Genomic DNA, 288,358 nt, shown 5'->3' with positions numbered 1-288,358 from the left:
AATCTGTGCAGACCAGATAGATGTTGGTTATAAAATACCTGTAGTAGATCTTCGTACGGCCATATACACGTGTATATGGGGCCGCACAGAGTTGTTTAAAAGTTATCCTCCCTTTGTGCGCTTTTGGGCAGATATAGGCTGTATGTTGTAAACTATTCAGCTCCTGCCACACAGGTTATAAAATACTAACGTAAGTCTCCACGGGCCCACTTACGCATGCAAATGGTGTAGCACAGTCATTTTCTCACGTAGCATATTCAGCATGTCTTTCTTTATGAAATTCACCACTATTTCAGCTTTTGAGGCTGACATTTTATCTCAGAATAGCATTCAAAATATTCATTGGATGCTCCCAAACAGCTGTTCACCACAGTCTCCTTTTCAACCTCTAACTGGCTGACTCCAACTCCTTGTTGCTTAGTAGGATCTCTACTGGATATTTTATATAAATTATAATATAAATTATAAGATATTCAGAAGCTACATATTCATCCATTGTTAATGCTCCATCTACTCTGTCTCTGGACGTATACAGCTAAAATATTGAGCACAAGAAGGACAAACGCTAGGGGTTTTTTAAATCCCTCCCATTATTATAGAAGTAATAAAATGTGACAAAGCTTTAGTTTAGTTGAATAAAAAAATGTGTAGCCCCCTACACAGTAGGTTTTGAAGCAGATAAAAAAATTATACCTAAGTAATTTAAAAACAGAAACAAAAACTAGCACAAAAACAATCATAAGAAAAAGATTCCATACCATCTGTAGATTATTCAATATTATTTTCTTCATCATCCAAGGAGTACCTCTGGTAGCTCAAAGACTGTCTAGAGAAGAGGGCCTTAACTAATTTATAAAGGGAGCAAAGGCCTCCTTAAAATGGAAGCTCTTCAAATCATTTTCAAAGGAATTTCACATAATAGAATCTGAACAGAGATGGAAAGCGAATTCCAATATATTGGTCCCGCAACAGAGAAGGTTCTCTCTCTGGTAATTTCCAGTCGAGCAAGCTTTATAGAGGGAACTTTGAGGAGGTTTTTAATCGGCAGAGCAGAGTGAATGTATAGGTCTATAAATTCGTAGCACTGAGCTGACCCAATAATAATTATCGTTATGAATTAATTTTAAGATAATAGTAGCAAGTTTGTATAGAGTGTGTCATTTAATCAGTAGCCAGTGTTATATGCTTGCTCATTTTTGTACTTACATTTTATTAAATAAAGTATAAAGTGTATTATACGCCACATGTTGTTTTCATTCTAATCAACCTATACCAAAGTCAGTGACTACTGTACTTTCCAGATAGTTATCATTTCAGCTTTTCACTTAAATTTCTCAGTAGGTCTTGCTTTAAAACAAAATCAGGTTCTATAGTAATTTTGTAGTTATTGTTTTGCTGGCGTCGCCACCTTATAAATCACTGCAGCTTGGTAGTAGCTACTTAAGAAGCTGCCTGGATGCACAAGGAGCCCACTCAGGTGTTGAAGGAGTTAACAACAGCTGCCTCTCATTTTTTATCTTAGTTTATTACATGATAGGCTAACTGGGATATAAAGAGACCATTCCCATATATGATGTCAATGGTAATTATTTACATGATTTTTTTTTCTGCTGCGTTAATATTGTATAAAAATCTATTTTTTTCAACTGTATATTTTATTTGTTCTTTAATAATGAAAATGAAGAACTAATTATTTTCCTACTTTGACTGTTTTGTGTGAAAAAAATTGTTTTTCAAATGCATATTTCTCATTTATCTTTCTTTGTTAATACAAGCACAGAGGGTTATTTTTTTCACATTCTTGCTGTGTTGTTTGAAGTTTCCAGCCCTGGAATTTAGATAAGAGTAATCTGAGAACATAATCTACTGACACCAGGCAGCCTTCAAATTGCTTCAGTTCTATAACATGAAGCGTCTTAATTGCTAAAGAAAAGAAACCAAATAATTATCTTAATGCTTAGATAGCAAGGATCTATTCTAATCACATTGACTAGCTGAGAAGTTAATTCAAAAATTTCCCATGCAAAAATGTAAAACATGTCCTATGCTTTCCTGAAGAATTCAAAGAGTTAAGGGCATTTGCCCTCATAGATAAACATTTAAAATCTTTATCTGCACACTTCCTATAGGATATTGTCTCTGAGTTCAAAAATATGAAAATGTTGATCTTTAATATAAATGCCATTAGTGAAATAAAGAAAATAAATAATAAAAGAAAACATAAATATGTATGTTGAAAAATCTATTTTAATTACAGCATCCTATTACTGGCTACTCTGATTTAACATGTTTTAATACAATATTAAGCTATTATATAGGACTGATTAGAAATGTAGAACAAATGTTTTAAAGTTTTGTATTTTTCAGAAAAGCTTAGGAATTCATTAAATATATTTTTTTTATTTGTATTGAGAAGTTTATTTAACTTGTCAATTGATCAATATATAACTGTAGAGCCTTGCTGTTTATACAGTAAAATAATTATGTTTTTCCCTTTCTAACCAATTATATAAATACAGACTATAGACAAAATATTCCTACTATTTAACCTTGGTTCAGAAAAGTTCTTTATCTGTCAACTGTTTTCCAAACAACAGATTAATGCTGCCCAGAACTTCATAGGAATGGCTTTCGTGATCCTTACTGGGCTTTTTTTTCCCAACAAGAAATGGTTTGTTTATTATGTCTCAGCATGGTTTAAAACCAACAGGAATAATGATTACTTTCACTCAATGTAGTAAGAATAATAATTGTATTTTCCATTATTTAACAAGATAATGACACTCAAGAAATTTCAGTAGACGTCTCAAAGCCTGCTTAAACTCAACACTAAAAAAAGATAACACAAAAGTTTAAACCTTCTCAAAATTTATTATATTGCATTTTTATGTATCAGATATTTAGACTTTGAAATTGTAAATATACATGACTGACAAGCCAAAAGAACAAAGATAAATATATTTCCAATAATATTACTTGTGCCTAAGACATTACATATTGTCATATTTTTCGTAGCTTTAATTTTCAAAGATAATTTCAGCTCAAGGAGAATAATTTCTGATATAGTTGAAACAATACAGACATAATCACAATCTCAAAACTAATTTGTGAATATATGAGCTGTAAATAAATATCTGCCACTGTATTGAATTTGCACACTCATGTAAGTTAAAGAAAATTGTAACAAAGTATTGTCGAAAGTGCATGTAAGCTACAAACAGTTTTAAATTTGCTAAAATTACTTCGAAATAATTACAAAACTAAAATAATTCAGAAAATCAGTAAAGAATCAGGAAAATCATGTAAAGAGAAAAATTCAGCAACACGCAAAAACTCGGTTTGCTCCATTTCCTCTTACAGCTGAAAAACTCTTAAAGTGGTTATATTTTGATTTCAGTGTTGTGACCTTATAAATTCATATCCCTTTTTATTTATAGTAAAACAAAACATGCATTGTGAACTTATCACAATGGTTTATTTACCTTTTTGAAGTTCTGTTTTATGGCTGCTTCCTAAAATCCTGCAGAAGGAGGCATCCAATATTGTCTATAACTCCAGGTACTTGCTTAGAAAAATCATTTCAAGTATGTCTGACACTTTTCAAAAAGCAAACTAGAGAAATCTAAATTAAAATATTCCATTGCACAATTTAAGGACACAAACATAGTAACATTTCTTGTAGTAAAGAAGATTTTATTTCTTTACATAAGCAAGGCAACCAGCTTCCCTCACATCCTCAGTAGCATTAGTCAGCTCTGCATAAAGTGTAAAGATTTCCCATGAGATTGCAGTGACTGCTTGCCTTTGTCAATTTATATGTTTTTTTCTTTTTGTTTCTGGCAAGGGGAAGACAAGTGGTTTATTTCTCAGTTCACAACATAAGATATCATTATATTTGGCTGAATATAATTTTTATTAAATAGTTATTCTCTGTATATGCACACCAAGAATTATTTTTTTATGCTGCCTAACCCTCTGTGATCTTCATTGTGCTATCTGATTTTGCTTGTGATTCTGTATAGGAGTCTTTGCAATAAAATGGAAATCATAGCACCAACATCCCTGTTGTACTTGGTTTATAAAAAGGAGTTTATCTTAAATCCAAATCCAAGCATGTCCAGACATGTTATATTTAAACACCGAATACATGGCTAAATAAACATAATTTTAATTCAAGGCACAAGCTGCTTCACAGTCTCACAGATGCTAGTTTGGGTTAGATAGAGCTCATGATCTGAACAGTATTTTAGGTGATCGGCTTTCTTTGGGTAGGGATTACTTAAATGTTCTAAAAAGTTAAAATGAAGATGAAATGGGTTACAGATGTTATTTTGTTATTGGATTCAGTTGGTATATTTGTAATTATCTTTAAAGAATTATGCTCCCTTCATGCATTGGCTTGATGAAGGAATCTAGTTCTTAGAAAAAGTAGGCACAGAGAGGTCGATATTCAGTCAACCAGCGAGCAGTGAAATTATCCAGGTAGTTATGAATATAACTTTACCAAGATATTCAATGGGAGGCACCTAGTTAGTCAGTTAGTATACCTGAATAAAGTTGTAGAGAACTTTACCCAGATCACTTTAGGACAGGTATTTTTCTGACTAGACATACTCGCATAGAAGCCAAAGTTTTTCTACATCCCAGGAATGCCTGCAGCCTCACTCCTGTCTGTGTCCATTAATTTTATGCATGGAATGAGTTAACTGCACCAAGTTTCCTGGCTGGGGGAGTAGGGAGGGGGCAGTAATTTAAATCACAAACATTTTTCCAGTTAACTCCCAAAGTTAGCTAGCAAATCTTTTCTTTAATATTGACATCAAAGGTATTAATTCTGCTAAAAAGGTATCATCTACTACTTATTCGTTAGCCTTCATTTCTACATATCCAAGTGGCAACCACACCACTTTAATAAATTGAATTGAGGCTCAGAAATCAGAAAGCAATTATTATTGCTAGTTCCTTCTATTCCACTTACTATAGAAAATATATATTTTTACAACAGTATATTTTCAAAATATTAATGGGAGAGCTGGTTGAATTAGGACAAGTTTGAAATCATTTTATGAATGTATTAACCAATGTAAGCATGTGCCCCATATTTACCAATGCACTTTTCTCTTCAAAACATTATGAAATTGAGTCTTGGGAGAGCAAAGACTGTATACTGTTAAACTTTTATTATTATTATTATTATTATTATTTTATAATAACCCTCTGGGTTATTTCTTGTGCATGGAAAAAAGTATATGAGCACAAGATACTCAAAGGTTCGGTGAACAGTTCTTTAATCAAGGTCTCACAAATAGGCATAAATAGAAAGTCTGCTGGTGAAGACAGTGACATCATTGCCTAGACGGGATAAATAATGTACCACTGGGATTTATTTACAGCAAGGTTTGGATGGTTACCGCAGATTCCAAATTTGAAAATGAAAGTATGAATCTTTCCCTTCATGTTATTTTATGCTCATGCAACAGATCATCATATTGAAATGTCAAAGGGAAGGAAAATTAAGGAAAATCACAAATTCAAAGCAAGTAATGTTTCCTCAAGAAACACGTCACTCTCTAACAAGCGTGCAGTATACCATAATTGTATAGTACAAAGCTCCACGATTATATACTGATTTAGAGGCTGCAAGCCACTGCCAATGGTTTTAGAAACAGCAAAGCAGTTGCAGTAAGTTAATTAACCAGACAATGGTGTTGCAGTGTCTATTTTTTACTTAGCTAGGAGTGGCAGTTGCATTATGGCTTCTTTTTTCCAGCTGTGTTACCACAAGCAACTGCTGTTGGAAATTGTGATTGCCAAGTGAGTTTTTCCATTATTTCAAGTCAAAACTGGATTTTATGCAAAACAGCAGCACTAGCAATGATCTTCAAAATATCAGTTTCTTGCTTCTTTTCATTAATTTCATTAAATTCTTTATTTTCATTAAATTCTTTATTTTCCTTGCTTGCTACTATAGGTCTTTTTATATTATATTATTTTATTATATTATTGGCAGCTAGGTAGAGAGTCATCAAACTAGGTTGAGAGAGTACAATGTACAAATCTCATCTTTGTGTACCTTTCCTCACTCCAAATCACATCAAATCTTCACTGATGTGTGCTGTGCTGTTCGTACCAGTGGCGTAGCCACGGGTGGGCCTGGGTGGGCAGCTGCCCACCCAACTGGCACTGGAACTGCAACACTGTCGCGGGATCCCATCTCCGCGACAGCAAAGAGAAGGACCCAGGCCTGGTGCACCATTCCATGCATTTGCACAGCACACATGGTGAAGAGGTCCCGCGGCCGTGTGGCTGACTGATCTTCCTGTTTGGGGGGGGGGGAGGAGAGCAGATGTGCTGCGCACAGCTTCCGCTTCCTTCCCCCAGAGCAGGAAGATCTGCTGGCCTCTCCTGCTGCTACCTGCTTCCTGCTATCTTTGGGCCCTACGGCCGACTGATCTTCCTGCTTGGGGGGGAAGCGGAAGCTGTGCACGGCATTTCCGCTCTCCTCCCCCCCCCAAACAGGAAGATCAGTCGGCCATATGGCCCGAAGATAGCAGGAAGCGGGTGGCAGCAGTAGAGGCCAGATGATCTTCCTGCTCTGGGGGAAGGAAGCAGAAGCTGTGCATAGGCTTGAATGTGTATGTATGGAGGAGAATGGGAGCCTTGTTGTGTGTGTGTGTGTGGGTGAAAATTGGAGCATGGGTGTGTATGGGAGTGAGAATGGAATCTTGTATGTGTGTAGGTAAGAATGGAAACGAATTTGTGGGTGAGAATGGAAGCTTGAATTGTGTATATATGGGTGAGAATGGGAGCCTGGGTTTGTGTGTAGGTGAGAATGGAAGCTTGAATGTGTGTATATATGGGTGAGAATGGGAGCCTGGGTTTGTGTGTGGGTGAGAATGGAAGCTTGAATGTGTGTATATATGGGTGAGGATGGGAGCCTAGGTTTGTGTGTGGGTGAGAATGGGAGCTTGAATGTATGTATGTGGGGTAAGAATGGGAGCTTAAATGTATGTATGTGTGGGTGAGAATAGAAGCCTGGGTTTGTGTGTGGGTGAGAATGGGACCTTAAATATGTGTGTGGATGAGAATGGGAGCCTGGGATTGTATGTGGGTGAGAATGGTAGCCTGGGTTTGTGTGTGTGGGTGAGAATGGAAGCTTGAATATGTGGGTAAGAATGGGTGCTTGAATGTGTGAATGTATGGGTGAGAATGGAAGCTTGAATGTGTGTATGTATGGGTGAGAATGGGAGCTTGAATATGTGTATGTGTGGGTGAGAATGGGTGCCTGGATGTGCGTCTGTGTGTGCATAAGAATATAAGCCTGGGGAGGGGTGAGAAAGTGAGAGCTTGTATGTGTGTCTGCAGAGAATGTGAGCTTGGGTGTGAGGGGAGAGCATATGAGAATGAGAGCTTGAGTGTGTGAGGGAGTCTGTGAGAGAAAGCGTGTATGTGTGTGTGTGTGTGTGGAAGGGAAGAAGACAGTAGTGGAAGAAAGACACTGAAAAGGAATTAGGAAATGAACGACAAAGGAAAAAATGGGAAAAAAAGACCAGGACCAACTGATTAAAAAAATACAAAGATCAGACAACAAAGGTAAAAAAATTAAAAAAAAAAAATATATATATTGAGATGTTAGCAATTTAAATATGTCGTCTTTAGGAATGTGCATTTCTTATATTTTGTATTTTGCTCTTTCTTAAGTATTCCACTGTTCAGACATTTTAGTTTCTTAGGCTTTCTATTTTGGCTTTATCTGCATGTTTCTGTTTCTAATTTATAGTCTCTTATTTCTATATTAGGTAAGGTTGGTCTTAGTTTTGCCTGTGTGTGACAGAAATGCAGTATTTTTAGCATATAGTTTCTCTGTAGTAGTAGTCCAGCTTGTTCTGTTATTCCCATAGGTGATGTATTAATGTTCTAGGGCCTGGTGTAGTATTTGCATTGCTGCTTTTTCATAAGGTTGCTGTTTGAATCCTGAGAGTCAGTGCTATGATTGTATGGCAAGGTTCTAGATGCCTCTTTCTTTGCAAGAGTTTGTGTTACTTCACAAAATAGCAGTGGAGGGTTATTTTTTGCTGAGGTGAAACCAGAATTTGAATTTTTTTTTCATGTTATGTGAATTGCCCTAGCTCTGTGCTGCACCTGTTCTGATGATTAATTATATTGTATTGTATTTATGAAGATTTCTGGTTTTCTGCAAAGATGGTTCATGAAAGAATACATTCATTTTTGTTTTATTACATGATTGGATCTGATTGTTTTCTATACTTGTGCATTTATAAACTGCAATAAATATAAAATAAATTCTGATTAATAAGGAATTTTTAATGCTGGTAAGTGCTTAAATTATTGAAGTAAATTATTTTAAAGTTTCATCCATGATGCATAATGGCTGTTGCAAATTACTTAAAAAGCCATTCTAGGGTGCAGTATATGGCATTATTTAACAATAAGAAAACAACTAGTAGGTCTCAGACCTGCATGCCTACAGTCCACCCATGTTAACCTTGTGCCCACCCAAAAAATCAATTCTGGCTACACCACTGGTTCGTACCTCTCTGACTGCATGTAAAACTGCCCCCCAAATTCTAGACCACCACCAAAACCTCACCACGAGTTAATAGTTGATCCGCCTATGGTGGTATAAATAGTTGATTAATATGTGACTCTGATAAAGCTTCTCTTTCTCTCTCACACCTATGCAAAGCAACTAAAATAGCATGTTACAGCATCTCAAAAATGTCCCTAACCATGCCCCTTTATTTTTGATTGCAGGCTCTATTCATGCAAAATTTATAGCAAAATCATTGTCTTGCTTTATGAAATACCCCAAATCGCTTGTCCTTTATGTTTGTCTTCTTAGGTTGTAAGCTCTATTGAGCAGGGTCTTTTTGTATGTTTGTACAGCACTGCGTATGTCATGTAGCGCTTTAGAAATGTTAAGTATTAGTAGTAGGAGGCAGAGTAGTGATGGTGTGGAGGAGTGGAGAGGATGGAGTGTGAGAGGCAGGGGAGAGGAGAGGTGTGAGGAGAGAAGGAAGGAGGTTGAGGGCAAGAGTACTAGGGGAGAAATAGGAGTAGGCGTAGAGACAGTTTGGGAGGGAGGAAGGGATAGGCAGGCGAGTCCAGTGGGAGAAAGACAACAGGCTAGGGATGGACAGAGGGGAGGGTAAGGCAGATGTTGGGGGGAGGGGAAGGAAGGGGAGTGGGAGAGAGAGTGAGGAAAGGGAGGACACCTCTCGGGAAGTGGAAGTGGCACCTCATTCTGGTAGCTAGACAGCAGAGCATGTTTGTCTGAGGGTGATGAAGTTCAGGCAGGAGGACAATGAGATTATCATTGTAGGGGTCTTGGAATATTATGCCATGCTCTTCAGCAACCATGTGGCCAAGACCTCGAGGCCATCCTAGGGCCAGGTCTGGCGACCATTGCCCAGGCTATCTTCCAGCACAGTAGCATCAAAAGCAGTGGGGATTAGGTGTTCCACAGGTACCGGAACATAAAACCCAATTGAAGACAAAGGTTGCTAACCGCAACAAATACATACAAGGAAAGCCTTGCCCAACGGCTGGGATTGGATGTGTTCGAGGGGATGGCTGAGTGGCTAGACACCTTGGGGTAGATTTTAAATACTTGCGCGATCGTGTACTTTATAAAATACGCGCGTATCTTATAAAATCCGGGGTTGGCGCGCGCAAGGGGGGTGCACATTTGTGCAACCTGCGCGCGCCGAGCCTAGCGCGAGCTGCCTGTTACATCCGAGGCTGCTCCGATTTCGGAGCAGCCTCGGAGGGAACTTTCCTTTGCCCTCCCTTCCTCTACCTAACCCCCCCCCCTCGGCCCTATCTAACCCCCCCCTACCTTGTCTGCAAAGTTACGCCTGCTGAAAGCAGGCGCAACTTTGCGCGCATCGGCCGGCAGCCCCGCTCCGTCCTCCAGTCCCGGGGGCTGGTCCGGAGGCCTCGACCATGCCCCCGGGCCAGCGCCACGCCCCCGGGGCCCGCCACGGCACGCCCCCCGAAACGCTGCGTCGTTTCGGAACGCCCCCGGACACGCCCCCCTCGCCCCTTTTCGAAAGCCCCGGGACTTACGCGTGTCCCGGGGCTTTACGCGCGCCAGCGGCCTATGCAAAATAGGCGTGCCGGTGCGTGAGGGCCCTGCGCGTGTAAATCCAGAAGGATTTACGCGTGCGGGCCTTTTAAAATCCACCCCCTTGTGAGCTGGAGCAGGTAAATTCACATCACTTGTAAATGGCAAAGCTGCTATAGTTGTGCACATCATTTGGTATAAGATGCTCACATTAATTGAGATATAAAATATCCATTTCATACCAAAAGGTGCATGTGTGTACTTCTCGGCTTTGTTACTTATTTCTTCTTCTTTGTTTCCACAGCTCTTGCCCAAGACTCTGCCAGTCCCAGCCATCAAGCCCCAGGGACCAGCAGTGAAGACCTAGGGATCAACCGCGTAACAGCACTTTTCCGTGCTGGCTTGCTTGCTTATGGATGCACAGATACAGTTCAGCAAGGAGGAACAACAACAGCAGCCTCTCAGCACAGTCAGATCCTGGAAGTCCTTGGCTCAGCAAGCCCATTGAATGTGTGCTTGAACATTTCTGCATTCATGGAGGAACCCAGGCTGCACGGACACAGTTGAGCCAGCGCAACCTTGCTCTAGCACATCAAATTTCCAGCACGAGGCAGCAAGCGCTGAGTTTGAACAGCCCACAAGCCCCCTCATGCCACTTCTGGAGGTCCAAACCTCAACTCTGGCCATGACGAGCACAGCTCTAACACTCTCCCCAGCACCAGCTCTGGCACAAGCACCAGCACCGACTCAATAAGCCTTCACATGGTTAATGCAATTCCAACATTGCTCTCTGCTTCAAAGGCAAGGGGAAATGTGGAAAAGAGGATTTGCATTCAGACAACAACCAACAAGGACTGAACTATACAGTCTGGGTAAACAAATAAACGTGGGGGTAGCTTGCTTATTGCGGTGGTTACTACCCTAAACCAATTAAGCCTGATACATCACTTTGAATGCATATACAGTGTTGCTTTCTGCTTCAACGGCAGGGGAAATGTGGAAAAGAGGATTTGCATTCAGACAACATCCAACAAGGCATTTATCTGTGCAGTCTGGGTCAACAAGCATTGGGGTAACTTGCTTGATTCGGCAGTTACTACCCTTAACCATTAAGTCTTATGCTCACCTTTGAATGAACTCCAACATTACTCTCTGCATCAATGGCAGGTTGTGGCAGGAAATTTGAATCAAACAGTTACCAAAAAGGGCCCTGAACTTGGTGGTCGGTAAAACAGATAAATATGGGAAAATAAGTGTGGGAGCTTGCTAGGCAGACTGGATGGGCCTGTTTGGTCTTTTTCTGCCGTCATTTCTATGTTTCTATGTTTCTATGACACAGCCCTCAATGCATGAACAGCTGGACCAGCTGGAAAGGAGCCATGGTCCACCTCTACCACATATAGCAGAGTTAATGTGCCTGAGGGGGGTCTGTCATTAGGCAGACCCAGACCCTGCATAACCAGATGGCAGCCCACACACAAGCTCTCACCATTTTGGCTACTAAATCAATAACCTCAAGAGTGTCCAGACCCAGATTCTGCAATGAATGCCAGAGCCTCTACCTGTGCCTTCTTTTGTATCCCGCAACTCCATGCCATGCAGCAGTTCCTGGCCTGAGAGATGACCCAGGGGGCAAACCCCCCCCCCCCACACCACCATAGACATGCCACCCCAAAGTGGGAAGCCATGCCGTGGCAAAGGGCCATGAAGAAGCCAAACTGCTAGTTTCTAATGACTAAGAGCAATATTTGTAGAACAAGCTTGGCCAGATCTCTCTACAGAGTTCCTTGGCTGGCTAGATGGAAGAAGACTTCTGGGCCCATCCTGACTACAGAGTTCCTGCGTCTGCTAGATAATATGAATGGTCTACTGTCTGCCAGTGTTGTCCTGCTGTCTACTTCTAATGCCTTCGTGAGTGCTCTGCCCATACTCTAGCCTCCTTGATGAGGTCTCCAGTCATGGTCTAGCTGCTGTCTCTTATCATGTTTCATCTCTTTCTAGTGTATCATCTCTGATGCTAGTGTATCATCTCCTCTCATCCTGCTGCTTTCTCCATGCTGGTGTCATCTCTCATCCTGCTGCTGCCTTCATTCTGGTTTCTCATTTCCTCTCATCCTGCTGCTGCCTCCATGCTGATGTAATCATCTCTTCTCATCCTGCTGCTTCCTCCATGCTGGTGTCTCATCTCATCTCAGCTCCTCTCATTCTGCTGCTGCTCTATGCTGGTGTCTCATTGTATCTCATCTTGCTGCTGCCTCAATGATGGTGTCTCATTTCCTTTCATCTCCTCTCATCCTGCCTCCATGCTGTGTATCATCTCCTCTCATCCTGCTGCTTCCTCCATGCTGGTATTTTATCTCATCTCCTCTCATCCTGCTGCTGCCTCCATGCTGATGTGCCTTCAGTTGGGGCTCCTGCCTCTATGTTGCACTCTCTAGCCTGGTCCTGCTGCCTGATACTGTACCTTTGCTGCCTTGGCCCTTATGCTATCCCCTTGAATACACTCTTTCAATATGGACTGTCTGAAGCCTTCCCTTGAACTCTGCTGCCTTGGCCCTTAGGCTTTCCCTTGAGTGAACTATTTCAACATGGACTGTCTGGGACCTTCACTTAAACTCTGCTGCCTTGGCCCTAATTCTGTCCCCTTGAGTGCACTCAACATGGACTGTCTGGGCCTTTTGTTTAACATCACATAGTTGTGCTATCAGCTCTAACATTAGAGCTACACTGTAGCTATTGGGGTACCACTTCAGATTTCTATGTTCTTTGCTGTAATCATGATTGTTGCAAAAGGATAAAGATGCTAATACTTTATTTTAATCTTATTTATTTATTTAAAAATTTTGTATACCGTCATTCGCAAGAAACATCACAGTGGTTCACATCATAAAGTCATGAAATCATAAAAGCAACAATAAATTATGGTAGTTAAAATACAATAACATATTCAATATAAAATAAAATTATTAATAAAAGGACGGGTAAAAGAAAAATATACGGATCCAGCAGCACAAAGGTAAAAGAAAAACATACGAATAATCGCTTATTCATTCTAACTACTTCTTTCCTCTAAATGGTCTGCGTAGGCCTGTTTGAAGAGCCATGTCTTCAATGCTTTCTTAAAAGCTTTAAACTCTGTTTCCAGACGTAGTTCAGCAGGCATTATGTTCCAAATACAGGGAGCAGCAATTGAGATGGATCTATCTTGTACTAGTATGAGGTGGGCTGAATTTACTGAAGGGATTTGCAATAGTCCCTTATTAGCTGATCTTAATGATCTTTGTAGGGTGTGAAGCCGAATTAAAAAATTCAGCCAATCTGTTTTTTGACCATGTATCGCTTTATGAACAATGCAGCATGCCTTATAATGTATTCTCTGTGAAATCGGTAACCAGTGTAAGTTAATCAGACCAGGAGTAATATGATCCCGTTTTTTACAATTTGTTAGTACTCTTGCCACGGAGTTTTGAAGGACTTGTAAAGGGTGCAATGTGGTTTGTGGAAGACCCAGAAGAAGCAAGTTACAATAGTCCAGTGATGAGAAAATTAGGGCCTACAACACTAAACAAAAGTCATTAACATCCAACAATGGCTTCAATTTTCTCAGGACCAACAATTTATAATAACCTTCCCTTAATTTCACAGAGATATGTTTTTTGAAATTCAATTGACAATGATTATCCCAAGATCTTTAACTGAATCAGAGAGCATTAATTTAATATTATTTGATAAAGTAAGGGTATTATTGGTATTAATTGTATTATTTTTTGGTTTTTGGTCAAGAAAAATGATTTCAGTTTTTTCCATGTTTAAAGCTAATTTCATGTGACATAATAATTGGTTAATGGCAGCAAGATAAACAGTTATTAATTTGAAAGTTTGTTCAACTGTATCTGATACAGGGATCAAGAGCTGGATGTCATCAGCATAAATATAAAAATTCAGGCCTAAGCCTGCTAAAAGATGACAAACTTGCAGTAAATAAACATTAAACAGCATTGCTGACAAGGCAGAACCTTGTGGGACCCCAGTTTGGAGCTCAGTTTTGTCCGAGAAGGTATTACCTATTTTAACTTGAAAGGATCTTTGGTTTAGAAATGAAGTAATCCATCCAAGAGTCTTATTTATAAGGCCAATCTCTTCCAATCTTGTAATCAAGATATCATAATCAAATCTATCATGTCAAATGCTGCCGACAAATCAAGTAAGACAAGAATATATTTTTGACCCGAATCAAAACCTTTTAGTACTGTGTCAGTCAATGACAATAATAATGTTTCTGTGTTTAGATGTTGGCAGAAAGCCAAATTGATTTGGATGCAAGATATTATTTGATTCCAAGTGTTCTACTAATTGTTTGTGGACAATTTTTTCAATTATTTTTGATAGGCAGGAAAGGTTTCATATCGGCCTATAATTACTCAGCAGGTCTGGGTTCAGAGTAGATTTTTTAAAAATGGGTTTAATAATAGCAGATTTCAAGTCTTCTGGGAGGTAACCTTCAGATAAGGAAAGATTAACAATTTTTGCAAAAATTGGAGCTATCATATGTGCAATTGGTTTCAAAGCAACTGATGTAATCAGATCTAGAGGGTGATTAGTTGGATTTAATTTTTTATTTACATTTTCAATTTTCAAAGAGGAAACCTCTTCAAACAAAGGCCAATCGGGAATTTCCTTTTTTTCATTTTTATTTCTTGGGCTTTTATGCTGGGAATTGATTTAATAAGGTTATCAACCTTATTCTTGAAAAAACAAGCTATTTCATTACATTTAGCTTCTGACAATGGATTAGTTTCAGCATTAGTTGAGTTTGTTAAATTTTTGACTAAGGTAAATAATAGGGGTGTGCAATCCGCAAAGGATGTGGCCATATTCGTTGTATTCATGGGGAAGCGAAACGTATCGCGATTACCCACGAATACATGAATCTTCGCCAAATTATTCGGCCGCCTAAACAAACCAATTTAAACAAACCCCCCACCCTCCTGACCCCCCCAAGACTTACCAAAACTCCCTGGTGGTCCAGCGGGGGGTCCGGGAGCCATCACCTGTACTGACACCCTCGGTACCGGTTTCAAAATGGTGGCGATAGCCTTTGACCTTCTATGTCACAGGGGCTACTGGTGCCATTGGTCAGCCCCTGTTACATGGCCATCGGCACCATCTTGTGCTCCTACCATGTGACAGGGTCTGACCAATGGCACCGGTAGCCCCTGTGACATAGTATGGGCAAAGGCTATCGGCGCCATTTTGATTACTGGCAGCTGACGGTCTGAGTGCAGGAGGTCGCTCCCGGACCCCCGCTGGACCACCAGGGACTTTTGGAAAGTCATGGGGGACCCTCCTGACCCCCACAAGACTTGCCAAAAGTCCAGTGGGGGTCCGGGAGCGACCTCCTGCACTCCGGCCGTCGGATGCCAGTACTCAAAATGGCGCCAATCGCCTTTGCCCTCACTATGTCACAGGGTCCCCAAGACTTGCCAAAAGTCCCTGGTGGTCCAGTGGGGGTCCGGGAGTGACCTCCTGCATTCAGACAGTCAGCTGCCAGTAATCAAAATGGCATATTTAAGAACTTTTTTTGTTTCCACACAGAACTGTCACTTTAGTATATCATCACCTGGAGGGTCCCTGAGGAAGGAGTCAAATTCCCCGAAACACCGCAGTGTCGGAGCATCACTTCAGGACTGTATATACTACCTTGTCATTGGTGGAACAAGATAAGTGCTAGCACAGTAGTTTTTTCACACGGTGCCTGCACCTGTTTGTCTTTCAGCAACCTATGATAAGACAAGCCCGGTGTCTCACGGGCTTGACTATATAAGCCACAGAGTTCACTGTGGCAATATATGACGGTTGCTAGACTCCATCACATATTGAGTTCTTTCCCTATAGCCAAATTTTTATTATTTTGATTGTTACTTGGGACCAGGCAGACCTCCACAGACTGGCTGCCCCCCGTACCCCCCCCCCCCCCCCATGCACTGGCTGGGCATATGGATCTGTATAATACCTGATCACTAACTATTATCCTTAGGAATGACCTATGAGTATTGTGGGAATACCACAATGTTGGTCAGGCACTTTAGTAAAGGCTGTAACTGAAGGCCTGCTAGGTAAGCACTCTGATGTCAGCACTGGCTCTGACACAGAGATGTTGTTCTCCATGTCCAAGGCCCATATGGAGTTAAATCACACCTATGGTACTATTTCACCCACATGTGAGGAGAAGGACAGGGTCCTAGGGGTAGGGCCACCAAGCAAAATGCCGCAAGTTAGGCCAAACTATGTACACTGTGTTGGCAGTCCTGCATGAACTCGATAGTGACACATGCCTCTTTTAGACTCACTCTCAGTCAGAAAATATTAGGCCAGTCACATGTATTTGATGTTATCTTTGCTTTGACTACAATTTTTCAAGTACAGTTTACTGCTGGGTCATTCCATATCAAGTGGACCAGCAGGTCACACTCAGCCTCCTCCAAATCAAACACAATTTTGTACGGATGTTCTTTAAGGCCTCAAATAAAACCATTCTCAATTTTTCACCTGGATCTCCATTGGTTGGAGAGCTAGAGGCAGTTGAATGGAGGTCACCTCTGAGTAAAAAAATAAGTGTAGAAAGAGGGAGAAAATATACTTTACAATTGTATTATAAATACAATTTTGAATCCTTCTTTTTATATATATTTTCATAATAAAGACATTTTAACAAAACTCACAATAGCTCAGGGGCACCACCCTTGCTTACTTTCATTTAAAACCTATTACTCTCACTTAATAATTCACCCAACAAGCATACACACAACACTCAACATACAAACCAAATACACAAAATTACTAAATGTTTGCAGAAAACCCAACAGGGGGATTTCTTAACATCTTAAATGAACTGATAAAAGACCCAATAGCTATTGTGACATCCCACAAAATTCAAATGCAATCCTCAAGACATATAAGATTCACATTCCAATAAGAATTAATTATACAGATGCAATTGAATAAGACCACATAAGGTTTTAACTTCACATAGTGCAAGCCATGACATAGCTCATCCCCATTGAAAATTGTGCTTTAAAATTGCAAAGTTGTGTGAAGATGCCAACTAAGCTATCTCTCAACAACCACGTCAGAATATTGATAGAAATAGAGTTAAACCTTAAGGAAAGTAGATGACATGAGCTCAGTGATCTTCAATGAACTATTGTTATTGACAAAAAAATAACTTAAATATATATATATATATATATATCCTGGAAAGCTGGCAACACCTTCAAAGAACTCTATGAGCTGTGCCGGGTGCTGTCGGCTGTTTTAAAGAAATCACGGTCAATGTGGCATTGTCTTCATCAGGCAAACAAACTGAGGAAATCAAACAGGAGAAGTATATTGTCTCCCTCTTTCTACACTTTTTTTTTGCTCATCTACTTGGGAGAGAGTTTCCTATATATTGCTTCTTTCTTTAACCTAACATTCACCTCTGAGTATCATGCTCCATGCAACCTAAAATGGCCATTTTGTCCAGGTGCTGCAGTCTGACAACACCTCTCAGGGGTCTGAAATTTTGTGGATTAGTACAACCCCTGATTGTAAGTCTCAGTGCAAAGTATGTGAACAAAGTATGTGAACAGTGCAAAGTTTACAAAACAAATATAAGGCCTACTTAGACTTCTCATTACTCTTGACCTATACTTTGATTCAGGTCCTGACTGGACCAGTAGTCATGGCCCATGGCATATATGTATAAGATTTGCACTAAGAGGCTTTACAGGCAACTGGGAGCAAAGATATAATTACATAAAGTCACAATGTCACTTTTTAATGCAATTTTTTCCAATTTTCAGGTGCAAATATCTCTACTGTATATTTTTTAGATCTTTTCTTTTTTATGTCATTTGAAAGAGCATATTTTTTTCTACAAAAGTTGCCCTGTTTCATTTTGGACCTGATCTTGCTTTGGTCAGAATTAAGGCCCCAATGATATGCATCATTTGCATGCATGGGCACGCTATGTTAAAGAGAGCCATCTTTGGCGTCCTGCTGTGTAGCATGCAAATAAACTAGAGATGTGAAATTTTAGTGCAGCAAAGCTTGTTGTGCTTACCATGCTTGTAGCTTATGACACATCTTGCTTCAACATACTTTTATAAATGACCCCTCAAAATAGACATTTTATTGTGCTCTGTTATTTACTGCATGCAAACCTAAACATGTATCACCTTAACAAGGAACTATAGTAATGTCATTTAGCAGTGTGTTGTGGCAGAGATTTTGGGAACATATCCTGGCCTGTGACATTATTGTGCTCTTTGTGGTATCAAAATATTCTTTGTCCCAAAGAGGATATTAAAACAAACAGACCTGTTCAGGACGAGAGGTTGGCAAGGTCATGCAGTTGGAAAAATCATCAATTCAAGCCCATTGATACAACTAAAACTTGCATTAGCAAAATTCGAATGATGTCACTTCATTAATTGCAAGTGTTCTAGAGCATGAACGTGAATATTTTCCTGCCCTTCGAGTATCCAGCTGCCAATCTTGTCAGTATATAGCTTGCATCTATGATAATTCCTGGTGGATTGGCCATATGTGCGGTCTCAATTGAGGAATATGATGTCTTGGTCAATTTCTTGCACCTCCAAGGTCCTGCCAGATCATTTTATTGGCCATCCTGTAAAGACACCTGTTGGGATCCAGAAGAGCACATTATTGTTATCCTTGATGTACTTGTAATAGCTTCATCAGGCAGGCAGTACATTTATTTACAAGCTACTTTTCCCTGCATTGATGGGAAATTCAAAAGCATGTGCAAGGCAGGAAAAAAGATTAAGTGAGTTTTTGTGAAATCTGCAGTTTAAGCAATTCTCATATGTAGTGTCTTGCCTTATTTTGTTTTGTGTTTAAATAAAAGCTTGGAAAATTGTGGCTGGTACCTTGTCTGGCTGTCTGGAGTAGCTCCTAGGCGATGGGGTTGTCAATTTTGCTGAATTGGCAGTGGTTTAGCCACCACTGACCAATGCAAGGTAACTAATCAGCATACAAAGTTTTGCACTGACTTTGATTAATTTACGAAAATATGTCTAAACAGAGATATATGTCAAAAGCTAAAAGTGTGGTGAGCACAGTAAACTGGGATGCACTGTAAAATTTCACATCTCTAGCTCATTTGCATGTTTCATAGTTGAGTGCCAAAGATGGCTCTTTTTAACATAGTGCATTCACACATGCAAATGATGTTTGTCTTTGGGACTGTAATTCTGACCAAAGCAAGGCTGGGTCCAAGATGAAACAGGGTGACATTTTCTTAGCAAAAAAAAAAGGTGCTTTTTCAAATGACATTAGAAAAAAATTAAAAACTATGCAATAGAGATATTTGCATAAAAAAAATGGCAAAAATTTCCATAAAATGGTGACATCATGTCTTTATGTAACTATATCTTTGCTTCCAGTTTGGCTGCAGAGCCTCCTAGTGCAAATCCTAGATGCACGTCATGGACAATGACTACTGATTCAGTTATGGTCTGACTCAGGACATCAGGAGCAGTAAGGAGTCAAAGTAGGCCTTAAATTTCTTTTGTAATATTTTTTCATATACTTTGCTGGCCCATAAAAAGGGTGGCAAGCTCATGTTAGGTTTCAAACTTTGTACAGAAACTTAGCACCAGAGGTTGTGATAATCCACAAAATTTCAATCCCCTAACAGGGGTTGTTTGCCTGCAGTGCTCTGACTAGGTGGCTATTTTGTGTTATGTGGGGCACAGTACTCTAAGAGTGACCTTCATTCAGTTGCCTCTAGCTCTTGAACCAATAGAGATCTAGCTGAGACATTTTGCATAGTTTTGTTTGAGGCCATAATGAACATCCACACAAACATTTATTCAATTTGAAGGAGGTCGAGTGTGGATGATTTTCTAAATTGGTCCACTTGACATGCAATGTCCTTGCTCATTGTCAAGATGAAGCTTAAATAGGCATACATGGTTTCTGTTACACACTGCCCTCGACAGAGGAGCAGTGAATCAAAGAAAGATAACAGAGAGAAGAACAGCTACAAATATTCTACTGGCCTCCTTTCCATGGAAGGGGAAGGGGTAGTTGAGGCCGATCAGGCAAAGTAGCATTCAGTATAGTGCGGGTGCACATGGGAGATCCAGGAGTAGATCCAGAAGTATCTCCATTGGTATCACATCACGTACAGCAAGATTATGGAATACACAGCAGAGCAGCACTGTATCTGCTACTTTGGGTGGGGCATACATTAAAGCTCCACCCATTTTGTCCAAACAGTGAAATCATCTTTTGAGAACTCTGAAGGTGCATTCTATGACACTGTGGGTAGAAGATAAGGCCTCATTGTACCGCATATCTGCCAGCGTGGCAATAGCAACAGTGATGAGAAGCCAGGTCTTGTAATCTTATCCCAAATCTCCTGCGGCAAAGACAGAATGGGGGTATCATTCACCCCACAGTCACTTTGAGATATGGCTACCAAACCATAGCATGCTATAAGACAGTAGAATAACTTCTAGCTTAGCGCGAGCCTTAAAAGCCTATTTCCCTACCCTAAGTGCATGCCACCTTTTTCTGTAACACTATATGACCACTATAGCACTAGCTGAATCTGGGTCAGATCTTCCAGACTAGTAAATGGCACTGGGGATTCCACCAAATGTGTAGCAGCCCCTCACAACCAAGCTAAAGTTGTTCATAGCAGTCATCAAACCCTAAAGCAGTACATCAGAGCGGCAATACTTGTCCTAGCACAAAAATCTCTACCTCATTGTCTGTATGTGCAAGTCCCTGGCTGCTCTGCAATATGTCCTCCTGATATACAAATTTGTCAGCCCTGACACAGGGAACATTCTAGGCCCCAAAATGCACAAACTGTTGCTTCTGGATTACCTGTATGATGGGCAAGACAAACTGTGCCTGACATCCTGGCTGACTCATCACTAACAGGACATACCTGATATGCGAGAGCAGTGGGGTACTGGTTAATCTTTGTGATTAATCAATGAGATTTCAACTGCTCATAATGGGAGGATTGGAAAAGGCCAATGTTTAAAGTGAACCTGTAGAAAGTGTGTAGTGGCTGCTTACACACCAAGCTTTATGGCAAGTGCAGTGTTTGGCCTCACAAGAAGAGCAGGCCTCTCGAGTATGGGGAAAGAAAGCTAGGCCTTGGTGCACTGACATACAGACCTAACTGTACAAGCCACTTGTCATGTCAGTGATGCTGTTACATCCCCCAAAGAACCCCCCACACCCTCATGTCTATGCCATTTGTTGAAAACACATACCCAGAGATTTAATAGAGAACATAAGAACATAAGGTATGCTATACTGGGTCAGACCAAGGGTCCATCAGGCTCAGTATCCTGTTTCCAACAGTAGCCAATCCAAGTCCAACAGTAGCCAATCCAAGTCACAAGAACCTGGCAAGCAGCAAAACATTAGATAAAACTCAAACTACTATTGCTTAATAATTTCCATAATAGCACTTTATGGATTTTTCCTCTAGGAACTTATCCAAACCTTTTATAAACCCAATTATACTAACTGCTGTAACCACATCCTCTGGCAATGAATTCCAGAGCTTAACTATGCGCTGAGTGAAAAAGAATTTTCTTCAATTCGTTTTAAATGAGCTACTTGCTAACTTCTCTTACCTGCAAGCCAACCGTGATCATAGAGGCTTCAAAATTTTCAAAGAGCCCCAATTGCCTAAGTATAAAGGAATCATGTGTAGCTCTCGGGTAAATGGCTACCACGTCGAGGATGCGCAGTTGAGCATCACAGGCCACTTGCACGTTGAGGGAGCGAAAAAGATTTTTGTTGCAGATCTCCTCCCTGTCACGGGGTGGGATGATGGCTACATGAGTGCCGTCGATAGCTCCTAGAACATTTGAAAAATGAGCTATGGCATAAAAGCCTCTCTTCAATTCCATCAAGTCCTGCCTGTCCGGAGGAAATGCTATGTAGCAATTAATATGGTCAGATACAGCTGTTATGACCTGGCTCAGACAGCAGGAAAAAGTGGTTTGGGACATTCCCCTGATGACTCCTACTGTCGTCTGGAAGGAGCCAGATGCCAGGAAATGCAGGGTGGCCAATAGTTTGGTAAGCCCCTGTACAGCATGGGACCTTTCTGTGACCGGATCCATATCCCCTTGGATTTCTACATATGATTCCAGGATAGTCTGCTAGCTGAGACAATACCTGCTAACCACATAGTCTTCTGGCATGCCCAGCAATGAGGCTCATGGAGGACAAATGCACTCCCTGTCTCTCCTCCACCTTGGCTGCCTGCATGCCAAGCGCTGTCGAGGGCTATGACCCTTTCCCTGCAGGGCCAGTGGCTCTGGCTCCAGTGCAGGGACTTCTCTAGGAGAGCTTGTAACTTCACTTGCCTGTTCTTCTTCTTGTCTGTGAAGCGCATCCTGAAGCATCCAGTATCTCCCAACAAGTAAACTTGTCACAAACCTAATAGATTTAGGAGGACAGGCCAGGTATGAAAAGGTGATTTTATTGGCCCAGGAGGCTATGGTAGGTGTGTCTGATAGAAAGCCTCATTTTATCATGCATAATAATAGCCGCGCTAATAGCCACATAAATTTTTTTTTCTCTTATACCATAAAAAAATGATGTAGTTATTTCTGACGTTAAATCCTGCGTTAGTGTGTATTAATCTATCATGGAATATGGTAGGACACCTTAATTTGCATTAACTCCTCCCACTTGCATACTAAAATAAAAAATTAAAATTTGCATGCCAGCTTGTGTTGCACTATTTATCGCATGTGCAATGCGCGTTAGACCCCATTTAATGCGTGTTAGAGCTCTAACGCATTTTGATAAGAACATAAGAACATGCCATACTGGGTCAGACCAAGGGTCCATCAAGCCCAGCATTCTGTTTCCAACAGTGGCCAATCCATGCCATAAGAACCTGGCAAGTACCCAAAAACTAAGTCTATTCCATGTTACCATTGCTAGTAATAGCGGTGGTTATTATCTAAGTCAACTTAATTAATAGCAGGTAATGGACTTCTCGTCCAAGAACTTATCCAATCCTTTTTTAAACACAGCTATACTAACTGCACTAACCACATCCTCTGGCAACAAATTTCAGAGTTTAATTGTGCGTTGAGTGAAAAAGAACTTTCTCCGATTAGTTTTAAATATGCCACATGCTAACTTCATGGAGTGCCCCCTAGTCTTTCTATTATCCGAAAGAGTAAAAAAATGATTCACATCTACCCGTTCTAGACCTCTCATGATTTTAAACACCTCTATCATATCCCCCCTCAGCCGTCTCTTCTCCAAGCTGAAAAGTCCTAACCTCTTTAGTCTTTCCTCAAAGGGGAGCTTTCCATTCCCTTTATCATTTTGGTCGCCATTCCCTGTACCTTATCCATCGCAATTATATCTTTTTTGAGATGCGGCGACCAGAATTGTACACAATATTCAAGGTGCGGTCTCACCATGGAGCGATACAGAGGCATTAGGACATTTTCCGTTTTATTCACCATTCCCTTTCTAATAATTCCCAACATTCTGTTTGCTTTTTTGACTGCTGCAGCACACTGAACTGATGATTTCAATGTGTTATCCACTATGACGCCTAGATCTCTTTCTTGGGTAGTAGCATTTGCATTTGTTTGCAACATATTGGCAACCAATATTCAGCCACATAAGTTAAGTTTTAGACAAGTCATAGAGCATATCTAAACTTAGCTGGTTATAACTTATACAGCTAAGTGTGGGTATATATACGTATATTCAAAGTCTTAGCCATTAGGGGTATGCATTTGTTTGCAACATATTGGCAATCCGCAACGTTAAATCCGCAACGTATAGGGCCATATTCATTGTATGGGTTATTTTTCCCTATATGCATCACCTTGCACTTGTCCACATTAAATTTCATCTGCCATTTAGAAGCCCAATTTTCCAGCCTCACAAGGTCTTCCTGCAATTTATCACAATCTGCTTGTAATTTAACTACTCTGAACAATTTTGTATCATCTGCAAATTTGATTACCTCACTCGTCGTATTTGATGAATGACCCAGTTAGCCAGATATAACTCATTCGGCTCAGTTACATGGAATATTCAGCAACATGGCTAATAGGGATGTGCAGAGGGACTGCATACATTATATTCGGTATTCGTATTCGTCGGGGGGGCAGATACGTTACATTCGGCAAGGGGGGCCCCTGGTCCCTTCATGCATTCCATTCTTATTCGTTTCCCGGCTAAAATTTAATTAACTATAGCCCCCACCCTCCTGACCTCCCCAAGACTTGCCAAAACTCCCTGCTCCATTTTGTGCTCCTACCATGTGACAGGGGCCGACCAATGGCACCGGTAGCCCCTGTGACATAATACAGGCAAAGGCTGTCGGCGCCATTTTGATTACTGGCAGCCGACGGCCCGAGTGCAGGAGATCGCTCACGGACCCCCACTGGACCACCAGGGACTTTTGGCATGTCTTGTGGGGATCAGGAGGGTGGGGGTTTGTTTAAATTCGCTCCTTTAGACGGCTGAATAATTTGGTGAAGATTCGTTTTATTCGTGGGAAATCACGATACGTTTTGTGACGCAACAAATACAATGAATATGGCCCTATACGTTGCGGATTGCCAATATGTTGCAAACAAATGCATACCCCTAATGGCTAAGACTTTGAATATACGTATATATACCCACACTTAGCTGTATAAGTTATAACCAGCTAAGTTTAGATATGCTCTATGACTTGTCTAAAACTTAACTTATGTGGCTGAATATTGGTAGTCAGATGCATAACTTGTATGGAAAAATCTCTCCACCCTGATCCACCTGCTGTATGTTTACAAGTTATTCAACTAACCTTTTAGTCATATAAGTTGGACTTATCTGGCTAAATGGCACCACTGAATATCGGCCTATGATCAGCATTCGCCACAGCCAGATCAGTTACTTATCCAGCTAATGTTTTAGCCAGATAACTTATCTGGTTAATTTTATTTTGAATATTGGGCTCAGTATGGATAAAAATTATGTTTTTGGAATAGAATATTTTTGGGACTTTAATAAAAAAGAAATAAAAACGTTCTTGGATTATATTAAAAAGAAAGATGGATGATTAAAATCTGTGTGCTTCTATATACTATTCTATTAGTGGTGAGTTGATGGCACTTTTATATGACACCTGTTTAGGATATCATATCATCATTTTTTTTCAACAGTAAATGAATTAGACCTTCATACTAGGATTTGCTTTGACTTCCGGTGGGAACGCCACTTTGTAATCATGCCAGCTTATTTTGAGACTATACCCTGATGAAGAATGATGGCTTGAAACATGGTCCCGTGTGGGGCTGAAACTAAGCATTAAGGCATCGTCGTAAAACCAGATCTGGTTGAGGTTATCTTTCAAATTGTATGATATACGTCAAGGTAAGTTTGTTGGACTTTATTTCAAAATACTTTTTATTTGCATGATAAAAATAATTAAAATACTTTTTTTGGGATAACCATTCAGACCAATGATTATATATAAGGCTGAAGATAGCTGTAATGTTTTGAACACATTCACTCTGATGACGCCTAATATGATGGTCTAATTCATATATGGGCCGATTCAGTAAAGTCCGTGGGAGAGCGAGTCTGTATTTAAATTAGGTGGTGCAGTAGAACGGGCAAAAGGAGGCGTTAGAGACACTAGTGCATCCCTAGCGCCTCCTTTTGAACTGGAGCGGCGGCTGTCAGCGGGTTTGACAGCCGACACTCAATTTTGCCGGCGTCGGTTCTCGAGCCCGCTGACAGCCATGGGCCGGCAAAATTGAGCGTCCGGTTTTTGGCCTGCCAGCCGCCCGCCCTTTTTTTTTTTTCACTTTTTTTTACTCTTTGGGACCTCTGACTTAATATCGCCATGATATTAAGTCGGAGGGTGCACAGAAAAGCAGTTTTTACTGCTTTTCTGTGCACTTTCCTGGTGCCGGCAGAAAAGGTAGGCGCTAATTTCTTAAAGTAAAATGTGCGGCTTGGCTGCACATTTTACTTTCTGTATCGCGCGGGCATACCTAATAGGGCCATCAACATGCATTTGCATGTTGAGGGTGCTATTAGGTGCCGCGGGTTGGACGCGCGTTTTCCACCTGTTAATGTTAAAAAAAAAAAATGATGAGATGGATCACTAATGAGATGGATCACTAATTTATTGCTGTTTATGTATCCACTCACATGCCTTAATTTGGGAATAGAATTTTGATATATGATATCATATCACCCACTTTGTTTTGGGTGTTAACCTCTTCTGTGTGGATTATCTTTGCACTTTTTAAATTTTTTCATCAGCACAATGGCTGCCATTTTGGCGACCCTTTTCTTGCCCTCCCAGAAGTAAGTGGCAGTGCCTATGGATGCCAGATCCAGCAACCCTGGATTGGCCACTGTTGGAAACAGGATGCTGGGCTTGATGGACCCTTGGTCTGACCCAGTATGGCATTTTCTTATGTTAACCCTTCCCCCTCCTAACCTGGAAGTATTAAGCAATGCGATTCTCACATGGCCTGACATTCATGTTGGGTTCAGCTAGGCTGGCTGCAAAGATTGTGTGACTTGAGGATGTCACCTGCCCCACTTTCTTGCCTTCCATTTCCTTCTTGTTTGAATGCCCATGTTAGTAGGCCAACTGTGCACAGTGCCTTGGTTATCTGCAGTATCTATGTAGGTAGCCTAGCATCATGCTTTTAGCATGGGAAAATAATGATTTTTCTTATCTCCTTAGAAATTATCTCTAGCATTTGATTGTATCATCTAGTATTCCAATCTGAATCATCACCTATAAATTAATTGTGCCTTAGTAAGAGATCTGAGATAGTCATTATAAAATGAACTCAGAGCCAGAATTCAAATACCTGTTCCCTGTTTGTTTACACTTCTAAAGGAAGATTAATTTTTTTTTCATCTTTTACAATTCTAGCACCTCATCCATATTACGTGAAAAATGATAATGTCCATGGAGTAATCAGTCTATCAGACTGCTGGATTGACTGACATGTTCACTGCCTACATTTCTGGTCTGCTTCAATGCATGCAATGGAATAGCAGTAAGATCATTCTACTCCAGAGTTCAGAGGCATCTTTCCACAGGGCACTTTATACAATTCTATTTATTTATTTATTTATTTTTATATTTGTAGATCACATCTGCCTAAAAGAGGCTACAAAGCAATGAACAACAGTTTTAAATAAACAGTCTTCAGTACCACACAATAAAAACAATTCAAATCACAAAGTGTAATTTAATTTCAAAACATATATTAAACCTCTTTCCCCTACAAGTATAAAAATATATAATTGATGGACATTAACATAGATTTTGCAGTGTCTTACTATTTTTGACTCTCACTCTTCACAGGTTTGACTCGTTACAATTATTTACTTAACTCATCCTGTTATCCTCTTGTGGTCAATCCTGCATGGGATGACAGTCTTAAATAGTAAGATATACCGCCAACAATACCTATTATCTCATTTAGACTCCTTTATCATCTCAGCATGGCTATAAATGACCCTGGCATTGGACTTAGTGTTCAGGAAAAGAGAGGGGAGGGAAAATGTCACCAAAGAGGACAGGCAGTTAGGAAGACCAATTTCCTAAGATGAGCCTCAAAGTGTTATTCTTTTCAAATCTGAGCAAACCTTCAAATCCCTTACAAATCAGTTTGCTTCTGCTTTCAAAAAATGGTAAATCTGCAGCAATAAAGGAGATTCTCTATGGTGCTAAGCATTTCATAAATAGCATCACACACACATGCACACATCTATTTATCTATTTATCTATCTAATTCAAAAAGTGCAGTTGGAACTTTTGGATTTGATGTTTGTGTGTTTCACCAAACCCAGTCCACACGTTGGAGCAAATGAATTGGCACCATATTGGCTTGCTGTCCCTGACAGAGGGGCAGGAGTACTTCAGTATTGCTTCTGTCCCTAACAAGTGCTGCATGCTGTGGGGTAAAGGGGCTGGCTCAGAGGCAAGTACGTGCTTGCTGAGAGACAGAAGAGAATTTGATGCTGTGTGTGTGTGTGTGTGTGTGGGGGGGGAGTGGGTTTTTTGGTGGAGCTGGGGATGGGGAATGGCAATGCCAAGGATGGGGGACACAGCGAATGAAGTCATTCTCTCCCATCATTAGTGGCAAGCTTTCATTCTAGTTATGAATAAAATAAGGCATTATGCAGTATTTAGCATGTGTTCGACATCAATCTGTTTGTTTATTTTGCATTCATTAATTCTTGCCCTCTTTTCTTTTACATAGAGACTATGCATTAAAGTTAGCATGAGCACTAAGGCCATTTAGCATGCATGCTAACCCAGTCCCTGAAGACTTTAGCATACACATGCTAAAATGAATGTGTATACACATATAAATGAAGAAACATTAGATGGAAATTAGACTTTAGCAGCCACATGAGAAAGAGCATGATATGCTCTCTTCCACATGGTATATAGTGTGAACTTGCTAACGCTTAAAATTTAACACCTTCCTCAGTATGATAAGGTGGGTGCCTCACACACGGGCCAATACAGTGCGCTCCATCGGACGCGCGTTTTCGACGCGCTAGCGTTACCCCTTATTCAGTAAGGGGCCGAAAACGTGCGTCTAATCCCCCGAACCTAATAGCACCCGCAACATGCAAATGCATGTTGATGGCCCTATTAGGTATTCCCGCGCGAATCAGAAAACAAAATGTGCAGCCAAGCTGCACATTTTGCTTTCAGAAATTAGCGCCTACCCAAAGGTAGGCGCTAATTTCTTCGGGCACTGGGAAAGTGTGTACCCTCCGACTTAATATCATGGTGATATTAAGTTGGAGGTCACGAAGGGTAAAAAAAAAATAAAAAAAGAATTTGAAGTTGGCCCGCGGCTGTCAGGTCGAAAACCAGATGCTCAATTTTGCTGGCGTTCGGTTTCTAGCCCGTGACTGTCAGCGTGCTCGAGAACCGACACCGGCAAAATTGAGCGTTGGCTGTCAAACCTGCTGACACCCACTGCTACGGTCCAAAAGGAGGCGCTAGGGACGCGCTAGTATCCCTAGCGCCTCCTTTTGTCTGTTTTTACTGCTGGGCCTCATTTAAATACAGAATCGCGCACACAGGAGAGTGGCTGTGCACACGCCGGGAGAGCGGGCGTTTGCCTGCTCTCCCGCATTTTTACTGTATCGGCCAGACAGCTAGCTGGCTATTTGATCACTGAAAGGATAACTTTCAAACAACTGTGTAGAAGTCCATGTACACGCATATGTGGGTCTGCTCAAATCTATTATATTATTTTAGAATCTGTGTGGCTGCATCTGCACAGCTTCTAAAATACTTGTCTGCAGGTTTCTATTTCTCCTTTATGGACTCTTTTTTTTTTGTTCTGTATTTGGTGAGGATCTGTCTGTGTTCTGCATGTGTGAGTTATTCTGCTAGCACAGGGGAGGCCAACTGGTGTCTCATGAACTTTATGCACTGCCATCTTGACTACATTCTCTTCCAAAACATCAGTGAGTCTCCTGGAGAATGTGGGTGCTAAGAAGGGGTGGGAATGAGAAAAGAAGGGGACCGCTGCAGATAGTGGAAAGGCTTGCAGCAAGCGAGAAAATTACATAATGTGGCAATACTTGGGTGAGGGGGCACTCACTAAGTGAGCATATGAGTGATATTAACAGAAGAATGTGTGTGTGTGGGTATGGATCTGAGAGATTGAGAATGAGTGTGGGTTTATACTTGATGACTGAGAGAGAGAGAGTGTGTATACGTGTGTATGTCTCTTTCTATCTGAGAGAGTTTGAGTTCATGTGTCTTTATAACTGAGAGAAAATATGAGAGAGAGTGTGTGTATGTGTGCCTTTCTATCTGAGAGAGAGAGTGGTTGTGTGTGTATCTTTGTATCTGAGAGAGTATGACTGTGTGTGTATCTTTGTGTCTGAGAGAAAAATAAAGTATGTGTCTACGTCTGAAGAAGAGTTGGCCTTTTCTTTTCTTTTTTTTAAATTTTTTATTTATCACCATTTTATAGATTACAAACAAAGATAACTTTGCTTTGAAAAACAAGAGTGTACATCAAAGAAAAATGTTTTTACTTTATCCTTTACAGAGGTATGTATATATGTGTGTGTGTATATATATATATATATATATATATATATATATATATATATATATATATATATATATATATATATATATATATATATATATATATATATATATATATATATATATATATATATATATATATATACTCTCTTTCTACTTGTGGTAATATGGGGGAAAAACATAAGGAAATAAAGGGGAGAATGAGGAAATTGTAATACTAATCTCATCCAGCTACCCTGATCTCCATATCATACTTCTTTGCACGGTTAATTGCTGTTGGGATTTTGCTCTTTAGAACACAAAAACTGCCTAAGCTGATCAGGGTTATAAAAGACAAATGGGCCAATACAGTAAAGTCCGCGGGAGTGCGGATGAACGCCCGCTCTCCCGGTGAGTGCACCGGCCCCTCGCCGGTGCGCGCAATGCTGTATGCAAATTAGGTGGCGCGGTAGAAACGGGGAAAAGGAGGCGCTAGGGACACTAGCGTGTCCCTAGCGCCTCCTTTTTGACAGGAGTGGCGGCTGTCAGCAGGTTTGACAGCCGACGCTCAATTTTGCCGGCTTCGGTTCTCGAGCCCGCTGACAGCTACGGGCTTGGAAACCAGACGCCGGCAAAATTGAGCGTCCGGTTTTCGGCCCGACAGCCGCGTGCCGAATTCAAATTTTATTTATTTATTTAACTTTTTTTACTCTTCGGGACCTCCGACTTAATATCGCCATGATATTAAGTCGGAGGGTGCACAGAAAAGCAGTTTTTACTGCTTTTCTGTGCATTTTCCCAGTGTCGGAAGAAATTAGCGCCGACCTTTGGGTCGGCGCTAATTTCTGAAAGTAAAATGTGCGGCTTGGCTGCACATTTTACTTTCTGTATCACGGGGAATACCTAATAGGGCCATCAACATGCATTTGCATGTTGAGGGCGTTATTAGGTGCCGCGGGTTGGACGCGCGTTTTCCTCCCCTTACTGAATTAAGGGGTAAGGGAAAATGCGCGTCCAAGACCAGGCTAACAGTGCACTCTGTACTGTATTGGCCTGTAAGGTATTTCCAGAGGATTTAACAACACACTTAGCAGGATAACGTAGTATAAAACTTACAGCCTTTAGCAGAGCTTCGGGGCGTAGTTGCAAAAATTCCTTGCGGCGCAGCTGAGTTGCTCTAGACAAATCGGGGAAAAACGAACCTTACCCCCAAGATAGGTAATATTTATACTCTTAAAATAATACTTCATAATTACCCCTCTATCATACTCAGAATACAAGGTAACAAACAAAACAGTTCTTTCTGCCACTTCAAGTCCAGAACTCTCTCAATATTCAGAAAGATTATCCAAATTTCCAAGTTCTCCAGTTGGTGAGATCTGGAACTGCGATTGTTTCTGTTGGAGGTATATTATCTTTTTTACTGCAGGTATCAGATATTCCTTTCACATCTTTTTTCATCTCCTTAATGGCATGGTTTTGTTCTCCTATTTTCATATTTTTTTCAAGAGAGGTAATTTTTCAGGTTTTCTTCGACCCTATAGGCCTGTTCATTATGTCCTGCTGCTAGTCCCACAATTAAGTCCCATAAAGACTCCAGTGTTATAACAGCTGGTTTTTTTTTTTTTTATGTAAACAATTTTTATTAAAATATGGTATAACAATATTTCAAAGGGCTTCAAAGGGGTTTTGTTTACCTCCAAACCTCCGGTACTTGATGTTAACACATTTCCACCCTCAGCTCCTTTCTCTTCCATCGTGGTGGGGGCATCACAGAACCTCTCTCGTTCCCCATCGGCGTCGAGCAGCCCATCTTCCTGGGTCTGCCCCGGGGAAGTTTTCCCCTGCCGCACCAGCTGGTCGGCGGCGTCAGGGTGAAAAGCATCCGGCTGCTACTGCGGCTCAGGAGGACTCAACGTTACATCCCCAGGAGGTGTCTGGCCCTCCCTCCCCTGTACCTCCAGCGGGGCTCGGCGTCCTCATTTGCAATATGGGTGAAGCAAACTGCGGGATGGTTCTCTGTCCGGCTTGAATCTGAGGTTCAGATGGGAACACTCTCAGCTTTCCTTTCCTCTTGTGGGGCATCAAAAAAGGTAGGAAATAACACCACAAAGTGATAAAGAAACTTGAGGATTGCACGGACGTGTGCAGTAAGCGTCTGTTCAGGGAGCCATCTTGGTTTTCCCCCTCGGCCTTTTCTTTTATGTGTGTGTGAGTTTGTGTGTGTGTGTGTGTGGGGGGGGGGGGGGGGGGTCATCTCTGCCTCTGTGAATTCTGGTTTTGTGGCTCTTGATGTGTGAAAGATTTGCCATCCCTGTGGCGACATTATTTGAGGTATAGGGTTTTGATATTGGATCAATAAGAATATTTTTATGATGTGCTCAAAAAAGACTGAGTACAATACAAATTCTTCCTGCTTATGCTTAGTTTGAACAAAAGCTACGGTCAATGTGCATTAAATATTATCTCTTTATTTTAAAACTCTTATATACTTATTTATTTTAAATGTTTATAGGCCTCACTATATTACATTCCATGCTGTTTACACTGAAACATTCTTAAAACAGCATAAAACAAAAATGCAAACAGAACAAAAATGTGCCTATTGGAAAGATGGAAATCAACATGTATACTGCTTTCAACTAAAAATTTTCATGAGATCTCAAATTAGTTATCAAAACAGCAGTAATCATCCATTGATGATAAAAAAAAAAAAACAAACAAACAAAAAACAGAAGCCTGCAATCAGGAGAAAATAAATTGAGTTCAATTTAGAAGTCCGAATGCAATAAAAAAATAAGGTTTTCAACTGCTTGGTTCTTTTAGAAGCTGCTCTAGTAAGGAATTCCAGAGTTCTGGATTGGCCACTACAAATGTTTTTAATGAAATTCTGATAAACCGGATTAATTGTGTTGAAGGGACATTTAATAAGCAGCATTTAGCTGATCAAGTCCCTAGCTAGTCTGTATATCTTCAGGAAGGCAATGGTGCATAATGGGACATCATTACTTAATGCTTTATGGATCAGTTGTCAGATTTTGAATTTTGTTCTCCTCTAAATTGGAAGCCAGTGAAGGGCCTATGTATTTATACTGCTTACAGTGGAACAACCATTCGTTGCGGTGTACAATAGAGCGGCTTTCATGGAAGGATTCCCCTGAAGCAGAGTTCCACCTTGAAACATGGTGGTGTCAGTTATTTTTTGGCAGTTCAGGGAAATACTCCAATATCTTTATAACACGCTCTGGTCTTGATAAAGAGAGTTATGAACTGCATGAATTTATTTTTATGCATTAGCCCGATTTAAAAAACCCGGTGCACCTGAAAACTGAGAGATACGTGCGTGGCCGGGTCATGTGCTGCGGGGATTTTCGATTGCCCGCGGCCACGTGTGTATCTCCCAGTATGCACAGAAGAACGGGTTTGTGAAAAAGGGGCGGGGAGGGCCATGGGTGGGCCGGGACAGCACCATTAGGTGCTGTCCCGCTGAAGTGTGCACCAGCAACTGACTGGCCCCATGTAACCTGCCACTGCTCCAGAGAGCAGGTAAATATTAAAACAACAAAAAAAAGGTTAGTTAGCATGTCAGGGCAGATAGGGGAAAAGGGAGGCAGGCTAGCCTATGGGGTTTAGGAAGTTCCCACCCAGTCTGCTCCTTTATTGGAGCGGATTGGGAGGGAACTGGGGAAAGGGCCTATTGCATCGCCGTGCGCATCTTATAAAATCCCCCCCCCCCCCTCCTTATATGCGTGAGTCTGCACTCGTGCACAAGTCGGCACTCGCGTGCACATGTGTGCACTGATATAAAATCGGGCGCACATGTGCGTGTGGGTAGCAGATTTTATAACATGTGCACCGGGAAGCCTGCGCACATAGACGCCTGTGCACGGGTTTTAAAATTTACCTTAAAGATTTTGACCAGAATGTACTCCAGAAGAGCCAAATTTGGTATACAAAATATTTGTATGCATGAAGATCAATCTACTGAAAAAAATCTTACTGTTTATTTCTGAGGGTTGGTTCACAGACTGCTTTGGCATCCCTGCTGTTCTTCTTGTCTTTATTCATTACTCTCTGCAACCCAGAAATGACCATCAAAAAAAGAGAGCCTCTATTTATTTAATTACTTCCTGAATATTTGACAACTGCTACCTCTGTCTCATTGGCTAATCTACTTTTAAATAGGCTAACCTTTCAAAGACAACATAATTGTTTGGGTACACTTACTTCCCTAGCTATACATCATGCCTATCAAACTTAAACGTTACTACCATTCCCTTACAGTTCTCTAATATTTCACTTCACAAACACATTCAACACTGATTTGACCCCTTCTTTATAAAGTGTAAAATGCATTAACGTTTTGCAGCATCAATAAGCTTATACAAGAAAATAAAGAGTTTCAGTAGCTTTGCGTATCAAAATACCTTTGCAAACACGTTCACAGAGGAAATGAAAACAATGCAAAGCAATGTGATAATTTAGATTAATTTAGGAGATCCATCTCGTCTTTAGCATGAGAGAGATGCAGGTAAGGAGAGAGTGAGAGCCTTGAGAGACACAGGAAGGGAAAGACCAGCCAGTGATATAGGAAGTTCAAAACTGAGAAGGTGTAAAGTTTCGATTTAATTGAGAGCATTTATTACTTGTTCAGGTTTGCATTTTTGAAAATGTAGTATTTACTTAAAAATGTATGCCCATTATTAGCTGTAATAACATGCATCATATTTTGTTATCGCCCACCCCAGGCCCCCTTTGTCTTTTGGTCCAGCTCTCCAGCATCTTACAAGTAGACATTATGGGTTTTCTGGCCCGCAGCCCAAAAACACTGCTGACCCCTGGTGTATACAATCCATCATGCAGTGGTCTGTTAGCATTCTCTGTGTCAAATGTGCTTTGACATACTGAACTTGGTTTACCCAAATTATTTTCAGAGTCTTGAGGGAGAATATCAGAAAAACCCTTAACAGCAACTGTCAGAAGGGCAGATATTTGACAGACATTCGGCATAAAGCATGAGCTATTTGGCACAACCTGATAAAGATATTGTGTGGCGCATGTGGGAAAACCGCAATGGACATTCTGCTAATGCCCTCCACTCATTCCACAGATCTGTTTCCCAGCAATTATTCACCTAAATACATATACAACTTTTTTTCACCCCTGGCAGCCCTTGGACCCTAATGTACTGTATTTTTTCTACCTCAGCCAGAAGGAACTCCGAGAAAGTACACTGCTGCTGCTTCTTAGTTCCTCTTCATGTCAATAGATATGATTTTCTTTCCTGTCATTTTTATTTTCGAAAAAAGTCCTCTGCTTTAAAAGACTTTCTAATTTTTCCAAAGAAAATATATATAAATAATGTTTTTCTATGATTGTTTTAGTGTTGCCTTCTAAAGATGCTTTTGGGTTTCCTTAAGGCTAGAATTTCCTCTCAAGCATCCTTAGCATCGCTCTCCTCGTGAGCCATTATTTTCCATAGGGATATGGGAGAAGCAATGCATACTATATGTTTGGAATTATCATTGTGGATCTCCATCCACCTTTATGAAACTTGCAGAGAGCAGCAGCAGTAGAGGCAACAGTGCCCCGAGGCACTGCGAGAGTGGCAGGGCAAACAGCATAGAGGCAGCAATGCACCGAGGTACTACAAGGAGCCAGCAGAAGTGGCAGCAGAGGCACTGTAGATACCAAGGGAAAGGCCAGGCAGTAGTACCAAGGCACCAAGAGAGGGACATCGCTGCAAGGAAGGTGAAGCTGCTGCAGTCTCACTAGCAGGGCACTGATGTGATGAATTGCTGGTGCCTTCCAATTCAGAGTACAGATCACACTTCATACGGAAGCAGGCTGTAACCTATGCAGCTCCAGTACTTTTACACTCACTCCCTAAGGTATTAGAGAAAGATCTGGTAAAATTCAGGAAAGGCTTAAAAACTTTTCTGTTCCAAAAAGCATATGCCTAGGTGAGATGTAGTTACTGATGTAAGTTTTAGTGTTTTAGATGTTTATTGTATGTGGTATCTGATTTTACATGTTTTTAATGAGTGTTACATTGTTATCCGCACCAAATTATTTATAGGAGGTAGCAGGCTACATGAATTTAAATAAATAAATGAATGAAGCTGACATTTCTGGAGTCCCACTACCAAGGGTCATTGCTGTAAGGAATCTCATGCCTATGGAGTCCCACTGCTGGGCGCACTGCTATGATGAAGTGAACATTTCTAAGAGTGGGTACTGCTGCGAGGAAGCTCATGCTTCAGGCGTTCCATTAATAATGCTATTTCTGTGAGGAAGGTCACTCTGTGGGTGCTGCTGCTAATGGAAGGAAGTTCATGCTGCTGATAGAGTTATTGCTGGAGGAAGCTCCCTGATGGGCGCACTGTAGTAAAGTAAGAGCCTTGCAGGTGGTAACGGAGTGTGAGAGATCAAGCAGCGTCATTTTTAAAAGTGAAGGCCATACCCAACTGTGGGGAAACTTCTGGGGAGAGGAGAGATAGCAGGCCATTCAGGCCCCTTGCACTTGGTTCAGGGGGGGGGGGGTAACATGGGGTACAATAAGGGACTGGAAGCCCCCTTGTTGTTGCTATTGGTATGGTGGAGGAGTCTGGGATTTGGAGGCCCATTATTCTTGCATCTAAAGAAAATGGGAGGAGGGGAGAATTGGGTCTCTATGGCCCCTTGTGCATATTGTCAGGGCTTGGCGGCCCCTTTTGTTTGCTGTCCACGATGGGGATCCCCAGTGCTAAACAGTCCTTTTATTTTAGATTGGTTAGCACAAATCATTTTGGATGTCATTGGCCTGCTAAAAATAGAAAACCTAGTCTGAGGCAAATGTTACATTTCGGGCTTTACCAAGCCCAGGGAAATAGCAGGTGTGGACAGTATAATTTATTAAAATTTATATTCCGCACATAGCACAAATATAGATCATGGCGAATAACAAAGAACATACATGAAAAGTAAAAAATAATTTATGCATAAAATCATAAAAGAAAACCACAAATAAAAGAAAATTACATCACACTAAACATGGGCCATAATAAACAAAAAGTCTAAATCATCACCTTACACTCCTGGTGTCAGTATACAACAAATATAATAAAGCATGTAGTCTCTTAATACATTTGTGTTTAGAGCCTTCTTAAAAGTGTCATGACATTCTGGTTGCGAGTTCCAAAGACACTCCTTTGTTTATATGTGGGTAAGCAATAGGTTTAGTGCTTTCACTGATGTGATGTGGGAGCATCTTAACATGTTGCGGACAGAATGGTGGACCCTTGGGCCGGCCTGGCGGATTGCGCTGATGAGAAGAGCGAATTCTTTGAAGATGATACAGACCAGGAGGCGGAACCAAGATGGAGATGAAAGTGGAGTCTTCACCCGGGAAGCCCTCCGAGAGGAGCTCGTGAGGACCCGGACCGCTGAGACTTAGTTGACGGTAGCAAAACTGAAGAGTAGATGGAGTCTTCACCCTGGAAGCCCGAGGTCCTCCCGAGAAGAGCTCGTAAGGACCTGGACTGCTGGGACTTAGGTTAAAGGAACGAGATGAGACGAGAAGACAAGCCTGAAGTAGAGGCAGACGGCTGACACGGGGAAATCAGAAGCAGCGCCACAGTTAAAAAATCAAGGAACTAACCGAGGAGAATCTAGTAGCGGAATGGATTTAGGAACAACAGTATCAGGAACAACAGGATCTGGATCAGCAGAATCAGGATCAGCAGGTTCAGGAACAACAGGATCAAAAACTAGCAGATTAAAAAATCAGTAAGATCAAAAACAGTAGGATTAAAACCAACAAAACAGCAACGAGGCACTCAGGGACTGAGGAACCTTGTTGCTAGGCAACTTCACAGAGCAGACGCTGGCCTTAAGTAGTAGCTGGCGCCTGACGTCAACAAAAGGGCAGGCCGGAGCTCCCTGCGACCAGGCCGTTGAGAAATCCCCCCTTGCACGCACGCGCACCCAGGAAAGGAACAGAGTGCACTCGAGACTCGGCAACGTCCCCCCCACGGAGACGCGCGAAGAGGCCCGGCAGGCCCGGGAAGTGCCACACCCCGCCTCAGACCGCAATGGGAGGCAGCCGGTAAGGACAGCGACCGGGACCACAACATAACATGCATGTTAAAGCCTTATTATATAGTTCACTGTTTTTTACATGCACAAAAGGCAATTAACTCACATCTTAGTTTGTTGCATAGACCTTTAATTAGTTCACACTTGTCTCATGTGCTATATAAAGGGCTCAGCTAACCGGATTCATTGGGGTTACAGATGAAGAAGATGTGCTTACTGCAACAGGAGGAAATGTGGCGTACAGGACAGAGGATAGATTGACAAGAGGGAGAGAGCAAAAGAATCAGAAGTCAAGGTGACAGAAATGAGATGCCAGCACATACTTGAGCACTTCAAAAATCACTCTGATCATGGGCCTACATTTGCACAACACACAAGTTTCAAACCAAAAGTTTTCTAACTATGTTGTACACTTCTAAATGTGTGAGGTACAATGCTGTAATGAATAGAAATAAAGAGTCATTGCCTGAAATTCCTTTGTACAAATGTTTCATTGCATTTGTTCTATGTCTTGCATTGTCTCAGATGGTTTCCACCTCTGTGTCATAGTGCAGACAAAGCAGCAGCAAGTGAGGACTAAGCCCGCACAAAAGCTATCAAGGGTTAACATGACAAGATGGCCAGAAAACAGTGTCTTACCAGCAAAGCTTGGGTGTATCAACAACTTTTCAACCTCACATCAAATGCCCTCTCACATAGACAGACAGTCCTATCTGGTGAGTATGGAGCGGATGCAGTGGAAGGGATCCTGAGTTGCTTCGGTGGATGGGGAACATGATGCTGACCTTAACTTTTGAATTTAACTGCTTTGATGGTATTAATGGAATTGCAGTACATCAAATAAATACAGTGATGGTCATTCCTGTCATTGCTGTGCTCAGTCTAATAAATGACCCCAGCAGGAATTTGCAGACTTCAGCATGAACAGTTTGTCTGGGCATCTTGCTTCTTTCACCTCATTAGCTCTTCAGAGTTGGAGGATTTGAATGAGCAGCTATTTCTATAAAGTTTTGAAGCCCTCAAAGATTTGTCAAATTACTGTTCCTACCCCGTTTGTACAGGATTTTCATGGAGGGAAGATACTTGGATTACATTACCCTCTCTAATCAAGGTTGTCACTGGAATGGAGAAAAGGAATATGATAGACCGGGAGACTAGTTGTGGGTGTCCTTATTTGCCACACATTGTATTGATTTTTTTGTATCTGTTTCGATGTGCAGCATGATGTCTTCTGTGTACATGTTGTGCAAGTTTGCTCTCAAGCAGTTTGATTGTCTGCCATTCTGGTATACAAGTTGACTTATAGTGTTGTTTGTTTCTTTGTGTATGTGAAGTAAGTGTGTGCATAGAAAATGTTTGCTTTTGGGAGGTTTTTTCCCCCATAAATTTTGGCTCGTGGAATGTTTGATTCATTTCATTTGTGTGAAAAAAAAAACAAATCAAACATTAAAAAAGAAAAAACCCCCAAAAACAGACAAAAAAAAAAGAAAATGTTGCCTCCAAGGCCTCCCGCCATTTCCTCCCACTGACCTGGAAAAATGCTGGGGCCAGGATCCCCCAGCCCCCGCTTACCCGGTCCAGTGGTCATCTGCCGGTGAGGCCTAGGCCCAGAACGAATCCTCAACCTTGCATAAGCCTGAGCCCAGCCACAGGGAGGGGATGCACTCGCAAATTATTATTATTAGATTGTTTTTATATTCCGCTTTTCGGCACTTCAAAGCAGATTACATTCAGGTACTGTAGTTATTTCTCTGCCCCATGACTCCAGCCCCATTTTTTGTTTTTTAATTCGACATGCGGCCACTATGAGGAGGGGGTACTAAGATATTAACATTTTTCCTGGAAGGGAGAAGGGGGGAGGGTCTGGTTCGGGCCTGTAGGCCCATGATCAGGTTGTTATGATTTATTTTTAAGCAGCCAAATAACTTTATACATAATTGACTATGTTGAAAAGAATATCTGGTTATGTTTAAAATTATCTGGCTATCATTAGTCAGATAATTTTAATTGGGGATATTCAGGGGGAATGTTTATCACTAAATGGCCTTCTGAATATTGGCCTCTAAGCTTATTATTCTCAAACAGATCAATTTTAAAAGCCCTATGTGCACCAAAGTCAGGAGATATGCGCTTTACTTGGCCTGGTGCACGCCGTACGGATTTTAAAACCCGCGTGGGTACGCGCATCTTCCGGTAGGTGCATAAAATTTTTCTCACAGAAAGGGGCGGGACGTGGGTGGGCCATGACTGTACCATGAAGACAGCGCATAATTAGTTATGTGCACAAGCGTGCACCGGTTTCCCCTACCACATAATTTTAGTTCTGCTATGGACAGCGTATAAGTCATGTAACAAAGAAAAGAGGATAGTCAGCGGGGTTTTAAGGCTCGAGGCTAATTGGGAAAAGGGAGTCAATTAGCTAGGGGGTTTAGGAAGCCCTCTCCTTTACTGGGGCGAACTGGGTTAAAGACCTATTGAACCATTGTGCATACCTACTAAAATTCCCCCCACTTGCGTGCTTGAAACGGTATTCGTGCACACATGTGCATCAATATAAAATCATGCTCTCATGTATGTGTGGCTAGCCGATTTTATAAAGTGCGCATATACGCACATATGTTATAAAATCAATGTGCACGCACACGGGTCTTAAATTTTATTTCTAAGGTATAGGCTACATGAGCTGAGCATGTGGGACCTCATTTAAATCTGTCCTTTTCAAAGTAATTATCAACAATTCCCATATCTAGTCTTCTAATTCACAAGGATGTACAAAAATTAACCTGTTACTAAACAACATATATTACTTGAAATGACTACATTTCTTGTATTGATAAGAAGAAAGTCAAAACCATGCATCTGGATGGATTTTGTAGTGCCTTTCAAACTTTTCAATGATCAGGTTGTGATGAATTTTAATATGATACATTTTAGGACTATGATTGTTCTTCACCTGAAGTTTGAACCTGAACAGTCACTAACAAAATTTATCATGCCTCCAAATGGACAGGCAAACAGACAGGAGGACTGCACCACCACATAGATGCTTTACAGACATGGTGAAAAATCCTACAACCTAAGGCCTAGAGTGAGCACGCCACTATCATGAGGGAGTATAGCTGCGATAGTGGGGCTCCTCCTCCAAAAAAAGATTGCAGCTCTATGGCACATTCTTTTGTATTGCAGCCACATACCAAGGTACAAAAGAATGTGACGAGCAGCCCTTTCAGTGCACCAAAAAAAGATTGCGGCTCTATGGCACATTCTTTTGTATTGCAGCCACATACCAAGGTACAAAAGAATGTGACGAGCAGCCCTTTCAGTGCACCAAAAAAAGATTGCGGCTCTATGGCACATTCTTTTGTATTGCAGCCACATACCAAGGTACAAAAGAATGTGACGAGCAGCCCTTTCAGTGCACTAGCAGCCCCAACCTCAAAGGACAGCCATCACCTTAAAGGGCCAGTGGCTGAAGAAGTTACCTGCTGACAAAAAAAGGTTGAACAGGAGTCAGGGCTACCCCTAACCCCAATAAACACATTGCATTGGAGTATAGTTTTCCCCCCTTGGCACCCCCATCTTCCCCATCAGGGACCCCCGCAGCCCCAGTACCTTCCCGCACCCCATGAACCTAAAAATAAGAAGCAGGTATCGTGAAGGGACTGGGGCACTACCTAGCATACAGCCTGGTTGACACCATTTTTCAAAATGACACCGACCTTACCTTGCCTCTATCCTTTATTTATTTACAATGATTAATAGTCTGCTTTATTACCATAAACTGTTCAAAGGGGTCACAATAAATGTTTTTCCAGGAGCTGATGTTATATTATTGCGGCTGACCACTTTCTTGGTCAATCGTGTTAAAATATTAATATCAAATTGCCTATAAATATTTATTATTTATTTATTTCATAATTATTTATTTAATGGACTTCTTTGTGTGCATGTGCATTATTCATGTATGCAAATCACATGCAAAGTGGGTCATTTTAATAGGGGAGGCAACCTAGGCAAGGCCATGCATAATATCGTGTGCCGTGATAGTGCTCTGTCATGCAATATATGCTGTTTAATACGTTAGAGCACTACCTCAGCTTGATGCATCACCAAGTGAGGTTTTTTTTTTAATACATTTAATCTATTCATTCACAATATTCATAAATAATCAGGAAAATGTTAGTTCCTTAAAACATATTAGCAGCTACTTTGTTAAAGCTGCCATGGTGTCGAATATTTTATTGGGTAGTTCCTTACTAGAACAGATACTGTGGGCTAGTGGTGTTTACTTTTTAGGAAATGAACAAATATTTATTGAAGAGCTGATTGTAGCACAAGAATAATTATTGGCTCCTGGCGTCTATACCATTTGAGCTGTCAGAATTTAGATGTATTTTTTTATTCCCTGTCTTTGTTTTTATTTTTATTTGATATTTTAGGTCTGTTTTAATGCTTTCATTATTGTTTATTTGTTGAATCCCTTCTTTTTGCCTTTTATGAATGTTCTGATGAAAGCTGCCGAGAATTTCAGAATGCATGGCATGTAAGCCTTCAAAATAAATAAATATAAATAAATAAATACATTTTTTATTGTCACATGCTGCACAAGACTGAATAATTCTAGTACTGTACCTATGTCTTTTTAATATCTTAAACCTCAGAAGCCATATATCCAGTTTGAACTAAAATTTCTCTGGTTGTGAAAAATGTGTAGAATTAAAATCCCAAGTAAAATATGGACAGAAGGAAGGTAAGGGGAGGTCATCTAGTGTTACCTGATAAAAGGAGACAGCATTATTTAAAATGAGGTAAGTGTTTCATCGATTTATGATACATTTTTGTCTGCAGAAGAGACCTATTTTATCGTGGTGCCATCCAGCTTGGGCCATCAGCAGTATATCTTCCTGCTTTTGAATGCAATTCTGGAGTTGAAAGGAAGAGACTTTCAGAGACATGATCTATGGGAAAGCTTAAAAGCTTTAAGCAATTTTGTCCTAGTAGTTCAAACATATTTTTATTGAAACATATCTTGGTGTCAGGCATACACAAATAATATTCAACAAACAATTAAAAGGCTGAGAACAAGTACCTTTGTATACTCGTAAAAGAAAAAAAAAATATATATACATTGAATAACATAACTTAACATATCAAAACCTGTCTTTGGCATTCATTTGTGACCTTTATCTTGTTTTAGAGTGAAGACAAAACCTTGTCCACAGCTGATTTCATTTAGGAAATACAAAATTATAAATGTTTCTATAAAAGTATAAATACAGTAATGCATGAACTTCAGAGATACATTTCAAGAAAAGGCTGGCCATCTTTTCTATGAAATGTAAAAGGTTTAGGGTTTGTTTATCAAGAGGTGACGCATAGTAGCATGAGTTAACCCACGTTAATGTGCAGGTTTCTTTTTTATCATGGCTACCTTTATTTGTTTGCAGTGGGGTCTATTTCCTAATAATTTGTGTTAAAACACAATAACATGTATTCCGCTTTGATAAATAGATCCCTTGAGACTTTAAGAACATAAGAAAGAAATTGCCAAACTGGGTCAGACGAAGGGTCCATCAGACCCAGCATCCTGTTTCTAACAGTGGCCAATCCAGGCTACAAGTACTTGGATCCCATGCTACTGATGCCAGTAATAGCAGGGACTATTCCTTAAGTCAACTTAATTAAAAACAGTTAATGTGGTTCTCCTCCAAGAACCTATCAAAACCTTTTTCTAAACACAGGTACACTAACTGCAGTAACCACATGCTCTGGCAACAGAGCTTAATTGTCCGATGAGTGAAAATTTTTTTAATCTGATTAGTTTTAAATGTGCTACTTGATAATTTCATGGAGTGCTCCCTAATCCTTCCATTATCCGAAAGTGTAAATAACCAATTCACATTTACCCATTCTAGACCTCTCATGATTTTAAAGACCTCTATCATATTCCCCCTCAGCTGTCTCTTCTCCAAGCTGAACATCTCTAACATCTTTAGCTTTTCCTGATAGGTGTCCTGTTCTGTCCCCTTTATCATTTGGTCGCCCCTCTCTGTACCTTCTCCAGGGCAACTATATATTTTTTTAGATGCGGCAACCAGAATTGTACACAGTACTTTAGGTGCGGTCTCACCATGGAGAGATACAGAGACATTATGACATTTTCTATTTTATTCACCATTCCCTTCCTAATAATTTCTAATGTTCTGTTTGCTTTTTTGATTGCCACAGCATACTGAGCTGACAATTGCAATGAATTATTCACTATGATGCCTAGATCTTTTTCCTGAGTGGTAGCTTCCAATATGGAACCCAACATTGTGTAACTAGTAACTACAGCATGGTTTATTTTTCCCTATATGCATCACCTGGCACTTGTCCACATTACATTTCATCTGCCATTTGGATTTCCAAATTCCAGTCTTATAAGGTCCTCCTGCAATTTATCACAATCTGCTTGTAATTTAACTACTCTGAATAATTTTGTATCATCTGAAAATTTGATTACCTCCCTCATCATATTCCTTTCCAGATCATTTATAAATATATTGAAAAATACTGTTCCAAGTACAGATCCCTGATGCACACCATTGTTTACCCTTTTCCATTGAGAAAATTGACCATTTAATCCATGAAAGGACATCACCTCCTATCCTATGACTGTTTAGTTTTCTTAGAAGCCTCTCATTAAGGACTTTATCAAATATCTTCTGAAAATCAAAATACACTGCATCTATCGGTTCACATTTATCCACGTTTATTAAACCCTTACTAAAAATGAAGCAGATTTGTGAGCAAGATTTCCCTTGGGTAAATCCATGCTGACTGTATTCCATTAAATCATGTCTTTCTATATGCTCTGTGATTTTGATCTTTAGAATAGTTTCCACTATTTTTGCTGGCATTGAAGTAAGGTTCACTGGTCTATAGTTTCCTGGATCACCTCTGGAGCCCTTTTTAAATATTGGGGTTACATTGGCCACCCTCCAGTCTTCAGGTACAATGGATGATTTTAATGGTAGGTTATAATTTTAACTAACAGATCTGAAATTTCATTTTTGAGTTCCTTCAGAACGCTGGGGTGCATTCCATCCGATCCAGGTGATTTGCTACTCTTTAGTTTGTCAATCTGGACTACAACATCTTCTGGGTTCACAGAGATTTGGTTCAGCTCATCTGACTCATCACCCTTGAAAATCATCTCCAGAACTGGTATCTCCCCAATATCCTCATTAGTAAACACAGAAGCAAAGAATTAATTTAGTCTTTCTGCAATAGCCTTATCTTCCCTAAGAGCTCCTTTAAGCCCTTGGATATCTAACAATCCAACTGCTTCGGATATATTTAAAAATGTTTTTATTATGAATTTTTGCCTTTACGGCCAACTTCATTTCAAATTCTCCCTTAGCCTGCCTTATCAATGTTTTACACATAACTTGACAATGCTTATGGTTTTTCCTATTTTCTTCAGATGGATCTTTCTTCCAGTTTTTGAAAGATTTTTTTTTTGCTAAAATAGCATCTTTCGCCTTGCCTTTTAACCACCTTATTTAATGCATGAAATATGTCTGGACTGCTCTTCTAAGATTATTAGGGGTGTGCATTCATTTCTAATATATTTCTCATCCGCAACGTATAGGGCCCTATTCGTTGTATTCATGGGGAAGCGAAACGTATCGCGATTCCACACGAATACACCAAATCCGCCGAATTATTCGGCCGTCTATAGGACCCAATTTAAACAAACCCCCCACCCTCCTGACCCTCCCAAGACTTACCAAAACTCCCTGGTGGTCCAGCTGGGGGTCCAGGAGCCATCACCTGCACTCACACCCTCGCTGCCAGTTTCAAAATGGCGCCGATAGCCTTTGACCTACTATGTCACAGGGGCTACCGGTGCCATTGGACAGCCCCTGTCACATGGCCATTGGTGCCATCTTGTGCTCCTACCATGTATATCCCACTATTTCATCTTCAAACTTTTTTAAATCCTAAGATTTTCCAAAGCTATACTTACCAATCCTCTTCAACCACCATTAAGTTGATCTTCACTCAAAGGATTAAGAAGTTTGAGATTTGCGTGCTAAGGGGCAGATTTTAAAAGCCCTGCGCACCGGCGCGCCTATGTTGCATAGGCTGCCAGGGTGCGCAAAGCGCCGGGACGTGTGTAAGTCCTGGGGCATTGCTCAGGGACATGTCGGGGGTGTATCGGGGGTGGGACCGTGGGCGTGGTTCTGGCCCAGGGGCATTCCAGGGGCATGGCTGAGGCCTCCGAACCAGCCCCCGGGCTGGGGAATCGCGCGCCGGCAGCCTGTTGGCTTGCTCAAATTACGCCTGCCCGAGGCAGGCGTAACTTTCTTAACAAAGGTAGGGGGAGGATTTAGTTGGGGGTGGGGGTGGGGGGCCGGAATAAAGTTCCCTCTGAGGCCGCTCCGATTTCGGAGCGGCCTCGGAGGGAACGGAGGCAGGCTGCTCAGCTCGGCGTGTGCAGGTTGCACAATTGTGCACCCCCTGCGCGTGCCAGCCCTGTATTTTATAACATGCTCGTGGCAGCGCGTGCATGTTATAAAATCGGGCGTAGATTTGTTCACGCCGGGTTGCGCGAACAAATCAATGCCCGCACATAACTTTAAAAATCTACCCCAAAGTGTGCTTCTGGTCCTCTTCTATTGCAAAGGGTGTGGGAAATCTGGAAGCTGGGGCTGTGGAGTTCGAAGCCTGGATCACTCACTGTGATCTCTGGAGTCCTCTCCTGGGGGATGCTGGGAACAATATCCAGGTGAGCCATCCGGGCTCTTCTACTGCAAAGAGTGTGGGACTTCTAGAAGCTAGGGCTGTGGTGTTCAAAGTCTGGATTGCTCACTGTGACCTCTGGAGTCCTCTCCTGGGGCATTCTGGAAACTATGCAGATGAGCCTTCCAGTCATCTTCTACTATGCTTCAAAATTCTCTTCCCTCAAAAAGGAGCTGGCTAAAGCTGAAATGGCTGAAATAAAGAAAGTTTCACCCACTTCACATTATTCCGAAATTAATTCCTCATTAATGAAGATAAAACAAAACTCAAGAATAAAGAAGTTTACAGTGGACTAAGGTAGGATAAGTCCTGTGACCCACAGTCACCCATTCTACACAATTGTGCAGCCCACATGTCTCCCCCCCCCCCCCCACCCCCAACTACACAGGGCAACAAGAAACCCCAAAATCAACAGGATTACTGTGGGCTCTGGTAGACTAAGACCAGAGATGCGGAAACACATGCTCTCTCAAGTGACACAAGTACAAAATGCCTTATCGGCATCACATAAGGATAAAGCTCTGGTGAAAGAGACTGAAGTGGTATCTGAAAAGAAAGAATAAACCCAATGTAAGAAAGAAGAAACCCAATGCATACAGAAATCCCAAAATACAAACAATAACCAAAGGAAGAAGCTCATTGTGCTGGGGGACTTAGACATCAGAGGCACTATTTTGGGAACTCTTCTAGAGGGAAACACTACAGTTAAATGCCTTCCAGGATCATCGGCCGGCAGAAATGCTATTCAGATAGTCAAAACAATCAAAGAAGAAAGCAAAGATTCTAAAGCTGATATTATCATCTATCTGGGAACCAATGACCTTGCTAGTTACAGCATCCAAGCAGTACAGAGAGATTTCCAGTCTCTAGCAAAGCAGATTAGTTACATGGCAACAACCATTACATTTTCAGAAGTGTTACCTGTTTATGGAAAGGGGAAGGAGAGGCTAAGCCATATTGATAACTTCAATGTATGGCTCAAATCCTGGTGTACAGAAAAATGTTTTGGATATATTGGGGGCTGGGGCCATGTATGGAACAGAAAAAAACTCTTTGTCAAAGATGGCGTACATCTGTCTGTGGAGGGAAAAAGGATCTCAAGAGATAAATTCAAATCCTATGTCATAAGGCATTTAAAATAGATGATGGGGATGACAGTAGGACATTAGAATGTCACCCCCCAAATACAAATACAATAAAGGGCAAAGTGGATAACAAAAATCAGCTAAATAAGTCACAAAGAAAGTCCAAGAAAAGCATTAACCTGTACCAGAATAGCTGTAAAGCTATGAGCACAAATGCTCGTAGTTTGGGCAATAAAATCCCAGACCTGCAAGCCCTAATGGTGGAAGCGGACTTGGACATTGTTGCTGTCACGGAGACGTGGTTCACAGATTCACATGATTGGGATACTGCTATATATACTTAATAAGTTATATACTGGGATATAACTTATTAAGGAAGGACAGAGAGGACAGAAAAGGGGGAGGAGTGGCTCTTTATGTCAAAAACAATATCCAAGCATCTGAGCTGCAAGGAAGATGGGGCAAAGAAGAAACTTTATGGACTGTCCTAAAAAAAGTTGATGGGGCATCCCTTTTTATAGGCGTGGTTTACAGGCCTCCAAATCAAATGGAAGTACTAGACAGAGATCTGGTTGAAGACATCCAAAAGATGGGTAAGAAGGGAGAAGTGGTAATTGTTGGAGATTTTAATCTGCCGGATGTAGACTGGAGAATCCCTTCTGCAGAATCTAACAGTAGTAGAGAGATAGTAGATGCCCTGCAAGGGGCTCTGTTCCAACAAATGGTAATGGAGACTACGAGGGAGGGAGCTATACTCGATTTAGTGCTCACTAATGGAGATAATGTCTCTAATGTCCGGGTGGGTGCCCACCTCAGCATCAGTGCTCATCAAACAGCATGGGACAGATTTTATAATCTGCACATGCGGGGTACATAAGAACATAAGAAAATGCCATACTGGGTTAGACCAAGGGTCCATCAAGCCCAGCATCCTGTTTCCAACAGTGGCCAATCCAGGCCATAAGAACCTGGCAAGCACCCAAAAACTAAGTCTATTCCATGTAACCATTGCTAATGGCAGTGGCTATTCTCTAAGGGGTAGATTTTCAGACCACGCGAATAGGCGTACTTTTGCTGGCGCATCAGGTGCCAGCAAAAGTACGCGGGATTTTAGTAGATAAGCGCGTAGCCGCTAAAATCCTGGATCGGCACGCACAAGGCTATCGATTCTGTATAGCCGGCGCGCGCCGAGCCGAGCAGCCTACCCCCGTTCCCTCCGAGGCCGCTCCGAAATCGGAGCGGCCTCGGAGGGAATCCTCTAACGCCCTCCCCTCACCTTCCCCTCCCTTCCCCTCCCTAACCCACCCGCCCGGCCCTGTCTAAACCCCCTCCTTACCTTTGTTGGGGGATTTACGCCTCCCAGAGGGAGGCGTAAATCCCCGCGCGCCAGCGGGCCGCTAGCGCGCCGGGACGTGACCTGGGGGCGGGTCTGGAGGGCGCGGCCACGCCCCCGGACCGCCCCGGGCTGTAACCACGCCCCTGGGTCCGCCCCCAAAACGCTGCCGACACGCCCCCTAAACGCCGCGCAGCTCGGGCCCACCCCCCAACACGCCCCCGACACGCCCCCTCGCCAAACCCCGGGACTTACGCGAGTCCCGGGGTCTGCACGCGCCGGTAGGCCTATTGAACATAGGCCTACCGGCGCGCAGGGCCCTGCTTGCCTAAATCCGCCCGGATTTGGGCGGATTTAGGCGAGCAGGGCTCTTAAAATCCGCCCCTAAGTGAACTTAATAGCAGGTAATGGACTTCTCCTCCAAGAACTTATCCAATCCTTTTTTAAACACAGCTATACTAACTGCATGAACCACATTCTTTGGCAACAAATTCCAGAGTTTAATTGTGCGTTGAGTAAAAAAGAACTTTCTCCGATTAGTTTTAAATGTGCCCCATGCTAACTTCATGGAGTGCCCCCTAGTCTTTCTACTATCCGAAAGAGTAAATAACCGATTCACATCTACCCGTTCTAGACCTCTCATGATTTTAAACACCTCTATCATATCCCCCCTCAGTCGTCTCTTCTCCAAGCTGAAAAGTCCTAACCTCTTTAGTCTTTCCTCATAGGGGAGTTGTTCCATTCCCCTTATCATTTTGGTAGCCCTTCTCTGTACCTTCTCCATCGCAATTATATCTTTTTTATCTCAAGAGATAAATTTGTGCCCGCTACTCGTCGTGAACAAATGTACACCCAATTTTATAACTTGCGCGCGCTGTCATGCGCATGTTATAAAATCTGGGGTCGGTGCGCGCAAGGGGATGCACACTTGTGCATCTTGCAGGCGCCGAGCCCTAGGGGAGCCCCGATGGCTTTCCCCGTTCCCTCCGAGGCCATTCTGATTTCCTTCCGCTTCCTCCACCTTCCCCTATCTAACGCACCCCCCAGCCCTACATAAATCGTATCCTACCTTTATTTCAGGATTTACTCCTACCTCTGGCAGGCGTAACTTGCGCATGCCGTCCGGCTGCTGGCGCACCATCCCCCAGCACAGCCGCTCTGCCGTAGGCCTCATTCCCACCCCCGAACTTCCCCCAGACCGGCATCCCACCCCGCCCCCTTCCCGCCCCTTTTTCAAAGCCCCAGGAAATATGCGCATCCCGGGGCTTGCGCGCATCACCGAGCCTATGCAAAATAGGCTCGGCATGCGCAGGAGCAGGTTTTCGAGGTTATGCATGTAAGTTACGTGCATAACCCTTTGAAAATCTGCCCCTATGGTTTCAAATCACTAATGCAATATGGAGAAGTTGCACAAATACCTGGGTTTTGAGTTTCAGAAACACTGACTTTGTTGAAATGGGAAAGTACCTGGAGGAAGAACTAGAAGGCTGAGAGAAAACGAGAGATGTGGAACAACAGTGGGCCAAACTAAAAGAAGCAATTACTGAAGTGACTAATATATATGTTAGAAAAGTTAAGAAAAGCTAGAAAAGAATGAAATCTATCTGGTTCACAAAGGAAGTGGCTGATAAAATAAAAGATAAAAGAACAGCATTTAAGAAATATAAAAGATCCCAAAGGGAGGATCACAAGGTAGAATATGTGGTAAAACAGAGGGAGATGAAGAAAGAAATCAAGAAAGCAAAAAGTCAAGCGGAAGAAAGAATTTCCAAAGAGGTAAAATGAGGTGACAAAACATTTTACAGATACATCAGTGAAAAGAGAAAAGTCCAATGTGGTACAGTGAAATTGAAAGGTGAAAATGATCAATGGGTGGAAACAGATGAAGAAATGGCAGAAATATGAAATGAATACTTCAGTTTGGTGTTCACTAAAGAAGACCCCAGAGAAGGACCGTCGCTAGTAGACAAGAAACTGGAGGGGAATGGAATGGATGAAACTCCATGCACAGAAGAGAATGTATGGGAAAAGCTAAGAAAACTGAAAGTGGACAAAGCCATGGGGCCTTATGAGGTTCATCCCAGGATACTGAGGGAGCTCAGAGATGTGCTGGCGGCTCCGCTGCATGACCTGATCAATAGATCCCTGGAAATGGAAGCAGTGCCGAGTGATTGGAGAAGAGCGGCGGTGGACCCTCTACACAAAAGTGAGAGCAGAGAGGAGGCTGGAAACTACAGACTGGTTAGCCTCACCTCTGTGGTGGGAAAAGTATTGGAATCGCTGCTGAAGGAAAGAATAGTGAACTATCTACAAGTAGCAGAATTGCTGGACCAGAGGCAGATTGATTTCACCAAGGGGAGATCCTGTCAGACAAATCTGATCAACTTTTTTCATTGGGAGACTAAGGAATTGGATCAAGGAAGAGCGCTCAATGTCATCTACTTGGATTTTAGCAAAGCTTTTGATATGGTCCTGCACAGGAGGCTTGTGAGTAAAATGAGAAGCTTGGGCGTGAGTGCCAAGGTGGTGGCCTGGATAGCAAACTGGTTGAAGGACAGAAGACAATGTGTGATGGTAAATGGAACTTACTCGGAAGAGAGAGCAGTTGTGAGTGGAGTGCCGCAAGGCTCGGTGTTGGGACCAATCTTGTTCAATATCTTTGTGAGTGACATCGCAGAAGGGATAGAAGGTAAGGTTTGTCTTTTTGTGGATGATACTAAGATCTGCTACAGAGTGGACACGCTGGAAGGAGTGGAGAGAATGAGATGGGATTTAAGGAAGCTGGAAGACTGGTCAAAGATATGGCAACTGAGATTCAATGCCAAGAAGTGCAGAGTCATACATATAGGGTGTGGAAATCCAAAGGAAATGTATTTGATGGGGGGTGAAGGGCTGATGTGCACGGAGCAGGAGAGAGACCTTGGGGTGATAGTGTCTAAAGATCTGAAGTTGGCGAAATAATGTGACAAGGTGATAGCTAAAGCCAGAAAAATGCTGGGCTGCATAGAGAGAGGAATATCGAGCAAGAAACGGGAAGTGATTATCCCCTTGTACAGGTCCTTGGTGAGGCCTCACCTGGAGTACTGTGCTCAGTTCTGGAGACCGTATATCTGAAGGGACAGAGACAGGATGGAGGCGGTCCAGAGAAGGGTGACCAAAAAGGTGGATGGTTTTCAGCGAATGACTTATGAGGAGAGATTGAAGAACCTAAACATGTATACCCTGGAGGAAAGGAGGACCAGGGGTGATATAATACAGACTTTCAGATATTTGAAAGGTTTTAATGATCCAAAGTCAATGACAAACCTTTTCCATCAGAAAAAAATCAGCAGAACCAGGGGTCACGATTTTAAACTCCAGGGAGGAAGACTCAGAACCAATGTCAGGAAGTATTTCTTCACAGAGAAGGTGGTAGATACCTGGAATGCCCTTCCGGAGGAAGTGGTGAACACCAAAACTGTGAAGGATTTCAAAGGGGCATGGGATAAACATTGTGGATCCATAAAATCTAGAGGATGTGAATGAGAAGAGGCATGGGGGTGGCTTGTGGGAATGATGGCTACTACCTAGTGATTAATACCATTATTCAATAAACACACACACATTTAATGCAACTCCAACATTGCTCTATGCTTCAACGGCAAGAGAAAATGTGGAGACAAGGATTTGCATTCACAAATAAGCGGGGGAGTAGCTTGCTTGTTGCGGCTGTTACTACCCCAAACCAAATAAGCCTGATATTTCACTTGGAATACATATCCAGTGCGGCTCACTGCTTCAACGGCAGGGGGAATGAAGAAAAGATGATTTATATTCAGACAACAACCAACAAGGACTGAATTGCATAGGCTGGGTAAACAAAAAAGAGTGAGAGTAACTTGCTTATTGCAATGGTTACTACCCCTAACCAATTAAGTTAGATACTTTACCAATAAGGGCCAAGAGTAACAGATAAGTATGAGAAAAATAAGAGTGAAAGCTTGCTGGGCAGACTGGATGCTGGGCTATTTAGTCTTCTTCTGCTGTCATATCTATGTTTCTATGTTATGTTTTCTTTTTTTTGGCTGGGCATTTTCCTTCTGCTTCTTTGGGCTTCTATTTCAATTGGAACAAGCCATTCCTTGGCTAAATGAGCCTTCATTTGAAGCTTCCATGGATTTGTTTTCATTTCCTTCACCCAACTCAGCCCAGCCTTCATAGTGAGAGCCATATTCCACAAACCGTGGTTCCCTCTTGAGCCCAACTCTAAGTCTGACTGCCAGGTGTCATTGCTGAGAACTGGCTGATGCTTCCTTTCCCCAGAGAGCGTGAGCACTGCCTGTGCAGCATCCTCAGAATCCTGGGCAGGGCTGGTGCAAGGTTATTAGATACCCTAGATGAACCTTCCTCCTTGCGTCTCCTCTCCTCTCCTCCCCCCCTCCCCCCCCCCCGCGCATACAATCTTGCAGAGCTCTGAGATTTCTGTAACTGAACTCAGCAATCATGGTGCTACCATCACCCCCCTCCCTGGAGAATCCTGTAAAAACACATGATTGGATGCAGGCAGGACAGTTTTCAAAAGTTTATATGGGTAAACACTAGGGATGTGAATCGTTTTTGAATGATTAAAATTATCGTCCGATAATTTTAAAATCGTTCTAAACCGTTAGAGTACACGATACAATACAAATGCCCACGATTTATCGTCAGGAGCATTTATATTGTATCGTTGAATAGGGCACGGGAATTATTTGGGGGAGGGTGGGAAAACCGGCACACCAACACAACCTCTAAACCCACCCCGACCTTTTAAAACAAATTCCTTACACTCCCCCACCCTCCCGACCCCCCCAAAATGTTAAATTACCTGGTGGTCCAGGGGGGGGGGTCCCCGGCGCGATCTCCCGCTCTCGGGCCATCGGCGCCATTTTGGCTACCACTGATAAAAAGGCGCCGATGGCCCAAAAAAAAACCCCCCACCCCAACCCTTTTCAAATTACCCCTTTGCTTCTCCCACCCTCCCGACCCCCCCAAAAACCTTTTAGATGTACCTGGTGGTCTAGCGGGGGGTCCAGGAGCCATCCCTTCAATCGTGCCGGTGCCGGTGCTGGAGGTTTCAAAATGGCGCCGATCGCCTTTGCCCTTAACTTGTCACAGGGAGCGACCGTCGCTCCCTGTGACAAGGTAAGGGCAAAGGCGATAGGGTCGCTCCCTGTGACAAGTTAAGGGCAAAGGCGATCGGCGCCATTTTGAAACCTCCAGCACCGGCACCGGCACGATTGAAGGGATGGCTCCTGGACCCCCCGCTAGACCACCAGGTACATCTAAAAGGTTTTGGGGGGGTTGGGAGGGTGGGAGAAGCAAAGGGGTAATTTGAAAAGGGTTGGGGTGGGGGTTTTTTTTTTCGGGCCATCGGCGCCTTTTTATCAGTGGTAGCCAAAATGGCGCCGATGGCCCGAGAGCGGGAGATCACGCCGGGGACCCCCCCTCACTGGACCACCAGGTAATTTAACATTTTTTGGGGGGGGGGGTCGGTGGGGTTTTGTTTATCTGCTCAGGCCTCACTAAAAATTTAACAATGTGAATTGGAATCGGAACGATTCCAATTCACAATCTCTAACGATCCGATTTTTCCCTCCCACCATCCGAACCTGATCGTTAAGACGATCGGGCACACGATTCACATCTCTAGTAAACACTGATTTACTTTTTGAAATGTTCACCCCTTAAAAGCGCCTAAAAGTACACATAGTTCAAAAGGAAAGCATGCTCAAACCTTCCCTTTGAGAACTGGTGCAAAGCCCAGGTAAAAGGGTCAAGAACTTTGAACCAAAACTTACATTTTTGAAAATTGCCCTTTACTTATAAATATTATCCATAATACAAATATGATTCAGAAAGAATGTCACTGTGTCTGACAAATGTATCATTTGTGATTTTGGGGGGTAGTTTGCAAAAAAAAAAAAAAAATAAAATGTATAAATTAAAAGTAATCCATATCACATTGGCTGAAGGTAGTCTATGAAATGTTTCTCTGGCTAGGCTGAACGGGAATTTTTTCTCTTACCTACTCACCATAAAAAAAACATTCATATTATGTTGTATTGTTGTTACCTTTGTAACCGTGGCTAAAGTCCTTCCATTATCAGGCAGGTGAAGTAACACAAAATCCTTCAAGAAAGTCACCCAGAATGTATGTTTATTTATTTAGAACATTTCTATTTTGCATTTTTCAACAACTTTGCTCAAATTAAATTACCATATCAAAACATAAAATATCACAAATGACAATAGTAACACCAATGAAATCAAGCCTTTCAAATCAAAACAGCATCAATTCCCAGAACTCACACAGCAACAACCCTTCCTATGAAAAGGCAACACTGCAAATATTATACCAGGCCTCATAACAGCATTACTATTCTTCCCATTCTTCATACTATTCTAACAAATTTTTTTTTTAATTTTAATAAAAAGATATTTCAACAAATTAAAGGAGTTGCGATGGGGTCTACCATGGCCCCATCCATAGCCAATCTGTATGTGGCCAATTTTGAGCAAGTTTTTTTAAATGATCATGATTTTAATGACAATTTTTTTTATGGAAGAGATATATCGATGATGTTTTTATGCTTTGGAGAGGGAATGATGCATCACTTTTACGTTTTCACTCATGGTTGAACACTTTAGACCACAATTTGAAATTTACCATCATATATGACAAACAAAAGATATCGTTTTTAGATATTCAAATAATATTACAAGATGGTATATTCAGTACAGATATTTTCAGGAAACCGACCGATACCAATAAACTTTTACACTACAAAAGCTGTCATAACAGATCTCTGTTACAGAACCTCCCTTATTCTCAATTTTTGAGATTACGAAGACTGTGTGCTGATGACTCTACGTTTGAAACGAGAGCATCAGAAATGACACAAAGATTTATAGACAGGGAGTATCCAGTGGAATATGTTCATAAAGGTTATCTGAAAGCACGTGGTCAAAACAGTTTGGATTTGTTAAAGAAAAAAGAGAAAAAAATCAATGGACCGCATGGTTTGTCCTATAACTTTCACTTCCATGTCTCATAAAATCATTAAGATTTTAAGAAAACATTGGCTGATTTTACAGGTTTTAACTGTTTTTAAAGATAAAGAATTACTTATTGCTAATAAAAGAGATAAGAACCTCAAAGATTTGTTAGCACCGTCTACATTACCAAATAAACGTAAACATGATATTAGACCACCGGGCCATCGCCCGTGTGGGACATGTTCAGTTTATAAGGTCAATATGAAAACCTCATTTTTGACCATACCAGGGAGAGAGAAAGATTTTAAGTTAACTTCATACACAAATTGCAAAAGCAAAGGTGTTATATACGCTGTGTTCTGTCCATGCAATTTAATCTATATAGGGAAAACTGTGAGAGAATTTAACAAAAGAATAATTGAGCACAGAAGCAACATCAATCGGTCAGTACCTGCAAAACCACCAGTAGAACACTCTATTTTAAAAAAATCATAAATTCAATGATTATAAGTTTTGTGTTGTTCAACAACCATTACCTAATCAGAGAGGAGGTGATTTTGACACATTACTTTTACAATTAGAGCAAAGATACATTTTTAATTTTAAAACCCTTACCCCTGATGGTCTTAATAATGATACTGACCTTTCAGTTTTCTTATAAAAAATTGTATTTTTATGTGCACATTTGAATATTCATTATTTTTTTAGTTATTTATTTTGTATAAAAACAACAGATACAATATTTAATGAACATAATTTTATATTTTAGTTATTTATTTATTTTTTTAGGATTTTGGTTTATCAACCTAAATCAAAAATTCTTTAGATCTGGTGATACTCTTCAATAGAATAAAAAAAACCCTTTTTATAGAAATAAAGACACTTGGCAGTACATTCATAAGTCTTTATTAGAATTCTGCATTCTTTGAGTTGCATACAAGAGAGCATTCAGCTCCGTTCAATCAAATATATTATAGGTTTTGATCATTCAAATATTTGTGAACACATTTTCAGAACAACACATTCAGGGGTAGATTTACAAAAAATGCGCGTTCGCGTACTTTTGTTGGGCACCAGTCACAAACAAAAGTATGCTGGATTTTAGTAGATACGCGCGTATCCGCTAAAATCCAGGATTGGCGCGCGCAAGGCTGCCGATTTTGTGCAGCCGGCGCGCGCCAAGCCGCGCAGCCTGCCTCCGTTCCGTCCAAGGCCGCTCCGAAATTGGAGCGGCCTCGGAGGGAACTCGCTTTCGCCCTCCCCTCACCTTCCCCTCCCTTCCTCTATCTAACCCACCCCCCCGGCCCTATCTAAACCCCCCCTACCTTTGTTGGGGGATTTACGCCTCCCGGAGGGAGAAGTAAATCCCCGCGCGCCAGCGGGCCGCTAGTGCGCCGAGACGCAACCCGGGGGCAGTTCCAGAGGGCGCGGCCACGCCCCGGGCTGAAACCACGCCCGCGGGCCCGCCCCCGGGCCTGCCCCCGAAATGCCGCGTCCCGCCCCCAAAACACCGCGCCGACCGGCCCCCGCCCCGACACGCCCCCGACACGCCCCCCTCGAAAAACCCCGGCACTTACGCGAGTCCCGGGGGCTCTGCGCGCACCGGCAGGCCTATGGAAAATAGGCGCGCCGGTGCGCAAGGCCCGGCTCACGTAAATCCGGGCGGATTTACGCGAACAGGGCTTTTAAAATCCACCCCTCAGGGTGTTAGAATCAATATTTTGACTTTTTGTAGTCACGGTATGATGAATTGATTTGGTTGTAGTATAAGTCTAATGTTAATGCAAAATGTGATTTTGATGTTCAATTTGTTTTTACTAGCCTACTATTTCCCAGTTCTAAAATCCCTGTGAATAGAAGATGGTACGTGTCCCTTTATAACTGGCAGTTAAGTTTATCCACAGCACTAACACAGTTCATATTTTCACTCCAACATATAATGAATGCATCATTTTGCATCAATAGTTCACGTTCAATTTTTATTTTTGCTCATTCTACATGTTTTGTATTAGGTAGCAGCACAGCAGGCTGTCTATTGGCTTAACCGCGCCTCCTTAACAATCCCCTAAGGGATTTTGGCGCCGAACCCGCATTTAAATGATCGCTTAACCATGCCCCTTTCAATGATTGATTGGGCGTTTTTGGCACCAAACCCACCTTTAAATGACTTCGGTTTTGGCGTCTCAGTCCTTTAAACTTTTTGCGAGAGGAGACGGACCGTGCCGCTGTGTAAACGATAGGTAAGCTGATGCACAGCATCTTAACACAGTTTACAGATACTTTACTCTTCACTATGGAACACTGTGTTCCTCGGAAGTTTTTAAGTCGTTGGCATCACATTAATAGCACTTTAGTTCGGGTATATTTAGATATTCAGATGATAGGTTTTTCTGTTTTTTTAGATTTGATGTTCTGGTGTATAATAGATGTTGATAAAAGTTTTTTCAATAATGGTTTTAGACATTTCATATATGGCATATTTCTCACGTTTGGCTGCTTTTACTTGCTTTTCTGTTTAAACACACGTAGAGGTTTTCACCGATTGGGTACACATTTTATACAGTATTTAATGATATTTTACACAATTTTTATTATTCATTATGGGGCGGATTTTCAGACTCCGCGAATAGGCCTACTTTTGTTTGCGCTCCAGGCGCAAACAAAAGTACGCTGGATTTTAGTAGATACGCGCGGAGCCGCGCGTATCTGCTAAAAACCTGGATCGGCGCGCGCAAGGCTATCGATTTTGTATAGCCGGCGCGCGCCAAGCCGCGCAGCCTACCCCCGTTCCCTCCAAGGCTGCTCCGAAATCGGAGCGGCCTTGGAGGGAATCCTCTAACGCCCTCCCCTCACCTTCCCCTCCCTTCCTCTACCTAACCCACCCGCCCGGCCCTGTCTACACCCCCCCTTACCTTTCTCCGGGGATTTACGCCTCCCGGAGGGAGAAGTAAATCCCCGCGCGCGAGCGAGCCTCCTGCGCGCCGGGCCGCGACCTGGGGGCGGGTACGGAGGGCACGGCCATGCCCCCGGACCGCCCCGGGCCGTAGCCATGCCCCCATACCCGCCCCCAAAACGCTGCCGACCCGCCCCCAAAACGCCGCGACGACCGGGCCCACCCCCCGACACGCCCCCGACACGCCCCCCTCGGAGAACCCCCGGGACTTACGCGAGTCCCGGGGCTCTGCGCGCGCCGGTAGGCCTATGTAAAATAGGCTCACCGGCGCGCAGGGCCCTGCTCGCCTAAATCCGCCCGGTTTTGGGCGGATTTAGGCGAGCAGGGCTCTGAAAATCCGCCCCTATATTCATTTTTTCATTTTTATTAAAACAATGGGGGTTCTTTTTTAATTCGATGCTGAGTACCATCCAGAGTTTTGACACATTTCTCTATGAAAGAGAGGTGCAACCATTGTTATTTATGTTGACAATTACAAATTATTTGTTTGACATATTTTTTAGACATATGTGCACGGTGGAATTTATTTGGACCATCATCCTAACATTGCTCTCTTACATATAAGGTACCACTCTACTAGTTTTAAATTATGCAGATAGTCCTGTTCATATTGATGTTGGAAACTGGCTCTATCCATACTTTTATTTCATTGTGTTTTTTGTCACTTTAAGTCATTCATTTGTTCGTTTGTATGTATTTAATGAGGAGTTCTTATAATTTTATAATTTTAATTTTATTTTGTATTACTTACTGTTTTTTCATTTATTTATGTATTTTACATATTTATATTTGTATTTATTTCTGTTATTATTTGCGTTTTAATGATTTTATGGTTTTTAGATGTATTTGTTTTATTCAATTTATTTACATGTTTGTTTGTAGCCCCTGAGGCAGCCACCATTGGTGGCGAAACTCGGCCAGAGTCGGGCACCTGTATATGATATTTTACGTCTCCGTTATTAAAGATTTGAAAAAGACTTCCTTGTGGCATCCACCACTTTGTTGCTTCCTCAGGATCTATATGGCCATGCTTATTATACAGAATAGATGAATGATTTGAATAGAAGAAATATAGCATAACCCTCAACTTTAATGAGATTAAATATAAATAATGGCCACTCCTTGGGGCGTTGGCATCTTTACGCTTTTTGCAATTTCATGCACTATGTCTTAGGAGTCAGCTCTTATTGGCTCCACAATCACTACCGTTATTGTTAAGAAATGGAACTATAAATAATTTAATGAGCCATTTGCAGTTTCACTATCCCACTTGTGTTTAAATAACAAGTGCATGGCTCAATCTTTACAGTTTGACAGAAGCATATGCTGGTCCATTGGTAGGACTAACCACATTCCTCCTACTGAGGCATACATCACACACTCCTGCTGTATTTGAGCTTCTGTCCAAACCCCTCCCACTGTAGTTCTTACTGATTCTTGCACTTGCACTGGCCATCCATTGCTTTGCATGCTCACTTTACCATTACTTGGGTTTTTAATACCGTTTATCCTTCACCTTATCCCTTGAGGTAAGCTTGGGGTTTTATAGCTACTCTTCTTGCTGTGTGACTCTGTTCCTACTGATTCAGTTTTTAATAATCACCAATGCTGCTACTGCAGCTGCTGCCGCCGTTGAGCCAAACCAGTCTTGGTACCTTAGGATGTTTCCTCTGCTACTCCAGCTATCTTCTTGGTGCTTTCCAAATCCTCTTTCCCTATCGTACTTGATGAATTTTGCTCTTTCCTGGACCATTTGATGCTTTTCACAGATCTTACTCACATAGTTATCTTTAACAATTTATTGCCCTCTTGTACATTTTCTTCAAACTCCATCCCCTTATGGCTCTTCAGTTATAGGGATGTGCATCGTTTTTTTCACAGATGAAAATATTATATGCCATTTTTTAAGATGGCACCAGCTCTCCATTGCTCCTACCATGTGACAGAGGCTGGCCAATGGCACTGATAGCCCCTGTCACATGGTAAGGGTAAAGGGCCACTGGCACCATTTTGTTTACTGGCAGCTGGTGGCCCAAGAATGGGAGATCACTCCCGGGACCCCCGCTGGACCACCAGGTACTTTAGGAAAGTTTTTGGGGGGTCGGGAGGGTGGGGGATTGTAAATAATTAGATTTAAAGGGTCAGGGTGGGATTTCTTTTTCGGCTTGGGAAAGCCGAAAAACAAAAACGTCTGGACCGCGGGAAACAGAATTTCCCGCGGGTCCACGATACCGAAACTGGAACCAGTTCTGACACCCGATTCACATCTCTATTCAATTGTTGGTCTCATCCAGTATTTAGATTTCAATGGATTATACCACAGAAAAAGTCAAGAGATGCTGAAGAGCATCACCCAGAACTAAGACAAAGACAGCACTCTTCCATGATTACTGCTTTGAGGTAATGGAGGTAACATTTGCAAAAAATTATTCAGAAGAAAATCATGGCTTGGATTCCCTGAATCACATCATATTAAATGGCTAGTGGCTAAAGAGCACTTGGTGCCTCTCAATAGTAGCATTTTAACCTCCAACTCAGTTTGAAAGATGAATTTTGAGGTATATATGTATGTAGGAAGGATATAGGTGAGGTGTGTATATGTGTGGGTCTATGTAGGGGAATAGCTACATTTGTGGGTATATAAATGTGTTTGAGTGGGTAGGTCTTCATGTGTGAGTGGGGGTTGGTTGTGGATATGGAGGGATAATAATGGGGAATGGTTAGGGGGTTAGTGGGTTATGGATGTACATGTACATTGGGGTGTGTGGGGGGTGTGTGGTTGGGATAGGTGTGTTTCTTGGAATATGTGTGCATGCATGTGGGTGTGAGGGGTGGTGAATTGAGAAGTGTGGGAGGAGGTGGCTTGGAAGGAACCTTTCAGCACCATTCTTCACCAGGTGTGTGTGTTTATGTGGAGTTTAGATATGGATGTATATGAGTGAGCTATGGGCATCTTTATGTGTGCATCAAGACCTGTGAAGGGTGTGAGTACATATGTGGGGATTATGTAGGGGTAAAGGAGCATGGAGTGTGTGTGTGTTTGTGTGGGTGAGCGGTAGTACACAGGGATTATGTGTATGGTGCATGTGAGACTTTAGAAGTCCCCCTGGGACTGAGAACACCCAAGTCTGGTACCCCCACTCCCAGAAGATCTGGGATCACTGACCTAGGACATTCTTGTCCAGGATCCTCAAACCTAGGAGACTTGAGTATATAGCCCTCATACCCTGGACTCCAGAGGCTTGGACCACTGTGGATCCATAAAGTCTTGAGGATGTGAATGAAGAGTAGAGGCATGGGGGTAGCTTGCGGGAATGATGGCTACTACCTGATGATTAATAACCTTATTCAATAAACATACACACGGTTAATGCGACTCCAACATTGCTCTATGCTTCAATGGCAAGAGAAAATGTGGGAAAAAAGATTTGCATTCACAAATAAGTGTGGGTGTAGCTTGGTTGTTGTGTGGTTACTACCCCAAACCAAATTAGCCTCCTACTTCACTTTCAATGCATATCCAAGCAGCTCTCTGCTTCAATGGCAAGGGGGAATGAAGAAAAGAGGATTTATATTCAGACAACAACCAACACAAACTAAATTGCACAGGCTGGGTAAACAAATAAGCGTGGGAGTAACTTGCTTGTTACGGCGTTTACTACCCTGAACCAACCAAGCCTGATAATTAACTTTGAATACATATACAGTGCAGCACACTGCTTCAACGGCAGGGGGGAATGAAGAAAGGATTTATATTCAGACAACAACCAACAAGGACTAAATTGCTCAGGCTAGGTAATTAGGCTTGATACTTCACTTTGATGCAGCTCCAGCACTGCTCTTTACAACAAAGGCGGGGGTGGAAGGAAATTGGCACCAAAAAGTTACCAATAAGGGCCCTGACCTCAGCGATCAGAGTAACAGATTAGTATGAGAAAAATAAGTGTGAAAGCTTGCTGGGCAGACTGGGTGGGCCACTTGGTCTTCTTCTGCCATCATTTCTATGTTTCTAAAGCCTCACCTATCCCCACTCTATTCCCCTTTAAGCTCCACCTACCCACTGACTCCCAACTCTAACCCCCTACTCTAGACCACCATCCATTAAACCCCCAGCCTCCTACTACAGTGGTGGGTGAGACTTTCATCCCAACAAGTCCTGATTTAGAACCCTTGGCCCAGTGGCTTTTGGCCTGGTGTCCCCAACTTGGGTATGTGATTGATATGTTTTTAAAACGTCTATTTATTTCCAGTGCAAGTAAATGGAAATTAACTAGTTGATATTCAAAAGGATTTGACTGGCTAAATTTGGCTCTTCACTGATAGCTACCATTGAGAGACCAATCAGTGAAGGAGTGCAGTGAATACTTTAAAACAAGTGATGGGAGCTATTACAATGACCACATATATGTCTTAAACAAGCACTGCAAGAGAAAGCAATTCCTGGATCAAGTCCCATGCTTTGCCATACCAAATTGCAAAGAAGCTTTGGAATTGGAGTTTCAAATTGTCTGCTTAAGGAGCCAAACTTCATAATGTATTCTACTTTGAATGAGAAAGTGTCAGCAATTGAGAATTATTCCTGTAATGTGTCTTGCCCATGCAGTAATATTACATTTCAAACATAACAATATGAAGTTTTGCAAGAGGGCTGACACCCATTCACACTTGGCCAATTGTCTATTGATAACCTCCACACCTCCCCAGAACAACAATTTCTTGTCCCTCTTCCGCTCTCCCCAAATCACTAAAGTGATTATTAATAGGAATAATTCTAAAAAGATGATGTTCCTTTTTACTCCAGATTCCACCCATGTTGCTGGCCAGTGCTCCACTCACCATGCTCTTTGCCAATACACTCCAAAGCCCACAGCCCCTTATGCATTTGAATATAGTCCTAAATCTCTGTTTCGACTCCAATTCTAACTGCATTGCTAAAAATACCATTAAGCGTTTCTAAAAAAGTTGCATATTCCTAATTCCTCCTCAGTTCTCTTAGTCATCCTTATAAAAGGGTACCCACTCCTATTTCCCACTGTTAATGCTGAAAGTCACCTAATGATTGCCCTCTCCATGGGTATAACCCAATATGCGAAATTCAAAGACCCAACTCCCACAGCTTCTATACCTTCTTCTCAGGTAGCATGGAGACTGTGACCTCTTGAGTCCAATTCTATTCACAAAAATGTGAACCTTGCAACTGGCCTTTCTATTTATTCCTGTGTAATTAGCATTTCAAAATGTCCTGCAACTTCCAAGAATTCCCTCAGTAACTCTGAGCAGGTACTTGCATTTACAGGCCCGACAAAAAGAAAATCATTCAAAAAATGCACATAATGCTATCTATACCAATTAATTATAATATTACCTAATGAACAAACATCTCAAAACAGGCACATAAGATAAAACACCCCATTGGCAGGCACTGGTCAACATAATACTAAATGTGAATATGGAACTAAAGAATGAAAACTAATGGGATGTACAGGTAACAAACGAAATGCTGACTCAATGTCCGCCTTGGCCAACAAAGATCACTTACCAGCTCTACTAACCAAAGATACCACTGCTTCAATATAGACATACTGCATGGAACACACTCCTTTTGGCACAAAGTCATTCAAAGACAACCAAGTGGAAAGGAGAAGTTCAGAATCATGCTGTATTTATCCACTTCCTTGTTTGACACCATTATCAAAAGAGATAAATGACCAAAAGGTCCAGCTACCCTTCCCCTCTTCAATTTATCCCTTACTATTTCCCCTACCAATTTGTCCCTTATCACTTCCCAGAATCTGACAGTGGACCTCACATTAACTCTGCTCCCCAAACCTACATTCAAAACCCTAAATACCCAAGCAAACCCCTCCCTCAGTAATAACACACCCCTTTACCCAGATACCTATCTAACCATTTCCTCATGACTCCCAGCTGCACTGGTGTTGGAACTCTGAAACCCAAATCATCTTCCCTTGGTCCCTTATTGCCTTTCCATTGTTCTGTTTCTTGCATTTTGAAGCTGGATGGCCTCCTCTGCATGGAATTTACAGTCTGGGAATAGGCAAGACAGCTTATTAAATCACCAGCACATATAATGTCTCCCTCCCTGACCCGTGGACTGCTTGATTGCTTTTTTTGACCTCCACAGTGTCTGGGAAGTTCTGGTTTTGCTGCTTTGTCCCCTGCTAAATGATTTGTCATCCAAGCTAGCCATAAATTAATGTCCTGGGTTTCCCAAGACATAAAACAATTTACCTCCTTTTTCTCCTGGAACTTTTCTCATAATTCAACAATACTTTCCTCTGTAAACCTTATAGGCCCCACAATCCTATCCACATATGCTAGAAGTGACCCATACTTCGTTGACTCATACAACCTCACTTCACTTGCCAAAATAAGGAAATAAGTCTATCTGGCTAACTTTAGGACAGGTCTATGCGATGACCAGACTTAACCGGATAAGTTTTCCAGCTAACTCTGAATATTGGGAGCTAACTCAGCTCCTCCCAGTTATACCCTCATTCCCCCTCCTGCCACTTAGTCAACTAACTATTTATCTGGATGAGTTATCCGACTAAGTGGCAGCTGCTGATCCTGTGTACATATTAAGCCACCACCAATTAGCTGGATAAGTTGAAACATCTAGCTAAGTGACAGTGAATATGGAACTCGGTTAACTCTCCATACCCAATTTAGAATGTTTCATAGTATTTTCTTCCTGTTACCTGCCTCTTTGCTGTTCTTTTTTCTCTTCCCATCCCTCCTTGCCAATAAACTGAATATATCAATATAAACACTCTTAATAATCTTTTTCAACGCTTTGGCACTTACTCCTACAATTCCATTAAAGCAACTAATGCTTGTTGTCCTGTGTCCTGCCTCAGATTTTCTCTGTACCCTGGGCCAAGATTTTTGTGATGACTCATATGATGATGATGAAGAATTAAAAGGTGACAAACTGATGAAGACAATCCATTCTCCTGCATTCTCTTCTTCTTACCCTCTCATGATTTTCCATCATCCCCTCTCTACCCTGTGGCATCCAGGTGATGCTGCTTCTTACATCCTCATGATCTTCTTTGCCACCATGTTCTCTCTCTGCTGCATCCACTAAGAAATCTCCCCCTTTCCAGACCTCCAATTGAGAAAACCTCTCCTGGCCTTGCTATATTACAAAATAAAACACCATGTCCTCTCCAGGCTCCACCGTAGGCCCTGCCCATACACAACTCTCTTCCCCCTCCCCATAATATGCCACTCACTCTTTTGCTGCCTTCCACTTTCCCCCAGTCTCATCACTTCTTTCCCAATTTCTTCCTCACTATCTCTCTCCCTCTGTGTAATACTCCTCTGCCCAACTCATCCCCCACTCTGGCACATCGCCCATTACCATCAAATGTCCCTCTACTTGCCTCTGGCCACTTCTCCAGGCACCCCATTCCATTTGCTTCTCCCCAACCCCTCTGGTATCCTCATCCACAACCTCTCCATATCTTCCTTCTGCTTTCCCTCCCCCTTTCTTTTCCCACGAACCCTACCTCATCACCTCTCTTTGATTCTCTCTACAAACTATTCCCTCTCCCCCTTGCTTATCACTACTGTTCTCCCCCTCATTTGTCCCTTTCTTTACTGCAATGCCTGACTCCCTAGAAACCCCAGCCCTTGTGGCCCGACCCTGACAGCTAGCCTTTGCGCTACTACTGACAGATAACTCCATTCCTGACTACAAGCTGCTCCTCACCTTATGTTCCTACTACTCCAGCCTGCCATCATACATTCCTCTGGCCTTTGCTACCACCTTGATGCACTGCTTCGCCACCTTCAGATTGTCAGACGCCATCACCCCAAGATCTCTCTCTCCCAGACCATGCACATCAAACATTTGTCCCCTATCACATATAGCTCCTTTGGATTCTGTACCCCAATTGCATGACCCTGCACTTCTTGGCAGTGAATTTCAACTGCCAATCCTTCGACCACTCTTCAACTTTTCATCAGTATCTTTTCATTCTCTCTGCTCCTTCAGGTGTGTCTACTCTATTGCAGATCTGCAAAAAGGCAAACTTTTACTTATAACCTTTCTGCAATATCACTCACAAAAATATTGAACAGAACTAATCCCAGAACTGATCTCTGAGCTACCCCAATTATCATACTTCCCTCCTCAGAGAAGGTTCTATTTATAACTACTTGCTGTCATCTGTCAGTCGACAAATTTCTAATCCAGTCAACCACTATGGGGCTCATTCCCAGGCTTTTCAATTTATTCAGGGGCCTCCAATGAAAGACTGTATCAAAAGTTTGCTAAAATCCAGATAAATCACACAAAGTTCTCTTGCTTGATCTAATTCAATATCAAACCCTACTGCCTGATGATAGCTGGTGCTCAGATGGGCACCTACTCTGACATTAGAGATACTATTTTCTTTTGTGAGCACTAGGTCAAGAAATGCTCCCCAACACATGTGTTCCATCACCCTTTGTGTAAGCAGAGCCCCTTGAAAGGAATCCACAATCTCCCTACTCCTTACAGATTCCACAAAAGAATACTCTAATCCACATCCAGCTGATTAAAATCTCCAATGAGCAGCACTTCTTCCTTCTTTCCTACCATTAGGATGTTTTCATCCAAATCTCTGTCCGGCCCTTCTGTCTGATTTGGAGGCCTGTAGACTACACCAGCGTAAATGGAACTGCCATCATATTTTGTTAAGAGAGCCCATAGCGCTTCTTCCTTTCCCCACATCCCCTGCATTTCAGTTACTGAGACATTATTTTTTATATAAAGAACTATTTCTCCTACTTATTTGCCCTCTCTATCTTTCCTCAACAGATTACAGCTCGGAATGGTCATATCCCATTCATGAGACTCACTTAACCATGTCTCCATGAAGCTACAATATGCAAATCCTCCTCCACATTCAGTGCTTGCAAATCTGGAACTTTATTCATATAACTTTCCAATTATTTCTACTGTCTAGCTGCTCATCCCAGACACCTTTTCTATGTTTTCATCTACGAGTGGATTCATTTTGCTCATTTCTTCAACCATTTCCTATATTTGCATGTGCCAGAGGTGATTTTTCAATTCCATTGACTTCCTTCTGCTATCCCGTCCTTTAGTTTAAATGCATGACACATATTTTGAGATTCTCACTTAGGATCTTTTTTCCTGCCACAGACAGATTCAGGTCATCTTTGCTGTACAGTCTTTTATTATTCTAACCTCTTCCCCAACCCCCAATGTATCCAAATCCTTCTATTTTACAGCTGGTTTTGAGCCAGGTATTGAAATTGTCTATATGGCCTAATCTTTCTCTTCCCTTTCCTTTGCCAGGTAACACGACTGAAAAGACAACAGTCTGTGCCATGTGCCAAGCTGTTTCCCCAAATTCTTTTTACTTCTTGGTTGCTGTTTTTAGTGAGGTCATTCTTGAGAAAAAGATTGAAGTGTTATCTGAGAAGAGAGAAGAAACCCAATGCATACAGAAATTCCAGATCAGTAACCAAAGGAAAAAGCTCATTGCGATGGATGACTCTGTCATCAGAGGCACTAATCCTTTCCTTTGCACAATCGCAAAGGGAAAAGGTGACGTGAATAACAAAACTCAACTAAAGTCACAAAAGGAGTCCAGGAAAAGCAGTAAACTGAACGAGAAAAGCTGGAAAGCAATGAACACAAATGCTCGTAGTTTGGGCAATAAAATCCCAGATCTGCAAGCCCTAATGGTGGAGGTGGACTTGGACATTGTTGCTGTCACGAAGACGTGGTTCACGAAATCTCATGATTGGGATACGGCCATACCGGGCTACAACTTAAGGAAGGACAGAGAGAATAGGAAAGGGGGAGGAGTGGCTCTTTATGTCAGAAACAATATCCAAGCATCTGAGCTGCAAGGAAGATGGAGCAATGAAGAAGCACTATGGGCCGACCTAAAAAAAGATGATGGGGTATACATTTATATTGGAGTGGTTTACAGGCCTCCAAATCAAAAGGAAGAGCATGACAGAGATCTGGTTGAAGACATCCAAAAGATGGGAAAGAAGGGAGAAGTGGTGATCGTTGGAGACTTTAATCTGCCAGATGTAGACTGGAGAATCCCTTCTGCTGAATCTAACAATAGTAGAGCAATAGTGGATGCCCTGCAAGGGGCTTTGTTCAAACAAATGGTAATGGAACCCACAAGAGAGGGAGCTATACTCTATTTAGTGCTCACTAAACTAATGGAGATAATGTCTCTGACCAAGTGGGCGACCACCTCAGCATAAGTGATCATCAAATGGTATGGTTTCATATCGCACAAAGGATACGTAGAAGAAGCACAAAGACCCGAGTTTTGCAGTTCAAAAACACGGACTTTGAGGAAATGGGGAAGTACCTGCAGAAGGAACTAAAAGGCTGGGAGAATAAGAGAGATGTGGATCAACAGTGAACCAAACTAAAAGGAGCAATTATCAAGGCAACTAATCTATATGTTAGAAAAGTAAAGAAAAGCAAAAGAAAAATGAAACCTATATAGTTCTCAAAGGAAGTGGCTGACAAAATAAAAGCTAAAAGAACAGCATTCAAGAAATATAAAGGATCCCAAAGGGAAGAGCACAAAGAAGAATATTTGGTACAACTGAGGGAGACGAAGAAAGTAATCAAGACGGCAAAAAGTCAAGTGGAAGAAAGGATTGCCAAAGAGGTAAGGAGAGGTGACAAAACAATTTTCAGATACATCAGAGAAAGGAGAAAAGTTCAAAGTGGTATAGTGAATTTGAAAGGTGGAAAGGATCAAAGTGTAGAGAGAGATGAAGAAATGGTAGAAATACTAAACGAATACTTCAGTTCGGTGTTCAGTAAAGAGGACCCAGGTGAAGGACTGTTGCTAGTTAGCAAGAAACTGGAGGGGAGTGGAGTAGATGTTACTCTGTTTACAGTGGAGAATGTGTGGGAAGAGCTGGGAAAACTGAAAGTGGAGAAAGCCATGTGGCCTGACGAGGTTCATCCCAGGATACTGAGGGAGCTCATGACCTGTTCAATAGATCACTAGAAACGGGATTGGTGCTGAGTGATTGGAGAAGAGCAGTGGTGGTCCCGCTTCATAAGAGTGGGAGCAGAGCGGAGGCAGGAAACTACAGGCCAGTTAACCTCACCTCAGTGGTGGGTAAAGTGATAGAGTCGATGCTGAAAGAAAGAATAGTGAACTATCTACAGTCTGAAGAATTACTGGACCAGAGGCAGCATGGATTCACCAGGGGAAGATCCTTTCAGACAAATCTGATTGACTTTTTCGACTGGGTGACTAGGGAATTGGATCAAAGAAGAGCGCTCGATGTCATCTACTTGGATTTCAGCAAGGCTTTTGATACAGTCCCGCACAGGAGGCTGGTGAACAAAATGAGAAGCTTAGGAATGAGTGCCGAGGTAGTGGCCTGGATTGTAAACTGGTTGATGGACAGATGACAATGTGTGATGGGAAATGGAACATACTCTGAAGAGAGAGCGGTGTTAAGCGGAGTGCCGCAAGGATTAGTGTTGGGACCGATCCTGTTCAATATCTATGTGAGTGACATAGCGGACGAGATAGAAGGTAAGGTTTGTCTATTTGCGGATAACACTAAGATCTGCAACAGAGTGGACACGCCAGAAGGAGTGGAGAGAATGGAACGGGATTTAAGGAAGCTGGAAGAGTGGTCGAAGATATGGCAGGTGAGATTCAATGCCAAGAAGTGCAAAATCATGCATATGGCGTGTGGAAATCTGAAAGAACTGTATTCGATGGGGGGTGAAGGGCTGATGTCCACGGAGCAGGAGAGAGACCTAGGAGTGATAGTGTCTAATGATTTGAAATCGGCGAAACAATGTGTCAAGGCGATAGCTAAAGCCAGAAGAATGCATGGCTGCATAGAGAGAGGAATATCGAGTAAGAAAAGAGAAGTGATTATCCCCTTGTACAGGTCCTTGGTGAGGCCTCACCTGGAGTACTGTGCTCAGTTCTGGAGACTGTATCTACGAAGAGACAGAGACAGGATGGAGGCAGCCCAGAGAAGGGCAACCAAAAAGGTGGAGGGTCTTCATCAAATGTCTTATGAGAAGATATTGAAGAATCTAAATATGTACACACTGGAGGAAAGGAGGAGCAGAGGTGATATGATACAGACTTTCAGATACTTGAAAGGTTTTAATGATCCAAAGTTAACGACAAACCTTTTCCGTCGGAAAAAAATCAGCAGAACCAGGAGTCACGATTTAAAACTCCAGGGAGGAAGATTCAGAACCAATATCAGGAAGTATTTCTTCACGGAGAGGGTGGTGGATGCCTGGAATGCCCTTCCGGAGGAAGTGAAGACCAGAACTGTGAAGGACTTCAAAGGGGTGTGGGATAAACACTGTGGATCCATAAAGTCTAGAGGATGTGTATGAAGAGTGGGTGTAAGGGTATTATCTCCGGTAGTAGCAGGAATGACGGCTACTACCAGAGATAATACCCTTATTCAATAAACATACACAGTTAATGCGACGCCAACATTGCTCTATGCTTTAACGGCAAGAGGTAATGTGGGAAAAAAAAAGGATTTCCATTCACAAAAAAGCAGGGAGTAGCTTGCTCGTTACAGCGGATATTACTCCAAACCAAATAAGCCTGATACTTCACTTTCAATGCATATCCAGCATAGCTCTCTGCTTCAACAGTAGGGGAGAAAGTCTGATACTTCACTTTCAATGCATATCCAACACGCTCTCTGCTTCAATGGCAGGGGGGAAGGAAGAAAAGTGGATCTATATACAGACAACAACCAACAAGGACTGAATTACATAATTGGGGTAAACAAGCAAAGGTGTAGCTTGCTTATTGAGGCGGTTACTATCCCTAACTAATTAAGCTAGATATTTCACTTAGATGCAGTTCCAACACTGCTCTCTACCTTAATGGAGGGGGGGGGGGAGGGAAACTGAATCAAAAGTTTACTAAGGGCCAAGAGTAACAGATAAGTATGAGAAAAAAAAAAGAACGCGAAAGCTTGCTGGGTAGACTGGATGGGCCGTTGGTCTTCTTTTGCCGTCATTTCTATGTTTCTATGTAATATCAGTTTTATATTTATAAGAACATAAGAAATTGCCATGCTGGGTCAGACCAAGGGTCCATCAAGCCCAGCATCCTGTTTCCAACAGAGGCCAAACCAGGCCACAAGAACCTGGCAATTACCCAAACACTAAGAAGATCCCATGCTACTGATGTAATTAATAGCAGTGGCTATTCCCTAAGTAAACTTGATTAATAGCCATTAATGGACTTCTCCTCCAAGAACTTATTCAATCCTTTTTTAAACACAGCTACACTAACTGCCCTAACCACATCCTCTGGCAACAAATTCCAGAGCTTTATTGTGCATTGAGTGAAAAAGAATTTTCTCCGATTAGTCTTAAATATACAAATTTTGACAAATTTCGGTCCCCCTGACGCAGCTTGAAGTGAAACACGGCCGTGTCTGGGCCCTGTCGCACTTACAACATTGTATACTATACATTGAATGCCATGCACACTGTTCAGTGTGCATATGTAAAATAAATATTTTTGTTGTTGTCATATTGTTATTGTCCAGTACATTATATGCCGCACATTTTTTTGTTGTGGTTAAGCTTATTCATACCAGTTTGAACCAATTCCCCTTCCCCTGGAGAAAGGATTCCCCCCCCCCCCCCCCCGTTTACTTTATTAACAATGCCTAAGAGCACATACCTTAGTTTATTTATACAGGAGATTCTACGTGAAAAATAATACTCGTTTTTCTAATGCACTTAAACAGATTAAAGCAATTTAAAAGGGAAAGCATCCAACTGTTTTTAGCAGCAATGAGCACCAATATTTAAATAGGGAGAAGAACAAAAAAGTTTTTATAAGCACTCATAAAGCAGATTAAAAAAGAAAAGCAGTCAACAGTTTGCAGCAGCAATAAGTGCCAATATTTAAACATGCATGTAGAGATTAAGAAATTATATTTCAAAAGCAGACAGAAATTAAGAAAAAGATTAAATTATACAACACAACTTTTTGAGAGTAAGTTTTTTTGAGAGTAAGTTTGGTCTTTGTATGGGAACAGAGTGACCAAAATGTATTTTCCCAAATTTGTTCACACCAGTTTGAGCCTTCCTTCCACCTCCATACTCTGTAGGTGCACTACTGCACTTTCCCCATTCCACTGCCTCACAGGGTGTTCATGTTGTCGACATCAACATTGCTTTAGAAAAAAAAAGAGGTAACCACTTTACTCCATCAGCCTAAATAGGAGATGCAGGATCCCTGCCCAATACCCATCCAACCATGTAGTCCCTGACCAACAAGAAGTCTTTCCAACCCCTGCTTGATTCAAACCACACAGAGTAGGGGGTGGGGACTGCAGCTAACTCCCTTCCCTTCCCCCCACTACCCAGAGGTGTACCTCAGTTGCCTACACTACCTCCCCTGAAACCAGGACAAAGAGCCCTGGTTTCAGGGGAACTGCATGGGATGGCTAGTTACCTGATGACCAGATTTAAACCTTTCAAATAGATGGCAATAGGAAACAGACCAGGGTGCAGTATCACCTGCCAGTATCTCACATGATTCAGACCTTCTACACAGGAGACAAATTGAAGATATTCTTCCTTGTTGTTATTCTGTGAAGTCTGATGGTGAACAAATATCGGTAGGAGAGCACCCAGTATACAGTACCCTGAGCTGACTCTAATATTTTTTATTAAAAGAATTGAATACTGTAAAAGGATGAACTATGTCTTTAAATTTTCCAAATTATATCTGATATAAAAAGATGAAATTTCACTTGAGAAAAACCAAGGACAGTACAGAAAAGTATATACATATCAGCTAATGGCTGAAGCAATGAGCAATAGGGGTGTGCATTCGTTTGCAACGTATTGGAAATCCACAACACAACTTTTTGAGAGTAAGTTTGGTCTTTGTATGGGAACAGAGTGACCAAAATGTGTTTTCCTGATCTCCCCAAGACCTTCCCAAGACTTGCCAAAAGTCCCTGGTGGTCCAGTGGGGGTCCGGGAGTCATCTCCTGCACTCGGGCTGTCGGCTGCCGGTATTCAAAATGGCGCCAATAGCCTTTGCCCTTACTATGTCACAGGGGCTACCAGTGTCATTGGTTGGCCCCTGTCACATGGTAGGAGCACAAGATGGCACCGGCCGTCCATTGCTCCTACCATGTGACAGGGGCTGACCAATGGCACCGGAAGCCCCTGTGACATAGTAAGGTCAAAGACTATTGGCGCCATTTTGAATACCGGCAGCCGACTGCGTGAGTGCCGTAGATGGCTCATGGACCCCCACTGGACCACCAGGGAGTTTTGGCAAGTCTTGGGGGGGTCAGGAGGGTAGGGGGTTGTGGTTAATTACATTTTAACCGGGAAACGAATAAGAATGGAACGCATGACCAGATCGGGGCCCCCCCCTTGCCGAATGCAATGTATCTGCCCCCCCCCCCCACAAATACGAATACCGAATGTAACGTATGCGGTCCCTCTGCACATCCCTAATGAGCAATATAAATATGCAGTTAACAGAAAAATAACAAAATAGTGCTGGAGACAAAATCATTTCAAGACACCCATAAGTTCCAGCCCAGGGAATAAGATCAATTTGACTCTACATTTTTTAAAATTATAGTTAGTAATTTCTGTATACATAATACACATAATTTATTAATATATGCTAACATGATTTAAACAAACAAAAATTGCCTTTAACAACCATAAAATAAACGAATGCTACCTTTTTTTCAAGCTACAAGTGTTGCTTGAAGTGTTCAATTTTTTTTTTATTTCCTTATGATTATATTATCCTATGCCCTCTCAAATCATGCATATGTTAAACGTTATACAGCTGTGAAAAGGATATATTTAGGTTGATAGGATGATGCTGTATATATAAATTAATCTTTGTGTTGAAAGAAGGTGGGCTGAATCATGTAACTTTGTTTCAGGATCAAGTCACAAGAACTAGCTCCATTACTTGGCTAATACAAAAGCATGGTTTTTTTTTTAATAGTTAACTCCTTTTATTGGTAAAGATGTTAGATATTTTATTTTGAAATCATTTCAACCATTTCTAAAGCAGCAATACAAGACATTACAATGGGCTTTAGAGTTCTGCAATGAATCTTGAAAGAGCTAAGGAGAAATGCTGAGCTCAATTAAGATTAAAAGGCGAAGCTTTAATGTCGCTTTTGTTTACTATGTCATAAGTGCAGTGTTGGAAGTTACTGCCAAGAAGTCAGTGTAACAAGCATCACTAAGGCAATGTCAGCCTGCCAGCACTTTGAAAATGATTCAGTTCCTCTAGCCTTATGACTGGAATAATATCCAGTGGCTCCAGCCATAAGCCTGGTTAATGCATCTGTCCAGATCGCATAATTACCCGGTCATAACATTCCCCCGGCCACCAGCCAACAAACCAATCAGAGGTTCTTCCCATCTCACTAGAATTTTTGCAGTGTCAAACTATTTGATCTTTAGGTAGTGAAAATGCAAAAAATTGGAAGGACATTGCACTGGAAGGTTTTAATTAAGCATAGTTTCTCAGGGAAATTAAAATTGAAGAAAAACATGTTTGTTAGTATGTGCTAGTAGTTTTTACATCATCGTTATTTTAGAGATATGCACTTTTTAAATCAAGTAAGCTGGAATATCAATGATTGTTTAAGTAAATGAATTCTTATGATTAAATGTAAGGATATCAGCAATTGTACATCATTATTAATACAATTTAAAAAAAAGCTAGTTTAACAAACCAAAAATATTGTTTTACAGAACTAGAAGTATAAAGAGAAGCATATATAGAGAGAGAAAAGGAGAAGGAAGGTAAGAGAAATACTAGCTTATGTGAGCAAATCTGTAATTGTTCTGCAAATTTAACTTCTCCCAGGCAAACAGGAAAAAGCGAATGCTTCCATGGTTCAATAGTAACAACTTAAAACTATTTTTTAATGTCTTTAAAAAAGTAGGGCCATGATATTTAGGATGTCAGCATCATTATGACTCTCAGCTTTAGAACATACCGGCAGCTGGTGATCAGTCTTGGTAATACAGGACTGTACAAGTGCAGCAATTTTCAGAGAGTACAGGAGCTCTAATTTTCTGCATTTTCTCTATTCTAGCAATGCCATGAACTCAATATTATTGGAAATAATAGAAATCTGAGGCTTGATGTCGCAGGTCCTCATTCCAGAAAGACTTTTCTATATGCACAGAACAGCCAAAAATCATTTTTGACTAAGGGGGTCATTTTCCAAAGCAATCGCATGCGAAAAGGGATCACTAAATGGGGGTGGAGTCGGGGCGGCATCAAGACTGGAACAGGAGGAATCGGGGTGGATGCCACAAAGACATCGCGGACAGCGAAAAGGTAAGAACCCTTTTTGCTGCCAATTTCGCGCCCAATAGCTCCACCTTTTATGATGGCATTATTGGGTGCGAAAGCCGGCAGAGATCGAACCGCAGAGGTGCGATTGCTGTCGGCTTTCACAGGCCCGCCCCCCCTATACCGCACGATTCAAAGAGCCCGGCGGTATTAGAGAATCCAGGCCTCATAGGACTCATCAGAATAATCAGCAAGTGCCAATGAACCTGTTTGCTTCCCCCAGGTTCTGCAGCAAGCAAAATTCAAATTGTAGGTTTTGTTCTCTGCTGCACCTTCCAATATGTCTATATTATCTACACTTTAAGAAAAACTATTCCACCTGTAAGAATGTTTGTCTGTCTAATTTTTTATTTACAATAAAATGGAGAAACTAGAAGGATATTTTTTCAATGTTCAAAATCACAAAATTCAATTTAAAAAAGATATATTTATATTTAAAGAAGACATTAAAAAAAAACACATTTAAGTCTAAATTTTACATGAAAAGACATTCAAAGTATAGTTTTCTGAGATAAAAGAATCACAACAATATGCATATTATTTTTACATCCACTACTGTGGTGCCATCCAAAAAGTTCTACAAAAAAGCACCTATGCATGTACCAGCCTTTACACGCGTGGCTGGGCCTTTTTGAAAATAGGCTCGGTGCGCGCAAGGCCCAGTCACTCATGTAAAGGCTGGATTTTACGCATGAGGGGAGGGATTTAAAATCTGGCCATATATGCAGTGGAACATTAGAAAAACAGAAATCCTATTCCAGAAAACAATAAAATCAAGAAATATGAAACAATCATAATAGTAAAACCATACTAATAAAAATATTTCAAATCAGCTGATGAATAGCGTAACAACCAATAATTAAAATCTCATATAAAAATTATAAAATTTTTCCCAAACATTAATAAAATATTTCCAAATAGCAGACACATGAAATAGTACCCAATTATTAAACCTAATAAGAATAAAAACATCCATACCTGGGAACTTTTGATTTCCAGTCATCCTGGGATTTCTGTAGATTAGTGAGGGATGTGGTAGCAGGAAGGGGAAACTTTTTTCTCTCTCTCTCACACACATTTATTCACACTAATTGTCACAGATGCTCTCACACAAACACCGGTTCTCACTGTTCACGCATGCTCACACACACAGATGCTCTCGCTTGCTCATACACACACACACAAATGCTTTCACACACGCTCTTCAAATGCATACCCACTCCCTCTACCTCACTCCCATGCTGTCAGCAGTCAGCAGATAAGCTTAGCAGTCAGCGGTAGCCTCATATTTTCTTCTGCCGCTTTTTAGCCTAGTCTCTTTTTCTTAGCCACTGGCAGGGCCTTTCCTACTTTGCTGCTGGGCAGGTTCTTCATTGTTCATCTTCCACTGGATAGTTGAGCTCCACCAGAGGCCTGCGGGTCATTTGTTGTTTTTCAGCCGCCAGCAGGTAGGCTCTGCTGCCGGCACAAGATGCCTTTGTTTGTTCTTTGGCTGCTGCTGGGCCTTTTCTTTACAACCAGTCAGGTTGGGCTCTGCCAGTGGCCCGGCGGGCCTTTGCTTACTCTTCAGCCACTGGCAGGTTAAGTTTTGCCGGCAGCCACTGAGTCTCTTCTTTTCTTTGCTGCCGGACGGGTTGGGATCTGCTGGCGGCCCATGGAGCATTTGCTTATTTTTCAGCCATCGGCAGGTTGAGTTATGCCAGTGGCCACTGAGACTCTTCTTTTCTTCACTGCCGGGCATTTTGGGTTCCACCAGCAGCCAATGTTCCCTCTAAGGATTGGGTTGCTGTGTTCAATCCTTAGAGGGAACATTGGAGCAGCATGCACACAAACTTTCTTACATACACACACTTGCATATTTGCTCTCATATTCTCTTACATATACATGCTCATTCTCACAAATACAAACACACTAACTCTCTTGCTTCTCATTCACTCCCCAGACTCTCACGCGCATGCATACTCACTCAATACTCCTCCTCTTCCACACACACACACATCTCAGTAACTGTAAACCCTTCACTGCCAAACACTTTGAGAAGTAACACAAACCCTTGCAAAACAATTTTAAAAAGGCATCTAGAAATTAGCCATACCATACCAGCACTATCTTAGGACTCAAACAGCAGCAGCCTTACCTATGACACAGAAGCAATGCAATATTATACCATGCCCTAGAACACTAATACACCACCTACTGCTCTAAAGCTCCACAGAAAAACTACATGCCAGTAGACATACTGCACCTCTGTCACACATGCAGAACACAGACAAATCCTTACCCAATACAGAATAAGGGACTACAAATTAGAAACAGAAACAGGCAAACAAAAATAAAATGGAAAGCCCAAGAAACCAGACTGAACAGTGGAATACTGAAGAAAGAACAAAATAAAAATATGTAATGCACATTCCCAAAGATAACATATGCCAATTTCTACAAATTTAAAATAACTTTTTCTTTTACCTTTGTTGTCTGATCTTATTTCTCTAATCAGTTGGTCCCAGGCTTTTTTTCCATGTTCCCTTTCTCGGTCTTTCTACTTTTACAGGATTTTTTCCACGTTCCCTTTCTTAGCCTTCCTACTTTTACAGGATTTCTTTTTTTCTCTATTTCTTCTCTCTCTACCTGTCTTCTTCCTTTCCTCCCTCAAACACACACTCAGGTGCTCATTCTTACATGCTGTCTCTCTCTCAAATACTCTCTCACACACATATAGGATCTCACTCTCGCATGCTGTAGCTTACACATGGCTCTCACTTTCACATGCTATCTCTCTCTCATTCATACACACCGGTTCTCTCACATGCTGTCTTACTCTCACACACACAGGCTCTCACTCTCACAAGCTCCCTCACACAAACATACATGCACAAACACACATGCACTCACTTACACATCCCCCCCAGGCAAGCTCCCATTCATTCTCTCACATATATACCCAGGCAAGCTCCCACAGACCCCCAGGTAGGCTCCCATTCATTTTCACACTTTTCCCTCCACCCCCAGTCAGACTTCTATTCATTTTCATACCTACACACAGACCCCCAGGCAGGCACCCATTCATCTCACTCACACACACACACACACACACACACACACAAACACAGACTCCCAGGAAGGTACCCATTCATACACATACACATACACATACTCTTTCTTTTGCTGGGAGCCTCTCTTACTGCTGCATGTGTGTTGGGGAGGAGCCAATTGCTGCTGCTGCTGGCACTGAAGTCTGTTCTGTTACCTTCTCTGTGCAGGCCTCGCGATTTTAAAAATTTGTGGGGCTAGCACTTCCTTCATGCTGATCTTGTGCATTGTGAGGTCATGATACAAAAAGTGCTACTCTTGCGAGTTTTTCATATTGTGGGGGTCTTGTCTGTACTCCGGCGTGAGGCCTGGTGCGCAGTGGAAGGCCCGGCGACCACCGACGCGGGACGCCGAGGCCTGGAGGAGCTCGCGGCTGCTGCTGGGGAGGCCGATCCGGGACCTGAAGAGGAGCCAGAGAGGTGAGCAGGCCTGTGCGTGGGACGGACGCAGACGGGGCGCGCAACAGTACCCCCCCCACACACTTCTAGGCCTCCCTCTACGCGGCCATGGCTTGTCAGAGTAAGTCCTATGGAAGGTCTTTAGGAGTTCCTTATCAAGGATGTTGTGGGAAGGTTCCCATGAGTTCTCCTTGGCCCCATAACCCTCCCAGGTTAGGAGGTATTCCCATTTTCCTCGACTGAAGAGATGTGTCTTTTTTTTTTTTTTCTCTCATACTTATCATTTTCTCTTAACTCTTGGTTCTATTTCCCTTCCACCCCCACCATTAATGTAGAGAGCAGTGATGGAGCTGCATCCAAGTGAAATACCTAGCTTGATTAGTTAGGGGTAGTAGGGGTAGTAACTGCTGCAATAAGCAAGCTACACCCATGTTTATTCCCTTTACCCAGACTATGTCATACAGCCCCTATTGGTTGTTTTTCTTCTCTCCTGCCGTTGAAGCGGAGAGCCATGCTGGTTATGCATTGAAAGTGAAGTATCAGGCCCTTTTGGTTTAGGGTAGTAACCGCCGTAACAAGCCAGCTACTCCCTGCTTTGTGAGTGCGAATCCTTTTTTTTTTTGGTTTGGTAGAGACCCGTGGAGGAGAGGGAACTCTACGTGAGGGCCAGGAGAGGACCAAAGGCTTCAGCAGAGAAACATGGAACGTGTTATGGAAGCTCATGGCATGCGGCAGCTGGAGCTGATACGATACTGCTCCCACTCTTCGAATCACCGGAAATGGGCCAATGTATTTGGGAGCCAAACGATGAGAGGGAAGTCTTTATCTTATGTGTTGGGCGCTCAACCACACCTTCTGGCCAGGACGGAAGAGTGGAGCGGGACGTCTATGGGCATCAGAAGTACGCTTGGAATGTTCAGCAGCCTGGAATGGTGTGGGTCATGGATTGCGCAGCTGGGAAGGAACAGTCAGCGGAACTGGAAGTGGCAGCCGAGGTTGTCTTCCGAATACCACGGAGAATGGAGATACATCGGAGCCAGCGGCAACGTGGGTATTGTGCGAAAGCTCATCCCAAGGTAGTAGATCAGACCAGTTGTCCTGCTGATCATTCACGTAGGAATGGAGGAATGCTTTTAAAGTCTGATTGGTCCTTTCAGCTTGACCATTGGCCTGTGAGTGATAGGCCGACGTGAAACTCAAGGCAATGTTAAACTTTTTATATAGGGAGCGCCAGTACCTGGGGGCAAACTGTGGTCCTCAATCGGATATAATTTCCTTTGGAAGGGAATGGTTTCAGTAGGAAGAAAGAACCAATGTAACACTAGAAAATCAACAAAAGAAAAAGAATGCATTCAGCTATAGAATATGGAAAAAGCTTTCTTAATAAAGCAAACCTCACAAATTATCTGTTATGACCGTCAGTCGCAGTCAGCTGCGACCACATCTACTCATGTCTTGTGTTACTCTTCTTCCCTCTCCGGGCCTGCTCGCAGCGGGGGCTAGCCTCTACTGCCACATACCTCAAGCTTCCTCTTGGTGGCCGGGATGCCACTGCCACCCAGGTCAACTCTGCCTCCTTAGGCATGTGCGCGCGCCACCGGGCCCTCTTTTGAAGATGCTACGGTGGGAACCTCAGGGGCGTCCCTGACTGCACATCATTTGGCCAGGGTTCTTAAGCAATACCTTTGCCCCTTGGTAGCTGACTTGGCAATGAGTCCCATCGCTACTCTGCTTGCTCATGTCTCCTCGGACCTGTCTCCTCGGTGGCTGTCTCAGACCTTCCTTGGACGTTGGACCCTGGCTCAGATACCCACTCCTCGGGGGCTTGCTTGCGCTCTTTCTGTAGACCTGGTCTCCTGGCTTTCCCTGCTTCTCGGGCTAGCCTTGCCCATTCCAGGAGTCCTACTCGTCGGCTTCCCTGCTCCTCGGGGTTGCCTCTGAGAATCACCTCACCTATTGGGAGACTCATTTCTGTGCTTCTCCGCTCCTCGGGGTAGTGCCTACGTCCCACTTCAGCGAATGTCCGTGCTCCCCCGCTCCTTGAGGTAGAGCCTACGTTCTATACCAGAGACTGTCTGTGCTTCCCCGCTCCCCGGGACATTGCCTACATTTTACACCAGAATCTGTCTGTGCTTCCCCGCTCCTTGGGGCAGTGCCTACATTCTATGGCAGCAACTGTCCACACTTCCCCACTCCTCGGGGCAGTACCCTCCTTTGTAGCAATGACTGGACTCATACCTTCTCTGCTTCTTGGTGTTGCATCATCACCTGGAGACCCCGACTAGGGCTTCAATGCTCCGTGGGTTAGCCTACATCATAGCTTCAGTACCATCCTCGCTAAGCAGCTCTGGCACTTCAGACCTTGCTCATATACAACAAAATTCTCAGCTGAATTTCTTGCTGAATTTCTTTCATACTTTTCTGAGATACATTTATTCCTGCACTTTTTTCTCCAATCAGAACAGGAGGAAGTATCCTCTCTGTGTCTTTCAGGAAACATCTTGTTCCTTTCCAAATTCTCACTGTGTTTCTAGTGATATGTCCTTGTATTACTGTTTCTGGGATCATCTTTTTCTGAAGTTTGGAGAGTGGCATGAAATAAATACAGGGAATTCCTGGTGACTAAAGGAAGGAGAGAAAGGAAAGAGGTAACCTATGTTATTTTGGGAAACCTGCATGGAGTGGCAGTTGCTACCCTACAGAATAAAAAAACTATACAAATAAAATAAAATAAAAACAAACTTGTTGGGTAGACTGGATGAACCTCTTGGGTCTTTTACTCCCATCATTTATTTATTTTATTTATTTAAATTCTTTTAATATACCGATGCTCAAGACCAGGTCTTATCGTACCGGTTTACAATAAACTAGGGGGTAAACCAGTTAACAAAGAAAGCGAAAGTTACATTACAACAGGGAGTGTGGAACTGGGCTGTTAGAAAAAAAGGATAGGTTAACAATCCTTTACTGTGTTACTGTGTGTTAGAACCAGAAAAATTATGAAGTGGGAGGAGAAACTTGTATTTATTTTCTATTTTAGCATTATTTCTTTTTGGGGACAAAATACTTGTAAGAATAGTGGAGCCTTGTTCTCTGGTATGGTTGATGCATCCTAGTAGGCAAACCTACTAGGCCCACACTGACAGCTAGCAAATCATGCCCTGGGCTTGGACAAGACTGGAGCTTCACCTATACGAACCCTATTCCCTGCGGGTTGAGCCATTGCTTTCCAGGGGCTGGCAGGAGTTAGATGAGGGTCCCACAGGGCATATTGGATAAGAGATTCCAGGACTTGGCCAAGGTCAGGACAAGTAGCTGGCAGACAATTTCCAGTAATGAAGCAGAGGTTGAGGTAGGCAGCAAAGAACATGTAGGCAAAGTTTGTAGTTAAGGTCAGTGGCAGGCAGCAGGCAGAAGAGTAGTCTGGTTCTGTAGCAGAGGTCAGTACTGATATCAGGCTGAAGACAGGATAGGTCATAAGAACGGAACAAAGCAGTACAAACTGAATGAAGTAAGGATATTCAGAGGAGACAAGGCAGATTGGAAGAGGCTGGGCAAGGCAAGTCAGGCTGGATAAGGCAAGGCAGGATGTATGAGGTAAGGTAGGCTGGATGAGGAAAGCTGAGGAACCAAGGCAGAATCAGGAATGCAGGTACAATACATAGTGCAAAAAAGCAGAAAGACCTGTTAATGAGATAAGGAAGGGAGCATGGCTGGAGCCTTTATATCCAGCCATGTTATTTCATCAGAGTGCTCCAGCCAGGCTGTTTCCTGCCGTGGGGAGTACAAAGGGTGCTGTACTATGTGTGCACATGCCTAGAGAAGCCCAAGGAGTGGGCATGTTGGTGGCATCATGGCAGTATTCTTGCCTCTTCATGAGGAGTTAGTATCCTAGGATGAGTGCTGACAGGGGCACACAAGGAGTGGGAATGCTGGTGGTATCATGGTGGTGTTCTTGCTGCTTTTGTGGCAGTCTGTCCTGGAGTGAATGCTACCAGTAGTGAGATGACCCCATGATGGGCAAAAGTTACAACACTCTAGTATAACCAAGAAAGAAGGGTAGGAAAACTAGGCTTGGATCCTAGAGATATAAAACAAAACAGTAAAGTAAAGAACAAGAAAAGAAATAAGGTATGAGGATAAACTTGCATTTTTTCTTTATTTTACATTTTATTTTGGGGACAAAACACCTCAGTAAAACAAAGAAAGTATTAGGATGTAAAAGATTGGCTGGGATCCATGCAGCAAACAACAAGAAGGCATCAAATTCTCCAAGGTGTAGCTTCAGGAGAATGGCAGCTATGCATAGTGAAAGCATGACCCCCCCCCCCCTCCCCAGACTGGTACATCTGGGGTATGCCAGTTAGGCAGAATGGCAGCAAAACACCAAAATGGTGCCTCTGGGACATGGCAGCTAGGCAGAATTGCAAGATCCCCAAGATGGTTCATCTGGAAAATGGCAGGCTGAATTGCAGCAAGACCATCAAGGTGGTACATCTAGGGCAGGGGTCAGGAACCTATGGCACGGGAGCCATATATGGCTCTTTTGATGGCTGCATCTGGCTCGCAGACAAATCTTTAATAAAAAAGTAAAAATCTAACAAAATCCCCCACCCTCCTGACGCCCCTCAAGACCTCCAAAATTAATTTACTACAACCCCCACCCTCCTGAACCCCCCCCAAGACCTGCCAAAAGTCCCTGGTGGTCCAGCGGGGGTCCAGGAGCAGTCCGGGAGCGATCTCCTGGACTTGGGCTGTTGGCTGCCAGTAGTCAAAATGGCACCGACGGGCCTTTGCCCTCGCTATGTCATTGGGGTCGACCAATGGCGGCGGTAGCCCCTGTGACATAGTAAGGGCAAAGGGCCGTCGGCTGCCAGTAATCAAAATGGCGTCAATGGCCCTTTGCCCTTACTATGTCACAGGGGCTACCGCCGCCATTGGTCGACCCCAGTGACATAGCGAGGGCAAAAGGCCGTCGGTGCCATTTTGACTACTGGCAGCCGACAGCCCAAGTCCAGGAGATCGCTCCCAGACCCCCGCTGGACCACCAGGGACTTTTGGCAGGTCTTGGGGGGGTCAGGAGGGTGGGGGGTTGTAGTAAATTAATTTTGGAGGTCTTGGGGGGGCATCAGGAGGGTGGGGGGTTTTGTTAGATTTTTACTTTTTTATTAAAGATTTGCCTGCGATCCCTGGACCCCCGCTGGATCCCCAGGGACTTTAGGCAGGTCTTGAGGGGGGGGGGGAGTTAGGAGGATGGGGGGTTGTAGTAAATTAATTTGGCAGGTCTTGGGGATGTCAGGAGAGTAGGGGGTTGTAGTAAATTAATTTGGTAAGTCTTGGGGGAGTCAAGAGTGTGGGGGGTTGTAGTTAGTATGGCTCTCATGGAATTATATTTTAAAATATGTGGCATTCATGGCTCTCTCAGCCAAAAAGGTTCCCGACCCCTGATCTAGGGTGTAGTAGCTAGACAGAGTAGCAGCAAGACTCCCAAGTTGGTACATCTGGGGCATATGTTTTAGTCAAAGTGGTGGCAAAACCTCCAAGTGTGGCATAAGGGGGTATGGAAGCAAGTCATAGTGGCAACAAGATCCCTAATGTATAGAGTCTAGGGTATGGAAGCATGGCTGTGTGGTTGCAAGATCTCAAAAGTGTAGCATAAAGAGTATACTATAGCAACAAGGAAGAGTCGCAACAAGACCCCCATGGAGTAGCATAAGTAGTATAGCTGCACCGTCTACTTGTAAACACAGAGTGAGAATTCAGGACATGTTCATGTATGTATAGCATCCCATGCTCATCAAAAGCAAATAGTAATGGAAGCATGCTAATGCCCCACTTCTGTTCTGTGGTACTGAGGAACAGTAGAGTGAGAAGCAACTGTAGGGAACTCCCTCACAGTGGGGTGTTATTCCTTCCCCTACCTCTGCTGCTAGTACAGATTAAAAAAGAGAGCTTCAGCATGCCAAATCCTAATTAAGATATAAAATGCAATGACATATTAAGAAATGTTGGGACTCTTCCTCTAAAAGAAGAGTCAAAAGATTTATTTATTTGTTTGTTTATTTGATATATTCTGCTTTTCTGCCCCTTCAAAGCAGATAACATTCAGGTACTATAGGTACCTGGAAGAAATAGTCCTAAAGATGCAAAAAGAAATGGTTCCATGGATGCAAAAAGAAGCAGCTGTGAAACCTTATGAGAGAATAAATCTCAAAGATCTAAAATAGGCTGAAGATGAGTTTGATGACAAAGATAAAAAAAACTATTGCAAAGTATGGTAGGGTCAGTGAAATGTTAGAAACATTCATCCAGTCTATCAGGGAACATCAGAAGATGCTGAACTGGTTGGCCCATGGTCTTCCAAGTGTCCATGCTAAGTGGCCACATTACAGCACACCAAATCTGCATTGGTATAATACCTTAATGACTTGGTACAGAAGCAGAAGCCATTCCTGGAGTCTATCCAAGATCCACATGAGATGTTTTCATTGGACACATCTCTGAGGCAGAGGCATGTATAAAACAATCATGTCCTCTAGAATGTCAGCTGTTATTTTAGTGTTAGGATATTTTATGTTTATTAAGTTTATTGTTGATTTTTTTATTTAGCTATGATTTTATAGTTGTTCCTTTCTCTGGCTAATTAATTTAATTGTTAATTCAATTTAAACATTTTTTATATATCACCTTGTTTTACAAATGTAAGAAATGTCATTCATCACTAAAACTAAAGACAGACTGTCAGCAAGATCTCCAAATATTAGGGATGTGCTTTCATTTGAAACAAATGGGGAAAACAGAATGAATAAGCCCATATTTGTTTTATTCATGGCCCTTCAAAATGAATGGATTGATCCAATGAATGAAACAAATGATCTTTGCTCCATTTATTTATGTTTCCCTTTATTTATATGGCCCATTGAGAAAAATAAACAAGTGATAATTATGGCAACCAACTGTGTGACTTCATTGCCTTGTCAGAGCCTTGTCAGAACCAAGGCAGGACAAGCTGGCAAGGAGACTAGCCAGAGAACAAATGATGGTGCAGCATCTTTTTAAGTAGCTTATAACTACAATCTGGATCAAGTAATGCTGACCTTTTCCCACTGTAAAGTATGAACATGTCTCTGAAGCTTTGTATTTCCTCTCCAGCTCTTGATGGAGAAGGAGTTTTATAAAAGCTTAAAAGTTTGGGATTTTGCACTTTTGATCTTCTCTGTGTTGCAGTGATATCACATTATCACTGTGCCAGAAAGAGAGGAAGTGTACTGCTGCTGATTTTTTATTGTTCTCTTCACTGAGAGACAGTGTGGAGATTGCAATTGCACCAGCAGTAATGATTTTTTTTAGGTATGTTTGGATACCAATGATGTGAGCAGTACATACTAGGAACCTAAAGAGAAGAGTCTTACCAGGTTGCCAGTCTTTTTTGTCTGTTAGTGTTTAACAGTTTTTTTTGTGGTGAAGTCAGTCAACATAAGTACCCACAGCACAGCGCACATACATTGCATATGTGTCTGTGTATGTGTGTATGTGTGTGAGTATGTGACAGACAGTTTTCTATACAGTGAGTGGCAGTGTGAGTGGGGGTATAGCTACAGTATCATTTGTAATATCCAAAACCCTAGTAGACAGTGCACTTCAACAAATTTTATCATGTCAGAAAATGGGATAAGAGGGTATATGGGCAGAGTTGACAGCTTTGGCATGGGTAGTAATTAAAGAGATAGTCTTGCAAATAAATTGTAAAGGAACATTTTTAGATCCAGAAAGACAGAAGCAAATAGCAGCTCAACATGGTAGAAACTGAAATTTGTAGAGCTTATGCCATAGTTGCCTGTTCCTCTTCCTCTTGTTTGGAGCAAAGGGTAAAGGTAGAACAGAATACAAGACTGGCATTAGCAGAGCAGGGGTAGCAAAAGAGCAAAGCCTAAAACCAGAAGCATGTTCCTCTTTGGATACTACTTATGAGACAATGAAGGTAAAATTTTCATCAATTGATTCTAAGGAAGTAACTTGTCTAGGATTCTCTGAATTAGAAGATATTGAAGAGCTAGTAGCCAAAGAGAATTTGGGAAGGTTCATCAATAGTTTCTTAGCCTCCAGTTGGGTGATGGGAGAGAAACAATACTGACAATGTTGAGATCAACCCCCAAGAAGAGCAGGCAGTACAGGTAGAGCATGTAGGTGATGCTCCTGGCATGTTTTCTCAGGATCCAAACTCTATATCAACTCTAGTGCCAGCATCAGCCTCCAAAGGAAGTAGAAAAGGAATCACAGAAGAAACCCCTGATCTACAGTCACTTTAAAGTGAGCGAGGACTCACATTCTGCTCACTGTATTCACTGCAGGAAGGATATCAATTGTGGAAAACAATTGAGGGGCATCCAAGAAATGTTTATATGTAGCATCACCTGCACCTGTAAGCATTGGCATCAGGGGAAGGTGGCAGTACTAGCCTGGGGGACCCTTTCTGCCACTTCATGTAAAAGATAGAGAAAAGGGATTGAACAAGGGAAGACCTTTTCCCAAGGTGAACCCATTAGAGATGTGAATCGTGTCCTCGATCGTCTTAACGATCGATTTCGGCTGGGAGGGGGAGGGAATCGTATCGTCGCCGTTTGGGTGTTTAGAGTATCTTTAAAATCATTAAAATCGTGAACCGGCACACTAAAACCCCCTAAACCCCCCCCCCCCCCAAATGCCTTAAATTACCTGGGGGTCCAGCAGCACACTAAAACACCCTAAAACCCACCCCCGGCACACTAAAACCCCCTAAAACCCACCCCGACCCTTTAAATTAAATCCCCCACCCCAAATGCCTTAAATTACCTGGGGATCCGTAGCGGCGGTCCGTAGCTTAAATTACCCCCGGGTCCGTAGCTAAATCGGGGGAAGGTGGAGAGCAGGAAATCCGGCACACTAAATCGTGGTGTCTTCAGTATGGCCGGCAGGAGATCGACTGCAGGAGGTCGTTCAGCGGGGTTCCGGAACCCTCGCTGAACGACCTCCTGCAGTCGATCTGCCGGCGCCATTTTCCGTACAGAAACGATTCGCGGCAGGAGATCGCTCCAGGGCCCCTGCTGGACCCCCAGAAACTTTTGGCCAGCTTGGGGGGGCCTCCTGACCCCCACAAGACTTGCCAAAAGTCCAGCGGGGGTCCGGAACGACCTCCTGCGTCGAATCGTATTGGTCTATGGCCGCCGCCATTTTGCGGCGGCCATTTTGCAAAATGGCGCCGGCTGAAGACACCACGATTTAGTGTGCCGGATTTCCTGCTCTCCCCCTTCCCCAGATTTAGCTACGGACCCGGGGGTAATTTAAGCTACGGACCGCCGCTACGGACCCCCAGGTAATTTAAGGCATTTGGGGTGGGGGATTTAATTTAAAGGGTCGGGGTGGGTTTTAGTGTGCTGGGGGTGGGTTTTAGGGGGTTTTAGTGTGCCGCTGGACCCCCAGGTAATTTAAGGCATTTGGGGTGGGTGGGGGATTTAATTTAAAGGGTCGGGGTGGGTTTTAAGGGGTTTTAGTGTGCCGGTTTTCCTGCCCTCCCCCTTCCCCCGATTTACGATTTTTTGACGATAAATCGGGGGAATTGGTATTGTATCGTGGCCCTAACGATTTTTGACGATTTAAAATATATCGGACGATATTTTAAATCGTCAAAAAACGATTCACATCCCTAGAACCCATAGCACACTCTAGCAGGCAGGTGGCAGACCAGCAGTCCTTAGCTATTCATCCAAAGTGGCAATCCACTATAGACAAAATGTAGTGGTGTTCCATAGCACTGTCCTGGGGCAAAAGACAGGCAGCATCTAAATTAGTAATGAAGGGCATCACAGAAATGATTGCCCATGTTGACCATCCTTTGCAGGTAGTGGAGAACGTGTCCTGCAGGACTACATTTAGTAGCAAGAACATTCTCACCCTGTACAAACGGTACTTTAGTCACATGCAGGTACCACTGGCTAAGGCAGAGAGGTGTAGCATACATTTCACCAGTGATATCTGAACAAACACAAATGATATACCCCCCAAGTGATATATCAGGTGCAAGGCCTACCCGCCTTCCCCCTGATATACCACCTTGGGGGTCATGCTGTTAATATAACTATCTGCCATGCCTATTATGTACCAGTATGGAAGTTTTGTTGCTTCCTTGTTATTTACTGTTTGGATCTCATCCTAATTCTCCCACTCTGTTTGTTGGTTAGATGGGGTGTTTTGCCCACAGAAAAAAAAATGTGAAAAAAAGAAAAAAATACTAGTTATCTTCCCACCTTATTTATCCCTTTATGGTTCTTCATTTTGTTGTACCCCTATGCAAATCACCGCTATTTCTCCCACTCTGTTTCTTTGTTGGGTATACTGGGTTGTTTTGACTCCAGAAACAAAATTGGAAAAAAGAAAAAAAATAGTTTCTCTTCCACCCCATCTCTTTTTTGGTTCTCTTCCTTACTGTTTTGTTGTACATCTCTAGGATCCCAGCCTAGTTCTCCCACACTTCTTCTTTATTAGTTATACTGTGGTATGTTGTCCCCCAAAACTCTCAGTCAGAAGGAAGAAATACAGGCACAACAGAAAAGATGCACATAGAAACATATAGAAATGACAGCAGAAAAGGATCAAATGGTCCATACATTCTACCCAGCAAGCTTATGGTAGTATTTGCTGTGCTATACAGGACACCCCCATACTTATCAGTTTCCCAGACCGTAAAAGTCAGGGCCCTTGTTTATTGCTGCGGAGTCCAATTCCTCATTACCTCTTACTGTAGAAGCAGAGAGCAAAGTTGGAGTTGCATCAAAAGTATCAGGCTTATTGGTTAAGGGTAATAACAGCTGCATCAGAAAGTTAAACCCATGCTTATTTGTTTCCCCAGACCATAAAAGTCAGGGCCTTTGTTGGTTGCTGTCTGAATCTAATTCCCTTTTCCCCCCTGCCATTGAAGAAGAGAGCAATGATAGAGTTGCATCAACAGTATGACGACTTATTGGCTAAGGGTAGTAATCGCCACACCAGCAAGTTACCCCTTTGAACTCTTTTCTTCATTTTCATTCTCTAGCGTTTAGGGATCCACAGTGATTATCTATGCCCCTTTGAATTCTTTCACTGTTTTTGTTTTTACCACCTCCTCTGGAAGGACATTCCAGGCATCCACCACCCTCTCCATGAAGAAATATTTCCTAAAGTTGGTTCTGAGTTGCCTTCCCTGGAGTTTCATTTCATGACCCCTAGTTCTAGTGATTTCTTTCCAATGGAAAAAGTTTGTTGATTGTGCATCATTAAAACCTTTCAGGTATCTAAAGGTCTGTATCATATCTCCTCTGTACCTCCTCTCCTCCAGAGTATATATATTTAGGTCCTTCAATGTCTCCTCATAAGTCTTTTAATGGAGACCAGCTACCATTTTGGTCACCATTCTCTGGACTGCCTCTATCATGTTTCTGTCCCTTTTGAGATACAGTCTCCAGAACTGAACACAGTACTCCAGGTGAGGCCACACCAAAGACCTGTATAAGACGATTATCACCTCCTTTTTCTTATTGGTTATTCCTCTCTCTGTGCAGCCTAGCATTCTTCTGGCTTTGGCTATCACTCTTAACATTGCTTCTCTGTCTTCAGATTGCTAGATATTTTTACCCCAATATCCCTCTCTTGGTCCATGCACAACAGCCTTTTACCCCCATCTCAAGAGAAACCTGTGGTAAAAGTATCAGTAGGAAGAGAGAATTAATGAAGCATCAGAAAATCAAAAAACGGGAGAGTCTGTATTCAGCTACAGAATATAGGAAAAATTTCTTAATAAACAAAACCTCACAGATATCCAGGAAAACCACACTGATGTGAGACTATCATCATATTTTGATTTTGATGCAAGTTTCTGATGGAAAGCCAATGTCACAAGAAACCCAAAATTCCACCAAGCAGGAAGAACAGTTTGAAGTAGGGAATGTAATAAAAGCTTATGTCACAAAAATGATACTGATGACAGATCATTCTCTTGTACTAAATCTGACAAGTGTCAAGTACTTCAACTGGAAGACATATATTTCCAGTGCTACTCTATGTTGCTGCTGTACCACTTATCCTACACCTTAGGTGTCTTTCTTCCATTCAGCATTGCTGCCATATCCATACTTTGCATCTAGAAAGTCTTGCTGCCACTCTGCCTTGCTGCCATACCTCAGACTCTATACCATTAGGGGGACCTGTTTACACCTCTCATGTTGTCTTCTGAAGTTGTAGACACTTGGGCCAAGGGGGAGTTGGTGTTACCTCCAGGGAGGAGCCCTGCAGGTCCCCATCTTCAGCAGGTGGAAGCAGAGGCCAACTGGAGCTTCATCAATACCAACCTACTTTCCCTTTAGGTTGAGCCTTCGGGTGCCAGGGCTAGCTGGTCTCAGGTGCGGACCTCTGCGGTGAAGGAGATCCAGGAGGGTGGGAAGCATGGCAGGCCAGCATGATGTTGAAGCTGCAAGAGGACAGGCCAGGCTCAGGCTGAGATCAAGGCAGGCAGAGAAGAATCAAGGTTGGTGTCCAGGCAGTGGTCGGATGCAGGTGGAGTTCGAGCAGCATCAGGTTCCAGTCCAGGATCAAAACCAGATGATCAATTCAATGAAGAAGACAAAGAGGAGGAAGACAAACCGCAGGATCATGAGGAGATGCTGAAGACAGAGAAGAGGACCGACCCCAGACGAGGGGATCCAGGGATAACCAGATGACAAGAGCCAAGAACAAAAGACAGGAACACCATAGTGGAGACAGGAATCAGGATGCAAAAACAGGAATCAGAAGGGGAAGGCAGGAATGCAAGCAATACACTATTCTAGGAGGAGTTCACCCATTGCTGATGCACCAGTTGGAAGTCGGAGTCAACCCTTTATAGGGCTGGCTAGATGATGGGGCACCTCCAGTGTTTTCCCACCACAGGCCCTTTAAGTATAGGGCAGTCAGTGTGCGCTGCCCTATGGAGGGGCCTGTTCCGAGGACTAATGGCATCCTGCTGCGCTGAGGACGAGCGGCTGAGGTGCAGCCCTTTGATTCTCTTAGAAGGAGAGGCCACACCGGGGAACTAGCACAGAGGAGGCACCAGTGCTGTGGAAGGCCAGCCTGGAGGTAAGGGTGGCAGGCCATGGGACGAGCACACAGTCTACGAAATGCAACAATGTCTTTATGTGTTGTTAGAACTCCTTGTTCTTCTTTATCCCTTTATTGGTGTCTTGAGGTTTTTTGCCACCATTTCTGTTTTGTGCTCTCATTATGGTGTCTTATGGTGTTGATACCACTGTTGCTGCCACTTTGCCTCTTGTGTTGTCTTTGAGGGCTAATACCACCGTAGTTTGTATCCTCTTTTGAAGTCTTTGGGTATTCTTCCCACTATTGCCATTTCTTTGCTCTTCTCACAGTGCTTTAGAGGAACTCATGACACTGCTGATACCCCTTTATCCTTTTATAGTGCTTAGGGTACTCATGCCACTTTTTTTTTTTATTTAAGCATTTTTTATTGTCAAATCAAACAAAATACACAAACATCCGTAGTAGTCATAGTTCCTCATAGTACAACATAATACATAGTGGAGCAGATAGCTCGGCAGTTGGTACTACACGGGCCTCGTATCATGGCCAGTCTTAACAGGCTAAAACAAAAACATCTGTTTGATCGCACATTTTTATGAATAGTAAATGCAGTCTATATTAGGGATGTGAATCGGGCTTCCCCAAAACGATAGGTAAACCACACGATATTGATCGTGGGGGTTCCCTTATCATTTTGGGGGAGGGTGGGAAAAACGGCACACAAAAATAACCCCTAAACCCACCCCGACGCCCCCAAAAACTTTTTACAGGTACCTGGTGGTCCAGTGGGGGTCCCGGGAGCGATCTCCCGCTCCGGGCTGTCCTCCCGCTCCTGCTTCCATACAATGTTGGATCAATGGCGCTTCAATGACTGAAAGTGTTTGGGCGCCATCTTTTTACCTGTGTGAGTTGCTGGGTTAAGCTGGGATCAGCTAAAACTTAAGTCTCGAGTGAGTGGCATGTTTAAAAAATTTTTCTTTGAAATTAATGAGGAAAGGTGATTAAAGTGCTTTTTATTATAGGAACAACGTTAAGTCCCCTGAAGCAGGCGTGAGTTTCACACCGAAACATTGTCAATGTCGGGCAGGAAAGAATACGTAACAGCAACAGAGACGGCGACAACAGCAGTAAAAAACAAAAATGAGATAAGTTGTTTCAAGTTATGAAGTAGTAGAAATGAGATAAGTTGTTTTTAGATCACTAGGACACACAATGAAAGGTATTTTAAAAAGGTAATCTTTAGAGTAAATTTCACTTATGGTATAAAGACAAAAAAAATGAATGGGAAGAAGTAAATGACGTTATAAAAGTGCAAATAAATGAGAGGGGTTGTAGCCCTTTGTGGGCAAGAGCTCAGGAGATTGAAGCACTGAACACTCTGATACCGATTCCCAGGATTTTAAAAATTAATTGATAATCCATTACTGCATTTTACAGTTTCCCTCATATGTTTAAGAAGTACTTTTTTGGTATTGTAAATTGAGGGCTATTGCCATTGATTCTTGAAGGTTTATTGTATATTCTTGATATATAAAAGTGAGCCATACAAAAGGGGCTTTGGAGTCATCATCCTGCACAAAGGTTTGAGCACAGACTGATCTCAGGGGGTGAGGGCCATATTTGGTCAACAGGAAGCAGTTTAGAATTGTGAACCATGGCCCTTATGCAAAGACCCTTCATCACTGTTGTGGCTGATGATAGTGAGTGTAGTAATAGTCAAGGTATAGAAATGGCAGGGTCTTCAGATGTTGTACAGGGTACACAGCCCAATGTTCTCCTTTCAACTGAATCTCCTCTAAGGAGAAGCCAGTTATGTCTCCCCAGATTTAGAGGGCAGACAAAAATATAGTGAATGACTCAATTCTCCTTCTAGATTAATAATTTCAAGAAAATATTAATTAAATAACACTTCTGCTGCCATTGTTTCTGATTACTAAACACAACTTTTACCAAATAAGTAACTGATTACAATCAATTAAACATTTTTTCTTTCTTTTTTTCTAGGATAATATTTCTATGGAATCGGTTCCTTCATACAAGTAAACAATAACATTTCAGATAAGTATAACTCTGTATTGTAAATACTTTTCTTTTCTTAACACTGCTTCTTTCATGTATTTTAAATCATAAGAACTGATCCTTTGTGCCTATGCTTTTGTTTCCTTGCAAGAACCGTAATGCTCTGAGAGTTAAGAAGATTCGAAACTCAATGTTGGGTAATTGTTTTCCCAGTTTCCCCAATGTCCTTTTTGTTTTACTTTCTAGATTTGAGTTTGCTCCATTGAATACAGCTATTTTCATTTCTAAAACTTATTTATGAGCCATGACAGTGGCATCCTCAGTGCCCCTGAGGGCTGCCTACCTGCACCCTTTAGCTATTTTAATTTAGTTTAGCTTGTTTACCCTTTATTTTGTTAAATTTTGAGGTCCCCTGTTGGACCTGAAGGTGCCCATTGATATTATTGATGATGTCATTGGGATTGCAGCACATTGTGCTGGAGGCTTTCCCAGAGTCCCCAATGTTTCCTCTATTATTTAAATTACAACTGCGGTGGCAATTTTTTTTTTTTGTAATTCACATAGCAAAAGAGATCACTGACTTAGGAGGACTACATCCTGTTCAGATTCTGTAAGAAAGAGACACAGAAGATGAAACATATGAAACACTGAAAGACTCAGAGTCTCAATCTGAGGATAAAGGGAAACAAGAATAATTTCTGGAGACTGTGGAGAGCAATCAGGAAAAAGAGACCATTGCTGAAGCTGAAGAAGTAAAAGAAAACTCTGAAAGAAGGAAATCTGCAAGAGAAAATGATTGCAGCTACAGAATAAATAATGTTAAAGGAGATTCTTAAAAAAATTTGGAAGCTCACAACATGGAAGTTATGAGAGATAAAGATGTTAAAAATGAAGCGAATAGAAAACACAATTTTAGTGCTGCAGAAGAAAAAGTTCTGACTGAAGAGATTATAGTCATAGATACATTTGTGGAAACAAGTAAACTGGGAAGGGCAGTCCAAATTATAAAAGCAACAAAAGTATGCATTTTAGAAAAAGATATTATTAAAAGCAGAATTAGTGAAACAGTTAAAACGATTGTAGTTAGTAGAAAAAAACAAAGGCTATGACATACCATCTCTTGCTCTGAAAAAAGGAACAGAATTGCGATTGAGAAAAACTTTTATCAAAGTCTCTTCAGGTTCTCATTTTCAATCAGTGTTCTGTTTAATATCATAGTTTGTAAATTGAAGAAAGCTATTGATGATCTAATCCCTGGGAATTATTCCATCTCCAAAATTTTACTTGGAGATGTGAAACTTGGAACAAGAAAAGAGTTATAGAAGAAATGGACAGCATCTCTGAAATATAACAGCTTTTCTCCAAAGTAACTCAACCCTGATCCAGTCATATGGAGTATTACCATTAAAATATTTGACTGTAGAATGAGAACAAGAAAGAAAAAGAACAAAATTGTTCCTGCACCATTAGTGAAAACAGCACTGTGGCATAATTCTAAAGTTGAATTGGATTTTAAAAATGGATCACGTTCATTTGGAGAATATGATGGAGTTTGCCAAGAAGAAAAAGAAGAAGATACAAGATACTTTGGGAAGCATCCCATATAAAATGATATATGTTTTACACTCAAATGATAGAAACCAAGGTGACAAAGGTAATGAAATCTGGGTAAAGCCAGAAGAAGATAACACTGGAGTAGAAACAGAATGGGTTCCAGTAATGGAAACATCACCAATGGAAGAATTGTTCTTGTATGGAGACCTGGGTGTGCCCATAGGTGCAATGTCCACCCCCTGGGGTTTCTGCTGGGGGTGAGGTTCCAGAACCCATCCAGCAACCCAGGAGTTCCAGCAGGGCTGATAAAGGAAAGCCTCCAAAGTATTTAAGCAGCAATTATATCCTGTATTGAGTAAGAAGAAATCGACTACTAGTATCCCAAGTTTCACCTTAAAGGGAAAACTATGCTGATGACAGAAATAGATCTAATTATTTTAAAGTTTTAAATGAGTCATTATGTTTAAAAGAAAAAAAACTGTACCATTTTGTCATATGTGTTTTCAAATAAGATAAGAATACTGAGAAATGCACTATTCATTCTATTACCTTGGCTTGTGAATGTGGAGTGAATGGAATTTTATTTAGGGATTATAGGGTTAAGCATAAGAATGTTGAGGACATCATTCATCTTTAGCAGGGGGGAATGTAAATAGGGGTACTAAAGTTTTAAAACATTGAAAACATTGCTGTCTCTGAATGCCCTGGAAGGTGGCATTGACCTGGCAGGGCAGATCACCTGAAGGGACAGGTTAAAGGTGGTAAGTCCAAGCCTGGTAGAGATACTAGTTTTATTGAAAGCCAAGAAGAGAGAGTGAGCCCAGAGCTGGTGAGACTGCTGACTTAAGGCAACATGGGGCTGCTCTAGCTGGTTACAGCAATGGGTGGTGAAGAGTCTGTGAATCCCTACCGAGCTTTTATTTCAATTGTAACTGTTATACATCTTATTGGGCATCAGTGCCAGTATTTGGTTCAAGGACTTTGTGAATGTTAATTTCATTAAAAGATAGGGTTGGACATCTTGAGAAATATTGTGAGCATTTCTGATCTTACAAAATAGTTTAATGCAAGAATGAATCCATTCCACTTAATTTCCAATGATCCAGTCCAGGTTTTCATTAGAAAAACAAATACTGTTACTGCAGCACAGATGAGATTTTAATGCCATTTCCTAGATAATGGAAGAGTAGCTTGTAAATGACCTGGTGATGAGGATTTATGCATGTGGCCGGGCTTACGTGTGTTGGGCCAAATTTCAAGGGCCCGGCCATGCGTGTAAATCCCCGGGACGCGTGTAAGTACTGGGGCCTCAGGGAGGGGGCAGGGCAGGCTGTGGCTAGAGGTGCCCAGCACAGCGGCCATTTGCCACTGTGTGAGGGGATTACATGCTGGCAGGGTACTTGATCCTGCCCCAAGGCAGGAGCAAATGGTAAGTCAAGGATTTGGGGGGGTTAGGATAGGGCTAGGAGGCAGGAAAGTTAGGGGAAGGGGTAGGAAGGTTAGTATAGGGGGTAGGGAAGTTCCCTCCCAGACCGCTCCTAAACTGAAGCAGACTGGGAGGGAACTGTGGAAGGCTACCCTGTTGCGTGTGCCGACCCCTGATTTTATAACATGCACGCATGTTATAACATCATGTGTCTGTGTGTGCGTGCTGGATAGCATGTACACAGGGACGCATGCACGCAAGATTTTAAAATCTATTTCATAGATTGTACCCTACCTCGCATCTTTCTTTTTTACAGAATTCATTTTGAAAAGTTTAAAATGTTATCAAAAAATTATCCTATTTAAGAACATTATATCAAGAGGAATGCAGAACCTGTAGAGGCAAATTCATGGGAAATATAGTTAATTTTAGTCCTATTTCATCTGATGAATTCATGAGAGCAAAGATCTATGTATTCAGAAAAATCCAGTGACAGTTTTAGAACGTATGGAGAGAAACTAGATGGAGCAGAAGTGCTGCTCTGAAATGTAGCCACAAAGTGAAAACAAACAAACAATTGATACTTTTAAGAGAGAAAGAACAGTAAAAAGAATATTAGAGAGTGAGAGTGATATGTGAATGTGATAATTTTTATTGATTAGTTTCCTGACAAGTTAAGGAAAGGTGTAGTTAAGAGTAAAAGTAAAACTCCAGTGCCATGGAATTTTAGTACCGACTTGATAGCTTAATTAATAAGAGTTAAAGAAGTGGTTGCACTAGTGAAAGAAGCAACTGAGCCAAAAATCAAACACTGTCATGCAAAGGTCTGGCATTCAGAGAGCAACTAAGAGGGTTTGGCTAGAACTACCAGGAAAGGTAGATAACTCCCTGGATAACCAGTCATCAGCTGATAGCCATACATGTAGCAAGATAACCCTTTTGAGACCCATAAATTACTTAAGTTGCAATGGAAATGTATTCAAATGACAAGAGCCTAACATGGCCAACAAGGTGTGATAGGTGCAGAGATAATACAAGGACTTGAACAGGTAAATGTGAATCTATTATTTACTCTTTCTAATAATACAAGGACTAGGGAGCACTCCATGAAATTATCAAGTAGAATAGTTAAAAAAATTGGAGAAAATTCTTTTTCACTCAATGCTCAATTAAGCTCTTAGAATTCATTTCCAAAGGATGTGGTAAAGGCAGTTAGTGTAGCTTGGTTTAAAAAGGATTTGGATAAGTTCGTAAAGGAGAAGTCCATAAATTGTTGTTAATCATGTTAACTTAGGGAATAGGCACTGCTTATTATCAGAATCAGTAGCATGGAATCTAGTTAATGTTGGGATACTTGCCAGGTATTTGTAACTTGGATTAACCAATGTTAAACTGGATGCTGAGCTTGATAGACCCTCAGTCTGACACAGAAGGGTAGCTACTTATGTTCTTAAGGAGATGGAGCAGTTTTTAAATTAGAAGAGAGAGAAAGCCAACAGTAGCTCAGAAGCAGGGCCGGCACGTCCATTAGGCAAACTTCAGCGGTCGCCTAGGACGCCGAGCCGTAGGGGGCACTGAAGAGCAGCCATGTGGTGCCATAAGTGGGACCACGTGGCTGTTCTTCGACGCCCCCTACAGCTCGGCACCCTGAGAAGCACATAGTCGACGCTGAAACAGGTAGGGGGGAAGCGACACTGTGTGCTTCTCAGGGCCACGAGCGTGCTGCTTGCGGCCCCGAAACAGGTAGGGGTGTGACCGGGGGGGGAGGCAGCACAAGAGTTGCCTAGGGCGCCCAATCCCCTTGCACCGGCCATGCTCAGAAGCACCTATTTCAGAATGATGTACCTTTGAAGGATGCTAACAACAATAGAGATATTAGGGTGTCCTACTAGAGAGGTTGCAATAAATGTTAAAATAACCCATGTGCCTTTAAGTAAAGAGCAGATAGAGCAGAAAAATTCCAAATTACCCTTGTCAACTGATAAACAGGTTATTCATTCAAACAAAATACATACTTTCAAATGTCTGTATACAAATTCTAGAAGTCTAAAAAATAAGATGGGAAAGATAGAATGTATAGCACTGGATAAAGAGATATATATAATTGGCACCTCAGAGACCTGGTGGAAGGAGGTTAACCAGTGGGACACTGTGATACTAGGTTCAAATTATATCACAATGATAGAATATCTCTGATTGGTGGAGGGGTTATGCAATATGTTAAAGAGAACATAGAGTCAAAGTTCTACAGGAAACAAAATTAGGGATTGTCAATCGTGTGCCCGATCGTTTTAACGATCGGGTTCGGGGGGGGGGGGGGGGAATCTGATCATTAGAGATGTGAATTGGGATCGGTTCCGATTCCAATTCACATCACTAATTTTTTTTAGTGAGGCCCTTTAAAATTACCTTAGCCTCCCCCACTCTCCCAACCCCCCCCCCCAAAACTTTTTACACATACCTGGTGGTCCAGGGGGGCCGTGGGGAGTGATCTCATGTTCCCAGGCCATCAGCTGCGCTAAAAAAAAATGGCGCCAATGGCCCTTTGCCCTTACCATGTAACAGGGTATCCGTGCCATTGGCCGGCGCCATCCAGTGCCGGCACCATCTTTAAAGATGGCGCCGGCCATCCAGTGCTCCTACCATGTGACAGGGGCCGGCCAATGGCACGGATACCCTGTCACATGGTAAGGGCAAAGGGCCATCGGCGCCATCTTTATGAGTGGCAGCCGATAGCCCGAGAGCGGGAAATCGCTCCCCGCGCCCCCCCTAGACCACCAGGTAATTTAAAAAGGTTTTGGGGGAATTGGGAGGGTGGGGGAGGCTAAGGGGGTCGGTTTAAAGGGTAGGGTGGGGTTTTTTTTATTGGGCCATCGGCGCCATTTATATTAGTGGCAGCCAAAATGGCGCCGATGGCCCGAGAGCGGGAGATGGCGCCGGGACCCCCCCCCCACTGGACCACCAGTAATTTAACATTTTGGGGGGGTTTGGGAGGGTGGGGAAGGGTAAGGGATTGGTTTTAAAGGGTCGGGGTGGGTTTAGGGGTTGTTTTGGTGTGCAGGTTTTCCCACTCTCCCCCCAAATAATTCCCGTGCCCGATTTAACAATTTTTGACGATAAATCGGGGGAATTTGTATTGTATCGCGCACTCTAACGATTTTTGGCGATTTAAAAAATATCGACGATTTTTTAAAATCGTCAAAAAACGATTCACATCCCTAAACAAAATAAACTATAGAATCTTTATGTGTTATGGTCCCAGGTCGTGCCCCGGGACCTCCACTCACCTTCCGGCCCAGGCCAGCCATGGGAGTCCCTCCACTTTATTATTTATTTATTTAACACTTTTATATACCGATATTCATGTAAGAAATTACATATCACTTCGGTTTACAGTATAACAATAACCAGCATGTAATAATGCTTTTAGATTTTGGCCCCAAAGGCCCGAAACGCGGCCTACCGCGGCACTCTCCCTGCAAGGGAGATGCCGCTGCCGATCCACGGCTGGCCCTGCGCCCTAGGCGTGGGCGCTGGGGCTTCAGTCTTAAAGGGGCCAGCACGGGAAACTCAGGGACAGCCTCCCACTGAGATCAGACGCTGCCGGGTTATTTAAACCCGGCAGTCACTGACATGCCTCGCCTTGCAACGAGGTTCACTCAGTCCCCTGAGTTACTAGTTGCTGCGTTGGATCTTGGATCGTCTCTTCTACTTCTGGCTTCTGACCCAGCTTCATCCATTAACTTCGTCTTCGCTCCTGCTCCTGGTTTTGGTTTGGACTTCTGACTTCTGGCTTCTGATCCGGCTCCGTCCATGACTCTGTTTACAGCTTCTGCCCCGGCTTTGACTTCAGACCTCTGGCTTCTGACCCTGCTTCATTCCTGGACTCCGACTTCTGGTCCCTCCGTCTCTTCAGGTATACGGTTCTTGCTGGCCCAGGGGATTCTCCCAGGTCCCAGCGGCTCGGGCTATCACGGGCTCCTCCCAGGGGAGCTGCGGGCTTCCGAGGGTGAAGACTTTTCCAGCCTCCTGGGTCCTACCGTCCTCATCGACCATCTCTTTGACCTGGTAGACTCCGGAGCCGGGGGTGACTTTATCCTCCGGACCTGGTGCAGCAACTCCAGCTTGGGGTCCAATCTCAGGAACCCCCCATACAAGTGTCTTCGATCCAGGGGACCCCACTTCCTGGAACCATTTCCATACGTACTCAGCCACTAATGCTATGCACTGGCCTCCTACACGTTGAGGAGATCTCATTCCTCATCCTCAGCCTTGGCTTCGGAAGCACTCTCCCGTGATCAGTTGGGACTCCCTCTAGATTACATTCTGGGGTCCAACCTGTTTTAATGAGAGTCTGTCTGCCCGGCCTCGACCGCTGGTACCACTCTTGACAACTCCACTAGTGCTACCTCCCCAGTACCATGCCTTCTGAGACGTATTTTCGAAGGAGAAGGCCGAACTACTTCTCGAGCATCGGCCCTTTGATTGTGCGATCAACCTGATCCCCGGCACCATGCCACCTCGAGGAAGGGTCTACCCGCTATCACTCCTGGAGACTCAGGCTATGTCTGCCTATATCAAAGAGAACTTGGACCGAGGGTTCATCAGATCGTCCAACTTCCCGGCCGGAGCCGGGTTCTTCTTCGTAGGTAAGAAGGATGGGTCCCTTCAACCCTGTATAAATTACCGCAGCCTGAACAGCATTACTCAGCGTGACCGTTACCCGCTACCCTTGATCCCAGAACTATTGGATCGGCTACAGGGAGCCAAGGTCTTCACGAAGTTGGATCTCCGGGAGGCATATAATCTGGTGAGAATTTGGGCCCGGTGACGAGTGGAAGATAGCATTCAACACAAGAAATGGTCATTACGAATATCTCGTCATGCCCTTTGGCCTCTGTAATGCCCCGGCTGTGTTTCAGAACCTCATGAACGAGGTATTCAGGGAAATGCTGCACACCTCAGTGGTTGTTTACCTTGATGATGTGTTAATATATTCCAAGGACTTGGAGGCGCACCGCTGAGAGGTCCGTCAAGTACTGCAGAAACTGTGAGAGAATCGGCTTTATGCCAAATTGGAGAAATGTCAATTTGAACAGGAGTCATTACCCTTTCTGGGGTACATTGTATCCTCCATGGGGTTCCATATGGATCCAGAGAAGGTCGCCACCATCAAGAATTGGCCTCAGCCTGTGGGAGTCAAAGCGCTTCAGCGGTTCCTCGGTTTTGCCAATTTCTACCGGCAATTTATCCCACACTATTCCCAGATGGTGGTCCCACTGACGGCCCTCACCAGAAAGGGGGCCGACGCTAAGAACTGGCTGGCGACGGCCCTATGAGCCTTTCAGGAATTGAATGATGCTTTCCTCCAGGACACATGCCTCCGGCACCCAGACCCTCAACGCCAGTTCATCGTGGAGGTCGACGCCTCTGACACTGTCGTCGGGGCCGTCCTAAGCCAATTAATTAATTAATTTATTTTATTTATTTAAAGATTTTTATATACCGCGGCATGTGTGTCACATCACCTCGGTTTACAGATAACAATAATTCAGCGAGGCGCTTTACAATACAACATGTTAACTGATATAATAGGCAACAAGGTTTACCCGTAAACTAGGTAAATTAAAAAATACATAGAGTAATAATTAACAAGAGGGAGAATTTCCGGGAGGGGGGGGGGAGGAGCGAAGAATGGGGAGGGGGTGATGGCGACATAGTTGGGTAGTAGAAGACTCAGTTAATAGTATGCTTTTTGAAACAACCAGGTTATTAGGTTTTGCTTAAATTTTTTGTGGCACTCTTCCTGGCGTAGATCCGGGGGCATGCTGTTCCATATTGTAGAACCAGCTATGATGAAAGATCGATCTTTTGTAGAAGCAAGTTTGGTCATTTTAGGAGAGGGGATCGGCAGTCTGGCTAGATGCTGGGGTCTGGTTGGTCGGTTTGACTCTTTGAAGTGTAGGTGTTCAGAGAACCAAAGCATATTACTGTTGTGGATGGCTTTATGCATTAGTGTTATGGTTTTGTATATTATCCTGGATGAAACGGGAAGCCAGTGTAGAAACTGAAGTGCAGGAGTGATGTGTTCGTGACGACGTGTGTCAGTAATAATGCGGGCCGCTGCATTTTGTAACATTTGCAATGGTTGTAGTGTGGTTTTTGGTAAGCCTAGTAGCAGTGCATTACAGTAGTCGAGCTTTGATAGTATAGTTGCTTGTAGTACTGTGCGGAAGTCATATGGGTGTAAGAGCGGCTTGATACGTTTTAGGGTGTGGAGCTTGAAGAATCCATTTTTAACCGTTTCAGAGATGAATTTTTTGAACGTGAGATTGCTATCGATGATGATGCCAAGGCCGCGTACTTGCTGTGCCATAAGAGGGCTGGCTTGTGATAGTATAGACTTGTTCAGTGTGGTGTTTTTTTGAGGTGTGATGAGGAGTAGCTCAGTTTTGTTGGTGTTGATAGCCAAATAGTTGTCCGTGAGTATTTTTTTGATTTCTGAGAGGGCTGCGTTCCAGGTGTTCAGGGCATTTGCAAGAGAACTCGTTATAGGAATGATGATCTGTACGTCATCTGCGTAAATGAAGTGTTGAAGGCCCATTTTTGCAAGTAGCCGGCAGAGGGCTGTGAGATAGATATTGAACAGGGTTGAGGAGAGTGAGGATCCTTGGGGGACCCCTTGTGTGAGACTTCTTGGTTTGGATTCACATAGACCACTTTCAACACTGTAGGTCCTGTTACTCAGGTATGATTGGAACCAGAGTAGCGCGGTGCCGTCAATTCCAAATTCAGTGAGGCGAGTGATGAGGGTGTTGTGATTAACCGTGTAGAAGGTGGCCGATATATCTAGGAGTGCGAAGATGTATGATTGACCAGAGTCTAGGGCTTTTAAAAGCATCTCTGATAGGGATATTAGGAGAGTCTCTGTACTGTGGAGCTTTCTGAATCCATATTGGGATGGGAATAGTAATTGATGTTCGTCTATGTATTCAGTGAGTTGTTTGTTGATGACTCTTTCCATTATTTTAGAAAGGAAGGGAAGGTTTGAGACTGGATGATAGTTTGCTGGGTCCGATGAATCCAGGTTAGGTTTTTTGGTGGTAGGTGTTATAATTGCATGTTTGAGTTGAGAAGGGACTTTGCCAGTTGTGATGGATTTGTTGAGTATTTTGGCAATGGGTTTTGCTATTGTAGAGCGTATTGATGGTAGAGTTTTTGTGGGTATCATATCCGTGGGGTGGAACGCTGGTTTCATTTTCTTTAGTATTGACTCCACTTCTATAAAAGAAGTATTCTCGAGATTTGTAAGCTTTATTTCGAAGTTTTTTGAGTGGCTGGTGCTGGTTGATTGGTATGTGTAGATGTAGTAGTGTGTTGGAAATTGTTGTTATGGGTGTTGTTGGGGTTTGAAGTTGCGTTAGACACATTAGGTGTCAGGAATCGTGTTAAAATAGATTGTACTTTGTTGTTGAAGTATGCGGCTAGTTCCTCACATTTTGATTTGTCCTCGTTGTTTGAGCTTGTGTGGACTGGAGCAGTAACGAGGCTTTTGACGTACTGGAAGAGTGCACGTGGGTTGAATTGGTATTGGTGGATTCTCGTAGCATAGTAGTCTTTTTTTCATTTTATCCGTGGTTTGTCGGTAGTTGTGTAGCAGCGATTTGAATTTCAATAATGTTGTTGGGTTTTGGTTTCTGCGCCATTCCTTTTCTGTTTTGCGGAGCTCAGTCTTCATTGTTTTTAATTCGGGTGTATACCAAGGCTTTTTGTTTATCTTTTCGGTATTGATTTCTTTGGTTTGTATGGGGCAGAGTTTCTCTGCTATGTTGCTTGTAATTTGGAGTCCTGATGAGGTAGCTGTTTCGGCATCTGTGAAGTCTAATTTATTTTTGAGATCATCTGATAGTGCATTGATAATGTCTTCTGTTGGACACTGTTTTCTGAAGTATATTGTTTTTTTGCTGTGAGTATTAGTTTGTGAGTGCTTAATTGTGCAGCATGTGTTGATCTGGTAGTGGTCTGACCAGGGAATAGGAGTGCATCGGGGTTGTTCTGTTTGGACACACTCTTGATATCATTATCAAGAGTGTGTCCAGCCTTGTGAGTAGGGTTAGTCACAGTTTGTTGGAATCCTAGTGCATTCATAGAAGTCATTATTGCTTTGCATGCTGGGGTTAGTGGGAGGCTATCAAAGTGAAGGTTCAAGTCTCCGAGGATAACGGCTGGGGAGTGTATTTCAATATGTTTGGTGATAAATTCTGTGAGTAGAGAGGGGTTCCTTTCAAGAATTTTAGGGGGGGGGGGCATAGATTAGGCAGATTTGAAGTTCCTTGGATTTAAATAGGCCGATCTCAAGTTTGTGAGGGGGGGAGATGGCTTGTACTGCTAGGTTGAATTTCTTTTTGGCAGCTAGAAGGATTCCTCCGCCTTTCTTTTTGCTCCTCGGAATGGAAAAAAACATTGTATATGTCAGTTGGTAGTTGATTAATAATTGCCATGTCGGTGTCTTTTAGCCATGATTCAGTTATTGCACAAATGTCTGGTGTTTCTTCTGTGAGAATGTCGCTTAGTAGTGTGACTTTTCTTAGCAGTGATTGTGTGTTTATTAATAATATAGAGAAAGTTATCAGACCTAGCATTTGAGTAATAGGTGTTGCCATAATGGGGGTAAGTGTTCTGAAAAATGGAGTGTGTTGGTAATATCTTCCAGGTTTGTAGTTCGTGTTGAAGTGTTTGATGGTAGGTATGTGATGGGTGGTCATCTTGGTATATGACGTGGTAATCAGCACTTCCGTTATTGTTTGGTGTTGGGCTAGGTTTTTTTTTTTTTACACTAGCGCTGGCAAGTTTCCAGCGCTAGTGGGAATTTACCCCCATTATCCAATGGGGGTAAATCCCTGCCCAGCTCCTATTTTTCACACAGATTCTCGCCCACAGAGAGGAACTATGGCATAGAGGATAAAGAGTTGCTGGCCATCAAACTAGCATTCGAAGAGTGGTGCCAGTGGTTGGAAGGGGCCCAGCACCCGGCAGTTGTGTATACGGACCACAAGAATATGGAATACCTATGCCACGCCCAGTGTCTTAACCCCTGGCAGGCCCCGGTGGTCTCTCTTCTTTAGCCGCTTCGACTTCCTTCTCCACTACCATCAAGCAGACAAGAACATCTGGGCGGACGCCCTTTCCTGTACAGCGGAGATGGCGGATACCCCTAATCCACCACAGTACATCCTTGACCCGACCAAAGTGCTCCTCGCGGCCTCCGATGTGGTCCCGATGGGGAAGACAGTGGTGCCTCTCCAACTTCGAAAAAAGGTCCTCTCTTGGGCCCACAACTCCCTGACCACTGGTCATCCGGGAGTAGCTAGGACCCAGGAGCTACTCTCTGAGTTCTACTGGTGGCCTCAGTTTAAGAGGGTCGTCCATCTCTACGTCAGCTTCTGACCGACCTGTACCCGACAGAAGACTCCCATCTGGGGTCTTCTTCAGCCTCTGCCTGTCCCCACTGAACTGTGGACCCACTTATCCACGGATTTTATCGTAGATTTATCCGCCTCTGAAGGGAAAATGGTGATCTGGGTCACAATAGATAGGTTCTCAAAGATGGCTCACTTTGTGCCCCTCACTAAATTGCCCTCAGCACCCGAACTGGCGAACCTGTTTACTCATCATATCTTTCGCCTTCATGGACTCCCTCTACACATCGCCTCGGACAGGGGCTCCCAATTCATGGCGAAGTATTGGAGGGCACTCTGTAAAATGTTTGGGGTCCAGCTAGACTTCACTATCGTGCTCCATCCCCAAGCTAACAGCCAAGTGGAAAGCACGAACTGGACTTTGAAGACGTTCCTCCGGTCCTTTGTAGAAGACCTACAAAATGATTGGGTGGCCTTACTCCCGTGGGCCGAGTTCTCTTCCAATCACCACAAGCATTCTGCCAGCGGTAGGTCCCCCTTCTACACGGTATATGGGAAACGTCTTTGACCTCCTTTGCCATTGCCATTGGAAGTGCCGTCACCAGCTGTACAGATCACAGCCCAACAGTTGCGACAGGTCTGGAAATCCACTCGGGAGAAACTTCTCTGCTCTGCAGTTATTGCGAAAAGATTTGCGGACCGCCTACGTCAGCCAGCCCCGGTATTCCTGCCTGGGGAGAAGGTGTGGCTAAGCACCAGACACCTCCGCTTGCAGCTTCCTTCAATGCGCCTGGTTCCGAAGGACATTGGCCCGTTCGCTATCAAGGAAAGGATAGGGGCAGTTTCCTACCACCTCTGTCTCCCGGCCACACTCCGGGTACACAACGTCTTCCACGTTTCCCTGTTGAAGCCATTGGTTTTTTCTCCCTTCCATAGGAAGATGCCTGCATCAGCCACTCCTGTGGTCACCAGCAGCAGAGGCAGCAGGGCCCAGGAAGCCAGCACAAAAAGCAGAAACCTAGCCAGGAAGATGACACACCCAAGGAGTGGCAGAAGCAGTGTGGTTGACAAGCAATTTCCTTGTGTCTCTTTCTCCTTGTCCATTATCCCTCAGTGCATCCTCAATTGAACCAAGAAGTTGCACAAAAATGAAGACCACATGGCTGTTCCAACTCAGGGTATGTAGTTCCAAAACACATGTTCTGTTTCTGCAGGGAAGTTGGAACTAATTTACACCGCCACATCTGCTCTACTTTCTTGGGTAATCTGGAAAAAGATGACAGAACTCCATTCTGGGTTGTTCCACCAGAAAATAAGCCCTGGGTAGCAGATGCAAAAAAGGGATTGAATTAGTTCAAGTTAGAAAATTATGAGCTGTAGTGCCAATCATCAAGGCCAGGGTTAAAGTTTTGATGACTGGTATTATTGCCCATAAATTGAATACATAAGAAAATAAACTTAAAAGTCAATAAATACATAAATAAATACATTTTAGTTGTTGATTTGCGCTTATTCAAACCCTCTTTGTGTGTGGTCTTTCCTCTGCTGTTTCTGCTTTATTAGGGAATAGAGTGGTTGTTCCCTCTCTGTCCACTCCAGCTCACCCCTTTCCTCCTCTTCCCTGCAGGCTGCCTGAAGGTGAGGGCCTGTATAAGAATACCCCTTCTACTCTGCCTCTTAAGTCTGAAAAGAAGTCCTACCAGCCCCAAGTCTTGGGCCACCAGTACTGTTCTTCGCTTTGGCTGGGATTCTAATAATCCAACTGTTCTGCCACCAGAACTCATGTTCTGTGCTTGTCTATCTGCTCACTGTTGCTGTCTGCTAGTAATGTCTGGGTCACGGATCGACAGACATGCATATTTAAGTTTACTCACCCTCTGTTAGATATCTCAATAAAACCAGTGTTCATGTTCATTCAATATTGTAATGAAAAAGTAAACAAATATATTAGTTTTTTTTTAAGCCTTTTCATAAAACTGCACATTTTTGGTGGTGTTAAGTAATACCTTTGTGAAAATTGTTTGGCAACTCCTGGAGTGAGAAAAAATTGTAATTTGGCTCTTCGCATGAAAAGGTTGGACAGCTCTGCACTGGAAGCTGTAAGTTGTTCATTTTAGAGTGATACAGCAGGGCTCAGAAAAGGGCCGACACAGTCATGTCAGACAACTGTAGTGTGTATCTTTAGGACAGGTACACTATCTGATAGAAATAGTCTGTGCTTTCAGTGTGCTTTTTGCACTCTCTCATTTGACAGAATCTGAGTTAATCAATACATAATTGTGGACTACTGTTTTCTTTTTTAAGTTCTTTATGTAAGTGGCGTAACTGCTGCCTGATTGCCTTCTCCTCCTTACCTCTGGTGTTGGCTCAAACCCCCCCCCCCCTCAAAAAAAAAAAAATCATTGGGGCAGTTCCCCAGATCCATAGTTGCTCCCACCAGGTCAGGGCCATGATAGCTCTGAAACTTGTACCCCAGGCCACTACCAATGAGGCATCTAAGGACTCGCCCCACTTCTGTCAAGAGGTAAGAAAAATAACTTACATGTTTTTATCTGTTTCCATTAGTATACTTTTTCTTGATTTTTGGGTAGTAAATTTAAAGCTAAATAGTGCATATTTAAAACTAACAGTACATCAGTTTCCAAGTTCCCATACTATCCTAGAATGTCTCTCATCTAGCCCCATAGCCTTTTGAATTTTCAGGTTTATTAGTTCTATGCAATTCCTCTTTTCTGTTGATGGAGAGGTATTTGACAATGTTCTAGTACCCTACATAATATCATTTAGAATCACCCTTTATAAAAATAAAGATAAGTGAAATATAAACATTTCTGGCTATTACTAAATCCTTGATGAAGGATTTGGAAAATTAGCAAATTCAGCGGTCCATATTGATATGCTGCCTGCTAGCAATGTTAACCAGATTAACTTATCGTGCTAACTTTGCAGGGATATTCAGCAGCATGGCATGCTGCTGAATATAATCTATGGCTATCTTAAACTTAACAGGTTAAGTTTAGCCAGCCATATTCAGGACAGGTCTTTGGCAAACTTAAAGTCATCCAACTATACTATTTTGACGGTTGTTTGTTATTCTCTATTTCACGCTACCTATTTTTTCCCTCTCTTCTCCTGTCTCCCTTACCCCCCCCTCCTCTTTCTGGCCTGCTCCCATCCCCTGATCCCTGTTAATTGTAATTCCTCCTCTATTTGAGTTAATTGTAAACCGGCTTGATGTGCCAAACGAACGTCGGTATATTAAAAGTTGTTAAATAAATAAATATAAATAAATAAAATATTAGCCAGATAATGCTGCAAATCTGCTTTTAAACAGCTAATTTAGCTGGATAGCTGGCTTTACCTTGCCCCTGAGCTAGCCAGATTATATTTTAGCCAGATAAACAGTTATCCATCTAAGTCAAAGCTGAACTACATGGTATTTTACATCTAAGTCAAATTTTACATCTAAGTCAAATTTTACATCTAAGTTATCCATCTAAGTCAAAGCTGAACTACATGGTATTTCCTGTTCCATGTAAGACTCACATGTTAGTCACTCCAATGTTATATGTAAACCGAAATGATTAGCAACATTGTTGCTAGAATTTCGATATATAAAAAATGTTAAATAAATAAATAAATAAATAAATTTTATAGAACTGTACAGCAACCTGCTGCACAGTTTATAATATACTAGAATAAATCTCTGCAAAAATCCAGTCAAGATGGTGAGACTGATAGTGAAATGCTAAGAGAAATTAGGGAAGCTAACCAAATTGGTAGTGTGGTAATAATGGGAGACTTCAATTACCAAAAGTACATAGTGAGCAAAAACTGCACTAAAGCGAAATCGCAAAATATACAAGTGCAGTCGAGAACTTGAGTCCTGACAAAACACTCACAATCCAGTGTATATAAATACTTGTTTTTATTCTTCAATACGGCAACTCCTCTGATTCATACAAGCAGTAGCTTAATGGCGTCCCCCGACACGGTTCCCGTGTTTCGCCGCGGGCTGCATCGGGAGGGCTCGCCAATAGGGGTTCAAACAGTAGCTGTAAAACATAGATATACATCAGGACGACGAAATAGGACTTATAGCCGAACATAACATGTGAACAAAATTACTAAACATTTAAACATACCTGACAGCATGATTCCTTAAAAGTGACAGGGAGCGCACTACCCTTAAACACTGACAGGTATTTAAAGCTGATTTGGGCGCCAAACCAGGAGGACAAACCACGTGGGAGCACATGGCCCCGTTCATTGGTTGCCATTCCTGAGACGCGGCGCAGCAAGAATGTGGACCCATCTGAACTCATGAAAGACTCTGCACAACAAGAGAACTTAGGTGAAAAGAAACCATTCAATATCTCGATTTAAACCCTTGGGAGATACTGAGTCTAAAGTAAAAATCCAGCGTTGTTCGACCCGACCCAGCTGTTCGGCATAATTACCTCCTCGGGGGAGCCGCGGAAATACCTCAAGCACACTGTAAACCAGATCTGAAAGAGTGTGTGATTTTTTTACCCAATGATCCACGAGGGGTTCTTTTTCTCGCGAATGGCGAATATTCGAGCAATGCTCTATAATTCGAGTTTTTACCATGCGAGAAGTTTTCCCCACGTAAATCAGCGGGCAAGGACAAGTGATGACATAAATCACTCCAGACGTAGTACAGTCAGAGTAAGAGCGAAACTCAAAAATTTTTTTGGAAACTGGATGACTAAAGCTGGTGGAAGGTGACATATGGGAACATGCTGTGCATCGGCCACATGGGTAATGGCCAATCATATTGTCAAAATTTCTAGGCACGGGGATGTCAGAGTGAATCAATTTGTCACGCAGATTTTTTCCCCTACGGAAAGTAAACCTAAGGGGGCCCGGGAACAACGTGTGTAAAGATAGAGCCTCCCAGTGTCTACGAATCATTGTCGTGATCTGACGGCTAAGGGTGGAAAATGGCAAAATGCAATTTGTAACCGACTGATCATCCGGGGACGATGGTAAAAATAATAAATCACGATTTGTATGTAAAGCCCGTTTCATTGCTCTTTTTACAACATGCCTTGGATACCCACGGGATATAAAACGAGAGGACATTATTTGGGCTTGTTTAATAAACTCACACTTGGTGGTACACAATCTGCGAAGCCTAAAAAATTGCCCAGTGGGAATGTTCCTTCGTAATGTGCTAGGGTGACAACTCTTAAAGGCCAAAAGAGTGTTCCTATCAGTTTCCTTACGGTGGATGGTGGTCGAAAAACGGCCACCATCTACCGAAACCAGTACATCCAAAAAAGCTATCTGGGTATGATGTAAACAAAAATTGAACTGTAGATTGGGATCACGTGTATTAAGCCAATCAATAAACATAAAGAATTGAATCTCCGTGCCTTGCCAGAGTAAAAAGATATCATCAATGTAGCGAAGCCACACTGCAATGTGTTGAAAACCCTCACCTGGGTACACAAAAGAATCCTCAAACTCCGCCACAAACAAGCAGGCCAAACTCGGGGCCATTGTAGAGCCCATGGCAGTACCTTTTATCTGAAGATAAAAAGTGTTACTGAATCGGAAAAAAATTTTTGTAAGTGCCAATGTGGCTAACGTGACTAACAAAGAGGTAGGAACACGTTGTGGGCCAGTGCGAGAGTTCAAAACTTTTTCTATAACTTGTAAAGCGGCGGTTTGGGGAATGCTTGTGTACAGGGACACAATATCTAGCGTGACAAAAAGAAACGGCTCACTGGGGACAGGTGTCAAATCCAAAATAGTGATGAAGTGTGCAGAATCCCTTATATATGATCGGATAAGGGGTACAAAAGGTTTAAGGAACAGGTCCACGAATTGGGACAAGGGTTCTAAAAGCGAACCAATACCTGCCACAATTGGTAAACTTTTATGTACTTTAGGCAAAGTATAAAACACCGGTGTAATAGAATGCTCTGGTGTGAGGAATTTAGCCTCACGGGGAGTCAGAAAATGGCGGTCTAATGCTTCTTCAACCACTTGTTTAATCTGTGAAAATAACTGAGGAGTGGGATCCTCTGGTAAAGGAAGGTAAAAGGAAGTATCATTGAGTTGTCTCAGAGCCTCAGACATGTACTGGTTTTTATCCTGAATAACGATGCCTCCACCCTTGTCAGCGGGTTTAATAATGATAGACAGATCTTTACATAATGATAGAACGGCCTGATGTTCATTTCTGGAAAGATTAAACTGAGTGTAATTCTGACTTGAAACAAGGTCCGTCATACCCTGATCTACCAACCGTTCAAAGGCAGTAATCATCGGGTCTCCAGGGCCTGGAGGCACCCATCTAGATCTTGGACGAACTAAAGACTGGTCAGGACTGGGTGGAGCATCTGCGAAAAACAGTTTAATCTTTAATAAACGACAAAACCGGTGTAAATGAATTTTTAAGTCAAATAAATTACATTTCATGGTAGGCACAAAAGAGAGACCATTAGACAGTACTCCTAGTTCGGAGGAAGTTAAAACTCGTGAGGATAAGTTAAACACAGCAGGTGAATCTATAACCACGGGTCCGGGACTGCATGGGACGCTCTGGTAGTCCGTGGAGGGTACTGAGGTTGTTGATTGCGTCCGCGAGTGCGAGTCGTACGAGCTGTTTTGATGGAAGGCCCGGGATCGGGCGGGTGTTGACCAGAGTCTAAAAAAGACGCCGCTATAGACGCATAGCGTGATGAAGGTGCACATGTAGAAGAGGTAGATGGAACTAATGCTGCTGAGCGGGTGTCTTCCCGAGGTTGTCTTGGATGAGCTGACTGAGCATCTTCGCCAGATGAATCGCCGGACGAATCGTGCGCGAATGTTACTTTTCTTCCCGGTTGTGGACGAGATTTGGCCATCCATTTATAAACAAACCCAGACTTGTAGTCAGTTTCGTCCCGGATAAACTTTTGGTATTTTACAGCTTTTAAATCAGTCCGGAACTTGTGAAGTTGGGCTTGAAACTCAGAGTGTTCCTGGTCAAAAACTTCAGTAGATAAAGAGTGCTTCATAGTGTCCAAATTATTGGACAATTCTTCCTGAAGTGAAATCTGTAATGTTTTGGTGGTCTCGATAATCAATACCATTAAGTCCAAGGAGCACTTGTTGAGTATTTGGTTCCAGCGAGTGATGAAGGTACTGTTATCAGTGTGTAAACGGGGCTCCTTTTGAACACGGAGACCCCGCGGAATCCGACGTACTCTGCAATATTCAATCAAGGTCGCAGCGTGTAACTCTGCTCGAGTTAAACGTTTTTGAATGTCTATAATGTCGGTCCAGGTAACAGAGGGTGAAGGTGCAGGCAGAGAGTCATCAAAAAACAAATGGTCTGATATTACTGCGTTAAGTTCAGCTTCCGAGTAACTAAAAGTTTGATCGTCGGCTGCCATTTAAAGCCTAGGGATAATGGTAATCCAAGACCAAAAATACATAGTGAGCAAAAACTGCACTAAAGCGAAATCGCAAAATATACAAGTGCAGTCGAGAACCACAAATAAATAAAATAAATAAATAAACTTGAGTCCTGACAAAACACTCACAATCCAGTGTATATAAATACTTGTTTTTATTCTTCAATACGGCAACTCCTCTGATTCATACAAGCAGTAGCTTAATGGCGTCCCCCGACACGGTTCCCGTGTTTCGCCGCGGGCTGCATCGGGAGGGCTCGCCAATAGGGGTTCAAACAGTAGCTGTAAAACATAGATATACATCAGGACGACGAAATAGGACTTATAGCCGAACATAACATGTGAACAAAATTACTAAACATTTAAACATACCTGACAGCATGATTCCTTAAAAGTGACAGGGAGCGCACTACCCTTAAACACTGACAGGTATTTAAAGCTGATTTGGGCGCCAAACCAGGAGGACAAACCACGTGGGAGCACACGGCCCCGTTCATTGGTTGCCATTCCTGAGACGCGGCGCAGCAAGAATGCGGACCCATCTGAACTCATGAAAGAGTTCACATGTTCACATGTTATGTTCGGCTATAAGTCCTATTTCGTCGTCCTTATGTATATCTATGTTTTACAGCTACTGTTTGAACCCCTATTGGCGAGCCCTCCCGATGCAGCCCGCGGCGAAACACGGGAACCGTGTCGGGGGACGCCATTAAGCTACTGCTTGTATGAATCAGAGGAGTTGCCGTATTGAAGAATAAAAACAAGTATTTATATACACTGGATTGTGAGTTTTTTGTCAGGACTCAAGTTCTCGACTGCAGTTGTATATTTTGAGACTTCAATTACCCCAATATTGACTGGGTAAATGTATCATTGGTACATGCTAGAGATATAAAGTTCCTGGATGGAATAAATGACATTTTTATGGAGGAATTGGTCCAGGAACAGAGGGAGCAATTTTAGATCTAATTCTCAGTGGAGGACTGGATTTGGTGAGAGAGGTGATGGTGGTGGGGCCGCTTGGCAATAGTGATCATAATATGATCAAATTTTAATTAATGACTGGAAGGGGGACAGTAAGCAAATCTACGGTTCTCGTGCTAAACTTTCAAAAGGGAAACTTTGATAAAATGAGAAAAATTGTAAGAAAAAAACTGAGAGCAGCTACAAAGGTAAAAAGTATGCAAGAGGCATGGTCATTGTTAAAAAATACCATCCTAGAAGCACAGTCCAGATGTATTCCACACATTAAAAAAGGTGGAAAGAAGGCAAAACGATTACCGGCATGGTTAAAAGGGGAGGTGAAAGAAGCTATTTTAGCCAAAAGATCTTCATTCAAAAATTGGAAAAAGGATCCAACAGAAGAAAATAGGATAATTCATAAGCATTGGCAAGTTAAATGTAAGACATTGATAAGACAGGCTAAGAGATAATTTGAAAAGAAGTTGGCTGTCGAGGCAAAAACAATAAAAACTTTTTTATATATATCCGAAGCAGAAAGCCTGTGAGGGAGTCAGTTGGACCGTTAGATGATTGAGGGGTTATAGGGGCACTTAGAGAAGATAAGGCTATCACAAAAAGATGAAATGATTTCTTTGCTTCGGTGTTTACTAAAGAGTATGTTGGGGAGATACCCATTCCGGAGAAAGTTTTCATGGGTAATGATTCAGATGGACTGAACCAAATCACGGTGAGCCTAGAAGATGTGGTAGGCCTGATTGATAAACTGAAGAGTAGTAAATCACCTGGACCAGATGGTATACACCCCTGGGTTCTAAAGGAACTAAAAAATGAAATTTCAGAACTATTAGTAAAAATTTGTAACTTATCATTAAAATCATCCATTGTACCTGAAGACTGGAGGATAGCAAATGTAACCCCAATATTTAAAAAGGGCTCCAGGGGTGATCCGGGAAACTACAGACCAGTTAGCCTGACTTCAGTGCCAGGAAAAATAGTGGAAAGTGTTCTAAACATCAAAATCACAGAACATATAGAAAGACATGGTTTAATGGAACAAAGTCAGCATGGCTTTACCCAGGGCAAGTCTTGCCTCACAAATCTGCTTCACTTTTTTGAAGGAGTTAATAAACATGTGGATAAAGGTGAACCGGTAGATATAGTGTACTTGGATTTTCAGAAGGCGTTTGACAAAGTTCCTCATGAGAGGCTTCTAGGAAAAGTAAAAAGTCATGGTATAAGTGGCAATGTCCTTTCGTGGATTACAAACTAGCTAAAAGACAGGAAAAAGAGTAGGATTAAATGGATATGTTTCTCAGTGGAAGGGAGTGAGCAGTGGAGTGCCTCAGGGATCTGTATTGAGACCCTTACTTTTCAATATATTTATAAATGATCTGGAAAGAAATACGATGAGTGAGGTAATCAAATTTGCAGATGATACAAAATTGTTCAGAGTAGTTAAATCACAAGCAGATTGTGATAAATTGCAGGAAGAACTTGTGAGACTGGAAAATTGGGCATCGAAATGGCAGATAAAATTTAATGTGGATAAGTGCAAGGTGATGCATATAGGGAAAAATAACCCATGCTATAGTTAGAAATGTTAGATTCTATATTACGTGCTACCACCCAAGAAAGAGATCTAGGCGTCATAGTGGATAACACATTGAAATCGTTGGTTCAGTGTGCTGCGGCAGTCAAAAAAGCAAACAGAAGGTTGGGAATTATTAGGAAGGAAATGGTGAATAAAATGGAAAATGTCATAATGCCTCTGTATCGCTCCATGGTGAGACCCTACCTTGAATACTGTGTAGAATTCTGGTCGCCGCATCCCAAAAAAGATATAATTGCGATGGAGAAGGTAGTAGAGAAGGGCGACCAAAATGATACGGAGAATGGAACAGCTCCCCTATGCGGAAAGACTAAAGAGGTTACGACTTTTCAGCTTGGAGAAGAGACGGCTGAGGGGGGATATGATAGAGATGTTTAAAATCATGAGAGGTCTAGAACGGGTAGATGTGAATCGGTTATTTAGTCTTTCAGATAATAGAAAGACAAGGGGGCACTCCATGAAGTTAGCATGTGGCACATTTAAAACTAATCGGAGAAAGTACTTCTTCACTCAACGCACAATTAAACTCTGGAATTTTTTTTTTTTTTCAATTTAATATTTATTAATTTTTCAATATTCACATAAAGCAAACATTATACATTGCGTGGGTTAATATTCACCAAACAATTTTAGTAACAGAAAACCTTTCATTTCTTACTCGGTTTAAACATTTCAAGTTTTCATCTACTATTCCAAGTAAAGCGGGGGAGTTTAAACATGGCGGGTTACAAGAAATCATAACACAAAGTTATTAATAAAGCATGAGGGTTGTCATGTGAGTGTGCAGAATACCTATATCATGCTACGATTGCTCCAGGTTTTGGGGGTTACTAGGCTCAAGAAACCTCTGCAATTGGACCGGTTCAAAGAAAATATATTTTGCATTCAAATGTTTAATAACACACTTAGGGCCTCATTTTCCAAGCAGTTTACCGCGTGCGATAAATTTGCAAATCGCGCTAACAGCCGTTAACGTGATTTAGTAATTTGGTATTCAGGGGGCGGAGCATATGTAAAGCAGGAACCAGTTTATCGTGTGCGGCGAAACAGCCGCAGTGTTAGTGCGGCTGCTAGCTACAACCCTTTGATTAGCGTTACAGAGTGCGCTACGGGCCAGTAAAGGGTTATCGCAGTCCACGATATGTCCGGACAGCCTGTGAGAGAGAGAGAGAGAGAGAGAGAGAGAGAGAGAGAGACTGACTTCCTATAATGCCTATGCCCTAGACAAGTATTTGTATCCCTATGGGAGGGCCACCTAGTAACTCGAGGTGGGGATTAGGTATGAGCGTCGGGGGTTGGGGCCACTTTCGCATTCCACATGAGACTTACGGAAAGAACAGTGGTCTCTAGTGAAGATTTGCTGGCCGTCGGAGTGAGGAAACTCACTCCAAGAGGAGATTTGGGCAACGTTCTCTCCACCTAGCTGGATGGACACTCTACCTGGGCAACAACAAGCTAGGTGGAGAGAATGTAGCCCAAATCTCCTCTTGGAGTGAGTTTCCTCACTCCGACGGCCAGCAAATCTTCACTAGAGACCACTGTTCTTTCCGTACGTCTCATGTGGAATGCGAAAGTGGCCCCCAACCCCCGACGCTCATACCTAATCCCCACCTCGAGTTACTAGGTGGCCCTCCCATAGGGATACAAATACTTGTCTAGGGCATAGGCATTATAGGAAGTCTCTCTCTCTCTCTCTCTCTCTCTCTCTCTCTCTCTCTCTCTCTCTCTCTCTCTCTCTCTCTCTCTCTCTCTCACCGCGATAAAACAACCAATGAATCATCACGATGGCGAAAACATCACGTGCAGCGATGTTTCCCCACTGCACGAAAAATGCCTTATTTGCATAGGACACACCCCCTCTCTATTCCTCATAAATCTCTTTAAAATCAGATCTCTATCTGAAGAAAAAGTACATGAGAGAAAGAGGGTCATTCTTTTCTTAACTTCTGAATCCATCGATAATTCCAGGATCTGGGTTAAATTCAAGAGATTCTCTTCTTTTTGTACCGCATCTTTTACTTTTTCTTCTTTATTCGGTATGTAATACACTTTAGATATCACCGGTAGTCCTTCTAGAGGAATCTTTAATATCTTCAACATGTAATCCTTAAACATCTCATAAGCAGATATCTCTTTAATATACGGAAAGTTCAGAACTCGAAGATTTAAGTATTTTATCTGATTTTCCAGATTCTCTAATTTCTTGGAATTTGTTGCCAGAGGATGTGGTTAGTTCAGTTAGTATAGTTGTGTTTAAAAAAGGATTGGATAAGTTCTTGGAGGAGAAGTCCATTACCTGCTATTAATAAAGTTGACTTAGAAAATAGCCACTACTATTACTAGCAACTGTAACATGAAATAGATTTAGTTTTTGGGTACTTGCCAAGTTCTTATGGCCTGGATTGGCCACTGTTGGAAACAGGATGCTGGGCTTGATGGACCTTGGTCTGACCCCGTATCGCATGTTCTTATGTTCTTAAAGAGGGTCAGATTTTCAAAGCCCTACACGTGTAAATCCAGGAGGATTTATGCGCATAGGGGGGTTATGCACACCGGGCCTATTTTCAAAAGGCCCAGCGGCGTGCGTAAAAGCCCCGGGATGCGCGTACATTCCGGGGCTAGAAAAAAGGGGCGAGGAATGGGCATGGGGCGGGGCGTGGGCGAGGCCGGAGCCTCCAGGCACAGTGGCCATTTGCTACTGTGCCCGGGAATGTGGGCCGTCCATTGGCGGCGCGCACAACTTGCACCTGCCCAAGGCAGGTGTAACTGGCTAAGTTAATTTTTTTAGGGGGGTTTAGCTTAGGGCTGGAGGGGGTGGGAGAGTTAGGGGAAGGGAAAGGTGGGGTGTGGGGGTAAAGAACGGAGGAAGGAAGCTCGGATCAGTGGCCGCAAGGTGCACAATTGTGCACCCCCTTGCGTGCGCTGAACCCTGATTTTATAAAATGCGCCATCCTTGTAACCTGAAGTCACTGGTAAAAAACATTACAAATTCTATGTTGGAAAATTTTCAAAATAGTCATTTTCATTAATTTTTATGATTTAGCTTTTAATTGAAACATTCATATCTCTACTATAAATTCATAATTAGGCAAATAAAACATATACAAATTCACAATTCCAGCGAAGACGAGGCTTTTCTTCCACTCAATGTCTATGAAAGAAAACCTTGAAGAATCATGCACAGGAAGGATAACTTTCAAATAACTGCATTTGGTGGTATATATGCATGCATGTACCTGCATGTAGTTTTGTGACAGTGCTTTATAACATGGGTATATTACATTATGTGAATATTATAAAATACATTTATTTTATCCCAAAATATATGCGTATCATAGGCCAATGTGCAAATACATGCAATGCATTGAAATCACATATTTCAATGCATTATACATGTATACTTTTCCTTTCTATTTTAAAAATATATGCGCATATATTTTATGTGCGAAAATAAAGTAGGACTTGCATAATTTAGGATTTAGACTCATAAATTGATATATTTTAAAACATACGTATGTAGGGAAATTGCCAGCTTAATCAATTAGTCCAGAGGTTTGCCCATCCTTCACCAGGTCATCGAGACTCTACTGCTTCTTCAGCTTGAACTCCACCCCTGTTCACCCAGACCTCCCACCCAGTCTGGACTATACAATAAACACATTTCATATCACTCATACCAGATAATGAGCAGATGTAAAAATATGCAAGTAAGTTGGCAAATAGTCATGCGTTTTGTGTCTTTTAAAATAGCAACTTTGGGTAACTGATGGCCCCACCCAAGAATACCCCTATACCATAACTTTTTTACGTGCATATATATATGTGCATGACAATCAAAATGTGTGCTTATTTTAGACTTTTATAAAAAACAGAATATTCTACTTATTCGCATATGTGCCTTTATACTAATTAGTACATATGTACTAATTTTTATGCACATAAAAAATTTGAAAATTCATCTTTAAGTCTAATACCAAAAGTTATTTGGGGTTTGGAAACTCTTACCTACTTTGCAGTCCTTTATACAGATCCAAAAAATAGAAATATTAGGTCCTAGGAAGGTAGTCTTTCAGAGTTATATACAGTAAATACATTAAATTAAATTGTACATTGAATAAAATATAGAAAACTGAATTTTATAGAACTGTATATTGATTTTAATTATCATAATGTCTTGCTAAAATCGTATTTATTAGCAATTTTTTCATAGTCACAGAATGGAAGAAAATATTTGAGGAAAGATTGAGCATATATATTATATTTGCCCTAAAGTTTCTTTAATGGATACCAGTTTTATATTTTCATGCAATAATTACTGACCTCTTTTGATAACATTTCTCTTGAGTTACAGGAATAATTCTAGTCTATTTTTTGTAGATAGTCACTGTAAAACAGATTTTACTTTTGGAAAGCCTTTAGTGCTGACCACTGCAAATGTCTCAGTGCAATCTCATGAGAAAGTCCATGCTCCTATGAACGCAAAAAAACACTTTCTGATGTTCTTTAACCTTCTGCCATTTGGACTTTTCTCTCCAAACAAATGCACTTCATAAGTGGCCCATTAGCATTATATTTAGGGAAAGCCTATTTTTTTTCCACAAAGTCCCTTTTCTGGAAACTGCCTATATGTATGGATACTACAACCACTTCACAAGATTGAAGCCGTTCAGTGGATCTGGACTCAACATCAGCGCCAGCTCCAAATGTTCCATCATCTGACTGTAGCAATCACCAGACATTGTTTACATAATGGTAATGAACATACTAAATGCAGAATATACCAAAATAAATTATGATGAATTCACTGCCTGGGGATAAAGATAATACATGGTAGCGGAGGTAAAGGATATCTCTTTAAGAGGAAAATTGATGAACCTTCTCTTCTTAAGGCTATTAGAATAATGCAATTAATCTTATTATGCTGACATTTTCATTTTAAGAAGAAATATGCAGCCCCTATGAAGCAAAACAATTGCATTATAAACAGTGTTCATTTTTCTTTTTGTATTCATTTCAGTTTTGATTTTAGGAATATATCTCAAAATTTGTAATTTCTTTTTACCAGTCCTGGAATATTCCATAAGTAAAATATAGTTCTAATTGTCCAATGAATTTAAAGAGTGGTTTTGGGCCATTGACTTCCACCATCATAGAATATATTTCAGAGTAAAGATGAGTTGATTTGAAATGCAATTGATGCTAAATGTGGACAATTGCAAATACCTTTGCTACTATATTTAGCCATACCATAGTTACAATAGGCCATGAAGCTTACTAGATTTTGTACATCTAACAACATAATACCTATGACTGTAATGCAGCTAATAAAAGACAAGAGGCACTGTACAAAAAAAAAATCTGAAAATATATTCAGTTGGGATGTGCAGAGACAAACTTTTTGATTTGCTTCATTTATTTGTTTCCTAGATAACCTCCATTTTTTTGGTTCATTTCAAACAAAAATAAATTTCATTTATTTCCTCGATTTGTTTTTTCATTTTACATTAAAGTCAAAAGGGGAAGTAATTCAGCCTATTTTGAGCTTCAAAATTTGGGTTTTCTAATGAATTCCTCAAAACTGGGAAAATAATGTCAAAGGCACAAAGACTGTACAAAGTGACACCAAACATGGCTTGAGTAGCCTAAGACACCATAAAGGGGCAAAGGTGTACCAGCAATGGCAGAAGTTATCCATGGCACCATCAGAAGAGCAAATCATCAGCGAGCTTGACAAGAAAACCCCAAAGCTTGAAAGGAAAGTGCCAATAGCAGTGGCAAGAACCCCCAAAGGCAACACAAGGGGGCAAAGTGGCACCAAGAGTGGTATGAACTTCCTAAGGCACCATGGAGAGGGACCAAAGGAACAAAGGTGGCAGAAAATACCACAGGCACTGATTGAGGGTCAAAGCAGCACAAAGAGTGACAAAGCAGCCAAATGCAATAAAACCACAAGGCATAGATTCCAGGGGTATGGCAGCATGGCAATGTGGCAGAAAGAACCTAAGATGTAAAGCCTGGGGTATGGCAGCAAGGCTGGGTGTCATAAACACCTACAAAATTGATATCAAGGAGAGTCAATATGGTAACCCAAATAGTAAACTAAATAAACAAAAAAAGGGGACCAAAAATATACATGTAAAGAAAGCCTAAATGACGATGTCAGCAAGCCTGTCGTAGTTTATAGCAAAGAAACCCAACCAGTCTTTTCAATCATTCACCATCATTGTCAAAGTTTTCTTTAAATTTTTTTTTTGTATATTTTTATCTTTTCATTAAAATTATAATTTTTATTAAATTTATAATTTTAATGAAAAGATAAAAATATACAAAAATTTTTTTTGAAGTAAATACAATTTTGACAATGATGGTGAATGATTGAAAAGACCGGTTGGGTTTCTTTGCTATAAACTACAATGACAGGCTTGCAAAACCATCATTTAGGCTTTCTTTACATGTATATTTTTGGTCCCCTTTTTTTGTTTAGTGTCATAAAGACCTCCAAAATGTAGTATAAGTAGGATAGCAGCAAAGCAGAATGGCAGCAAGGCTCCTTAGTGTAGAATCTGGGCTATAGTAGCAAGATAAAATAGCAGAAAAAGCCCCAAAGTGTAGCATAAGTGGTATAGCAGCAAGTCTTCCAATAAGCAGCATCAGAGGCATGGTTGGCAGAAAGACAGAGTGGCAGCTAAACCCTTAAAATGTAGTGTTAGAAGTAGAGTAGCAAGACAGACTGGCAATAAGACCCCCAAGGTGTAGAGTCAGATGTATGCAAATAAGGAAGAGTTGCAGCAAGACCCCAAGGTATAGCATAAGGGGAATAACAGAAAGTAAGAGTGGCAGCAAGACCCCCCACCCCAAGGTATAGCATAAGGGGAATAACAGAAAGTAAGAGTGGCAGCAAGACCCCCCCCCCCAAGCTGGTACTTTGGGGTATAGCAGCAAGACAAAATGGTAGCAAGATTCCCAATTTGTAATAGAAGGGGTATTGCAGCAAGGCAGAGTGACAGTAAGACCCCCAAGGTATAGAGTCTGGGGTATGGAATCAAGGCTGAGTGGTTGCAAGACCACTAAGATGGTACATCAGAGAATGGTAGCAAGACATAGTAGCATCAATACCCTCAAGTGTAGCATAAGGGGCATAGCACAAGGCAGATTGGCTTCAAGACCCCTAAGGTGTTGAATCTGGGAATGGCAGCAAAGCTCAGTGGTCAGAATACCTGTGTCATCAGGAGCAGAACAGCTTCACCTGAAGCTTCACCTGAAGACTGGAGGGTGGCTAATGTAACCCCAATATTTAAAAAGGGCTCCAGGGGTGATCCAGGAAACTACAGACCAGTAGACTGACTTCAGTGCCAGGAACAATTGTGGAAAAAGTTCTAAATATCAAATCCACAGAACATATAGAAAGACATGGTTTAATGGAACAAAGTCAGCATGGCTTTATGCAAGGCAAGTCTTGCCTCACAAATCTGCTTCACTTTTTTTGAAGGAGTTAATAAACATGTAGATAAAGGTGAACTGGTAGATGTAGTATATTTGGATTTTCAGAAGGCATTTGACAAAGTTCCTCATGAGAGGCTTCTAGGAAAAGTAAAAAGTCATGGGATAGGTGGCAGTGTCTTTTCCTGGATTACAAACTGGCTAAAAGACAGGAAACAGAGAGTAGGATTAAATGGACAATTTTCTCAGTGGAAGTGAGTGGGCAGTGGGGGGGTGTCAGAGATCTGTATTAGGACCCGTACTTTTCAATATATTTATAAATGATCTGGAAAGAAATATGACAAGTGAGGTAATCAAATTTGCAGATGATACAAAATTATTCAGAGTAGTTAAATCACAAGCAGCTTGTGATAAATTGCAGGAAGACCTTCAGAGACTGGAAAATTGGGCATCCAAATGGCAGATGAAATTTAATGTGGGTAAGTGCAAGGTGATGGATATAGGGAAAAATAACCCATGCTTTAGTTACACAATATTAGGTTCCATATTAGGAGGTACCACGCAAGAAAGAGATCTAGGCGTCATAACGGATAACACATTGAAATCATCGGTTCAGTGTGAAAAGCAAACAGAATGTTGGTAATTATTAGAAAGGGAATGGTGAATAAAATGGAAAATGTCATAATGCCTCTGTATCGCTCAATGGTGAGACCGCATCTTGAATACTGTGTATAATTCTGGTCGCCACATCTCAAAAAAGATATAATTGCGATGGAGAAGGTACAGAAAAGGGCTACAAAATGATAAGGGGTATAGAACAACTCCCCTATGAGGAGGTTAGGACTTTTCAGCTTGGAGAAGAGATGGATGAGTGGGGATATGATAGAGATATTTAAAATTATGAGAGATCTAGAACGGCTAGATGTGAATCGGTTATTTACTCTATCGCATAATAGAAAGACTAGGGGGCACTCCATGAAGTTAGCATGTGGCACATTTAAAACTAATCGGAGAAAGTTCTTTTTCACTCAATGCACAATTAAACTCTGTAATTTGTTGCCAGAGGATGTGCAATTAGTGTAGCTGTGTTTAAAAAAGGAATGGATAAGTTCTTGGAGGAGAAATCCATTACCTGCTATTAATTAAGTTGACTTAGAAAATAGCCACTGCTATTACTAGTAACAGTAGCGTGGAATAGACTTAGTTTTGGGGTATTTGCCAGGTTCTTATGGCCTGAATTGGCCACTGTTGGAAACAGATTGCTGAGCTTGCTGGACCCTTGGTCTGATGCAGTATGGCATGTTCTTATGGCATGTTCTTCTTCTTGATTAATCATCCATTCTGTCTACTTGCCCTCTTCTTCTGCCTTGGCTCTTTCCTGGCTACTACAGGAATTGTTTGGTTGCTATACTTACCAGTCTCAATGTAGCACTTTGAAATTGGCCGTAGACTTGAATTGGAAACATAAATGAATGAAATTAAAATTTTTGTTTAATTTGTGGGCATTCTCCATTCATTTCAGGGATCCATGATTGAAAAGAAAATGACACCATTAATTGCATTTTATCATTCATTTCAAACAAATATAGTTCCTAGTATTCAGCAAACTAGCATAGGTTTATGAATTCAATATTCTCTTCCATCTTCTGAAGATGCTTCTTATCTCTACAAGTCTGAATAAAAAATTCAATTGATCCTTTGATCTTCCATGTATAAGAGTATAGTATTTAGTTGTAATCATTACATTAGTGTTATGAACCCTCCTGTAGCAGTGCTACGGGAGGCTCCTTACCTCTTCCTGGAGGCCGCTCCAAGCCAGGGTCTCGCCTGCGAACTGTCCAGGATTTGCTCAAGGGCCTGGGAGGCCTTGATGTCCTTGGGGCCTGCCTGAGGCCACTTGTGTTTGCATGGACTTCCTGGTTTGAGCCACACCCTTCTCCCTAGGGGCCGGCCCGCAGCACTTCTCTGTAGTTATAGGGCCAGCTAGGTGTGGGCCATCCAAACTCCTCCCAGGGAGTCGCCGGTCTGCAGCCCTATAAAAGGACTTCAACTTTCAGTCAGCCTTGCCTTGCATCGGAGTTGCTTCACTCTGGAGGCTCCTGCCTGCCAGAGCTCCGTCAGGTCGTCTTCGTCTTCTCCATGGAGTTCTTGTTTCGTCTCATCATGCCAAGTCATGTTAGTGCCTGAGGTCCTCGTCCAGGTGTCCTAGTGTCTCACCTTGATCCTCCGTTTCCTGATATTCCAGGTTCCTTGATGTCCTGTTCCTGTGTTCCGGTGTAGTTGAGCCTTCCATACTGCCGGCCGTGGATCTTCCAGTGACGCTGCTTTGTCTTTGGAGATGCCGGCAGTGGACTCCGGTCCCTGCGCTCCTGAGCTTCATGTCCTGTCTTCGTCTGTGATGCCGTTGCATCAACCCAAGTTCCTGTGTCTTCATCTTCAGCGCTCTTGAGCCTTCTGGTACCTGTATGCTGGGGTTCCCTCGGATGATGTGGTGCCCGAGTGGACTAGCCTGCAGGTGGACGTGCGTCCTGTGCTCCTGAGCCGTCATGTCCTGCCAGCCGTAGGTGGAGTTTCAGACGACACCGGCTTAGTCGTTGGAGTTCTGCTTCTACTGGACCCTTCCCTGCGCTTGTCCCGTTCTCAGCGTGGTCCGTGACCAGCCCATTGGGTCCGCCCATGAAGGTGGGCTGTGTAGGGTGCCATGAGAGACAGTGCCAGTTTCCAGGTCTTTACCTTCTACTTGACACATGGTTGCTGGATTTTTTCATTCCAAATGCAGGATTTTACATTTTTTTGACCAGAATGATTTTCCAAATCCTTGATTGTTCTTGAAATTCTTTTAAGCTAACTTTCATTTTTTCACAACTTCTAGCATATCTACAATATTCAGTTGCAAATTTTGGTATAATCTGCAAACAGGCATATTTTCCTCTCACGTTCTTTGGCAATGTGGCTAATAAATAAATGAGAAGAAATGGTCCCAGGACAAGACTCTAGGAAATGCTACTGATCACTTTGGCTTTATCAGAGTGGAATCAATTTACCACCACTCTCTGCATCCTATCACTCAACCTGGTTGTACTTCCTTATGTCTAGCTTACTTACCAGCCTTCTATGCCAATTAGTGTGAAAAACTATATTAACATAGTTCTTATGTTTAGTTCTTTAGTCCCAATCAGGCCTCCCAACATTATCACTCATCATCTAAAGTCATTTATCTTTAAATCCAAGACTCTTAACTTAGTATGGTTCAGTTCAGGTTGGAGTTTAATATTCAACTAGATTGTACATTAATAAGTATGCCTTAAATTTGTCAGTACCAGATCTAGCATAACCTCCCTTCAAGTCGGCTCTTTTAGTAATCCACCAACACCCCTTGTAAGACATCCTGGATTTCTCCAATCCCTGTTAACATTGCAACAGGTAGGCTCCAGTCCAAACGCAGTAAACTTAAGACACTTATAGCAGGAATTCCCTTTTCCATGAAATCTGGTGATGCTTCTGACCACCTATGCTTTCTTACCAATACTGCCACCTTGTGATAAAAAGGGGCAACCCTTGGCTTCAGGGATGATGTTGGAGGACAGAAGGATCAGTCTGGACTCTGACCTTACTCAACAGTTAAGTCTTTGAGTAGTGTCTGGTGCTTCCTCCTCCCTTCCTAAGCCCCCTATTTCTTCCTGGACCTGGATATTTATTTCTCTTCCCAGGGGAATACTTGGGGCCAATGCAATACAGTGCGCTCAGCCGGATGCAGTTAAATATGCGCTAATCCACCCCCTAATGCAATAGGGGGATTATTGCCTATTTAAGGTGCATCCGACACGGAGTGAATGAGATAGCGCTCATCACATGCAAATGCATGTGAATGAGGCTTTTACTCAATCACTCCAATGCAAAAAAATAAATGTGTCTCAGACGCACATTTATTGCTCAGATATTAACGCCTGCTTGGAGGAGGTGTTAATAGCTGAGTGCATTGAAAAGCAGTACAGAAAAGCAGAATAAACTGCTTTTCTGTACTTCTTTTTAAAAGTTAAAAAAAAAACCCCTCAGCTGGCCACTTTGAAGACCGAGCCGATATGCTCGGCGTCAGTTTTCATAATCAGCGGGCTGCAGTTATGGGCGTTTTGGGGGCGTTTTGGGGGCGGGACGCAGCGTTTCGGGGGTGGGCCCGGGGGCATGGTTTCGGGCCGGGGCGGTCCGGGGGCATGGCCACGCCCTCCGGAACCGCCCCCGGATCGTGTCTCCGCGTGCCAGCAGCCCGCTGGCGCGCGTGGATTTACGTCTCCCTCCGGGAGGCGTAAATCCAGGGATAAAGGTAGGGGGGGTTTAGATAGGGCCGGGGGGGTGGGTTAGGTAGAGGAAGGGAGGGGAAGGTGAGGGGAGGGCGAAAGGGAGTTCCCTCCGAGGCCGCTCCGATTTCGGAGCGGCCTCGGAGGGAACGGAGACAGGCTGCGCAGTTTGGCGCACGCCGGCTGCCCAAAATCGGCAGCCTTGCGCGCGCCGATCCAGGATTTTAGCAGATACGCGCAGCTACGTGCGTATCTACTAAAATCCAGCGTACTTTTGTTGGCGCCTGGTGCGCCAACAAAAGTACGCGAAGGCGCACTTTTTTAAAATCTACCTCATCATGAATTAGGTTACCTGTCCAATACCATCCACAACTCCTTAAACTGGTTTTGAATGTTTGCCAATTGATATTTATTTCACCTGCCTTTTGCATTTCTCTAACTAATTAATATCTATACAAATGCAAAAGGCCCAGTTCATCAGGATGAAGCACCTGGAAAGCAAATAACTTGTCTCACCCCATGATTTTTTTCCCAACATTATACCCCTTACTATGTAGTGCTCTATAATAATTTGTTTTCCATTTTGGTGCCTCTGACATCTCTCATGAGGTCCTTACTACAGTGGACTTCCTCATGATTTTAATCTCTAAAAAAGATGTCATTTTGTTTTATGTTGTTTTTTTTTAAAGGAAGTCATCCTCCTGAAGAAGCCTGTATTTGGTGAAATAAGGGCCCCTTGTAGAGATGTGGTTGAGCATCACAAAAGTTGGGGCAATATTGATTTTAGAAGTTTATTGTAGATCTACACATCACAAAAAAAGTGGCGTGCTTTTAATTGCAGAAGGTTGTTTCTTAAATGACTCATTTTTATTTGCATATTTTGAAAGCAACAATTTAAAATGTGAGTGAATTATGATTCCTCCACTGGTTGGAATGAAAACATCTGTTTTCCGTTCCAAAATTTAGTGAAATAACAGTATAAAAGACAATAAGATATACTATATGAAAATTAAGAAAGAATTTTAAGGTCCCCTTTATTTGCATTCGTATTGATTGTTACTGGGTGCACTTTTCTTTTAACCTTCATTTATATATTAAATTCTGCGTCCCATGTCATCCTGGCTTTTAATTCTGTTCTTGCACCCATTTGTAGGATCAGAAAAGTGCAGCAATAGTGTCCACTGAGTCATCTGGTCAGTTACTGAGTAAAAACATTCAGTCTCCTGAAAACCTACTTGTACTGCATGAGCTACGATGGAGGTTTTTGCTGTTGACTCCCAGTTAAAGTGTAGGAAGAGCATAAGATCCCTTTGTGATATTTTTATCAGTTCAGCTTACATGAGACACTTATATTGCTTCTGTAGAGTATTTTTGTTATTTCCATATGAATGTTAATGTGCTTTATGTCACAATAAAGGAAACATTCCTATTCAGTGCAGTTTGGTGTCTGAAGAGTGGGCAAAAACCCTTCAACATCAGGACTGGGGTATGTTCAGAGCACTTCATTTACCCAATTCATGTTTGTGATGTCAGTAAAAATATTTTGCATACCCAAAAATGGATAATTTGCATTGTAATGAAGCTGACGATGTACTAAATGACTCTGAGATAAGACTGATCCTAAATATGCATAGCTGGCTTTATTCAGGTTTCCTGAGGCACACGAGCCTGTAAGTCACTTTTTAAAACATAGATACATAGTATATCTTCCTGCTGAAACAGCTTTTAAGTCCCAAATTTGAAACATATGTAAAAAAAAAAAAAAAGCCAGAGAAACAAAGGTTAGAATAATAATTTCATGTTCTCTAATTAGCATAGATGTCTTGTAGCATCATTTGGAGTATTTTATCATATTTAAAATATATTTGTGAAAAAATCAGAGCTAATCAGAAACAATCAGACTATCTAATATCACAACAGTGTGGGGGGCTTTCTATGCAACTTCAGGCAATAGCAATTATGCATCAAAAAGAAACAATAAGATGGGGCTCTGTTTTATTGGTATGTATGAGAACAATCTGATCCATGGATGGTGCTCTTTATTATATCACAAAGCATAATAGACACTGAGTTACAATGAGCAATTTAGCAACTGTCTGATTGACTACAGTTGGAATTAAAATATGTAGAAACTAATAGAGATGTGAATCAGAACTGGTATCGGTTCGGATTCCGGTTCCGATTCACATCGTGAAATTTTTATCTTGTAGTCTGATCGGGTTTTTTTTATCGGCTGAGCCCGAGCCAATAACCAAAAAATACAGGCGACTCTTTAAAATGAGTTTGTTAGTATCCTCCCACCCTCCAGACCCCCCCCAAAAAAAATGTTTAAATACCTGGTGGTCCAGAGGGGGGCCTGGGAGCATTCTCCCGTGCTTGGGCCGTCGGCTGCCAGTAAACAAAATGGCGCCAATGGCCCTTTGCCCTTAGCATGTGACAGGGTATCCGTGCCATTGGCCGGTCCCTGTCACATGGTAGGAGCAATGGACGGCCGGCACCATCTTTAAAAATGGCGCGGGTTATCCAGTGCACCTACCATGTGACAGGGGCCGACCAATGGCACCAATAGCCCCTGTCACATGGTAAGAGCAAAGGGCCATTGGCACCATTTTGATTAGTGGCAGCCAACAGCCCGAGCGCGGGAGAATGCTCCCGGGACCCCCGCTGGACCACCAGGTATTTAAAAATTTTTGGGGGGGGTCCGGAGGGTGGGGGGATACTAACAAACTCATTTTAAAGGGTCAGGTTGTGTTTTTAGGTTGTGTCCTTTCTTCACGCCCCCCCCCCCCCATAACGATAGGAATACCCACTAAATTAATCGTGGGGTTTCCTATCGCTATCGGGGACACCCCCGATATCTGACGATATTGAAAATATCGGACGATATTTTCAACCGTCAGTTAACGATTCACATCCATAGAAACTAATTAGAAGCATGGAGAAAGAAATTTTTGAATTTTATGTATGTTCCCTTGTATATCGCCTAGCCCTATTGTTAGTGTTAGGCGATTCATAAATCTCAATAAATGTAAAATGTAAAGAAGGAATAAGCAATGTTCATTTTTTTTAAAAATCACCTTAACATTTTAAATTTAAAGGTTCAAACACTGCTTAGTAACATATGCAACCAAGTATCCCTTGCTAGCTAAAAATATTGCTTTAAATTCAGTTAAATGGACAAAAGTACATGCAGTCAACATTCCTCATACAGACCTGTATCTACCCTTGACAAATGGGAGAAAACAATTTCTATAATGCAAGATATGCTACCTGTTGTCCATGGGAATTTATCAGTAGGATTTTGTTTATAAATAGGAAATTATTCTGACTTTGATCATCTGTGGTCACAGTTTTAAACCTCTTCTATTTAGATCTTACATGTTAAAGGATGATATACTTCCTTTGTTTAATCACCTCTTCTCTCACTCTCTGGCACACTTTTTCTAATTAAAAATATTACCAGCTGGCGAGGACAGATTATAATGAACTACAATATATGCAGACCAGTCCAGTCACTAGGTGGCAATATAAATCTCCAAACCAAATGCATAGTAAATCAGCTATTTATGATACAGTATTCATTCATTTTAAGCAACTTTACTGTTCAGATTGAAATAAAATCTTTGAAAGCCATAAAACATCTATCTAGCAAACAATTATCTTATTTTACATTACCAGAGTTGAAACCTTGATGATTAACCCTGTAGTTCATGAGTTTCAAACTTGCACTAAATTCAACCTCTTTGTGTGTCTAACATTCCCTACACACAGAAGCACCAGTGAGCTTAGTTCACACCAACAAAGAAATCTCTGGCAGCAAAGTAGATTTTAAAATACTTATCTATAGCTCACCTGTCTGTAAAATAAAAAAAATATGAATTCTTGATCCTGTAATGCCATTATTAACACTTTTATTACTATTCAGAATTTGTGATGTGTGTGATGTTTTAACTTCTAATGGAAGAAATGATTGAACTGCAAGAGATTTCTCATATGAATCTCAAAGAACTTGCTTGGCACTGAGTTTGAAATGTCTCCACTTTCAGTTTTGGTATTTACAAGTTGTAGGTAAAGACAGTACAATAAGCATTAAAAGATTCCAGCTTTTTAAAGTCTAACACCTTAATCAGGCAGACAATTTTCCTTATGAGTTTATAGGAATAGAGAACAGAAAAATAAACCCCTAATATTTAACTCATGGTATAGCAGAGACTGAGCTACGGATGTTTTTAACACTCAATGGACTTTCTTCTGTCTAATGCAGTGACTTACTTTTTCAGTAAGGACTTGAAAAAAAGTAAGTGTTAAGCATTTAAGACCAATGACGAACCATTGGCTTTGCTTCTGAGTCATTCATTGCAAAAATGCTATGATTTTACTGGCTTAGATGAACTGCCATTGTATATTTAATGCTCAAATTGCATTTCAACCGTGATCCATCATTTTTTCTGTAATATTGTTTCAGAGTCTGGTTATAGCCAAGATAAAGTTTAAAGAGAATGAGAAATCCTGTGTGCAATAAAGCTTTACTGTTTATTTAACTTACCCATACTAAGATGGGATGTATTATGGGATTTATTCACTATTGTATGCCATTGGCAAAAACATTGGGGCATAAATACCAAGGATCAATAGAAATTTATACTGTTAGATTATGAAGGCCAAATCAATAGCATGCCATACATAATGCACCTCCCATTTTGACAATTAAAATAAATGTATTCCACAAAAGTAAACTACCCATCATTTAAAAGATTGTGAAACAAGTAAACTGAAAATATTAATAAAGGGCCTGATATTCAAAGAATATCCAGCTAGCTAACAGGGTCATTTATCAAATTGCACTGAGGGCCAAACATGTTAGACGTGATAAATGTCGCAATGCAAGCTAGCATGCAAATTTCAAATTGAGAATGCAGATGGGAGAAGTTAATGTAAATTAGAATCTCCTAGTGCCAATTTGCACTGATTTAACACACAATAATGGTTCTTTAACATCAGAAATAAAACTTTTTTTTGCGATAGAGGGGCCAAAAAGTTTTTATCACATGACAGCAACCATTATTGTGGTTTGTGGCTATTATTGCGCACAATAAAATGAGACCTTTCAACAGGCACAGTTACCAATCCATCCTGGCCCAATAAAATCACCTTTTCTTAGTTGGCTTGTCTTCATAAAGCTACTATGTTTGGGGCAAGTTTATTTGCAGTGGGATATGGCTGCTTTGGGATGCCTGGTACAGACAACAGCAAGAACAATAAGAACCGCAACAACAGGTAAGGGAGGTTCCAACCCCTCCTAGGGAAGACCCTGCAGTGGAGCCACAGCCACTGACCCCATAGGCCAGTGATGGCTAACCTATGCAACGCCTGTCAGAGGTGACACGCCGAGACTTTTTGCTGACACACGCAGCGTTTTGTGGACTATCGGGAATTCTTTTTTTTAATCGGCTGCGCCGACCCTTTAAAACTAGTTTTTTAGTATCCCCCCACCCTCAGGACCCCTCCACCCCCCCCCCCCCCAATGCCCCCGGACGCAGCGACAGGCAGATAGGCAGGACCGCGGCCCGAAGAAAAAGATCACGTTTAAACGCGCTGATGCTCCTCCTCCTTCCTGCCTGTGCGGCCCCGGAAGTAAATGTTGCCGGAGCCACGTGGGCTGGAAGAGGTGAAGCATCGGCGAGTGCAGAAGAGGAGCAGCGCTTGCGTTTACGGGCAGCCGCGAATCCCAAGTCGCAGCGGCCCGAGAAGAGGAAGAGGCCTGTAGCAGGGCTGCCACAGAGCCCATCCTGCGATGACCAGCGAAGAGGAGGCCCAGAGGTGAGAGAGAGGCTGAGGGTCTATAGAGGGTGTGTGCGTGTGCGTGTATGAGATGAGTTGAGAGATTGTGTGTGAGAGTGAGGACCTGAATGTTTGCAGAGACTGCATGTGCTTGAGCAAGACAGCATGTGGGAGTGAGAGAGAGCCTGTGTGTGTGAGAGTCAGACAGCATGTGCCAGTGAGAGACTGTGTGTATGAATGATTGTATGAGAGAGAGCATGTGACAGTGAGAGCCTGTGTGTGTGTGAGAGAGAGAAATGCATGTGAGAATGAGAACCTGTGTGTTTGAGGGAAGAAGATGGAGAGAAAAGAAACAGAAAAAAAGACAATATAAAAGGAATTGGCAAAAAAAAAATAAGAAAGGGAAGGTGGGAAAAAAAAGCCTGTGACCAACCAATTAGAAAATGAAGATCAGACAGTAAAGATAAAAAACAAAATAAATTACTTTTTAGTGATTGACACATGTAATCTTTGGGAATGTGCAAGAGTAGCACTTTCTCTATGCGGATCTCACAATGTACGAGATCAGCATGGAGAAAATGGAAGCCCACGGGGACTGCACAGAGGAGGCAGCAGAATGGGCTTCAGTGTCAGTAGCAGCAATTGGCATCTCCCCAATAGCCATGCGGCAGCAGTGACAGTGGCAGCAGAGGAACGAGAGAGGTTCTGAGGTTGCTGGCAAAAGAGAGGGGGGTTTGCCTTTAGTGTGTGCATGTGAATGAATGGGACTCTGCCTGGGGGTGTATGGGTGTGAATGTATGGGTGCCTGTGTGAGAATGAATTGGTGCCTGCCTGGAGGATGGAGCGGGAATGGTGTGAAAATGAATGGGAGCCTGCCTGGGGTTCAGTGTGTGTGTGTGTGTGTGTATATGTGAGGGAGCCAGTGAGTGTGAGAGCATGAGTGTGTATGAGAAAATCCAGGGGAGTAAGAGTTTGTGTGTGTGTGTGGGGGGGGGGGGGGGGGTGGAGGGGGAGAGAGTGTTTTAATTGAAGATTTAGCCAATGAAATTCAGCAACAAAAAAGTCACTAAGCAGGTAAGGTAAATAATTATTTGTTTTTGCTTTATTAATAAATACAGAACAAAAATTAAAATTATAACTTTTTGTTATTAATATTAGAGCTACAAATATCACAAAATTATGGATTTTTCTAGAAGTGACACACCACCCGAGTTATGCTCTGTTTTTTTTAATGAATTTTGACACACTGAGCGCAAAAGGTTGGCCATTACTGCTATAGGCAAAGGTGGGGTCCCACAGCACTGCCTGCCACACAGGCGAGTATGGCACAGATACAGGGAGTGCATCTTTCCTTCCAGAACCACATTGCTGGGTAGGGATGTGAATCGTTTTTTGACGATTTAAAAAAATCATCAGATATTTTTTAAATCGTCAAAAATCGTTAGAGTCGCGATACAATACAAATTCCCCCGATTTATCATAAAAAATCGTTAAATTGGGCACGGGAATTATTTGGGGGGAGGGTGGGAAAACCGGCACACCAAAACAACCCCTAAACCCACCCCGACCCTTTAAAACCAATCCCTTCCCCTCCCCCACCCTCCCGAACCCCCCCAAAATGTTAAAATACCTGGTGGTCCAGTGGGGGGGGGGGGTGTCCCGGCGCGATCTCCTGCTCTCGGGCCATCGGCGCCATTTTCGCTGCCACTAATATAAATGGCGCCGATGGCCCGATAAAAAGAAAACCCACCCGACCCTTTAAACCGACCCCCTTAGCCTCTCCCACCCTCCCGACCCCCCCCCAAAAAAAACCTTTTAAAATTACCTGGTGGTCCAGGGGGGGCACGGGGAGCAATCTCCCGCTCTCGGGCCATCGGCTGCCACTCATAAAGATGGCGCCGATGGTCCTTTGCCCTTACCATGTGACAGGGTATCCGTGCCATTGGCCAGCCCCTGTCACATGGTAGGAGCACTGTATGGCCGTATTGCCAATATTCAAAATGGCGCTGGCACTACCTTTGCCCTCACTATGTCATAGGGGCCGATGGCATAATAAGGGCCATATTCAAACGCTGAGCAGCTGGTAAACTCATCTGGCTAACTTAGCTGGGATATTTAGCAGCTCAGGTAAGTTTAACTGGCTAACCTTAGGATGGATCTCTGTCTGTCCTAAAGTTATACAGCTACATTAGCTGGGTAATGCTGAAAACTGATGTTATCTGGCTAACATTGCGGGCCATCCTGATTGGCCCGGGGCTGATGTGATGATGTGGCCAGGAGGGGGCAGAGCTGGTGGAAGATTTAAAACTTGCCGGCTCTGACAGCTCCCTCTTTTTGCCGCTGGCCCTGGGTCAACATCTTGGTTATGGGATATTGGTAATGATTTTGCTGGGCAAAGAATTTGGCATTTCAGATGGACAATAATGGGCATGTTTTGGTCAGTTTTGTTTTGTATGTTTTGAAATTATGTAAGTTTTTACTGTAAACCACTATGGGAGCTTTGGCTGATTTGAGCAGTATATGCATTTTAAATAAATAAAAATAAATCTTCTCCTTCCTCCTGGCCTAGTCTCCCATCTAAAGAGAGTATACACCTACAAACTTCCATGAGAGAGCAGGGACCTTTTGGCACATAGGGTCCCTCCTGACCACCCCCCAAGACTTGCCAAAAGTCTCTTGTGGTCCAGCGGGGGTCCTGGAGCAATCTCCTGCACTCGGGCTGTCGGCTGCCGGTATTCAAAATGGCGCCGATAGTCTTTGCCCTTACTATGTCACAGGGATACCAGTGCCATTGGTCGGCCCCTGTCACATGGTAGGAGCAATGGATGGCCAGCGCCATCTTGTGCTCCTATCATGTGACAGGGCCGACTAATGGCATCGGTAGTAAGGACAAAGGCTATTGGCGCCATTTTGAATACTGGCAGCCGATGGCCCGAGTGCAGGAGATCGCTCCAAGACCCCCGCTGGACCACCAGGTGGTCCTTTTCCCTGCTGAGGCTTGGTGGCCCTGTTGACTAGCGTTACTGCTGGTGCAGTTGGCGGACACTGTGAAGATTCTCACTCTCGCTGTCTCTCAGGTCTCCTGGAAGCTTTGAGTGTGCTGTGATCATTGATGGGGATCTTCTCCTGAAACAAAATCTTCCCATTCTTTAAATAAAATAATAGCACCCTAATTTCTTCCAAGTATGTACTAGTGTCTTACTCAGTGTAGTCTTTGCTGGCTTGTTGAAACTTTTCTGTATCTTAGTGAAAAAAATAAAGATAATTTTATTAATCCCTGTCTAAAAGACAAGAGGAATCAACACAGCTGGATGTGGTGATGTTCACAAATTCACAGCCTCTCGTCACTGTCACTCATTCTCTCATAACTTTTGGAGATGCTGTGGCACGGCTCTCTTCCCAAATGTTCACACTTCTTTTATTCAGGAAGCACTGGGTTTATTTCTTTCCAGTATACTTAATAACAGTGGCAAAATATATTAATAGATCTGAGCTCAACTCTTTTTGTCATCTCTTATTAATTCCAAAAATTATTGTGAGACCATCCAGCCAGTCCAGTGATACTATCACCTTCCTTTAAAGAGGAGAGATGCCTGGCTGATTTCAAACTCAAGTTTCAGAGATTAGATTACAGATATCACTCAAATATATGCAACATTTTTCTTTCTCTCTAGACTAGTGCTTCCCAGCCTTTTTTGTTTTGTGGCACACCTAGCACAGGGTTCACTTTGACCTCCCCTTCTCTTCCCTCTCTCCCCATCCTATTGGCATCATCATCACCTTCTCCCTCTCTCATCTCTTGGCACCAACACTTTCTTCCTTCCCTCTTGCCCCACTATCATAATCACCCCTCTCCTCTGGTGTTATCATCTACATCCCTTCCCTCTCCTCCACCCTCTGGAATCATCATCTCATTCTCTCCCCTCACTCCTGGGATCATCATCATCAACTTCCATCTCCTACCATCTTTTCCCCTCCCCTTACATTATCATCATCATCCCTCTTCTTCTACACTCCCCATCACCATCACCATCATCATCTTCCCTCTCCCTCTCCCTCCACTCCCCTCCCCATCCCCTTCTCTTTCTACTTTTTCACCCCTGGCAACATCATCATCATCATCATTACCACCTTCCCTTTCCCTCTACCCCTCTCTCTCAATTCCTGGAATCATCATCTTCTCCCTCCCTCCCTATCTTCTGCACCTCCCCTACTATTATCATCATGCTTTTCCCTTTACCCCTCTACCCCATTCCCTGCTATCACCTTCCCTTTTCATCCATCTCTCTCTCCTACCACCAGGCATCAACATTACCTTCCCTCTCCCACTACCTCTTCCCCTTGCCCCTTGCATCATCATTACCTTCCCCCTCCATCCTTCTCTCACACCTCCTAGCATCATCACCTTCTCTTTAAAGCTCCTCACCCCTTTCCCTTTCCTTCTACCTCTCCCCTTCTTTCCCACTCCCTTGCATCATCACTTCCTAGCATCATCATCATCTTCTCTCTCCCTCACACTCTGGCATCATCACCTTCCCTCTCTTTCTCTACTTCGCTCCCTCATCATTGTCATAATATTCCATCACCTTCTCTTACTTTTCCCTGGTATCATCTTCCCTCAACCTCACTCCCTGACATCATCTTTCCTATCTCTCCACCATTCCTCCTCACCTCTTTAAAGCATCATCGGCTTCTCCTTTCCCTGAACCCTGGCATCATCAACTTCCCTGTCTCCCATCTCTTGGCATCATCACCTTTCCTTCTCTCTTCCTTACACATCTGGTAGCACATTCAGCTGCCCCTTTCCGATCTTTGAACAGTAGAAGTCTGGGAGCAGGCTTACCCAGTACTGCTGTTTCTTCCTCCTTTGCCAGCTTTCCTCTGCAATATGAAATGCGCTGGGCCACTAGGTCTCCCAAGTCTATAGAGCCCCATGCAGTTTCCATTGCAGGCAGCCAGCAGAGGGGGCAGCTGCTCCTTGTTGGGAGGCCCAGAGGGAAAGGCAAAATAAAGACTGGAGCCATGGCACACTTCAGACACGGCACCGTGGCACACCAGTTAGGAAAAGCTGTGCTAGACCAAGTCTAAATCTGCATCTAGCCCGATTGTTAGGATTGACTGCCGCTATCCTATGTCTTACCTTGGCAGATGCAATTTTCAATTATTTAACACTTTCAAAGCACTTCTCTCACTCAATCAGCCTCACAACCATGTCCTAGAACGATCCTTCTGTGGTTTCCAGCTCTCAAAAATAAACTCAAGCAATCCCTATGAAAGAGAAGCTGCCAAGCACATCTGCTCCTGAGCAGTGCCCATGTGTGTCTTTCTCTTTCCAGCTTTTCTCAGAACAGACTGTTTTTTCCCAAATGGTATCACTAGAAAATAGTCCCAGAAGGTGCCAAAAAAATAGTACTTAGAGTGAAAATAACCATTCAAAACCTATCCACTCTGAATGACGGTAATAAATAATACATTTTGATATGTTTTATATTAGTGGTTTGGGTCCCAATTACTTAAACCTGGCCAAATCACTAATTGACTGGAGGTGTTCTTATATCAACCTCTTCACATTGTTTTCTCAGCTAGCTCCTGCATAAGGACACTTGGGAAGTTGCCAAATCCTGCTCCCCAGTGGCAGGGGAGAACAAAATCCTGGATCGGGTTAGCCAGCATTTCCAGACCAGAGTCAAATTTTACAGTAAAATGACATTTTAACTTTGTTTTTTTCCCAGGTTTGGTAGAACCACTATTTTTAAAGGATTGCACAAAGTTTTGGCATTTTTAAAACCTTACATTGCCCAGAAACTTGCCAAAAAGGAGGCCGTTTTTTTTCCCCAAAGTTAAAACACCTTTACCCGTGAACTTTTCCTAAATAAAAGTGAACCATAGGGATTTTAAATACTTTCTCAGATTACTCTTTAACTTTCAACATCCATCTTCCCTTTTTTTCAGTGTTTTTAAAGGCTTTATTTGAGCACAGGGGAACATCACCAATTAGCACATTTAAAATCCCCAAAGTTCGCAACTGAGACCTCTAAGGGTTTAGGACCCTCTCAGATGATTCCTGGGCTTATTTTGCTTCAATTTTGGGTATTATTGAAGTTTTGAGCCCTTTTATTATTGCATCCACCATTTTGAAATTGCGGCACTGAAACATTCACAGTATCCTCTTTAGGAGCCTCTGACTTGGATGCAGTGGAATGGAGGCACATCCTAGTGCTTAGCACAGAGGGCTATGAACAAAGGTTCAAATTCCCCTGCCATCATTTTGACCTTGGGCAAGTTCCTGGACCCTCCATTGCCTCAGGTACCATGGCGCCGGCCGTCCATTGCTCCTACCATGTGACAGGGGCTGACCAATGGCACCGATAGCCCTGTCACACTGTAAGGGCAAAGGGCCATCGGCCGTCATTTTGATTAGTGGCAGCAGACGGCCTGAGAGGGGGAGATCACTCCTGGGACCCCGCTGGATCACCAGGGCCTTTCAGTAATTCTTGAGGGGGCGTCGGGCAAGTCTTGGGGGGTTGGGAAGGTGGGGGGTTGCAATTAATTAAATCTGAAGGGTTGGGGAGGGTTTCATGAATCATTTCAGAGGACAGATGAAATAAATTCGGCCTGAACCGCGGGAAAACAAAATTTCTAGCGGCAGGCCGATAACGAAAGCCGAACTGAAAGGTTCAGCCGAATCACATCTCTAGTATTTCCTGGCATCTGACTCCTTCCAAACGATAGTAGGGGTAGTTGGCGGAATGTACCAAAGCACTTTTTCCTGCTGTCTGGGCCAGGTTATAACAGCTGTATCCAGGGAACATCTTGCCTGTGTTGCATTCGTGCCTATTCTCGCCCTCGCACCAGCCTCTCTACCTTTGTGGTGACTCCCTTTGGCTCAGATGGTCAGATGCAGCCACGGCTTCTCTCCGCCTCTTGGTCCCGGTGTCCCTGGGCTGGCTTGATGCTACGGATCCACCATGTTCCTGATGACATAAGGGCGCGAGCGCGTGCTCCAGACTTTGTACCAGCAAGGGCGTGAACCTCAGGGGCGTGGGGGACGCAGGGGGTACTGTCGTCATCCATTTTCAATTTTAAAGGTCTTTGTTTGCTAACTTCAAACGAGTTAGCAAGGAACTCCAACGGGACTTGCTTCGGCAGTCCACGCTTCTTGCAACTACGCTCCGAGTCAGCAAGGGCAATTCTTCTCCACTGCTCGACCTTTTCAAACTTACCGGGAGTACCTGCTCCTTGGGGGCTCCGCTCTCTCTATTCCTGATTTCAGGTTGTTGGACGGGATCAGGTACTTCGTCCTCGAGGGCCTATGTTCCCGAAGACTCAGAAGACTCCTACTGCCTGGAGGCGATTGCAGACATGAGCACAGTGAGTCCTATTACAGACAGGAACCGGCACTCGCTCCACGAGGGCCACTGTTCCTAATCGCTAAGGCTCCCTTCAGTCTAAGACATTATCGCAGGTACGGAAATCGTGAGTTACCATTGCAAGATTGCGGATAGGAATCAGTACTCACTCCACGAGGGCCTATGTTCCTAATTCCCTTCTCATACACTCTTCTTCCTCAGAAGATATTGCATACCTATATCTTATGGATTATTATTACAGATTAACAGATAGGAACCGGTACTCGCTCCACGAGGGCCTACGTTCCTAAATCTCTCCTAGCCTCTCTTTTATTCCAGAAGCCATCCCATACACAGTTATTGTGAGTTCTATTTCAGACTGCTTACAAGAACCAGTACTTGCCTGTGGCTCCTGTTCCTGAATATTGAAGACTCTCTGTTGCATATAGAAGTCACTACAGAGATCTACAATTGTGAGCGTATCATCTATCTCTGGTTATGCCCAGCATGCCCTATCTACTCACTACCTAAAGTCTCTTCTTACAGCTCAACAACTCAGAGATCATTGTTCCAGTATCAGAGGGACTTCAGCCCTGGCGGGCATATCAACTCACTACTGCCACCTCTGGTGGTTCTACTTCCAGTCTAATAAAGAACAATCTGTGTTTGTCTCAATACTCCAGCCTAGCCGGTGGTCCCTCTCAGGATCTCCACTTGAGGACGCTGTCAACTGTCATCGGCCCAGGGATTCATTATTTCTATTAAGTGTTATTCCTACACTAATAAGAGTGGTATCATCATCTACCACTCTGTGGGAGCCAACCCACATCAGACCATCACTCCTCTCTCTGTGGAAGCTGATCCATATCAGATAGCTATCTCCCCGTGGGAATCATACAGGTTGCTGGTTCATCTTCTACAGGAACAAAGCATAACAGTTGCTACTCCTTCCCTCTGGAAGAGCAGAGCACTAACAGATTGCCACTCCTTAGTAAGATTCATAGAGAGTCCTACTTCACCCTTTTGTGGGGTGATCACTTATAACTTGTTAACTCCTCCTTCTATGGAAGTGTCCAGCATCCAGATTCATAACAGATTACTAACTCCTCCCCTCTGGGGGAGCAGATCTATAACAGATTGCTAATTCCTCCCCTCTGGGGAGCTAGCCTCTATCAGATTGCTAACTCCTCCCCTTTAGGGAGCTGGTTTCTAACAGCCTGTCTATGGTTGAGGCGCTGGGCATGGCGAAGGTATTCTAGGTTTTTATGATCTTTAAAAACCATGATTTGATGTTGAGCGCCTTCAAGCCAGGGATGCCACTCCTCGAACGCCATCTTTATCACCAGTAGCACTTTATCTCCAATGCCATAGTTTTTTTCTGCCGGTGTGAAGCATATGGCAAAAAAGGAACATGGATGTAGGATCTTGGAGTCACTGGTCTGACCTATCACAGCCCCTACACCAACATCTGAGGTGTGAACCTCCACAATGAAGGGATGAGCAGGATCCAGATGATGGAGACATGGCTTAGTAGAGAAAGCATCCTTCAGCTTTTGAAATGCAGTGACAGCCTCCATAGACCAATTGGCAACATTGGCACCTTTCTTTGTCAGAGCTGTTAAAGGCACAGTCAGTGAGGAGTAATTCTTTATGAAGATTCTGTAGTAATTGATGAATCCCAGAAATCGTCTAAGAGCTTTTAGACCAGTGGGTTAAGTCCATTTCTGAATGCTCTCAAGCTTTTGAGGATCCATCTGGAACCCTTTGTTAGATACTATGTACCCTAAGAAAGGTACAGATTCCTTGTGGAATTTGCATTTGGACAGCTTTGCGTATAGATGATTCTCCCACAGTCTCTGTAAAACCTTCTTGACATCTTCCTTGTGGGTATTCAGGTCTTGAGAGAATATCAGGATGTCGTCTAGGTATACAACGATACATTGGTAGAGAAGGTCATGCTTTGGAAGACAGCTGGGGCGTTGCACAAGCCGAAGGGCATCATTAAGTACGCTGTCTTCCATTCATCGCCTGAACAAATACGAACAAGGTTATATGCTCCTTTAAGATCAAGCTTGGAGAATATCTTGGCTCCCTGTAGTCTGTCAAATAGCTCTGAGATGAGTGGTAAGGGATAGCGGTCTTTGACCGTGATCTTGTTTAGACCACAATAATCAATGCATGGATGTAAGGTTCCGTCCTTCTTCCCCACAAAGAAGAAGCCTGCCCCAGCAGGAGACTTGGATGGCCTTATGAAACCCTTTTGAAGATTTTCTTGGATGTATTCAGACATCGCTTTGTTTTCTACCTCAGAGAGGGAGTAGACCCTTCCATTGGATGGTTCAGCATTTGGTTTCAAGTTGATAGCACGGTCGTAGGATCTGTGTGGAGGTAGTACATCAGCGGCTTCTTTTGAAAATACATCTTGAAAAGATGCGTATTGAGGTATCAGTCCAGGCAGCAATGGGGTCGTTGGCATGCAGGGTATAGGAGAGACTTCCTTGAGGAACTTGCCGTGACAATCTGGACCCCAACGTGAAAGTTCCAGAGTAGCCCAATTGAATTGAGGCATGTGCTTTTGCAGCCAAGGTAACCCAAGTACTAGGGGGTGCATAGCCTTCTCTAGCACAAAGAAGGAAATGGTCTCTGTATGAAGAGTGCCTGTCCTTAAACTTACTGGTTCAATAAGTAGGGTTACTTCACCCGGTAAAGGCTCTCCATGGATAGAGGATAGTAGTAACAGAGACGTCATGGTAGTGGTGGGGATCCGCAGATGTTCCACTAGACATTTTAGTATAAAGTTTCCTCCTGCCCCGGAGTCCACTAGGGCAAGAGTCTGATATTCAAGTGGTCCGCATATCAAGGAAACTGGAAGAGAGAGTGGAGGAGAGGGTGCAGTTAGACCTAAGAAGAGTCCTCCCACAGGACTTAGGTCTGCTAGTTTCCCTGACAGATTGGGCATGTTTGTACAGTATGGCCAGCTTGTCCACAATACATGCAGAGGCCCAATCTTTTTCGTGTTCTTCTCTCTTTAGAGGTCAGGTGACTGCGGCCTAGTTGCATTGGTTCTTCTTCACCAGCAACAGGATTAGACTGAATAGGCTTAGATATGGTCTTGACTCGGATTTCTCCCTGGCTAGGTCTCCTGGAACTCTTGACCTCTTGAACCTTATCCCGAAGTTGGTGATCAATCCTTGTGGCCAACTTCATCAGGTCCTCCAAGGTCTCAGGCATTTCTCAAACTACCAGTTCGTCTTTTAGCCAGGAATTCAGGCCTTCAAAGAAAAGCGTTTTCAGGCATCTTGAGTCCCAATTTATCTCTGAAGCCAAAGTCTTGAATTTTATGGCGAAGTCTGGTAAAGGTTTATTACCTTGCTTCAGATGAACCAATGTAGATCCTGTTGTAGTGTACCAGGCAGGGTCATCAAATACAGATTTGAACAGTTCCAAAAACCCGGTAAGATCCTTCAGGATGGGATCATCACTCTCCCACAGCGAAGAAGCCCAAGCCAGTGCTCTTCCATCCAGATAAGACAGGATATATGTGGTCTTGGCATACACTGTATTAAAATGGTTAGGTTGCAGGGCAAAATGCATGCAGCATTTGTTAATGAATCCTCTACATCTCCAAGCTTCCCCTTAGAAGCGTGTAGGAACGGAGAGGGGTACAACAGTCTTAACCGTCACTTCTGGCGGTGTTTCTTCTTTACCTGTGGTAGTAGAGACATTCATCTGTGAGTGCAGTAGATTAAAGGCCACAGTCAAGCTATCCAGCGAGTTCTGTTGTTCGGAGATTCGCTGGGCCAGGCCTGGAATGGCCTGCAATGCGGTGAGCTGAGCCAAATCCATGGAGTTAGGAATCTGTTATGGTTTTGAGGTGTGTGGTGGATTCTTAGGTGCTGCAGTGATGGCCACGCCCACGGAGAACTGCAGTACTGGGCTAGACTCAGATGCACAAACCAGAGATAGTTTTTATTATACAGCTTGTAGAGTTCACCAGAGATGGCAGTAGTGAGTAGATTCCTGCAGCAACAGTCTTGGGTTATTAGCTTAGGAGACCCATCCCACAATGGTGGTACAGGGAGCTCTGATGCAGATTTCAAATGAGGAGCCACCATTACAGCTACACTCTTGTAGCTGTAATGGTGGCTTTCCCAGCAGGTAGAAGTATTGGTAGCAGGCATCAAGGTAGACAACTCAGGCCCTTGAGGAGCAAGTACCTGGATTCTGTATAGGCACCTGGAAAGAAGCATAGGGTCCCTGAGGAGCGGGTACCCAAGTTAGTAAAACCCCGGAGGGTAGAAAGAGCTTCCAGCAGCAGCAAGAAGCAGCAGAGCATCTTAGACTGGACAAATCCAATCCTTGCTAACTCAAAGTCAGTCAGCAAATGGGCAGCCTAAATACCCGGATGATGTGATGTCACTCGAGGGGGATGCCCCCGAGGTTCACACCAACGCTGGAATACACACATGGGTAGCACGCACGCACGCACGCACCCTAGGAGGCCCTCAGGTGAATCATGGCAGAAAGCCTTGCCATAGCCATTCTGGGGACACCAGAGAGAGCGGCAAGCAGACGCGGTGGTCGCCATTTTCCCAAGGCTGGTGGAGAAAGCAAATATTGAGGTGAGGCATGTAGGACAAAGCCGTTTGAGTCCGATGGACGCAACAGTGAAAAAAAAAAAAAAAAGACCCGTTGGAAAATGAGATTTTCCAAGGTCGCCCAAGCCGACATGTAAAAACTAAACACATCTCTAGTTGTGATAGCATCTGTCTAGCAGAATATTTTCTTTTTCTTGGAATATCATTCTACTTTAGCTTCTAAGCTCACCATATAGAACCATGTATACAATATTAATTTCAGTGTTACAATTAATTATGTTTAATAATTATCACCCATTATCATAAAAAATAATTACATGATTGAAGAAGAATCAAAGGAATCAATGCCCTACTTACCTTTTTAGGCAGCAAGTAAAATGATTGACTAGATCAACCAATTGAAAAATTTAGAAAGAAAACTGTTTATATATTTCTTTATATTTATAATTCAAAGAACATAATTAATTTCATCAATTTTCATTGAAGGAAGTCATAACATAAGAATATATGATTTGCCATACTGGGTCAGATCAAAGGTCCATCAAAACCAGTATCCTGTTTTCAACTTTCATGGGGACCTCAGGTATTAATGTCAAAAAACCCATTATCTTTTAAGAAAAGAGCAATATTGCCTGTTAATTCATTCTTTGTGCAGAGCAGAGGAATGTAGACAGAAGCCTCTAACATGGTATTTCACCTAATTCCTACACATAAAAAGATGAGTAACAGAGAAATAAAACAGTTTCTTAAAAGAACACTGCCAATGGGTAAAACCATGACCTTCCCTCGAGATTACATATCTTCAGCTAGAAGTCCTGGCAGGTTTTGCAGACAGCTGCCCAGCACTTTGTGAGCCATTAAATTTTCCTTTGCTATAATATAAATGTAACAGGTTTTTAAAAGCTGTAAGTCAGTATTTAATTATTAGAAGGACCTGGTAATAACTTTTATAGGTAAGTTATCTATTTTTTTTCTGTATCCATTTTAGAAAAGATTTGATCAATTTACTCATATATAAAAAATAAGTATATTCTTATAAGAATATTCTTTTGTCTTATTATTGAGCTCTAATTATTGTTATCATTAATACATTAACTCCTAGGAGCAATGATGTGTTACATGATATTGGGTCCTGGAGAGAGTGTGACCTATAAGGTTACTCCTTGTTAATGAATACAGTATTACTTGACAGAGTATGAATCCGAGAGACAATAGTGGCCAATCCAGGTCACAAGTATCTGACAGGATCCCAAAAACTGAATAGATTCCATTCTATTTATCTCAAAGGTAAGCAGTGGATTTCCCCAAGTCTACCTTAATAATGGTTTATGGACCTTTTCTTCCAGGAACTTGCCCAAAACGTTTTTTAAATCCAGCTATACTAACATTTTTCACCACATCCTCTGTCAATGAATGCCAGAGCTTAATTTTACATTGAGTAAAAAAAATATTTTCTCTTCTGTATTTGAAATGTGGCTTCATTGTATGTCCCCTAGTCTTTGTACTTTTTGAAAGAGTAAACACTTTATTTGCATTCACTTGATCCATTTATATCCAAGCTGAAGAGCTCTAATTTCTTTACCTTTACTTATAGGGAAATCATTCATCCATTTATCATTTTGGTCACACTTCTCTGTACTTTTTTTTAATTCAGGCGTAATGTCTGAAATAAAAGTACTGGGTTTTTTTTTTGGGTTGGGGGGTGGGACAGGTAGGGGAAGGGAGAAGAAGGTATGTGGGGGGGAATGGGGAAATCCAGCTGGTGTCTCCGAGGGCTCGGTGATCACAAGGTGCACTAGTGGGCACCCCCTTGCGCGCCAACCCCTGATTTTATAACATGTGCGTGGCTGTGTGCGTATGTTATAAAATTGGGCGAACATTTGTGCGCACTGGGTAGCATGCACAAATGTACCCCGTGTGCGTAGGTTTTTAAATCCGGCCCTAAATGCATCACTTTGCACATGTCCACATTAAATGTCATCTGCCATTTGCATGCCCAGTCTTCCAATCCTGCAAGGTTCTCTTGAGTTTTTCACAATCCTCTTGTGAATTAACAATTTTGAATAATGTTTTATCATCTGCAAATTTGATCATCTCACTTGTTGTTCATATTTCCAGATCATTTATAAATATGTTAAAAAGCAGTGGTCCCAAAACAGATTCCTGGGGCACTCCACTATTAACCTTTCTCCAGTTTTCAATGCACAATATGATATTGCCTCCTATCCCATGACTTTTTAATTTCCTCAGAAGTCTCTCATGAGGGACTTTGTCAAATGTTTTCCAGAAATCCAGATACACTATATCACCTAGCTCACCTTTATTGACATATTTATTTATACCTTCAAAAAATTGTAGCAGATTGGTAAGGCTAGACTTCCCTTTGCAAAATCCATGTTGGCTTTGTTCTATTAAATTATGACTATTTATATGTTCAGTAATTTTGTTCTTTATGATAGTTTCTACCATTTTGCACTACACTGATGTCAGTCTCATTGGTCTGTAGTTTCCTAGATCAAACTTAGAACCCTGTATAAAAATTTGTGTTACATTGGCAACCTTCCAATCATCAGGTACCATAGATGATTCTAAAAATAGTTTACTAATTATAGTTTGCAATTTTATTTTTCAGTTCTTTCAAAGGTCTTGGATGTATACCATCTGGTCCAGATGATTTGCTACTCTTTAGTTTATCAAACTGCCTTATTATCTGAAACTGAGATTTGTTTCAGATCTTCTAAATCTTCACCTTTAAATATCATTTTAGGCAAGGTTATCTCCTTTATATCTTCCTCAATAAAAATCGATATAAACAATTTATTTAGTATCTCTGCTATGGTCTTGTCTTACACAAACTCTCCTTTTACCCCTTGATCCAACTCATTTACTCATAGGATTTTTGCTTCAAAAGTTTATGAGTTTTTGCTTCCATAGCAAACTTCTTTTCAAATTCTCTCTTTACTTTTCTTAGAAGCAGAAGAGGACAGAAAGGCTCATCTATATACAGTACTCAGCAGCCCCTGGGAGAGGACTCCAGAGGTCATTGCAAGCTATCTAGACCTCAGACTCTACAGCCCCTGCTTCCAGGTACCTCATACCCCTTGCAGAAGAAGAAGAAGACTGAAAAGCTCATCTGCATATATTATACAGCAGCCCCTGGGAGAAGACTCCAGAGATCACTTTGAACAGTCTAGACTTGAAGCTTTGAAGCCCCAGCTTCCAGATACCCTGTACCTCCTGCAGCAGAAGAGGACCTGAAGGATCATCTGCGTACGTTACCCAGGAGAGAACTCCAGAGGTTATTCCAAGCTTCTTACTATAAATTTACTACAGATTTTATACAAAAGGAATTTAATTCAAAACAAAAATCAATAAGGTGGGTAACTAGGTTTTATAAGTAGATCAACTGTAGTGTTTTGAGGGTCATTTACAGACAAGTATAAAATAAATCAATAAACTAAAAGTGTTTTAAATTAGTTTTACATCCTTGCTCGCTTTGAAATTTTAACTCTATAACAAATCAACAAAATTAAGATGTAGAAAGTAGTCCAACTGCGAGAGGCAGGCTTTCCATTCTTTTGCACTGAGTGCCTCATGCATGATTATCTCCCAGCTGGTGAGAGGTTGTATGTGTGCAATAGATTCAAAGAGCTCCTAGCCTTCAAAGAATGAGTCTGATCTCTGGAGGCAAAAATGGCTGACCAGGAGAAGTTAAGGGAGACAGAGAGATATATAGAGGAGACCTTTAGGGACATAGTAGAGAAGACTCACTTCCAGTCTAGCAACCCCAGTGCTGCCTTGGAGGAGAAAGATCCCCTGAAAAGGAAACATCACCTTGATGAGACAGGAAATAATCATGTAGCTAGTACCTACACTCAAGTTGTTAAAGTGTCCTCTCACACTGAAGATATGTCTGCAGGGGCACATGCCTAGGTGTGAAGATTTAGGTTTGCCATTGTAGCTGGTGATTTGATTATTAGGAAGGTAGATAGCTGGGTGGCTTGGTAACTGGCCTGCCTGGTGCGAAGGTGGTGTCACATAAATAGGATTTTAGATAGTGCTGGGGAGGAGCTGACTGTCATGGTACATATAGATACCAATGACATAGGAAAGTATAGGAGGGAGGTTCTGGAAGCCAAATTAGTTGAAATCTAGAACCACCAGGGTAGCATTCACAGAAACACTCTCCATGCTAGACAGAGGCAGAGCTCCATTGTCTCATTGTGTGGGTGAGATAATAGTGCAGGGAAGAGGGTTTTAGGTTTGTTAGAAACCGGGCATCATTTTGGGGAAAGGGCAGTCTTTTCTGGAAGGATGGGCTTTACCTTAACCAGGATCCAGGCTGCTGGCACTAACTTTTAAAAAGGAGATAGTGCAGTTTTTATACTAGATGATGGAGGAAAGCCAACAGTCTCTGAAATGTGCATGGTTCAGAATGGTGTATCTTTGAAGGATACTGAGAAAACAGGGAATTTAGGGCATCCCAGTAGAGAGGTTGCAATAAATGCTAAAGTTGATCACGTTTCTTTAAGTAAAGAGCAGACAGATCAGAAAGATTACAAATTAACCCTGTTAACTGATAAAAAGGGTATTAATACAAACAAAAAAAACATACTTTGAAATGTCTGTATAAAAATGCTAGAAGTCTAAAAAATAAGATGTGAAAGATTATATAGCACTGGATGAAGAGGCTATATAAGAACATAAGAAATTGCCATATTGGGTCAGACCAAGGGTCCATCAAGCTCAGCATCCTGGTTCAAATTAGGGCTTTGAGTCAAACAAGATAAAAGTTCTGCAGGAAACAAAATGCAATGTTGAATTTTTATGGATAGAAATTCCAGTTGAAAAGGGAAATAAAATAACAATGGGATTGTATTAACATCCACCTGGCCAGAATAAACAAACAATGAAATGTGAAAGAAATTAGGGAACTAACAAAATCAACAGCAGAATAATAATGGGTGATTTCAATTACCCCTGTATTGACAGCATGAATGTCACATCAGGACATACTAGAGAGGTAAATTTCCTGGATGAAATACATGACTGTTTCATGGAGTAGCTGATTTGAGGACCCAACAAGATGGGAAACTGTTTTAGACCTAATCCTTAGTGGATCATAAGATTTGATGTTAGAGGTAAGTGTTTGAGCCTCTTGGCATTAGTGATCACAACATGATCAAACCTGACTTAATAACTGAAGGGAGGACATGAAAGGAAGGGGGACTATGATAAAACGAGGAAGAAAATGGTAAGGAAAAAAAGAGCAGCTGCAAAAGTTAAGAGTCAGCATGGGCAATGTTTAAAAATGGCAAATTCAAAAAATGAAAATCTTCACATATATGGATTAAATTAAATCTAAATTCAAGGATGTCTACAAAAAGGAGGAAAAAGACCTCAGAACCTCTATACCCGTTCTAGCAAGAACTGTATGGTATATGTGAGGTTGTAAACAATTTGCCAGTGGTATCTTCACAACATTGTTTAAAAATACCATCTTGGAAGCCCATACTAGATGTAATCCATGCATTAGAAAAGGTGGCAGGAAAGCTAAATAACTACTCTCTCTATATATATATTTATATATGTGTGTGTGTGTGTGTATGTGAGAGAGAGAAAACATATACTACTCAAGGCCAGATACTGAGGTAGCCACATCTACTATGGGTGCATTCTTAGCTCACACCTCTTAAGTCTTAGCAATACATATAACACATAAATTATAAACCTGACAGCAAAGTTTAAAAAAAATGTTTTTCAGTTGGCATTCAACCCAACTGCATCATGAAACCAACAGAAGTCTAGCAGAAAAAACAACTGTGATTTATTCTTAAAACAAATAAATTGTGTACATCTGTCATTATGTTCAAGGCAAAATGATGTTTTAATATTGATTAGGAGAGTAGGCTTTTGAAGTGAGTGAGGCAGGAACCCATTCACTCATTGCTCTAAAGAGTGACTTGATACCAAAACCCTTTTTTCTTCCACACTGGTTAAGGTGGCTTGAGGACCAACCACGTAAGTTGGAATGCGTGTTCTCATTCACAGGCCCCTGATGTCATATTCCTTTAGTCAAGTTTGTATCTGAGCATAAGCAGATGCAATTTTTTTTCACTAGTTTACTGTAAAATAGGACAAGGTCCTCTGTCTCATGCCAGCATGACATTATATCTGTTTCATCAGAGTAGCTCCTGAGCATGCAGTCTAATCTTAAATCAAATTACAATATTTTCCATGAAAAAGCTGGTTAGATGGGGGAAGGGAAGCATGCTGGTTAATTCTTGGAGGCTGACATCTTATATGAATGATTGCAGTAAGAGGTTCAGACAGAGAAACAGAGAAAAGGACACCTACTAAGCCCCATAAGGCCCATCGAGTCTGCCCAATTTGCTTACTTTTGGAAAGCATAGACCCCAGTTAATCCCTGGCTTTCCCTTCACTTCTTACTCAATCAAGCTTTGTTTGCAATATATTTATTTACATTATTGGTAGAATTTGCGTGTTTCCCTTTCATCTGCTTTCTCAAAGGATTGTAAATAAGCATTTTATTATTGGATTCTTTTCACAGCTATTTCATCTGTTTTTAGTTTACTAAAAAGCCTTGTGCTACTTGCACTAAAAATGAGAGTCTGGTTTTCTTCTCATTTGCATATTTAATGAGACAAGACGTATATTGAGAGTTGAAGGAAGAGGAGAGTAGAAACGAAGAAGTCTTTGATTTTTGTTGAATAAAAAGAGAAACTCTCTCTGATGTGCACAGGAAAAGTCAAAAAGGAAAACATGCTTTCACTTCACTGTTTTTAGATTCCTTGATGTGACTTGCCTAATCACTGGTTGAAATCTACTGATGAAGCACACATGAAATGTGAGACAGAGCAAAGATAAGGGGAAATAACAATGTCTGTGGCAATCTTTATAACTTAATGCGCATTCGAGGTGCATACAATTTGATTTTTTAGTAAATATGAAGTTTCTTTTTTATGGTCATTTCAGGAGAACATGATCTAAAAATGATTCAGCGTGGATAGATTGTCATAATTCTCATGCAAGAATCCCAAGCTTTGATCAGTTCATTTTGTAATTCCAGTTTGTACCAAAATCCTGTAAAAATTACATCTTCTGGTTATTCTGGAGTGGAAGAGTAGCCTAGTGGTTAGAGCAGCGGACTGCAAACCAGGATTCAAATCCCACTGTCGCTCCTTGTCGCCCTGGGCAAATCACTTTACCTTCTGTTGCCTCAGATACATATTTAGGGCCTGATTACTAAGGCCTATCTCCTATTTTCTGTTTATGGGCCAAATGCTCAGTAAATATGGCTGTCTGGGGATAGGGAAATACCTATAGTACCTGAATGTAATCCACGTTGAAGGGCATAAAAGCAGAATATAAATAAATTCACAAATTATTTCATTCTTTCTGCATGTCACAGCACTGTTAGTCAAGAGAAGCAGACCAAGCATTTCTCTGTATACTGGCAGAGCTTAAAGCAGAACAAAGAAACTGCGAGGGATAAGCAGGAGCAAGAGAAAACTGTAAAAAGTAAAAAAGGGGAGGTGATTTCTTGTGGAGAGTCCTCTCTTCGTGAGAGGTATTGGCCGGGACTGAGACCGAGGTTTACAGCCCTTCTCGGGCTGAAACCAGAGGAACAACAGCTGCGTGGATTTGCTTGTTGCTCTGCCCTCCCCTGTGAGGTCATCGTTGGGGGACGGAACTTGGCTCCTATAAGAAGTTAGAAGCTACGGCGCTGAGTTGGAGGTGATTTCTTGTGGAGAGTCCTCTCTTCGTGAGAGGTATTGGACGGGACTGAGACCAAGGTTTACAGCCCTTCTCGGGCTGAAACCAGAGGAACAACAGCTGCGTGGATTTGCTTGTTGCTCCGCCCCCCCTGTGAGGTCATGTTCGGGGACGGAACTTGGCTCCTATAAGAAGTTAGAAGCTACGGCGCTGAGTTGGAGGTGATTTCTTGTGGAGAGTCCTCTCTTCATGAGAGGTATTGGCCGGGACTGAGACCGAGGTTTACAGCCCTTCTTGGGCTGAAACCGGAGGAACAACAGCTGCGTGGATTTGCTTGTTGCTCTGCCCTCCCCTGTGAGGTCATCGTTGGGGGACGGAACTTGGCTCCTATAAGAAGTTAGAAGCTACGGTGCGCAGCCGTCGGCGTGCTGCCTAAGCCGCGCGCCAAAGGGGCGCGCCCCTCTAGAAAATTACTTTTTTGACAAAATAATACTTTTTATGGGAAGAAAGAGGAAAGTTAAGGTTTGGACCTCATCTCCGGGACTGCCTGTGAGGGGACCTATGGACTCTCACATTGCAAGAGGGGTGAGTCAAACTAACTTAAGATCAATTCCTGATATTTCTTTTTCATCGGGATCCCCTGAAGTTCCTGAGCCTCGAGGCCCACTGCAGACGTCTCAACCAGGTATGGATTCAGCTTCATCCACACACCAAGAATTTATTGGACTAAGAGAATTGGTTAAAATAAATAAAGATGTTATATCTTCTTCTAATTTAAATGTTGGGCAACATTTGGATTCGAGACCACAAGGGGCAGTCAACGAACCAACTGTTCCCCCAAATATTACCTTGCGGGATGTGTGGGTGGCTGTAGATAATCTTCAGAAAATTATGTCAAATGCTATAGAGCAGAATAGAACAACTACTTCTGAAATTATGTATTGGAAGGACATAGTAACCGTTTAGCATATGTTGAAGAACAATCAAAGGCTATGTCTTCTCAGCTAGAAACACTTAAAGAAGTAAATAATTGTTATGAATCGCGGTGGCGGCAAGCCACGATCTGAAGCCACTCCTTACCTGCGTGGCAGACCGCCGCATTTCTGATGATGAGGTGCTGGGTCAAGGGCTCGGGGCCGCGGTTCGCGCCACACAACATGGCCGCGGCGTCATCTCCCTTCCGGGTCGCTGGCTCCGCCCCCTCCAGGGGCGACGTGGCAGCAGGGGATTCGCTGCAGGAGTCTTTCCTGCGCCGGGATTGGCTCTCCCCTGGGGTGCCAGCTGGTGGGAACTATTTAAAGGCAAAGCCTGCACCTCAGACCTTGCCTTGACTTCTTCTGGACTCCTGGTTTGTTCCTGATTTGGTTCCTGCGTCTGATCCTCCGTTTTGACTCCTGTCTGGCTGTGGTTGTCTTCTGGTTCTCGATTCCTGACTGGCTTCAGTTTGTTCTCTGGCTCTCGACCCCTGGACCGGCTCTGGTATACTCTCTGGCTCTCGACCCCTGGACTGGCTGCGGTGTACCCTCTGGATTTCGACCCCTGGACCGGCTGTGAAGAATTCTTGGTTTTCGACCTCCGGACTGGCTTTGGAGCTCCTCAGGCTCCGTTTCGCCTGGACTATTCTTTTCTGACTTCACGACCTGCTGGAGGCGCCAGCTCACCTTTACCTTACACGACTCATCAAGGACGTTCCGGATCTCATGACCTGCTGGAGGCGCCAGCTCACCTTTACCTTCAACGACTCATCAAGGATGTTCCGGATCTCACGACCTGCTGGAGGCGCCAGCTCTGTTACGGCTATGGCTGCTGTGCAACCGCCTCACCACCAGGGGTCCCTCTAGAGCTGGCTCTCCTGACAGACCCAGTCCATCTCCCTTGTTCACTCTATGTTCTGGTCTTCCCTTTATAACCCTGCCTGACAGTTCCCTCAGTGCTTCGGCATCGAGCTCGCCTGGGCTCCCTGCTCTAGCCTTCCTTGCTTGCTGTGCGTGTGGTCCTTGGACCCTGCTTTGCCTAGCCTTGCCTTGCGCGGCCTTTGGGCCTTCTTCCTTGCCTTGCCTTGCCTTGCCTTGCGCGGCCTTCAGGCCTTCTACCTTACTTTGCCTTGCCTTGCGCTGTGTGTGCCTTCTGGCCTTCTACCCTGCTTTGCCTTACCTTGTGCTGTGTATGGTCTTCGGGCCTTCCGCCCTGCCCTGCCTTGCTTACTGCACGTGCGGTCCTCGGGCCCTCTGCCCTGCCGTGTGAGTGAGGCCTACGGGCTCTCTCCCTTGCCGTGTGTCTGTGTGTGGCCTACGGGCCCTCTGCCTTGCCGTGTGTGTGTGAGCGGCCTTCTGGCCTTCTGCCCTGTGTCCATGTGTGGCCTACAGGCTCTCTCCTTTGCCATGTGTCTGTGTGTGGCCTACGGGCCCTCTGCCTTGCCGTGTGTGTGTGCGGCCTTCTGGCCCTCTGCCCTGTGTCCGTTTGTGGCCTACGGGCCCTCTGCCCTGCCGTGTGTGTGTGTGTGTGTAGCCTACGGGCCCTCTGCCCTGCCGTGTGTGTGGCCTTCAGGCTCTCTGCTCTGCCGTACGTGTGTGTGTGGCCTTCGGGCTCTTTGCCTTACTACTAGGTACCCTGACCCAGCCTGGACTCTGACACTGTTATCTGCCACCTACCCTGACCCAGCCTGGACTCTGACACTGTTATCTGCCGCCTGCCCTGACCCAGCCTGGACTCTGACACTGTTATCTGCCGCCTGCCCTGACCCAGCCTGGACTCTGACACTGTTATCTGCCGCCTGCCCTGACCCAGCCTGGACTCTGACACTGCTACTTGCCACCTGCCCTGACCCAGCCTGGACCCAGACACTGTTTCCAGCCATCCCTGTCTCTCTCCAGCTGGAGCCACCCTTCTGGGTGGTGTTCACAACACCAGAACACAGCCCGAGCGTAACAAGCTCACCTTTACCTTTCACGACTCATCCAAGACGTTTTGGATCTCACGACCTGCTGGAGGCGCCAGCTCAGCTTTATCTTCCACGATCCATCGGAGATGTCTCGGACCCTACGACCGGCAGGAGGCGTCAGCTATCTGGACCCCACGACCTGCAGGAGGCGCCTGCATCCAGATTTCCGGTCCCTCCATCTGAAGAGAGTTCCAGATGAGGCCTCGCCTTCCAGCGACCGGACATACATTCTTCGCTGGACTAAGGGTTCACACCCCGAAGCAGAGCAATAATTCCTCAATAAAAGATGGTATAGTTATTCACCGGCAGATGGAAATTCTGGAAAATCAAAGTCGGAAATTTAAGGTTTTTGAATTTTCCTGAAACCAGACTAATATCTGCCACTGAATTACTTAAGAAGTATTTTTCTGAAGTTTTATCTATTATAACAATAGATGAGACTAGTATATCTAAAATATACTATGTCCCTAAGACGAGGTTAAGGACACAAGAGGGTCAGGAGTATATGGACGTTGTCCAAAACTCTCCAAATTTTACTTCATTTTTGGAAGCCTCTCAGGATGATATACCGTTAAGATCAACTTTATTAGTGACTTTTTGCAGAGAGAGAGACAAAAACTTGGTTATGCAAAAATATTTTGAAAATAAAGAATTTAGTTTTTGTGGACAACGTATCCAGATTTTTCCAGATGTTGCTAGAGCAACTCAAGTAAGGCACAAGCAATTTCTGATACTTAATCCAAGAGTGTTGGCCCTAGGGGTATCATTCTACTTAAAATTTCCTTGTAAGTGTTCGGTGATGTATCAGAAGAACAAATTTATCTTTCAGGATCCTCCCCTCTTAGAGTCTTTTTTGTTGGATAAAGAACAAGTGTTGAGAAATGTATCTGCAACAAATTGATATACTCTCCTTTTCTGTAAGAATTGATTACAGATATATTATGAGGATATTATTTGTGTTAGACCTCCCGTAATGTGGACTATATATTACTGTATAAATAATATTACGTTAGATAATTATGCTTCTTATGTTTTTGGTTAATACAGAAGTATTTGCCAGTTTTTTTTTTTACAATGTAATAATTGTTTAAAAATCCAAAAAAAAAAGTAAAAAAGAAGGAAATATTTTTTAAAAAATTGAGAAAAAGTAGAGGTCAAGAGAACAGGTGATCTGGGGAATATTATGATAACAGGACCATATGCAAATACTGGCTGACTGTAATTTAACAAGAATTGTTTAATGCAGTTTTCATAAACTCTGCATAGTTTACATTAAAAGTACACAGTTTACCAAGAGGTAAATAAGTTGCCTCTGTCAGAAAGAATAACTGATCTAGCAGCTGATATATTAAGGCGCAGCAATGTTTCTAAATGCAGCTAAGATTTAATGCTAAAAAATGAAGCACGCCCCATGATGACGCGCCGGCCGTGACATGCCCCCCCGACATGCTAACGGCATGCCCCCCAGGAAAGCCTGGGACTTACGCGTGTCCCGGGGCTTGCGCGCACCGCCGAGCCTATGCAACATAGGCTCGGCGTGCGCAGGGGGTGGAAGGGGAAGCTTTTCGGGGGTTACGCGCCTATCTTACGCGCGTAAGTTTGTACCTGAGGCAATGGAGAGTAAAGTGACTTGCCCAAGGTCACAAGGAGCGATAGCAGGACTCGGATAACTTTTTGTAACACTTATATGTGGCGTTTTAATCACTTTTAGGGAATTCCTTGTTTGTTTGTTCAAAATTTAAAAATAATTGAATAAAAATGTTTTAGTAACATTTAACATACCATTGTTCCCCTTCTTTTTGTGTTGATACTATATCTATATCTATTTATTTATTTAAAATATTTCTATGCTTCATCATCCTTTGTTCTTGGTGGCTTGTATAATAACAATCATAAAATTAAAACAGTATTTAAAAGAAATTAATCAGCAAACTAAAAACATAACAATGGCTACATCATCTTAAATTAAAACAAATCAGTTTGGTGCTTGTTAATATTGCAGATGCCTGGCTAGTTTTAAAGGCTAGAAAACCTGGGACTTAAATTCTCTGCAGATAAGATTCAGCAAAATGCTAATGTAAATATGGGAATATATACATATATAATCACATTCTTTTCAAACAAAATAGATATAACTTAACCAAGATCATTGACTCTCAATCTGTTTTCTTGTATTATAACCTAATAGAACACTGAAGTAACTCACCAGAGTTTCAGTTAATTTAACATTTTGAAAATATCCTGGGGCCTCAAAATTCCCTTAACAGTTGCCCCTGCACAACTCTTTCTCTTAGTACGCTAACCAGGGCTTTTTCTACCTCTTGCCCCAGTTCCTATAAGACCAGCAGCTGAAGAAACTGAACCTTGTGTGACGAAAGAGGATGCCAATTCCGCATATTTACTCTCACAGTTGCCCCCCCCCCCCCCCGGCACTTTCCAGACCCTGACCTCAAACCTGAAGGAAGAGGCTCTGTAGTTGAAGAACACCCCACTGCAGACTTAGTGATGATACCCAAGCCTGCAATTGCTCTGTTCCCCTGACGCTAATGACAACAGGGTTTGACACCTGTGCTCTTGTACTGCTCCAACTCTGTTTCACCAGCCCAGACTGCCCCACGCTCGATCACATGCACTCCTCCCTCAAACTTCATAAGAACATAAGAAATTGCCATGCTGGGTCAGACTAAAGGTCCATCAAGCCCAGCATCCTGTTTTCAAAAGAGGCCAAACCAGGCCACAAGAACCTGGCAAGTACCCAAACACCAAGAAGATCCCATGCTACTGATGCCAGTAATAGCAGAGGCCATTGCCTAAGTCAACTTGATTAATAGCAGTTAATAGACTTCTCTTCCAAGAACTTATCCAAATCTTTTTTAAACCTAGCTGCACTAACTGCACTAACCACATCCCCTGGCAACAAATTCTAGACAGTTCCTCGGCCATTCGGGGCCAGCCAGCACTTTTCGATAGTACTGCAGCACTGCAGCTGTGACAGCTCCTCTCATTGGAGACTACATCCTGTGCTGCCGCCAGACTCCACAATCTCTTCTGCCTCGAGACGTGATCATTGCCAAGGTATCTGTGAAAAGGGAGAAAATGGAGAAGAGAGATAGGAACAGTGGAGTCACAAAAGGTAGCCAATGAAGGGAACCATTAATATCAGGACTGAGGACAGGTGATGAGGACAAGAATTTATAAAGGGGAGACTGAGGACAGGTGATGGGGTAAAAAATTTATAAAGGGGAGGCGGTTCACATCTCCTCAGAAAATCTTGTGGGTATAAACCAATCAGGGGGCCACTCAAACCCCTTGTTGGTTTGAAATTTCCACGAGGATACAAAGCCATAGCAACCCAGGGAATAAGGAAGGGAGCAGGAGGACCAGTCAAGCAAATGCTCCCCATCCAATCCAGCTTACAAACCACTCAGGCTAGGATGGGCTAGGGAGAGGAGAAAGGGAACCTGCCCTTCACCATGCCAATGGTGGCAAACCGGGACTTCATCCTTTTGTCTTTTACGTATTCAAATTCTGACATATTCTCAATTATTCTACAATCGCAATAATCAAAAAGAGTCTCCATTTTATGAAACGCAGAATAGATTTTGGAATTCAAATATTTTTACATTCTTACTATGTAAGTTTTTACATGGTTTTAGGAAAAGCAATTACATCATGCTTTCTGATCAGGTTATATAGTTTTTGTCATTTTTTTCCATTGCTTTTCTGTAATGCTTCGAAAAGTATGGAATCATTTACAAAGTAATATTTTACTGGCTTGCAAGATGCCAAATAACCTTGGGAAAGTATATCCAGGGACAGTAACTTTCTAACCGGTGCATCGGTGCACATTTGTGCATGTGCATCGGCCCGCGCCCAGGGACGTGGCTGTTTTATAACTTGTGCACATACATGCGTGCATGTTATAAAATAGCCTGGCCATGCACACATGTGCGCCTAATTTATGTGGGTGCGCAAATCCCGCTTCTACCTCATAAGTCGGGGGATTTTAAAAGGGGCACTTGCCCATGCCATTCCCAATTAACAGCTAGGTCCTCCATCACCCCTCTGGTTTGATAGCCTAAAATCCCCCCAGTTACCCCAGAGCCCTTAAACCCCTCAGAAATGGCTCGATCCTTTCATTTTATAACAAATATGTCATGCTCTGGGGCATGTAAGGCCCTGAAGCGATCATGCCCTGCCCAGACTGTGCCCACGCCGCAACCCTTTTTGGAAACTTTTGAGATGAGTCTGCCTCAGGATTTATGCGTGCATATGGGCGCTTTTTAAAACATGGTTGGCGAGCATGAGCCCGCTTTCTTCTCATATCCCCTAATTTTGGCGCACGCCTGGCATTTAAAATTCACTTTTAAGTTCAATAAAATAGAAATAATGATTTTGACAATTAGAGATGTGCATCATTTGATTTATTTAATTTTGATTAGTGCACACAGGACGGATAAATTTCATACAACTGCACACGGTGGAATATAAGTGCGTATAAGGTCATGCTTAGTTTTAACATAGTATTTTATAACCCATATGCATGATATATGCATTTTACAAAATATGTGTATCTCTACCCTGCAACATATGTAAACTTACTTGTGAATGCATGAAATGCATTGGAACCACAATTATCAATGCATTGAAAGCATGTATATTTTGGGTAGAGATGTGAATCGTGTCCTCGATCGTCTTAACGATCGATTTCGGCTGGGAGGGGGAGGGAATCGTATTGTTGCCGTTTGGGGGGGTAAAATATCGTGATATATCGTTAAAATCGTTAAAACCCGCTAAAACCCACCCCCGACCCTTTAAATTAGAAAACCCCCCCCCCCCCCAATGACTTAAATTACCTGGTGGTCCAGCGGCGGTCCGGAACGGCAGCGGTCCGGAACGGGCTCCTGCTACTGAATCTTGTTGTCTTCGGCCGGCGCCATTTTCCAAAATGGCGCCGAAAAATAGCGGCGGCCATAGACCAACAGGATTCGACGGCAGGAGGTCCTTCCGGACCCCCGCTGGACTTTTGGCAAGTCTTGTGGGGGTCAGGAGGCCCCCCCCCCAAGCTGGCCAAAAGTTCCTGGAGGTCCAGCGGGGGTCAGGGAGCGATTTCCCGCCGCGAATCGTTTTCCGTACGGAAAATGGCGCCGGCAGGAGATCGACTGCAGGAGGTCGTTCAGCGAGGGTTCCGGCGCCTCCACCTGGAGGTCCAGCGGGGGTCAGGGAGCGATTTCCCGCCGCAAATCGTTTTCCGTACGGAAAATGGCGCCGGCAGGAGATCGACTGCAGGAGGTCGTTCAGCGAGGGTTCCGGCGCCTCGCTGAACAACCTCCTGCAGTCGATCTCCTGCCGGCGCCATTTTCCAGTACGGAAAACGATTCGCGGCGGGAAATCGCTCCCTGACCCCCGCTGGACCTCCAGGAACTTTTGGCCAGCTTGGGGGGGGCCTCCTGACCCCCACAAGACTTGCCAAAAGTCCAGCGGGGGTCCGGAAGGACCTCCTGCCGTCGAATCCTGTTGGTCTATGGCCGCCGCCATTTTTCGGCGCCATTTTGGAAAATGGCGCCGGCTGAAGACAACAAGATTCAGGAGCAGGAGCCCGTTCCGGACCGCTGCCGTTCCGGACCGCCGCTGGACCCGCAGGTTATTTAACTCATTTGGGGGGGGTTCGGGAGGGTGGGGGATTTAATTTAAAGGGTCGGGGGTGGGTTTTAGGGGGTTTTAATGTGCCGGTTTTGCGATTTTTAGATTTTTAGATTTTTCACGATTTTTCACGATTTTTCACGATATTTTACCCCCCCAAACGGCAACAATACGATTCCCTCCCCCTCCCAGCCGAAATCGATCGTTAAGACGATCGAGGACACGATTCACATCCCTAGTAGAGCCATGGGGGTGGCTTGCTGTAATTTTTACTACCTGGTGATTACTACCCTTACTCAAAAAAAATCCCTTGCATGATTAATGCAACCCCAACATTGATCTCTGCTTCTAAGGCAGGGGGTAATGTGGAAAAAGAGGATTAGCATTCAGACAACAACCAACAAGGACTAAACTTCATAATCTGGGTAAACAAATAAGCATGGGGGTAGCTTGCTTATTACGGTGGTTACAACCCTAAACCAATTAAGCCTGATACATCACTTTGAATACATATACAGTGCTGCTCTCTGCTTCTACGGCAGGGGGAAAAAATTAGAAAACAGGATTTACATTCAGGCAACAACCAACAAGGACTGAACTTCACAATCTGGGTAAACAATCATGGGGGTAGCTGCTTATTATGGTGGTTATATCTTAAACCAATTAAGCCTGATATATCACTTTGAAAGCATATACAGCATTGCTATCTGCTTCGACAATAGGGGGAAGTGAGGAAAACAGGATTTGGGATCAGACATTTTCCAACAAGATATTGATCTGTGCAGTCTGGGTGAACAAGCATCGGGGTAGCTTGCTTGATACGGCGGTTACAACCCTTAACCATAAGCCTTATGCTCACCTTTGATGCAACTCCAACATTACTCTCTGCATCAATGAAAGGAGATGGCAGGAAATTTGAATCAAACATTTACCAACAAGAGCCCTGAAGTTGGTGGTTGGTGAAGCAGATAACTATGGGAAAATAAGAGTTGAAGCTTGCTGGGCAGACTAGATGGGCCAATTGGTCTTTTCTGTCGTCATTTCTATGTTTCTATGTAACCATCAAGGAGCCATATATCTGTGCCTATGGCCGGGTGTAGATCTTCTACAGTATTTTATTACCTGTGTGTATCAGCTATTCAGAGATTATGAAATACACATAAGTCTATCCCTTAACATATGTGTGTATGTTTGGTTATGTGTGAATACCTGCAATTCATTGAAATTGCATTCTTTCTCTACCTATGGTATGAAAATATGCATGTATATTTTACGTGTAAAATCCTGGTTTAAGTGCGGAAGTGGGTATATTTTAAAATGTGCAACACCTACACCAATTCATCCAATCCATTTCCATTTCATTAAGATCCTCCTAGTATGTCATCTTGAGCTTCTCCCAGTTCACCCAGACCTCCTACCCAACAATAGCTGACAATAAGTTTGCGCAAATAAGTTGCCTAAGATATTCATGTAAATCTCTTCTAGTAAATCTCTCATAATATAGCAACTTGTTCACAAATCTCTAGGCCCTGCATGGGAATACCCTTAGATTGCCACTTTTTTGTGCAGGTAATTGTGCACATGAAACTGAAAATGCACTCGTATTTTGGATATTTATAAAATAGCATGTACGTGAGTACAAGCTACTTACATGCATATATACTCATTTTACACATGTAACTCTTTTGAAAATGTAGCTATAAGTGTGCACTAAAATGAAACAAAATGAAAAACACACACAAAACAAAACAAAAGAAAAACTTTTTTTTTGGCTGTACACTCCTATTAATCATTGTACTAATTGATTTACTTGATCCATTTCATATTTTGCATCTAGAAGGATGTCGCAATAATTAGTGGACTGATATTATTTAAGTAGTCATGTAAAATTTAAAAAACCAAACTGTTTTCACCCAAGAACAATAAAATGCTAAATAACTAAGAATAACATTACATATAAGCAGTCACTGCTTTGTTTCTTATGTAAAGTAAGCATTTCCAGAGATATAGCTGAACCTAATTGACCTTCTACCTTTGTAAAGAAGTTTGGAGGATTGAAGTTATTTCAATGCTGCAATGATACAAATGATACTAGCAGCAGAAAAGTCCACATCTGCTTCAGCTGCAGACATATAAAATCCATGTGACAAACAGGATCTTTAAACAATGTGAATTTCTTGTTGGGATGTCTTAATGCTGCTGGATATTGAATTAAAATGTAGAATTTGATAGTATGTCTTAAAACTTTAATGATGTGTTCATGAATAAAAAACATGCTTCCACCAGTGACTTTATGACTTCTTCTTTGAATAATTAGTGGTATCTGTTTTATGAGCTTACTGTTGCTGCCTTGATCCCATGAAAATGTGAAATCACTGTAATAATTTACACTAGTCAAGAACTTCAAGATGAAAGCCTTTTTTTCCCTTAATTTTCAATTCCATGTGAAAAATAATAAGTATTTAATAACAATAGATTATATTTAACAACTCTTCATATTGTATCCTAAATGCATACATTCATTGACAGTTTAAATAAACTTTACTTTCTGGCATACTGCATGGTAAATGTTTTTCATTTTTCACTTTATTTAAGTTAAGCTGTTTATCCTTGAAATAGTGATGTTGCCACTTGCCTCACTGTCAACTAATCTTTTTCCTTTGAAGATTATATTGCAATTGGCAGAAGATCAGGAAAATTATATCACATGTACTTAGTACTAAAGTAGATGAGAAAACATACAAGAAAGCAAAAGACTGAGTAAAATAATATCCAGCCAGTACATGCACAATAAAGAGTTTTATCAACTCAAATAAACATTTGCAAAATGCATTCTTTTTCTGTCCTTAGTTTATTCATTATGAGCTTGACTCTCTATATTTCAACTCTGGGATCAAAATATATTCACTCATATATCTTGGGATAGAAAGTATATAAATATTAACATTTTAAATAAAAAAAAAAAAGGTTATGGAAGGCTCTGAACATATTAGCCTTTGCATTACTGGGGATGCCGGAGGAATACGTAGTTATGAGCTCTCAGGCCATCATGCATTTATATCCTCTCTGCAAGGTTATAATGCATGTCCTGTGAAAGACAGGTCTTGCTGGACTTGAAGAGAGTTTTTTTTTATGCCATAGCAAATTTTCTAAATGTTCTGGGAGCTATTGGCTACACTCATACAGCTAATTAGCTATCATTCCATCTCATTGCAGGGAGGAGATCTACCACAACAGAAAGCTCTTTGACTCCATCAATGTGCAAGTGGTCTGTGATGTTCTACCGCACATCCTTTATGCCGTTGCCAGGTACCTGGGAGCTGCGCATGATTCCTTATACTTAGGCAATCTCGCCTGCTTGAACAATTTGAAGATGGCCGCTATGGTGACAACTGGCTAATAACTAAGAGCTATGCTTCTTTCTAACAATCCTCTCCAGCTATGCATTTACAGCTAATGGCAGTAACAGGGAGGGGGGGGGGGGGGGGGCTGTCAGAGATGTTAGAATACAAGTGGCTTGCATATTTAAGTCAACGAGCCATAGTGCCAGGGACCAGGTTTCTCTCTCCATGCTGTAGGGGCCTGCTTTTAGCAGGCGTAAATCTGCCAACAAAGGTAGGGGGAGTTTAGATAGGGCTGGGGGGGTGGGTTAGGTAGGGGAAGGTGCGGGGGGGGGGGGGGGTGGAAAGAAAGTTCCTCAGAGGCCGTTCCGATTTCGGAGCGGCCTCGGAGGGAACAGGCAGTGCGCGCCGGGCTCGGCGCATGCAAGTTGCACAAATGTGCACCCCCTTGCACGCGCCGGCCTCGGATTTTATAAGATACGCGTGGCTACGCGCGTATCTTATAAAATCCAGCGTACTTTTGTTCACGCCTGGTGCACAAACAAAAGTACGCGCTCTCACAAAATTATAAAATCTACCCCACTGTGCTTATCTGTTGTGTATTTTATATTCTTGCTCTATGTTATGGCATCCCAATTGACTTTGTTCCAGATCTACCTCGGGATCCCCCATGTTCCTCTGCAGAAGCTGAGGAGACCACATGGACTGGCAGCCAGTTTCAGCAAAGTGTTATACAACACTACATTGCCCGTTAGTCATCAGCTAGTCTTTCCATTTGCATGGAAGAGAGCCCAGCAGAGTGGTTCTTGTTTCTAACATCTTTATCCTTTTTTTTTTACACACTGATCTTCTGCCTGGATCAGTGTGTAACACTCCAGTCTTCAATCACAGACTCTACATGTTACAGCCAGATTCCCTAACTAATATCAGTTTGCATCTGAATATATCCACAAGTAAATGGATTCATAGTCTCACATGGACATGCAAACACACAGGTGTCATCAGATTCTGAGCAGTGCTGACATATGAGGACTCACAGAGCAGGTCTTCACTTAAGGCTTTTTTGGAAGCACATGTCCAATATCATGGCATTCCCAAAGTTCTCACATCTCATAGCTAGCATATCTCGTAGGGGGTGCACAAAACCATGCAAAGCTGGGCCCTCCTACACCTATATAAGTAAACAATCAACTCTCATGTACAGATGGTGAGGACCTTGGCCCTTGGTCTAGCATGTTGGTTATGTTAGCTGCACAGGAAGGCTATTGAAGGATGCTCGTCTGAATATCTAAAGGTTGGTTTTGGAATAGGATGGTGTTATGCCTTCACATAGTGTACTTACCATATAAATGCATAGCTTATAGTTTATTTTATAATGACAATAACAGCACCCACAAGTGATACAAAAAAGGTTCAATTCATTGAACCCAAGACAATGCTGTGTTAGAAGCTATAAACTTATCCTGGCATGTCACAAATAGCCATTGGGAAATATTGAGATTTTATTTATTATTTATTTATTTAATTTTATATACCGGCAACCGTTTGCACATCGTGCCGGTTTACAAGTAACTTACAACAGAAGATATATAGGCATAGCCTTTACAGAGAACGGTATATAACATAAAACGCAGTAACAGAACAATTAACTAAATAACTGGGGAGGGAAGGGGGGGGGGTCGATACAAAGGGGGGGCAGGGGGAGGGTGCAAACAGATACAAGGGGATAAAATGTGAATAGGGATTCGAGGTAGAAATATGTACATTGGTTATATACAGAAGTTGTACACTGGTTATATACAGGAGTTGTAGGAAACTTTAGAGGGGGAGGGTGTTGGGAGTAGGTCCTGAAAGGGGGGTGTTGGAGAGAGATGATGGTTGGGCTAGCGTGTTAGTTGGTGAAGATGATGAAGAAAGGGGGTATGATGATGAAGAAAGGGGGGTATGCTTGCATCCTATGCAAAAATTGATGAAGAAAGGGGCTATGGAAGAAAAGCCAGGTTTTGAGTTTCTTTTTGAAAGTAGGTGTGGAGGTTTCGGTACGTAGGTCAAGAGGCATAGAGTTCCAGAGGGAGGGGCCTGCAAGGGAAAGGGCTCTATTGGTGGTGGAGATGAGTCTAGTGGATTTTATGGAGGGAGGGATAAGGGTTCCACGGAGGGAAGCACGGGTGGGTCTTGTGGAGGTACGAGGGAGGAAGGGTGGGTTTAGCCAGTTACAGTGTTCATTAGTAATACTTTTGTGGATGAGGGTGAGGGTCTTGTAAATAATTCGTGAGTGAATGGGAAGCCAGTGGAGATCAATGAGGGTGGGAGTGATGTGGTCTTTCTTATTGACATTGGTGAGGATGCGTGCAGTAGCGTTTTGGAGGAGTTGTAGAGGTTTGATGTGGGTAGAAGGGAGTCCAAGTAGGAGAGCGTTACAGTAGTCAATTTTCGAAAAAATTATGGATTGGAGTACCGTGCGGAAATCGGAAAAGTAGAGAAGGGGTTTGAGTTTTTTGAGGGTTTGAAGTTTGAAATAGCAGCTGCTAAGGACAGATTTGATGTATGGTTTGAAGGTTAGTTGGTTATCAAGTATAACACCCAGGTTTCTTGTGTCGGAGAGAAGGTTGGGGGAATGGAGAGTGGAGAGAGTGGGTGTGGCTGCATGTCTAGAGGAGACGAGGAGGAGTTCAGTTTTTTGCAGATTGAGGGCTAGGTGCATGTCAGTGAGGAGCTGGTTTATGGAGGCTAGAATGGTGTTCCAGTTTTGGAGTGCAGTGAGAACAGAGTTTTTGAAAGGGATGAGGATTTGCACATCATCCGCATAGATGAAGTGTGTGATACCAAGGTTGGAGAGGAGGTTTGTGAGGGGGAGCATGTAAATGTTAAATAAGGTGGAAGAGAGGGAGGATCCTTGGGGAACGCCACAGTCGAGATTAACAGGGAGGGATGTAAAATTGTCAGTGAGGACTGTGTAGGTACGGTTTTGGAGGAAGGACTTTATCCAAGAAAGAGCGGTACCTGAAATTCCTATACTGATGAGTGTGTTGATGAGGATGTTGTGATTTATGGTGTCGAAGGCGGCGGAAATATCTAGCATGGCAATGAGGTAGGAGTTACCGGCATCCATTCCTTTGATGATTGTGTCTGTAAGGGAAAGGAGTAGGGATTCCGTACTGAGGTGTTTACAGAAACCGTATTGTGTGGGTAGGAGTATGTTGGATTCTTCTAGGTAGTCAGAGAGATGGGAGTTTACTAGTTTCTCAATGACTTTGGAGAGGAAAGGGAGATTGGAGATAGGACGGAGGTTAGATAGATTGGAGGGATCAAGGGAGGGTTTTTTTAGAATGGGTTTGACCACAGCTTGTTTCAGGGAGTTAGGGACCAGGCCGTGCTCCAGGGAGCAGTTCACGATTTTAGAGAGTGTGGTGGCTATTGTTTTAGGAATAGCGAGAAGAAGTTTAGTTGGGATGGTTTCCGAGGGGTGGGAGGAGGGTCTCATCTTTTTTAAGATGTTCTCTATTTCTAGAGTTGAGGAGGGTTCAAACGAAGCGAGGATGGTGGGTGTATGTGGGGTGGGAGGGGTTATGCTGTTGGTGTTGGGGTTCTTGGTATTAGGGGTGATATCAGGGATCAGTAAGAACCTTTGCCTGTCCAGCTCAGTGCTAGTCATATTGACCTGCTTTATGTATGTACATAGAAAATCTGCAGAGCAAACAAATCTGGTTTGTTTGTTCTGATTGCTAGTATCAGTTACAGTCTTTATCCTATATGTGGCCACCCTTAAAATACATAGTCTGAGGATTCCAGGGGAGACATGCTATCAGAATTGTCATCTTCCAAGCAGAAGATCAACCTTTCAGGTATATTCAGGTTTGTGGCCCTCATTTTTTCACATGGCTGCTATGACTTGTGGCTAACATAGCTGTCCTATAAAATGTGTCTCCTATAGTGTTTGTGTATTTTAGACTTTTTGGATACCGAGACTAAGGCAGCTGTGTTGATAGAATCTCAATCATCAGCTCTGTGTTTAGCCTTAAGGCATGAGAAAGTGTTGTCAGCTGATGACATCATGAGCCAATAGTAAACATCTTTCAGAAGCCTGCCCCTGTGCAAAATGTATGACCAAACTGCTCCCAGAGGTATCATATGGAAGGTATGATGTATTCTGCACTTTCATTTTTCTTTTATAGAAATAGAGATGTGAATCGGAACCGGTATTGGTTCGGATTCCGGTTCCGATTCACATCGTGAAATTTTTATCTTGCAGTCCGATCGGGTTTTTTTTATCGGCTGCGCCCGAGCCGATAACCAAAAAATACAGCCGACTCTTTAAAATGAGTTTGTTAGTATCCCCCCACCCTCCGGACCCCCCCCCCCACAAATTTTTAAATACCTGGTGGTCCAGCGGGGGTCCCAGGAGCATTCTCCCGCGCTCGGGCCGTCGGCTGCCAGTATACAAAATGGCGCAGATGCATGTGACAGGGTATCCGTGCCATTGGCCGGTCCCTGTCACATGGTAGGAGCAATGGACAGCCGGCGCCATCTTTAAAAATGGCGCGGGCCATCCAGTGCACCTACCATGTGACAGGGGCTGACCAATGGCACTGATAGCTAGGGACTGCTGTGCAGAGTGGACTCCTGGGAAGATGGGGATGCTACAGATGCAGGCTATAGCAGATGATGAATTAGTTGCCTGTGTTAAGCCCTGTGTAAGGGCTGCTGTTTGCTGCTGCATGGCATAGGTGAGGTTGATCTGAGCCTTCCTCAAGTGGACCAGTTCTGCCCATATAAGTTGGAGTTCTACCCAATGCCTCCACTCTATGCAGTTAAGTGTGGCCTGCATAGTTTGATCCACTGATGGTGCTGCAGGTTGCAGAGCTAGGGTCTGCTGCTGCAAAGCTGGCATTGCTGGACTGATGGACTGAGCTGGCTGGGGGTCTTGATTGAAATCCCACAGGACACGTGGGGTGCTGGAGGCAAGTAGTGATTGGACATGTTCCTCCCATGGCAGGGCAGATCCCTTAGGCTTGAGTTGAGGCTGGCATCTGGGGTATGGGCAACCCAAGCCGTGGAAGAAGCTGCTGCTGCTATGGCTGCTGCTGCTGCTCCTCCTCCTCTTCCTGTGACCACTGTATATGAGCATCCATGAGAAAGTGGCCACTAAGAGCTGGGGCTATGGTGCTGATTCCTCGGGCTTCTTGGTTGGTACCTGAGTCAACACGGCTTTGACAAGGGGCTTCATGGGTGAGAGCTGTAGAAACAAAGAAGATATTTGTATGAATGCTAAGAAGTGCACATGTATGTTCTGCATACGATGTGCACTTTGCATCATTCATTGTGAGCATCCTATGCAAAAATTGTGAAGACAACTGTAGCAGACTTCAGATTTACAGGTGATATGACTTATTGGCCTTGGCTTGTGTCATGTCCAGGGCCTCATCCATGCTCTCAAAGATGTCTGATCCCAGCCATTGAATGAGTCAGTCCTTCATCAGCATTAGGACAATTGCGCAAGAGGCTCCTTTTCCATTCTAGTCCATATATTTGTCCCTGCTGACCACCTTGTTCTTCAACTGCACCTTTTATGTCCCTGTAGCAGTGGGACACCTGTTCTCAGGTCCACTTGATGCCGCTGTGTCGAGATATTGCCTGGGTGATGGTACACCATATCTGGCCCTTGGTAGCCCTGGAGGTTGTCACAGCCCAGTTGCCAAAGAGCAGGTTTTAATTCTCCAGGACACCAGAAATGAGCTGCTCTTTATCAGCAAACACTGAACTTTTAGGCTTGTAGACACAGATGAGCTGCTGACTGGCTGCCAGATGATCGGGTTGCCACTTCCATTTCTGGAGCGGTGGTGACACTCTCCTGACTCTTGCTACTAGTCCCCACTCACCTCCCTTCCTTCCTCCCCCTGCACCTGCCCTGACAACTCCCCCATCCTCTGTTCTCTCTAACTAGTTCTACCCTGCTGTCCTCCTCTGTCCACACTCACCAGCTAGACCCTTCCCCTTGTTGCGTTCGTGCCTATTCTTGCCCTCGTTCCACCCTCTCTACCTTTGTGGCGACTCCCTTCGGCTCAGGTGGACAGATGCAGCCGTGGCTTCTCTCTGCCTCTTGGTCCCGGTGTCCCCGGGCTGGCTTGATGCTACAGATCCGCCATGTTCCTGATGACGTAAGGGCGCGCACACTCCAGACTTTGTACCAGCAAGGGCACGAACCTCGGGGGGTCCCCCCATACTGACCTCATCTGTTTTCAATTTAAAAGGTCTTTGTTTGCTAACTACAAACGAGTTTGCAAGGAACTCCAATGGGACTTGCTTCGGCAGTCCACGCTACTTGCAACTACGCTCCGAGTCAGCAAGAGGAATTCTTCTCCACTGTTCGGCCTTTTCAAACTTACCAGGAGTACCCGCTCCTTGGGCGCTCCGCTCTCTCTATTCTTGATTTCAGATTGTTGGACAGGATCCGGTACTCGCTCCTCGAGGGCCTACGTTCCTGAAGACTCAGAAGACTCCTACTGCCTGGAGGCGATTGCAGATGTGAACACAGTGAGACCTATTACAGAAAGAACTGGTACTCACTCCTCGAGGGCCATTGTTCCTAATCGCTAAGGCTCCCTTCAGTCTAAGACGTTATCACAGGTACGGAGATCGTGAGTTACCATTGCAGATTACGGATAGGAATCGGTACTCGCTCCATGAGGGCCTATGTTCCTAATTCCTTTCTCATACTCTCTTCTTCCTCAGACGATATCGCATACTTATATCTTATGGATTATTATTACAGATTAACAGATAGGAACCAGTACTCCCTCCACGAGGGCCTACGTTCCTAAATCTCTCCTAGCCTCTCTTCTATTCCAGAAGCCATCCCATACACAGTATTGTGAGTTCTATTTCAGACTGCTTACAAGAACCAGTATTCGCCTGCGGCTCCTGTTCCTGAATACTGAAGACTCTCTGTTGCATATAGAAGTCACTACAGAGATCTACATTTGGGAGTGTATCATCTATCACTGGTTATGCCCTGTATACCCTGTCTACTCACTACCTATAGTCTCTCCTTACAGCTCAACACCTCAGAGATCGTGGTTCCATATCAGAGGGACTTCAGCCCTGCCAGGCATATCAACTCACTACTACCACCTCTGGTGGTTCTCTTCCAGTCTAATAAAGAACTATCTGTGTTTGTCTCAATACTCCAGCCTAGTCAGTGGTCCCTCTCAGGATCTCCACTTGAGGGTGCTGTCAACTGCCATCGGCCTAGGGATTCACTATTTCTACTAAGTGTTATTCCTACACTAATAAGAGCGGTATCATCATTTACCACTCTGTGGGAGCCAACCCACATCAGACCATCACTTCTCTCTCTGCGGAAGCTGATCCATATCAGATAGCTATCTCCCTGTGGGAATCATACAGGTTGCTGGTTCATCTTCTACAGGAACAAGGCATAACAGTTGCTACTCCTTCTCTCTGGAAGAGCAGAGCACTAACAGATTGCTACTCCTTAGTAAGATCCATACAGAATGCTACTTCGCCACCTGGCGGGGTGATCATTTATAGCTTTTTTTTTTTTCTTTTTAATTCTTTATTTATACTTTTCAAATAATATAGCACATATTATTATACAGCAATTTCATGGTAAGGTTAAGTACCCAACATCTTAATTTACATATCTCTTAATTCAGTAATATAGTTTCACAAACCCTTATCCATTTTTAACAATCAACTTGGAGGGGGTTTTGTGATTTCAAGATTAGGGAGACAAACAAGATTAAATAAAAATAAATTTCCTAGCTTACTGTAAGAGAGAGGACGGGCAATCCTACACTCGGGACTGCCAGTCCTCTCTCCCCTCTCTCTCTTGCAACTTTGTTTTTCGCTTTTTTTTTTTTCACTTTTTCGATTTTTTTTTCGCTTTTGTTGCTTCGGGAGGAGGGGAGAGGACTGGGGCTGCCCCAGAGACCAGCACCCATGGACGCGGCCAGGGCAGGTAAGCGGGGGCTGGGGGAAAGTTTGCCGCCTACCCTTACCCCTGCCTCTAACACAGGGGTAAGGGTAGGTGGTAAGTGAGCAGGTTAAATGCGCGGCAAAACGGAGGGTAAAAAAGCGATAGTCGGGGCGCGCATTACTGGATGGTAGGGAATAGCTAATTCGATCGTTTACATGTAATATACATGCCGCGGGCGGAAGGGGTTACCCGGGGATTTAAGGACGTGGTAAGAGTAGGTTAAAGGGGATTGTGGATTGTAGGAAGGGCTAATGCGGCCGGAAAGAGAGTAAAAAGCGGGTTAGGAGCGGGGTAAACACGGCCTCACTTTACTGGATTGACCTGTTAAATAGCTACAAAGTCTCTCCAGTGATTTAAAGTCCTGGTTGTACTTGAGCAGAGACTATGCGCATCTGCACTAGCATCGGAGTAAGTAATACATATGTTTATTTCCTTTTGAAAAAAAGACTAAAAAAGTTTATTTTATTTACAATGGAGTCTTAAGGTTTTTAGTCTCTGCCGTGATACGACGACATCTCGTTGCAGTAACATCCAGTTTGAGTTGTTATTTAATATACACTGGAGCAGAACTGCCGATAGTTCTTTCATTTTAAGGAGGGCAATTTTTGCTAAGCCGTCAGCAAAGTTACATGTAGCCGATTTTTGATGATCCGATCTTTACACTAGAATATTGAGGTAGTACGGTACCTACATTTACATTAAGTTCCGTTTTTCATTTTTTTCATTATTTGTTTACAATCATATAAACCGGCAGAGATGTATGAATACAGGGGATTATTGAAAGGAAAATGTGAGCGTGACATTTGGCATTCACACGCTATATTAATTGAAGGACGCATATGTTGACAATTCAAGGCTTTTAGCGGCAGCCGCGTTCCTCTGGGAGGTTCGCAGTTATACTCGGTTAGAGTCAGTTTTTTAATATACATTAAACTAGAACCTGTGGTAGTTCTTTTTAATATGTGCATATCTTGTTGTTTTTATTTAACCGGTGACAAAGGTCTGAGAGGCTGTTCTTTTGTCATTTTTATTTTTGTTGTCTAACGATAAGCCAGTGCCTGTATTTATAATTTAAACCCAAGTACCGATTTTTTAACATTAGCTCACATTAACATGCATGTGGGTGTTGATATTAACTTAAATAAGAGCATGACGATTTGAGACTAGAGACTGAGAAAAATAGTTTTAAAGTTTTTATTTGCTGCCCATATAATTATTTTTTGGTATTATTTATTTATTTTTTTGTTTTTTTCTTATTTCTTGATACAGTTTTTGATCTTTCATTCATTCACCATTTTACTGCACATTCACATTTAGAAGTAATCTTATTGTGTCTATTAATTTCCAGACTATTAGATAATTGAAGCTTTTACCATAAGAGAACTTTTGTGATATAGACAAAGAGAACATCTTCACACAGGTATAAATATTGTTGTCATATTGGATTTTTAGTACATCAATTTATCATGCCTCTTTTTTTGGTTTTTTTTTGTTCTGTTTCTGATCAAGTGATATTTGTGTTTTTTGTTTAATTCTGTGGTACCTTTTGTATGTTAATTTTTGTTTTAATTATGTTTCATGTTTTAATATATTTATGTATGGATGTTGATTTATATGCTGTATTTATTATTTTAGCTCCTGAGGCAGCCCCAAGTGGGGTGAAACTCGGCCTGAGTCGGGCACCTGTATGAATTTATGTCTCCACTCAAATAAAAGTTTACACTTGGACTATTTTGGTGTCTAATCCATTTTGTTGCCCAAACGCTGATCCATGATACTACAGGAACAAAAATTAGCAAGTAAGAACCAATTTTCCTATTGTCTGAACAAAAGGGAGAAATGAAACAAAACTAAAAAGAATTCTGTTTTGTTTTGTTTTATTTTGAAATGACACAAAACAAAACATCCTGCTTTGTTGTATTTTTCTTGTAGCTTCAAAATGAGAGCACATCTTGAATACACATGGAAGTTTTTCTCATGTGAAATCAGCCCTTGGAAAACACCATAATTATCCTCCACCCATACCCAGTGAAAGATATGTAAAGCATCAGTATAGCACATTCACTGGGGACTCAACCCAGCAAATAATGTAGCTGTACTTTATTGTTAACAGATGTGATTACACTATTGTTTGTTTTAGTTGCAAACCTAGGCAAAATTACACATTTGTCACTTTTCGAGTAAAAGTCTTCAAGCAAATCATATGAATACTAGCTATAATACTGAATTCTTTATTGCCATGGTTCTAAAGTGCTCACATTATTAATCTTTAGCTTGAATTTAATCATTAATCAAATGTATTACATTTTGACATCAATTTCTAGAGACACTTGGAAAACTTTATACAGACATTGCTTGCTTACAATTATTAATTCAATACTTTATAATTTAGGGATCTATGTACTAAGCTGCTTTAAAATTGACATGGTATCACATGCTACCAGACAGTTTTAATAAAGCCAGTTAAATGGACTTTAATGCCTGACACACTAACCAGATAATATGTAGAATGTTAAACAAAGCAAGACCACGATAATACTCCCACAATATGCAGCAGAGAGAGATCAATTTCCTGTTGCTGATTCCCAGAAGAAAGCTGTGACAATCCCTAAAGCTACCTGTCTAATAGTTGGTAATGGACACATGTCCTCCAGAAACTTGTTTAAAGACTTTAAACCATTTTTAAACTCAGCTATATTATTCGCATTCATTGACCACATTCTCTGGCAACAAATTCAACAGCTTAATTGTGCACTGATTAAGATGATATTAGTACTATTTGAAAAAGTAAAACATAACCCTAACTAGGGCAAACATGACACATGTGGGCCCTGTATATCTTGCACAAAAACTGAATGAACACCCAGAGACAATTATTTGAATGGAAATTATAAAGGATACAGCTTTATTAACAAGAACTCCCTGATGATGGAGTTTAACCTTGAATAACATACATGATACTAAGACAGGGCAGAGAAGGATCATATATGCGGCCTGTCTTAAGCAAGCAGGGGCTCCAGAAAGAATGTAGGTCCAGGCCTTCTGGAGTGTCCACCCCATGTAAGCAGGGCTATTGACCCTCCAGACCCTCCAGACTGGAGTCTGTCTCTCAGGCTACAAATGATCCAGCCATTCCAGTAGGCCTTACATTGTTTATAACATAACTCATCTATAATGTATTCCCTCCATTCTAAGGCTTGGGTATCCATGCCCTACTATGATATTCACACAACTAGATAAATAATAATTAATATGCTACAAAATGACTTAACAACTAAACTGAAATAATAATTAGACTGCAACTGTTTCTGCCCTGCATATAATATATGTGAGAGAGTGGGTAAGTTGTCAATACAGCAGTCTGCCCATTCCCCCAGAGAAAGGAGAAGGTTGTGCCAGCCTCTACCCATGTCTCCTATCCTTCTCTTGTCCTCAACCCCCAAAAGTCAACTACCAATGGGATTTCAGCTACCCTGATACAGGAGGAGGAGCTGGTCCCAAGTCAAATCCCATGAGACATTGGGGGTGTAGAGGCCATGAAACCTGGCAATCTCCAGCCGAAGAAGAAACCTGCATGTCTACATAAGTGAATGATTTTACCATGATGGCTGGAAGTGAAGGCCCATGTGAATGCCATGGGCAGCATCAAGGGTCATGTAGATGGATTGTCATCACTCCCTTCCAAACCAGGTAAGCAGTGGCTGGCATGGCAGAGGTGTCTGGTTACATGAGGTGCCCATGCATGTGAATCAGTGGCACTCTTTAATTGGGTAAACCATTACATTTGGGAGAATGGATTATGTAGCACATGACTGCTTCTACGGCCAAGTAAAAAACAAAGCATGATGTGGTAAACATTGTATGTGCCCATTGGCAAGTTTTATCTCTTCATTGAATTTTTCAGATTCATTCCAGATTTGTGTTTTCTAGAGGAAAGAATACCCTAGATCTCGTGGTAAAATCGGCATTTGTCTCTACACATACAGAGCTCCAAACTGGTGGACATCATACCTGTGGCCATTGTGACATGTGTGCTCTATCTCTGACGGGGGACCAGTGGCAGTCCCCACTTTCGGATATTGTAGTGCATTTGGGCACTTTTACCACATGTGACTCTGAGTGTGTTGTTTATGCTATACAATGTCCATGTTGATTAGTCTATAGTGGATGGACTAAAAGAAAAATCCACATGAGGCTGATTGAACATAAGAGTTGTATTAAAACTTCCAAACTTACAGCTCCATTGGTACAACATTGTATACAAGAAAAACATGTGTTCACTGATCTAAGTTGGTTAGTTTTGGAGCAAGTACAACAAAGTTCTAGAGGTGGGGATATATAGTCTCGGTTACATAAACGCGAGCATTATTTGATTTTTACCTTGAATTCTATGCATCCTTATGGCCTTAATGAGAAAATCAATTGGTATTCTCTGATTTGAAGTATTCTGGTCATATTAGGGATTGCATTTGAATCATAAGACAATGAGAGGATGTAATATATGATGACATCGGCAAAAAAGATATATGGACATCAAATTAGATAAGAAATTCACATGAGATGATTGGACATGTGAGAAGACTTGAATTTGATTATCAGCCCGTGAGGCTTGGGAACTAGTGGCGTTAAAGGACTTTCCTGGTTTGGTTGTGAAGTGCAAGGAATAGTATCATGGATGTCGCTATGGATGGGAATTATTTTGGATGTGCATCACAAAAATTCCCTGGTTCGAGTACCATCATTTTAAGATTACCTGAAGGATAACAGGGGGATGTTGTTGTATAAGATTGACAGGTTGGCTGTAATAGAAAATTATTGTTTTGAGCAATTTCGTCTGAAGACGACCTGATAGAGGACCGGGATGTTGAAGGACATCTGATACATTGTGAGTAAGAAAGATGTATGGATGTCAAAATAAGATAAGAAATTCACATTAGGCGATGGGACATGAGAGAAGACTTGAATTTGATCATCAGCCTGTGAGGTTTGAGGATTAGTGGTATAAAAGGACTTTTCGGGCGAGGTTGTGAAGTACAATAAATAGCATCATGGATGTTGCGATGGATGCGAATTATTTTCGATATGTATCAGAAAAATTCCCCTACTTGAGTACCATCGCTTGGAGATTACCTGAAGGAAGACAGGGGGATGTCGTTGTACAAGATTGACAGTTTGGACGTGATGGAAAACTACTGCTTTGAGAACCATCGCTCGGAGACTACCTGAAAGAAGACAGGGGGATGTCGTTGTACAAGATTGACATTTTGGACATGATGGAAAACTACTGCTTTGAGTAACCTCATTTGAGGATGAACTGATAGAGGACAGGGCATGGTTCTATACATCCTTATGGGTATGAATTGTAGTTTGGATGTGATAGAGAACCTTCCTTTATAGGTAAGCTACTTTTGAAGAAGACCTGATAGAGGAAAGGGGATGTTGCCGTATTTTCCGGTTCTGGGTTTAAAAGGTTCCGGTTTGTCACCATGTTTTGTCAGTGTGCGAGTCTGAACGCAGACCGCGTTAGAACATGAAGGAAGAAGCCATTTAAAGATTTTGGACAACTTTGGAATTAAGCTGTTGGAAAAGAAATAAAGTTTTGTGGATGTTGCTGATATGAAGATTGAAAGACGTCATTCCCCTGAAGCAGGAACTTAGGTCCGAAACACGATCGTGTCGGGACTGAGATGAATATTCTATATTTTGAACAAGATTTGTGACTTTGACTGGATATTACAGCACTGTTTGAGAATGGTATTTTCAGTTTTTCAGCAAGTCCAAGAAATTGGTTTTATTTAAATGAAAAAATGAACAAAAATTAATATAAATTGAATAAAGTAAAGTGACCCTATACCATATGAGAGTCTGCTTATATACTGACTCTAAGAGTAAGGGTCCTACAAGACTTACTGGCTACTTGTCATGATATATAACAAGATACCAGGTTAACCATTGATCAGTTTCTTGTATTTACAAATAGAGGTTGACTGGAATACACATTTGTGTTTTGTGGGTGTTGTGTGTGATTAAAAATATTGCTAACAGGAATTTTGTTATGGATTTTCCAGTTGCTTAGTTCTGATTGTAAATATTATTATCCTTAACTTAAGGTTTGGGAGTAATAGGCATGGAATGGCAGTACTCTCCTTATCATAAGGCTTGGGGGTAATCGGCATGGAGAGGCAGTTATCACTACTGTCCAGACGGGATGGACCATTTGGTCTTCTTCTGCTATGTTACTATATTCAGATCCTGTATGCTTTAGAAACATAGAAACATGATGGAAGAAAAAAATTGCATGGGCTATTTAGTCTCCCTATCCACCCAATTAATTTAGCTATACAATATCTATCACTCCCTCAGAGATCTCCTGTATTTATCCCATGCCTTCTTGATTCAAATTATTTTCTCTACTACTTCCACTTGGAGGCTGTTCCATGCACCTACTATCCTCTCTATAAAGAAATATCTCTTAAGATTAGTGCTGAGTCTACACCCTTTCACCCTCATCCCATGACACTTCATTCTAGAGCCTCTTTTCCATTGAAAGAGGCTTGCCTCCTGTGCATGTAAACCTTTGAGATATGTAAATATCTCCATCATATCTCCCCATCTCACTTTTCCTCTAGGGTATACATGTTTAGATCTTTGAGTTTGTCCTCATATGCTTTAGATTGAGGACCACTGACCATTTTAGTAGCCACTTTCTGGACTGACTCCAACTGGTTAATATCCTTTTGAGGATGTGAGTTCTAGAATTGTATACAGTACATGAGCACTAGGGACCAATACAGAAACAATATCATTTCCCTTTTTCTGCTGACCATTCCTCTCCCTATGCAGCCAAGCATCTTCATGGCTTTTGCCATCTATTTATCCACCAATTTGGCCACCTTAAGATCATCAAATATAATTACCCCCATATCCCAATTTTTTTTCGTAAGAAGAATTTAATCTCCAATACTGTACCTTTTGCTTGAGTTTATGCAGTCTAAATGCATTATTCTGCCTTTTTTAACATTAAATCTTATGTGTCATTTTACGCGCCCCACCCGCGGTCGTCCCACGCATGGGACCGCTCACCTTTGGGGTTCCACAGCAGGTCCTGGTCCTGTCTCCATCATGGCCCTTGCAAGTCCAGCTAGGCCTCGGCGTCCCGCGGTGGCAGTCACTGGGCCTTCGGCTGCACACCAGGCCTCATGCCGGGACTCGCATCGTAGCAGCTAGCCACACCTCTACATGCGTGCGCGTGGACCAGTCGCCCTGATCTAGGTTCCAGGGTGGGGCCTAGTTCCACAGCGCACCCTGATTGAACTCATGTTAAAAGGAAGTTTCTGGCCTCACTTCCTTGCCTTGGCAATCGGGACGGTTTGTTCCTGAGATTGCCTTTGTTGTGTTCCTGCTTGCTTGTTCCTAGTCTCGTTCCAGGATCCTTCTGTTCCAATTCCATTCCTGCTTGTTCCAGTGTTCGTTGTTCGTCTCCCTGGTCTTACCTCGGACTGTCCTTCTGCCCAAGACCTCAGCATCTTCCTGACCTGCCTGCCTGCCTGCCGCTGGCCCAAGACCTCAGCTTGTTCCTGACCTACATGCCTGCCTGTCACCTGCCCAAGACCTCAGCTTGCTCTTCGACCTTGCCTGACCTCTGGATCTTGACCCTTGCTTCATTGACCATTCCTCGGGCTTACTTCTGGACTCTGACCTTGCTTGCCTGACCTTGCTTGATTCTGGCACTGTCCCTAGCCTTGTTATCGCCATCTCTATTCTGGTTCGCTCTCCTCCAACCTGTTTTCAGCCTCGAACCCGATAGCACTCCTCTAGCATCTGTGGGCATGCTGGACTTATAATCTCCCAGGAGACCCTGTGAGGCCCTCCTAAGTCCAAGTGGCCCAGGTCCCTACGGGCTCCTCCCAGGGGGACCTCGGGCTTCCAGTGGTGAAGCTCTACACTGCCTCTGTCTCCTTCTATGCTCCGCCCCCTGTGGACAGTCCCTGTACTACCACAGGACAAGGGTCCACACCTGAGCGCAATGTCAGACCCCAGGAGTGGCATACTCTGGTCCCTGAGAACCACAACCAGGCCTGGTTTTCAGGATACACACAATGAATATGCATGAGATAGATTTACATACAATGGAGGCATGCATGTAAATCTATCTCATGCATATTCATTGTGAATATCCAGAAAATCTGGCCTGTTTATGGCTCTTGAGGACTGGAGTTGGCCATCCTTGTCCTAGACCACTCCTTGAGCTAGATCCCTCCTCATGTTTTCCTTGCTGACTATCTTGTTGTAGATTTTGGTATCATTGGCTAAAAGACTTACCTTTCCTGATAATCCTTCCACTATGTTGCTCACAAAAAAGTTGAAAAGAACCTGTCAAAGGACTGATAATTGAGGCACACTTCTAGTAATGTGCCCCTTCTCAGAGAAAACTCCATTTACCACTATCCTTTTTGCCACACATTCAACTACTTTCTATCCCAGTCACGCTAGGCTCCATACCAAGGGCACTCAGTTTATTTGTAAGTCACCAATACAGATGCATGTCAAAGGCCTTATTGAAATCCAAGTCACTACATCTAGCACTCTCCTTTGATCCCTCAAATCATCCTATCAAAGTAATGATCAGACTAGTCTGACAAGATCTACCACTAATAAAATCAATCTACCTCGGATTTTGAAATCCATTGGATTCCAGAAACTACACTGCCCTCCTTTTTTGAAGTGGTTTAATTAATTTGCTCACCATAGAGGACAGACCAACCTGCCTATAGTAGCCAGCCTCTTCCTTACTTCCACTTTTATGAATAGAAATAGGAACCACATCTGTCTATTTCCAATCCTCCTGAACTACTCCCAATTCTAAAGACGCACTGAAAGTGTCAGCCCGTGGAGCTGTCAGGATTTCTCTATGTTCCCTTAGTGGATGTATCCCATCTGGCCCCATCACTTTTCTACTTTAAGTTTATTTAGCTCTTCATGAACACACATTTCTGTAAATTTTATTTCTATTAATTTTATGTGGTCCTGTTCCTGGACCTTCTACAGTGAACACTGAAGAGAAATATTTGTTAAACAATATTGCTTTTTCTTCATCATCTTTTACATATTATTCCCCTTTACTTCTGAGTCTCACAATGCTATTTTTGTACTTACATCACTAACATATCTAAAAAAGTCTTATCCTCCCATTTTACTGTATTTGCTATTTTTTCTTCTATTTGAATTTTTTGCATTCCTGACCAGCTTCTCATAGCGTTTCCAGCTAGTGTCTCGCATCATCCTTTTTTTTTGTGATCTTTTGTAGTTTAAGAATGCTAACCTTGTAATAAGCACTTAATAAACACCCAGAGACAATTATTCAAATGGAAATTAAATAAAGTCACAGCTTCATTAATATAAAAGCTTTTCAATGGACTCTAAACTGTATATAACATAACATTCATGATACTAAGACAGGGCAGAATAGGATTTTACACTTAGCCCACCCAAACAAGCAGGGCTGTAGTCCCTCCAAGAAGTATGTAGATCTGCACCTTCTGGACTGTCCACCCCATGGAAGCAGGGCTGTCAGCAACTTGGGCCAGTAAAATGAAAAAATTAGGCATCACAGGATTGCCACCAAACCAGGGTCTGTCTTCCAGGCAAAAATAATTTTAGCTATTTTAGTGGACCTTGTAGTATCTAACAGGGCCTAACCATAGATGCTCCCCTCCCTTCCTACCCGAAGGCTCACATACCTCCACCACCAGACTCAATTAGTCCTCTGGGCCTGCTTGTAGCCCTCTAATGCAAGCTGCACATGGAACTTTAGTCCCTGGTAGTTCTTTTTGCTTTTTTGAATGAATCAGCCAGACCAATCCTTTATTTAATGCATTGAGGAATAGATCCTGACTGAGGTCAGGCATGTGAACTCCCATCTAGTTGGAATAAATTGTGTCTAATATGGTACCCCCTCCCGTAATAAATGGTAAATTTTCCCACCTACTGGTAGATTTTGGTTATTCCACACTTCATGGGAAGGAATAGGTCCCTTCAGTGGTGAGAAACAACCTAGGACCATATTAAGCGGGATCTGAGCAACCAGGATGTGAGGAATGCAATGTCATTCCTAATTATGTCCACCAGCTGCTGTCTGAACAAATAGCCCAGGTCTTTGCCCTCTAGATGAATCACTAAAACAACAAGGTAAACTAATCTATCCAGCAGCTTACACACACCTGGAAATAGGTCATCCAAAAGCATGCCTCTGCAACGGAATCTCCTCATCCATTCCTCCCACATTGCTAGTCCCAGGTGTGTACTGAAGGGGTTGGACTTCGTGCATCCTTTAGCACAGAATATACATATATAAATGTCCCATGACTTGGACTTTGATGTCACTGACTGGCCTTGTAGGAAGAGAAGAAGAAGAAGTTCAATTAAAAGCAGACCCAGGTAAAACATCTACTTGCCTGGTATAGGAGGCATAAGCTATGAAGTGCCAGCAGCCTATCTGCTGAATGGTGCTGTCTGACAGCTCAGAGGCTGCTGCACTGGAAGCAGTTCTAATCTTGATGAAATGGTTACCATACCTCCGAGTCTGCAGCCATGAGACCTGGAGACCCCACTTTCAGACACCAGTAGATTGAATCCTGGTCAGAGGGCAGACATCAAAATTGACCAGAAACTGAGCCTTGTCTTCTGGTCACAATGTCAAATAAGTCCTCACATTAGATATCAAGCATGTAAATAAGCTGGGGACTTGTTAGGATGATGAGCTGTCTGCTACTTAGCTGATTCATTTTGGATGCTTGCTCTCTATCAAGCATAGGTTCAGAAATAAGAGGCCAGACCCTGTAATGTATGGTGGCTACCAACTCAACTACCCTACCCATAGAACAGCAAAAAATGCTATTGGGAAGACAACTAGAAAGAGTCAGTAAGAATTGCCACAAGGACAACAAAAACACATGAGTGACAGGCTGTTCTCCTGAGCCCATCTAGCCATCTTTTTCCAGCAAAGCCAATAATGGGAATGAGACAACCCTAGGTCTTGAAGAAAAAGGCTAGGCCTGCTAAGTGTGAGTGCACAGTGCCCCTGAAAATACCCAAATGATTGGAGATGAGGATTACTCCATCAGGAGTTAGTCATGAACCAGTACTGGCAACTCATTCCTGCTCATGCAGAAACTATCAGCCAATTATATCTCCTGACATAAGCCCTCCAGGTGGCAGGGGCCATAGATCTAAGCAGAAAATCTTAAGCCTCTGAGCTCCAAGTGGCCACAGATAATTTGGGACAGAGGTTCTGGTTGCTTCCACTCCTGATGCTAGCTCCCTGAATTAAGACAGTTGGCAATTTGTTTAGCAGCCTTGTGATGTTTTGCTTGCAGGGTACGTTAAGTCACAAGCAACCCAAAACAAATGCCTTCTATAAATCAGATACCAAGAACTACTTGCAGATAAGTGGTTGATCACTTCAAGTATTACTATGCTGTTGCATCACCATGCTATGATATTATTTTTCTGTTGCTCATGCAGAACTCCACACATGTAAATCAACTAGGGATGTGCAGAGGGATGCCATATGTTGCATTCGTGATTCGGATTCGTCGGGGAGCAGATACGTTGCATTCGGCCGTATGGTGCCCCGATGCGTTAATACGGCGATTTCTATTCGTGTCTCAGCTAAAATTAAAATTAACTACAACCCCCCCACCCTCCTGATCCCCCCCAAAACTTACCAAAACTCCCTGGTGGTCCAGAGGGGAGTCCGGGAGCCATCCCTTGCACTCTCACACCCTCGGTGCCGGTTTCATCATGGCGCTGATAGCCTTTGTCACAGGGGCTACCGGTGCCATTGGTCAGCCCCTGTCACATGGTCATCGGTGCCATCTTGTGCTCCTACCATGTGACAGGGGCTGACCAATGGCACCGGTAGCCCCTGTGACATAGTATGGGCAAAGGCTTTTGGCGCCATTTTGAGTACTGGCATCGGACGGCCGGAGTGCAGGAGGTCGTTCCGGGACCCCCGTTGGACCCCCAGGGACTTTTGGCCAGCTTGGGGAGGGGGCCTCCTGACCCCCACAAGACTTGCCAAAAGTCCAGTGGGGGTCCTGGAGCAACCTCCTGCACGCCAGCCGTCCGATGCCAGTACTCAAAATGGCGCCGTTCGCCTTTGCCCTCACTATGTCACATGTACCGACAGTCAGCCCCTGTGACATAGTGAGGGCAAAGGCGATCTGCTGCCAGTATTCAAAATGTCTAAGTTTAATAACCCATTAAACTTAGACATAAAAATGACCCCGATGGCTAAGTTGTCCTGCATTTGAACAGACATCCATAGCCTGTGATGATCCCTGTTAACCTCAATTTTTGTTAGCATCAATCTGCAAAGGAAAATATGCCCAATGCAAATGTAAGGGATCTGTTGAGGGACCAAAGCTGGACCAAAGCAAACAGCTTAGCCAATCTGTGACATAGTATGGGCAAAGGCTTTTGGCGCCATTTTGAGTACTGGCATCGGCCGGCCGGAGTGCAGGAGGTCGTTCCGGGACCCCCGTTGGACCCCCAGAGACTTTTGGCCAGCTTGGGGGGGGCCTCCTGACCCCCACAAGACTTGCCAAAAGTCCAGGGGGTCCTGGAGCAACCTCATGCACGCCAGCCGTCCGATGCCAGTAATCAAAATGGCGCCGATCGCCTTTGCCCTCACTATGTCACAGGTACCGACGGTCGGCCCCTGTGACATAGTGAAGGCAAAGGCGATCTGCTGCCAGTATTCAAAATGTCTAAGTTTAATAACCCATTTAACTTAGACATAAAAATGACCCCGATGGCTAAGTTGTCCTGCATTTGAACAGACATCCATAGCCTGTGATGATCCCTGTTAACCTCAATTTTTGTTAGCATCAATCTGCAAAGGAAAATATGCCCAATGCAAATGTAAGGGATCTGTTGAGGGACCAAAGCTGGACCAAAGCAAACAGCTTAGCCAATTTGTCCAGTGGCAGTTTGGACAACAATACCCTGCAAACAAGCTCAATGTCCAAAAGAATAAGGGACATGATAGGGCCTTGAGATTATCAGCAGCTAATGGGACACCAAATTAGGTGTCAGAACCTAATTGTTGGCACTAACATTTAAAAAAGAAATAGAGCAGCTTTTACGTTTTTAATTTTTTTATGTATGTATGTTACATATATATTCACAAGAATCCACTTGAAAAGGAAAACCAAATAGACATGTAGTCTTAAGAAGAAATAAAATAGCAAAAATACATACATGTCATATTAATCCTAGGCATCAAAAAACAGGGGGGATGTGGGGGATAGATATTCAAAAGCCATTTAGATGGCATTCGAAAGTAGATTTTCTATTATAACTTGCTAAATTAGTCAGAAAGGAATATGACTAGTGAGGTTATCAAATTTGCAGATGATACAAAATTATTCAGAGAGTTAAATCACAAGCAGATTGTGATAAATTGCAGGAAGACCTTGTGAGGCTGGAAAATTGGGCATCAAAATCGCAGATGAAATTTAACGTGGACAGGTGCAAAGTGATGCATATAGGGAAAAATAACCGTTGCTGTAGTTACACGATGTTAGGTTCCATAATAGCAGCTGCCACCCAGGAAAAAGATCTAGGCATCATACTGGATAATACTTTAAAATCATTGGCTCAGTGTGCTGCAGCAGTCAAAAAAGCAAACAGAATGTTAGGAATTATTAGGAAGGGTATGGTTAATAAAACAGAAAATGTCATAATGCCTCTATATCGCTCCATGGTGAGACCACACCTTGAATACTGTGTACAATTCTGGTCGCCACATCTCAAAAAAGATATAGTTGAGATGGAGAAGGTACAGAGAAGGGCAACCAAAATGATAAAGGGCATGGAACAGCTCCCCTATGAAGAAAGGCTGAAGAGGTTAGGGCTGTTCAGCTTGGAGAAGAGTTGGCTGAGGGGGGATATGATAGAGGTCTTTAAGATTATGAGAGGTCTTGAAGAAGTAGATGTGACTCGGTTATTTACACTTTTGAATAATAGAAGGACTAGGGGGCATTCCATGAAGTTAGAAAGTAGCACATTTAAGACTAATCGGAGAAAATTCTTTTTCACTCAACACACAATAAAGCCCTGGAATTTGTTGCCAGAGGATGTGGTTAGTGCAGTTAGTGTAGCTGGGTTCAAAAAAGGTTTGGATAAGTTCTTGGAGGAGAAGTCCATTAACGGCTATTAATCAAGTTTACTTAGGGAATAGCCACTGCTATTAATTGCATCAGTAGCATGGGATCTTCTTAGTGTTTGGATAATTGCCAGGTTCTTGTGGCCTGGTTTGGCCTCTGTTGGAAACAGGATGCTGGGCTTGATGGACACTTGGTCTGACCCAGCATGGCAATTTCGTATGTTCTTAACTTTAGACCTGTATCAGAGCAGGTTATATTTAAAGTTATATGGATAAAGGTAACCAGATAACTTTGGGGATATTTAATGGCTCATTTATCCCACTGGTTATCCCTCCCCCCCCCTCCCCGATAGCCTTAGCCAGATAACTTGTCCACTAAATGGCCTACTGAAGATTTGCCTTGGGTGATCCAAAGCAAAATTCCAGTGTAACCCAGTGGGGTTAAGATAAAGAAGGGTGGAGGGTAACTTTTTTTGTGTTAACTATAACAGCTGAGAAAATGCTTTAAATCTAATATTTATGGTAAAGTAGGCTGTCAAAATGCAATGTTTCAGGGTTCCCATCCTTAGTACTCAATAAAAGTTGTCAGCTGATTAGGGCCGTCATAGCCCATGCTGGAAACGAGAGTGTTGCCGAGTGATTGGAGAAGAGCAGTGGTGGTCCCGCTTCACAAGAGTGGGAGCAGAGAGGAGGCTGGAAACTACAGGCCTATTAACCTCACCTCGGTGGTGGGAAAAGTAATGGAGTCCCTGCTGAAGGAAAGAATAGTGAACTATCTATAGTTGGAAGAATTGCTGGACCAGAGGCAGCATGGATTCACCAGGGGAAGGTCCTGTCAGACAAATCTGATTGACTTTTTTGACTGGGTGACTAGGGAATTAGATCGAGGAAGAGCATTTGATGTCAACTACTTGGATTTCAGCAAAGCTTTTGATACGGTCCCACACAGGAGGCTTGTGAATAAAATGAGAGGCTTAGGAGTGAGTGCCGAGGTAGTGGCCTGGATTGCAAACTAGTTGATGGACAGAAGACAATGTGTGATGGTAAATGGAACTTACTCTGAAGAGAGAGCGGTGTTAAGCGGAGTGCCGCAAGGATCAGTATTGGGACCAGTCCTGTTCAATATCTTTGTGAGCGACATTGCGGATGGGATAGAAGGTAAGGTTTGTCTTTTTGCGGATGACACTAAGATCTGCAACAGAGTGGACACGCTGGAAGGAGTGGAGAGAATGAGACGGGATTAAAGGAAGTTGGGTCGAAGATATGGCAGCTGAGATTCAATGCCAAGAAGTGCAGAGTCATGTATATGGGGTGTGGAAATCTGAAAGAACTGTATTCAATGGAGGGTGAAGGGCTGATGTGCACGGACCAGGAGAGAGACCTTGGGTTGATAGTGTCTAACGATCTGAAGTCGGCGAAACAATGTGACAAGGCGATAGCTAAAGCCAGAAGAATGCTGGGCTGCATAGAGAGAAGAATATTGAATAAGAAAAGGGAAGTGATTATCCCCTTGTACTGGTCCTTGGTGAGGCCTCACCTGGACTACTGTACTCAGTTCTGGAGACCGTATTTCCGAAGGGACAGAGACAGGATGGAGGCGGTCCAGAGAAGGGTGACCAAAAAGGTGGATGGTCTTCATTGAATGACTTATGAGGAGAGATTGAAGAATCTAAATATGTACACTCTGGAGGAAAGGAGGAGCAGGGGTGATATGATGCAGACTTTCAGATACTTGAAAGATTTTAATGATCCAAAGTCAATGACAAACCTTTTCCCTTGGAAAAAAATCAGCAGAACCAGGGGTCACAATTTAATACTCCAGAAAGGAAGACTCAGAACCAATGTCAGGAATTATTTCTTCATGGAGAGGGTGGTGGATGCCTGGAATGCCCTTCTGGAGGAAGTAGTGAAGACCAAAACTGTGAAGGATTTCAAAAGGGCGTGGGATAAATACTGTGGATCCATAAAGTCTAGAGGATGAAGAGAAGAGGCATGGGGGTGGCTTGAGGGAATGACAGCTACTACCTGGTGATTAATACCTTATTCAATAAACATAAACACGGTTAATGCGACTCCAACATTGCTCTATGTTTCAACGGCAAGGGGAAATGTGGAAAAAAGGATTTGCATTTATAAAAAAGCGGGGGAGTAGCTTGCTTGTTGCGGCAGTTACTACCTCAAATCAAATAAGCCTGATACTTCTTTCAATGCATATCCAGCGTAGCTCTCTGCTTCAACAGCAGGGGGGAATGAAGATAAGAGGATTTATATTCAGACAACAACCAACAAGGACTGAATTGCACAGGATGGGTAAAGAAATAAGCGTGGGAGTAGCTTGCTTATTGCGGAGGCTACTACCCCTAACCAATTAAGCTTGATACTTCACTTAGATACAGCTCCAGCACTGCTCTCTACATCAATGGCAGGGGTGGAAGGTAACTAGAACTAAAATGTTACTAATAAGGGCCAAGAGTTACAAAGAGGTATGAGAAAAAAAAGTGTGAAAGCTTGCTGGGCAGACTGGATGGGCCATTTGGTCTTCTTCTGCTGTCATTTATATGTTTCTATGGAAGTTAAGAGCTGCTGAAAACTGGTAGTTTACCATAACCATGGTAACTCAAGTGCTTCATGCTAAACTGACAGAAAAATTGTGACAGTAAGAATCCTCACAGTGGCAGTTGAGCAAGACAGAGAAGAAGGGTTTGGATGTCTCAGCTCTACCACAGCCTGCTCATCAACTTAAGAAAGTAGTAGAAAGCACAAAGAGGAAGGCAAACACCAGAGAGTATATGAATATTGTGTGTGTGAGTGGAAACAAAAGTGTTTTAGTAGTGGGAATTCAGTATATTCCAGATAAGAACCAGGCTAAAGTCAATCAATCCTGAAAGATGAATATCTGTGGCTGAATTGGGTGTGTTTTTATCAGCCACTGATAGAAAATTCATGTTCTGCTTGAACCTGAAAAGTGAGATTTTGAAGGGAGTTTAAGTTCACACATCCAGTTATACAGCTGTGTATATCTCTGCTATTCTTCTGCCTCTCCAATAATAAGGAGAACAGGAGAAATTAAAGTCTGCTAGCAGTGGTATTTTTCTACTTATTTTTATATTTTACTCCCTGGGGTAGGTTGCAAGCAGGATTTGGGTGTTGTGGGTGGGAGATATATTCTAGCTAGTTTGATAGAATTTTCCATTGAAAAAGTTATTTCTTCATTTTTGCTGCCTTGCCAAGCCAGGGTTTTTTTTTTTTTTTTATTAAACTCAGACTGTCTCTCTGTGCTCTTTTACGCCAAGAAGGCAGTGCACTGGGCATCAGTGGGCACTGGGCAGTTTTACAGACTCACATATACTGGTATAGCAGTGCTCTTTTAAGCCAAGAAGGCAGTGCACTGGGCATCAGTGGGCACTGGGCAGTTTTGCAGACTCACATATATTGGGACTGCGGTGCTCTCTGAAGCCATATCCCCAGTAGGCCTCTTTTGTAGGTACAAGTTTGGTGTCTGCACATACAGCGGTCCCAGTAGTAGTGTACATCCAGGCACCGCCTCATGGGCCTGTGGGCAGTTTTGTAGACTCACATATATTGGGACAGCGGTGCTCTTTTAAGCCAAGAAGGCAGTGCACTGGGTGTCAGTGGGCAGTTTTGCAGACTCACATATATTGGGACTGCGGTGCTCTCTGAAGCCATATCCCCAGTAGGCCTCTTTTGTAGGTACAAGTTTGGTGTCTGCACATACAGCGGTCCCAGTAGTAGTGTACATCCAGGCACCGCCTCATGGGCCTGTGGGCAGTTTTGTAGACTCACATATATTGGGACAGCAGTGCTCTTTTAAGCCAAGAAGGCAGTACACTGGGCGTCAGTGGGCCGGTTTGCAGACTCACATATATTGGTAGAGCAGTGCTCTTTTAAGCCAAGAAAGCAGTGCACTGGGCGTCAGTGGGCAGTTTTGCAGACTCACATATATTGGGACAGCGGTGCTCTCTGAAGCCAAATCCCCAGTAGGCCTGTTTTGTAGTTAAAAGTTTTGTGTGTGCACATACAGACGTCCCAGTTGTAGTGTACATCCAGGCACTGCCTCGTGGGCCTGTGGGCAGTTTTTCAGACTCACATATAGTGGTAGTGCTCTTTTAAGCCAAGAAGGCAGTGCACTGGGCGTTAGTGGACAGTTTTGCAGACTCACATATATTGGGACAGCGGCGCTCTCTGAAGCCAAATCCCCAGTAGGCCTCTTTTGTAGTTACAAGTTTGGTGTGTGCACATACAGCGGTCCCAGTTGCAGTGTACATCCAGGCCCTGCATCGTGGGCCTGTGGACAGTGTTGCAGACTCACATATATTGGTAGTGCTCTTTTAAGCCAAGAAGGCAGTGCACTGGGCGTTAGTGGACAGTTTTGCAGACTCACATATATTGGGACAGCGGCGCTCTCTGAAGCCAAATCCCCAGTAGGCCTCTTTTGTAGTTACAAGTTTGGTGTGTGCACATACAGCGGTCCCAGTTGCAGTGTACATCCAGGCCCTGCATCGTGGGCCTGTGGACAGTGTTGCAGACTCACATATATTGGGTCAGCGGTTCTCTCTGAAGCCAAATCCCCAGTAGGCCTCTTTTGGAAATAATTCTTTTAATTGAAATCCCTAGTAGGCAGTGACATTAAGTCCATGATGTCAGGGAAAGCTAGACATTGTCGAGTGATTGGGACTGGCAGAGGAGGCACTGGCAGAGGGGGCACTTCAAAAGGTAGTGACAGTCCCCAATTAAAGTTAAAAAGGGACCTGTTCCAATCTAAAATCTTTGGAGGGGCAGGCAGTTCCAACCGGAAAAAAAATGAAATTTAAAGATGATGGATTACCACCACCTGTTTCTGACCCTGTAGTTTTTGAGGTGTGGGAAGGGGAGGCTCAGTCATGCAAGACAAAAGGGCAACACCCAAAAGCAGCAGTGCGAGAGCAGACTCAACTAAGCATTGAAAATGTAGCGCAGGCACTGTTTGCTTCTGATTTTGCTGAAGAATCATCTTGTGTGGGATTCTCATCATCAGAAATGGAAGAAGTAATAGCTGAAGAAGGTTTAGGAGGATTAATTAGTTCTGTCTTAGCCTCCACTTCAGTGCTATAGGGGAGAGATGAAACTGATGTTGAGGAGGAAGAGCAGTCAGCGCAGGCACAGAGTGTGACTGATGCCCCTGGCATTGCTTCTCAGGGTGCACCCACTACTTCAACTCCAGTGCCAGCATCCACCCCGAAAGCTATAGAGAAGGGATCACGAAAGAAATCTGCGATCTGGAGCCACTTTAAAGTGATGGAGGACCCGTGTTTTGCTCAGTGTAATTAATGTGCCAGGGCTATTAGCAGACACAAACAAATGGGACATCTAACTCATTTTGGCATGATGCATCATATGCAGAAGCAAAACCCAACAGTACTGCCATCTGGGGATGGTGGCAGTACTAGTCAGGGGACCTCTTTTCCAGGCAGCGTAAAGTGGTTGAAAAGGAGCAGAGTCACCCCACACCCTCAGCCCTTCTAGTAGGCAGGTGGCAGGCCAGCAGCCCACTGCCATGTGTCAGAAGCGACAACCCACCATGGAGGAAGTAGGGTGGTGTTCGGTAACGCTATCCCGGGGAAGGAGGCAGGCAGCCTCAAAAGTTGTAATGATGAGCATTGGGGAAATGATTGGCCTTGATGACCAGTCCTTGCAGATAGTGGAGAATGACCAGTCCTTGCAGATAGTGGCCTTGATGACCAGTCCTTGCAGATAGTGGTTTCAAGCATTTGCTGAAGGTCTTAGTTACAAATTACAAAGTCCCCTCCAAACCACATTTAGCAGAAAGGTCATCCCAGCCTGTACAACCAGTGTTGCAGTCACATCCAAGCACTGCTAGCTAAGGCAGAGAGGAGTGTGTATTTCACCTGCGATATCTGGACCACCATGTTGTGTCCATCGGTGCCCGATGCCCTCTTTCTGCCCTCCTCACCTCTTTGGTGACTCCCTCTTCGACCGCGGGAAGATTGGCTGTTGTGGTGTCTCCCTGCCGTGGTCCTCTGGCGTCCCCGGACCGGTTCCATGCTGCCAACTGCCATGTTTCCTGGCACACCCCCGACTGAAGTACCGGCAATGGCGTGAACCTCGGGGGCGTCCCCTGAAGATGACATCACCCGTGACAAGTTCTTAGAATTTGCTAACACATGGAGTTAGCAAGGAAATGGATTTGTTCTATTTATGCTACTCTGCCTCCTCGGACTAACCAGGCGTACTCGCTCCTCGGGGGCCTTGCTCTCTCTCTTACTTTGTAGATTGCAGTCTGGAACCGGTACTCGCTCCTCGAGGGCTCTTGTTCCTGGACTTCTTCAAATTCACTTCTGCCTGGAAGTCAGCACTGCCTACTACATCTGTGAGTTACCATCACTCTCTCAGAGCTTTCCCTGGAACCAGGTACTCGCTCCTTGAGGGCCTATACTTTCCAGCTCCTGGGCTTCTTTGAGACATTGTGTGAGTATTATCATCAGGTTCGGTACATGTACTCTGCTTACCCTGCCTACTCACTATATTTCAGTTTCTCTACAGCTCAGCCTCCAGGGATCACTGTTCCAGCTTCTGAGGGACTACAGCACAACCGGGCATTCCAGCTCACTACTGCCACCTCTGGTGGTTCAGTATACTGTATAATAAAGAACTAGTGTGTGTCTGTCTCCATACTCTGAGCCTGACCGGTGGTCCCTCTCGGGGTCTTCCCTGAGGGCATGGTCATCTGCCACTGGTCTAAGGATCCACCCACAATTCTCCTAAATACTACAGATTGCTAACTCCCAAGCAGACTGTTAACTCCAAACTGAACAGATTACTAACTCCATGGATCCGGCACAACTGAGAGCTTTGCAGGCCATACTGGGCCTGGCCCAGTGCATTGTGGAGCAGCAAGATGCCGTGGAGAAACTTACTGCAGCATTTCATCAGCTACACACACCGAAGGTTCAAGGCACAGCCTCCAACCAAGAAGGTCAGTCACCGGAGGTAAGTTTGAAGACTGCTGTACCACTGGCGACTCCAATCCGCTTTTCTGGAGAAATCCAGAAGACCGGGGGCTTTTTGAACCAGTGCTGCATGCACTTTGCCTTACAGCCGTCTCTATTTCCTACAGATCTCTCCAAGACTACCTACATCCTTTCATACCTGGATGGTAGGGCCCTGTCTTGGGCATCCACCTTGTGGGAATGCAAGGACTCTCTTTTGCAGGACATAGAAGGATTTATGGACTTGTTTAAATCCATTTTTGATGACCCTGCTCGAACTTCTGTTGCCGGTTCTGCTTTAGTGGATTTGAAGCAAGGCAGCAGCTCTTTGGCTGAATTTGCCAGAGTTCAAAACTCTTCAGCAGAACTCTGCTGGGACCCAAGATGTCTCAAGACTCTCTTTTGCAGAGGCCTGGATAACCGTTTGAAGGACGAGCTGGCCGCTCGCCAGATACCTGATTCGCTGGACGAATTAATAGCCTTGGCCACTCGGATTGATCAATGACTCTGGGACAAGGTGAAGGAACTCCAGCCTAGGGTGTTACCCGGGTTGAAACACGCCAGTGTTGTCTCTACACCTCGGATGGTTCCAGTAGTCCCTGCTGCCTATATAGATGAACCTATGCAACTTGGTCGTGGACACTTGACTTCAAAGGAGAGAAGATTTCGTAAGAAGCGCGGCCTTTGCATGTACTGTTGTCAACCCGGCCATGATGTTTCTACATGCTCCATTCGTCTGGGAAACGGACGGGCCTAAGTCCTGCAGGAGGACTATTCTTAGGCCATACCGCGACATCTCCTCTGCTCTCTCTCCCAGTCTCCTTGACCTAAGGACCGATCACGGTTCAGACTTCTGCCCTGGTGGACTCAGGGGCAGGAGGCAACTTCATTCTCAGTCGTGTAGTGGAAGACCTGAGGAGTCCCTTCATCAAATTAGAAGATCCACAATTGTATTACAACTTGAAGTGGGCTTTGGATGTTCCCCAACTTCACCACTTCCACTGAAGATCAGTGATGTCCCCAGCAGCTCATCCATCGCTGCTGACATCTACAATAACATCCACTTGTCATCTATGCAGAAGACGACTTAGTACAAAGTCAAAGAGAGTCTGGATGTTCGTAAAGAGGCAAGACTTTTCAATACCTTCTATGAGGAAGGTTCAGGCCCCGAAAAAGACTCTTGGGAACCTCAGACTAATATCCTGGACAAAGAGATGCTTCATCAGTTCCATCTCACGCATCCTTCAAAACCTAAGCCTGGTACCCGAAGAGGAATTCTCCCTTTGAAGGGGGTTACTGTTGTGTCCGTCAGTGCCCGACGCCCTCTCTCTGCCCTCCTCACCTCTTTGGCACCTCCCTCTTCATCCACGGGAAGATTGGCTGCTGCGGTGTCTCCCTGCCGTGGTCCTCTGGCATCACCGGACCGGCTCCATGCTGTTAACCACCATGTTTCCTGGAGACCTAGGGGCGTGCGTGCGGTCTGGCCCCGACTGAATTACCGGTGATGGCGCGAACCTCGGGGGCATCCCCCAAAGATGACATCACCCGCGATGGATATTTAAGGTCTTAGAATTTGCTAACACTTGGAGTTAGCAAGGATATGGATTTGTTCTATCTACGCTACTCTGCCTCCACAGACTAACCAGGGGTGCCCGCTCCTTGGGGGCCTCGCTCTCTCTCTTACTTTGTAGATTGCAGTCTGGAACTGATACTCGCTCCTCGAGGGCCCTTGTTCCCGGACTTCTTCGAATTCACTTCTGCCTGGAAGTCAGCACTGCCTACTACATGTGTGAGTTACCATCGCTCTCTCAGAGCTTTCCCTGGAACCAGGTACTTGCTCCTCGAGGGCCTATACTTTCCAGCTCCTTGGCTTCTTTGAGACCTTGTGTGAGTGTTACCATCAGGTTCGGTACATGTACTCTGCTTACCCTGCCTACTCACTATATTTCAGTTTCTCTACAGCTCAGCCTCCAGGGATCGCTGTTCCAGCTTCTGAGGGACTATAGCCCAGCCGGGCATTCCAGCTCACTACTGCCACCTCTGGTGGTTCAGTATACTGTCTAATAAAAGAACTAGTGTGTGTCTGTCTCCATACTCTGAGCCTGACCGGTGGTCCCTCTTGGGGTCTTCCCCGAGGGTATGGTCATCTGCCACTAGTCTAAGGATCCACCCCCAACTCTCCTAAATACTACAGATTGCTAACTCCCAAGCAGACTGTTAACTCCGAACTGAACACACCATGAATTCTGCACACTCTTACCTCTCCCTGACAGCACACTGGTGGGACCTGGCTGAGGCAGGGGCAGGTAGCAGCTTTATTAGGGAACAAGTATCAAGGTGGAGTTGGGCTTTACTGCACACCCACCTGACAGACGACACCCATACCTCAGCCAATATTCTAGTATCCATCAGACAGATGCTGGCGGGCTGGCAGCTATAACAGCGAGACAGGAATCTTAGGGCAGGGTTCTTTGTGATAGACAATGGTGCAAACATGATAAAGGCAATATCCGACAGGTGCTTTCAGAACATCTGATGTTTTGCACACACTCTGCACCTGGGAGTTAAGTCAGGGGTTAGAGTCCAATGAATACCTGCATACGTTAATACACAAGTGCAGGAACGTAGCAGCGCACTTCCACAGAATGTGAAGGCGGGGCAGGTTCTCTGACAAAAGCAGACTGATTTGGAGATGCCTCACAAGCATCTCATTCAAGACATTTCTGCCTGGTGGAATTCCACCTATATGATGCTGCAGAGGTTAATGGAGCACATCAAAATATAAATATTCAGCTGGGAGAGAGCTCTTAATACCGCAACCGTCATAAATGGCCTCAATGTACTTGTGGCTTATTAGATAAAGCCTGTAATACTTTAGGTAGGTATAATCATAGGTTGCGAGTGTATTTTGTTATGCACCATCCAGTGCTACAGAAGGCTGGGGCACAGCCACTGTACAATTTAGGTAACTAGTGTGTGCACTTATCTTGAATGCCACGTAGAGAGAGCTGGCTTGAACAGTCCTGAAGTTTTCCTCCGACACTATAGTGTTTCAGAGTCTTATACTCCTTCCTCAGGGATCTCCAGGTAAAAACGAGCCATCTACATGAATTCACAGGGAAAATTTGGAAACCCAAGCAAAGGCAGGTTTACTTTCAGAAACAGTAGCATTTCCATCAACTCTGGTGCCAGCCTTGAGCGGCGAGGGCTCATGATATCTCCTGTCATTGTGTGCACTTATCTTGAATGCCACGTAGAGAGAGCTGGCTTCCTCAGGGATCTCCAGGTAAAAACGAGCCGTCTACATGAATTCCATGATGTCCGGTCAGTGCTTAGATCAAAAGCAGCGAATGCTTATGCGGTGCACTGTGTTAATGTGACCTGCCAGCATGCCGTCAGCGTGCAGTAATCAAGACGGCACGCTGGTAGGTCACATTAACACAGTGCACCGCATAAGCATTCGCTGCTTTTGATCTAAGCACTGACCGGACATCATGGAATTCATGTAGACGGCTCGTTTTTACCTGGAGATCCCTGAGGAAGCCAGCTCTCTCTAGGTGGCATTCAAGATAAGTGCACATAATGACAGGAGATATCATGAGCCCTCGCCGCTCAAGGCTGTCACCAGAGTTGATGGAAATGCTACTGTTTCTGAAAGTAAACCTGCCTTTGCTTGGGTTTCCAAATTTTCCCTGTGAATGGCAAATGAATAAAAGCAATTGAAAGCATTGCAGCAGCTCCATCTGCCTACTATGCTCCAGATAATATCAGCACATGTACCTGACCTGAAACGCTGTGCCAGTTTGTCCACTGTCCAGGCCGTATGTCCCTACAAGGGCCTGACCTCAAACGCTGTGCCTGTCTGAGTTTAGTTCTAGTATTTCTAATTTCAGTTGCATGTACACAATGTTAGATTCCATAGTAGGAGCTACCTCCCAAGATCTAGGCCATAGTGGATAACACATTTAAATCGTCGGTTCAGTATGCTGTGGCAGTCAAAAAAGCAAACAGAATGTTGGGAATTATTAGAAAGGGAATGGTGAATAAAACGGAAAATGTCATAATGCCTCTGTATCGCTCTACGATGAGACCGCACCTTGAATACTGTGTACAATTCTGGTCGCTGCAAAAAAGATATAGTTGCGATGGAGCAGGTACAGAGAAGGGTGACCAAAATGATACAGGGGATGGAACAGCTCCCCTATGAGGAAAGACTAAAGAGGTTAGGACTTTTCAGCTTAGAGAAGAGACGGCTGAGGGGGGATATGAAAGAGGTGTTTAAAATCATGAGAGGTCTAGAACGGGTAAATATGAATCGGTTATTTACTCTTTCAGATAATAGAAGGACTAGGGGGCAGTCCATGAAGTTAGCATGTGGAACATTTAAAACTAATCAGAGAAATTTCTTTTTCACTCAACGCACAATTAAACTCTGGAATTTTCTGCCAGAGAATGTGGTTAGTGCAGTTAGTATAGCTGTGTTTAAAAAAGGATTGGATAAGTTCTTGGAGAAGTCCATTACCTGCTATTAATTAAGTTGACTTAGAAAATAACCACTGCTATAACTAGCAACAGTAACATGGGATAGATAGGTTTTTGGGTACTTGCCAGGTTCTTATGGCCTGGATTGGCCACTGTTGGAAACAGGATGCTGGGCTTGATGGATCCTTGGTCTGACCCAGTAAGGCACGTTCTTATGTTGTTAATGGAAATTCATTCCTGAAGAACCTGAAAAAGAGGTATAGGAAAATAGCAGGGCATTTCCTTAGTAGGGTGAGGGCAGGACAGCTTCTCTGTGAAAAGCAAGAACAATTTGGGATGTCTGAAAAACATATGATTCAGGATGCTGGCACCCTCTGGAATTCCACCAATATAATACTGCAAAGGTTAGTGGAGCAGCAGATACCCCTTCATGATTCATCTCTGGAAATAAAAATAGGTGTGCATTGCCTCCTAGGGCATCCTGGCTGGGTAGTGATGAGGTAGCTGGTGCAAATTCTGATGACTTTCAGGGATGCCATGGAGGATCTGAGTTCCAAAAGTACCACCCTGGTCAGGATCATCTCTATAGTAAATATTCTATAGTTAGAGGGCTTCCGTTAGCAAGAGAGAATGAAAGCACAGGTGTTACAGTTTTTGGACTCCTTGCAGCAGCAGGTGCAAGAGAGACTGAAACCTCTCACACAAAACAATATATATACGCTTGCTACATATTGTCATCCACAGTTGAAAATAAGTCTTGGTCTCTAGTCCTAGCATCTCACATTCATGAAGGAGATACCATTTGCTAAGGTATCTGAACAGGAATGGCAAAGGCAGAGATACAGTAAGATAGCACAGAAAAGAGCACCTACCCTACGGATCGATACTGTAAAACCGCGGGAGAGCGGACGAACGCCCGCTCTCCCGGCGCACGCACCGGCCCTTGGCCGGTGCGAGCTATACAGTATTCAAATGAGGTGACGCGGTGCAAACGAGGGAAAGGAGGCGCTAGGGACACTAGCGCGTCCCTAGCGCCTCCTTTTGGCCTGGAGCGGCGGCTGTCAGCGGGTTTGACAGCCGACGCTCAATTTTGCCGGCATCGGTTCTCGAGCCCGCTGACAGCCACGGGCTCGGAAACCGGACGCCGGCAAAATTGAGCGTACGGTTTTCGGCCCGACAGCCGCGGGCCGAATTCAAATTTATTTTTTTTTTTACTTTTTTTTACTTTTGGGGACCTCCGACTTAATATCGCTATGATATTAAGTCGGAGGGTGCACAGAAAAGCAGTTTTTACTGCTTTTCTGTGCACTTTCCTGGCGCCGGAAGAAATTAGCGCCGACCCAAAGGTCGGCGCTAATTTCTTAGAGTAAAATGTGCGGCTTGGCTGCACATTTTACTTACTGGATCCCGCGCGCATACCTAATAGGGCCATCAACATGCATTTGCATGTTGAGGGCGCTATTAGGTGCCGCGGGTGGGCCGCGTGTTTTCCTCCCCTTACTGAATAAGGGGTAAGGGAAAACACGCGTCCAGAGCAGGCTGACAGTGCGCTCCGACGGAGCACACTTTACTGTATCGACCTGCTAGAGAGTAGTGCAAGGAGGAGCAGCAGCCTGTCAGCTACTAGGGATGTAAATCGTGTGCCCGATCGTCTTAACGATCGAAATCGTCTGGCAGGAGAAGAAAATCGTATTTGGCACGATTTTTTAGTAAAAAAAAAGAATCGGTTTTTCCGATTAGTGCGCACTAACGGGAGTTAGTGCGCGCGAACAGGAAGTTAGCGCGCACTAACCATTGTTAATGCGCACTAACAGCTTTTGGCCAGCTTGGGGGGGGCCTCCTGACCCCCACAAGACTTGCCAAAAGTCCAGCGGGGGTCCGGGAGCGACCTCCTGCACGCGGGCCATATTGCCAATCTTCAAAATGGCGCCGGCGCTACCTTTGCCCTCACTATGTCATACGGGCGACCGTCGCCCGTATGACATAGTGAGGGCAAAGATTGGCAATACGGCCTGCGTGCAGGAGGTCGCTCCCGGACCCCTGCTGGACTTTTGGCAAGTCTTGTGGGGGTCAGGAGGCCCCCCCCCAAGCTGGCCAAAAGTCCCTGGGGGTCCAGCGGGGGTCCGGGGGGCGATCTCCTGCACGCGTGACGTCGGGAGCCAGGAACCAAAATGGCGCCGGCGCTACCTTTGCCCTGTCACATCTTTTATTTTATTTTTTTTTATTTAAAGTCTCTTCTATACCGATAACCGTTCGCACATCGTATCGGTTTACATCAAACAATTACCTTTTGGGCGGGGTCCTTACAAGTAACAGTCGATTAACTTGAGTAAATATGAATACATGGAACTATAATAAAATAACTACAATGTACAGTATATATAATAAAATAACAACAATGTACAGTATATATAATAATCTAACAACAATGTACAGTATATTTACAGCATTCTTAATCATATTCGGCGGATGGGTAACAGTTCAGCTACTCAGATTGTTACTCGCTTGTTGTTGGAGATTTTTATTCGTGGGGGGGGGGGGGGGGAAAGGGGGTAAGCTTGTTGGAACAGCCAAGTTTTGAGTTTTTTTTTAATTTAGGGGTAGAGGTCTCAATGCGTAATTCAGGCGGCAAGGAGTTCCATATAGTGGGGCCAGCTAGGGAAAAGGCTCTTCTCATGGTAGATGAGAGTTTGATTGATTTGATTGATTGATTACAGAGGGTTCCTTGTAGGGCTGGGCGTGTAGGTCTCTTAGAAGTACGGGGGAGGAGGGGAGGGTTGATCCAGTTGAAGTTAGCGTTTATCAGACTTTTATGGATGAGGGAGAGCACTTTGTAAAGTATTTGGGAGGGTATTGGGAGCCAGTGGAGCTCGATAAGTGTGGGAGTAATGTGGTCTCTTCTTTTTGAGTTTGTCAGTATATGTGCAGCGGCGTTTTGTAAAAGTTGTAATGGTTTGGTATGTGTTGAAGGGATGCCAAGGAGGAGTGCATTACAGTAGTCTATTTTAGACAGGATAATAGACTGAAGAACTGTGCGAAAGTCAGAAAAGTGAAGTAATGGTCTGAGTTTTTTTATCGTTTGAAGCTTAAAGGAGCAGTCCTTTATGATAGAGTTAATAAATGGTTTGAAAGTGAGATGGTTATCAATGAGGACACCTAGGTTGCGAGTGGTGTGGAAAAAGAAGTAGATGCGTGTGCAGGTGGAATAGCTGGGAGAGGATCCTTATTAGAGATGATTAGAAGTGCATGTCTGTGAGGAGTTGGTTAATGGCTGAAAGGCAGGATTCCCAGTTTTGTAGGGCAGTTTGGAGGGAGTCAGAAAAGGGGAAGAGAATTTGCACATCGTCTGCATAGATGAAATGCTTGATGTGAAGGTTTGAGAGAAGGGTGGTAAGGGGAAGCATGTAGATATTAAAGAGAGTAGAGGAGAGGGAGGAGCCCTGTGGAACACCTTGCGGGAGACTGATAGGTTCAGATTCATTGTTATCAACTAGGACAGTGAAAAAAATGATAAGGGCAAAGGGCCACCGGCGCCATTTCTCAACGCAGCCGTGGCCAGAGAGAGAGGGAGATCACGTCGGGACCCCCTCACTGGACCCCAGGTAACTTAAAACATTTTGGGGGGTTTTGGGAGGGTGGGGGATTTGTTTTAAAGGTTCGGGGTGGGTTTTAGGGTTTTTTTGGTGTGCCGGTTTTCCCGCCCTCCCCCAATTTACGATTTTTAACGATTTAAAAAAAAAAAAAAAAACAACAAAACACGACGATAAGATTTCCCTCCCCCCCCCAGCCAAAATCGATCGTTAAGACAATCGATCACACGATTCACACCTCTACTATTTGATGATATTTGGAGTATTGATTTGGGGCCATTGATTGGGAGCCTGTGGACTGGTGAGTTTGATCTTTATTGTGGTTTGGTAAATGGCAATGGGAGAAAGAGTTTTTAGGGGAGATTAATATTAATTTTATTTAGGATTTTAGGTTGGATATGTGTTTGCTATAAAATATATTAAATTTTGGGTGAGGGGAGAACAAAGTTTGCTAGTTGCAAACCACTAAGTGAAGTTTTGGTTTATGTGATATATTAAATATAAATAAATACATTTATTTAAAAGGGAAAAAACAAACAAAAGAAAAAAAAAGAAAAAGAAAACAAAAGGCTATTTCCTGCTGAAAAAAAAATCCACAACAGAGATTACCGACCAAGTATATAACTTGTTACTTTACAAAAATCACTACTTGGTTCTAATATTTTGACTAAGGTGTTTACTGAAACCTTACTCAATTTTTATTTTTATATATTTTTTGATTTTTTTGGATCAAAAAAATCCAGCATCCTTAATAAAAAAAAAAAAAAAAAGCCCACTTCTGGGCTTGTCACTGTCCCCCCCAACTCTGCCTCTTACCCCAATCCATTCATCTCCATGATCCTGTGCCCTAATGGTACTGTTTCTCAAAATCGCACTATTTTACTGAGACTGGGACCAATTTGAATTTTTGCCAAACAACAAAATGGCACTGGCCATCCCTACTGATAATTTACTTTTCAAGGCCCAGACCATAACCAGAGTTTAAAAGACATTCCAATTTTTCATTTATGGATAAAAAATACCTAGGTTCAGATGTATGCTTTGGGCAAAAATATGTGAAAACATTTGCAATACAAATTGTTTGCACAATTTTGAAGCAGCACATCTTTTGTGAAAGATAACCTTTTTGCTGTTCTTGTGTTATCTTAATTCTTCCCTGTGGTCTGGTCTGTGATCATATCCCTTCCCCAGAAGGCATGCTTGGGTAGCTCAGGGAAATTTTGCCTGCCCAATTCTAAAAGGATGCCTCCATGCTGCTCTTTGGATGGCAGGGGATACCACATTAACACAGCTGTCTTCCTTCCCCTTCTTGTCCTAAGAACCCCCACTTTTGCGGTACAGCCAGGCCCAACAGATTCTGATAAACAGGAGATCCAAACTTAGATCCCCTGCACTACAGCCTGCTATGCTGGGAGCGGGGTCCTAAGGATTTACTTTCTGCAGTATCTGAAAAGAAAATTTCATCGAAAATAATTGTGCAAGCCAAAGCTTGTATAAAATGCAGTGCATCTGAACATGAAAACTAAAGTAGCACTATACCAAGGGGTGAAGGTCACATACATTATGTCATAATCAAAATGGCGTCCAAAATACTTCAATGTTTCTATTATATTTCAAATAAATACATGTAAAAGCTTTAAGTGTTCAAAAAACAAAACAGAAAACAAACCTCTTTAGTGTCTTTATTTTAATATGTGATTATGAACTTTAGACGCATTTGTTTAATGATACTGCAGTACTTGAAAATGGCTTAGTTCTTCCTGGTGAACATCCTGCAGAAGATTAGAAAATGAAAGCAGACTGGGACAAGTGGGTAAACTTTTAAGGCTTTCATTTTTTAAAATCTTAGCCTGGAAATCTCCCCTAGCACACCCACCAGAAGATAAATAGCATGAGATAACAGTCTTTTGGAGATCTGAAAGCAGAGCTTACCTTTGATTACTGGCGTGGTTCTGTTGTTGTCACTTGTGCATTGTACAGTAAACAGTTTATATAGCAGTCTTTTGTTAAAGGCTTTAAATCTTCTGGGGCCACTGATTTCTGAAAGGGTGCTTGCCAGCTGGCAAACAGAGAAGTGCTTGTGCTCCAGTTGATTGAAGTAATTAACAGTCTAAACTGTCAGAAGGTGACAACAAACAGAAAGTTCTTCTCTGAGGTCACCACTGGACGATAGCAACTTGCTCCTGATCTACCAGTAAAACTAACAAGGCACATTAATCCTGCTTTTTAAAATATAAAATCAAGGACCAAACTACAATGAAGAATTCAGTAGCAAGAAAATCAGCTTTAGCTTCTTCTTCCTCTTAGATATCATGAGTCTAAGTATGATTATGAAGAATATTTGTAAAGATGCTGCCTACTTATTATTATTGTTATTATTATTATTATTATTACTTTTTATTCTGTCAATTTCCCCCAATATATGGCTCATGTAAGCTAAGGATAAGAAAAAACTGACATGCATTGTAAACCAAAAACTATAATACAGCACAGGTAAAATTACAAAAATACTATCATATAATATTAAACAAAAATTGTAAAATAATGCTGTCTTGTGCATAAAGCTGACATCAATCTTAAAGTCATTTTGAAAGACCAAACCAAAAAGTCAAACTGGTTACTGGTCATATTTTAACTTGTACAATTTATTGGGCATCAGTCTTTGCCTTTTGGCAAATGTGTTTCATAGACAAGGCTGCACATTTTAAAATTAGTGAATTGTGTGTTTTTGTGTGATTGTGGGGCTCTTTCCTGTTGATCAATCATTTAAAGGAGGATCAGTGTTAAGTGATATATGTAAATAAAAAGGGGGTTTCTTGCACATTTTTACTGGAACAAAACTTTAAAAATAAAGTAAGCATTGGCAAAGAACAGAACAATCTGGATTCTGCCATTCCCCTTGGAAGATAATGCAATGCAGCACCTCTGCTGACAAATCAATAAATATGTTTCCCTTTATATATATTTTTTTTATTTTGCCATGAAAAAATCTCAGTACAGAAAATATCTCAGATGCATATAATGGTCAGATAAATGAGGATGCAATGAAGATGATACTATATAGAGGAGGAACTTGGCAAAAGCAATGAAACATTATCTGTTTTAGGCCTGGATTCACTATTCTCGTAGAGAATAGTGAATCGCTGTACCAGGGGGCGGGGGGGTGAAGCGAGGGGCGGACCTGTGAAAGCCGGCAGCGATCGCACCACCGCGGTGCAATCGCTGCCGGCTTTTGCACCCAATAGCGCCACAGTGAAAGGTGGTGCTATTGTGCACGCTACTGGCGGCGATAAGGATTCTTACCTTTTGCTGTCAGTGAAGTCGTCCCGGAGTCCGCCTTGATGCTGCCCCGACTCCTCCCCTTCCGGTGCGGACTCCGCCCCCATCTAGGTATCGCATGTGATCCCTTTAGAAAATGACCCCCTTGGTATGCTAATGTTATATATATATATATATATATGTATTATTGAATGTTTTATCTGTCTGTTAATTGATGTCTGATTCTATATATATTTATGGAATGTATTGTTATGTATTTTGTTTTACAAATGATATATTTTATTATAAATTGCTTAGAGCTCTTATTAGGAAAGAGACTGATACATTTTAATAAACTAATTCAAACTTTATCAAATGTTTGTATTTGAAAAGCATGCAGTTTGTTATTCTCCAAAGAGCGAAGTTGTTCATGTACATGCGATGCAAAGAGCCAGGAGCTCTTTGCATTGCATGCACATGTACAACTTCTCACCGGCAGGTAAAAAATCATACATGTGACACTCGATGCAAAAGACTGGGAAGCCCCCCTCTTGCTGCTGGGCTGCTGCCTTCATCTCAATTTTGTTCAGTTCCTAGTTAAGTTTTAGGTTGCTATGGGAGTAGGAATGTGTCTAATTAATGTCCTTTAAATGTATTAGTGAATTCATTATATGTCTGGTAGAGGCCTACAAGGGACTGATCAAACTCTCAATACAGTTTTTTGTTTTTTTTGTGAAACTGGCACCTGCCTATAAATTAAAGGATGAGCTAGGGGTGGGAGGGTTGGGAAATCCAAACAGTCTAACTTCAGTTAGTCAGCAAGAGTGATTCACTGCTCTCTTGATTCTCAAATGTTGATACCTAATCAAACCAAATCACACTACCTCAACACCTTTCCAAGGTGAGTAACTGAACTGAACTTGTCAACCTTTTTACTTAGGTATATACTGCTCCTAGCTTATTTCTAGCTTCTGGCTACTTTTTTTTTTTTTTAAATACAAACACTCAGTTCTGCTTACTAGCTGCCTTACTGACTGACCATTTAAAAATACAAACAGTCTAACTTGTCTATTCACTGCCTTACTGACTATTAAAAGCACAAACACACTAAATAATATTCCCAAATAGTTAACTTTGCCTCAATACTTTTGAAAAAGACAATGTCCCAAGCAAAAAGTTACGGATTCCTTTCAGCCACCAGCAAGGTGATCCTCTCCTCTCAGTGCTCCCACTGGAATGTGGGAGGAAAATGTGGGAGGGAGGTTCTGGAAGTCAAATTTAGGCTCTTAGGTAGAAAGCTTAAATCCAAAACCTCCAGGGTAGCATTCTCTGAAATGTTCCCTGTTCCACACGCAGGTCACCAGAGGCAGGCAGAGCTCCGGAGACTCAATGCGTGGATGAGATGATGGTGCAAGGAAGAGGGATTCAGTTTTGTTAGGAACTAGGGAACCTTTTGGGGAAGGGGGAGTCTCTTCCGAAGGGATGGGCTCCACTTAACCAGGGTGGAACCAGACTGCTGGCGCTAACCTTTAAAAAGGAGATAGAGCAGCTTTTAAAATAGAACAAAGGGGAAAGCCGACAGTCGCTCAGCAGCGCATGGTTCAGAGAGAGGTATCTTCAAAGGATACTAATGATGCATTAGAATTAGGGCATCCCGACAGTGAGGTTCCAATAATAAGAAAAGTAGTCCAAGTGCCTGTAACTAAAAGCTCACCTGAGCTAAAAAAAATTCTAACTTGTCCCTATCAATTAAAAAGCAGAATGAAGGCGGCTGTGCTGGAAGGAGAAGGGACCGGGGAACAGAGAGACTACCTGATTCTCGGCGTCGTCGTTTTAGATGCTGGGAGTTCTTTCCTGTGCCTGTGGACTTAGAGGGAACATCGGAGCTCCACCCCCGACGCCTCTGACGTCACTGTAAGGGGACGAGGCGCCTATAAAACCGGCGCCTGAGCGGTGCTCCAGTGCGGCTGTGCTGGAAGGAGAAGGGACCGGGGAACAGAGAGACTACCTGATTCTCGGCGTCGTTGTTTTAGACGCTGGGAGTTCTTTCCTGTGCCTGTGGACTTATAGGGAACATCAGAGCTCCACCCCCGACGCCTCTGACGTCACTGTAAGGGGACGAGGCGCCTATAAAATCGGCGCCTGAGCGGCGCACCGTCGACGCCAGCGCGCCGCCAAGCCGTGCACGCACAAGGGGTGCACTGGCTTGTTCCGGCTTAGTCCAGAGAAGGACGGAGGAGCGGAGAGGTGTCTTGCTTCATCACAGTTCGCCACAGAGGTAAATTAAAACACAATTAGCTGGACATATACGGAACCCTGAAAACGGACTAAGTCTTGTTTCAATTTCAAATGCCGCCAAAAAGGAAGGGTAAGGTAAGGGTATTTCCCTCTACTTCTTATCCTTCCCCTATTCAGCAGGAGATTGTCCGTTTTATGTCTGCTTCTGTACACAAACCAGCGACTAAGGATCCCGCTGAGCCAGCCTATGAGGGGAATAGATCTGGACTCTTGGAGGAGGCATCGCTGAGTCCTAATCCGGATATATCACCGATGCAGAAGGCGATTGAGATTTCCCCAGGTATTACATCTATCCAAATAAGTCCCTTAAGTGAAGGAGTAGTAGGAGAGAGTGGTGCACCTACGAGCCAAAATATAGATCAAGAGGGAAATGTTACCCTCGAGGCCGTGGGTGGAAGGGATAGGTTAACAGCTACTGGAGAGACTCGGGAAACATTGAAACGACCTGCAGTGGTTACACTGGACTTGGTGTGGGATTTGATGGTTTCAATGTCTAATAATATAAAAGGTCTTGAGAAAAAGATTGATTCTATTACTGGGAAGAATCAACAGGATATATTGCAAATTCAAGAAGTAGTAATAAAATCTGAGGATAGAATTAAGAAATTGGAAGAAACTAGTGAAAGGAACTTGGAATTTCAATCTATGGTAGTAAAAGATAGAGATATCTTGTCTAGACGGATAGAGATATTCGAAAATAACTCCAAACGTTTAAATTTACGATTTCTCAATTTCCCAAAGGTAGCAGGGGAAATTGTGATGGAGACCTTGAAAAGTTTTTTAGCAGAAGTATTACTTTTTTCTGATCAAGAATTTCCTGAGATAAGTTACTGTTACTTTCTGCCTAAAAAACATTCCAATTTGAATATATTGGAGTTACCTTTTCAGGGTAATTTAACAAACTTTCTTGAGGATTCAGATAACTCAGTAATAGATAGAGGTATTCTGTTAGTATCCTTTATGAATTTCACAGACCTGAATAAGGTCATGAAAAAATATTTCTTGAAATACCCTATAATGTTTCATGATAACCCTGTAAAAATATTTCCAGATATCTCATTTACTACACAGATAAGGCGAAAACAATTTTTGATTCACCGACAAGATGTAATAGCTTTGGGATATACATTTAACCTGAGATTCCCTTGTAAGTGTGTTATAAAGAAAGAACAGGATGTGTTTATATTCTTTACTCCTGACCAATTAAAAAACTTTGTAGAACAAAGGAAAATAATCACCTCTTCCCCACTAACCAGTGAAGAGCAAAATTAATTGTACAGATTGTGTTATCTTGTTAAGAAATATTAAGTGATAAAATATCCCCTTAATTGCCACTATGCCTCTGTAAAGTTGATAAAAGTACATTTGCCTATATCATGGAAATAATGGATGGGTGTTGTAATAATGATGGAAGGGTTGGGTAAGTTATACCTACCCTACTGTATTTCTTTGTTAACTAAGATTATGATGGTTATGTATGTTAATTATTTGAAAATGAATAAAATATAAATTTAAAAAAAAAAAAAGCAGAATGAAAATACAAACAAAAAAAACTTTGAAATGTTTGTATGCTAATGCAAGAAGTCTAAGAAGTAAGATGGGAGAATTAGAATGTATAGCAGTAAATGATGTCATAGACTTAATTGGCATCTCAGAGACATGGTGAAAGGAGGACAACCAATGGGACAGTGCTATACCAGGGTACAAATTATATCGCAATGACAGAGAGGAGCACCCAGGAAGCAGTGTGACGCTTTATGTCCAGGATGGCATAGAGTCCAATAGGATAAACATCCTGCATGAGACTAAATGCAAAATTGAATCTTTATGGGTAGAAAGCCCTTGTGTGTCGGGGAAGACTATAGTGATAGGAGTATACTACCGTCCACCAGGTCAAGGTGGTGAGATGGACAATGAAATGCTAAGAGAAATTAGGGAAGCTAACCAAATTGGTAGTGCGGTAATAATGGGAGACTTCAATTACCCCAATATTGACTGGGTAAATGTATCATCAGGACACACTAGAGAGAAAACGTTCCTGGATGGAATAAATGATAGCTTTATGGAGCAATTGTTTCAGGAACTGACAAGAGAGGGAGCAATTTTAGATCTAATTCTCAGTGGAGCACAGGATTTGGTGAGAGAGGTAACAGTGGTGGGGTCGCTTGGCAATAGTGATCATAATATGATCAAATTTGAATTAATGACTGAAAGAGGAACAGTAGGCAAATCCATGGCTCTTGTGCTAAACTTTCAAAAAGGAAACTTTGATAAAATGAGAAAAATTGTTAGAAAAAAACTGAAAGGAGCAGCTACAAAAGTAAAAAGTGTGCAAGAGGCGTGGTCATTGTTAAAAAATACCATTCTAGAAGCACAGTCCAGATGTATTCCACAATTAAGAAATGTGGAAATAAGGCAAAACGATTACTGGCATGGTTAAAAGGGGAGGTGAAAGAAGCTATTTTAGCCAAAAGATCTTCATTCAAAAATTGGAAGAAGGATCCAACAGAAGAAAATGGGATAATGCATAAACGTTGGCAAGTTAAATGTAAGGCATTGATAAGAAAGACTAAGAGAGAATTTGAAAAGAAGTTGGCCTTAGAGGCAAAATCTCACAGTAAAAACTTTTTAAAATAAATCTGAAGCAGAAAGCCTGTGAGGGAGTCAGTTGGACCGTTAGATGATCAAGGGGTTAAAGGGGCACTTAGAGAAGATAAGGCCATCGCGGAAAGATGAAATGATTTCTTTGCTTCGGCGTTTACTGAAGAGGATGTTGGGGAGGTACCCGTACTGGAGAAGGTTTTCATGGGTAATGATTCAGATCGACTGAATCAAATCACGGTGAACCTAGAAGATGTGGTAGACTTGATTGACAAACTGAAGAGTAGTAAATCACCTGGACCGGATGGTATACACCCCAGAGTTCTGAAAGAACTAAAAAATGAAATTTCAGACCTATTAGTAAAAATTTGTAACCTATCATTAAAATCATCCATTGTACCTGAAGACTAGAGGATAGCTAATGTAACCCCAATATTTAAAAAGGCTCCAGGGGTGATCCGGGAAACTACAGACCGGTTAGCCTGACTTCAGTGCCAGGAAAAATAGTGGAAAGTGTTCAAAACATCAAAATCATAGAACATATAGGGAGGATCCAAGATGGCGCATGCATAGTCAGCAGTGTGAACACCGTCGGGCTGAATTCCTAAAAGAATTACCTGATATTTGTTTTCTCCTGAATGGGAAGGAAAAGGAAACCTCGAGCTGGGAACTTCCCTGCAGTACCCGCTCCTGCTACCTTGACTGGCCCGATGGATGCGCACATTCTGCGAAGCAGCCCGATATCGGGGCCTCAGCCGCTGGAGGGAGGGGGAGGGGAATTAGAGCTCCCCTCTCTCCCTGGCTCAATTTCGTCTTTGAGCCCTGAAGAGAGATTGCCACCCGAAAATCCTGCTCTCGCCAGGAGCAACCGTGAAGTGGAGGGAACGCCGACGGCCCACGTGGCAGTTGGGGCATTTACAGCAGGGTCCATAACGGCGGCATTGGCAGTGGAGAGCCCCTGATATACCCTGGGCCATCGGCAGGATATCGAGCAAGGAGCTAGACCGAAGGAACCTGGTCTAGTCAGCAAAGGTACTGTTCCCAAGCAATTTGGTGGGATTTCAGTTTTAACTTCAGTAACAAGGCCTTCTGTCTTCACTTTGGAGAACATCTGGGATGCTATTTTGGAGTTGAAAACTTTGATAACTCAGCAAGTTTCTATCTTAACCTTGAAATGTGGGGACCTGGAGAGTAAAATGACTGAGATATCTAATGTGACAACTGAATGTGAACAACAATTAATATTGGTACGGGTTCAATCCAACTCTGTACAACAGACGCAAACAGCATTAATAAAGGAAAATATAAATTTGAATACGAGGATAGAAGCGCTAGAGAATTCCGTAAGAAACAGGAACCTCAGATTGATAAACTTTCCAAAATTGCCATTAATTCCTCCCAGGGAGATGTTCAAGAGGTACCTGGTAGAGGTATTGAAGGTTCCAGAAAATGTGATTCCTCAGTTTTCAAAAATATATTATTTACCACAGTTTAAAAAGGCTCCTGAGAATCAGCGTGGAGATCAGGTTGAAGATGAGGTGTTTACACCATTAATACCAGTGAGTGAGCCTACTTTAGATGTGTCTGCATTGCAGGAGACCTCTGATACAGAGATGGCTGTATCCGCTACTTTAATTGTAACTTTAACTTTAGAACCGGACAAAGAATGGTTATTAAAACTGTATTTCTGTCATAGAACTGAGCAGTTCCTGCACTACAAGGTTAAAATATTTCCAGACGTAGCCAGGCAGACTCAAAAGAAAAGAAGACAGTTCTTGTTAATGCGTACACAAATTCAACAAATTGGGGGAGTATTTTTCCTTAAGTTTCCATGCAAATGCATGATTAAATATCAAAATAAATCTTATGTTTTTTATGATCCTCCCCAACTTACCCAGTTCTTGGTTGGGAAAATACAACCTGCTGTACTTGATGGGAATCCCTAGGCATAATATCCTTGCTAATCTCATTATATAATGGCTGTTTTTGTGACTATTGCTATTTTCTGATAAATATTTTCTTTAGGTTGAGAGATGGATCCTCCTTACTTTGAGGACTAGAATTTAAAGATTGAGAGTAAATATGTAATGTATGTATGGTACATGTTAAAATAGTTTCTTTGATAATATGGAGATGCTCTCATATCTTTCATTATTTTTCTGTTAAGATGTAATGTCTTGTATAATTAAAAATTGCATAAATTAAAAAATTAAAAAAAGAAAAATCATAGAACATATAGAAAGACATGGTTTAATGGAACAAAGTCAGCATGGCTTTACCCAAGGCAAGTCTTGCCTAAACAATCTGCTTCACTTTTTTGAAGGAGTTAATAAACATGTGGATAAAGGTGTACCGGTAGATATAGTATACTTGGATTTTCAGAAGTCGTTTGACAAAGTTCCTCATGAGAGGCTTCCAGGAAAAGTAAAAAGTCATGGGATAGGTGGCGATGTCCTTTCGTGGATTGCAAACTGGCTAAAAGACAGGAAACAGAGAGTAGGATTAAATGGACAATTGTCTCAGTGGAAGGGAGTGGGCAGTGGAGTGCCTCAGGGATCTGTATTGGGACCCTTACTTTTCAATATATTTATAAATGATCTGGAAAGAAATACGACAAGTGAGATAATCAAATTTGCAGATGATACAAAATTATTCAAAATAGTCAAATCACAAGCAGATTGTGATAAATTGCAGGAAGACCTTGTGCGACTGAAAAATTGCGCATCAAAATAGCAGATGAAATTTAATGTGGACAAGTGCAAGGTGATGCATATAGGGAAAAATAACCCATGCTATAGTTACACAATGTTAGGTTCCATATTAGGTGCTACAAACCAAGAAAGAGATCTAGGCGTCATAGTGGATAACACATTGAAATTGTCGGTTCAGTGTGCTGCGGCAGTCAAAAAAGCAAACAGAATGTTGGGAATTATTAGAAAGGGAATGGTGAATAAAAGGGAAAATGTCATAATGCCTCTGTATCGCTCCATGGTGAGACCGCACCTTAAATACTGTGTACAATTCTGGTCGCCGCATCTCAAAAAAGATATAATTGAGATGGAGAAGGTACAGAGAAGGGCTACCAAAAAAATAAGGGGAATGGAACAACTCCCCTATGAGGAAAGATTAAAGAGGTTAGGACTTTTCAGCTTGGAGAAGAGATGGCTGAGGGGGGATATGATAGAGGTGTTTAAAATCATGAGAGGTCTAGAACGGGTAGATGTGAATCTTTTTTTACTCTTTCGGATAATAGAAAGACTAGGGGGCACTCCATGAAGTTAGCATGTGGCACATTTAAAACTAATCGGAGAAAGTTCTTTTTTACTCAACGCACAATTAAACTCTGGAATTTGTTGCCAGAGGATTTGGTTAGTGCAGTTAGTATTAGGGATGTAAATCGTTTTTTGACGATTTAAAAAAATCGTCAGATATTTTTTAAATCATCAAAAATCGTTAGAGTCGTGATACAATAGAAATTCCACCGATTTATCGTGAAAAATCATAAATCGGGGGAGGGGGGAGGGATGGAAAACCGGCACACCAAAACAACCGCTAAACCCACCCCGACCCTTTAAAACAAATCCCCCACCCTCCCGAACACCCCAAAATGTTTTAAATTACCTGGTGGTCCAGTGGGGGGGTCCCGGTGCAATCTCCCGCTCTCAGGCCATCGGCACCATTTTGGCTGCCACTAATATAAATGGCGCCGATGGCCCGATAAAAAAAAACCACCCGACCCTTTAAAATGACCCCCTTAGCCTCCCCCACCCTCCTGACCCCCCCCCCCTAAACCTTTTAAAATTACCTGGGGGTCCAGCGGGGGTCCGGGAGCGATCTCCTGCACTCAGGCCGTATTGCCAGTATTCAAAATGGCGCCGGCGCTACCTTTGCCCTGTCACATGGTAAGGGCAAAGGGCCATCGGCGCCATTTTTATTAACGCAGCCGATGGCCTGAGAGCGGGAGATCGCTCCCCGTGCTCCCGCTGGACCACCAGGTAATTTTAAAACCTTTTTTGGGGGTTCGGGAGGGTGGGGGAGGGTTTTTTGATTATCGGATCGGGCACAGCCGATAATCAAAACTCAAATCGGGCTGGGCGATAAAAATTTTAAGATTTGGATCGGAACCAGAACCGATCAGATTCCGGTTCCGATTCACATCTCTAGTTAGTATAGCTGTGTTTAAAAAAGGATTGGATAATTTCTTGGAGGAGAAGTCCATTACCTGCTATTAATTAAGTTGAATTAGAAAATAGCCACTGCTATTACTAGCAACGGTAACATGGAATAGACTTAGTTTTTGAGTACTTGCCAGGTTCTTATGGCCTGGATTGACCACTGTTGGAAACAGGATGCTGGGCTTGATGGACCCTTGGTCTGACCCAGTATGGTATGTTCTCATGTTCTTATGTTCCCATTTCCAATATATTAATTAATATGGTGAGACTGATCAAGTAGGATAACCAGATATAGAAATAATTATCTTTTCTGGTATAAAAAAAAGAAACCTGAAATAAAGATATCAAATTATAATTTTTCTTTCTAAATTTTGCTGGTGAAAAATTAACTATTCCAAGTATATAACTAGTATATATCCTTCAGATATAAAGCTCTAAAGAAGCAACAATTATGGAAGCAATATCTATCTTGGAAATACATTTCCTGTACCCTAAAGAAAAGTAGTGAACTGGACACCCACAAAAATGTTGCAGAAATGCCTAGCATTACTTCATTTTCATATTTCTGCTGAAGATTGTTGAAAACCTTTTGATATTTTATGCTCAATGCTTAAATTTGGAAGTATGGAAAAATGAATTGCTTCTGCACAATGCTTTTATCCAATCTTTGAATATGAAATCGTCAGTGAATTACAAGTGGTGCTGCTCTAAGTGAACTTTCCACTATTGAATACAACATAAATAATAACTCAGGAAGAGCCAGTTTAGGTTTCGTACTTCATGATTTAAAATAAAACAACAAGTAAGGATCTCTACTTAAATACTCTCTGTGCAAAGTTTAGATTACTTAACTCAGTCTCTTAGGAGGGTGATCCATCCATATACTCTTCAGCCTGGATATCTCTGGAAAAGCAATCTCTCAGTCCCTCAGCTCCTGGCTCCTCTGTCCTTTGCTGGGATTTTACATGTAGCTCAGCTATGAAGCAAGAAGAGTCATTTCTCTATTTTCTCAGAGCACAGATTCTGTCTCTCCCTCTCAATAATTAGCTCTTCAGGAGAAGAACTGATTGCAGGGCTGCCAGATACACTCCTCTTCCTGGTTCTGTGTTCTAGCTCCTGGGCATCTCTGGTAGTCACACACAGACAGAGCCGGCCAGTTTGTACCTTTTCTACCTTAAATGGTCTCTCTGAAGAAGATAGTTATCCAGAAATTAGAGGAACTTTTGAGTGGATTTTAGACATTCATCTGCACTTAGCGCTACTATTAATAATTATCTTACCACTTAGGTGTCACTACAAGCTTTTCATGAACATAAGAAAATATGCAAGAAACCCAGTGATCCCTCTGGATTTAAGATAAGTAGATCTCTTTACAATATATTTTACCTGCAACAAAAAAAAATGATTTAAAAAAAAATATATATATATTACCGATCTGTGACGTGAGACTTTCATAGACCGATGATTATATCACTGTCAACAAAATCCTCTAGGGCATAAGACACTGAAATGTATGGTGCAATCTCAGTGCTATTATATGAGGCACTCTAAATTATTATGTGGCATTTTTGAAACATTACAGGTTGATCTGATTATAGAGTGGAATATTGGTTATGCAGTTTAATAGTCTCCCAGCTTTCCTTTGGCGTCCTCCTCTTCTGGCTATGTAATGATATTCTCTGGGGAGGCTAAACAATACAGCCTTTTTCTCAACTTGTTAACACTGTGAGTACTGGGTGCTGGTTCTTTCAGAACATGTGTCATTCACAGAAGAGCACACAAGGGTTTTGAGGTATTTTTATATTCCTTCATCTTGGCTGCGGTGGCTTGTAGTCTTTGCAGGGTTGAAAAACCCTCACTCAGATCCAGATGCAGCTCAGTCCACATTGTAAGGCTCCAACACATGATAAGCTCAGGGGGGCAAAACCTGGCTTATAGTAGCTTGCTACAACAGTCTTTGCACAGAGTGTAACTTTCCTCTCTCTCTCCCCTGGGGGAGAAAACACCAGCTGGATGTGGTCAGTGACCTTTACTTTGCTCATACTCATGGTTAGGTACTCTTCTGTTGCCTCTGGTTTCTCTCTCCTTTTCTTTTTTGATCTGAAATGGGAGGGAACCCCTGGAAATGGGCAGCTTGCCCTATTCCAATGCAGGAAGGAAGGGCAGCCAAAAATATTCCTCCTGGATCTCAATCTCAAGCTTAACACCAGAGTTCCTTCTTGAAGGATATAGATGTGTTGTGGGATCTGCTAGCAGGTTAGCAATCTGATGGGATTTGCTATGCGGATGGGAGGAGCTAGCAGATGCGAATAGCAGTCTGATAGAATCCCCTCCCCAAAGGGGAGGAGTTAGCAATCTGTTGTGCTGTGGCTCCTGCAGAAGGAGTAGTTAGCAATCTGTTGTGCACTGCCTCCTATGGGTCTGCTAAGGAATGGCAATATGTTATGATGTAGACTGCAGAGTTGACAATCTGTACCAGCGGAGTATTGGAGATGGTGCTCAGCTGGGCAGAAAGTAGATAGGTGAATCCTTGGGCTGATGGCAGATGACAGCGCCCCCAGGAGGGAGTCCCGAGAGGGACCACCTGTGAGGCTGGAGTATGGAGATAGACACAGATAGTTCTTTTTTAGAAATGTAGTATAACCACAAGAGGTGGCAGTAGTGAGCTGGTATGCCCAGCAAGGCTGAAGTCCCTCAGGTACTGGAACTGCAATTCCAAGGTTGCTGAGCTGTGAAGAGACTGTAATTAGTGAATAGACAGGGTATGCAGATATACATAGCCAGTACTAGTTGATAACTCACATAAGGTCTTGAAATGGCTCAGTACCTGGAAAGGGTTAGGCGCTCGATGAGCGAGTACCTGGTTCCAGGGAAAGCTCTGAGAGAGCAGTGGTAACTCACAATAATCTGTATCTGGAATAGCTTCTAGTCAATAGAGAATCTTCAGAGGGTTCAGGAACATAGGCCCTCGAGGAGCGAGTGCCGGTTTCTATATACCTTCTGAAATAGTAACTCACAACGTCTGTACATGCAATAGCTTCTGGACAAGGAGCATCTTCAGAGTATTCAGGAACATAGGCCCTCGAGGAGTGAGTACCGGTTCCTATCGGTAGTCTGAAATAATAACTCACAATGTCCGTCTCTTGCGATCGATTCCAGGCAATAAAGAGTCTTCAGAGGGTTTAGGAACACAGGCCCTCGAGGAGCGAGTATCAGTTCCTATCTGTAGTCTGAAATAAGAACTCACAAATGTCTGTACCTGCAATCGCTTCTGGGCAATATATTTTATATTTCAATATATTTATAAATGATCTGGAAAGAAATACGACTGGTGAGGTAATCAAATTTGCAGATGATACAAAATTGTTCAGAGTAGTTAAATCACAAGCAGATTGTGATAAATTGCAGGAAGACCTTGTGAGGCTGGAAAATTGGGCATCTAAATGGCAGATGAAATTTAATGTGGACAAGTGCAAGGTGATGCATATAGGGAAAAACAACCCATGCTATAGTTACACAGTGTTAGGTTCCATATTAGGTGCTACTACCCAAGAAAGAGATCTAGGCGTCATAGTGGATAACACATTGAAATCATCGGTTCAGTGTGCTGCGGCAGTCAAAAAAGCAAACAGAATGTTGGGAATTATTAGAAAGGGAATGGTGAATAAAACGGAAAATGTCATAATGCCTCTGTATCGCTCCATTGTGAGACCGCACCTTGAATATTGTGTACAATTCTGGTCGCCGCATCTCAAAAAAGATATAACTGCGATGGAGAAGGTACAGAGAAGGGCTACCAAAATGATAAAGGGAATGGAACAGCTCCCCTTTGAGGAAAGACTAAAGAGGTTAGGACTTTTCAGCTTGGAGAAGAGACGGCTGAGGGGGGATATGATAGAGGTGTTTAAAATCATGAGAGGTCTAGAACGGATAGATGTGAATTGTTTTTTTACTCTTTCGGATAATAGAAAGTCTAGGGGGCACTCCATGAACTTAGCATGGGGCACATTTAAAACTAATTGGAGAAAGTTCTTTTTTACTCAATGCACAATTAAACTCTGGAATTTGTTGCCAGAGGATGTGGTTAGTGCAGTTAGTATAACTGTGTTTAAAAAAAGATTGGATAAGTTCTTGGATGAGAAGTCTATTACCTGCTATTAATTAAGTTGACTTAGATAATAACCACCGCTATTACTAGCAACGGTAACATGGAATAGACTTAGTTTTTGGGTACTTGCCAGGTTCTTATTGCCTGGATTGGCCACTGTTGGAAACAGGATGCTGGGCTTGATGGACCCTTGGTCTGACCCAGTATGGCATGTTCTTATGTTCTTATGTTCAGAGTGTTCAGGAACATAGGCCCTCGAGGAGTGAGTACTGGTTCCTCTCTGTAGACTGAAATAATAACTCACACTGTCCGTCTCTTGCGATTGCTTCCAGGCAATGGAGAGTCTTCAGAGAGTTTAGGAACATGGGCCCTCGAGGAGCGAGTACCGGTTCCTTTCTGTAATCTGAAATAGAGAAAGAGAATTAGGCCCCCGAGGAGTGGGTACCCCTGGTAGGTCCGGAGAGGCAATGTTGCAAGAGCAAAGCAGGGCCGATGGAAATCCTGCAAGCAATCCTTTGGGTGCAAAGTAGTCTTGGACAGTCGAAGCTAGTTCAATCGGAGTCCTTGCTAACTCGATCTGTTAGCTAAAGTAAAGACCTTTTATGTTGGAAGCGGATGACGTCAATACAGGGGGACGCCCCTGAGGTTCGCGCCCTTGCTGGTACATACTTCGGAGTGCACGCACCCTACGTCATCAGGAACATGGTGGATCCACAGCGTCGAGCCTGCCCGGGGATGCCGGGGAGAAGCGGCATGGAAACGCCGCGGCATCAAGCTGTCCATCATGCACGGAGGGAGTCACCACACAGGTAGAGAGGGTGGAGCGAGGGCAAAAGCAGGCACAAACGCAACAAGATGATACTCAGTAAGTGCAAAGAAGAGCAAAAGCTCAAAGGGGAATACATTTATTCAATTTTAAATAAAATTGAAGGCATATATGGGTCAGATGTGCTAAGAGTTTTCTTCAATTTACTGTTTATGAAAAGAATACCCTGAGGGTGCTAAAGAAAAGGAGGTTTATGAAATTATATGTATATATAGATTTAATAGAATTTTACCTGGATTTATGATAGAAGCATTTTAAAATAGATGGAAATTATCGACCCAGGGAACATAAGTTTAAAATGATGATGGATAAGTTTACTTTAAAGCCAGTAGAAACATTTTCTACATTATAGCTGATAAAGGTTGGGAAACTTCTGCTATTATATCTAATTAAGGCAGCTAACTTCAAATATTTTAAGCATGAATTAGACATTATTACTAACTGCGTAATATATGAATGGTTGTAGAGATAGATACACAGAAAAGCAGAGATTAAAACTGATTGCCTAAATTCATAGCCTAGAATTATTAATAGTCCCGGGGCTTGTGCGCGCCGCCGAGCCTATGCAACATAGGCTCGGCGCGCGCAGGGGGTGGAAGGGGCAGCTTTTCGGGGGTTACGCGCGTATTTTACGCACGTATCCCTTTGAAAATCTGCCCCATATAATAAAAGAGAGAAGGAAGACGGGGTTTTGCTAGAGATATCCAAATTCTTCAACTGTATAAATAATGACCAAGACAAATATTTTTCAGTAGAAAAAAGGTTTAGAAAAAGATGTAATAATATAAGGCTCCAAGTGGATAAACACAGGAATAAATAAGTAAATATAGGAAAGATGGAGTCCAAAACATTAACAGAATTCGAGAAAGCATTAAGGATCCTCAGTTGTACAGATGTGAGGGCAAACCCAAAGATCAGGTAGGCTCTGTAGAATCTGGAATGGGCAGATTAGATGCGTCTTGCTGTCCTTACCTGCTATGTTGCTATATGGTTTGCCTATATGTTATATTATGTTACAATTATAGACCACCTTCCTTGAACAAACTTCAACCCAAAGGGGTTACAGAGAAGTAAAATATTACTATAATAATCATAACAAAATAATATATCAATAGTCTAAAATACATATATCATTAAAATACAGATACATGTATAAATGCAATACTAGTCTGGAGTCATAACTAAGACCAATCTTACTCTTAATAGGGATGGACAAAGCTACTAATCCAGATTTTCTTCCAAAAAATGTGATGAATTATTCCATACAAATATATGAGTGAATAATACAGGAATCTTGTAGGGTTAGACAGAGTTTAATTTGTAATGCATATCTACATATCCCTTAATCTCTATAAAACACTAACAACTTTTTTGCACATATAACAATTGCTTGCAATTTCAAACAGCATTTTTGGATAAAAACCATATAAATTTTGGCAATTGTCATAAATATGCAATTAAAGTTCATCAATACACAGGAAATATTTGGAACAGATTCTAGTTCTGCTTGGGTTCCCATCACTTCCATTCTCCGAGTGTTCAAAAGTTTTTTTATAAATAAGGAAATAATGCCAAATAACTATTAGCAATACTTGTTTCCTAATTACAGTGGGAAGCATCCTGCATGTTTAAATAAATATTGTTAACTATGACCTCTTGGTTTGCCAGGACTGATAAGGCAATTGTTTGGCCTATATGAAGCACATACAGTACACATGGAGCTGAGTGCAGCAGGAAAACAGGAAACAATAAATCAGAAATTAGAGCACTGATTGTTGTAGCTAATTACATCAGACTTCTGCTTAATTTCTCACTCTGTCATTCTAACCTGATTTTCTTGCCAACAGACTTTGCAAATTGCTTGTGTCACGTACATACGGCAAATAATAATCTTCAGTTACCATAACTGACAAATGATTGAGAAGTAGAATATTGTTTATTATGAAAGGATGAGCTTTGACACACAGCAGATACCTGGTCAGTAATTCATTTACTTTGATGCACAGTCTGCTTTTAGGCAGGTGCATAGATCCTGATACTGAGATTGATAAGTGACTTTGTAGCTTTGCTTGTAAACTTTTTACAAAGTCAAGAAATTAAGGGATGATATTTTTATAGCTTGGTCTGTGTTATTCAAAGATATGGTTTCAATATACTATACACCTGCCAATGTACACAGTCCTGTACAATTTAATGCATGGTTTCTTGGCTCTGTTCTCTAAAAACTTAAATATTAAGAAGTCAATAAGTGGGATGGTGAGTGGAAATGTGCCTGGGTAGTCTTAACCAGATATTTAATGGAATATAACCAGGTAAGTATTTCACTGAATATACCTAAATAAAATTACTCACTTAACTTTAGGAAACCTATTTTTCCAATGAGTGCTGTAGGGAATTTAGTCCACCCCAGAACACTTCCAGCGCTGCCTCCTTTTACCCAGCCACATTTTTTGAGGGTGAGCTACCCAGATAAAATTTCGCCAGAGGATGGGGAGAAATGTTGAAATCCTTATTTTTGTCCAGGTAACTCCAAAAATAATCTGGGCAAAGCTTGTGAATATTGACATCTAAGGCCTGGATTTATCAAAATGCACTATTGCATGTGATAGGAAAAGGGGCATGTTTTATGGTAATAGGCAGTTTATCACAATTTGCACTAATACCTATCATGTTTAGTAGCTTTAAGGAGAGAGAGAGAGAGAGAGAGAGGAGAGAGAGAGCACCTAACCATAATACCCTCATCCTAGGTAGGTATTTATATATCTATAGGAGGCCCACTTAGTAACTCGAGGTGAGGTTTAGGTATTAGTGTAGGGGTTAGGGGCCACTTTGACATTCAAAGTGAGACGTACAAACAGAACAGTGCTCTCTAGTGAAGATTTGATGGCCTTCTGAGTGAAGAAACTCACCCAAAGATGAGATTTTGTTGAGAGAACATTGCACAAATCTAATCTTTGGGTGAGTTTCCTCACTCCGAAGGTCATCAAATCTTCACAAGAGAGCACTGTTCTGTTCGTATGTCTCACTTTGAATGTCAAAGTGACCCTTAACCCCTACACTAATACCTAAACCTCACCTCGAGTTACTAGGTGGGCCTCCTATAGAGATATAAATACCTACCTAGGATGAAGCCATTATGGCTAAGGTCTCACTCACACTCACATTCACTCTCTCTCACTCCCAACTCTGGTTGTAGAAGGGCTCTGACAGCTAGGCTGGCTCTCCAGGAGCTTAAAACGGCATGTGCAAAAACACACATGGCTTTACACAAATGAAAAAGATGTAGTTAAAGCTTCACAAAACTGTGAGCCTAGCCCATTTGGCCACTTATCCCACCCCAAACTCCTCCTATTTTTCTCATTTGCATCGCACCATGCGTTATGGTGTTTCGCATGCATTAAAGATGCTTAACGCATGCAAAAATGCCATATAGCACTTTGATAAATGACCCCCTAAGTTTGAACACAAAGAAATAGATATAGCAAAGGGTTAGACAATGTTTACTTTTCTTGAAGAATATTATTCTAATACAATATAGATTGACATATTGATCTAAAGATTTCAGGAATGATCAAAATGTCATTTCTTCACCCCATGTCAAACCATACTGCTTTTCAAAACTTAATATGGTTTTTGTAGTATGGAGGTACTTTAGAACAAAAAGGCTGTAGAGAAAAACAGTTAGAAGAGCTCTTTTTCTGATTTAATGCATACTTTTATCAGCATTAGCAATAATGCTCATGGACCGGGCCAGCTGTTCCAGGGATCTTGATACATCAGAAATACGGCTCAGTACAAGTAGACAGTTGTTGATGTTTCCTTTAGGCCCTTGCAAAAAAATATAGATGGAGTAAATAATTCACACATAAAGCAGCAGAACAGAAAATAGATCTGTGAGATAAGTTAAATTTTGCTCATGCCTTGAATATTCAGTAAATAACTGCAAACTTCAGCCTAGATTTATCAATTTTCTGTAAATATTGCATACAATAGAAAAAGGGGCATACTTTGTGATAATACCTTCTTACCTCTGCAAAGTGCTCATTTCATGAGAGAGAGAGACAGAGAGACAAACTATCAACAAGGCCCTTCTAGTAGTTAGCTATTTATATCCCTATAGGAGGCCCACCTAGTAACTCGAGGTGAGGTTTAGATAGTAGTGTAGGGGTTAGGGGCCACTTTTACATGCAGAGTGAGATGTACCAACAAAACAGTAGTCTTGTGAAGATTTGATGTCCATTGGAGTGAGGAAACTCACACAATGATGAGATTTGTACAATGTTCTCTCAACCTAGCTTGATAAATCATTATCGCCTGAAGCAGTACCAGAATTAAAATGTTTTTACCCAACCCAAAGCCCTCCCCTTTCCCAGATTTTAATATTACCACCACAATGAGGTACTTATCACTTGCAATAGGGCCCTAACGCACGTGATAAGGTCACATTGTTGAGTATCAGTCCTCTAGTTAGAGTAGGATGGTTAATGGGAGGATCCATTCAAATGCAGACCCTCCTCCTGTGGAGTCTGGAATGGCCGTCCCACTTGTTATAGTTTATAACTGTGCCCTTCCTACAGCTTGGGAGGCAATCCTTTATGATTAGTATGAAGTACAGAGGTAGAGGAGAGGTTAATTTTTGTTATTTTACAAGCCCAGCCAGATTAGCTAAGCAAATACTGATTTATGGTCCTGACCAGGGTCAGGAGGGTTTCTTCCCAACCAGTACAGAACCTGTCTGGTGGGAGATTCTCTTTGAGCGCATTTTTGGACTTTAACACTTTCAGTAATAGGGGCCTTACTGAAACCTGTACACTGCCTGAGTGCAGGAACTGGGGAACCCTGGGTCTGGGGCTGTGCAGGTTAGAGAAGACCTGCCCCCCCTTTTACCCTCAGTGAGGTTGGGGTGTCAGTGACCTGCTGTAAGGAAAGCCTGGTGTTATCATCAGTTTTCAAAAAGATTAAGATTACCATCCAGGGGGAAGTTTTGACTACCCTTCCAGCCTGACTGGAGCCCAGAATATCCTGCTCCAGAGGATCCCTCCCATCAGGGATTCAAATAAAAGCTCAAAGGACTGCATAAGAACGAAGACGGTTTGGATTATCTAACAGTGAGTCAAGGCAAAGCCTACCATTCAAAAGGACCCCAATCCAGTGATTCTTCAGATCCTGGGGAGAGGGAAAGTTTTATCTTTCTGTGCAGAGACAGTAACGTTATATGTTTATTAGTTGGAAAGGCTAGTTCTGCCCATACAAAGGACACCCTGCCCACCTGGGACAGTATATTTCCATTCGCTGGAGGGCATGGATTCTCACTGGCCTGCTGCTAGACATTCCTGCACAGATTGAGGAAGAAGTTGTAATCAGAGATTATACTATGCTGCTGTGCATCAGGAGTTGTGCCATTTTGCTAATTGTTAACAGTAAAGAATGATTTTGGACACTAACACAGGGAATTCAGTCTTGATTTGGCATCCCAGCACACTGCATTACCTTAATTATTGCATCACCAAAGGAAGTCAGGGAAAAAGAATTAGCCACCCCCGCACTGCGAACTGAGAGGACTCCTTTCATCCCCAAGTCTATCGAACCTACATCCTGTGAAGGAAGGGAAGTAGTACAGCTAGCCTGGGTTCCTGCCCCAAAGAGTACAAATATGTTTACGTTCTCATCCATGTTAGGATTGAACCCCGGGGTGGGGTTACACATGCAAATCTATCTTATGCATATTCATTATGTCTATCCTGAAAACCAGACTTGCTTGTGGCAATTGTGGACTGGAGTTAGCCAGCCTTGTATTAACACTACTTGTAAAAAGGCAACCACCTTTCTATAGTCACTACAATAAAAGGGATGTGCAGGACAAAATGTTTTAGTTTGGTTTGTATTTTGTTTCGGGAAGTTTTTTTCTTTTTTGTGTTCTTTGGTTCTTTTCATGTTTTTTTCATTTGGTTTGTTTCCCAAACTAAAAAACAAAACTGAAACAAAAAAATCCAGAGACAAAAAGCAAACCAAAAAAAGGCTTCCCCAAGGCCCTCCTGCCCCCAAGACAGTAAAGAGGATTGGGTTTACCTGGCTGGGCTTATCTGAGCCCCTCCAATTCCCCCTCCCAGCTCTGCAAGAACATTGGGGGATTCAGAACGTCCCACTGCCCAGCTGGGACCTCCTCAGGGTCCTCCTATCCAACAGAAGCATTTGATGTGACTGAGGACCTCCCTACTTATTCTGTGGAGTCTGCATCCACAAGATAAAAAGGCAGATGCCATAGCCACTCACTCCTGCCCTGCCTGCAAGAGATTAAAAAATGGCACCAGCAACCCTCACACTGGCACCAAAATGACATTACTTTGGCGCAAATTCTCAGTTGTGCTGGTTGGAGAGGCCCCTTGGCCTCTCCAACCAGAAACAAAATACTGGAAAATTTTCTGTTAATTTTGTGCAAGGCCATTTCCTATCCAGCAGTGACTGTGTCAGATTTCCATTATGGCACAGGGAATGGGAGGAACAGGAAGGTGCTGTGGTAACAATGACAGAGGGAGAGGTAAATCTTTACCTGCTCCTGTATAGGCATCTAATAGTGCAGATCCAAGTATATCTGGTAGCTCTAGGAGTACCATCTTTCCCCTGTCCAAACTGAAAAGAGACTTTTTTTGCAGGGGAAAACAAGAAAAATCTGAGGCTGGAAATGCACGTTCTCCTTGATGCCACTGTTAGCTCTACTCCTATGGTGCAGAGGCAGGACAAGGCAGAGGAAGTGAGAAGTGGGAAGTGGCTTTGGCATTGATAGTGGAAGGACAAAGACAAGGGCAGTGTGGAGCAAACAAAATTAGCACAGCATTTTTTTACTGATGCTCACTAAGCAAGGTCTACAGCAGGACCTGAAAGAATATTCTGATACAAATGAAACACCTGAGGGCTTCTCAGACTCATAAGACAGAGGAAACTAAGTAGATGAGGAAATCACGGGGAGTTTACTTACTAGTGTATTATCATTTATTGAGCAGGTAGAGGAGAAAGCAATATTGCTGGGCAAAGAGCACCCCCAGGAAGAAGAGGTAGTGGAGAGCTAAAGTGATGCCCCTGGCATTGTGCCTCTTGGTTTGCTCTCAACCCCAGCCCCAGCAGCAGCAACCAAGCTTGCAGAGAGGGAGAGGAAGTCCCTTGTGAAATACAAAGTGTAGATGCACTTCAGAGCAAAGGAAGACCTATGTTTTGCAAAGTGTATTCACTGTTGTAAGTCCATCAGTGAAAGAAAGTACTGGGGCATCATATAAAGCGTGACATGCAATATCATATAAAAAAAGAACACCCATTAATATCGTCTTCAGGGGTGAGCATCAGTGCTAGCCTGCTGAGCTCCATCTGCCAGTCAAAGAAGTAGTAGCAGTAGTCAAAAGTCAGTCTCCCAAACCAACCCCCTGGCTTCTTTCTCCAGTGAGGTGACAGGCAAGAAGCCACCAATACATTTTTATTAGCCAGCCACCATCAAACAGATGATGCAGGAAAATATTTGCCCGGGGGATTTTTTTCAAAACCGGTCCAAGGGGTAACTGACACACTCATGCACTCATGCACTTTCCCTGCAGCACATGTGTCAACAACTCCCAAAAGCATGCCAAGTTAACCCTGAAACCCGGCAGAATTGAGCCAAAATATCTCCAAAATAATCTTCATCTTTCCTAAATAACTAAGAAGTTAAGCACATTCTGAACCAAGGGTGAGCAGGGCTACAGCACCAATTTCATCCATGCAAATTGGTTGAGCCCCCTACACATCTGCTTGTATCTTTTTTTTTAAATTAATATTTTATTAGGATTTCATCAATTCTTTACATCAATAAAATACATGAAATAAGGATTCCACAAGTACCAAGAAAAACAACCAACATAATTGTGGCTTATCAATCCAAAACCTTTTCTCTAGCCCTCATTAAAAATGGAGAGTGCTACCAAGCAAAGAAAGAAGAAAAACCAAATATCAATTTCATAAGTGGGGCATGTTATTTCTATTCTTTTACATCTATTCCTCAGCAGTCCTCTAGATCACTCAGTTTTCAACTCTTTATCAAGAAGAAAGGTTTCTAAATGTGTAGGGTCATAGAAGATAAACTTATTTCCATTTAAAGTAATGCAACACTTGATTGGAAATTTGAGTAGAAACAAAGCACCTAACTACAAAACCCTGTCTTTTAATGCTAGAAATTGTTTTATTTTCATCTGGGTGGGTCTAGCCCCATCTGGGAAACACCTGGATTTTACTTTCACAGAAGAGAAAATCCTTGTTTTTAAAGTATCTTTGTAGAATTAAGTTTTTATCTATCTCACTATTGAAAGTTAGAAGGGAGCTCTTGTAGGGATATCATCCATTGAAGCTTCTAAAAAAGAAGTTAAATTCGGGCTACCTCCCTGTATCATATCTACTCCAACCTCAGGACCCAAAGGACTAATTTTGGATCTAGGAACATAGGATATCTTAGTTAACACGATTTCTCTACTTATAGAAATTTGTAAAACCTCACCCAGATATTTCCGTAGCAACTCTGTTGCTGACAATAGTCTGGTAATTGGAAAGTTTAAAAAACGAAGATTTTTAGATCTAATTACATTTTCTAAACTCTCTAGCTGTCTTGACATTACCAACAAATGTTGTATTAGCTGCTGCTTGTACATTTGAAACTTGTAAATTTACAGCCATATGATTACTTTCCAAACTAGTTGAGTTGCATGATCTTAAAGTGAATTTTTTTTAGGGATGTGAATCGTTTTAGGACGATTAAAATTATCGTCCGATAATTTTAATATCGTCTTAAACCATTATGGAACACAATACAATAGAGATTCTAACGATTTATCGTTATAAATCGTTAGAATCGTGAGCCGGCACACTAAAACCCCCTAAAACCCACCCCCGACCCTTTAAATTAAATCCCCCACCCTCCCGAACCCCCCCCAAATGAGTTAAATAACCTGCGGGTCCAGCGGCGGTCCGGAACGGCAGCGGTCCGGAAAGGGCTCCTGCTCCTGAATCTTGTTGTCTTCAGCCGGCGCCATTTTCCAAAATGGCGCCGAAAAATGGCGGCGGCCATAGACGAACACGATTGGACGGCAGGAGGTCCTTCCGGACCCCCGCTGGACTTTTGGCAAGTCTCGTGGGGGTCAGGAGGCCCCCCACAAGCTGGCCAAAAGTTCCTGGAGGTCCAGCGGGGGTCAGGGAGCGATTTCCCGCCGCGAATCGTTTTCGTACGGAAAATGGCGCCGGCAGGAGATCGACTGCAGGAGGTTGTTCAGCGAGGCGCCGGAACCCTCGCTGAACGACCTCCTGCAGTCGATCTCCTGCCGGCGCCATTTTCCGTACGAAAATGATTTGCGGCGGGAAATCGCTCCCTGACCCCCGCTGGACCTCCAGGAACTTTTGGCCAGCTTGTGGGGGGCCTCCTGACCCCCACGAGACTTGCCAAAAGTCCAGCGGGGGTCCGGAAGGACCTCCTGCCGTCCAATCGTGTTCGTCTATGGCCGCCGCCATTTTTCGGCGCCATTTTGGAAAATGGCGCCGGCTGAAGACAACAAGATTCAGGAGCAGGAGCCCGTTCCGGACCGCTGCCGTTCCGGACCGCCGCTGGACTCGCAGGTTATTTAACTCATTTGGGGGGGGTTCGGGAGGGTGGGGGATTTAATTTAAAGGGTCGGGGGTGGGTTTTAGGGGGTTTTAATGTGCCAGTTTTGCGATTTTTAGATTTTTCACGATTTTTCACGATTTTTCACGATATTTTACCCCCCCAAACGGCAACAATACGATTCCCTCCCCCTCCCAGCCGAAATCGATCGTTAAGACGATCGAGGACACGATTCACATCCCTAATTTTTTTGTCTCATTATTAAAAGAACCAAATTGAGTCATAGCCTGAGCTAATAATTATTGCATACTATTTACTGACTTCCAAACATCAAGCAGGGTCACATTATTTAAATCAGGTATTTCTAAATTAGAAGCTTCCATTATTCCATCGGAGACGGCTGCAGGTGGAGACGTATCCAAGCCTCCCACTATGCTTATATCTCTTATAGAGTATGACCTGGATTCCTGGTCTGGCTCTTGAACTAGTTGCATCAGACACACACACACTCAGTCACAACCAGATGTTTAGATTGCAGAAACTTTATTGGCACATACACGCCGACACAAAGAAAGATACATACTCTCTCTCAGACACAAAGACCCACCAATATAGAGTGTCTGTCTGTGTCTGTGTCAGAGAGATATATCCATACACACTCTCTCTTCTCACAGAAAAAGTGGGTGTGGATCTCTCTCTCTCTCTCTCTCTCTCAGTCTCTCTGACACAGACACACAAACACACTCTCTGACATGCTACTGTTCTGCTGCTGCTTATGTACTCACATAGTGATTGTCCCCAGTCCAGCATCATGGTATAAAGTTCTTGCTTGCTGCTAGCCCTTCCCCATTCTTCAACAGCCCTCTCTCTTTCCCAATCTCATTCTCTAGGAGACTCGCACAGCCACAGCCAGCTGCTTCTTTCAGAGCTCAGTACAGTCACCTCAGACAGAGGCCTCCCCAACACTGCAGAAGCACTTCCTCCTGGCTTGACTCCTTCCTTCCTGTGTCTGTAGCTTACCTCCACTTCTCCGCAACCCCCCTACCACTCTAGTGCATTCCCATTGACTGCAGGCTAAATATCTCTGCTTTTATTGTTCCCTAGGCTCTGCTTTGCCTACCGACTCCAGGGGGAGGGGGAGGGAGGGAACGACCAGAAGTGACCTATACTGTTTCCTGGGCTTATAAAAAAAGAGAAAATTAAGCCCTGGCCAAGACTCAGGAGAGCCACTAACCCAAAGTAGTTGGAATCCTGCTTTTCCTTGTGGAGCCTGGGCTGGTGCAAGGTTATTAGGTGTCATAGGTGTGCCTTAAAACCTTGCACACACTCCTGGCCCCACCTTCCCACAAATAATTTAAAAATATGCATTTATAGTAACAGATTTTATATGAAAGAGCATTCAGTATTCTGAATGTTCTTTCAGGTAAAAATATCACTTACAATATGTATATTATTTACATGCACTGCTATGGTACCAATCAGAAAATTTTGCAAAAATAGACATCTGCAGTCATATGATATTAGGACTATTGTAAAGCATGTAGGCCTTCAGAAAGCTTTAAGTAAACTGAATTATAATATAGTAAATCTCCCATATGAAAACAGAACTAACTGCTAGCACTCAAGTAGTAACAACCCTTCCTATGAACAGGCAACATTGCAAATATTACACCAGGCCCTAAAACACCAATACACCTGCTATTAATAAAACAGAACAGAGCAAGCCAAGCTGTTATAGATTTCCTCACAGAAACTACATGCTAGCAGAATATCTCACCTGAGTCATGCAGAACACACAGACCCTGACCAAATATAGAATGAAGAGACAATAAATGATAACTAGAATAAAACTGAATTTGAAACCAATACAAGAAAGACTGCATATGCAGTGTAACAATGGAAAAAAAACAGAAACATCACCATTCCTCATTAAACATCAAACAATAAAATCAAGATATATAAACCATAAATCATAATAGTAAAAACATATTCATAAAAATAATAAATATTTTAAAACAGCTGATGAGTGGAACTTCCAATGATTAAAAACATACAATATTGATTTTAAAAATTTTCCAAACATTAATAACATTTCAAAACAACAGACACATCAAATAACACTATCCCCTGCTCTCCATACCTGGTAACTTTAGAGTCCAGTCATCATGTCATGGATTAGTCAGGGATAGGAGGTATGACTAAAATTTCTCCTCTCTCTCATATACTTTATACACATACTCTAACATACATGTTCATTCTTAACCAAATGCCATTATATTCTCTCTCACACACATGCTGATTGGCTTACAAACTCTGGCTCACACACATACTCACTGGTTTAAATAGTCCTCTTGCCCACACATATACTCATTTGCATGCTCGTTCTCTCTCACTCACACACATGCTCACTGGCTCACTCACTCTCATTCACACATATACTCTAGAAAGCACAACAAACGTGACTGCATTATGCAGTGCAACAACAGAAAAACAGAAATATCACCATTCCTCATAAAACATTAAGCAAAGTCAAGAACTATAAAACATCATTCATAATATTGAAAGCATACTAATAAAAGGAATAAATATGTCAAGCAGACAACAGCCAATGAACAATAAGTAAAATGAATCACAAATGCTTTCTAATATTTCTCAAGCACCAAATATTTCAAACAGCTGACACATGAAATAACATCCCAAAATTTAAAATAATTGCATTAAAAATATCCAGCTCTTCATACCTGGGATCTTTGATTTCCAGTCATCTACAGATTGTTGTGGATTGGGGGATGGGGGCCTCACAATCCTTAACCTCTCTCTCCCCCTCACACACATACATACAGACACATGCTGATACACATGCTGTCATATACACAGGCTCGCTCTCTCACTCACATATATGCTGTCAAATTCACAGGCTCTCTTGCTCTAACAGACACATGCAGGCTATATTGCTCTCTCATAAATACGCAGTCTCTCACACATATGCAGGCTCCCTTGCTCTCATACATATGCAGTCTCCTTTGCTCTCATACACAATCAGGTTCTTACATACATATGCAGGTTCCTTTGCTCTCATACACATGGAGGCTCTGATACACATATGCAAGATCTCTTCTACACATGCAGGCTCTCTTCTATACACATGCAGGCTGTCTAATACATGCATGCAGGCTCTCTCTCACACACATATATGTAATCTATCTCTCACACACACAGACAAAGGCTTTCAGGCCTCTCCCTTTTTTCTGAGCCTTCTCTGCTAATTTTGAATCACAGCACTGCTCCTCACTCCCTGAAGGGAAGTGAAAAGAGACCATGTTGCTTCTGCAATGTTGGGGAGGCCTTTCAGGCCTCACTTTTGGCCATGGCAGAGTTGGCTCTGCTGTGGCATACAGGCCTCAACTCTGCCGCGGCAGAATATGCTCTGCTGTGTCCCGCAGGTCCTTTTCAGCGGCCCTGCAGATCTCTCTTCAGGTCATGGCAGGATGGGCTCTGCCATGGCCCACAGGCCTCACTTCCTGTGTGGCTTGATCGGTTCTGCCGCAACTTTGTAGACCTTTCTTTGGGCCGCAGCAACCCATCTCATTTTCTTTGGCAGGAAGCTTTCAAAAAAGAAAAACACCTGATGGGAGTGACCGGCCCACCAGAGGAAGCCCGATCCCTTGATAGGCCAATCCATCCCTGGGGCATGCCACCACAATACTGTCTAGTAGGAGGCAGGCAGCATCAAAGATGGTGATATTCTGCTGTGGAGAATTGATTGCCATGAATGACCAATCCTTACATATGGTAGAAAATATAGGATTTATGTGGTTTCTGCAGCTGTTAGACCCAATTGCAAAAGTTCCTTCCTGGACAACATTCAGCAAGCATGTTATCCGTCGCCTGTATACTCAGTGCAATGTTCGCCTGCAAATGCAGCTGACAAGATGGAGAAGGCAAGCATCCATTTCCCCTGTGATATCTGGACTAGCCAGGACTCTGCGTATACCTATCTTTTCTAATGGTACAGGATACAGGTGGGCTGTGCTGCACATCCAGGTGATGGACAAGAGCCATGCCTTCGTAAATATCTTAGTGGCAATAAATAAGATGATGAAGGGCTCACAACAAGAGCAGAGCGACAGAACTCTTCCTGGGGTTTTTTTTTTTTTTTTTTTTGTGACATTGCTGCAAATATGAAAAAAGCAATGGATTCAATTCTTTGAACACTTGCTACATCTGGCAGTAAAGGATGATCTGGGGACCAAAGAGCAACATGGCAGCTTTGTTCCGAAAGACATGACCTAGAGATGAGAAAAATAGTGGGACATTTTCCCTGGAATGAGAAGGTGGGCAGCAGCTGCCTGAAAAGCAGGAGTGGGGGCATCTGTACACCGGCTGATTAAGGATATAGGCACGGGTGGATTTCTACTTATCTAATGCTGCAGAGATTAGTGGAGCAACAGACAGTCCTTTGTCAGTTGACTCTGGAAGGTGTGGATTGTTCCATGGGACATCATGATTGGATTCACATATAACACAGTTGAGATGAGTCCTGAAGCCCTTTGAGAATACCATGGAGGACCTCAGATCCTCAAGAGCCACATCTAAACTGAAAATGGCCTTGCCCAATATTACCTGGAACTTTTCTGGTATTTCTGTTTCAGCTTTAAAGCACATTAATAGTGTTTTTAACGCATGTTGACACTATTGCAAAGATCAGCACAGTTTAATACATTGGCCTCTTTCTTTGTGTCTCTGATTTCCTTTTGTGATTACCTGAAAATGCAGATACGTTTGCAGACTGTATTATTAAGCAATGCAATCTGAATTCAATAATGGGCATCGCTAGATAATTTTTCTGAATTATTAAGGTATCATTTGTCTTAAACAGTATTTGGTAAAATGAAATGCTGGAAATTTTTAGATTTATAACTGTCTCTCATATGTTGAAAAATCCAGAGCTCTGATTATATCAAGCTGTGAAAGATGGCAAGAAATCAATGTTAGACACGATAATCAAAATATAAAACCATGCTAGATAGTAATGCAGCTCCATTAAAAAGAAGACTTTGCAAGACACTTTGCACAGCATATAAATTCAGACATAACACAACAAAATCCCGTGCCAAGAATTAAACAGACACATTTCCTTTCATTTCAAAGAAACAGAAACTTGTACAATGTACCAGCTCCAGTGTGAGCCATAATTTTTACTCCTTCCCACTAACAGCTAATAAATCATAACATTTGCAGATGGGAATCCAAAATATGACTAACAAATATTTCATTGAATTATAGATATTACTGAATCACTAAACAGGTGGTTTGCTGTGGAATTAAGTATCAGTGGCACTATAATCTGTATTTTGTTTAAGAGTGAAGCTTTAACAGGTCCATAGCTTTGCAAGGGGAGTAGATCGAACAGATAGAAATAGTACACAGCAGCAAAACTACTACTGCTGTCTCCTTGTCAAGATATACAAAAATATTCTGCTAATTGCTGTGTATTTATTGTTTTTATCTTCCAACCTTTTTGATACCTGCTGTTCCACACTTTTCTTCCTATTAATCAATAGTGACTGAGCATGGCAGAGGCAGAGAGCAATGATTGACAGCAACAAATAGTGGCAATTATTGGAAGCAATTGTATTGCTGCGTCAAAAAGTATTGTGGGTTTTTATTTTAATCAAAAAGGGAAGACTAGAAGCTATAAAGAAATGCTGAGTATTGGCATCTTCAATGTTTGTATATGTTATATCAGGGGTTCTCAAGTAGGGAAGCATGTCCCCGGGAAAGTAATTTGATGGGCAGGTCAGTCACTAATGGAAAAATTGCTCTCATGGCTGCCAAAAGGGAAAGCATTGCTGCCGTACACAGAGGAGACCCTACATGGCTGGAGAAGTTCATCCTGCCATCCACCAAATAGAGCTTACAACTTCTTCTACGCAACCAATTCCAATTAACGGCAGCAGGTAGTGTGAGGACATAAGTGAGGGCCACATTCCTGTTTAGAAAGGATGCATAAGATGGTGAAAGGAAAGAGCTACTGCAACCCAAGCAGGGAGAGAGTATCTTGAAATGGAAGACATGAGGGAGAGAGGAATATGCATAATGATCATGTGGGTAGAGGAACCTGAAGGAAGTTATATCAGGGGTTCTGAAGGAACTCAAAAATGAAATTTCTGATATATTAGTTAAAATGTATAACTTATCATTAAAATCATCCATTGTACCTGAAGACTGGAGGGTGGCCAATGTAACCCCAATATTTAAAAAAGGCTCCAGGGGCGATCCGGGTAACTATAGATAAGTGAGCCTGACTTCAGTGCCGGGAAAAATTGTGGAAACTATTCTCAAGAACAAAATTGTAAAGCATATAGAAAGACATGATTTAATGGAACATAGTCAACATGGATTTACCCAAGGGAAGTCTTGCCTAACAAATCTGCTTCATTTTTTTGAAGGGGTTAATAAACATGTGGATAAAGGGGAACCGGTAGATGTAGTGTATTTGGATTTTCAAAAGGCGTTTGACAAAGTCCCTCATGAGAGGCTTCTATGAAAACTAAAAAGTCATGGGATAGGAGGCAATGTCCTTTCATGGATTACAAGCTGGTTAAAAGACAGGAAACAGAGAGTAGGATTAAATGGTCAATTTTCTCAGTGGAAAAGGGTTAACAGTGGAGTACCTCAGGGATCTGTACTTGGACCGGTGCTTTTCAATATATATATAAATGATCTGGAAAGGAATACGACGAGTGAGGTTATCAAATTTGCAGATGATACAAAATTATTCAGAGTAGTTAAATCACAAGCAGACTGTGATACATTGCAGGAGAACCATGCAAGACTTGAAGATTGGGCATCCAAATGGCAGATGAAATTTAATGTGGACAAGTGCAAGGTGTTGCATATAGGGAAAAATAACCGTTGCTGTAGTTATACGATGTTAGGTTCCATATTAGGAGCTACCACCCAGGAAAAAGATCTAGGCATCATAGTGGAAAATACTTTAAAATCGTCAGCTCAGTGTGCTGCAGCAGTCAAAAAGCAAATAGAATGTTAGGAATTATTAGGAAGGGAATGGTTAATAGAACGGAAAATGTCATAATGCCTCTATATCGCTCCATGGTGAGACCACACCTTGAATACTGTGTACAATTCTGGTTGCCGCATCTCAAAAAAGATATAGTTGCGATGGAAAAGGTACAGAGAAGGGCAACTAAAATGATAAAGGGAATGGAACAGCTCCCCTATGAGGAAAGGCTGAAGAGGTTAGGGCTGTTCAGTTTGGAGAAGAGACGGCTGAGGGGGGATATGATAGAGGTCTTTAAGATCATGAGAGGTCTTGAACGAGTAGATGTGACTCGGTTATTTTCACTTTCGAATAATAGAAGGACTAGGGGGCATTCCATGAGGTTAGCAAGTAGCACATTTAAGACTAATCGGAGAAAATTCTTTTTCACTCAACGCACAATAAAGCTCTGGAATTTGTTGCCAGAGGATGTGGTTAGTGCAGTTAGTGTAGCTGGGTTCAAAAAAGGTTTGGATAAGTTCTTGGAGGAGAAGTCCATTAATGGCTATTAATCAATTATACTTAGGGAATAGCCACTGCTATTAATTGCATCAGTAGCATGGGATCTTCTTAGTGTTTGGGTAATTGCCAGGTTCTTGTGGCCTGGTTTTGGCCTCTGTTGGAAACAGGATGCTGGGCTTGATGGACCCTTGGTCTGGCCTAGCATGGCAATTTCTTATGTTCTTATGTTCTTATGAAGTGATGTGAGATGGAAAGAATCTGAAAAGAAGGAGAGAATTCTGTCATGGAGAAATGGGGTAAATTAGGATACTGTAAGGCACATGAAAGAATGGAAGGTGAAGGTGAGATGGAAAAAAGAAGAAGAGTAGATATGGGGAAGACAGGAGAAAAGAGAAGGAAAGTGAGAGAGAGAAATTTGAAGGGGAGATGGGAAAGAGACTGAAAGTGTGATAGAGAGGGAGCAGAAGGGATGAGAGTTTAATGATCCAAAAAAAAAAAGAGTGTACCCTCACTTTTTTCATTTAAACCATGGAGAAGGAAAGGTAGAGAAAAGAAGGTGGAAAGAGAAAATGCATTGGCTGGTAGGGGAAGAGACATAAAGGGATAATGAGTTATGTAGGAGGGAGAAAGACACAAAAGAGAGTTGAAGGTTGGAGAGACAGTAGAGATGATGTGAGAAACTAAAAATAGGAAAGTGAAGAGCAGATAAAGAACTAGGAGGATCAATGAGTGGGGGTGAAGAAGAATGAGAATGACAAAGATGTGGAAAATGGAAAGAAAGAAAAAAGTAAAGAGCTGATATTGATAGATGAAATAAAGGAAAGAAATATGTTGGGGAGTCAGATGATAGGATGAGGATAACAGGAGAAAGGTTGAGAGAGTGTTGTGCTTGTGAACCCTTATGCCAAGGCAGGGTTGACATAAGCTGCAGGGAGGAGCTCTGCAGGTCCTCACCATCAACAGGCAGACAAGGAGAAGCAGCTTCGTCTTTACCATCCCATGTTCCCCTTGGGTTGAGCCTTTGGATGCCAGGGCCAGCAGGTCTTAGGTGGTGTCCTCTGCTGGTGGTGGACAGATCCATTGAAGTAGCTGGGTTAGACTAGACATAGGTCAGGCATATCCAGTGGCAGGCAATGATCAGTGACAGGTGGCAGTCAAGCATATCCAGGGCAAGCAGTAGTCAGTGGCAGGCGGCAGTCAAGAGTATGCAGAGGCAGGCAGTGGTCAGTAGCAGATGGCAGTCAAGTGTATCCAGAAATCAGGCCGAGGTCAAACCCAGGTATCCATCTGAAAGGAATGGTGGGATGGATAGACAGGGCAGGAAGGCAAGGGAAAGAACAGGGATACATTGATGAACCGAAGGCAAGGATGCTGGAACTGAAGATAAGGACACTGGAATTGAAGATAGGATGCTGGAGCAACACACACTACTACTGGAGTAGGGATACATTAGGGGTGTGCATTCGTTTTCGCCGTATTGGCGATCCGCAACGTATATTACACTATTCGTAGTATTCGTGGGGAAGTGAAACGTATCGCGATACCCCACGAATACACGAATCTTCCCCGAATTATACGGCCACCTAAATAAAAATTTAAACAAACCCCCCACCCTCCAGAACCCCCTCAAGACTTACCAAAACTCCCTGGTGGTCCAGCGGAGGGTCCGGGAGCCATCCCCTGCACTCACACCCTCGGCGCCATTTTGAATACTGGCAGCAGATCGCCTTTGCCCTCACCATGTCACAGGGGCCGACCGTCGGTACCTGTGACATAGTGAGGGCAAAGGCGATCGGCGCCATTTTGAGTACTGGCATCAGACGACCGGCGTGCAGAAGGTCGCTCCCGGACCCCCAATGGACCTTTGGCAAGTCTTGTGGGGGTCAGGAGGCCCCCCCCAAGCTGGCCAAAAGTCCCTGGGGGTCCAACGGGGGTCCCGGAGCGACCTCCTGCACGCCGGCCGTCAGATGCCAGTACTCAAAATGGCGCCGATAGCCTTTGCCCATACTATGTCACAGGGGCTACCAGTGCCATTGGTCAGCCCCTGTCACATGGTAGGAGCACAAGATGGCACCAATGACCATGTGACAGGGGCTGACCAATGGCACCGGTAGCCCCTGTGGCAAAGGCTATCGGCGCCATGATGAAACCAGTACCGAGGGTGTGAGAGTGCAGGGGATGGTTCCCGGACTCCCCGCTGGACTACCAGGGAGTTTTGGTAAGTCTTGGGGGGGTCAGGAGGGTGGGGGGTTGTAGCTGGGACACGAATAGAAATCGCCGTATTAACGCATCGGGGCGCCATATGGCCGAATGCAACAACCATACGAATCCGAATCACGAATGCAACGTATGGCGTCCCTCTGCACATCTCTAGGATACATGTTGTTGTGAATCTGCCCGCATGCCGCGGGCAGACTCCCCACTTACCTGCCTTAGTTTTGTGGCAGTCCGTCGCTGCCACCATCCCCTGCGGCCCGGAGGCTGCAGCAGTTCCTACCCTGCTCAGCAGGGCTGGTCCCTCCGCTGCTGACGTCGCTCCTGCAGCATGGTACCATTGCTGAGTTCCCTCCTTTGCAGCTGGGGGAAGCTGCTGCTGTGCCACTGACATCCGCAGCCTGGAGGCCGCTTCTGAGGCCTGCTGGCCTGCCTCCGCTGCTGGGAGCCACGACGTCATCGATGGGTTCCTCGTCTGGCAGCCTCGAGGCCGGCCCGTAGCCTGCCTGCAACCAGCCTGCTTTTCCCTGCTCCTTCATGTCTGCGAGCAGGGGGACGCCGCTGTCCCTGGTGCTGTTTCCTCTTCTGCTTCCTCTTAGGCGCCAGTGCACGCCTCTTCACTTCATTTAAAGGGCTCACAGCCGGATATGCCCCGGGCTCCACCTGATGACAACTTCCTGCTTCAGCCCTATAAGAGGGTCCTCTTCAGTCACTCCTGGCCTTCGGTTTGGGTTCCACAGTTGTCTGTGCTTTGTGACTGGTCCAAGTCCTCCGTGGTCTTCTCCTGCTTTGACAGCTTCGTCTTCATGTTCCTGATGTCCTTCGTCCAGGTCTTCAGTCGTCTTCTTGTTCCCGATGTCCTTCATCCAGGTCTCCAGTTGTCTTCATGTTCCTGATATCCTTTGTCCAGGTCTTCAGTCATCTTCATGTTCCTGATATCCTTTGTCCAGGTCTTCAGTCATCTTCATGTTCCTGATGTCCTTTGTCCGGGCCTCCAGATGTCTTCACGTTCCTGATGTCCTTCCTCCGTGTCTTCAGATGTCTTCATTTTCCTGATGTTCTTCGTTCGTACCTTCTGATGTCTGATGTCCTTCCTGATGCCTTTGTCTTTGCCTCTGCCTCCATGCCTTGGTTCCCTGATGTCCACTTTCCTGGCGTGCCATTGTCGTCGTCCGCAACCAGTCCCACGGGTGGGCTGTGTAGGGCGCCTCATGGTACAAAGGCCATCCTCATTTCCGCACTGCAACCCTCCGGAAGACGTCTGCTTCAGTCCTAAGTTAATCCTTGAGAATCAAATCATGTGCTTGAGTCTTGTCCCAGTCTTCGGAGCCTATTGCAATTCGCATCCGTCCATATCAAGACTCTGTTTGACCCTGCTTCGCGCCAGCATGGTCCGCGACCAGTCCCGCGGGGGACAGTGTAGGGCGCGCCCCAGTGCAGGCCTCTTCAGTATCTTCGTCATGTTCCGGTATCAGCATCCATTATCTCTCCTAGAGTCTGCTACGAGCCCAGCGTTGTCTGCGACCAGTCCTGCAGGTGGACTGTGTAGGGCACGCTGAGTCGCAGTCTTGACCCAGCTCTTTCACCTCCTTGCCTTTGTCTACAGTGCCTTGATCCTTGCCTTCATCTACAGTGTCCTCGCTTCAGTCCTTGTCTAAGTCTTCTGTGTCCTAAGGACTCCGTCTGCCCTCGTCCTCTTTCCGGCCTGCCGCCTCTTGCCGTACCCAGCGGCAGGTCTGAAAGGGCTTGGAACAGTCAGAGGACCTTTCATCGATCAACATTGCATTGTTTGTCATCCTGGGGCATGCAGGTCAGGTAGAGCAGAGGTCCCCAACCACCGATCCGCGGACCAGGACCGGGCTGTTGGGGGTTTTTTGCCGGTCCGCGGCACCGCCGCAGACCAGGGGCGGATTGGCCTATCGGGGCTTCTTGCATGCCCCGGTGGGCCGGTCAGCCCGATCACGTGGTTGGTGTTCACAGCGGCCCCATGCCTGTGGAATCACTGTGCCTAACACAACCCTGTAGGACAGCATTTCTCAATCGGTGTGTCGTGACACACTAGTGTCTCCCGGTGTCCCACTACCCCGTTCTACTTTCCTTTTGCCTTTTTCCAGCCCCCACGGGCCAATTGGAAGCCTCCTTTATTCCTACCCCCATTGCCCAATGGAAAGCCTCCTTCATTCTACCTGCCCCTGCACAGACCAATTGGAAGCCTCCTCCCTACCAGTGGGAGTAGGAAGAAGGGAAGAAACCTTTGATTGGCCGGTGAGGCAGGCATCTGAATGCCCGGGGGTGGGGTGAGAGGAATAGAAGTTTTTGAACTCCGATGAAGCAAGGCTGCGCGGTGAAGAGGAAACCCAACCCCCGACGAAGCAAAGCCTCCATGGGAGCCAATTCCCAAGGCGACAAAGAGGAAACCCGACGCCAACCAAGCAAGGCCGCCACAGCCCGTGGCAGCGAAGAGGAAACCGGACCTTGACCGAGGTCACCATGGAAGTCCATTCCCTTGGTGGCGAAAAAAGAAGGCCCACCAGAGTAAAGCCACGGCAGAACTGGAGCCCATCCCTGCAGTGAAGGAAGAAGTTTTTGGTGAGAGCTGGTGCGTCTGTGCATGAATGAGTGCCTGGCTGAGTGCTGGTGCATCTGTGTGTGAATGAGTGCCTGGCTGAGAGCTGGTGTGAATGGATGCCTGGGTGAGAGCTTGTGTGTGTGGGTGTGAATGGGTGCTTGGGTGAGAGCTTATGTATGTGGGTGTGAATGGATGCCAGGGTGAGAGCTTGTGTTTGTGGGTGTGAATGGATGCCTGGGTGAGAGCTTGTGGGTGTGAATGGATGCATGGGTGAGAGCTTGTGTCTGTGGGTGTGAATGGAAGCCTGGGTAAGAGCTGGTGTGAATGGGTGCGAGAGCATTTGTGTGTGATTGAGAGCTTGTATATAAGAGACCATGAGTGTGATTGAGAGAGAGACTGGTCAGGGTGGTGATGTGTTTCTGTGTGTGAGAGAGAGACTGGTCAGGAAGATGACTGGTATGAGAGAGAACGAGACTGGTCATGGTGATAAATAAACACCACTCAGGCTGGTACTCCACCTCCACAGGAGTACCCCAAGGCTCAGCCTTATTGGCTCTCTTATTCAAGCTATATCTATTACCCCTGTGCCGACTTTTGGATGGTTTAAACTTAAATTTCAAAATATATGCTGATGATATCCAGTTCATTATACCTTTCACTGATTCATGGTCCAAAACTTTCTCTTTATTGCAACTATACCTGTCCACAATAAAAACTTGGCTTTCCCATAATAGGCTAAAATTAAACACAAACAAAACAGAATTAATTTATCTATCCACCATCCCAGATTCAATTTATAAACCACCACCGACTTTTACCTTTGAGAACCAAATCATTTCCATAAAATCGCATGCAAAAAACTTAGGGGTAATTCTTGACTCCAAACTATCTATGACAAACAAGATATCTGAAATTGTAAAAAAATCTTTTTTCAAAATTCACATGTTAAAGAAACTGAAACCATTACTCCTCCCTAATGATTTTCGATTGATTGCTCAAACACTCATTTTATCATCATTAGACTACTGTAATGCTTTATATCTTGGCTTACCTCAATCAACAATTCACCCACTACAATTAGTTCAAAACGCAACCGCCCGCATGCTATACAATATCCCCCGAAACGAACATATCTCTCCTATTTTACAACAACTACATTGGCTCACAGTATCATACCGTATAATATATAAAATTTTATCCACTATACACAACTTAATATACAATACTGATTCAATTTGGTTATGCTCCTTGTTAAGAATTTATAAACCATCCAGACAATTACGTTCCTTTGACAAATGCATGTTGGAAATTCCGTCTGTAAAATCTGTCAGCTTATCATTAACCCGTAAACGCGTTTTCTCAGTTGCAGGTCCAACATTATGGAATTCTTTACCAGACTGTATCCGTTTGACTTCTAATCGCAGAGAATTTAAAAAATTTTGAAAACTCATTTATTTATTCAAGCTTTTCAATTACAATAATATTTTTACAATCCATTTTATATGCACTGTACTTAATTTTTTGTCTTGTTTATAAATGTTTGCATCTTTGTTTTTTAAATTATGCATGTGTTTTGAACATTTGTAAACCGCCTAGACGGATTAGAGATGTGCTTCGTGTTTTGCTACCGGGTCGTTTTTTGACTCGGATACTTCGTGGTAAAGTTCGGTTTTTATCGTTTAGTTTTTTTGAAAAAAAAAAAAAAACTAAACGGGGAAAACCGAAACCGGGCCAAAAAACGACACGGGAAAACAAAGCTAAAAAAAATACCCACCCCACGCATTTAAATTAATTTTAATACATTACATACACCCCCCCCCCATCCCGATCCCTCCCCAAGACTTACCAGCCTTGGGTGGTCAGGAGGCCCCCCCAAGCTGGCCAAAAAACTTGCCAATAATCCCTGGGGGTCCAGCGGGGGTCCGGGAGCGATGTCGTTGTCGGCTGCCAATAATCAAAATGGCGCCGATAGCCTTTGGCATACTATGTCACAGGGGCTTTTGGCGCCATTGGTCGGTTCTCCTACCATGTGACAGGGGCTGACCAATGGCGCCGGTAGCCCCTGTGACATAGTAGTTCAGAGGCTATTCGGCACCATTTTGAGCGTGGCTAGCACTAGCACACTGGGCACGCCACGGAGGGACAAATGGCACCCGGGACCCTGCTGGACCACCAGGGATGTTGGTAAGTCTTGGGGAGGGATCGGGATGGGGGGGGGGTGTTATTATAGTTAATGTTAATGTTTGGGGTGGTTTTTAATTTAAAAAAAAAAAAGTGCCTCTCTCCCCATACAAACCCGAAAAATGGATTTTCCCCGAAGTTCGGGGAAAATCCTTTTCGGGTTTCGGAGCCCCCGAACCAGGACGAATTAGGCAATTTCTTTGTAATTGCCTAATTCGTGATAAACGATTGCACATCTCTAAGACGGATATACTTTATCCATTTGTGCGTTATATAAAAACTTTAAATAAATAAAATAAATAAATAATTGGGGGGGGGGGGGGGGTGTGACTGGTTGTGGGTGCTAAGGAAGAGGACTGCGAGGACAGAGCTTTAGCAGCCCTTGCTGCTTTGGTGAGTGCTATTGGCCTGGAAGGGAAAGGAGTAGGAGAGGTGCTGGAGAGGGTCAGTAAAGGTGGCTTTTAAAGGTTATTTTTCTTGATTGACTGCCATTTTAATTATTGGGTATTATGCGATGTCTGCTGTTTTGAAATATTTATTGATATTTGGACATGTTTTAATAATTTTTATGAGTTTTTAATTGTTGGATATTATTCTGTTCAGCAGCTGTTTTGTAACATTTTTAGTATAGCTTTACAATTAATTCTGTGTGGGGCTCTATAGCAGCTTGGCTTATTCTATTTTCCCAATAGGAAATGTATTAGTATTCAGGGCCTGGTTTAATAGTTGTATTTCTTAGATAGGGTTGTTACTGTTTGAGTGTGTTCCATAATACAGCTGTAACTTTGTACGGATTAGTGTGTGTGCATTATTGCAGATACTGGGATTCTGTTAGGTGCTATATTTCTCTTTCCATTTCTCCAGGTTCGCACTGCATGCAGAGTGGCTTTTTTGGTTTTCCATTCCAGTTTCCATATTTATAATTTGTGGTTTTTATGTACTTGGTGAAGGGTGTGTGACAGAGGAGAGGTATTTAACTAGCATGTAGGCCTTTGTATCAAGCTTATTTGTTGTGTTTTCTCAATGTAATCTGCATTAGTGGTAAATTACAGTCTTTTCATAAGGAAGGCTATTTTGCCTGGTAGTAAAAGGAGTTTTTTTTGCTTTTAATGAGATGTCATCAGAATCAGAATATCTTTTTTGTATGGTGAGTTGTACAGGGTAATGCCCTTTCACACGTTCAGAGCCACAAAACCAGAATTAACAAAGGCAGAGAGCCGCCATGCCTTTCATGGGTGGGCAAGAGCTCCCTCCACCTCACAAATATCGCATGAAAGAAAGGGCCAACTCTCGCTCAGACACGGAGTAGACTGGACCTAAGGGACACACTTTGGGTGTCACTGTCTCCCATCACCCCTAGATGGGACTGTCTTGTTGCAGGAAGACAAGCCCAGTGCTCCCACTGATCCAGGGAATCAAGCCCGGTGCTCCCACTCATTCTGAACCTATGGTGAGTTGAGTCACATTCACATTATAAATGTCATAATTAAATGATAAGAATTCACTAAAATCCAACCCCCTCCATAACCCGCCCCCATATGACCAAAGCCCTGCCCCTGCCCCACCCCCACCCAGCCCTGCCGGGCCATGGAAAAATGGTCTTGCTTGAAGCCAGTCCCTGGTGCAAAAAAGGTTGGGAGCCACTGCGGTAGAGGATCAGACCTTGTATCCTTGTCTTTGCTTCAGCCTTGTCCTGCTCCTTGCTACCCATGCTCGCATCAGCTCACCTCCCGTGGTATGTCTTGGGGCTCCTCCCTGAGTCATGCCATGGCCCAAGGGCTCACATCACCTGCTTTAGAGATGACCGCGCCTCCGCGCCCATAACAATAGCCAAAGGTCTACAAGCCCTCGGTTCGTAACAGCTGCTGGAGGTCGCGCTCGTAACATATTGCTGAGGCAGCAAGGAAGAGAGAGAAAGGCCTTTTATAGGCCTGAGCCTGTAAGGTCATCAGCAGGCGCTGCAGAGGATTTCCTGCCATGGTCCTTTAAATGTCATGATGTTGGGTGCACACATGCCTAGAGGAGGCCTGGCTGAGTTTGGCAGCATCTTACCATGAAACACATCAGTGGCGTCCTGCCCTATCAAAGTGTAGCATCCTGCCAACACAGGTAAGAGAGGAAGCTTGGCGGCATCTGGAATCGATGACAGTGGCCTGGACCAAGGGGTGAGTGTGACGGTTCATAGGAGAAGCCCACGAAATGCCAAGCAAAACAGTACTCCCCCTCTTAAGCCCCATCCTGTAGGCTCGGGGTTTCTTGGGGTAGTATAGATGGATGTCCTTCAAAAGACTGAGGGCCAGGATGCTGGAGGCTGGCTCCCATGAGTTTTCTTCTGGACTGTGGTTCTTCCATGAAAGGAAGCATTCAATTCTTTTGCCCCTACGGTATGATTCCAAGACTTCTTCAACTTTGTATATGGTATCACCATCGCTGGCCTCCTTCCTGGAGAGCTATGAGAGTACTACCAGCTTCAATAATGACACATGAAACACATTGTGAATCTCCAATGTCTGTGGTAATTTTAACTGGTACATGATGGGTTTCAGTTGTCAGAGTACAGAGAAAGGCCCGATGTAGCATGGGGCCAAATTCATGGAAGGAACACACAGGCATAAAAGCTATTTGTTCAACCACACTTTCTCTCCCACCTTAAACTGCAGAGCTGGTATTCTATGGGAATCTGCAGTTTTCTTTGCTCTGTTAGTGGCTTTCCAAATTAGATGATTGGTCCATTCCCATAGTTCATGTAATTCCTGGGCAGAGAGTTGAGCCACTGGCAAGGGCACTATCACAGATGGGGGCAGAGGAGTCAAAGGTTATTTCCCATAGACCAGTTGGAAAGGAGAAGACCCCGTGGTTGTGTTGATATGTGTATTATGGGAGAACTCAGTCCAGGGTAAGAGCACAACCCAGTTGTCATGGCATTTTTTGTCATATCAGTGGAAGAAGGTCTTGAAAGTACAACTGGTGCACTCTGCTTGTCCATTCCCTTGTGGATGATAAGTGGTAGTGGAGTCTAGAATGATGCCAAACTTCTTTCAGAGAGAGCACCAAAATTGTGCAATGAATTACACTCCTCACTCTGACAATATGTGCTCGGGCAAGCCAAGCAGGTAAAAGAAATGGAGTGCAAATAATCATGCCAATTCTGGTGCAGAAGAGAGGCCCAGTAGTGGGATGAAGTGTACATCTTAGAAAAAAGATCGATCACCACCCAAACCACAGTGTGCCATCTGAGATGGGGAAGTCCATGATAAAGTCTGTGGACAGATGGGTCCAGGGTTCCCTGGGAGCTGGCAAATGTTGCAACAATACCCAGGATCGACCATGCAATCTCTTTTGTTGTGTGCTGATAGGGCACAAGTCAACTTATGCCTTAACATCTTACTTCATTTGGGGGCCACCAGTAGTGGCATCCTGCTACACGGGTAAAAGAGAAAGCTCGCCAGCATCGGGAGTCAACAGCAGTGGCCCAGCAGTGGCGCAAACTTCTTGAGTCTCGGGTTCTTGATACTAAGTCAGACTAAGCTTCCTGGGTGAATGAGGCAGTTCATGGGAGAACCCCACCGACTGCCAAGCATAACAGAGAGAGAGCGAGAGAGGGGAACAGGTACATTAGAAAGGAGAACAAAGAACAGGATTCAGGCATTAATTGACAAGAGGAAAGCAGAAAAGAAATTAAGGACAAAGGAAAACAAATTTCAGAGGAAAGACAGAAAAACTTATTTTAAATTTAGTTGTTGAATAGGTGACTTTGAAAGTATTAAATTATTAGAATTTTTCTGCTATATGAATAATAATTGTGGCACGATTTTTCAGGAGGACTAGAGGACATTCACTGAAATTTGTTCCCTGAAGTGAGCAATGCAAAGTTGGGGTGTTTGCAATGCTGGGGTCAGTGGAGTTAGTTTCTTCAGACCTGTGGTTAAAGGACAGAGAGAAATGGAGGGGTGAGGAGCCTCATATAAAAGGAAAAGGGGCAGCCTGTCTACTTGATAATACTACTTAACATTTCAGTAGTAGGGTATGCATCCTAAAAAAATTTGTTTTGATTTGTTTTTTTGTTTCTTTTTGGGGGAAGATATCAGTTTGTTTGATGTTTATTTCATATTAGTTTATTTGCCAAACTCAAATAAATGTTAAAAAACAAAACAAAACAAAAAAATAATGAAACACTGAAACAGGGAGTCCCTGTAAGCACCCTTAGTGCTGCAGCCTGTACCGGCAACTGGTGAACGCGCCTCGTAGTGGGGCAGTCTGGAGTTTCACTTTTACCAGCCGCCTCCTCCACAGGTTGAGCCCTTGAATTCTGGTGGCTGATAGGACTTAGGTAGGTCCGTAGGATGGAGGTGATACTTAGAGTCCAGAGACACCCCAGTGATAGAGTAGACAGCAGGCTTACGAGAGTCAGAGGAAAGCCAAGATCAGGGCAGGCAGTGGGCAAGAGTAGTCAGGTCCAGGCAAGAGGTGGCATACAAATGTGGTCGTCCAAGCAAGAGGTCAAGATCCAGAATGACCAGCTGAAGGTGGATGTGGACACACAGAATACACTGGATGAGGCAACAAGGAAGACAAGCCGGACACACTGGGCTGGAAAACAAAGCTAGACAAGGCTGGACAGGAATGCAAGGCAGGATGAAGATGGGAATGCAGGAACACTGTAGCAACGCATTCTGCTAGGCAGGAGACCTGTTGCTGAGGCAAGGTAGGGAAGTCTGAGAAGCCCTTATATAAGGCAGAGGTGCTGACATCATCAGTGAGAGCTGCGGGCATTTTCCTGCTGCTGGCTCTTTAACTAGCTTGTGGTCCATTGAACGTATTCCTAGGGAGGATTGGAGAAGTGGCATCCTGTGCAGTGTGAGGAAAGTCTGGCAGCATCCTGCCACACCCTCATGGCCAGCTGCTGGTGGCATCAGGGAAAGGTCCAGAGGATTGCGGGTCCTTTCCGTGAGCCACAAATCCTAATAATGCCCCCCCCCCCCTTCAAAGTCCCCTTCCCATCTTTCTGGGCCCAGGTTTATTGGGGATCTTTGTGGAAGTCCTTGAGGAGCTGCGGAGCTTACAGATTAGCATCTGGCTCTCAAGAATTTTCCTCAGGTCCATATTACTTCCAGGAAATGAGGTACTTAGATAATTTCAGACCTTACATGAATCTAGAATTTCCCGTAACTGAATTGAGTATCTTCTTCGGTTGCCACTTCAGTGGTCTTGAGGAGCAGTCTGCCTGGCCAAGATAGGATGGCTGGTTTTAACAGAGAGACATGGAATATGTCATGAATCCTCAAGGATGGTGGTAATCTGAGCTTGTATGCCACATGGTCTAGTTGCCAGTTGATAGGAAAGGGTCCTATGAATCATGACACGAAGATAGCCTGACATGGTGTTCAGCTAATCCTGCTGCTGTTGAAGCAGGTTCTTGGTGCTAAGTTAGACTAAGCTTCCTGGGTGCAACTGAGGTGCAGAACAATATACCCCAGAAACAGGAGTTCTTCCTGTTCGAAGATTCACTTCTCTAACTTAGCATAGAGATGGAGCTCACAGAGTCTTTGAAGAACTTGATTCACATGGTGTCAGTGCTCAGACAATGACTTCAAGAAAATCAGGATGTCATCTAAGTAGACCACCACATGGAAGTAGAGAAAATCTGGAAGATCTCATTTACCATAAATTGGAAGACCATGGGGGAGTTGCACAACCTGAAGGGCATTACTAGGTACTCATTATGTCCATCATGGCTGTTAAAGGTGGTCTTCCACTCATCACCTTCTCAGATTCATATCAGGTTATATGCCCCTTGGAGTTCCAACTTCGTGAATACTTGTGCACCCCAGAGGGAGTCAAAGAGCTCTGAGATCAAAGGAAATGGATATAGGTTTTCCTTAGCGATGTGAATCGTTTTTTGACAATTTAAAATATTGTCCGATATATTTTAAATCGTCAAAAATCGTTAGAAGCGCGATACAATAGGAATTCCCCCGATTTATCGTCAAAAATCATAAATCGGGAGAAGGGGGAGGGGAAGGGGGAGGGCGGAAAAACCGGCACACTAAAACAACCCTAAAACCCACCCCGACCCTTTAAAATAAATCCCCCACCCTCCCGAACCCCCCCAAAATGCCTTAAATTACCTGGGGTCCAGAGCGGGGGTCCCGGTGTGATCTTTTACTCTCGGGCCTGCGGTGCGTTGCAGAAATGGCGCCGGCGCTACCTTTGCCCTGTCATATGACAGGTCAAAGGTAGCGCCGGCGCCATTTTCTTTTTTGTCCCCCGACGTCAGGAGCGTAGGAGATCGCTCCCGGACCCCCGCTGGACCCCCAGGGACTTTTGGCCAGCTTGGGGGGGCCTCCTGACCCCCACAAGACTTGCCAAAAGTCCAGCGGGGGTCCGGAAGGACCTCCTGCCGTCGAATCCTGTTGGTCTATTCGATTCGTGTGCAGGAGGTCGTTCCCGGACCCCCGCTGGACTTTTGGCAAGTCTTGTGGGGGTCAGGAGGCCCCCCCAAGCTGGCCAAAAGTCCCTGGGGGTCCAGCGGGGGTCCGGGAGCGATCTCCTACGCTCCTGACGTCGGGGGACAAAAAACAAAATGGCGCCGGCGCTACCTATGACCTGTCATATGACAGGGCAAAGGTAGCGCCGGCGCCATTTCTACAACGCACCGCAGGCCCGAGAGTAAAAGATCACACCGGGACCCCCGCTCTGGACCCCAGGTAATTTAAGGCATTTTGGGGGGGTTCGGGAGGGTGGGGGATTTATTTTAAAGGGTCGAGGTGGGTTTTAGGGATGTTTTAGTGTGCCGGTTTTCCCGCCCTCCCCCGATTTACGATTTACACGATATTTACAAAAACAAAACCGCGACGATCCGATTCCCTCCCCCCCCAGCCGAAATTGATCTTTACGACGATCGATCACACGATTCACATCTCTAGTTTTGCTTAGTAATAGTGTTGAGCCCACGATAATCAATGTAGAGATGTAGTACCCATCCTTCTTCCTGATGAAAAAATCCAGCCTCTGCAGATGAGGAAGAAAGACAAATAAAGCCTCGGTCCAGATTCTCCTTAATGTATTTAGATATCGCCTCTGTTTTGGGAGCAGATTGCAGATAAACTCTGCCTCTAGATGGAACCTTGCCTGGGATTAGGTCTATGGTACAATTAGAGAAGTGATGAAGCAGTAGGACCTCCACCTGCTGTTTCCTGAATACATCAGCGAAGTCAGTATAATGTGGTGATATGCCTGACAGTTCCGAGGTGACAGTCTGGGCCGCAAACACCCCAGGAGAGATTTTGGTAATACATTGTTCATGACAATTAGGGCCACATCTGGCAATTTGGATCATTGCCCAGTTGATATGGGGCTGATGAATCAGGAACCATGGCAGGCCCAGAATGATTGACTTGATTGCCATGGGAAAAACATAGAGGCTGATTTGTTATACATGTAAATCTCCATAAGAACATAAGATATACCATACTGGGTGAGACCAAGCCCAGTATCCTGTCTCCATCCGTGGCCAAATCAAGTCACAAGTAACTGGCAAGTACCCAAACATTAAATAAATCCCATGTTCACAATGCTGGCAACAATCAGTGGCTATTCCCTATTGATTAATAGCAGTTTATGGACTTCTCCTCCAGAAACTTATCCAATACTTTTTAAAACTCAGCTATACTAGCCGCCTTAACCACAGCCTCTGGCAATGAATGGCAGAGCTTAATTGTGCATTGAATTAAAAAGGATGTTCTCCAATTTGTTTGAAATATGCTACTTGCTAACTTCATGGAGTGTCCCTTAGTCCTTGTATTATCTGAAAGAGTAAATAACTGTTTCACATTTAACCAGTCAAGTCCTTTCAGTTTGCATGAGCAATATTACTGTGATCTTAGTAATATGTCCAGGCAGAGGATCTACGTAAACGGAGGATATCAAAAGAGGGGAATTCAAGGGAACTGTGAGTATGTTAATAGTGTTAAACAAAATTCTCATGGATAAAACTACCTCCAGCACCAATGTCCAGGAAGGCAAGAGCATCAACAAGGATGTCCTCATGAGACAGTCATATTGGAACCAGTAGTTGTGGAGAGGTGCAAGGATGACATAGAGTGGGCTCTCCCACCAGACCTAGGTTCTTGAGTTTTCCCGATTTGTTTGGGCAGCACCTTGTGAGATGGCCGGGGGCATCGCAGTATAAGCAGAGACTGAGTGTATGATGTCTCTGTTCCTTGTTATCGGAGATCCTGAAACAATCCACTTGAATGGTTCTGATGGTGGTGATCCTGACTTTGGAGGAGAACGGTTAGTCACAGGTCTCTGAAAAGTTGAAACAAGATAGATGAGGTAACAAACAGGTCAATCTTCTTTCTTTGGCCTATTCCTGGAACCTCATGTCTATTCACATGGTTAGATGATCAGCTCCTCCAGGGTAGATAATAGGTCCTGGGCAGCCAGCTCATCCTTTATTGATATTGATAAAAGCATTGCTTTTAGGTCTACCTAAAACAACAATCCAGCCTTTGCAAATGCTACAAAATGCAGCTGCCCGCATCATCACTGACACGAGACGCCTTGAGCACATCACTCCAGCACTTCAGTCATTGCACTGGCTACCTGTGGCTTCCAGGATAGTATATAAATCCATGACACTTATACATAAAGCCGTTCATAATAGAGAAATGCAATGGTTCAATGATCAATTACAATTCAAAACATCTATCCGCCCTACTAGATTCCAACATTTAACGAAACTGAAGATCCCAGCGCCTAATTTGACCAAACTATCGACTACAAAAGAACGTTCTTTCACCATTGCTGGATCCACAATATGGAATACTATGCCCTCTGAATTACGCCAGGAAATTTGCCACAAAAAATTTAAACAAAACCTAAAAACCTGGCTATTCAAAAAAGTCTTCTATCAATAAACTGAGTTCTATTATATACCTTTCAGAATATTTCTACAGACACTTTTATATTGATTTTCTTTATGTGATTACAAAGTTATATTTGGTCTTATATTCATACAGTTATTATGTTATATTGTAAAGCTCTATGCTGAATTAATGTTTGAATGTAAACCGAGGTGATGTTTTTTACGGACCCCGGTATATAAAAATCCTTAAATAAATAAATAAATAAATAAATCCTTAATGCATACCAAAAGTCCTTGTCAGAAAATTTAAATCAGGCTGTCACTGCCCCACTGGAGTTCAGATGCTAAGGTGCGAAAGTGCACCGGAGAAGTTGGAACTGGTATCACCAAGCTCATCAAACACTTGTCAGAAATCTTGCAGAAAATGTGCCAGATCTCCCAAGAGTGGGTCATCCTTTTCCCAGAGAGGGAAAGCCCAGGCCAATTTGGTGTCACAAGCAAGGAAAGAATGTAGGTTACCTTGACTTGGTCTATCAGGACTAATGGTGCCTGCAGCTCAATTTGCATCTGAGACTGACTACAGCTTCTGGGATACTCATCATACCTCAGAGGTAGAGGCAAATCTAGTGTGGGTGTGGAAGGTCAGAAGATGGGTGCTCCAGCAATCGCCAGGTCAGGCCAAGCCACAATGCCCTGAAGATAGCATGACATGGTGTTCAGCTGATCCTGCTGCTGTTGAAGCTGGTGTGCTAGTCCAGCAATGGTGAAGGCAAGTGGTGAATCTGCTGAGCTGATGGTTTTAGCAATCTGTAAAGGATAGAAGTTGTATGAGCCCTTAGCACTGCAGCATAGTTGATACAACTTTGAGGGTGAAGCCAACGAGACCCACACCAACAACTGACAAATGCACCCTGTAGCGGGACAGTCTGGAGCTTCACCTTTACCAGCCACTTCCTCTGCAGGTTTAGCCATTGGATTCTGGCACCCAGGAGGACTTAGTTCCCTAGAGACCAGAGATACACTAGAGAAAGAATGGACTTATGGAAGTCAGAGAATGTCAATGTCAAACAGCAGGAAGAATAGTCCGGTCCAAGCAAGCGTTCAGATCCAGGTGGCAAGTCAAGATCCAGGTAGAAGACAAACATGTTCAGGTCCAAGCAAGAGGTCAAGATCAGGAGCAACAAGCTGAGGGTGGACATAGACACACAGAAGACAATGGATAAGACAACAAGGAAGACAAGCTGGATGTACTGGCTGGAAGACAAGGCTGGGCTGATAGGCAAGACTAGACCGGGCTGGACTGGAATGCAAGGCAGGACAAGGTTGGATTGGAAGGCAAGGCTAGATAAGGCTAGACTGGAAGATAAAGCAAGATGAAGCTGAGAACGCAGGAATGCTGTAGCAGCACATTCTACTAGGTAGGAGACCCATTGCTAAGACAAGGAGGGGAAGGTACTGGGCTGAGATACCAACATAATCAGTGGGTACATGGGTATTTTCCCGCCATGGGCCCTTTAACTAGCTTGCAGTCCTGCAGGCATGGGACTAGGGAGGATCAGATGAGCAATGGTAATGGTGGTTTCCCATGCCACATGAGAAGAGCCTGGTGGTGTCCTGCTGCACCCTCAATGCCAGCTGCTTGCAGCATCAGGGGTAAGTCCAGTGGCTCACAGGACCTTCCCGCGAGGTTTTAATCCTAACACTCCCAGGCATCTCCCATTCCATCCCACTCCATGAAAAGTTGCCAGAGCCATAGGGAAAAGCATGGAGCAGTGAGAGAGGAATAAGACACCCACCCACCTATCTACCCAGCTAGATCAGCTGTACCAGTCTTAGTGATCAATGGGTAACAGGTATCATAGACAGGATGCTCTTACATCCCTCTCACATTGCCATTTTCCCCTCAGTAGGAGCTTTGAGGTGATCTTACCACTTTTGGAGGCTTTTTTATGCCTCACATGGGGGCTGATGCAATACAATGTGCTTATCCGTGGTTGGACACACATCCACAGCCCCTTATGCTATAAGGGGATGAATGCATCCAGAACACATGTCCATCTCCTTGCGAAACTAATAGCACTCATCACATGCAAATGCATGTTGATAAGATTTTTAACTATTCTTCCCAGATCCCCCCCTAAAATGTGCACTCGACCAGCACTTTTTTACGCTCAGAAATTAACACTGCCCAGAGCAGGCGTTAATTTCTGAGCACCCCAAAAAAGTGTATTGAAAAGCAGAAAATACTGCTTTTCTGTACATCCTTTGACTTAATATCATGGCGATATTAAGTCGGAGGAACCAAAAAGTAAAAAAAAAAGTATGCCAGCGGCCAGGTTAGGAAAAGCAATGTTCAATTAATGAGCATCCATTTTCCTAACCCGTGGCTGTGCACAGGTTAGTAAAATGTATGCTCAAAAAATTGTGCATCCGTTTTCCTAACCTTCTGACAGCCACCTGATAGCCACTTCTCCTGGGCACCTGCTGCCAAGGAGGCACTAGGAGCGAACATTTGTCCCTAGCGCCTCCTTGGCAGCATGATCCCTCATTTAAATATTCAGTCTTGGGCCCAGGAGAGGTGCTGGGCGCTTTAGGAAAGTGGGCGCTCAACTCTGAGTGCCTGTTTTCCAGACTGATTTATTGCATCGGCCCCATGGTACTTTAAGTTGTCTTCAGTTCAGGCTACGTTTTGTGTTGATTAGACCTTCTATCAGTGCCTTGGGGTATTTACTGCCACTTTTGGAACTTCTTTGCTCCTCTTATGGTGCCCTAGGCTGTTCATGCCACTGTTGGTGCTGCTTTGCACCTCTTTTGGTGCTTTTGGATCTTAATGCCTCTGTTGATAGAATCCTTTGCCCCTCTTTTGGAGCCTTAGGGTGTTCTTATCACTCTTGGTACTGTTTTGCCTTCTCACAGTGCCTTAGGGTGCTTGATGGTGCCCTTTGCTCCTCACACTATGCCTTGAGGTGTTGACGCTACTGTTTACTACTATTAAAAGCCTGTAAAAGAGCTTGCTTAAGTGCAAAGTTCAAGATTTTGGAAATAACAAATTGAGGCCTGTTTTCTCCCTCCCTCTGATTACCCAGCCTGTGCACCCTCTCAATTACAAGGCCACCGTGCAAACTGTTTACACCCAACAACTCGGGAAACCTTTGCTCCAACATACCGAGGAGTTTACCTTTTTCTATTGATTCTGGCAAGCCTACTATTTGAATATTACTCCTCTGGGAGCAATTTTATAAGTCATCTAGTTTATCTCCATGAGACTTAACTTGTTTTTCCAGCTTCTCAACCTTCTTAGCCAGCTCCACCATCTCATCTTCTACTACTGAGATTCTCCCTTCTACTTGCTCCATTTGGGAGATGATTTCAATAATGGAAGATTTAAATTCAGATATCTGTTCTGCTACAGAGCTAAGGAGCACTGTGTGGAGAGAGATGAAGAAAGGTCAGAAACATTAAACAAATAATTCAGTTCAGTGTTCACTAAAGAAGACCCTGGAGAAGGACTGTTACTGGCTGACAAGACCATAGATGGAGATGGGGTAGAAGAAACTCCATTTACGGAAGAGAATGTATGGGAAGAGCTAGGAAAACTGAAAGTATCAAGGCCATGGAGCTGGACGAGGTTCAACCCAGGATACTAAAGAAGATCAGAGATGTACTGGCAGGTCCAATGCATGACCTGTTCAATAGATCCCTGGAAACAGGAGTGGTGCCGAGTGATTGGGGAAGAGCAGTACTGTTTCTGCTTCACAAGAGTGGGAGCAGAGAGGAGGCTGGAAACTACAGGCTGGATACTAAAGCATAAATTGTATCTTTTTCTCTACCAAAGTGTGGCATATTCGGGTGAACTCCTTTCTTTGTAGTGAAACCTGCGAGAGATAATTCTGGAAGATGCTCACCTGATTTTCTTGATATTTTGCTTCTCTACATTTTCTAAAAGCCTGTAAAAGATCTTGCTTATGTGCAAAGTTCAAGATTTTATCAATCAGAAGTCAAGGCCTGTTTTCTCCCTCCCTCTGATTACCCTGCCTGTGTGGTTAGCCTCACCTCAGTGATGAGAAAATTAATGGACACTCTGCTGAAGGGTAGGATAGTGAACAATCTATAGTCAGGCGAATTGCTGGACCCGAGGCAGCATGCATTTACCAGGGGAAGGTCCTGCCAGACAAAACTGATTGATTGTTTTTGATTGGGTGTCTAAAGAATTGGATGGAGGAAGAGCACTCAATGTGATCTACTTGGATTTCAGCAAAGCTTTTGATATGTTCCCGCATTGGAGGCTTATGTATAAAATGAGAAACTTGGGAATGAGCGCAAAGGTGGTAGATTGGATAGAAGACAGTGTGTGATGGTAAATGGAACCCACTCTGAAGAGAGAACAGTGTTAAGCAGAGTGCCACAAGGATCGGTGTTGGGACCGGTTCTGTTCAATATCATTATGAGCGACATTGTGTAAGGGAGAAAAGGTATAGTTTATCTATTTGCAGATGACAGAAAGATCTGAAACAGAGTGGACACACCAGAAGAAGTAGAGAGAATGAGATGTGATTTAAGGAATCTTGAACAGTGGTCAAAGATATTGCATCTGGGATTCAATGCCAAGAAGTGCAGAGTCCTGCATCTGGATGTGGTAATCCAATAGAGCTGTATGTGATGGGGGGGTGTAAGGATTTTCTGCATGGACCAAGAGAGGGACCTCGGGGTGATAGTGTCTAGTGATCTGAAGATGGTGAAGCAATATGAGAAGGCAAAAGCTAAAGCCAGAAGAATGCTAGCCTGCATAGAGAGAGGAATAACCAGTAAGAAAAAGGAGGTGATTGTTCTGCTGACGCACAAGTCAGTGGACCCTTGGGCCGAGATGAAGTCGGAGCTTCCTGTAGGAGGGTTTCCCACAGGCCCTCATCGTCATGAAACAGATGCTGGAGATGGAGACCCAACCGAGCCTTCACCTTTACCAGTCCTCATTCCCTGCAGGTTGAGCCCTTGGGTGCCGGGGCCAGCAGGACTTAGGAGTGGGTCTGAAGTTGAGAGGCAAAGACAGAGTCAAACGTACCAGGGGTTGAGGCCAGCGGTGGGCATGAAGATCCAAAAATGGGCCAGAGGTCTGGGCAGGTAGCAGGCGAGATGGAATCCAAGAACGAGCCAAGTCAAAACCAGAGAAGGAAGCCGAGAGTCTGAGGGAGCAGGAACACACAAAGGCGGGGCTGGAAGACCCGGAGGCAGGAACTGAAGACACGAAGGCAGGCACTGAAGACACAGAGGGTGGACCTGAAGACATGGAGGATGAAAGGCACAGAGACAAGAAATGAAGACACGGAGGCAGGAATTGCAGAGCAACTAGTAACTCTGAAGAGCGAGACCTGTTGCTGAGGCAAGGGTTGGGCAGCAGGAGCTGCCTTAAGTAGTGCTGGTGGCCCTGGATAGTATTTGGGTCACTGAAGGCCTTTCCTGCCGTGACCCCTTTAACTACGGGGTGGAGCCGCATGCGCCTAGCAGGAGCTGGGGCCGGTGGCGTGGCGATGGCATTGTCGGCTCCCCTCAGTTTTCGGAGAGGGTGGCGGTGGCCTGTGGAGCAGCGAAGAAGGCCAGGACTGCTCCGAGGGGTGAGTGTGGCCAGCCATGAGGCCCCATGGCCGGCTGCCATAACAGTGATAATCCCCTTCTACAGGTCCTTGGTGAGGCCTCACCTGGAGTACTGTGTTCAGTTCTGGAGACCATATCTCAAAAGGGACAGACAGGATGGAGGTGGTCTAGAAAAGGGTGACCAAAATAGTGGGGGGTCTCCATCAAATGACTTATGAGGAGAGGTTGAAAGACTTAAATATGTGTATCCTGGAGGAGAGGAGGTGCAGGGAGATATGATACCTGAAAGGTTTTAATGAATCACAATCAACAAACCTTTTCTGATGGAAAGAAATCTGTAGAACTAGGGGTCACGAAATGAAATTCCAGAGATGAAGACTCAGAACCAATGTCAGGAAATATTTCTTCACGGAGGGGGTGGTAGATGCCTGGAATGCCCTTCTGGAGGAAGTATTGAAGACAAAAACAGTGAAAGAATTCAAAGGGGCATGGGATAAACACTCTGGATCCCTAAAGGATAGAGGATGTGAATGAAGAAAAAAGTGCATGGGGGTAACTTGCTGGTGCTGCAGTTACTACCCTTAACCAATAAGTTTTTATACTGTTGATGCAACTCTATCATTGCTTTCTGCTTCAACGGCAGGGGGAAAAGGGGAATTGGATTCAGACAGCAACCAACAACAAACCTGACTTTTATGGTCAGGAGAAACAAATGTGCATGGGGTTATCTTGCAGATATGACTATTACTACCCTTAACCAATAAGACTTATACTTTTGATGCAACTCCAACATTGCTCTCTGCTTCAATGGCAAGAGATAATGGGGAAATGGACTCAGACAGCAATAAACAAGGGTCCTGACTTTTATGGTCTGGGAAACTGATATGTATGGGGGTGACCTGGAGGGCACGGCAGATACTACCATAAGCTTGCTAGTCAGACTGGATGGACTGTTTGGTCCTTTTCTTCCATCATTTCTATGTTTCTATGTTATGTTTTCTGACAAAGCAGCAACAAATCAGTGATAGCCCCACTAGAAAGGGGCATATCTGTACTCACCGCCATTTTCTCATCAACACATCTCATTTTTTCCTTGTCTCTTTTCGCCACTTTGGGGTGGGGGTGGGGCATAATTCCCGATGATTTATTCATAAAAATGTCTATGGAAATAAGTCCAACTAATCCTGATGTTTTTGGGAGGTAAAAGCTCAGTTTAATGTACCAATGGAGAGGGATTTCAGAGGGATGGTGCCTGGAGCTCAGTTGCACACGTCCACCTGAGCTCACCACATCACATCACATTACAAACATTTAAAATACACAAAAAATTTAAAATGTTAAATAGTAAAACCATCATAAATATTATACCTGCCAAAAGGTATTGCTGCTATTAATTGTGATACTATATAGCAGGGGTCGGGAACCCATGGCTCGCGAGCCAGATATGGCTCTTTTGAGGGCTGCATCTGGCTCGCAGACAAGTGTCGCCATACTTCGCGGTTCCCCGCTGACCCAGCTGCTCCCCGGTCCTCCGCCGCCCGGGCTTAAAATGCTGTCAGCCCGGGCGGAACGCGGCAGGACAGCTGGAGTCAGCGGCACCGGCGTGCTCTCTTCTCCTCCCCCCCCCCCCCCCGCGGCCCGGAAGAGGAAGTGGAGAGCATCGGGTGCCTGCGCGGGAAGAAGAGACCACACTAGCGTGGTCTCTTCTTCCGCGCAGGCACCCGATGCTCACCACTTCCTCTTCCGGGCCGCGGGGGGGAGGAGAAGAGAGCACGCCGACTGGAGTCATCCGGGTGCCTGCGCGGGAGTCATCGGGTGTCAGCCGGGTGCCAGCGCTGGAGTCATCGGGTGCCTGCGCGGGTCTTCCCGCGCAGGCACCCGATGCTCTCCACTTCCTCTTCCGGGCCGCGGGAAGAAGAGAGCACGCCGGTGACTGCAGCGCGGCTCGGAGGAAAATGAAAATCTTCAACCGCGGCCGATGGGACTCCGCCTTCGCCTCCGCGAGGGCTGAAAATGAAGGAGGTTAGCGTTGGGAGGTGGCTGCTGCTGCTGCCGCCGCGAGTTCCCGGGGGGGAAGGGGGAGAGAGAGAGTGAATGAGCGAGCAAGCATGTGTGTTTGAGATCCTGTGTGTGTGAGTGAGAGATTGCATGTATGTGAATGATTGAGAGCCTGTATATGTGAAAGAGAGTATGTCTGTGATTGAGAGCCTGCCTGTGAGAGAGAGAGAGAGAGCATGAATGTAAGTTTACAATTGGGAACCTGTATGTGTAAGTTTGTGATTGAAAACCTGTTTGTGTGAAAGAGTATGTGTGTATGATTGAGATCCTTTGTGTGTGAGAGAGATCATGTGTATGTATGATTAAGAGCCTGTGTGTATAAGTAAGAGAGAGATCATGTGTGTCTGTGTCTGATTGACAGCTGGTTTAGGTGATGGAGCATGTGAGTATGTGATTGAGAGCCTGTGTTTAAATGAGAGAGAGAGACCATGTGTGTCTGTGTGATTGAGAGCTGATTTAGGTGAGGGAGCATGTGAGTATGTGATTGAGAGCCTGTGTTTAAATGAGAGAGAGAGACCATGTGTGTCTGTGTGTGATTGAGAGCTGATTTAGGTGAGGGAGCATGTGAGTATGTGATTGAGAGCCTGTGTGTAAATGAGAGAAAGAGAGGACATGTTTGTAAGCATGTGAATGAGAGTCTGTGTGTGAGAGAAAAAGACAGCATGTATTTATGTGATTGAAAGCCTGTGTGTGTGTAAGCGTGAAAAGATAGACAGCATGTGTGTAAATGTGTAATTAAGAGCCTATATAAGTGAGAGAGAAAAAACATTTGTATATGTGAGTGACTGAGAGCATGTGTGTATAGGTGTGTCATTGAGAGCCAGTGTGAGAGAGAGCGCTGGTATGTGACTGAGAGAGGAGAAAGTTCCAAGCAAACCACCCCACCTCCTGCTAATTCAGAACAATCTCAGGACACCTGGATATCAAACGTTCCCAGGTATGCAGAGCAAAAAAATTTTTGTATCCTTATTATTTTTCATTACTGGATCTTTGTGTCTGCTATTTTGAAATATTTTGTTGGTATCTGGAAATGTTTTATATGAGTTTTTAATTATTGGATATTCCACTCATCAGCTGTTTCGAAATATGTTCTTTTTGTTAGTACAGTTTTACTGCTGATGATTTTATATTTCTTGATTTGTTTTATAAGGATGTGTGATGTTTCTTTTTTCCTTTGTTACACTGCATACAGAGACTCTGGCTTGTTGCAGTTTCCAATTCAGTTTTTGTCTGCATGCTTCTTGTTATGCGTTTTGGTCTCTTTATTCTATGTTAGGTGAGGGACAGCACGTGATTCAGGTGAGGTTTTCTGCTGGCGTGTAGTTTCTGTGTAGGACTCTATAGCAGCCTGACTTGGTCCGTTTTCCTAATAGGAGATGTATTGGTGTCTTAAGGCCTGGTGTAATATTTTCAGAGACTTATTGTACTTTAAAAGTGTGATCTTACATAAAATGCACACATTTACTTGTATTTAGTTTTAAACATATTGTATGGCTCTCATGGAATTACATTTTAAAATATGTGGCGTTTATGGCTCTCTCAGCCAAAAAGGTTCCTGACCCCTGCTATATAGGATAAGCTTGCAAAAAACAAATTACGTTTTCAAAACTTCAGATAATCTTTTTTATGTTTCAACTCATAAGGAAACTCATTCCATCTCTTAGGACAAAAACAGAGAATGCTCTGGTCTTAACCATTTGCAACACTCGATTAAAGTGGGAATAGAATGTAAAGATTGGGAGCAGGAACGCAAGGCATATTTTGGTTCATACAAGTTAAATTTATCTGCTAAACAATAAGATCTTTGATGAACAACTGTATGCAAAATAGTAGAGAATTTTAATAGTGAACGCTAGGTAATGGATAGCATTAGCCAATGCAGTTTCTGCATAATCACACTATCTCTCTGCAAATGAATCTCAATGCAGCATTCTGAACAAGCTGTAATATTCTTACCAGATATTTTGGCATAGCAATATATAGTGAATTACAATAATCTATGGTCTTAAGCACCCATGGCTTGCCCAATCAAATGAAAGTTCAAAGAGAATAAATTAGTATTGAGAGGCTGAACCAGTTTCAGTTTATAGAAGACCATATTCACACATATGCTACATAGTTCTTCATTGATAGTGTAGAATCAATAACAACTCCCAGGTTGCATGCTTCATCTGAAATTTTTTAAGCCAATTTTCCATCCCCAGTCATGGACTTTTTGTTTTCACTATTGGAAGTCATAAAAATATCAGAAATAAAGGTTAACAAATGAAATATATATATATATATATATATATATATATATATATATCAGGTGATACCTTTTTATTGGACTAATTAAATACATTTCTTCATTAGCTTTCAAGAGCTAGTGAAAACTCTCTTCTTCAGCTGTTGAAAGCTAATCAAGAAATGTATTATATTAATCCAATAAAATTGCGTCACTTTGTATATATATTTTATTTTATTTGTTAACCTTTATTTCTATTCATTCAAGTGAACTAACCCAGCAAACACTTTACAAAAATTTCACTCAGCAGTGACTCAGCAGGTTGAGAGCCATGTACCTTTGCCAAACGGTAAAGTTAAAACCAGTTCCTAAAATTCAGAATTTAAATCTATCATACTTCTTTCTGTTTGTACCCTTCAATCTCCAGACAAGCATTTCTAAGATGGTCAGGCATAATTTTTGTAACCACAAAAAAAGAGTTAGGCCTAAATCTTTTTGGTAATGATGCCACAACCCAGCAGTTCTCAGTTCAAAGGACTAGGCCTTCAAATTGATTACATTATCACTGACAAGGCCACCGTAATCCTGCTGTGCTTTTTTGAACTTCTGGTTTTCCAAACAATAAGCGATGTTTTAATACTTCCAAAATGACCATTATAGGTATTTTTTATTGCATATTTCATGTATGTCAAAGAATAAATGTATTCAATGAATTATTTCCTGCTGCTGAAGGGGACTGCAAACCTATCCTGACAAACCCCTGGTTCCAAATGTGCTTTCCATTTGCTGTTTGGGGATTTATTTGTCTGTGCCAAAGTTCAGGTGTGCCAGCTCTTTGTAATAAGTCATTTGGATGAAAGCTTAGCTAGCTCAAAGGATTCTGATGTGTTTTATTGCTGCCTTTTAAGATTATTGTTTAGAAATACCTAGTCTAATTTTGAAATCAATTAGCCATGCGGTCTGATGAAGTGTTGGCTCAGCTCAGGTTCACACCCACTGTCCTCATATTATTGTTGAGTTGAGTTGAGCCCTGTAGTGTAGTATGGCTCTGCTGTGCAAGCATCTGGCATACACATGTTTGACACTGCCGAGCCAAAACTCAAGCTAGTAAAGCTATAGTGAATACATTTGCTGCCAGAGAAATAACTCCATCGAATCATTCATAGAAAGCATACTGTTCATTTTTCTAAGCTTTTTTTTTTTTTTCTTAATTTTCCTACTTCCAGTAACTGACTTAAAATTCTTCAACATGAAGGAGAGTTTAAAGACGGAGAATCCTATTTCTAAAGTGTTTTTTTCTTACCATGTTTCTATGGTGGATTTTGTTTTTAATGGTGTTGGAACAGAATCAAAGCAGGCTGCATAATAAGAAATACATCTTTCAAAGTCGCATGGGTACTCTGCAGTGCCATCCTCTGACCTTTTCCTTCCCCATGCTATTTGTGTTCCTGGAAGAGACATCACAATAGGATCTATTTACTGTGGCTCCCATTACTCACAATGAGGCATAAAGCAAGCATTACTGCACATTATCTTGATAAATAGACCCCAGTGTTAGCCGATTTGTATTGCAATGCTGCCGTGTTATTTCAAAGTTACTGTTTTGGGGACATGCAGCAAAATTACCTGTGGACTTCACTAGTTTATAAACCAGTTGAACTTTTCTGGACTTGAACATTAAAAAATGTATTTTAGAAAGCTTGTCTATATTATGTGAAAAACGTTATGTGTGAAACAGAAAAACATAAGATTAATAAGCAAGTACTCAAGATATGTTTTACTTCTGTAATCTAGCGGGGCTGATGTCTGCCTTGAGGGTCTCAGTGAAATTAGATTGGTGGTCTGTACTTGGTAGCCCACACACATGACATGCCACAATGTAGTATAATTGGAAGCTTCTATTCTGGGAAGGCTGCATACTGAGCTGAGCTAAGACATGAACTTAACCTAAAAGTTCTCTGAGGTCCCTAAGAGCAGGTTAGAAACAGTTGTCAGACCAGTGCCATACTCTTAACATGTGCAAAAAAAAAAGAAAAGAAAAGAGAATTCCAGTTTTTCTTGCTGCCGTTCTCTGCTTTCACATATGTAATATACAATGTCCAGGATAGAACATTTTCTACTTTTTTTTTTGACAAATCAATGTGTATCAGGTTTTTAAAACTGAAAATGAAATGAAATGAAATCAGAGAAGTGTAATTTTCATTCATTAGATTTCCTGCAGGATTCTATGTAGAAGAAAAATATTTAGCACTTTATGGAGTAAATCTCCAAAGCTGAATCAGTACTTATGTGCTGGCTGGGACTGAATTACCTGAAGTTTCATAAATTAGCCAAGGCTTGGTAACTTGGACAGTCCCGACTTCCTGTTGCACAGAAAAGTGAGGCACCCAAAACTGTTAACAAATTCGAAACACAGAATAACAACTACTTACTCAGATATACATAGTGATAGAATAATGATGGTCACAGCTTTATAGGATTGGTAAATAACAATACAATCAAAATCTAAGTACCTGAGCCATGACAAAAGTCATATCTGAACATCAAGGGAAAATTCAAAGGTATGTATTTTGGTGTCTAATGGATCGACTCTGAAGCATAGCCCCACCACTGACAAGCAAGGTCCCTGTCCTTCTAAGAGGGCACCTCATCTGGCATTACCAGTTAGCCCACTACAGGCACACAAGGTGACTGCCCTTATTCCAATAGGGCCAGATTTTAAAAACTATGAGTGGGCGTAGATTTGTGCGTGCAACCCGGCGCACACAAATCTACGTCCGATTTTATAACATGCGTGCGCAACTGTGCATCGGCGCGCACAAGAGGGTGCACAATTGTGCAACTTGTGCGCGCCGAGCCGTGCAGCCTTTCTCCGTTCCCTCTGCCCTCCACCTTCCCCTCCCCTCCCTTCCCCTACCTAACCTGCCCCCCAACCTACCTAAAACATCCCCTTACCTTTAATTTTTAAGTTGCGCCTGCCTCTGGGCAGGCATAGGTTGCGCGTGCCGGCGACGGCCAGCCAACGATCCCAGGCACAGCGGCAAATGGCTGCTGTGGCTGGAGGCTCCGGCCCCGCCCATTATTTCAAGCCCCGGGACATATGCGCATCCCGGGGCTTGTACGCATTGCCAAGCCTATGCAAAATAGGCTCGGCGTGTGCAGGAGGCTTTTACAAGGGTTATGTGCCTATAGCAGACATCATAAACTGCTCCCTAGCTCAAGGGCTAGTTCCAGACCAACTAAAGCTTGCGATGCTCAAACCTCTATTAAAAAAACCCAACCTATCACCATCGGACCCAGCCAACTTCCGCCTTATAGCGAATTTGCCAATGATCGCCAAACTCATGGAAAAAATTGTAAACAAGCAACTTTCTGAGTACCTGGAAGAAAACAACATTCTCGCCCCAACACAGTTTGGATTCCGCAAAGCGCTAAACATGGAATCACTACTAACATCCCTTTCGGACACCATCCTCGTTAATCTGGAAAAAAGTCAACCGTATTTACTCGCTCTTCTAGATCTATCCGTGGCTTTCGATACCGTGAACCACTCTATCTTACTAGAGCGACTTGCAGACATAGGCATCAAGGGAACGGCACTCAATTGGTTCAAATCCTTCCTCGAAAACAGGTTCTTCAAGGATAAGGTCAACAATAAAGAATCAAACCCAGTCAGATCCAACCAGGGAGTCCCCCAAGGATCATCCCTTTCACCCACCCTATTCAACATCTACCTTCTCCCGCTCTGCCATTTACTCTCAAACCTAAAGTTAACTCACTACCTCTATGCGGACGACATCCAGATTCATATCCCAATCACAGATTCTCTACAAAAAACATGGTCCCACTGGAATAGCTGCCTTCAATCTATCAACCTACTTCTTACCAGCCTCAACCTCGTCCTCAACACCAATAAGATGGAGATCCTTCTCATGTCTCAGGATAACAATAATGTTCTTCTCAACTCGCCAAGTTCATCCCAACCAGCTAAAACTCTGTTAACCATTCACCATATGTGCGAGACCTAGGCGTTCTGCTTGACAACCAGCTTAACTTAAAAAAATTCGTTAATAACGCCACCAAAGAATGCTTTTTCAAACTGCAGGTCCTAAGAAAACTTAAGCCTCTCCGTCACCTCCGAGATTTCAGACTGGTGCTCCAATCCATCATCCTACCTAAAATTGATTACTGCAACTCCCTTCTTCTGGGTCTCCCTGCTAACACCACCAAACCCTACAGATGGTCCAGAATGCTGCGGCCAGGATTCTCACTAATGCTAATAAAAGAGAGCACATCACCCCCATTCTTCAGAACCTTAACTGGTTACTAATCAAATACAGGATTCTCTTTAAAGCTCTCATGATGATCTACAAAGCTCTTCATAATATCTCCCCCCTTAAGCTAAGCTTCCAATTACGTCCGCACATCTCGACCAGACCCATAAGAAGAGTATATAAAGACATTTTGCTATGTAAACCGGTGTGATATGTATTCTATACAGGAACATCGGTATATAAAAGTAAAAAATAAATAAATAAATACAGAAATAAATATTACACGCGTAACCCTTTTAAAATCTGCCCCATAGGGTCTGATGCCAAATTGGGGCCACTTGACTCTAACAACAGACAGTATAGGGTCACTGAGGTCAAACCTTTATCACACAATTCCCACCCTTGGGCAAAATCCCTGAGATTTTGCCCAACAATGGCTTGTCTGGTAACCCCCTACTCAAAGCTGTGATCATTTGTCATATCAGAGGACATAACATTTTGAAGAGCTCTCCTCGGAGTTCTTTCTTGCAGATAAGCTCTTCAAACTCCATACACAACCAATTGTGGCATACCTTGTGGTTAAATTGCCCATTTGTTTTTTTAGCTAGGCAGCCCATCATCCCCATAAGTGCAGGCATTAGGGAGGGATAACCTCTGACCATAGAACACATGTGCTGGGCATCATTGACATGATGATTGCAATGTCATTCCTGATGTTGTTTCTCAAGAGCAGACTGGGAATATCCCTTATATCATTGCCTCCCAAATGAATAACCAGGATTTTGGGAAGGGTGAATCTGACCAGCAATCTTTGCAGAAGGGAGATGAGCCTATCCCAACACATTCTTCTTTTGCCTAGCCATTGCAACATCATGTCCTATGTTGCATGGCCCAAATGTGCACTACAGATGCCAGTTCTTGCCCGATGCTCAGCCCAAAACACACATGACTGTCTCTCAATCAAAACCATCCATGTCTTATTTGGATTAAATCTGACAACTCTCATAAACGACCCCACTCATAGACAAGAAAACACTTTGGACCAAATTTGCTTTAACCAATCATCTTTCGATTTTAAAACAGAAATTACCCCCGTCCCATGGTCAGATCACTACCTAATTAAAGCAATAGGTAAAAGTAAAATAGTAAGCAACAACAACGTTATCAATACCCATCATGATAATATAATACTATGCCGAAAGAAGATCAATATTGAAACTCTCACTGATGCTCTAATACCGACAATTAACCAAAACCCATACACCGATGTTACTGAAATGTTATCATTCTGGAACAAGAGTATAACAGAAAACTTAGATACTGAAGCACCTCTAAAACCTCAAAGATTATCCGCCAAAAGAACAGCTTCATTGTATACTGATTCACTAAAAATATTTAAACACAAACTACGTAATTTAGAGCATAGATGGGAAAAAAATCCCCTTCCAGAACAAAAACAAGAATATTACACCTATCTACAAAAATACAAGAAAGAAATAATAAAAACAAGAAAAACATTCTACACAACAAAAATCATGAGTGCAATTGGTAACTCTAGAATATTATTCTCACTTGTGAAAGACTTAACAACAGTACAAAACACATTGCCACCTACTGCTTCTGATGACCTATGCAATAAAATTGCTAAATTGTTTAGAAAGAAAACAGAAGACATCTCTTCTGAATTTGACTCACTACTCATTCCGAAAACAACACTCTCTCAATTGGCATGTTCCTTCTCAGAATTCTCTCCAGTCAATGATACCACCATTATTAACATACTGTCAAAATCAAAACCTTCAAAAAGCCCGTTCAACCCTTATTCTGGATTCCTACTTAAAGACATGAAAAATTATATTGCTCCATCCATTTCTACCATAGTAAACGCATACCTATCTCAAGGCCTGTTTCCAAACTCTCTCAAAAAAACATCAGTTTTTTCCCATTCCCAAGAAGAAAAACCATGATTCCTCAGACCTAGCCAATTACCAGCCAATTGCTATGTTACCTTCTATAGCTAAAATCATAGAATCAGTTGTACTGCATCAAGTTTCTGAATATATAGATGACAACAATATTCTACAAAATAACCAGCATGGTTTTAGGAAAGGACACAGTACAAAATCTCTACTCATTTCATCATTTGACACCATCATCAGAGGTTTTGACTCCAATATGAATTACATACTTGTGCTAATTGATATATCTGCAGCATTTGACACTTTAAATCATGATATTATAATCTCCAACCTATCTCAGATTGGCATTAATGGAACAGCTCTACAATGGTTCTCATCGTTCATTGCAAACTGCCCACAAAGAATTACAATGGGTAAATCCAAATTTGACTGGTACACTACAAAAACAGGCATACCACAAGGATCGGCACTTTCAGCCCTATTATTCAACATATACCTCTTACCCCTATGCCATCTCCTAGCTGGACTCAGCTTAAACTTTAAAATCTATGCGGACAACATACAATTTACTGTCCCTTTTGCTGAGTCATGGTCCATAACTTTCTCTCTATTACAACTCTATCTAACAACAATAAAAATATGGTTATCTCATAACAGGCTAAAACTAAACACCACTAAAACTGAGTTAATCTATTTTTCAATGGTACTGGACTCAAAACATCAGCCGTCTCAAACCTTCACATTTGAGAACCAGCACATACCTATAAAATCCCATGCAAAGAATTTAGGTGTGATCATCGACTCTAGTTTATCAATGACTGACAACATATCAGAAATAGTAAAAAAAATCTTTCTTCAAAATACATATGTTAAAAAAACTCAAGCCGTTACTTCTACCATACGACTTTTATTTAGTTATACAAGCTCTGATTCTCACAACCCTAGACTACTGCAATTCCTTATATCTTGGACTACCTCTATCGACAATACAACCATTACAACTTGTCCAAAATGCCACAGCACGAATGTTATGTAATGTACCACGCAAAGAACACATTACACCTATATTACAGCATCTACATTGGCTTCCAATACCGTACCGCACGACATATAAAATTCTGTCTGTCATTCACAATTTACTATATAATTCCAACTTAATTTGGCTGTGTTCATTACTCAGAATATACAGACCCACCAGATAGCTCCGCTCCTTAGATAAATGCATATTGGAAATTCCCTCAATAAGAACTGCTAGCTTAGCATTAACCTGAAAACGAGCTTTTTCAGTTGCTGGTCCGACTCTATGAAACTCACTTCCAGAATATATCCGTTTAACAGCAAATCGTACAGAATTTTAAAAAATGCTAAAAACCTACCTTTTCACACGTGTTTACAACATATAATAACAAACTTTCTACACTGAACCTTACATTGCTTGCACGAATTAATAATTTTAATGTAAATGTGATGTATTTTAATGATGTATGTTACGATACTGTGTATGTTTTATTGTAAACTAACTGAACACATTGAACTACATGCTCCAAAAAGGAATCTTCGCTCAATGAATAAAGGCCTCCTCAAAATTTCTCATGCTAAAATCACGCACCTAGTATCAACCCGAGAGAGAGCTATATCCATTGCTAGCCCATTGCTATGGAACGCCTTAGCCCTAAATCTAAGAACCCAAGTTGACACCAAAACTTTCAAAAAAGGATTAAAAACCTGGCTTTTTACCAGAGCTTTTTCAGAAGATCTTAACTATCAACACCAACAAACTCTCAACTCCAAAGAAAACAAAGACACCATCCTATCAACTTATGACAGACTAATCAAACCATGAACTCTATAACAGACATCTAAAAACTTTTCCCTATATAATCTAACCCTCTTTTACCCTATTGCTACCCAACTTTATCTTTAAATTGTATTTGTTAAAATTTTTAATGTCACTCTCCTAAAATAAACTGTTATGATGGCATAACCGAATATACGGTATACAAAACATGTTAAAATAAATAAATACATAAATAAACTGCCTAGATGGATAGAATCCTACCCCACGGTGCAGTGTATAAAAACTTTTAAATTAAGTAAGCAAATAAATAAATAATGCTGAAAATGACAAAATCATTAAGGGCCTCATTTTCTAAAGTATCATAGGCCTGCGATACTTTAGAAGATGAGGGGCGGGGGGCCGAAAAAGGGGGAGGGCCTGCACTAGCCAGCAGCGATCGCACCATCGCAGTGCGATCGCTGCCGGTTTCGCACCCAATAGCGCCACCGTAGGATGTATAGCTATTGGGAGCGAAAGCTGCCGCAAAAAGGCACTTACCTTTTCGCTGTCCGCGGCGTCGGCGCAGAGTCGGCCCTGTGACGCCCCGACTCCTCCCTTCCGGGGCCGACTCCACCCCCATCCTTTCGCACCTTTTTTGCGTGTGAAAGGTCCCTTATCGTGTGCGAGCGGCATGGAAAATGAGGCCCTAAGAGACAACCTGACCAGAGGTACTGTTTGCCTGCCTGACATATAACAAGTAAGCTGTGGAGCACCATCTACCAATACGCTTGAGGCAGTACCTATTTCTGAAGGACTGCTTCTGGAATTGCTCCACCTGTAGCCCGGCCGCATTCAAGGACAATTTTAAAACTTCACTGAATTGAAACTTGCTCAAAGGAAGCAAGTCGGCATATACCAGGTTCTAGAGACCACCAGAAGGTCAAACTGAATACTATCAAGAGACATTCATTATCAGACATGTGATTAGCACTCCCACTAAATCAACTATCTGGATCTTCCCCCTCCTCCTCCCATGCTGGTCTGTTTTGGACTTCCTGCTTTGCAGCCACAAAAAAATTAGAGGGTCAGTTGTTTTTTGTGCCATATTATATTTGTTTTTACATTTTTGTTCAAGTGTTTCACTTTAAAAAAAAATTGCAGTATGTCCAAATAGGAGTCACCATGTGTTGTCTTGAGGTAGACTGTGGAATATTTCACTACTGGCACTTGATTCTCTCTCTTTGCAGAAGCACTGAAGGAAATCACTGGGAAGCCATTATACCTCTATAAATCTGAGAGTTTTACAATATTCCTCTGAAGCAGGATGAACTCCAAAACATGGCCCGTGTTGGGAAGTACAGTTATTTAACAAGTTTTGGGGCTCTTGGTAGTAGTTCAAAGACAAGTTCCATTGTGATTGAATTTGTATAAGTTCAGTGTGACTAAAGTTAATTACTTTTCAGTTTTAGATTTTAAATGCATACAGATAAAAATTATTAAAAAAACGAATTAGAACCAATGATAAAAGCATTGAGCGGCATTTGAAAGATTGATAAGGGAGCATAAAATGGGCACCATACTCATAACTGTATTACTGAATCTTGATGGTCCACATTAATATAATGTTGCATTTACAAGAAACTTTTGTGTTTTTGTCTTGTCTAAGAAACATTTAAATTTTAATGTTTGGTGTTTTTTGACACAAATAAAAGTTCAATATATTGATCTGAACAGAAAACTAGTGAGTGAGATTCATTTAAATATTTACACACATGGCTGTGACTGTTTGTGCTAAGTAGCACATTTTGGGGGCTGTGATATAGCCTTTATAGATAGCATGTTTTTCACTAGATACAGTAAACACATTTATAACAAATGGTAAAAATATTGTGCTTTAGTACATAGGCCCCTTAGTCACATCTCATACTTATATTCTGGACTTTCAATAGAGGCAAATTCTTTTCTACCTATTATATAGTGGTAGCATAGCATGAGCCTAAGCTATATTCCTCTCAGGGGAGTGCCCTGCACGTAAGGTGGACAGTGATCAGACCCCTGGGACTGGTCCTATAAGGTTTTCTGAGTGTTTCTCTGGTATACTCTGTCACAATACCTCCCATGTGCACAACCTATCTCCATGGAATCACGGATCCTTAGAATTGTAACATAGCAGATAAAGATCAGTAGGCCCATTCAGTTTGCTCAGTTATTCTGGTCCACATTGCTAAGAATATAACCCAGCTGCCAGCTATGGAAGCTGGACTGTTTGTAGGATATCGCTCCTTATCCAAGTCAGTTGTTTTTGTTTTCCTTATTGGTTCTCTAACACTCTGTGCAGATGCAAATACAACTTCAGGAAAAGAATTGTGATCATTTCTTGAAACCCTCTTTTATTTAGCTTCGGGAAGTATAACTTCTATCAGGATTCTTTATTATGCAGACACAAGATTTATATTTATGTATTTATTTATTTATTTGCTGGTTTTATATACCTTCATTCAGTGAGGCCATCATAATGGTTTACAACAGTTAAAACAAAATAAAAATACAGTAAATATATATAAATACAATCCAAGATAAATTAATAATAAAAAAAAAGTGGAAATAACAATTAGTAAAATAAGTAATAAAAACAAATAGATAATTAACAAAAGAAAATGATTTTTAAAAGCATTATAATACCATGGAATGAGTAGTATAAATTAAAATAATTGAAAATGCAGTGTCTTAATTGGAATCATTGTAAGCCTTCATAAATAGCCAGGTTTTAACCTCTTTTTTGAATATTTTTAGATTCGGCTGTAAACGTATTTCTGTGGGGAGTGAATTCCATATCTTTGGACTTGTGAGATTGTACGTTCTCTCACTTGTGAGACCTGTGCAGATTGTACTGATGGAATGGATAACAGACCTTTGTTAGCTGAACACAAGTTTCGTTGGGGTATATGAAGTTTAATTGCTGTATTAAACCAGTAAGTCTGGTCTCCATAAATGATTTTATGAAGAATTGCTAAGATCTTGTATTCTATTCTGAATTTTATTGTAAGAGAAACAGGGCCACATATAAGCATCAGCCACAACTAAATATAAACACAGAAATGGGGATTAAAGATCTTAGGAACAAGACTGAGTTAGGGTAACAACTGAAAGTGTTTTTATGAATTCCTAGCTTCATTTGAAGAAGGTTCTTTTCTTTGGTCACTGTGGCAGAAACACTTCTAGTGTTTTCAGCTTCTATTGAATGGTCTGGAATCTGATTAAAAAAAAAAAGACATGGGCTCTGTTGCTAACAACTCCTTTGAGAACAATTTTAAAAAAGATCAGTTATAGCAGCATTTAGTACATATTATACTTTATTCTATAGTGTGCAAATTGGCTTTAATATGTATACTAAACTTTATTGCATAAGCCCAAAGGTTTCTAGTTCTAAGTTTTATTGTATGTTTCATTATAATATTCTTGTTCAAAAAAGATTATGAGTAAGAACATTTTATACAATAAGTTTTGTTTGTTTTTGTCTCGCTATGTTTTTTACATTTTTGTAACATGTTTTACCATTTGATTTTATCCATTTAAAAAGTTTATTACCCATGTTATATGTCTGATATTCTAATCTACTTAGAATATCTTTTGTTAGCTTAAGCATGATATAAAATCTTTTAATAAATGAAAATAAATAAGATAAGGAGTAAACATGTTAATATAAAAAAAATTAACAGGCAGAAGTGGAGGAGATGGAGAAAAGAAATGTGAAGAATTAGAAAACTATGAAGAGGAAAAGAGAGAGGAGCATAATTGAAGAAGAGGAAAAATAAGAGAAAAGATCAAAAAGAGAGCCTCTGAGACAAGTTTTTCCACATTGTGATCTAGATGATACAAGAAAAACTGCTTGCTTAATATTATTTATTTATTTATTTAATGAGTTTTATATACCGTCATTCGGTAAAGCCATCATAACGGTTTACAAAAGCTCAAAATGCAGGATTTTTAACAATTGAGCAAAAAGGGATAACAGGAAGTATATTAAACAAAGGAGAGATATTCAATTGCAAAGATATTAACTGGCATTTGCACTACAGGTTGCACTAAGGGGTGCACAAAGGGGAGATATAATAGTAGATTATCAATACAGTACTTCTCTTTGCATCATGGGTAAACAAAAATCACAGGGAAAAATTTATGGAATGGTCAGGAGCTAGGAGTTTTACTATAATTTCATGGAGCTCAATATTTAATCTATTTGGCATTTAAAAGATAGTGGATGCTAATGGATCAGATAAAAAAAAACTAAATTATTGTCAACCTTAAGAACATAAGAATATAAGACTTGCCATACTGGAGCAGACCAAAAGTCCATCGTCCAGTATCCCTTTTCCAACAGTGCCAATCTAAGGCCTGGATTTTCTAAGGTTGCAGACTGCCGGCTTTCACACCAAATAACTACACCATAAAAGGTGTAGTTATTCAGTGTGAAACTGGTGGCGATAAGGGTCCTTACCTTTCGCCGCCAGTAATGTATCCGCAGAATCTGCCATGGTGCCGCCCCCAACTCCTCCTCTTCCGGGACCGACTCCACCCCGACTCCACCCCCAGTTAGCGATCGCTTTTGAAAATGACCCCCTAAGTCACAAGTACCTGCAGGATCCCAAGGGGTAGATATATTTCATGCTGCTGATCCCAAGAAAAAGCAGTGGTTTTCTGCAACTCCACCTTAATAATGATGAATAGCCTTTTTCTCCAGGAACTTGCCCAAAACTTTTTAAAATGCAGCTACCCTAATAGCTTTCACCACATCTTCTGACAATGAATTCCAGAGCTGGATAAAAAAATATTTTCTTTTATTAATTTTAAATGTATTACCTAGTAACTTCATTGTGTGTCCCCTGGTCTTTGTACTTTTCAAAAGAGAAAACAACTGATTAACATTTACTTGTTTCATTACACTCATTATTTTATAGACCTCTATCATATCTCCCCTCTGCCAATTCTTATCCAAGCTGAAGAGTCCTCTTTAGTCTTTCTTCATATGGGAATTGTTCCATCTCCTCTATCACGTTTGTTGACACTCTCTGCACTTTTTCAAATTCTGCTATATCATTTTTGAGATGTGGTGACCAGAACTGCATGCAATACTTCGCACCATGGAGCGATGCAGAGGCATTATGATATTCTCTGTTTATTCTCCATTCCTTTCCTAATAATCCCTAGCATTCTATTTGATTTCTTGGCTGCTGCTGCACACTGAGTAGATTTCAATATATTTTCACCGATGACCTCTAGATCTTTTTCCTGAGTGGTGACTGCTAATATGGAACCTTGCATTGTGAGCCATAATTTGGCTTACTCTTCCCTAAGCGCATCACTTCACCCTTGTCCACATTACATTTTAATTTGCCATTTTCATGCCCAGTCTCCCAGGTTTGCAATGTCCTCCTGCAATTTCTCATAATCTTCTTGAAATTTAACAACTTTGAATAATTTTGTGTCATCGGCAAATTTGATCACTTGTTGTTCCCATTTCCAGGTCATTTATACAAACATTAAAAAGCACAGGTCCCAGAACAGATTCTTGGGGCACCCTACTATTCACCTTTGTCTGTTGTAAAAATTTATCATTTAGCTCTACTCTCTGTTTTCTATCTTTTATCCAGTTGGCAATCCACAGTAGGACATTGTCCCCATCCCAGGACTTCTTAATTTCTAAGAAGTGTCTCAGGAGGAACTTTGTCAAATGTTTTCTGGAAAGCCAAATATACTATATCAACTGGCTTACCCTTATCCAAATGTTTATTTACCCTCAAAAAAATGTAGCAAATTTGTGAGGCAAGAATTCCCTTGGCTAAATCCATGTTGGCTTTGTTGCATTAAACTATGCCTATCTATATTTTCAGCAGTTTTGTCTTTTATGATAGTTTCTAGCATTTTGGCAGGCAGAGACATCAGACTCACTGAACTGTAGTTTCTTGCATCACCTCTTGATCTCTTTTTAAAAACTGGAGTTTCATTGGCAAGTCTCCAGTCTTCAGGTGCCATAGATGATGTTACTGATAGTTTGAAAATTTCCAAAACAGGTCTGCAATTTCATTTCTCAGTTCTTTCAGCACTCCAGAATGTATACCATCCGGTCCAGGTGACTTGCTACTTGTTAGTTTGTCAATTTTCCTTAGTGCATCTTCCAGGTTCACTGAGATTTGTTTCAGTTTCTCTGAACCATCACCTTTGATTATAATTTCTGGCATAGGTATATCTCTTATATCTTTGTCAGTCAATACTGAAGCAAATAATTCATTTTGTCTTTCTGCTATGGCTGTTACGTGCCCCTTTCACTCCTGTCCCACGCACGGGCTTGCTCAACTTCATGGTTCCACGGCATGTCCCGGGTCGGCCTCCCTAGCAGCAGCTACCAGTACTTCCAGGCCCCGGTGTCCTGCGGCGGCGGTCGCTGGGCCTTCTACTGCAAACCAGGCCTCATGCCGGAGCTCGGCGTCTTCGGCGCTGCTGGCCACACCCCTACGCATGCGCACGCGGACTGCCCAGCCTCTTGTAGGGCCAAGGGCGGGTCTTAGCTCCGCGGCATGCCCTGATTGATTCCCCGTTATAAGGAAGTCCCTGCCTGCACTTCCTTGCCTCGACAATCGGGTCGGTTGCTAGATTGTCTCCGCGTTTGTACTTGTTCCTGTCTTGTTCCAAGTCTCATTCCAGGATCCTTCTGTTCCAGTTCTGTTCCTGCCTTGCTCCTGCTTCCTAGTTCCAGTGTCCTCCTGTTCGTCTCCCCAGATAGTACCTCTGGACTGACTCTCTGGTACTGACCTTGGTTTGCTACTTGACCTGTCTGCCTGCCTGCCTGCCTTCTGAACCTGGTCCGTTCCTCGACCTGCCTGTCTGCTGCCTGCCTCTTGATTCCAGCCTGTTACTCGACTTGTCTGCCTGCTGCCTGCCTCTTGACCTCAGCCTGCCTGTGACCTTGTCTGACCACCGGTACCTGACCTCAGCTTTGTTGACCACTCCTCAGACTGACTCCTGGACACTGACCTCTGCCTGCTTGACCATGCCTCCAGATTCTGACTTTGTTCCTAGCCTTGTCATCACCTATGCTGTTCTGGTCCTCCTTGCTCCATCTGACCTCCAGTCTCGAACCTGACCGCGCTGTCCTCCTGTCTGTGGGCACGCCGGACTTTCACTCTCTCAGGAGACCCTGTGAGGCCCACCTAAGTCCAAGTGGCCCGGGTCCCTACGGGCTCCTCCAGGGGGAGGGGGGGGGGGACCTCTGGCTTCCAGTGATGAATCTCTCTCTAGCCTCTGTCTCCTTCCGTGCTCTGCCTCCTGGTGGCAGTTGCCTTCTGGTCCCTACCAGCAGGTGCATTTCCACTGCCACAGGACAAGGGTCCACCCCTGAGTGCAACAGGTTGTCAAGGCCATGGACTCAGAGGATTCTCCCGCCTCCAGGGCCCTACCGGGTTTGGCCACCACAGTTAAGCAACATCATCAAGCCTTGGAAACGCTGGCCTCTTCGTTGGAAGAGCTTCATTCCCAGCTTTAAGACACAGCTTTGGCCAATCCTATGGGCCTCTCGGCCACTATGCTTCCTAAAGCATCCTTGGCAATTACTGCACCTCCTCGATACAATGGGGATCCACGCTCCTGTTGTGGCTTCCTTAATCAGTGCTTTATGCAGTTTGCACGGCAACCCTCACTGTTTTTGAAGGAAATCACTAAGGTGACCTTCATTCTGTCTCATCTGGAAGGGAAGGCCCTTCCGTGGGCCTCGCCCTTATGGGAGCCTTCCGATCCCATTCTCTCCCAGTTATCCAAATTCATTGGTCTCTTTAAGCAGACCTTTGGAGACCCAGGCCGCCAGGCTGTGGCAAGCCATAACTTACTCCACCTCTGTTAAGGGGCGAGATCCCTCTCCGAGTACAAGTGGAGTTTCGGATGCTAGCCACGGAGCTTGGGTGGCAAGAAGATTGTCTGCAAGCCATCTTCTTAGATGGTTATTCCTGTGCTCTCAAAGATGAGCTCTCTGTCCGTGAGACTCTCATGTCTCTAGAGGACCTGATTTCCCTGGCCGGAAGGATTGATCATCATCTTCGGCAAAGACGCCTAGAAGTAAAGGCTCCACGCTCTCCCATCATACGTCCCACAAGTACCACCAACCCTCCAGTGAAGAATTCAGCACTACCATTGTCTTCCGTGGTGGAACCTATGGAGGTAAACTGTGGGCGTCTATCTCCGATGGAACAGCTATGTTGGTGGAAGGAGGGTCTTTGACTTTACAGTGACACTTCTGGACATCGTCTGCAGTCTTGCCCGGTGCGACCGGGAAACTGCAACACCTGAGCCCGGCAGGGGTCCCGAGCTTGGGTGCAATTGTTACTGGTCCTCAACTGTTGCTTCCTGTTTCTCTGGGCATGAAGGCCCACACCTTCACCACCACCGCTCTTGTTGATACCGGAGCTAGTGGCAGCTTAGTTATGGACGACATCGTCAAACTCTTGAACATTCCTCTCCTACCATTAGAGGTGAGTCTCCGCATTGCCTCTATTCAGGGGGATCATCTTCCTGGACTCATTACTCACTGGACAGTGCCTGTCTGCCTTACTGTGGGTACCTTCCATGAGGAAGAGATGTCTTTTTATGTACTGAAGCAATCAATGCACCCAATTATCCTGGGTCTGCCCTGGCTCCAGGCTCATGAACCCCAGTTTGACTGGCAAACCCTGCAGTTGGTGCAGTTGTAAGAGCTCAGATTCTTATGAACGATCGTGGAATGAGAAAAACTGAAAACCTCTGATTAACAGCCAGCATTGAAACGCATTGAAATGCACAGCCATGTTAAATGTACTAACATTTGATACGCAATGGCATGCACTACGCACTTACGTACTGACATTCAGTGAAATGCACTACCATTTTGTAATAATATTTTGTACTGTAATAATAAGATTGCTGCTATAAAATGTCCATCATATCATGTCTGTTAATGACGTGTGCAATGGTCTGATTGTAAGCTACACCTACTTAAAAGAATGTATAAAAGCCTACTCCCCAAGGGGAGTGGCATGCAGTTGTTCTAAGCCTTTGTCTTAGCTGCATCTTGCTGGCAATAAAAGTCTATCTTTACGGATCAGTTATCTGGACCTCTTTACTGCCTCATTACTGACGGTTACATAGTGGGGCTCCAAATGCCAGAAGACTTGTTTGCATTCTGTATCTCCAGTTGTTCCTGCCTGAAGTCTGTTACCTTACCTGGTTTGCCACCGCAGTATTCTGATTTCAAAGATGTTTTTTCAAAGCAGAAGGTGGATACCTTACCTCCGCTATGCAAGTTCAACTGTCCTATTGAACTCTTGCTGGGCACTATGCCTCCCAAAGGCAGGACTTACCCATTGTCTCAACCTGAGACTCAGGCTATGTCAGAGTATTTTAAGGAGAACCTAGAGAAAGGTTTCATCCGTCCATCTGACTCCCCTGCTGGTGCAGGGTTCTTCTTCATCAAGAAGAAAGATTGAAGCCTATGCCCCTGTATCGATTGCAGGGGCTCAACGCTATAACCCACAAGGACCGATACCCATTGCCCATCAACAGTGAACTGTTCGATCGCCTTGAGGGGGCACAAATCTTTTCCAAGCTTGACCTGAGGGGTGCGTACAATTTGGTACGCATCCAACCCGATGATATATGGAAAACCACATTTAATACAAGGGATGGTCACTATGAATATACTGTGATGCCCTTTGGGCTATGCAATGCCCCAGCAGTCTTTCAACACCTCATGAACAAAGTCTTCTAAGATCTTCTGTATTCCTTCGTAGTCATATACCTTGATGACATCTTGATCTTCTCAAAAGACCTGGAATCTCATAGAGATCACATCAGGATTGTATTACAATGTCTAAGAGAAAACCACTTGTACTCCAAGTTGGAAAAATGCCTGTTTGAGCAGAACCGCTTACCCTTCCTAGGGTACATCATTTCTGACGAAGGCTTTTCTATGGATCCTGAGAAAGTCCAGGGGATCCGCGACTGGCCCCAGCCAGTAGGTCTCCAAGCCTTGCAACGCTTTCTTGGTTTCACCAATTATTACCGGAGCTTCATTGCTAATTACTCCTCCTTAGTTGCCCCACTTACTGCTATGACTAGGAAAAAGGCCAACACCCGTGTATGGACACCCAAGGCAATCGCTGCCTGCCAGACTATCAAAGAAGCATTCTTCTCTGGCCCCTGCTTGCAGCACCCGGATCCCACTCGTCCCTTCATTGCGGAGGTTGATGCCTCAGCAATTGGCGCAGGAGCCGTCTTGAGCCAGTTTTCCCCCAATGGCAAACTGACCCCCTGCTCCTATTAACACAAGTTTTCCCCCACGGAGCAGTGTTACACCATTGTTGACCGTGAACTCCTCGCAGTCAAATTGGCACTCCAAGAGTGGCACCCCTGGTTGGAAGGGGCCATAAGACCATAAGAATCTTGAGCGTCTAAAAGAGGCTCAACTCCTGAACTCTCGTCAGGCCCGATGGGCACTTTTCTTCGAACAGTTCAACTTCACGCTGTGTTTCCAGCCTGGCTCTAAGAATCGTCGCGCTGATGTGCTATCCAGATCGTTCGAACCTGAAGACGTCCCTGAAATTCCTAGCTTTATTATTGATCCTGCCTGTATTTCCCTTGCCGTGACCACTACAGTTCCTACTGGTAAAACTGTCATTCCAAAGAGGTTACGTGAATGAGTTCTGAAATGAGCCCACAACTCTAAGTTGGCAGGCCATCCGGGCTGTGCCAGAACCTTAGAGATGTTGCGAAGACACTATTGGTGGCCCAATATGGTGCAAGACTCTCAAAACTAAGTGGACTTGTGTCCCATCTGTGCTCAGCAGAAGCCGCCTACTGGGAAGTCCTGGGGATTACTGCAACCACTCCCGGCACCTACTGAACCCTGGTAGAGCATCTCGATGGACTTCATCCCGGTCCTTCCTCCTTCCCAGAACAACACGATGATTTGGGTCATCATCGACCATTTCTCGAAGATGGGTCACTTTATTCCCCTGCCAGGCCTTCCTTCAGCCCCGGAACTAGCTAAGCTGTTCTTAAAGAATATCTTTCACCTTCATGGACTTCCCAAGGAGATCATCTGCGATCGGGGACCACAGTTTGCAGCCAAGTATTGGCGTTCATTGTGTAAGAAGTTCAACATTTCCTTAAGCTATACATCGGCCTATCATCCACAGGCCAACGGCCAAGCTGAAAGGACCAATCGGACCTTGAAGACGTTTCTCTGTTCCTATATAAATGATCAGCAAGATAATTGGTCTGAGCTTCTTCCCTGTGCTGAGCTGTCGCACAAAACACATTTCTATAGTATTTGGACAGCAGCCCTGTCTGCCTCTTCCTGTTCCCTTGACCGTTCCACCTCCAGTGGCTCAATCAATGGCTCACACCATCCTTCACATATGGAACCAAGTAAAAGAGCGTCTTTCTCATGGTGCTGAATGCTCCAAGCCTAACTCTGATATCCATAGTTGTCCTGCTCCACTCTTTCGTCCTGGCCAAAAGGTGTGGCTAAGCGCTCGACACATACGACTGAGACTTCCCTCTCATCGCTTGCCTTCAAAATATATAGGACCATTTCCTGTCATTTGAAGAATGGGAGCAGTATCATACCAATTACAACTACTTTGTGCCATGGGCATCCATGACATTTCACGTGTCCCTGTTGAAGCCATTGGTCCTCTCCTGGCCCTCACACAGAGTTCCCTCTCCTCCACGGATCTCTGCTGAACCTGACTCCTCCATCCAGGTAAGAGAGATCCTTGACATTTGGCAGCATCGAGGAAAATGGGAATACCTCTTATCCTGGGAAAGTTATGGGGCCGAGGAGAATTTGTGGGAACCCTCCCATAATATTCTTGATAAGAAGCTCCTGAAAGCCTTTCATAGGGCTCATCCTGACAAGGTCTAGAAGGGGGAGGTACTGTTACTCGCCCCTTTCACTCCTGTCCCATGCATGGACCTTCTTACCTTCATGGTTCCATGGCAGGTCCGTGTTGGCCTCCCTAGCGGCAGCTGCCAGTACTTCCAGGCCCCGGCGTCCTGCTTCGGTAGTTTCTGGGCCTTCTACTATGAACCAGGCCTCACGCTGGAGCTCGGCGTCTTCTCCACTGCTGGCCATGCCCCTACGCACGTGTGCATGGACCGCCCAGCCTCTTGTAGGGCCTAGGGCGGGTCTTAGCTCCGTGGTGCGACCTGATTGATTCCCCGTTATAAGGAAGCCGCTGCCTGCACTTCCTTGCCTTAACAATTGGGTCAGTTGCTAGATTGTCTCCGCTTTGTACCTGTTCCTGTCTTGTTCCAAGTCTCGTTCTAGGATCCTTCTGTTCCAGTTTTGTTCCTGCCTTGTTCCTGCTTCCTAGTTCCAGTGTCCTCTTGTTCCTGTTCGTCTGTTTGTCTCCCCAGGTAGTACCTCCGGACTGACTCTCTGGTACTGACCTTGGTTTGCTACTTGACCTGTCTGCTTGCCTGCCTGCCTTCTGAACCTGGTCCGTTCCTCGACCTGCCTGCTTGCTGCCTGCCTTCTGATTCCAGTCCGTTCTTCGACCTGCCTGTCTGCTGCTGCCTCCTGATTCCAGCCTGTTACTTGACTCATCTGCCTGCTGCCTGCCTCTTGACCTTAGCCTGCCTGTGACCTCGTCTGACCTCCAGTACCTGACCTGAGTTTTGTTGACCACTCCTCAGGCTGACTCCTGGATACTGACCTCTGCCTGCTTGACCACGTCTCCAGATTCTGGCTTTGTTCCTAGCCTTGTCATCCCCTACACTGTTCTGGTCCTCCTTGCTCCATCTGACCTCCAGTCTCGAACATGACCGCGCTCTCCTCCTGTCTGTGGCACACTGGACTTTCACTCTCTCAGGAGACCCTGTGAGGCCCACCTGTCCAAGCAGCCCGGGTCCCTACAGGCTCCTCCCGGGGGGACCTCTGGCTTCCAGTCGTGAAGCTCTCTCTAGCCTCTATCTCCTTCTGTGCTCCGCCTCCTGGGGGCAGTTGCCTTCTGGTCCACCCCCGAGCACAACAATGGCTTTGTCATCTTTAAGTGTTCCTTTTACCCCTTGATCATCTAATGGTCCAACTGACTCCTTAGCAGGCTTTTTACCTCGTGAAAAGCTTTACCTCAAGAAAAGTTGTTATTATGAGTTTTTCCTTCCACAGCAAGCCCTTTTCAAATTCTCTCTTTGACTTCCTTATCAATGCTTTCATCTGACTTGCCAGTGCTTATTGTATTTCATGTTTTCTTCATTCGGATTCCTTTTCCAATTCTTAAAAGATGTTCTTTTAGGTATTATAGCCTTTTTTACCTCACCTTTTAACCATGTCAGTTATCATTTAGCCTTCCTTCTACCTTTTCTATTGCATGGAATACATCTGCTCTGGGCTTCCAATATGGTATTTTTTAACAATGTTCATGCCTGAGTTAAACTATTAACCTTTGCAGTTGCTTCTTTCAGTTTTTTCCTAACCATTTTCCTCATTTTATCATAGTCACTTTTTTTGAAAGTTAAATGCTGTCACTGTAGATTTCTTTAGTACACTCCCTCCAGTTATTAAGTCAAATTTGATAATATTATGATCACTATTGCAAAGTAGCTGCAATGTGGTTACCTCTTGCACCAAATCTTGTGTTCTACTAAAGACTAGGTCTAAAATAGTTTCCCCTCTTGTTGGTTCTTGTTGCTCCATGAAGCAGTCATCAAGGAAATTTACCTCTCTACAATGTCCTTATGTAATATTTACCCAGTTAATACTGGGGTAATTGACATCACCATGTATTACAGTGCTGCTAATTTTGTTAGCTTCCCTAATTTCTTTGAGCATTTCATTGTCTGTTGATACTGGCCAGGTGGACGGTAATACACCCCAACTACTATTTCATTCTCCCTCTCAACCAGAATTTCTGTCCATAAAGATTCAAACATTGCATTTTATTTTCTGTAGAATTTTTATCCTGTTTGACTCAATGCCCTCTTTCACATTTAGTGCCAGCCTTCCACCAATTTGATCTATCCTATCATTTCTATATAACTTGTATCCTGATATCACAGTGTCCCATTGATTATCCTCCTTCCACCAGATCTCTGAGCTGCCAATTATATCTACCTCTTCATCTAGTGCTATGCATTAGGGATATGCATCATTATTTTTATCACAGGTCGGGCTATGGGTTGGGCAACCCATGGAAAACTTTGTTTTCCAATGAGTCATATTTTTTTCTTGGCAATTTTCGCTGAAAAAACCCCCAACCCACCCCAACCCTTAAAATTTAGTTAATTACAACCTCCCACCCTCCTGACCCCCTCAAAACTTGCCTAAAGTCCCTGGTGGTCCAGCAGGGGTCCCGGGAACGATCTCCCACTCTCGGGCTGTCGGCTACCAGTAAACAAAATGGTGCCGATGGCCCTTTGCCCTTACCATGTGACAGGGGCTACTGGGGCCATTGGTTGGCCCCTGTCACATGGAAGGAGCAATGGATGGCCCGTGCCACTTTCTAAGATGGTGCTAGCCATCGACCAATGGCACCAGTAGTCCCTGTCACATGGTAAGGGCAAAGGGCCACCGGCACCATTTTGTTTACTGGCAACCGATGGCCCGAGAGTGGAAGATCGCTGCCGGGACCCCCGCTAGACCACCAGGGACTTTAAGCAAGTTTTGGGGGAGGGATCGGGAGGGTGTGGGGGGTTATAATAAACTAAATTTGAAGGTTTGGGGTAGGTTTGTTTTTTTTTTTTTAAATAAATGTGCCCCTCCCCCCCCCCCACGTTAACCCGAACAACTAATTTTCCCCGAAGTTCGGGGAAAATCCGTCTTGAGAGTCGGGTCCTCCTACCCATGCCGAATTGGACTATTTCTTTGAAATTTTCCAATTCGGCAAAAACAATTGCTCATCCCTACTATGCATTCTAACTAACCCATCTTGTTTTTTTAAACTTCTAGGATTTGTATATAGACATTTGAAAGTATGTCTTTTATTTGTATTAACAACCTATTTATCAGTTGACAGGGTAATTTGGAATCTTTCCGCACTTTACTAAAGGATGCCTGGTCCAATTTGGTATTTATTGCAACTTCTCTACTGAGATGTCCTATTTTCCCTGTTCACTTAATATTCAATGATACATCATTACAAACCATGCGCTTCTAACAGACTGTCTGCTTTCCCCCATCATCTAGTTTAAAACTTGCGGTATCTACTTTTTAGTACAGGCAGCCTGGTTCCATTCTGGTAAGGTGAAGCCCATCCTTTTGGAAAAGGTCCTCCCTTCTCCATAATGAAGCCTAGTTCCTAACAATCTAAAATACTCTTCCATGCACCATCAGCTCATCCATGCATTAAGACTCTGAAGCTCTGCCTGAGTCTAGTTTCCTGCACATGGAATGGGGAGCATTTTTGAGAATGCTACCCTGGATGTTCTGGATTTCAGCTTTCTACCTAAACCCTAAATGTGTCTTCCAGAACCTTCCTCCTACACTTTCCTATGTCATTGTTACCCACATATATCAAGACACGCAGCTCCTCCCCAGCACTATCTAAAATTCTAGCCATGTGATGCATGAGATCCACCACCTTCGCACTAGGCACGGCAAGTTACCTAGCAATCTTCATGTCCACCAAACTTCCTAATAATTAAATCATCAACTATAATGGCTGTCCTAACCCTTCCTTCCTGGGCACATGCCCCTGGAGACCTATCCTTGGTGTGATATGATGCTATATCAACTTGAGGGCAGGTCCTAGCTACATTTTTGCTTTCTGTCTCATCAAGGTGATGCTCTCCTTCCAGGTGACCTTTCTCCTACAAGTCAGCATAGGAGCCACCAAACTAGAGGTGGGACTTCTCTACTATGTCTCTGAAGGTCTCCTCTATACACATCTCTATCTCCCTTAGCTCCACCAGTTCTACCACTCTATCCTCCATAGATCATACTCATTCTCTGAGGACTTGGATCTTTTTGCACCTAGTGCACGCATATATCCTCTAATCATCCGGGATGTGCAGAGGGACGGCATA

This window comes from Rhinatrema bivittatum, chromosome 1, assembly GCF_901001135.1.
Source record: "Rhinatrema bivittatum chromosome 1, aRhiBiv1.1, whole genome shotgun sequence".
In the NCBI taxonomy this organism is placed as follows: Eukaryota; Metazoa; Chordata; class Amphibia; order Gymnophiona; family Rhinatrematidae; genus Rhinatrema; species Rhinatrema bivittatum.
This window is presented reverse-complemented; position numbering follows the sequence as displayed.